The sequence below is a fragment of the Prinia subflava genome, chromosome 15 (genome assembly GCF_021018805.1).
Source record: "Prinia subflava isolate CZ2003 ecotype Zambia chromosome 15, Cam_Psub_1.2, whole genome shotgun sequence".
NCBI lineage: Eukaryota > Metazoa > Chordata > Aves > Passeriformes > Cisticolidae > Prinia > Prinia subflava.
Window position 1 is genome coordinate 15,586,610 of NC_086261.1, and position 267,666 is coordinate 15,854,275.

Consider the following 267,666-nt stretch of genomic DNA (forward strand, 5'->3'; position numbering starts at 1 on the left):
TGCAGGATCCTGGCAGGAGGCGAGCTGAGCTGCCACTCTCGCTGATATTTTTGGTATGTCTCTCTCTCCCACGGCTCATGGGCATGACCTGAAGTTTCAGCGAGGCTCCCTGCACCCTCACTGGGTGCTCCAGTCCTACCAGCACCTCCCCATGCACAGCACATCCTTGGTCCCACCTGTGTTTGAAGCTCAAAGAGGCTCCAGATACCTCAGGATATTTTTCATGGGTAAATAGACCCTTTTCCCTTGCTGTCACGGGCTCAGCTCCAGCCCAGGGTCAGTGGAGACAGAAAGTCGTTCCCAGCTGATGAATTCATGCAAGGGAGTAAGGCATTGGTCTCACTGTAGTTATGAGGAGACAGATGTCTACATTGCAGCTGCTGCTGTCACACCACTGCTAATCAGCACCTTCCGCCCAGGCCAGAGGATTCCCTTCCCACCAAGGCAAGTCTAGGTACCCACAAAGGGATTATTTCTGGAAGGATCTTCTCCACTGCCTTGTGCCTTCAGAGAAAAAAAGCCAGTGGCTGGTTCCTTCCCACCAGCACATGGCCTGGATCCTCCACATCACCAGTTTTTATTGGGAATCTGCTCTGCCTGGTTGGGCAAGGAATGCTCACAGAAGCCCTGCCTGGTTTGGGGAGAAACTTTTCACAGGAAAATGTCACATGCTGGGATCCACAGCTAGCCTTCATCCTCATCCCTGCCATCTGGGAAATGTTGGAAACTCCAACATTTCACCCTCCAGAAGGAAAAGCCGATGACCCAAGCAGAAACCACCCTGTAAGCATCTCCCTCTTTGTCAGCAGAGTGAGGACACCAGAGAGTCCCCACATGCAACAGAAGAGGCACTTTCTGCCCCAAAAGTCCCAGCTGTGAGCCCTGGATTTACAGGGCTCCCTCATTGCAGAATGTGGGTCCTCCTGGCACCAGTGCAGGGGAGCGAGAAGGACAGAGAGCAGACATGGCCAGGAAAGGAGCCAGCAGGGGCTGGGCAAGGTGAGGTTGCTGTCACAGAGAGGAAGAGGACAGAACACAAGTGCTTGGGGACAGCCAGCATCGCTGCAGGGAAGGCACAGCCCCTCTTTGCCTCACAGCCAGGGGGACCAATCCTGCCAGAAATGAGGCCCTGGTTACTATGGAGATTAGCGGTGCCTCGCAGGCACAGCCCTGTGCCACCAGCTGGCTGTGACAGCAGAGGACCAGCAGAGAGGCAAGGGATGGTCCCAGGCACCCCCAGCCCTCCCTGGTGGGGACAGTGCAGAGGACACTCCTGGCAGAGCCCCCTCTTCCAGCCCCCTGGGGGCTCCAGCTGACAAGCAGGTTTAATTGAATGTTTCTCTCTTTATGTTTCTCTTTCCAGCAAATAAAACCAGAGCAAGATAAAAATATATGGCGCTTAAAGGGGACACTGCCAAGGAATTTTTATCTGTTTTAATTTGCATTTTACTCTTCGTTTGTTTGCAGCACTGTGGCTGCAAAATCGCTTTCTTTTTTTTTTTTATTTTATTTTTTCCTGAGTTTTGTCATGTTTCCAGTTGGCAAGGAGCGACTGAGGCTCCTTGTGCCATTGCTGTCCCCCAGGCTGCTCCCAGAGAGGTGCAGGTAACCCTGCAAACCACAACAGGGTGATGTGGCTTGTTCCACCCTTGTTATTGTGGCTTCATTTATACCCTGGCTGCTGGAATTAACAACTGAAAGGAGGATATTAGTTTTTGAATGAAACCCCAATGCTTGAGAGACCCCAGCTATTCTGTCCTGTAAATTTGGATAGAATTTATTGCTCTCTTCCACATCATGACCTGAAGGTGGAAATCCAAGGCTCTGGTTTTCTTTTCAGGACAAATTAATGCCAAGCTAGAAATAGTCCAGCTAGAATTCCCCACAACCTCTACTTAGAGCTCCAGGACAAGCGCAGTTTCCCTCCTCCCTGCTCGGGCCCTGCTAATTTCCCCAGCCGCCGTGATAAATGGCTGTGCTGGGGAAGTGACATCTTTCTAATCTGCTCCAAGACAGATGGGTTCCTCTGCCGGGAGAGAAATCCCACGGTTAAACCTGACTGCGAGGGAAGGCACAGCCCTGGAAGCTGGAGCAATGTGAAAGGGGGGGTGGCATCACCACATCTTTCTCTGCTTATTTATCCACACATTAGATGGGGATGAACAAGAGCTTTGGGGGCTGCAGGCACCATGAGCTTTGCTGGGGGTGGAGGGGGAGTATGAGCATCTTCCCTGGCCAGGTCAGTGCACCTGAGGAACCAGCACCTTCCCAGGTAAAGACAACACCTTCATCTTCCTCTGAGAAGCAGCAGCCAGGGCTTGCCAGGGTCAGGGCGTGGAGCTGCTGCTGTTCTGGTGCATTTGGGAAGGCAGCACCTGCACACCTTCCCAGTCTGGTTTAGTGACAGCAGAGATGGACAAGGGGCCGAATAGCAGCAAGGTAAGACCCTCCCAAACTAGCATGAGAGCCAGACCAGGAGCAGGGGGATCAGTCCCCAGCGTGTCCCCACCTGCTCAGATCTGGGGGAAAGCTGGCCCGAGCTGGCAGCGGGGCCTGCATGGCCTCTGCCTGTCCCAGCGCCCCCGGAGCATCCCTACGCTCCTCTCCAGGAGCATCCATCCATCCCTCCATCCATCCCTCCACCCACCCATCTACCCATCCCTCCTTCCCTCCCTCCCGCCCGTCCCTCCCTCCCGAGCGCGGAGCGCTGGTGCCATCTTCTGGGCTGCGGCCGCTGCCAGCGGCTCCCGCTCCCTGCTCGCTGCGGGAGGGTCCCAAAGTCACATTCCCGGTGACACCGAGGCGTCCTGAGCACCCAGCCGAGCAGGGCCACCCCAGACCGCCTCCTGCACGGCACCACCTTCACCTTCCTCAGCTCCCACCCTGCTCCCAGCGCTGCCCTGAGCCTGCCGCGGCCTCGGGCTGGATCTCCTGGGCTTTAGCTCTGCCTTGGTGAGGAGGAGCATTGCCTCACGCTGACACGGTGCTTGTCACACGGACAAGGGGAAGGGCTTCAAACTGACCGGGGTTAGGCTGGATATGAGAAATTCCACCTGTAAGGATGATGAGATCTGGCACAGGTTGTCCAGAGAAGCTGTGGCTGCCTCATGAAAAAGTTCAGAATCGGGTTGGACAGGGCTTGGAGCAGCCTGGGACAGTGGAAGGTATCCCTGACCTTTAAAGTCCCTTCTGACCCAACCCTTTACAATTCTACTGTCACAAGGTCCCCAAGACCAAGCCCAGCCCTGCCACAGCCCAGTTAAATCCTGAGACCTCATTGGATACACAAAATCAGCCTGAGCAGCCAGCACAGCTCCCCCATGTGCTCCAAGCCCTTCCCACACCCTCAGAGAGCTCCCCACTCACACCGTGGGGCATCAGTTCCTTGAGAACACATCAGTCAATACCTACCCAGTGTTCAAAGCTGGTTCCTCTGTCTGACACACCCTGGAGAAGATGGTGAGCCTGCTGCCTCCAAATCGCAGCTCAGTTCCTATTCCAAAACATCCTAAATCCAGGCTAAAAATAAATGGGCTGTATTGATTTCCTTTTTAAAACTAATGCTGGGGAGTGATGTGTTCTGTGCTCAAGGAAGAGCACAAGGCATTAGTCACAGGGAAGCACAGTCACAGCCCTCCAAACCCCCCAGGTGTAAATAAAGCCCATCTCACACCAAACCCCTTGCACAGGTTCTGGGGAGCAGCAGCAGAGCTGTGGAGCTGGTCCAGGGGGGCTGCCCCATGGTCCAGCACAGCTCCAAAGCCCCAGCACGTGACTTTTCAGGGCTTAAAGCCCCATCCCTGCACAGAGGCTGCCTGTGAGGTACCCGGGTGGCCACACTGCAAAGTGGCACCAAGCAAACAGAGAGGAGAGGTTTGCTCACCCTGCTAGGGACACATCCTCATCCCCATCCCAGCCCCCTGAGGGCAAGGGACTCCCCCAAACTGGGTAAGGGGTGCAGACCCTCTGCCCAGGCCTGGCATCTGCCCAGTGCCACAGCACAGCTGTGGTGAGAAGGAGCAAAAGCTGAAGGCACCTGAATTTAAGGGCAGCCAGGGTGGTGGGTAGCGCCGAGGGTGTGCTGAGAGCCCAGGCACAGCTTGTCAGGACCATCAGCACCCCGGCCCAACTGTTTGTCTCCTTAAATTAGCAGCACCACGAGCACAAAGTCTGGTTTGTTGGTGGTTGCAGACATGGAACAGGCTTCAGACTGTGCTTCTCCCATTTAATGCAGAGGCAGGCAGTGTTCCCAACTTCCCTGCAGCACCCCCAGAACCCGCAGCTCCCTGCAGCAACCCTAGCTGCCTACAGCATCCTCTTCCTCCTTGAGTTCATCCCAAGACAGGGCAGGCAGGTCAGAAATGCCAAACAAACCCTGTGCCACCCCCCTGTGCTCCCCTGGGTGAGCCCAGCACATCTGCCCAGCTGTTTCCAACCACAGACACGAGGTTCAGGTCGCTTTTGCCCCGAGCACAGAGAGGGAGCCGCCTGCTCCCGGGGCTGAGGCTGCAGACCTTGAGCCGGAGCCACCGGTACCTCCAGCCAGGGCATTGCTTCAGCCAGGTCAGATCCACGGGCTTTGTTTCATTTCCTTTTATAATCCCTGCAGCACATGGGAAGGCAGATGCTGAGAAGCTAAATCCCAGCAGCATTGGTGAATGCGCTCTCTCCTGCCAGCGCCGGATGGGAGATCCCTTCCAGGCGCTGGCCGTGGCTCCGAGCACGCCCGCCGCTCTCCTCCCGCCGACCGAGCCGCCCCCAGCTGCAGCCCCTCGCCGGGACCCCCGGCCTCGCTCCGTGGGCGGCCCGCCCCCTCCTGTGCCGCCGGTGGGCGGCAGAGGCAAGCCTGGGTCTGCCAAAAGGCCCGGCCGGGGTGCAGGGGGTACTTTTGAGGGGAAAAGGCAGGCAGAGAGCTGAGCTCTGCTTGATTGAAGGGTACCCAGGGAGCCTCTTCCCTGCAGGCATTCCAGGGAAATAGTTGCCAGGGATGGCTTTGCCCATGCCAAGCGAACAGGCCACACAGCAGTCCAGGGGAAGGGCTCTCCCATGGAAAGGGCTCCCGGCGTGGCCAGCACACACAGCAGTGGATGAGGCGGGGTTCCTGTGGGATGGGGTGGCCGAGAGGTGCCCATGTGAGCAGGGTGCCCCGCAGGCACGGCAGCGCTCTGGGCGGAGGGCTGCAGCTGTGGACCCCCTCGGCAGCCCTCCAAACCTCCCTCTGCACCGGCTGCCCTGGAAACACATCCTAAATAAAGCTGGGATCAGATAAATAAATGCGTCCGGAGGCCGGCGGGTCAGCCAGCACCGAGGGGAGGAGGGGAGCAGCCAGAAGGGATGGGAGCTGTGGCTGCTCAAACACCGGCCCCGGGACTGCAGGGGAAGGAAAGAATTTCATTTTTCTTTTTTTCCCCCCTCCTCAAAGTCCCCCCAAGGCTCCAGCTCCCCACGGTGGGCACTCACCAAAGAGCAAGAGCAGCCCCCAGTGCCTGAAAATGGAGCTGGCGTTGGCTCCCTGCAGGGGGAAGGACAGGGGTCCCTCTGCAGAGCCAGGCTGCCAGCCCTGCCAGGACAGCAAAGACGGCTCCACGCTGGCTCTGCCCCTCTGCTGCTCAGCCAGATGTTGGCAGGGAAAGGGAAAAACAAATCCCCCGCCGCCACCGGGGCCTGGCTGGGGGCTGGGAAATGTGCTAGCCAGATGTGGGGCACGGGGCTGTGCTCAGGGGGCGGCAGAGGCTGCCCACGGCAGGACCTGGGGGGGGGATGTTCCTCTGGATAACACAGGAAGTTTCAAGCAGAGGTTGTGATTTCCTTGTTGGAGAGGGAAATATGATAATAATTTTAAAAGCAGTGGAAGTTTTCCTCCATCCTTGCTGTGGACAGGTTTGAGCTGGATATTTTCCCACCAGCCTCCTGCCTGTGGAGTGGACCCTGAGCGTCCTTGACGGGGAGGATGCTCAGGTTGCTTGGAATCATTTCCTTGCTCAAGCTGCACTTGCTGCCCTCATCCAAGTCTGATGTTCCCCTGGCAAAGGGTGGTTCATGCCTGATAACCCAGTGAGCAAAGCAAACCTGAGGACAGAGAGCCTGAAGTGGAGCCAGGGGTGTCTGGTGGTGGGTTGGAGGTGGTCCTGGTGGTGTGGGGATGTCCTGGTGAGCTGGAGGTGGTTCTGGTGGGTTGGAGATGGTCCTGGTAGGTGGGAGAGGAACAGATGTGTTCAGCTCACCTGTTGCTCATGATGTGATGGGAACAGTAGAGATTGAGCTCCACCCTGAAGGCTAAAGCCCTGCACCCCCCTCTTCCTTCATCAGCCCCTGAAAGGGGCAGGGAGGGGGGACTGCTGAGGACAGAGGAGAGAAAAGCCTCCCAGAGTCCTCGGTAGACCCTAAGATAAAGAGCAGGAAAGGGAATACTTTGCAAAATTGAATCTGTACAAATCAGCCAGCCTGGCTAATATGAAACCCCCAGACTAAACAGAATTAGCTAATGAACTTACCGAGCCCCTGGCAATTACTCAGAAAAAGTTACTGAAAAAAACAGCACATCCCGGGTTTATTTAATGTCTTTATTAGTGATCTGAAAGCAAAAGTAAACAACAAATTAATTATGTTTGCAGATGACTGTATGCTGGAAGGTGTTGCAAATGCTGCCAAAGAGGCAAAGTCATGCCGAGGGCCCTAGAGGGGTTAGAATTAACCCAGCAGGAAACAAGCTGCATGTAATCCACCAGCCAAACATGGCACGGGGGGGAAAGGGCCTGAAATCCAGACACCCATGAGGAAGGAGGGGTGCCAAGGAGGAGGATGGGAGCGCCTTTGGAGAGGGTTGGAAAGATGGGCCATGAGCAAGGAGCAGGGAGCTGGGCTGAGTGGGATGCGATGTCTCCAAAGGGTTGTGACATTGTCCCGAGTCAGCTTTGCACCAGGAGGAGAAGCTGGAAAGCTTTTTGTGCTCACACAGTTGGAGTGCTGTCAGCCCTGAGGGCCAAAGATCATCCTGATTGCCAGCTGAGAGAGGTGTGAGGTTGCAGGGCCACTTCAGGAATACGGCCAGCGGTGGCTAAGGACAGCTTTGGCACCGAGTCACTGGTCTGGGTCTGTGTGGACACCAGCAACTGGCTCTGCTCCCCCAGAAGTGCCCAGTGCCAAGGCATCCGTGGAGATTGGCCCAGTTGGTCAGAGCGTGGTGCTAATACCACCAAGCTTTGATCCCTGCATGGGCCATTCACTCAGCAGTTGGATCCGATGATCCCCGTGGGTCGCTTCCAAGCTCAGAATATTTTGGGATTCTGTGCCATCCCGCTGGGCCCGGAGCAGGCGGTGCCTCCGGAGCCGCCCCTCGCACCCACGTCGGGCTCTGTCCCCGCTCCTCCCTCGCCTCGCCCGGTGGGAACAAGGCTGGGAACAAGGCTGCTTTCAGGAGCGGCTCTGGGTGGCGAGCGCCTCTAGCCCTTTAAGAGGGAAAATTTGGGTTGTAATCTGAGCGAATTTCTCCTTTCTGACAGGCGGGAGAAGTTGCAGGTCCCTCCCTCGCTCCGCTTTATTAAATATAGTAGTAGCAGGAGCCTTCGCCCGTGCCGTCCCGGAGCCGCCGCCGCCGCCGCCGCCGCAGCCCCGGGGACGCGATGGGTGCCCGCGGTGGCCTCGCCGCGGTGCTGCTGCTGCTGCTGCTGCTGGCCGGGCACCCCCAGCCCCTCCGAGCGGGACCCTCGGCCGGAGGTGAGTCCGGTCCCCCAGCCCAGCCGAGAGCCGAGGGTGGGGAGCCCTGCGGGATAACCCTGCCGGGAGAGCCGGCGGCGAGCGCTGTGGCCGCGGGTGAGCCATGGGTGCGGGCTCCCAGGCTGGCAGGAGCGCTGCGTTTGGGGCAGAGCGCCGGGGAACGACGAGGGTGGGAGGGGAGCGGCGCCCACCGCAGGGTGCTGGGGACCCCGCTGGGTGCTTCCCGCGGGGCACACGCGGCTGTGCTGCCCTGTGGGACCGGGCTGGGGGCAGCTTTGGCACCGTCGCAGCCCCGCCAAGCCCGGCGCCACGGGAGGCAGCTGCCAGCCCTCCCTGCCCATGGCAGCCCTGCCACGGGAGCCGTGTGCCAGGGCAGCCCCTCTTCACCCCGGGAGCGGCAGGGAGGAGGGAGCTGGAGCTCCTGGTGCTGTGTGTGCCTCCGGGGCTGCCCCACCCGGCCGTCCTGTGCTGGGGTGGCCTGGGCGAGGGCTGAGGGGCTCGGCACAGCACAGCCCCAGAAGGGTGCGGGACCACCCCGGGATGACAGGGCACTGGGTCTGGCTGAGGGTCCCCCTGCAGTGCCACAGGGCTGGCTGCTGCACAGGGACAGCGCTGGGCACAGCCGTCCTGGCGGGACAGAATGGGGAGTTATACCCAGTTTTCCCCAGGTTTGCCCACCCAGCTCTTGTGACGGGTGTGTGTCCAGCCACAGCATCCTGAGCAGCTCTGCTCCCTCCCGGCTCTGCGATGCTCAGAGCTGCCCTGCTCTGAGCCTCAGCAGGCTCTGCAGGTCTGGACAGGGGTCTCATTCCGCTGGGACAGGTCTGACCCTCCGAGCTGTGCCTGGGATCTGACTGGGCTCTGCACTGCACCAGCAGCATCTGCAGCTCTGAAAGTGAAGGGAATTTAAAAAGCACTTTTATGTCCCTAACTCACCCCCAAAATAATATATCATTTCACAGAGCAGTTTCTCTTCCCCAAACTCCCCCCCAGGGGCCAGGACTCTGACCAGCAGCAAGGCAGGAGATTGCTCCTGGCAGTTTCCAACAGAATTACTGAAAACCTCCAGTCTTTTGTTTCCCAGCCACCCTCTGCATCCCAGCCTGTGTTAGTGCAAGGAGGAGGAGGATGGTCCCAGCCTTGTGACCCTCAGCACCTGCAGGGCTGCTGTTGGTCTCCCCCTGTCCCTGTTCCCTCCCAGAGAGCAAGTGGCCTCTGGGACGTGCTCCTTTCATTACCTTAGGCCTTGTTCTTTCTATTTTTTGTCACGCGCCAAAATAGGAGGGTGCCTGGCAGGCTGAGTGGAAAAAAATCCCTTTTGTTAATGAACAGAGTGGTCTCCTTCCTCCCAGCCCTGACCTTTCATCCTGGGATGGGATTTCCCCACATGGATCTGTTGCTTGTGCAGGGTGGGTCTGAGGGCTGCCCTGGCAGCCCCAAACTCTTCCATGGTGAATGGACTGGAGAAACTCCCCAAAAGCCCCAAACCCCCATGGCTTTCACTGACACCTGACCCACCCCCAGACTCCCCCCAGTGACTCCCCCATGGCTGTAACACGGCTCTGGGCATCTCCCTGGTGTCAGCATGCAGGGCTGGGGAAGAAAAGGGTTTTACACCCATTTTCCAATGCTGGGGACTGCTTCTGCCCTGGGCTGAAAGAGATGGGCAGCAGCTTCCCACAAGTGCCCTGCAGCTGAGAACATCCCTGCCAGGACCAGCAGCACTCACTGAGCTGTTCCCATGGGCTGCCCACCGTGGGCATCCCTGTGGACATCCCTCCATCAGGGACAGCCCAGGGCAGCACGCCGAGCATGGGGCTGGGGGTTTGGGGTGAAGCCTGTGGTTTGTGTTCCCTCCAAGCTCAGGTTCAGGAACCCGGGGCTTCCTGTCCAGCCCAGCATGGGAAGAATCATCATGCACTTCATCAAATACAGGATTAGACCAAAAAGAAGAAACACTCATAAAACTTGTCCTCTTGACATCAGAGTGTGAAGCTTTAGTAAACTGTTTTTTGACAGCCTGGCTCCCCTCTGGTTCCCAGTGAGGTCAGCCACAGGCTGGGCTCCCCCTGCCCCAAAATCCCTCTTACTGGAGATGTGGAATGAGGGGAGAGAGAGAATTGGATGTGGAGACTGCCCGTGAGCAGTGTTCACCCCAAGATTTCAGCAAGTGGGTGCCAAAAGTTTAGGGGGATCCCAGAAGCAGTGACAGTGTCCTGGGGGGGCAGGTGGGACACTGGCTTGTCCAGGATACCTGCCCATGGATAGGGAGCAGTGTCTGCCCTGGGATCCATCCAGGATCCCTTCTGCTTTCTCCAGGTTTCTCAGCTCCATGGAGCCACCTCGGCTCTTCCTTCCCTCCACTTTTGGAAATATGACTGGTTTATTCAAACTTTCTTTTTTATGATCGCGCCACATGTTTTAAGGTCATAGCTCAAAGCAGCTGGAAAAGTTTCCAGCTGATGGGAAAGAACAGGAAAAATGCTGAAAAGGGGGGAGATCACAAACTGGTATCGTGGGAATCGAGGAGGAATATTCTTGTCTCGCTCTTATATTTAGCAACAGAGGACTGTGGGCAAATATATAATGAGCGCATTCCTGCAGGATTGCAGGACAGGGTTAAGCTCACCCCGAGGAGCTCACGTCAGGTCGAAGGCTGGACAGGAACAGGGCCTGGGAGGCGGGAGCCTGCGTGCCTAAATAAAGCTCAAAGCACAGGCTGTTCGCTTCAGGCGTTGGCCCGGCCCAGCCCCAGCTCCCCCGGGCTCTCCCCTGGCCCTTTCCAGGTGCTGGGCTCGGTTTGTCTCCTTTTTGGGAAGCCAGCAGCACCCCCAGCCTGCAGCCAGGACAATCCTAGAAGCTCCTGTGCCCTTCCCAGCTCTCAGCCGGGCATCCCAAGGCTCGTTTGCCCCTTCCCCACACTGTAACTCCAACCCCCCTGAGACAGAGAAAGGAGAGCGTCCATCAGAGCTCCCTCATTCCCAAACCAGCCCTTCTCTGGGCTGTCTCCAGTGTCTTGGCTGGACACTGCCATGCTGCACAGGGAGGGAGGGGACACCCCTCAGAGCTTCTCTGAGGTAAATACACCAGAAAAGGGGAGGCCGAGTTTTGTTGTTATATTGACCAATACAGCAGAATATTGTTAGATATTGCTATATGAGGATAATTTTTAGTCTGTTGTATTGATAGAGTTGATATATTCTATAAAGTATATTCCAAATACGTTCTATGAAGTCAGAGAACCTTTCTCAAAGCCGAGCTGAGAGTCAGGGCAGCACTGGACTCTGCAAAGCCAGGCTGAAATCCATAGGAGCAGGACTGCTGTAGCTCTTCGCAGCCCCAGGATAGAGAAGATGCAAGACGATTTGCTGCCTGATTTGTCACCCATTACCAGTCGTTTTTCCTCAGGACAGACCAAACAGGGCCTCTCAGCTCATCAGGGTGGGGTGGGAGATGTTTATGCCCAGAGCTGTGGATCCAGGAGGGCAATAAATTCCCATTTTACATCCCTCTTCCCTGGGGTGTGTCGCTCATTGCTCGTGGCTCCAGGCAGTACCTCTGGGAGCTGCCCTGTGCCCAAGGGCTGCTCTTGGCTGCCTGACAGCCCGACAGACAGACAGACGGACAGCAGCCCGGGGAAGGTGCCAAAAACTGCTGGGAGTGGAGAAAGTCATGGGGCAAACCCCATGGTTAGGGGGTGGCCAGGCCCATCACGTGCCTGCCAGACAAGGAGATGGAGAAGCAACTTCGTCCATCACTGTGACTCACTGGCTGGGGAAGGAGCGCCGTGAGCTCTGAGTCAGCTCGGGTGAATCCCTGCTGCTACTTTTGCCCAAATCTTGGCTTTCTGGAAGTTGTTTTTCCTCTTTGCTGTGGGCAGGCAAGGGAGGGAGGGTTTGGAGTCACCAACTGCTTGTGGTGCCATCCCCAGCCGTGTTAATGGGTGCTCCCCATCCTCGGGCATCTCACACCCCTGGCCTGGTGCAGCACTGGCAGAAAGAGGGGCAGGCAGCAGGAGTTTCCCATTCCCTTTCCCAGCCTCGGGCCGGGCTTCAGAAGGGCTTCAAGGTTTTCAGCATCCCATCCCACTCAGAAATTTCTGAGCCCACCAGGGTCATTTCCTCTGGGAGGCTGGGAGAAGAGAGGGAAGTGTTGGCCCGAGGTAGATGTGGCTGAGAAAGCCGTGCAGCCCTGGGAGGGGATGTGAGCAGCCGCTTCCACACCCCCACAGCCCCCCGCCAGCCGTGCCTCCCCCCGCGCCACAAATAGAGCAGGCATTTATTTTCTCTATAAACATCACCCCGGCGGGCGTTTCTCATGGATGGAAAAGTCAGGGGATAGCAGGAGTGGGGAGGGGGACCTCTGCATGGGAGGAGAGAGGAGAGGAGAGGGCAGAGCTTTCAGCTCTAGAAAGAGGGGGGAAAAGAAAATACTGATTTTCTTTGCAGACAGTTTAGTGTGCCAGCTTCAGAGGAGGGAAAGTATCCCCTCTTTCCCCATCCACACTGCAAACCCCCATCTCTGTCCCTTTTCTCTGCCCCTCACAGTACTCAGCATCACCACAAGCTCATCCTGCCTGTGGTCCTTGGTGCCCTGTGGGGTGCAGGGTGCTGTGGGTGCCGCCCTACCAGCACAACCAAATCTGAACCACCCCAATTCACACACTTCACACCACAACTGCACGTTTTAACATCTCTGTTAAAACATTTCCCCATCCCCGAGCGCTGGGTGCTGAATTAAGGCAAGCAGGTATCTTCTGGCGAGGTTCCAGCCCTCCCGCTGGTGCTGGTTCTTCCCCCGCTTTGGGCTGATGCCTCCCCCGTCCTGGCACGTCGGGAGCCACTTGACACCGGCGAGGCTGGGAATCATCAGAGCGCGGCCGGCCCCTCTCCAGCGGCTGCCGCGCTGTTTGTTGACACCAGGCAGGATCTCTCCGGTAACACCGAGCCGTTCCAGGCATGTCTGTGAGCATCCCCTGGCCTGGCTCCTCCAAGCTCCAGCCGGCTCCTTCCCCTCACTGGGGCTGGCGGTGAGCTTGGAGACAGGCACTGGCTCTGGGATTCAGGGATCTGCAGGTGGGATGTGCCCATGTGCCCCACTCCTCCAAGGTCCTCTGCTCCTCCAGCACGGCGCTGGCTGGGATTGTCCCCTCGTGTGCCACCACATGCCCTCCTGCAGCCCTGCAAGCTTTTCCTTCACCGGGTGGGAAGCAGCTGGCACAGGGAACGCAGTGGCAGCGGGTGCCAGGACGTGCAGGGTGGAGCTGGAAAACCTACCAGCCCAGGAGACAGGGGAAGAGGGCTTGGGAGAGAGAAAAGGAAAGAAAAAATAGAACAAAACTCGACTTCGAATGGTTTGGAAACCACGTCCTCTGGGGCTGATACAATATTTCCAGGCCAACTTCTCCTGGCAGCGGGAGCCTGAGTGAGCCTGAGCGAGCCTGAGTCACGCTGCAGGGGACGGCACAAAAGCCCCATTGAGCCTCCCGCTTCCCCAAATCCTCCCACTTTCTCCCCCCGCTTCCCTTCCCAGGGCAAACACTCCAAACACTGCTTCCAGCTTGGGCTTATTCCTTAAGTCCCTCCGGAGCCATTGAGCTGCACATCGTTAAAAGCTCTTCATCCCTGCTCCTGCCCGGCTTTGGGGGTGTGTGCTCTGGGGGTGCATCCCCCCAGCTCTTCCCAAAAGCCCTGTGACCTCTGTGGGGGGTTCAGGTTGGCTCCCAGCTCCCTGCCCTCCCTCCATGCTCTGCATCTGGCCGAGCAGGAGAGCTCAGGAAATACCATCAGCTCCAGGGCTGTGCTTGAATCATCGTAAAACCACGCTGGATAAGCGATGGAGCTCTGGAGCTCTGGCCAAGCCTCCTGCACCCTGCTTTGTGGCCTCCAGCTATCACAGCTCCTAACACTGCTCTGTGAGGATGGGGAAGGCAGGCAGGAGCAGGCACAGGCGCTGGGCAGGGGCTTGGGGACTGGCAGGACACGGGAGGACACAACTAGCCCCCTCCCAGACAGCACAGAATTAGCAGGGGGCATGTTTTCATGTTTTCCCCTGACCCCAGAGCCCGTGGGCTGTAAAAAGGCTGTTTTTCCCCAAAGCTGTCAGGCAAGAGGCTGGGGAAGGCGAGTGGAGAGCAGCTGGCCGGGGAATGGGGGAGAGGAACTGAATGAATAAACACAGGAGGAGGGGTTCAAAGCGGCGCGGTGCAGCCAGGGGCCACCGCGGCAGGGTGGGGGTGAAGCAAAGCACCCCTGGCTTTGACTCTCCTCCCACGCCCAAAACAAGGGTGATGACACTTCTGGTGGTCAGCAGACTCGGGAAGGTGATCAGCCACGGCTTTTCTGGTGGTTTTGTGGGTGCTGCTTTCCAGCAATCTCTGCTGGCCAGCACTCCTGGAAAGCGGCGGCCCCTGGGAGCCCCGCCATGAGGGAGGGCCAGATGGAGGTGGGAGGCAGAACCAGAGCACTCGTTCCCATTGCTGGGGTTGGAAAAGCACGCACAGCCCTGGCTCAGGATGTGGGAGCAGCCGTCACTGGAATCGCTGGGGCTGGGGATAAAAGAAAATGTCCCCCTGTGTGCCAGGAGCTATCACAGCAGGGATGGATCTGTTTCCATGACACCCCATCCCATAAACCTTGAGAGAGAACCCCAAGTTTTCCTGGGGCAGGCACAAGGGGACTGCGCTGTGATCCCAAGGCCCCCACTGGGTTTGAGTGCCCTTGCTGCAGAGTGAGCCCAGCTCATCTCCATTGCACTGGGATTTCTTTGCTGTGGAGACCCAGACGGGTGCTCAGCTCAGGTCTCAGGGCATGTCTGAAGGCAGCAGCCCCCATCTGTCCCCCCAGCAAAGCCCCAGCCAAAGCTGAGGGCCACTGTGTTTGCTTTAACTCCTCGCAAGCTGCTCATTTCCTTCCCTGGTCATAAATAAAACCACACCGTAAAACGGAGGGAATGTGAAACATAATGAAGCCTTTCTCCAAAAGCCCATTGGATCCCTTCCTCCCGCGGCTCCTCCACCCTGTGTGGGGATGGAGGCACAGCCCAGCCCCTGCTCTGGGGGGCTACAGGTCCCATTGGGCTCAGAGGGCCAGGCAGGGGACAAGGGAGCCTGAGCCCCCAGGACCACCCACAGCGTTGGTCCTGCCCACCCTTCCTGGCTGGAGTGGGACAGGGGAGCCTCATGCACTCACTTTGGGGGGAACAGGAGGGGATCAAGCTGCTGAGCAGCATCCCCAGGGCTGGGCAGCCACCCCGAGCCCCTCCAGTGTTTGCATCCCCTTGAACCCCTGTGATGTTCACATGGCCCAGCCCCTCTGGTGCTGGCATTCTCCTGAAGCCCCCCAAGGATTTTCATCCCCTGGACCCCTCCCATGTTCACACCCCCCCCAAATCTGTCCAGGGTTCTCATCCCCCAGCCCCTCCGGCGTGTGCACAGCGGGTGGGGGTGCAGCACAATGGGGTGACCTCACTACCATAAGTTACTGAAATAAATAAATTAAAAACCCCAACCCCAAACAACTCAGAGGGCCTCAAAACCAGCTCCCGAGGCTGCGGAGAGGGAAAGCAGCCAGCTGCCCTTGGGGCGGCCCAGCAGCGCCCCGCAGCACGCACAGGGGCCGCTTGTTGGCACAGGGCAGGCGGGCAGGAAGGAGGACAGCCGGCGGGCTGGGCTGCACCAGCGGCCGCACAAGCCCGGGGCTGTTCGGGCTACAAGGAGCTTTCACTCCCCGGCTGTTTTTCCACCGCTGGAAAAGCGGTGTGGCCGGGGTGGGAAGCGGCCGCGAACACAGGGAGCCTTTCAGGGGGGCGCGTGTGTCTGCACGGGGCTCTCCTGGCACCGCTCCGGTCATTAAAGAGCTGCTTTAATGAGTTCCAGTCCCCTCCCTGCAAACACAGCCGGCCACCGGCTCTGCCCCCACCTGCCCCGCCGCAACCTGAATGGAGCCTTGTTGAGCATCCAGCCGCTCCCCGCTCCACGCCCCGATCCCCAGGCAGGGCTCGCTCCGCTCCCTCCTCCTCAGCCTCGGCGTCCTCCTGTGGCCGGAGCCATGGGAGCCCCTGCGGCCCCTCAGGGGCTGCGCTGAACCCCAGACGCGCCGATGCAGCTCCTGCACACCCCAAATGCAGCCGGCTGTCCCGCGGCAGGGCTGGGAGCGCTCGGGCAGGGCAGCGGGCACCCAGCGGCTCACACGCCCTCCCGCACACCCAGGACACGTGTCCCTGCTCCCAAAACCCTTCGTGTCCGCTGCCGGTCCTCTCTGAGCTCAGCTTTCCGAGTGCTTCCCTTTGCCTGGGCCTGCAGTTGGCTCCTTCAGCCTCCTACGTGCTGGGGAGGAGGTGGGAGAAGTTCTTGTGCTGAGATGTCAGAACACAAAGGAGAGCCCCAAACAGCCGCGCTGAGCCCCAAGCACTCGGAGAGCCCCCAGCCCGGAGCGGGTGGGGATCCCCAGGCTCTGCTCCCCCAGCCAGAAAATTCCCTGAACATCAAAACCCAGCAGCTGGCGAGGCCAGAGCAGCCGTGTGCTCCTCTGGAGGAGCGGGGGAAGAGCGCCAGAGCGCCCGGGGCCGGCGCGTGGCCGGCGGCTGTGGCGGCCGCCGGGGCAGCGCCGGCTCGCACGGAGCCCTCGCTTGTGTGCCGGCCCCGAGCAGCCCAGCGCACCCGGGGCCTCGCTCCCAGAGCCCTTCTCAGAGCTTTTGGCTCATCTCCTTGTTTTTTTCAATACAAAAAAAAAAAAAACCACCAACCCAAACCCAAGTGACACTGCAGTCTATAGTCTGCCGGCTGCTGGCTGGCTGCTCGGAAACTGTGACGGAGGCTCCTCTCGCCTCGTCAACGCCTTTCAATCGGCTTGGCGAGGCGCCGATGGTGATTTCCTGTGGGACGCAGCAAGCTGGGAATGTCAATTGTTTTTATCTGGGGTGAGTGGGACATCCGGGGTGGCCAGGACACGGGGACCTGTTGTTCCCCATGACAGGAGAGGAGGGGCCACCTTGGGCATCTGCGTCCAGGGATGAGGGGCACAACACGCCTGTGGTATCATCATGGCATCCTTAGATCCCTTGGGATAGGTGCTCTTGGGGCATGGAAACTCATCCTCATGGGAGGATCCCAGGAGCTCGCCCGAGCCTGCCCACAGGTGGGGAAGGGTGCATGGAAGTCCCTGCTTGCTCCAAGTGATGGAGCAGGATGGGGCACCCTGTCCTATGGAGGCTCCTCAAGAGCAAAATGCATTTGGAAAAACAAAACCAAACAAAAAATCCATGTTTTCTGCATCTTTTCCAAAGTGGAGGGCAAGGAAAAGGGGAGATGGAGGTGAGAAGCTGCAGGTCCCTTGTGAAAGTGAAATGTCACAGGCTGAGTGGCTTCGCATCCTGCCTGGGCTGAAGAGGGAGGAGGAGAGTGGCCCTGAAATAAAGCAGGAATTTGGGAAGACAAACAGCAGTAACTCATGTGGCTCTGCTGCTGGAGAAAAATTCCAGTGCCTCCTAGATCTGGGCAAGGGTCCTTCATCCTCCCCAACAAACGGCACCACTCCCCTAGGCATCCGCACCTCTGGGAGTTTTTATTAGTAGTATTTTATGAGAGAAGAAGAAAAACATTTCTGGCAGCTTTGGGAGAGTGAAGGCAGGACAAAATGTGCTGGCTGCAGGAGCTGGTGCCCCCTGGCACACTGGAAAACAAGCTGGTCTTGGAGCAGCCCCAAACCCTCATCCCCAGTACCCACGGCAAGATGCTGCCCCATCCCTGGGCAGGCACAGGAGCTGCTGGTGGGTCCAGCCCAGCCAAACTTTCCCTCCCCGTGAGAGCAGCCGCTCAGTACCCATCTGAAAAACACTTTTTGAATTAGGGAAAGCCACTAAAATGTAGCAAAATCCCAGTGGGAGCTGGAGCATGGAGCATGCACAGGGAACCTCGCCGGGAGCCAGCACATAACGTACAGGGATGTCTCTGGGGACCACATGTGCATGCACGTGTGTCTGTGGTTGTGCAAGGAGGGACAGGAAAATTTCCTTTTGCACTGTGCCACATCCCTCCTGCTTGCCAAGGCCCAGGACAAGGCGGTGCTGAGAGCCCCAGCACCCACCACCTTTGGCCGCTGGGCGAGGCTGGTTTTGCTGGGACCATGGGGAGGAGGGAGTAGGTCAGGGAAGGACAGAGCCCTGAAGAGAACAGCACAGCTCCTCTGAGTCACTGGCTGGGCTGAAGAGGACAAGGAAGCCAAAGTGCCCCATGCCAGCAGCAGGCACGAGGGCCAGGGAATGAGCAGGCACCCTGACAGCCTTGCCCTGGGCTGGGCAAAGGGCTCGGTGTTACAGCAAAGGCCAGATATTTCCATGGTGCCATTTCCTCCCTGTCCGGAGCGGGTGGGGTGATGGTCCTTGCGACACCCACATCATCCTCCCAGACCGCAGGGGAAAGCTGAGGCACTTTTTTCTGCTGCCAGTGGCAGGAAATGATTTTTTGTGGTGTCCTGGCCAAGGAGGTTCCCCCATTCCCAAAGGGCTCAGAAGCGTTTCCCCCACGCAAGGCACTGCAGGGCTTAGCTCTGAAGAAAATGTGAAGAGCTAAAACAGAGTGCTCCAACTCTGTCCCTGCCACAACAACTTCAGCCATCACCTCTACAAATGGTCCCCTCCAAATGCCTCAGTGGCTGTGGCTGTCTTCCAGGGCTGGGGTTTCACTTGCTGCACAACCCTGTGAGCAAAGCCTGCATTGCCCATTCCCACCCTGGTCATCCCCCAGAAATCTGGGCAAGAGAAAAAGGCAACCAGGGAAGCAGTTGTAAGAGCAGATGTGGGTGTTGATATCCAGACCTAGCTGTTCAGATTGGTTTCACCCCAGCATCCAACATCCACCCCCGCCTCCTCCAAAAGAGATCAGGGATTGAGACCCTGAAAGCCAAATTCCCATTCTTGTTTGCCTATGGCACCTCAGCAGGACAGATCTGGGACCCCAAACCTAAGGGTAGGTCAGTAACTGGGTGGATCTGGTAAGTTCTCTAGTAAAGCACAGCAGGAAAACTTCACACAAACTCCAGCAGAGCCTGTGACTACATATGGACAGAAAATGTGCATTTGCCCCCATCCCTGACATACCCTTCCCAAACATTTCCAGCTTACAGGGCTGGAGTGTTTATGTTTAAGCACAGAGCTTTGCCACGGGCTCAGCTGGAGCCAAGCAAGATGGGTGGCTGCACAGCCCAGCCACACACATTTAACATGTGTGAGATGCACATCCATGCATTGAGTCAGCTAAAAACTAAAAGAGCTCTAAAATTAAGCCTGGCCGCTCCCTGTACTGTTAATCCTGCACTCTCCCGCCACTGCCCTGTGACACAGTCTGTCATTTCATGACCACATGCCATTGAGCTGAGTCCTCCAGGGCTGATGTACCCTGGGTGTTGAACATGTTCCAGCTGCATCTCCAGGCGCCCGCTTTGAGGTTTCCGTGCACTCTCACATCCACATATGGATCACTGGCACTCATGTTTGTTCTTCCAGCACTGAGGAGAAGCACAGTTTCTTTAACCAGAAGGTGCTGAGGCCCTGGCACAGGGTGCCCAGAGAAGTTCTGGCTGCGCCATCCCTGGAGGTGTTCAAGGCCAGGTTGGACAGGGCTTGGTGCAACCTGGGCTAGTGGAAAATGTCCCTGACCGCTGCAGGGGACTTGGACTAGATGAGCTTTAAGTTTCCTTCCAACCCAAACCCTTCTGGGATTTCTTTAGGAAAACCAGAAAAACAGACTCCCCCAAGGGTCTTTTTAGGCTGCTGGACTCCAGCAACCTGTCAGATGGCAACCAAGGGAAGGGCTGATGGATGGGCTTGGGAGGCTCCACAATCACACATGCGCCCGCACAGGGCTTGCAGGAGGTGTCCTTCCCTGCCTGACCTTTCCCCCTTCTCTCCCCAGCCTCTTTCTTCGGGGACAGCTTCGTGGAGATGCCGCTGGCGGACGCCTCGCGCACGGTGCGGCTCCGCCTGCAGCTGCTCACCAGCCAGGGCAGCGGGCTGCTCTTCCTGGCTGCCGGCCAGCCCGACCACCTCCTGCTCCAGCTGCACGCCGGCCGCCTGCAGGTCAGCACCCCAACCCCTCCCAGGCTGGGCTCTCTGTGTCCTGCCTTCATCCAGTGGGAGGAGAAGGGGGCAGCCCAGCTGCCAGGACTCCTGACAGGGAACGCCAGAGGAGAGGGGACACAGTCTTGGAAGATTTGGTTAAATGCAGAGAAACAGGCTCCATCTGGGGGCGCTACTCACCCACTGCCTGGGTGATGGTGGGGGTGGTCATGGGGACACCCTGACAGGGGCACCCCGTGTGCACTGTGTGGTCAGACACAGTACACAACACCCTCAGGTGTGAGCAGGTGAGACAAGAGGATCCAGGGAAAGCAGAGATCTCCCTTCTCCCTGATGGAACGTGGGAAGCAATTAAGACAGAGGAATAAAATTTCCCTGCTGCGGTTATGGCGTTGCCATCCACCGTGAAGGGAAAGAGCAGGGAGCATCCGAGGCACACATCCTGCCTGTCCTGCAGCCTGGGCTGGGCTACCAGCCACACTAAACCAAAGTGGAGGAGCATGCGAGCCACTGCCCAGAGGTGTCCCTAATGCAGGCCATGCTAACCCTCTACTTAGGCAGGCTCCAGGCTGCTGCCCACGAGGAGTAAAGCCTGCTATTTCCCCTGCCAGTTCCCAGGGAAAGGGCTGGAAGCAGCCCAGGCTGCAAGGATGGAGGGCGGTGGGCAAGACAGAGCAGGGAAGGAGGAGCCAGCACCTGGCAGGGCTGCTCAGTGAGCTGGGAGAAGCACAGCTGTGGGACTGGGAGATGGAGGAGCCCAGCCCTGAGGGGTAGGTTTACTGAGAATGATTGAAAAAGGAGAGAAATTCAGAGAGTGGGACAAAGAGGGGAGGCCCGTGGGGAGGATGAAGGAGGAGCACATCCAGAGGGGGAGGACTGAACTGAGGGACCAAAACACTTGTGAGCACCTGGGTGTGGGTCCGTGCTTTGGCAGGTGTACTGGAAGGTGGAGAGGACTCAAGCTGAGGATTTTGTGTCTTTCCCTGCAGGCCAGGCTGCAGCTGGGCTTGGAGCAGGTGACCTTGCAGTCCCCAGCAGGGCTGCAGCTCAACAACCTGGCAGTGCACGATGTGGAGCTGCTGGTGGAAGATGGCAGGATGACACTGACCATCGATGGCCTCTTCAACAGCTCCGCAGACATTGCAGGGCCAGCAAGGGAGCTGGACATCCAGCATGGCCTCTACGCTGGTGGGACAGGCAGCCTGGACCTGCCCTACCTTGCCGAGGCCAGCCCTCCCTTCAGGGGTTGCCTGCACGTGGTGACATTCAACGGCCTGGATGTCCTCTCCCATCTGTCTGCTGACGGCAGCTCCAAGACCTTCTACCACGTCCAGGAAGGGTGCAGCACGCAGTTCTCTGCAGAGCCCGAGGACCCCTTCGGGTTCCCGGGGCCGCACTCCTACGTTGCTTTCCCCACATGGGACGCCAGGCAGGAAGCGACCATCGAGTTTGTGATAACGACGAGCATCACCCAGGCACCCCTCATCTACCACGCAGGGCTGGAGAACGACTTCTTCTACCTGGAGATCTCCAACGGGCGCCTGCGGGGGTTCGTGGAGAAGGGGAACGGCGTCATCGTCCTGCACAACAACGTCTTCATCAGCGACGAGCAGCAGCACTACGTCAAAGTCCACACTGACATCCACAAGTTTGAGATACTGATAGATTACTATGCTTCGTCCACGTCCAACCGGGGCATCAACAACTACCTGGACCTTCAGGGAAACCTCTTCATTGGAGGTATGGATGAAAAGGCTTTGCAAAGGCTGAGGGAGCACCACCTTTCTTTCGTCTCATTGTGGACCATGACCAACCACTCCTTTGTTGGCTGCTTGGAGGACCTCCGGATAAACCTGCAGAGGAGGAGCCTGCAGGACGCCGTGATCACAAAGGACATCACGGCAGGCTGTGGGAAGCAGGACCACTACTGGGACTACGAGGAGGTGTACGAGCAGGATGAGGCATCCACCTCCCCACCTCCAAACGGCTTTTCGGGGGCACCAGGCCTGGTGGTGGAGCCGTGCCGGCCCGACAGCAGCTTCCCACCTGCCTTTGCCAACATCAGCAGGCTGCTGCACGTCAGCCCCCTCATCGTCTCTGAGGGGGGCATGTCCTACCTGGAGTGGAAACACGCCCAGCCAACGGTAGACTTGAGCCTGGCCAACATCCGCCAGTCCCAAATCCTCTTCAGCATCACCAATGACCCCAGGCATGGCCAGCTGGAGCTGGACATTCCCGGGTCCAGGAGCAGAAAGAAGTTCACCTTGTTAGACATTGTGAATCGGAAAGTCAGGTACATCCACGATGGCTCTGAGGGACCCATGGACCAGCTGATGCTGGAGGTGACAGTGACCACCCAGCAAGGGGTCCCCGAGTGCCTGCGCCAGGGGCAGGTGTACCTGCTGCCCATCATGATCAACCCTGTCAATGATGCCCCACAGGTGATCTTTCCCCGGGGGAACCACATGACAATCCTGAAGCACACACGGAAACACCTGAGCACTGACATCCTGCAGGTCCTGGACGATGACTCATCCTGCGATGATCTGGAATTCCAGCTGCATGGTCAGCAGATGGAGGAGGGTTATGTGGAGCTGGACTTCCACCCTGGAGTGCCCATTGAAGAGTTCTCCTGCAGGGACCTGGAAGCTGGCAACATAGTCTACGTGCACCAGGGTGGGACAAACCTACAGCTCACCTTGCAGGTGAGTGATGGCCTCGTCCCGAGCCCCATGGCCACCCTGAGGATCCTCGCCATAGATCCTGAGATCCGCCTGCTCAATAACACCGGCCTCTCCCTCTCCCAAGGAGGGGCCGCACGCATCACCACAGCCAACCTGTCAGTGGAGACGAATGCTGTGGAACAACGGGTCTCCATCCTGTATGTCCTCACTGAGCCTCTGAAGTATGGTGAGGTCCAGAAGCAAGGGAGCATGGGAGTGGAATGGAAAAAAGTCGAGTCCTTCCACCAACAAGACCTGGAGCAAGGGCGCATCCAGTATTTTAGCACAGACCCAGAGCACTGGCTGGAAGACAGCGTGGAGGAGGTGAGGTTCAAAGTCCAGGTGGGGCAGAAGCTCTTGCCAAACAACACCTTCCTCATAAGGATTAAAAGAGCCACCATTAAGATGAGGATCATGGCTCCCCTCCAGATGAAGAATAAGCGGCACAGAAATATCACCAGCAAGGAGCTGGAGGCAATGTTGGAAGATCCAAACTCTGCCCCAGTTCCCTTCCACTACATCATCATCCAGGCTCCCAAAAAAGGAAACCTGGAGCTGCTTGGCAACAGGCTGACTGAAGGCTTTGGATTTACTGAAGAGGACCTGCAGAGAAACCACCTGAGCTACAGCGTGACCATCAGGAACTCCCAGCAAGCTGAGGACTCCTTCCAGTTCCGTGTCCACGCTGGTGAGCAGCACTCGCCTGTCTATACCTACAGAATCAGCATTGGCGGGGACCCCGATGCACCAACTTTGACCAATGTGCTCCTGACCGTGCCGGAAGGGGGACAGGCTGTCATCTCCAAGGATCACCTGTTTGTGCAGAGCATGAACAGCATGGACTATGTCTACGAGGTGATCGAGGGGCCAGCACACGGGAGGCTGGCCTGGGCTGCGTCCCACGGCTGGGCCTCCAGGGAGGAGATCACCGAGTTCACCAACGACGACATCCTGCAGCGCCGGTTGCTGTACCAGCACGACGACTCCGAGACGCTGGAGGACGACATCCCCTTCGTGGCCGTCAGGCAGGGTGAGGGCAGTGCCGAGGCCGAGGCCGAGGAGGTGAGGGGCGTGTTCAGGGTCTCCATCCAACCCGTCAATGACCACAGCCCTGTCCGGGCGGTGAACAGAGTCTTCAACGTGGTGCGCAACGGGCAGCACCTGCTGACCACTGACGACATCGCCTTCACTGACAAGGACTCCGGCTTCTCCGACGCGCAGCTGGTGCTGACCAGGAAGGACATCTTATTCGGCAGCATTGTGTCTGTTGACGACAGAAGCCACCAGCTCTACCGATTCACACAGGATGACCTGAGGAAGAAGAAGATCCTCTTTGTCCATTCTGGGGCTGACCGGGGCTGGATCCAGCTGCAGGTCTCGGATGGCCTCCACCAAACCACAGCCCTCCTGGAAGTGCAGGCATCAGAGCCCTACATCAAAATAGTCAACAACACCGGTCTGGTCATCCACCAGGGCACCCAGGCGAGCATTGACTCCTCTGTCCTCAGCCTGGAGACCAACATGGACATCAGGTCAGATGAAGAGATACGGTTCCTGATAACCACCCCTCCAAGGTGGGGCACCGTGCGGAGAGGGGAGCAGCCGGTCATGGCCTTCTCCCAGAGGGACCTGCTGGCAGGAGAGATTTCCTACCACCACAACGGGAGCAGGAACACCCGCGATGAGCTCCAGTTCACTGTAGAAGCAAATGAGGTGGCGGTGGAGGACACACTGGCCATCAGCGTGTTCTTGGATACCCATCCCAGCCCCTTGAGCTTAGTCAACCACAAGGAGATCTATGTTTTCCAGGGGGAGGCAGCTGGGATCAAGGAGGAGGACTTACTGGTGAGTATGCCCTTCTCTAGTCATTCCCCATGCCTGCATGGCTTCCCTGGCCACCCAACCAGGATGGCCACCCATGGGACTCCATTTTACTCCCACCTGCTCAGAGCCAAGGCCTTGGGTTCTTGTCAGGCTCTGCCCAGGGGCAGAGAGGGCTTCAGGCCCTCCGTAAGGTGGTTCTTGCAGTTCACCCCACAGCAAAGCTTTGAGGGATTGATTGCACAGCAGGCGGGCTGTGGCACAGCCCAGCCTCAGTTACCAGCCCTCCCACTCATGCCTCATCTCCCCCACATGCCCAGGTGACCCACGAAGAGATATCTTCCCAAGACATCGTCTACCTGGTGAGCAGCCCCCCAGCCTCCGGCTTCCTGGCAATGCTTCAGCACAGCCAGGACATGAACGAGCAGCCCAGCCTGGACCCCATCCAGTCCTTCACCCAGGAGGACATCAACAGTGGCAGAGTCCTCTACCTGCACTCCAAGCCCAACGAGGAGCGTGACCGGTTTGTCCTGGACATCACAGCCCGCAGTGCAGACCCTCTGGAGGGGGTAGTGGTCAGCCTGGTTGTGCTTCCCATCACTGTCCCCTTGGATGTCCACAACATCACTGTGCCAGGAGGTGGCTCTGCCACCATCTCCTCAAGCATCCTCCGCATTCCCAACACCCACTACCCAGCTCTTGGTGTGGAGTTCAGAGTGCTCCAGCCCCCCCGCTTCGGCACCCTCCTGAGCAGCCAGCGGCCCGAGCAGGGCGGGCTGCACAGCTTCACCTGGAGCGAGGTACAGCACCCACGGGCACCCACCAGGCTGCGTTCCCAGGGGTTTGGGAAGAGCCCAGGGGCGGTCTCCAGCCCTCAGCCACACGGGGAAGTCAGGGAGAGCTGCAGGAGTCTTCTCCCCATCAGAAGGGATGGAGGCGTTTGAGGTGATGAGTTTGGTCTGCAGGCTCTGGGGATATGGGGTGGGGATGCAGGGAGAGCACCCATGCTGGGCTCCAGGTGTGCTCCCCACAGAGAACCCGCAGGGCTGCCCCTGAGCTAGTGGTGGGTTGCCATCAACCTCCCAGGACCGTTCAGGGTCCCCTCCCCGGAGGGGCCGGTGGCCTTTGTCCTCCACGGGGGATCACCTGGCCCTTGCCCCGCAGGTGGAGAACCAGCAGATCCAGTACAGGCAGGATGGCCCCCGGTCCCTCGCTGACAGTTTCACCATCCTGGCCAACGCGTCCGCGGTATCCCGGCAGAGCCATGCCCGGACTCTCTTCATCACCATCCTGCCCCGCAGCACCAAGGGGCCGCGCCTGAAGGTCAACGCCGGTTTGCAGGTAGGGCTGGAACACCACGGGCAGGGGCGGCCAGCCCAGCGTGGGGACCCCCGGCACTGGCGGTACCTCGCCTCGGGAGCTGGGGCTCGGCGGAGCGGGGCTGCCGCCCAGAGGCCAGCCACGGAGAATGGGGAGGGAGGAGCGTTTTCGCGGCGGGGCGAGGCTCTGGAGGAGGCGGAGAGCGAGCTGTCCCCGCTGCCAGCCTGCCCAGCCCGGCCCGCCCCGGCGCTGTGCGGGGATCGGCCGCGAGGTGGGAGCAGCGCCCCGCGGGCCCGGCGCTGCCACGGCGGCAGCGGCGCCTCCGCCGCCCCTGCCCCCCGGGTAATCCCCGGCAGCTCCAGGAGCAGCTCGTTTCACCAACACAGGGTGGAATTGCTCAGTCATCCGGGCAGCTTTCACACCTCTCTTTACATCTTTGTCCATCCCGGAAAACAGCAGAAGGGAAGAGGTCTCACCTGCTGCTGAACCCCCACCTTCTGCTTCCAACACCTCCCTGTCTCTTTCGGAGTCACTAATGCAAAATTCCAGCCAAGAATTTAGTGGAAAACACTGATGCACAATCATCCCCCACCCCCCTGCTCCTACTTTCACTATCCCGGGATTTCCAGGGTGGCAGCTGGAAAGCAATCTGCTCCACGAGGATCATGCCACAGTTGCCTTGGGAAGGGTTCTGGGAGCCCGGACTCTGGGGAGGATGCCCAAGGGGAAGGGGCTGCCCTGCCTATCCCCAGAGACAGCCCTTTTGAGGGATACCAGCAAAGCTTGGGAGGTACCCCCAGCCCCAGCTCTGTGCCTGCCCCGGTTTTCCCCCTCCAGCCCAGGCAGCTTCCCACCAAATCCCTTTTGTAGACCTGCCTCAATTGGGCCAAAATTCAGGGAGAAGTTGACCCCTCAGCTGCTGGGGCTGTGCCAGCCCCTTTTCCCCACTCCAGACATCCAGTGTAAGCACGGCCTTCCCTCCCCACAGCCATCATGCTAAGAATAAGGGTGCAAAGACAGAAAAACCTCCTAAACATAAACTCTGAGGCAGCAATTTGTCTGCCTTTCCATGGGAATCCCTTTGCACCCTGGAAAGAGTATCCACAGCTGCCCAGAGGAGCTCTGGAGCTGGGAAAGGCGTCCTTCCCCAACGGGAGTGGTGGGAGAGGCCCGGCCCTGCTGTGTTTGTGCTCTGGTGAGGGATGACTTCAGTGTTTAAAGGTCAGGCCAGCCCGGGAGAGGGATTGCACAAAGGTTTCCAGGGATGCCGAGCCCTCGGGGGGCTGGGAGACAACAGGCTGGGTCTAGACCCCAAAGTGGAGCCCCTTGAGAAGGAGCAGCGGTTTTTGAGCTGGATGTGAGGGAAGGATGGCTGGATGCCACCAGGAAAGGCTTCCACCGCCGCCGCAGAGCGCGGCCACGCTCCCGGCACCGCTCTGCCACCTCTCCCCGAGAGCAGAGGCGACACGGAGGCTGAGCAAACACAATGAGCCGGGCAAGGAGCGCCGGAGCCAGGCGGAAGGCTTTAATAATTCAGGGAGGACGAGGCGCACGGAGAAATGGGTCAGCTCCCGCGGCGCGGGCTCTGGGCGGGGAGCGAAGCTACTCCAGCCACTCCGACCGTCCCTTCCCGGGGGGCAGCCGTGCCCTGCGGCTGCCATCCCCGCTGCTCTGCCCACAGGGAGTTTTCTTTGGCTCCAAGCCCCTAGTGCGATTGCAATTGCGACTGCTGTGGGTGCTGGGGAGAGGGAGCAGCCCCAAAATCTCAGTGCATGCACAGTGCAGCTCCTGTCCCGGCTGTGTGTCCGGCAGCACTTCCCCCACCCTTCTTCTCCAGAGCTGTTTTGCAGCCTGCCTCTGCCATCCCGTGGGGACTGCTGAGGGATTTAATTTCTCTGTCGGCACCCACACCCACTCAAGCAATGTTTTGGGTTAGGCCAGCTGAAAACAGCAGAAAAGAGCTCATCCAGCAGAGCACCTCCTCCAGCGCCTGCCTGGGTGTTGTCTTGCAGATTCCCAAGACGCAGATTTCCAAGATCCCAGCCTCATGATGCTGTGGGATGCTGCACATCCCACCGCTCCACCCCGCGTGAGCCGTGCACGGCTCCATCCACGCACCCCATGATTTCCAGGCATCCTGAGGGCAAAGGGCAGCTCTGGGCTGTGTGGGCAGAACCTGTTTGGCAGCACAGGATCCATCCCTGTGGTCTGCCGAGATGGAGATGTGGCACAGGGTCACGAGCGGGGAAAATTGTTGCCTGCAGCTGGAGATGGGAGATGCCAGGGCTTTGGGGTGGCAGTGTTCCCACAGGAGGGTCAGCACCAGTGGATGGGAAGAACTGGTCCTGGGAAGTTCCTCAGTGGCTCTGAACTCGGCCACATATTTGTCATTCCTGGAGGGTTTGCTGGGACAGCAGGCCTTGCTGCAGCCTTGTGAGGGGGCGGTAGGAAGGGAACTGGGACGAGCAGGAGTGAGGAGAAACACCCAGCCAGGGAGAGACAGGGCTGCTTGTGCTCACCGTGCACCCAGCAGCAGCCTGTGCACCCCACCAAACCCCCCTGCCTGCAAAGCAAGGCCTCAAAGGCACAGCCCCTGCCCCAGGGCACCGTGCCCTCTTCCACTGCCACGAGCTGGGGAAACTGAGGTACCCTTGCCCTGCAGCCGTGCAGAGGCACAGACCCAGCTGTGTGGCTGTGCAGCACGTGCTGGCAAACACGGCAGCGGTGACGCAGGGCTGGGAAGAGGCCAGATGATGGAGGAGTCACCCAGGATGCAGACAAGGCGCCCTTGTTGGGCTGGGATGTGCTCTGGCACCCAGCAGAGTGGCCTGAGCTGGGACGGGAAGAAGGGGAGAAGTGCCAGGGGGATCACAGCCTGTCGCTATCCCCCAGCTGCGGGAAGGAGCCACGGCTGTTCTCAGCCCCCACATCCTGAGTGCCGAGGACGAGGACTCCCCAGCGGAGGAGGTGACCTACTCCATCCAGCCCCCGGCCAACGGGAAGGTGGTGCTGAGGTCGGCGCCCGGCGCTGAGGTCCAGAGGTTCACTCAGGCCCAGATCGACAACGGCCTCATCCTCTTCGTGCACCAAGGTAGGGCAGGAGGGAGGTGGCCCAGGCCCCCTGCACCACCCCAGGGTGATGGGGACACAGAGGATGCACACCCCACCCCAGACCAAAACCCTGGCAGGTTAATGGGGATCTGAGCTCCTCTGCCCCCCCCAAACGCCCAGGTCTGTGCTTTCCACAGGACCCCTGGATGGCGGCTTCGCCTTCGATCTGTGGGATGGAGAGAATCTGTCTCCTGGGCACTTCTTCCTCATCAGGGCCCAGAGAGAGCCCATCATCAGCCTGGCCAGGAAGCAGAGCCTCACTGTCTGCCCAGGTGGGTACCCCTTCCCCATTCTCCCAGTTCAAATGGGGCCCCCTTGGACCTCCTCCCCTCGCCCAGGCACTGCTGAGATGTGCCTGGCAGAGGTTCCAGGTGGGTGGCCAGGTTGGAATCCATCCAGGATGTGTTTTTCAGGTGCCCTGAAGCCCATCACCAGCCAGAACCTGCAGGCAATGAGCAACAGCCCCACCAGCCCCACCACACTGTACTACAGCATCGAGCAAGCCCCTCGCCTGGGCAGGCTGATCACCTCACAGGGGGAGGAAATCAGGAACTTCACCCAAGCCCAGGTGAGATTTCAATTCCTCCAGCTGCTGAGAACCCCAAACACAGCCCTTCATCACCCCCACCACAGCATGGGGGTCCCAGCCTGAGCCCACTGCCACCACAGGCACCTGATCCCAGGCAGGAGGCAAGGCAAGGCTCCCGCCGTGCTGTGACTTTCCCAGCTCTGCCAGCAGCTGCTGAGAGGGATTAGGAGCTGCTGTCCCAGCCTTGGATTTAGCACTGGGGGAGGCTGAGGGAGCTATAATCCCTTTTCCTAGGCCATCTCCCTGCTGCAGAGCCAGCCAGCCTGGCTGCTGCTGAAGGGAAGAGCCAAGCACGATTTTTTCACCCCTGCTCTGAAAAAACCCTTCTTTGGGGCCAAATTTTGCAGGGCCCTGCAGGGGTTTTATTCCATCACTAAGAGACACATAAGTTTACCCTCCTTGGAAGCTCCTCCGTGCTGTGCTCACCCTTGGAGGACGCTGAACAAGCTAAACCCTTCCAGTGAGCCTCAGTTCCCCTAATTGCTGGGAGAAACATCACAGTCACAGAATGGTTTGGGTTGGAAGGGAGATTAAAGGCCACTTTGTTCCCCCCACCATGGACAGGGACACTTTCCACTATCCCAGGTTGCTCCAAGCCCTGTCTAACCTGGCCTTGAACACTTCCAGGGATGGGGCAGCCACAATTTCACATCCTGGTAAAGAAGCACCCTGAGCCATGGCTAGTGAAAATCTCCATTTCACACCTAATTAGAGCTTGGTTGCTCCATCCCAGAGTCAAGACAGGACCTTGTCAAGGATCCTTGATCAAGGATTTTTTTTTCAATTTTCAGGTGGACAGCAAGCTGATTTTCTACCAGCACGAGATGCCAGACAAGCCCTTCTGGCTGGCACAAGACACCATCCGCTTCCGTGTGGTGACTCCCACGACCATCTCAGATTCTTTCATCCTCCTTGTCCTGATCTCCTTTGAGGAAAATTGTCCCCAGCGCTTGACTCAGCTTTGGAAAAACGCAGGTAAGGGTAGGGTGGAGAAGCATGGCACAAACCAGCTCTTCAGAAGGGCTTGTTTGCCTGGAGAAGACACCACTGTGTTGTTCTCCATGGCTATTATGTCACATCAGACATGTAAAACTGCATCCAATTCCTTCTTCCGTCATTGCATCAAACTCCCACCAGCTTTCACTGGTTGATTCTCATCCCCTTTCTTTCCAGGTCTGCAGCTCACAAGGGCTCAGCAGGCTGAGATTGACACCTCGGTGTTGGATGCCTCCAACCTCCTGAGCCAAATCCTGGTCCCTGAGAGGGCTGCACATGATGTTGTCTTCCTGGTGACGGAGCCACCAGCTCACGGACAGCTCTTGGTGGCCGGTGTGCCTCTGGAGCAGCCGCGGCCATTCTTCCTGCAGTCAGACCTGGCGGCGAGGCGTCTGGTGTACGCCCACAGTGGGGACAGCACCCCCAAAGATCGTTTCAGTTTTCAGGCTTGGCTGCAGCCCCGGGAACAGCAGCCTGTTCATCCTCCGCAGGACGGGGTGCTCATCTCTGAAGCTTTCAACATAACAGTGACCGGTGGCACCAAGCCACCGCGGGTGGTGAAGCGGCAAGAAGTGCTGCAGGTGCCACCAGGCGCCGTGGTCACCTTGTCACAGGAGTACCTGGATGTGGCAGACCCACCTGTGTCCCCAGAAGAGCTGGTGTACAGCGTCCTGCAGAGACCCCTCGCTGGCCACGTGGCCGGGGCACACAGCCCTGGGGAACCCATCAGCCGCTTCACCCAGGCCGATGTCAATGCTGGCCGCGTGGTGTTTGTTGCCACTGGGAGCCGTGGCCCAGGCTCCTTAGCCCTGGGGCTCTCCAGTGGCCACCACCCACCAATCCAGACCTCACTAGAGATCGAGGTGCTGCCTGCCCTGAGCACCACTGCCCTGCTGGAGGTGCCCCAAGACCTGAACAGGGCCCCCGTGTCCCACCACCACCTGCTGGGTGCGGCACTGCGAGGGACAGGCAATGTCCTGTACAGGATCACCAGGGACCCCCGCTTTGGACAGGTGCAAGTCAACCAAAAGCCATCACGAGGCTTCTCTCAGAAGCAGCTGGATCGCAGGGAGGTGACGTTCATCTTCCGTGACCTCAGGTCGCCTGAGGATGACTTCCAGTTTGTCGCCATTTCGCGGGCAGGAAACAGGAGCGGCGTGGTGAATGTGACCGTGCGGGCTGCGGTGAAGACCCGGGTGGGCAGCCTGTGGCCCCGAGGCACCACAGCCCTCCTGGACACCAGTGTCCTCGATGCCAGTGAGCTGGCCAACCGCACCCAGAGCGTCCCGGTCTTCAAGGTCCGCAGGGCGCCCCGTGCCAGCCGCCTTGTGAGGGTACCCAGGGATCCAGGACAGCCCACCTCCCCAATCGACACCTTCAGCCAGAGTGAGCTGGAGCAAGGGCTGGTGGGGCTGGAGGTGCTGGATGCTGGGGACACCCAGCAGCCCCTGCAGAGGGACAGCTTTTCCTTCGAGCTGGTGGCTGCCGGCGTGCCACCAGCGCTGGCTTCCCTGGAGTACAGCATCGAGCCCTACAACGCCTCCAAATCCTACGGTGTCACCCTGCTCACGGTGCCGCACCGTGAGGGTGGGGCACCCTCACCCCCAGCACCCCGTGGCACGGCACGGAGCAGCCCCAATGCCAGCGGGCTGGGCGTGCCCTCTACTCCCTGGCTGGCCCCCAGTGCCACCCCTAGCCCCAGCCCCGGGACGGGGGGCACCTTCCTCAGCTTCATTGAGGCCAACATGTTCAGCATCATCATCCCCATCTGCCTCATCTTCCTCCTGCTGGCCCTCATCTTGCCCCTGCTCTTCTACCTGCACAAGCGCAACAAGACCGGGAAGCACCACGTGCAGGGCACCCCCGCCTCCAAGGCCAAGAACGGGGCTGTGCCAGACCACGAGACCTTCCGGAGGACAGACCCCAGCCAAAACATCCCCTTAACGACTGTCACCACCCTGGAGGGCAAGGGCACGGGCCCCCCGCCCTCAGGGGCTCCTCCAGACCCCGAGCTCCTCCAGTACTGCCGGACTTCCAACCCCCCACTGAAAAACAACCAGTACTGGGTGTGAAGGGTTCAGGTGCGGGGCATGAGACCACCTGGGCATCCAGCCCCTCCCGCAGCACCACCAGCGCCTCCTCCCACCTCTCCTCCTCCTCCCTGGGAGCTGGCATCCCACAGATGCAGGAGGGCCCTGGGGATACAGGGGCTGCTGCTCCAGCCCACATCTTGTAGCCCCGCGTCTCCTTTGGGCAGGGGAGGGGGACACTGCATAAGCAACTGGGGACAGGCAAAATTCCCGAGCATCGCTGGGAATCGCTGACTTTGGGTGCTCATTTGGCCACCTGATGGAGACCACAGTGCTGGGGGGCACCTGATGACACTGGTCCCCACAGAGCCACCCAGGCTGGCCCAGTGGTGGCTTCTCAGAAGGCAGCACAGTCGCCACAGGGGTGCTTTTCACAGCTCTTGGTAAGAGAGGGAGGATGAGGAGCAGCTTGCGCTGAGTCAGGCTGGGGATGAAGCTGCCCAAATTCCCCAGGGCTAGGCGGGCTGAGACACTGGAGCAGAGGCTCGGAAAATATTCTGTGGCCAATGCCAAGGGAATTTAGGAGTCCCCACCCACTTGGAAAAATACCCGCCTCGCTCTTTCTCTGCTTGCCGTGTGCTGCATGAAGCCAATTGCACCGAGACCTGGGGGGGTTGCACAACAGGTAGGATGCCCTTGGCAGGGAGGGATGGCTGGAGCTCACCTGGGCAGTGTGAAACCAGAGAGGAGAGCAGAGCAGCGGAGCCAGCACGGTTTTCCACTGTATACTCCAGTATGGCAGAAGCAAAGAGAATAAAGTGCCTTTTCCGAGGTGCATCACTGTTTTCCTAAGCTGTCTCCCTTGCCAGGCCTGTTTTAAGCTGCTGAGCGACATTTGGAGGTAATGGACCATATTCTGGGCTCTTGCTCAAACATTCCCCAGCCTGGAGTCCTAAAAACTTAAATAGAAACTGTCTGAGGGAGGGCAGAGGAAAAACTGAGCGCTGAGCTCAGGATGGGAACCAACAATAATACCCTGTGCTGCTCCAGCTGGGAATCTCATCACAGGGCACATCCTGCTCACACATGTCTGATGGGGAGCTGACATGAGCCCCAGGGACCATGGAGAACCACGTGCACCCCTCTCACCCAAGATAAAATCCACCACACGATCCCTCCCTAAGCAATGACCCTGTGTGGTCCCACTCCAAGGCTGCAGCAGAGCTGGGATGTTTGCCTGGATCGTGCCAGCAGTTTTCCTGGCGGGTTTTATGGTGCCAAACCTTCAGTGAGCCGTAAATCACACCTGCCCTGCTTTAGCTGGTGCTGGCACATCTCATGGGCATCCAAAGCCATCAGGGTGCAGGCAGGCACCCCGTGTCCCCAGGCCCCACAGGACAGGGCACGGTGGAAACGTGGCACCTCTGAGCATGTTTGGCCCTAGGGGGAGGCTGATGGATGTCTGCTCCCCACCTCCAAAACCCTCCTCCTGCCTCATCTAGAGGGAAAAATGAGGTTTCCTTCTGCTCAGAGGCAAATTACACCCTCTCCCCACAGTGAAATGGGGTCAGGGTGACCGTGCTGCCCACGCCAGGGCTGGGAGATTGCCAGGGCCATGCTGCTCCCCAAAGGCTGGGACAGCTTCTGCCTGGACTCCAGCTCACAGCTCTGCACCTCCCCTCTCATTCAAACACACAGTTTTATTCTCTTCACTACTTACATACCCCAGTGACGGCTGGGGGCTGCATCCACAGAGGGCTGCCTTGGAAGCATCGCTGTGTTTTCCTTCCCAGTGACTCTTGTCTTGTGCCCGGGGATTAAATAGAAGGAACGTGGCCTATTTTGTAAGGAACACTGAAAGCAAACCAGGTTATTTTTAAGGCTTGTGGTTGTATTCCCGCTGCTGGGAAACATCCCCTTGCTGAGGTCAGGGGAGGACAGGCAGTAACCTGGAAAACGGCAGCGTGGATGGCGGCTCTCGGGGCCGAGCTCTGCTGGCAGGGTTTAAATCCTCCACACTGAAGGACTGGATTATGCTGGTTTTGCAGGATCAGATGCAGCTTCCGTGCTGCCCCTGCCACCCACCCACCTGAGGAAGGGCTGAGGGCCCAGGTGGGCTCCTGCCTGGATGTGAAACACAAACCACAGCCCAGACAATCTCAGAAGTTTCCTGGCCAGGCCCTTCCCTGGCACCCTTCCCTGCCGAACTGGCTATAAAGCTAGCAGAGGTTCAGGGAAGATCATGGAATAGTTTGGGTTGGAAAGGGCCTTAAAGGTCACCTTGTTCCACCCTCCTGCCATGGGACACCTTCCACTATCCCAGGTTGCTCCAAGTCTCATCCAATCTGGCCTGAACGCTTCCGGGGATGGGGCAGGCACAGCTTCTCTGGGCACCCTGTGCCAGGGCCTCCCCACCCTCACAGGGAACAATTTCTTCCCAACATTCCATCTATCCCTGCTCTCTGCCAGTGGGAGGCCATTTGCCCCCTGTCCTGTCACTCCAGGCCCTTGTCCCCAGTCCTTCTCCAGGTCTCTTTGGAGCCTGTTCTGGCCTTTGAAAGGACTCTAAGATCTCCCCAGAGCCTTCTCCTCTCCAGGTGAACACCCCCAGTTCTCCCAGCCTGTCCCCAAAGTCCTCGGAGAGCATCTCAGGAGGAAGGAGGGGGACCATAACCCCAGGCCATGCCACCTGTGACAGGCTGGATGCAACACCTCTCCTGGGTGAGCAGCACCAGCAGCGCGCTCTCAGGTCGGGTTTCAGAGCTGGAGGCACTGGGGCTCACCGGCAGGGATGGACACAGAGCAGGAGGGGAGGCTGCCACAGCTCCGGTGACATGAACCAGTTTCCAAGCACCCATTCAAATGCAAACAAAAGATCGCCCAGGGCAGGTTGGATCCTCTGGCTTTGAAACATCCCCACCCCCCTCGGGAAGCTTTAGCCATGCAAATGCAGGGGTTCAACAAATGGGGGACTTTATTGCCAGCCCGGCTTCAGGCCAGCACAGAAGACTGGGACCCACGTAAGCAGCACATGCCTCCAGAAACCTCCACTGTTCTGGACACAACAGCTGCAGGACCTCGGAACAGCATTGTCCACTCTTCTCCTGGGACTGAGCACAGGAACCCCCTGCAAAACTCTGGTTTGGGGAGGCAGGGTCCCAGGGCTCCAGCTTCTGTCCCAATCCCAAAACCTCCCTGGCAGCTCTCAGCAGCCCCAGGAGATGCTCTGGACTTCATCGGGAGCCAGGAGCAGCATCCCGGGGTCCCCTCGGGGGGCACAGGTCCCAGTGTCTGATGGCAGGCGATGAGGAGCAGTCTGCTGGGAGGGCAGGGGGACACTGAGGCAGGTGAAGGGGGGCCAGGTGCTCCTGGGAGCTGTCCCACGTGGAAAGCTCAGAGCCTGGGCCGAGGCTGACAGCTGCACAGTGTGACGAGGCTCAGCACCTCCACTGGGCTCCGGGCCAAGCCCAGTGCCCCGGGATGCCGGGAGCCCTCCCTCGCTCCCTCCCTCCCTCCCTGCTTCGTGCCTGCCTGATTCGGCCAGTCATGCCCGCAGCCTGCAGAACAGGCTCAGCTGGCAGCAAGCCCGGCAGGACGGGATGGAGCCCGGGGCAAGAGCTGGAACGTCACCCTGGGAGCACCTCAAACAAACCCACACGGGGACAGTGCTGGCCCCGGGAAGCTGGCATCCCTCCCACCGCCTGCCCACGTGAGATAAAGCACACGGATTCACACTGCAGGGCCAGAGGAGATTCCCAGGTCCTAGGGAAAGCACGGAGTGGTGAGGACCCGGACACAGAAAGCGTCCCTGATGCCTGCCATGGCTCCCCAGGCCAGCTGCGATTTACATTTCAGACAAACTGAGCCTGACCTCTGTTTCCACACCCAGCAACTCCGAGGCAGACAGACAATGACGGAGGGATAACCACATCCCAGAGCCTGGGCTCCCCACCCCTCCTGCACAAACAACACACCCAGAGACACAGCTCCCTGGCAGTGCAGGCCTTCCTCCCCGTGCTCTGCACCTTCCTAGGGACTGGAGAAAGGGAATCTAGGCTGGCACAGAGAGCTGGGACAGGGCCTGGCCTGAGCATCACACAGGCTGTGCCTAGCAGGGGGAACCTGGCAGGCTGACACACCCGCATGAAATCTGAGTCCCAGCTTATTCCCTAAAACAGACACCACTGATGGCCCATCATTTCCCTGGGCTGGGAGCAGGAGGGAGCGTTTATATCCACAGCCAAGGGAACCAGCTGGTGCTCGTATCTTTGCCTGGAGGAGCCGACTCAGGGTCACGCTTCGGAAATATTTGAGAAGCACAGCAATTAAAAGATTGGAGCTGCCAGGCTGAGCTGTCTCACTCTGCCCTGATCCATGCCTGTGTCCTCCCACCTGCATCCGCCCAGAATCACTCCTCTACGCGGGCACACACTCATCCGCCTCCTGACATGGTGGGGGTGGCAGTGAAACTCTGCTTGGCTCCATCCCCCGGGTTGCTGCTGACCCTAATGGGCAGGCAGGACCTCTCCCCGCTCCCCCAGGAGCTCTCCCTGCTCCCCCAGGAGTGCTCCCTGCTCCCCCAGGACCTCTCCCTGCTCCCCCAGGAGTGCTCCCTGCTCCCCCAGGAGCGCTCCCTGCTCCCCCAGGACCTCTTCCTGCTCCCCCAGGACCTCTCCCTGCTCCCCCAGGAGTGCTCCCTGTTCCTCCAGGACCTCTCCCTGCTCCCCCAGGACCTCTCCCGCTCCCCCAGGAGTGCTCCCTGCTCCCCCAGGACATCTCCCGCTCCCCCAGGAGTGCTCCCTGCTCCCTCAGGGGCGCTCCCTGCTCCCCCAGGACCTCTCCCCGCTCCCCCAGGACCTCTCCCCGCTCCCCCAGGAGTGCTCCCTGTTCCCTCAGGACCTCTCCCGCTCCCCTAGGAGCTCTCCCCGCTCCCCGCTGGCAGCTGTGCCTCTCCCCCTGCCAGCGTGTGCCAGCAATGTGGCGTGCCCAGCAAGCCCCGTCCTGCCCAGCCGCCCCGCCACAGCTGCACCCTGCGCTGCCCCTGCACGGGCGGAGCTGGGCTGGGTCACTCCTTTGGTGCTGATCCCGAATCATGGAGCCCTGGTGGGTGTATCCATGTGGCTGACAAGGCTCTGATCAGCAGCTCTGCTTGTCCCAGCATTCCCATCCTTCACTCTCCAGCTGTTTGGCTGGGCCCTGCGGGCCCCCAGCTGATTCTGCCCAACCTGGAGCATCTTGCTGGGCTCAGGTACAAGCACAGGTTGTCCCTACAGCCTGACAGCCTGGCCCACACACAGACCCCGAGCTCAGAACAAGGATGCCAGGTTTTCTTTCCATGGTGGAAGGAGGCCCAAAGAGAAGAAGCAAGACAAGAGCTCTGGGAAGTCACACGCAGGAACAGAGGCAGCCCTGGGCTCTCTGTGCTGCTGCAGTGCTCCCCAGGGAGGATGCTCCAGCCACCGCTGCTGCTGCCACCTCCCAGCCCTGCTGTCAGTGGCAGGACTCACACAGGGCCTCCCTCAGCCTTGGCTTTCCCACGCAGGAGCAGCCTTGGGAAGTGGGAGGAGGAAACGGATCTGCTCCATGTTCCCAGTGCTTCCTCTCACCCCTCTATGCCCTGATTTTTTTCTCTTGTGGGAGCAGGGAACAGCCTGTGTGACAGATAACAAAGGCAGTGACAGACACTGCTGGGGCATGTGAAGCACTGTGTACACTCCAGACTCCTCCCCACCATCATCCTGCACCCTGGGACAGCCACAGAAATGCTCAGAGCTGGGTCTATCCTCCAACCCTTGGCACATTTGCAGGATGCTGTTGGAGGTGTGGGGGGCAGCAGCAGGATGCTCACCCCCACCTGGCCAAGGCAGACTCTGAAATGCCCATGGGCAGTGAAGGCCCTGCTGCCAGGGGCAGAGGGAAAAGGCAGGAATGCTAATGGAAAACAGGTTCTAGCCAATGGATTTGTTGTGTCCTGGGAGTGTGGTCCAGGCATGAGGGTACAGAGGAGGTGGATGATGCAGCAGAGAAACCTTTGTGGATGCTGCAGAACCACAGAGAGCACTGGGCCACCTTTGGGGAAACTGAGGCACAGCCTTCTGCAGGGGTGCATGCAGCCCACAGCCCCATCCCTGTCCCCGTGCCAGGACACCAGAGCGGAGGATGACCTGGGCACTGGGACATCTCCCACTCCAGCTGCACACCCCATCCTCAGGACATCCCAGGGACCAAGTTGCCATGGGGCACCCCAGGCAGGGATCCCCTATCCCAGCCAGGTCCAGGGGAGCTGGGATCCAGCTCAGCTCTGGAGGCTGCTTGCAGTGCCAGGGGCTGGCTGCCTGCCCGGGGACGGCGGTGGCAGGCTCAGTCCCCGTGCCCATTGTGCTCCCGAGGGAGCAGCACTGGGGGAAGGGACACGGGCCAAGGCCACCACGGCCATCCAGAGCATGGCCAGCAGGGCTGGAGACCCAGCACTCCTGCAGGATTAGCACAGGGCTGGACAGCATTCCCACGGCTGCTGAGCTGGGATGGGGCCAGGGGGGGATGGGGCTGGGATGAGGAGGGAATGGAGTGAGACAGTGGCAAGGAAGGATGTGGCCAGGTCAGGATGAGGCTGGGGTGGGATGGGACCAGCCTGGGACAGCGCCAAGGTAGAATGTGGCCAGGGGAAGATGGAATTGCAGTAGGATGGGGTTGGGATAGGATGGGGCCAGAGCAGGATGGGACTGGGATGGGAGTGGAGTGGGATGGTGCCCTGTAAGCATGCAGCCTGGGTAGGATGGGACTAGAGTGCAAAAAGGCTGTGGTGGGATGGGATTTGGGTGAGAAGGGGTTGGGGTGAGATGGGATTGGGGTGGGATGGGGTTGGGGTTGGATGGGTTTGGGGTGAGATGGGGTTGGGGTGAGATGGGGTTGGGGTGAGATGGGGTTGGGGTGAGATGGCCCCAGGGTGTGCTGGGAGAGGGGTAGGATGGAGCCAAGGCAGGATGCAGCAAGGGTGGGACTGGTGTGGGACAGACCCCGGGTGGGATGGGGCCACGGAGAAGGGGCCTGCCCTGGCTGTGGGATGCAGGAGGAAGCACATCCTGCCTGGAGGGAGGCTGCGTGCTGGGCTGTACCTCAGCGTGCTCAACCCTGCAGGCTGAGGCCGGGGTGGGCTCTGGGAGGACGGAGCGCAGCCCGCAGCATTCCCAGCGTCGCTGTTAGTTTAACAATACCCCGCTGGCCTGCACGCCAGGGCTAATTTTATCCCTGGAGCCAGGCCAAGATGGCCCTAACTTTCCTCGCTGTGATTTATCCCAGCCATTTCCCTTCACAAACAAGGCCCCTGTGCCAGGCCTGCTGTCTCCCGGGCAGCGGCACGCTGTCCCAGCCAGGGCAGAGTGGGGCAGGATTTGCCCCTTGGGGGGTGTTTAGCGAGCAGGAGGGTGGCTGCTGTGGGAACCCCTCCGGGGGTCACTCCCCACAGCACAGGGATGTTCAAAGCTGGCTGGAAGCCAGGGGATGTTCAGGCAGAGCCTTCCTCGGGATCCTGGAGCAGCTCGGTTTTCCACAGACATCTCTGGGAAGGAGGTGGGTGTTTTTTCTACCAATGATTTTATTGAAAAGGCTGTGGGGCTATTTTTTTTTCCCTTTTTCCCCTTTTTTCTCCCTTTTCCCAGTCAGCAGCCATACTTGAGAAAAAGATTTCTCTTTGCCTCTGTGCATCTAGTTAAAAACTGATTGGTAAAAATGCTGCAGAAAAATGGAAAATATTGAAAATATCTTGTGACAAACAAACAAAAAAATCTCTTCCAAATAAAGATCTCTTTTCTTCTCTCTTTTTTTTTTCCATCAGAAAAGCTTTTAGTGTGCAAAACGTCGACCACTTGGATTTCTTCTCCCAGTGGGCTGGGATGCACCCACCCCTGCTCCAGGAGAGTGGGCTTTCAGAAAGCTAAAAATCACTGGGCACAGACCCCAGCACCGCCACCTCCACGTCTGTCCCTCCTGTGACCCCCGTGCTCCTACCAGACCCGTGGCAGGGTGGGAGGCCCCCAGGGAAAGAAGGAGGTGGCACGGCCAGCCCGCGGGCGAGCCCTTCCCTGCCAGCCTGGGAAGGGGGAAGAAAGCCCGAGGTCATTTGGTCACTAGCGTGGGGAGTCCCGTCCGTTCCCAGCCCGCCCCGGACGGACGAGGGCGGCGGGGGGAGCGTCAGAGGTTGTCGTACATGCGCAGCGTCTTCTCCAGCTGCTGGCTGACGCGCTGGTAGAAGACGATCTGCTGCCTCAGGTAGGACTGCATCATCCTCTTGAAGTCGGCCACGCGCCGCTCGTGGAAGTGGTTCATCTCGGCCTGCAGGGCGAAGCCCACCACGCGGCAGCGCTTGCGGATCCCGTCCGCCTCCTCCTGGTCCATCCTGCCCTCGTCGCTCATCCGCTGGCTCTCCTTCACCTTGGCGAAGGCGCCTGCCGAGGCAGGGAGTGGCATCAGGGGATCTGTGCCACCCTCAGGGCCCCTTCCCTGGGCGGCCCCACCTGATCCCATCGCCCTCCGAGCTGGGGCACCGGCCTGGCCCCACAGCAGAGGCACAGACGTGCCCCATGCAGGGAGGGATCTGCCCGCATCTCCCCCTGCCCAGCAAACCCATCCCTCTGCTGCAGGCAGGCAAAGACCAGGAGCATTTTCCCTCTGGACTCTGGCATCCCCAGCTCTCTTTCCATCCTATCTCTGGCTGGTTTTGGGGGTCTGGGCTCCTGGAGTGCTGTGACTCAAGGCTTGGGGTGCAAAGCTGACTCTGGGGCAGTGCTAGCACAGTCAAGCACCCCAGCCAAGCCTGAGCTCCAAATATTCCATGCCATCACATGAATGGGAGTCAGGAGCAGCCCTGACAGACCCCAGACAAGGAAGAAGTGAACCAGGATGTGGCAAGGGCATGTGGTGCTGTCTGGAGCTCGGCTGGCAAAGCATCTCCCACTCCTGGAGGCAGCTGATGCTCTGACCAGTTTTTCCCTCCCCTTCCATGTTTTTTTACAGCTCGGTTTCGAAAGAATCCTGCCTGGCTCCAGCCCTGCATTCCTCCCCCTCATTAGCACAGAGGCTAAAAAACTAAAAACAGGATCTGGCCCGCACTGGGCTTTTTTCCCTCCTCCCTGCCCCTTGCTGGGAGCACCAGACCCGGGGTTACAGTGCTCCTGCTGCGCCAGCCCTGGTCCCAGAGGAGAGGAGGAGGAGGAGAAGGAAGAAGGAAAGTTTGAAGGCCAAATCCTGCCTTCCGCTCTGCCCACGCGGCCTCGCTTCCGGACGGGATCCAGCCCCTCTCCGTGGGTAAACAACACTCACAGGGAAGGCAGGGAAGCTGCCCGGGCAGGATTGAATCCTCCCTGCCCCCCTTTGCCTTCCCAGCCGCCCCCAGGGATGTGGAGTGATGCACAGACATCTCTGCATGCTTGGACACAGACAGCCCTGGCTTCACCCCGGGGAAAACCTGTCCTCCAAACCCTGGGGACACTGCTGTGGGTGTCCCCTCCCTGCTGCGGGCAGCTGGGCGGGGAGGAGTGTGTGGACTTCGGCCCCACACCCACACCGGTGGCTGCCAGGGTGCAAAAGGACACCGGGCCCTCCGTGCCTGCCACTGGCCCCAGGGAGAGAGCAGCAGACACTTCTCCCTGCCTCTGATCCCACCAAATCCATGGAACCAGGGCGAATGGGACATGGGGAGCCCTGACGCCCTGGGGGTGCTAACCCCCTCCTGCTGGGTTTGCAGGTGCAGGGACATACTCCTGGGAAGTGTGACCCTGGTTGTCCCCAGAGGTTTAGTTTGTCCTCTATCCCACTGCCCTGCACAGCCCCCTTGGCCCCTCCAACCCACCCAAGGCCATGTCCAGCCTGTCCCAGCCCTGGGGAGGCAAGCTCTGGTATCCACCGCTGCCCTTGGCAGGAAGGGAGGATGAGGATGAGGAGGGACAAGTGGCAGTGGGTGGGGATGCACAAGAGGTGCCGGGCAGGTCACCCCAGACCTAAGGCAGCAGTGATCTGGGGGAAGTGACATCTGTGCTGACCCCCCAGCCAGCGCTTTGGGCAGCACCAGCAGCAGTTATGGAATCCACAGCATCACTGGGGCAGACTCTGGACCCAACAGCCCAACCCAACCCTCTCCAAGGCTGGGGTTACCAGAGGGCTGTGCCAGCAGGGACCATACTGCCTCCCTAAGAGGCACAGGCAGTGGTTCCCATCCCCATCCCCATTCCTATTCCCCATTCCCTTCATGGCCCAACAGAGGATTTCCTCATTGCATCCCCATCCCGCTTGCCACACCATTCCCACTCACATGGGGCCACTCCTGGGGAGCAGAGTGCCTCCTTACCTTTCTGCAGGTGGATGATGTCCGGGAAGTTGGAGAGGAGCCCTTGGTACAAGGAGAGAGTGTCCAGCATGAGGAACAGGTCGTTCTTGGGCTGCTCGGCAAACATCTCCCCCACGGTCTCGTACGTCTTCCCCGTGTGGGAGATGGCGTTGTTGAGGGCATCCAAGCTGTAGGGAGGGTCCATGTGGAAGGAATGGCTGATGGCTTGGAAGGCATTGCCCAGCTTCTGGAACTCCTTCCGGAAGCCCCCCACGTGCTTGCGCACCAGCTCCGACGCCACATTGGTCAGCTGCAGGACGCTGTCGTCCATCTTCTTGCTGAAGGCCTTGAAGGCATCCACGCGGTCCTCCACGTCCTGCAGGTCCTGGTGCTCCGTGGGCGTCTGGATGGTGAGGAGGAAGCTGGCGCCCACCATCTCGTCCTTCTCGGCCCGGCGTTTGCCCAGCTTCCACTGCTTCTCGTCGCGGCAGCAGAGGAAGTGCTGGAAGCCCTCGTACTGGGAGAGGACGGGGTGGCTGGTCATGTGCTCCATCCAGAGGATCAGCCGCCGCTTGCGCTTCTCGATGAAGTCCTCCTCGAAGCGGCCGGTGGCCTGCTTCTCGGGCAGGTGGGGCACCGAGATCACCGTGAACTTGTGCAGCAGGCGGTTGTAGAGCCAGTCGAAGTGCTTGTACCGCCGGTACACGGGCGAGTTGATGTTGCTGGGCGTCAGCTTGTAGGAGATGTAGCTCTTGATGCCCTTGAACTTGGTTTGCTTGGTGGGGTCCTCCACGGAGCAGATGAACGGGTGGGGGTTGGCCCTCCACTGCGGGCCCCTGGAGCCCATCTCGATGCAGTAGGTCTCGGCGATCTTGGACATCAGGGGCACGTCGCCCAGGATGAAGGCTTCCACCCCGGAGCGCACGAAGCAGGAGAAGCGGTTGAGGTTCCTCCCCACCACGCTGCCCCTCTTGGAGGAGCTCATGCTGTCCTGCCTCTCCAGCGCCGGCTTGGACCGGTAGCCGGCGTGCTGGGGGTGCCCGTAGGCCGCCGGGTAGGGCAGGCTGGGCGAGGGGTGCCCGTTGGTGCCCGGCGCGCTCCGGGGCTCCTCCACCACCGTGCACGCGTCGTCCCAGTCGTCCCAGTCGTCATCATCGTCATCCTCGAAACTGCCCTGGTAGGAAATGCCGGGGTTGGGGGACGCTGAGTACAAGGAGGAATCGTGCCCGGGGGAGCCGACTGGGCTGCTGGAATAGTCCGTGTAGCTGGAGCCCGACCGGGAGCGGAGGATCTCGACGTAGGAAGCAGGGAAGAGGCCGGTCTCCCCGCGGCTGTTTTGGCCCTGTAACCACCCGTCCAGGGAGTTCTCGCTGAAGATGACGAGCTCCTCGTTCTCCTGGATGCTGATCTCCTCTTTGTTTTCGCTCTGGAAGTTGTAAAGCGCTCTGGCTTTCAACGCCATGGCCGGTCCCGGGTCGGGAAGACGCGGGGGGAGCCAGTGGAACGCAATCCCCCCGGCCAAAACAGCCCCCCACCCCCGGGAACGCCGCGGGCTCCGGGATCACCACCACGCGCTGTGGGAAACGGCTTGGCCGCTTTCCCAGGAAAATAAAAAAGAAAAAAAAAAAAAAAAAAGTGGAGAAGAAATCCCTCACGAGGTGACGCCAATGTCCCTATGTCCAAGTGACCCCCCCCGATCCCGGCGCCCCTGTTAAAAAAAACATTCCCCGTTCAAAAACGACATTCCGTGGATAAAAACAAGATTCCCAGTCAAGCGAGCGGCGTTCCCCCGGCTCCTCCGGGATGCGAATCCCGGTCGGCCCGGGAGCCGGGCTCTGCCATGTCCACGCAGGGTTTATCTCTCCGGGAGGCTGATCCCGAGGTTTCACCCTCCGGGAGGAAAACCCCTGGCTGCCAACGAGGAAATAAATCCAAAGCGATTTTTCTCGGGGCTCCTGTAGATAAAACACCCTAAATTTCCCGTCGGTGGGCGCTGGGAGAGCGCCGGGAACGACCCCAAACCCTGCCCAACCTCCCGGTGATGCCGGGATTTTGCAATTCCTTTCCGGGCCGACTTTCCCGATGGTTGTTGGGGTTTGGTTTTTCCCTGAAATCCGTAAATCTCACGCAGGTCGGCGGCGGCGCCGGTGGCGGTGCCCGTGCCGGTGTCGGGGCTGGTCCCGTCGCCGCTGGATGTGCCGGGGCAGCGCCGGGGCCGGTCCGCTGCCGCTGCCGGCGCCGCTCCCGTTGCCGAAGGGGTGGCGGAGCCGGCCGCCAGCCTCCCGTGACGCAGGGCAGCGCCGCGCTCCCCGCTCCGCCGCCCGGTTCGCGGCGGGGAGCGGCCCGGCCCGGCCCGGCCAGCCGCACGCTGCCCTCTGCAGGCAGCCGGCCCCGGGGGCACGAATCCCCGCCCGCGGGGCCTGCGGCTGCTCCCGCGCCCCTGCCGGGACGTCCCCCTCGCCCGTGCCCGCTACCGGCCCGCAGCGCCCCGTGCCGGCGGGGGAAACTGAGGCACGGGCCGAGCGGGCTGAGGGGGCGGCGGGGCCTCCGCGCCGCGCGGGGGCGCTGCGGGGCGGGCGGCGGCGCGGGCGGAAGCGCGGCGGCCGCGGGGTTGCCATGGAGGAGCTGAGCGCGGCGCTGGCGGCGGGCGCGCGGCTGGCGGGGCCCTGCAGCCCGGCCGCGCCGCACCCCCGCCTGGCCGCCTACAAACCCCGCGGCGGCCCCGGGCAGGACGAGCGCCGGCAGCGCCTGCTCCGCATCCAGAGAGAGTGAGCGCGGCAGCGGGCGGGGGCACGGGCGGGCGCCGCCGGGCTGGGGGTGCCTGAGGGGAGCGGGCCGGGCTGGGCTGGGCCGGGGGTGCCTGTGGGGATTGGGCCGGGCTGGGCCGGGGGTGCCTGTGGGGATTGGGCCGGGCTGGGCCGGGGGTGCCTGTGGGGATTGGGCCGGGCTGGGCCGGGGGTGCCTGAGGGGAGCGGGCCGGGCCGGGCCGGGGGTGCCGCGGGTGACCTGCCTCCCCGCCGGGTTGTTTCCTCCACCCCAGGAGGCGGCTGGACTACGTGAACCATGCCAGGAGACTGGCGGAGGATGACTGGGCAGGGGTGGAGAGCGAGGAGGAGGACAGAGAAGGGGAAGATGCGGAGGAAGAGGCGATGGACGTGGATGCTGGCAGAAAGCTGCCCAAGCGCTACGCCAATCAGGTGAGGAGCCGTCTGTGTCCCCAGGCTGTGGAGCAGGGATGCGGGGTGGTTTGAGGGCACGGGGATGGCCATTTGGGCGCTGAGAGGAGTGTGTGCTGTCCGGCTTGGTGCCCACGGAGGAGCTGTGGTTGGTTCACCTCCAAAACATGCTGAGTTCAAATGGAAAACACGTGGAGATGGGATGTGCTTTTGAATCACTTAGGCTGGAAAAGACCTCCAGGGTCACTGATTCCAACCATGAACTCTGCATCACCGTGTTCCCCACTTCAGGAGATTTCAGCTCAGCCAACAGCATGAGTTGTTGTTACTCCCTGTAGGCAGTATTCAGCTAAAGATTTCTGACTTTCCCTGTGTTTGGAAAGGAAAGAAGGGCAAACCCAGCTGGGTTTTATCAGCCTGAGTGCTTTATCAGTCCGAGATAATGCATAGCGACTTAGGCAACCTCTGAAGAGGTCAGCTTGTCCAGGCTCTTTACTTCTAACATTTTGAAATCTCTAAGCCCTGCTATGTTTTTAAAAATAAAGTGCTGGAGTGGGGACCAAGGTGTGGGGTGCCCAGTCAAGGCTGTGAGCCCTGCTGAGTCTGAAGCTCAGTGGGCAGCAAGAGAAAGCCCTCGGGAAGAATGTGTTAGGCAGGTTGGACTTCATCAGAGGGGAGGGAAGGAGCCCTTTTGTGGTGACAAGCAGTGCCAGCTGCCTGTAAAGCACCCAGTGTGGCTGTAAAGCAAAGTCAGAACCTCCTTGCGTTCCCCTTGAGCTGTTTGTTGTCCGTGGCCTCAGGAGGGTTGTCACTGACTGGTTCCTCTCCCTGGGCTCTCCGCAGCTGATGCTGTCAGAGTGGCTGGTGGATGTCCCCTCAGACCTGGAGCAGGAGTGGGTCGTGGTGGTGTGTCCCGTCGGGAAAAGGGCTCTTGTCGTGGCCTCCAGGGTAAGTGGGCTTCCAACAGCTCCTAAGGGACGTGCACCTGCTCACAGACAACATAAAATTGGCTTGACTGGGTTTGTTCTCTCCTTTTTCCCTCACAGGGCACAACAGCAGCTTACACCAAGAGTGGCTTCTGTGTCAACAGGTTCCCATCCCTGCTGCCGGGGGGAAACAGGCACAACTCAACCAGTGACAAAGGTACAGGGCTGAGGAGGCGTTTGGGGTAGAGAGAGGGGAGCTGCCTGTGAGTCTGTGTGTGCTGGCAGGCCCAGTGCTGTCCCTGCAGCTCCCCCAGGTCCCACAGCTGTGCCCCTTTTGTGTGCTGGGGGTGGTCACTTCTGGCCTGTTTCTGTATCTCTGGAGGTAACTAGAGGGGAGCAATATCAGGTGCCTTTATGCTACATAAGCACATAGAATCCCCAAATGGTTTGGGTTGGGTTAAAGCTCATCTTGTTCCACTGCCCCGCCAAGGACAGAGAGCCTTCCTCTAAACCAGATTGCTCCAAACCCTGTCCAGCCAAGCCTTGGACACTTCCAGGGGTGAAGCAGCCCCAGCTGCTCTGGGCAACCTGTGCCAGGGACTCAGCACCTTCACAGGAAAGAAATTATTTCTAACATCTAATCTAAAATTGCCCTTTTCCAGTTTAAAACCATTGCCCCATGTCCTGCCACGCTTTTTAATAAGCTTCCTGTCTGACTGACATGCATAAACCCCGACATCCTCTCTGTCCTCTAACAGAGACCTTTATAAGGTGTCATCTTCCTCAATACTACTTGGAAGTCATTTTTTTTTGCCCCGAAAAGAGAGGCTTATTGTCTGGCAAATGCCATTTTCTGAAACGTGCTCTTGCTTGTTGTGCCTCTGACGGGTCCCTTTGCAGCTTCATGGGACTCCTCAAGCCCAAGGCTGTTTGTGGATGCAGTTTGTGTTAGCAGAAGGGGATCCCTCTGCAGCCCCACATCAGGGCAGGGTTAATGTCGGAGGGCTGGGACCTGGTGTTTGCCAGCGGGGCTGGGCAGTGTTTGGAGCAGGCTTGACCTCTCTGTGCTTGTGTGTGCAGTGTACAGCATCCTGGACTGCATCTACAACGAGGCCAAGCAGACCTACTACATCCTGGATGTGATGTGCTGGAGAGGACACCCCGTTTATGACTGCCAGGTACTGAGTCCCTGCCCTCCCTGGTGCTCCCTGAGCTGCTTTGCTCAGCTCACTCTGCAAAAGGCAGACATTTCTCCTAAGCACCAGCATCTTTACAGCTTTAGGGCTGCTGGATAACTATGTACATGTTTGGGGGGGAGCAGCAGGGTTTGGGGTGCTGTTTCTGCAGATGAAGTTTGTAAATCTCCCGGGTGAGTGCAGAGGAACAAAGGCACTGGGCAGACACCGTCAGGTGGTGTGTGGTGAGTGGTCACTAACTCTGCCTCCTTTCACAGACTGACTTCAGATTCTTCTGGCTCTCCTCAAAAATCCAAGAGGAGGAAGGGTTGGGAGAGAAAAGCAGGATTAATCCGGTAAGTCCTTTTGTGCCGAGGAGGAGGCTGGGGGGGTTTAAGCTCTCCTGTTCAGCAGGCTTCAGCAGTTTCTTTCACAAATGGAAGCATTTTCCTTTTTTCTTTCCCCTCACAGATCAGGCTTCAAAGTGTAGCTCTGATGAAATGGGATGCCGTGTCAGGATGTAAATAGAACCACTGCATATTGTAAATGAGTTCAGTGGGGTTTTTTCCCCCCATCCAAAGTGCTGAGGGAGATGATCACACTGCAGGGTGTCAGCTAACTTCCATGCTGTTTTTAGCTTTCCCTTGTAATGGAATGGAAAACCAGTGTGGTTTCTTCAGGAGCACTGGTGGTTGGCAGCCTGACTACAATGGGGTTTACTCCTGCAGTCTTGTGGGTTTGTAAAGCTTTAAGCCTTCCCTCTGTTTAAACTGATCATTAAAGTTGTCGAGGTGAATGCTGGCTTGCCACACAGAGTCCATGCTGAGCCACCATAAAAAGTCCTCCTTTGAGGACTTACACGGGGGGGTCAGACCTAGAGCCCACAGCAGCTTGGAATGTGAGTTTTGGGCACAGACATGCGAGATTTGTCTGCTCAGACACGGCCAAGCAGAGCAGCTCCTGTGAGCTGAGCATCTCAGTGATAAATGGGGCAGACTGCAGTGAGGGTGTCTGTGTTCAGAGAACATCCTGTCCTGAGTCCCAACAGGAATACCCAGAAGATAACTACCTAATGAAGGGGGGTTCGTTTCAGCTTTCATTTCCTGGGTGGAAAGATGGGCTTGGCTGAGCCAGCAGCCTGGAGCAGACGTCTGTCTGCTTTGCATCCTGCCTGGAGCTCGTCATTTTCTATTTTGGTTAGAAGAGCATTTCTGGGTCAGGTCTCCTGAAAACTCCTTCCTGCATTCTTAGGTGCTTGGGGAGGAAAGGTATCAGGAACATGTGGGAGCTGTTCCTCACCTTTCCCTCTTATGGTGGATCCTGCACCAGAGGAATCCTTCCTTCTTAGCTGCCTGAATCTCAGTGCCGGATTCAGCAACTTGTTCTCCTGTAGAGCCTCTTGTAACTCTCTCTTCTTCTTTCAGTACAAATTTGTGGGCCTGCAGAACTTCCCTTGCTCCTCGGACAGCCTGTGTGAGCTGCTGGCTACAGACTTTCCCTTTGAGGTGAGAACACACCCGGAGCCCAGCCTTAGCACCAGCTCTGCCAGCGCTGGGAGGGAGGTGCATCCCCTCTCCCTGGGAATTTGCTCTCCTGAGGCTGCAGAAAGCTTGCCAAGCTGCTGTTTCCTGTGTGTGGGATGGATGCCTTTATGGCCATGTTTGATCTGTTGCCTTGTCACCAACCTCATTCAAACACAAACGAGCAAGAGTTAAACCATGGCACTCCCTGAGTTTGTGCTGCCCTTGCTGCAGTTGGCTGTGTCTGAAAGAGCCTTTTGGGATGAGAGGACACTCAGGCTGCCTGCAGAAGCAGCACAGCTCAGTTCACATAGCACTGTGATGGACAGCTGACATTTTTAGGGCTAAAACTGGTACTGACCGCTGCCCTGCATGCCCTGTGTGCGTTTCCTTGGTGTTGGTGCTTCCAACAAAGCACCTGGCTGTTCTGTGGGGAGGAAGGAGAAGGGTGGTAGTAAGACCCCAATGGTTTCTGGGGTGTTTGGGTGTTCATGATGGGTGCCTGAGGTGCACTGGAGCTGGGGGCAGTTGGCTGTGACAGAAATGACTGAGCAGGACACCTGTGTTTGCTTAATCAGCTTTCAAAGTAGAATCATACAGTGCTGAGTGGAAAGGGGCCTGCTTGTAGCAGTGCAGCTCTGGCCCTGCACAGGACAGCTCCAAGAACCCCACCCTGGGCCTGAGAGTTGTCCAAAGGCTCCCGGAGCTCTGGCAAGCCTGGGGCTGATGGCTGCTGCTCTGGGGAGCCCATTCCAGTGCCTGACCGCCCTTGGAGGAAGAGCCTTTTCTAATATCCACTCTAAACTTCCCCTGGCCCAGCTGTTGTGCTGTTCTGACCTTTGGGGAAGGCAGATCCATGTGCCACCCGGCTCAGTTCCACATGGTTGTGAGCAGTGAGTTGCAGGCCCTTGTGGAATCAGCTCTGGCTGCTTTTGCCTGCCCTGGCTGACTTGTCACTGCAAGGGAAGGGGATGGGGGAGGCAGTGGCATTCTGACAGTGACAGTGACAACATCTGTGAGCCAGAAGCTCCCCCAGTGGCTGCAGCTGTTCCTGGGAGGGCCCAGTCTCAGCCCTACATCAGGAACAGCCTCCACAGAGATTTCTTGTCCCACAAAGCCAAAAGCCACGTTGATGTGACAGTGTCTCTCGTGCTCTCCCGTCCTGAGTTAGCCACTAAAATTGGTGTAGGTTTAAATTAAGGGCACTGACTTGGCTGTGAGGGCAGACTTTGCTTTCTGCTTGTGCAAGCCAGGACAGTCATCAGAGCAAACTGGAAAGTCCCAAGCCCTCACTGGTCCTGCCAGACCCTGCTCTGAATATGGACTGAAGGGGCTTCCCAGCTTTCTAACAGCTGGCTTGCTCAATAACAAATGCTCCAAGTGCCTCTGTGGAAACAGTCATTCCTGGCTTTCCTGAGTAGTCTCCATTCCTTCCTGAGGTATCTGCTCCCTTGAGGAGAGGCTGAGGAGCGTTTGCCCGCTGCAGTCAGAGCAGCAAACTTGTGGGCTACAAAGGAGGCCTTTGCAAAACTCCGGAGCAGGGGATGGAGCTGAACAGACTCCAGCTGTGTAATCCAGCTGTGATTTGCCCCCCAGGCCCTCTGCTGTATCAGGGGGTGACCCCAAGAAGCAGAACGTGGTGTATGATGGCTCCAAGCAGCCCCCACACCTCAGAACCGTGGTGCTTCTTCCAGGAAGAAGGGAGCTGTGGGTCTCTGCAGTGTGCCACAAGAGGGAGCCCAAAAATCCCCAAAAACACCTTCTGCCACCAGCACAGAACAGAATAAACTTCACAAGAGGCAAAGTACATCCTGACTGTGGATGAAGGGTAACAGAGGTGGTCTCAGGTCTGGACACAGCATCTTTTGATCCTGACAGGGATTCTGTGTGTGTGGTGGCCTCAGAGGAGGTCAGTGCTTTCAGACCTGGGTCTTCAGGGTTAATCTCTAACCTCAGAGCTAGGGCCTGATCCACTTATTCCGTGGACTCTTATTCCCTGGAATTCAGTAGACTTTGGATCAGTTAACTAGCTCTGAATTTCAAGTGGGTTTTGGAGTGGATCTTAGGAGCCACTGTCCTTCTCACAGATCTGAGTAAAACTGTGCTTTCCATGAAGGCAGGGGAGCCAAAGCTTCTGAGAAACCTCCTGATGGGAGGGCTGTTAAGCACCTAAAATCTGGAAAGCATGGCTGTGGAATGTTAAATCCTGCCAGGCCAGTCTCTCCTCAGGTTCAGTCGTTTAGGGACAGGGTCAGTCCTTGTTCTGACGTGGCCCCTGTCACTGTGGTGACTCAGGGTAGGGACCCAGCCAACAAATTAAATAAACGGGAAGGAATAGAGCAGTCACTGAAATCAGGGAATGGAGAACATGACCTAACTCCACCAGGCTGAACTCCTCTGGATTCTCTAGCTTGGGGAGGGTATTTGGAGTGATCTGGAAGGCCCTTCCAGGCTCTGATCTTTACCAAAACATTCCTGTGGGTGCTGGAGAATCCCTGTTGCTCATCAAGGGCCGTGCACCCCCAGGAATGGGCTGGATATGCTGGAGTGCTGCAGAATCTGATTCTTCCCAGGAGGCAGGGTGGAAAAGCTTCTCCCTTTATATATCCAGAGGGGTTGCACAAGCTCATCATGATGTTTACTGTTCTGATTTTATGTTTTCCTAGCACAGAAATCCCCCTTTTTCGGGGATCATTTTGCAAGATGTTAACAGTGACTGAAAATTACGGACAGAATAGTGCCAGAAGCTTTATCTTCTCTGCCAGAGCTTAGCATGTGTGGAGCAGGAGTGGATATATGCTGCTTTGTGCTCAGCCAGTGTTTCTGTTCTGGGAGCTGTAGGATCAGGGAGAGGCCTGGGAGCAGTTCATCCCGAGGTGGGCTCTTGTTCTCTGCTCTTCTGCCCACTCAGCCACTCTTCCTCGTAGCCAAATGGCCTTTTAAGAGCTTGTGAAGCTGAGCTAAGAGGAGCACCACCTCCAGCATTAGTCAGCCTGACAGCAGGATCCAGCCTCGCAGAGCACACCCCTGGGAAGCGTGGGAAGAGGGGGGATGAGAATCCCTGAGCATGGCAGGGAAGTGGGGAAAACGTCAGCCAGCTGCAGAGTGTGGAAATAGTAGCACAAGAGTTAGGGCCTAAACCTTTAAAGTCCTGAGTGCCCTTAACTGTCACTGATTGCTGGGAGAAGTTCTCTCCTGGGAAACATTAAGATTTTTTTTGGCATAAGCCAGCTGAAAGAGCTGTTAGGAATCGGGGCTCCTTGGCGTCACACGCTCGGGCTAATTACTTTCCAAATGTATTATTTAAAATAACCCTAATCCAGTAAAGTAGGTTGCCTCATTCAGAAACTCGGGCTTGTCTGCAGAATGGGATGAAAGCATCCAGAGGACATTGCTCTGTGCCGACACCAGGCTGGACTCATTTGCCTTTGACAATTTAAAGCCATCTGGGAGTTGCTGATCTTTCAGGGCAGCAGCTCTGCAGGTTTCTTCTTTCCCTTCCGCTATTTATTGCACTGCTTGAGGAAAAATGATCCAGCTGGTGGTTTTGGCCTGGAGGCAGAGAGCAGAGCCGTTGTCTGGAGCCTGGTCATTCACCTGCAGGAGCCTCGGCGCTGCCCTTTCATTCATTCATTCTCTCTGCTGCCCGCAGGTCGACGGGCTGCTCTTCTACCACAAGCAAACGCACTACACCCCCGGCAGCACCCCGCTGGTGGGCTGGCTGCGGCCCTACATGGTCCCCGAGATCCTGGGGCTCACCGTGCCCCCCACCCTGCTCACGGCCAAGCCCGACTACGCCGGGCGGCAGCTCCAGCAGATCATCGAGAGCAAGAGGAGCAAAAGGCTGGCGGCGGAACAGGGCCAGCCCGGCGGGGAGGCGGCCGCCAGCAATGGACACTATGAGCTGGAACACTTGTCCACCCCGCAGCCAGAAAAGGGCCGGGATGGAGCAGGGAGCCAGATGGAGAGTTAGGCTGCTGGGACAGGCCAGCTGGGCAGGGAGCAGGGAAAAGGCTCCCTGCTTCTCACTGTGCCCCGTGCTCCTGAGAGGGGCACAGTAATGATGATAGGATGGCTTTGTTTAAGGGGCATGACGGTGGAATACCTTGCCCCAGGTGCTGCTGGATTTTTTTTTTTATTTGTTGTTGTTACATACTTTTTGCCAGGACTTCTGTGAGGCCTTAACAGGATTGTCTGGTTCTTCGCTAAAGCAGTCATGTGTTGGGAAATGATCTGTCCCCATAGCTCAGGGATACAGTTCAGCTCCTGACCCTGCTTCTGTTCGAGTCTTGGCAAAACTCCAGCATAGGAACAGTGCTCGGACCTCTGCGGTGCAGCTACTGCTTGTGACCCTTGCAGCAGCCCCACCTTCCCAGCCCTGGAAATCAGGGCTTCTCAGCCTTTGATCCAGCTGTTTTCTGAGGCCTTTTCAATCAAAGTTGTTACTAACAACAAGTTTGCGGTGAGCCGCTGTAAATGCAAAGGCTGGACTTTCCACACCCACACGTTCCTGGGAAAATCTGAATTTCCTTGCGTTGCAGCAGGACCTGCCTCGGAACAGGGCTTTGTGCAGCACAGGCACGGCAGAAGCCTCTCTCTCTGAGGCTTTTCTCAGCGGGGGGAGGAAGGAATGGGTTCGCGCTGAAAAACGCCACCATTGATCGTGCCAAATAAAAGGTTTCTCAGAAAGACAAATCCTTGAGCGTCTTCCTGCTACCTACGGGTGGATGCGTGCTGTGCCTCCCAAACAGGGATTGAAAAATTGGTTCCAACACTGACTGGAGCAGAGGAAACGCTTGTGTGGGTTTAATTCTCTGTGCATCGAGGTACTTCAGGCTCTTGACCTGTCTTTCTCATCCCAGCCCAATCCCACTTTTTAACCACTGGCTGCTCCCCCTCCCTGGTTTTAGGGAGATGAAATGATTGTTCTCACTGTCCTCAGGTTGTTTCCAAAGGGGGATGAAAAGGAGGGAGATGAAACATCAAACTCAAGGCAGTGTTGGGGACTTTCCTCCCAGCTCTCAATGGAAATGCCCCTGAGGGAGACACTGAGAGTGGGGATGGCCCCCTGCAGATAGCGGGTGCACTTGCATCCTGCCCTTGCACCCCCCGTTTTTCCCAGAAAAGCCCGGTTTCTGTGCCAGGCGTGTGGGCTGTGTGTGACCAGCTGGCTGTGCAGCCGCTGCTGGTGATACCGGTGGGCAGCAGGAGCTGGCCCGGCTGTGGGAGGGGGCTGCCCTCCGCTCCCCTTCCCTGCCAGGGGAGTGGCACCCCGGCCCCGCAGTGTGTGGGGCTGTCTCTTTCTAACAGCTGCTTAATTTATTGTTTTCAGTATTACTTTTTAACATGGGGAAAGAGGATGAGCACCTGGGCTGCCTTAACCTCCCCATCCCTTAAAGGTTCTCACTTTCAGCCTCCCTGGCTGGCAGGCATCTGCAGGGAGAGCATCGAGCCTCCTGCCAGCACAGCTTTCCTTCCGTCAGGCAATTAAACCCGGAGGTGGGCATTTGGACGGAAGATTTGTGCATCTCTTAGGGCAGAGAAAGCTGCAGCTCAGGTTACTGCCCTCCAGCAGTCTTCCAAGGTCCTCCAGCGAGGGAAGGAGAGGAAATACAGCCGAAGAGGAGCTGTGTGCGCTGACGGAGGAGAGCAGGAGGGAAGCGACTGCAGCTTCCCGCCGGCTCCAGATGATGCCTCATAGTTTCCCTTTTAAAAGCATGAGCTGGGCTAGAGGAATAAATATTTGCGTTACAATTCCTGTTGGGAACGAAAGGCTGTTTTCGGAGGGAGGGTGTCAAACGGAAGTCGCAGGGGCCAGCGCAGTTCGGTGCCGTGCTCTGTTCGCTGGGTGCGATCCCACTCGCAGCTGGAACGGGCGGCAGCTCCGCTGGAGGGGTCACCCTGCCGGCAGCTGGAATCTGGCCTGGGGCAGGAGAGCCCAGCGCGCAGCTCCACCTGGAGACGTGGCCTGGGGCGCTGGGGGGGGGGGGCAGAGCCAGCCTGGAGCCCTATCCAGCCGGGGCTAAGCCCCTTCCCTCTGCCCTACTTCCATTTTCTCCCAGTTAGGTGCATAGGCTCCGGCTGCAGGCACGCTGCCAGCACAGTGCTCCTCGGCTGAACAAAATGTCCCCTTGTCCCAGGGCCTGGCTTTTTGGAGCGACAGGGGCTGCGCTTCCCGGGATCCCCGCTCCTTCCCGGAGCAGCTTCGGGACTCTCCATCCAGGCGCTGACACCTGCGCTCAGCTGGGAAATGCAGTTTAGGGATTGCAGAGGAGGGAGTGGAAAGAGACGCCTGGAAACCTCGGATCCCGCTCATGGGGGGAAGGCTGCGAGGCTGGAATCCCGGCAAGGGAGAATGCTGTGCCGGGAATTTTATCCAGTAACAGCAAGGGAGGATGCGGCTGCCGGGAATTTTATCCAGCACCAGCAAAGGGAGGAGGATGCTGCCACCATTTTAGCGGCGGCGCTCCCGCCCGCCGCGGCCGGAACCGGGGCTGGCGGAGCCGGCGCGGAGCGCGGGGGGAGACCGGGCCCCGCCAGCCCCATCCCGGCCGCTGTCCCCCGCTCGCCCCCCTGCCGGGGAGGGCTTCCTGTCCCCCGCCCGCCCTGCGGGTCGGCCGAGCCGCGGGGAGGGGACGGGGAGGAGGGACCGGGGGCTGCGGGCGCTTCCTGCCGCCGCCCCCGCCGGGGCAGAGCGGAGCGGGGCGGGAGCTCGGCTCGGCCCGGCCCAGCCGAGCGGCGCTCCCGGGCCGAGCCAAACTTCCCGAGGGGCTCCGACATATACACACACACACACGCACGCACATATATAGATATTTACATATTTTTTTCCATTTTATTTTAATTTTCTCGGCACTTTCGGCGGGGCCCCCGGGGCGGAGCCGCCCTCGCCGCCGGGAGGGGCCGGTGCCCGCAGCGCCGGGGATGGGCTCCGCCGGGGCGCCCTCCGCCTAGACCAGCCCGGCTCGGCTCGGCCCGGCCCGGCCCGGCGCGCAGCATGGCCGCGGAGCTCAGCGCCGAGGAAGAGCAGGTAGGTCCCGCCGGGCTCGTCTTCCCTGGGGCGGGCTGGGCAGGACCGCGGGGGTTCCTTCCCTCCACCGCTCCTTTCCCATCGTTACTCGGCTACCCCGGGTTGCTCGGCTGTTTTTTTCCCAGCGAGGCGATTATCCCGATGGGAAGCTCCCACTCCCGCGCAGCCCCCCGTCCGTGCAGCACCCACCCATCCGCGCAACCCCCCCAGCCTCCCGGTTCCCCGGGAGCCCTCGCAAGGCCCGTGCCGTAGGTGCTGGGGCGTGGGTCCCGCGTCCCCAGAGCGGCGTGTCCCTGGCTGCCGTGGGGAGGATGCGTGGGGATGGATGCGTGGGGATGGATGCGTGTGCACGCGCTTCCCACGCCCCAGGCCTCCCGTGACGTCCCCGCTTCCTCCGCCGGCCTTGCGTCACCGCGGGAGGATGTTGCCGGGCTCGGGGAACGGGGCCCTGGAGCCGGCCGGGGCGCCTCGGGTGGCCGGAGCGGTCCCTGCCTGTCCCCTTCTTTGTCCTCCTCCCCAGGCTTGCCCACCCGCGGCCGCTGGGCTTCCCTGCGGGAGGGGATGTGGAGCCTGGGAGCGGGGCTGGGCGAGCTGCCGGGCTCCCTCTGCGCCCTCGGGCTGTCACATTGGCCACGTTGGTGGCGCTGGGGACTGCAGAGCGAAGGCAAAAGTTCCTGTTTTCCTTCCAAAATGGTGGGTTTTCCAGTTGGTCGGCTGGTTGGTCTTCTTAAAAAATCTTTCGCTTCTGCAGGGAGGTTTAGGAGGGTTGGGACGGAGATGCCGAGTTCTCAAAACCTCCGCGGAAGAGCCCCTCCTGCGCTGGTGCTCAGCAAATGCAGAGCTACCAGGCTTCCTCCTCCTGGGAGCAGCACTGCTCCCTCCAGGGCGATAAAATCCCGAGGAATGAGGAGTGTCCTTGCCCTCTGTCCCCAGAGGTGCCTGAGATTTGCGTTTCTCCTGTGTCATGGAGGAGGAAAAGCTTCCAGAAGCAGGGTTTTTGGAGATCCTGTGGTGGCAGGGAAGGCTGGTTTGCAGCGGGAGCAGCATCCTGGGAGAAGGATCTGAGATGTTTAAGAATATGAGATGGAGAAGGTGAAGAGATGTTTGCAATAATGGCTCTAGGTTTGGGTCATCAGCTTGGTGTAGGGAAGGCTGCCTTTCGTGCTGCTCTTGGTGGCTTGGAAGCCAAAATCACAGAAGTTTCCTTCTTTTGACAAATAAGTGGTGGTTTGGGCTGGAACATGCCCTTCCTGCCATCCCTTCATCCTCCTCAGGACCATCAAGATTTCCTCCACTCTCCCCTGTTCCCAACAGCAAGCCAGGGGGAAATTCACCCTTCTGCTCTTAGGCCAGCCTTGGGCCCTCTCTTCTGCTGGCTCTCTGCAGTTCCCTCCCTAGCCCATCCCCGAGGAGCCAAACCAATTTTCCTTGAAGGTTTTCAGCCCAGCTGCAATTTTCACAGGTTTATCCCCCGCTTCCCCATGCTAGGGAGGGAGGGTGGGTTTGCTGCCTGGGGGAGGAGGGCTGGAAGAACCCCTGGGTTCTGGCAGCGGTGCCTTTGTCACCACCCTGCTCCAGCGCGGCGGGGATGTGGATGACGGCAGCACTCCAAAGACCAGCATTGTTCCCAACGCCCGGCCACGGACGATTTCACTCCCAGTGCTGCCAAAACAGGACTTCTTACTGCAGCTCTGGGTCACAGGCTTTGTTTTCGGCATGTGGAGCGATCCCTGCTCCACTGGGATGGACGTGTCTATAAATCCATTTGGGATTGGGGCTAGGAATGATGCTGGGACCTGGTGGAGCGCAGGAAGGGGCAGAGCTATGGCTGGCATGGATGCTCAGCCCCATAACGCCTGGCTTCCTGCTGTGGGATGGCGGCACTGGTAAGTTTTGAATTTGGTTTTGTTCCCAGGGAAAGCTGGAATTCATGGCTGAACTGCCCTGCAAAGTCAGTGCTTGTTGTGCATCTTCCCCTTGCAAAAAGCCTGTCATCCCTCGTGACTGCTGCTGGAAGTGGGATTGTGTGAGGTGTGACGGGTTAGATGTTGATGAACCACAGGTTGCTTCCTCTCCTCATTGCCATCATGCCCTTTGGGCCCCTCTTCCCATCATCTGGGGACACCCTTCCAATATCTGGGGACACCTTTCCATCATCTTGGGGTATCACATCCATCTCAGACTGTGGTGTCGCTCTGGTTTTTGTTCGAGGGAAGGGGGAGTTGTGCGTGGTGCTCACCCCCAAGCCTTGGCTGTCCTGCACGTGCTGGGGAAGCATCATCTTCACTATTTTGGGTTTGCATCTGCAGCCCCGGATTTTGGGCAGCTGGGCGCCTCAGGGGGATGCCATGCAAAGTGGAGATGTGCCCAGGGAATATTGGATAGGATATGTTTACGGATAGGATATATTCCTGTACGTGTAGATGTGTGCTGTGTTAAAACTGAAGATGGTTCCTGTATTGCCCCATTTATTTTCCTGTGGTGCTTTGTGCGACTCTGGGACCGAGTTAGGCAGCGTCTGGCTGCAGTGTGCTGGGAGACAGCCCCTGGGATGAGCTGGGCTCCTCTGGCTCATCCCCTGAGAGGGGCTCACTGTCCCTGCCCTGCCTCGCGCAGCCGATAAACCCCGGCCCTTCGCTTCCTCCTGTCGGAAGTCATTAACACCGACAAGCTTTTCTGGCTCAATGGCTCCCAGTAACTCTGAATAGTTCCCAGTAACTTTGTGCCGCTGCCTGACATCCTACACCGCTGCCTGCCTGCACTGCCTGCTCCTGGAGCCAGCCTCCAGCACTCACTGCCTGCTCCTGGAGCCAGCCTCCAGCACTCACTGCCTGCTCCTGGAGCCAGCCTCCAGCACTGCCTGCTCCTGGAGCCAGCCTCTGGCATTCCCTGCTCCTGGAGCCAGCCTCTGGCATTCCCTGCTCCTGGAGCCAGCCTCCAGCACTGCCTGCTCCTGGAGCCAGCCTCTGGCATTCCCTGCTCCTGGAGCCAGCCTCCAGCACTGCCTGCTCCTGGAGCCAGCCTCTGGCATTCCCTGCTCCTGGAGCCAGCCTCCAGCACTGCCTGCTCCTGGAGCCAGCCTCCAGCAATCTCTGCTCCTGGAGCCAGCCTCCAGCACTGCCTGCTCCTGGAGCCAGCCTCCAGCACTCCCTGCTCCTGGAGCCAGCCTCCAGCATTCCCTGCTCCTGGAGCCACCTCCAGCATTCCCTGCTCCTGGAGCCACCTCCAGCATTCCCTGCTCCTGGAGCCACCTCCAGCACTCTGCTCCTGGAGCCACCTCCAGCATTCCCTGCTCCTGGAGCCACCTCCAGCATTCCCTGCTCCTGGAGCCAGCCTCCAGCATTCCCTGCTCCTGGAGCCAGCCTCCAGCACTCACTCCCTGCTCCTGGAGCCAGCCTCCGGCACTCCCAGTCCCTCCTCTGCCTCCTCAGACTGCATCGCCATCCTCCGCTCCAGGGAGGGTGGAAGCTGTTTAATTTTGGTGTATGCCTGGGTGGGAACAAGGCATTTTGGTGTCTCCCTCCCTGCTGCCTGCATCCTTTGAGCAGGATGCGGTGGAGGACTGGGCTGTGCTGTCCCGTCTCCCTTGGGGCTCCTGTGTGGGACAGGGGATCAGTTCACAGCAGGAGGCAAAGCTGTGCCCTGGGACCCTCCTGGTGTTCCATGTGTGTGTGGAGCTGCTGTTACTGGGCGAGCTGGTCCTTGTCCTGTAGCAGGTTGAGGTGTCAGCCCTCCATGTTCATTACCTGTGCTCCCACAGCCAAGTTCGCTGCTCTGTGGTGGAGCTGCAGTCCCAGGAGGCCACTTCCAGCTGATGGGGCTGTGCTGGGGATGCTATGTCTGAATGGAAGTTTGTTGCCTGTAAAATCCTCCTTTTGTTCCCCCTCTCCTTTCCATAAGTGTCCCCAGCCTCCAGGCCATTTTTCCCACCCCTTGCTCCCTTTCCCATGGGGCATTTCTGCCTGTACTCCTTTTGTTGTGGAGCTCCCTGCTTCACCCTGAGAAGCTGCTGAGTCTGTTGAGGATTGTAGCTCCAACCAGGGATGCTCCTTGGGCACCCCTCCTCTTCCTCCTCTTCCTCCTCTTCCTCCTCTTCCTCCTCTTCCTCCTCTTCCTCCTCTTCCTCCTCTTCCTCCTCTCCCTCCTCTCCCTCCTCTCCCTCCTCTCCCTCCTCTCCCTCCTCTCCCTCCTCTCCCTCCTCTCCCTCCTCTCCCTCCTCTCCCTCCTCTCCCTCCTCTCCCTCCTCTCCCTCCTCTCCCTCCTCTCCCTCTCACCCGGTCTCACCACCCACCCCTGATCTCCCCCACAGGCAACCAAGCAGTTCCTGGAGGAGATCAACAAGTGGACAGGCCAGTACAATGTGTCCCCGCTCTCCTGGAACGTGGCTGTCAAGTTCCTCATGGCCCGCAAGTTCGACGTGCTGCGGGCCATCGAGCTCTTCCACTCGTACCGGGTAAGCCAGAGGGGCTGGACCCCGGCTGAGGCTCCCTGCTCTGTGGGAGATCCCTGCTCCCCAGGACCACCCTCCCCCTGCTCCTTTTTTTCTCTCCTTTAACAAGTTTTATCCAGCTGGAAAATCCTTTTTCGGCCAAGGTGGGTTGCCATGGAGATCTCCCCGATCCCAATCCCTTCCCCTCCTCCGGGAGGCAGCTCAGGGGGTGCCCTCCTGGCTGGTGTGTGCTGCCCGCAGAGCCTTGCCCTGTGTGTTAAGGATAGAGATTCATGCATGCTTTTTCCAACCTGGTGTTGCTAAGCCGCTCCTCCTGTGTCTGGGGAATGAGCAGAGGTTCCCTGGGACGGCTGGGTGCCCCGTGGGGCAGAGTGGGCAGTGCTGTGCCCCCTGTCACTGCCCCCTGCCCGCAGGAGACGCGGCTGAAGGAGGGCATTGTGAAGCTGAAGCCGCACGAGGAGCCGCTGCGCTCGGAGCTGCTCAGCGGGAAGTTCACCATCCTGGTAGGTGGGCTGTGCCCCCAGGGCTGTCTCAGCTGGGTGGCCTCTCCCAGCTCTGCCCCGCGTGGGTGCTGCGGGAGCCTGACCCCCATTCCTCGGCAGAGCGTGCGGGACCCCTCAGGAGCCTCCATCGCCCTGTTCACGGCCAAGCTGCACCACCCCAGCAAGAGCGTGCAGCACGTGGTGCTCCAGGCACTCTTCTACCTGCTGGACCGAGCTGTGGAGAGGTGAGCCTGCCTCTGCAGGGATGCCCTGTCTCACACTGGAGGCTCCCTGGGGAGCACATTCCCTCCCAGGGAGAGCTCCCCATGGCTTGAAATTCCCTGGTCTGAGCTCCAGCCAGCCCTCCTGATGGAGTTGTTCAGCAGGGGAACAAAATCCCCCAAGCCCTTAACCAGGCTCTTTGCAGCCTTGCCCTGTCCACGCCCTGGGTTCAGTTTAGCAAAGTCCCAGATTCCTGCAGGCTCTGGCTGGGGAGGAGGCAGCCCCACCATCAGCCAGACGTAATGTGAGCCCTGCCAAAAATACAAACCCAGGACATTCCCCTGCCATTTATCCTGCTGGGCTCTTTCTGTTTTTGACCTTACCCATCACGGATGATGCTGCTGAGGCAGGTTTAAGGCATGAGTCAGGCTTAAATGAGAGTGTAGAAAGAGGTGGTGGAGCTGGGAAGTGAGAAGCAAGGTTTGGGTCTGTGAGTCCTTCTTGCACATGAAGGGATTTTTGGGCATCAGTGTGGGGCAGAGCTGGTGATGCAGGAGCCAAGTGGTTGCATGTTGTGGGGTTGACATTGTTCATTTTCCCCTCTCAGCTTTGAGACACAAAGGAATGGGCTGGTGTTCATCTACGACATGGCAGGGTCACAGTACACCAACTTCGAGCTGGACCTCAGCAAGAAGATCCTCAATCTGCTCAAGGTGCTGCCTGGGGATTGACTGATTGTGTGGGGACAGTGTATGAGCCAAAGGAACCCAAAGTCCTGCGGTTTTGGCACCAATTTGCACCCCAGACTGTGCTGAGCATGTCTCAGCCGAGGAGCAGCAGCCCCAGCCCCGCAGGAGCTGGGGAGGGCACCGGGAGCGTGCCGGGCTGGACCTGGCGGTGGCCGCGGTGTCGCGCGGGCGGGACGGATCAGCTGTCCCCGGGCTGGATTCCTCTCACAGCTGCTGGCAGCGCTTTTGGGAAAACAGATGCAAATTATTTTTTAATCGTGCTGGCATTTGGTGCCTCCTCCCTTCTCCAGAAAAAAAAAGCAGTAAGAGTGAAAACTGGCCAGAGTGTATTCTTTGCATAATCCCGCCTCCCAGTCTTCACCTCTCCCCTGCGGGGTCAAACCCTCTGCTTACCTAATTCCAAGGAGGTAATTTGTTTCTTTATCGACTCATAAAAACAAGCACGGCTGTGACCGTGGAAGGCACACTTCAGATGTGGCATTGCCATCACACAGTCCCTTTGCTGGTTGTCACCTCTGCTGGGCTATGTCCCCTGCCACAGCAGAGCGGATCTGACACCCTCCTCACGCCCACAGGGCGCCTTCCCGGCTCGGCTCAAGAAGGTTTTCATCGTGGGAGCGCCCATGTGGTTCCGCGTGCCCTACTCCATCATCAGCCTGCTGCTGAAGGAGAAGCTGCGGGAGCGGGTGAGTGTGGATCCTCCTGGCATGCGAGTTTCCTGGCACAGGACCCTCAGTGGGCAGGGCTGAGGCTGCCTTCCCTTTGTGACAGGGTGGTGGAAGCAGCTTGTGCCATTCAGCCCCCTCTGCTGGAAGCTGCTGAGCACCAGACCTTTGGCACCCCTGTCCCCATCCCCAGTCAATCCTCTCCAACCGTCTTGAAGTCACCCCTGCCCTTCCTCTTCCTCTCACAGGTGCAGATGGTGAAGATGTCGGAGCTGAAGGAGCACCTGCCTCGGGAATGCCTCCCTGAGTACCTCGGAGGGTCCCTCAAACTGGACCCTCTGAGCTGGAATTGCCGGTTCCTGCCCCAGCAGAACGGGCACCCCGACCCCCTGGACGAGCTCATCCTGGTGCCACTGGCAGCCCCCAAAGACAACGGCTCCGTCCACGTCCCCGGGCCCAAGTCTGTCACCCTCCAGGAGCTGCTGGATCACGTCAGCCACAAGCAGAAACGTGGTATCTACGAGGAGTATGAAGACATTCGGCGCAGGAGCCCGGCCGGCACCTTCGTCTGCTCGTTGTGAGTCAGTGGGAGGGAGCCAGCTGCCCCTCTCACCCCAAAAAGCTGGGTGCCCCCACCCCACACTTCTGCTGCTGGATGGGGCTCCATCGGCCTCTTTATGGTGTGGTGCTTTGGGTTAGCAGCAGGGAACCCCTGCCCGGGGGTGGTGTGAGCCCCCTCTGTGGGTCCTGCAGCCTCTGGGAGTAGGGGGGAGCCGCAGAGGACAGCAGGGAGCAGGACCTGGCCGGGACTCTGCTTCCCGAGGCTTTGGCCAGGTGATGGCAGCAGAGCCCAGGCCACAGGCCCCAGAGGCTTACACAGAGGGAGGGATGCTGCCTTTGCCTTGCCTGGAATTCATCCCTGCTTCCGTCTCCCCTGCCTGCCAGGGCACCCTACAACCAGGACAAGAACCGGTACGGAGACGTTCCCTGCCTGGACCAAACCCGTGTCAAGCTGGCGAAGCCGTACAGCCGCCCAGAGGTGAGCCAGCCCAGCAGGGAAGCTCACAGTCCTGTGGGAAGCTGGCACAGCTGTCCCAGGGTTCTGGAGGCCTTGTCTTATCCGTGCTGTTCTCCCTGCAGCTGACTGACTACATCAACGCAAGCTTCATGGATGGCTACAAGCAGAGGAATGCGTACATTGGCACTCAGGGTATGGCTGAGCCAGCAAGGTCATTCTGCTCCTGGTGCACCCATGGGTTCCACCTCTCTGCCCAGTGTCAGCCACGGGCCATGGGGTCACCCCAGGAGCAGGGCACTGCCCAGCAGGTCCCCCTTCCCTCAGGGTGTATTTACTATGCCCTGGGTGTATTTATTCCCCTCTCAGTTTCCAGCTAGCGGACTGAAGTTTTCCCTGGGAGAGAGCAAAGGGATCCATCCATGAGAGCAGCCCTCTCCCTCTCCCTGCCCTATCCCAGCTCTGGATTTGCCCCATCTGCCCAAGGATGAGCAGAGAGGTGGGGTCAGCACTGAGCCCTAGGGTGCTGGGGGCGCAGTCAGTGACAGCTCCAGGCTGTGTTCATGGAGCCTCACCTGGGTCAGCCCCTACAGGAAGGGGCTGTGGCTCCCTGTGGGGGTGGTGAGGGGCTGGGGGATGCAGCTGGGCAAGGAGTTGCCCAAATCCATGAGGTTTTGGGCTGATGTGTGGGTTGTCCCTGCAGGGCCTCTGGAAAACACCTATGGTGACTTCTGGCGCATGGTGTGGGAGCAGAACGTCCTGGTGATTGTGATGACAACTCGGTGAGTGCTCATGGAGGGACACAGGCCTCTATTCCTGGGCAAAATGAGCATTTTTGGTGTGGGATGGGCAGCGCTGGGCTCGGTGCAGTGATCCTGCAGCAGTGGTGCCAGCCAGAGCCCCATAGAGGGGGGACATTGGGTCAAGGACAGATGGTTTGGTCCCTGTGGGATCCCCAAAGGACCAAGGCTGGGTGGCATGGGAGAGGCCTCAGGCAGGGCAAGGAGGACATTAGCAGCATTGTTATTGTCATTGTCCTGCTCCAGGCTGGAGGAAGGAGGCAGGAGGAAGTGCGGCCAGTACTGGCCCCTGGAAAAGGATTTCCAGGTGTGCTTTGGGGCTCTGACCATCACCAACCTGGGCGTTGAGAACCTCAACCATTACAAGAAAACCATCCTGGAGATCCACAGCTCAGAGGTGCGTGGCCGCAGCTGCCCAGTGGGGGAATGGCATGGGGGCACCAGGGGTCAGAGGAGGACAGAGGGTCTAAACCCCCTGCTCTCCCCAGACCAGGGAGCGGCGGCTGGTGTCCCACTTCCAGTACCTGAGCTGGCCAGATTATGGAGTCCCCTCTTCTGCCGCCACCCTCATTGACTTTTTGGGGGCCGTGAAGCAGCAGCAGAGAGTGGCTGTCAGCGCCCTGGGACCTCGCTTCAAGGGTCACCCCGGAGGACCCCCAGTCGTGGTGCACTGCAGCGCTGGCATTGGCAGGACAGGTAATGGGTGTGGGGGAGGTTTGGGGATGGTGGGGTGACAAGTCCAGCTCCCCTGGGGCATTTCCATCCCAGAGACCCACGGTGTGTTTGCAGGCTGGTTGACCTGAATGTCCTCAGTACTTCCCACCACTATCAGATGTGAGAGGGGTCCCCAGATGCCCACAGGAGATCAATGTGGGGCTGAGCACACACTCCAGTTCTCCCCAGGGGCAGTGGTGGTGCCATTTGGTGTCTGATGCCATGCCTTTGCTGTGCATAGGAACCTTCTGCGCGCTGGACATCTGCCTGTCCCAGCTGCAGGACGTGGGCACTCTGAACATCTACCAGACGGTGCTGCGCATGCGGACCCAGCGCGCCTTCAGCATCCAGACCCCTGAGCAGTATTACTTCTGCTACACCGCCATCCTGGAGCATGCCCAGCGCGAGGGGCTGCTGCTCGCCAACCACAGCCGCGCCGCCCAGGAGAAGAGCTCGCCGGGGCACTGAGGCCCGCTGCCTCCCTGCAGACGCTGCTGCCCATCCCTGGGGGCCTCCCGAACTGCCTCGGTGCCCGCCAGGACCCAGCAGAGCCGGAGCACCGCGGCTGTCAGCACTGCTATGGAACTGTGCCTTATTCAACCCAAACGGTGGCTGCCACTTGCTGGCACGGGAAGGGGCTCTCACCCCTCCCTGTCGTGTTTCGGTTGGGTTTGGTTGGCTAGGGAGGTGGTTTGTCTTCTCTTAAAGATGTTGGGGTTTTTCGTTTTGTTTTTGTACTTTTTGGGTTTTTTTGTTGTTGGGACCACCTAAGATGTACCTAGAGAGGGGCTTTGCAAAGTCCTAGGAAATGTATTCCCAGTCGTGGGGCTGAGGAAGAGGCACGTGCTTCGGTCTCTCCTGATGCTCCATTTCTTGTGTCTGTATGTATGTGTGTATATAATATACCCCCGCTGTGACCCCCGGCTATTATATATATACATATATACAACCTCCCCTTCGGCAGCTCCCATTGGTTCCCGCTGTCCTGCCACCTCACTGCTGTGATCTCTGGAGCAGTGAGTTTGGTCCTGGCTCTGTCTTGTCTTCCCCCTTCCCCTTATCTCCCCTTGTGGGCAGCGTTGGGACCCGGTACCCGCTCCTGTGCCCATCCCGCTGGAGGCACAAGGGTACTGGATGGTGTCCCCCCGTTTCTTTGTCTCATCTTCCCCATGGAGAGACAGCAGCTGTGCTCCCGGGGGGCTCTGGAGGGCTGGGTTGTCCGGGGGCTCCCGGGCCCCGCTGTGGCAGTCACTAGGTACGAGGCGATGGGGCCGACCGGCTCTCCGGGTTCCCCAGCTTTCCCAAGCTGCCGCCAGGAACCCGCAGGCCCAGCCCTGCGTTGAGTCATGGGCTGGGAAAGCGCTGAGTAGAGTAAACCCCAAACCCTGCAGAGGCAGTGAGCCTCTGCCCTGGCCCCAGCCCCCACCACTGCCTGGGCCTCCCCCACTTTATACTGTAATAAGCTCTTTGAATGTGTATATTCTTATTTTTTTATAATCTTGGGGGAGGGGTTGCAGGGTTCGGGAGGTTTTGTTTTCTTTTGCGTTCTGGGGTTTTTTGTGCTTTTGGGTTTGTTTTCTTTTTTTTTTTTGTATTTAACATTAACTTGATCCAAGCCAGAGCCAGAAGTATTTGTAAATGTTCCTATTTTGCTCTCAGAGAAACCTTTTTTGTTGTTGTTACTTTTTTGGGAGTCATTTTGTTTTTATTTGTATTGATATATAAATATACCACCAGTGACCAGTCCTCTTTGCTGTCGTGCTGTGCTTGGCAGGACAGACAGAGGGAATTCAGGGCTTTGCACAGGCTGTGATCTCTAAAACCCATCCCTGACTACACATGGACTTTGAGGAGCACAGGGCTGTGTTTAGAGCTTCTTCTGCCCTGGGTGAGGCTGAGACAGATAACCAGGCTGCAGGAAGCTTTCCTGGGCAGGCAGGATAGCGTCAGCAGGGAAGGCAGCACAATGGGCTGGTGTAGCCAGGGGGACACAAGCCACCCTGCTCCGAGCTCCTGCCCCTTTTCCCAGGGCCTTGACAAGCCCCAGCACATCAGGCTCCACTCTGGCCATGGTATCTGCCTGCTGCTACCTTTTGCTGCAGGATTTGGGGGTGCAGACATCACCTCTGTGCTTCTGGATCCCCTCTGAGCAGGCATGTAGGGCACAAAAATCAGGGAGCTCCTGGGCTGTCAGGCAGCCCCAGTGCCTTCAGGTGCAAGTGGTGCCAGTCCCAGAGCAGCAGCCACAGCCTGAGGCTTAGGGATGAGGGAAGAAAAAAGGCAGCTTGTGCAAATGAAGCCCTAGAGCCAGCGGGAGAGCTTGTGCCCCAGAGCAGGGCAGCTGGCGGGTGTGAAGAGCGGCACCTGTGTTTGCTCAGCTGGAGCCTGAAATGTGATGGATGCCAGTGTCTTTCTAGGACTAGCACAGGGAGAAGCTTTCCCCCGTGCTCTGGGCCGGGACTGGCTTGGCTGTGCCAAACCGAGGTCAGACACAAGCATTGGAAGGCTGGAAAAGAACCAGAGGCAGCAGGGAATCCGTCTGGAAGGGCTGCGTGTCCCAGTGCATAGGAGTGTGTGAACAGAGGGTGTTGGGAGCGTCCCTGGAGCTGTGCACATCCTGCCTGCAGAGGGGTTCTGGTCCAGCTGCAGTGTCCCATCCTTCCAGGTACCATTTTCCACCCAGCTGTCTCCTGGAGCAGCATCAGCCCAGGCAGTTTGATCTGTTCCTTCGGCTCAGGCTGCCCCAGAGTTCCCATCCAGGCCCCCATTGCAGGGTGGCTCCTCCGAGAGAGCTCTCATCCTCTGAAGGAAGGCTCCCGGGGCCCTCCCTCCTCACTGCCAAACTTCCTCACCCAGCAGGGCTCTCTCCTCAGCACACGTGCAGGAAGGGAGTATTTGAAGTTTACTGTTAATCCTGTGCTGTCAGCAGCAGCTCTCTGTGGCTCAGCGGGGCTTTTGGCAAAGTGTTGGGTCCAGATCCAAAGGCTGCAGGTGATGCCAAGTGTCCCACGTGGCTCCAGGAATGTGCCTATGTCTCTCTTCCACAGGCTGGGAAATCCCAACCGAGCCCACTCTGTGCACACAGTAAAGGTGGTTGTGCCTTCTAGCTCAATTCCACATGATGTGGGCACAGAGAACCAAAACTTGTCCAAGACTCATGTCCTGGGTGTCTGGTAGGAATAACCAGAGGAGAGGGATGGAGATCACCAGCTCTGGCTCTGAATGGAACAGCTTGGATATGCTGCTCCCTTCGAGGAGGGACGAAGATCCCATCTGTGCTGGAGGTGGAGGAAAGGGTTGTAAATCTTTTCCATGGAAAAACAACCCAAACACTCCCTTACTATTTCCAGGGCTGCGTTTCTTCTCAAAGCCAACGTTTTCAGTCCTCTTGCACAACACGATGTTTTGCTCCATCCATTCCTCCTGTGCCAGCAGGTCCTGCTCAGCAGCAGAAATAAGGATTTCTCTGGAAATGGTCACTTCACACTGACAGCCAAAAGTTACTGGAAAGAAAAACTTTGTATTGTTTGGAGAGCGGCGGGAAAAATGGGCTGTTGAGTGCAAGCAGCCTGATGCCTGCAGCATCTCCCCTTCCCTGGGGTGGCCCAGAGATGGGGATCAGCCACTACGGGCAGAAGTACCAGCACAGGCAATTCCAAGAACGAAATCCAGAGTTCCGCTGGAGTTTGGAAACGGGGATTTAAAGGCATTGCAGGGCAATCCTAAAGCGGCGCTGCCGTCGCTGTGCCCACCTGTCCCATTTGGCTTTCTTGGCTGCATGCACGCTGCCTCGCTAATGACGATTACTTTAGTGCTTGTAATTTCGCGCCCTGGGAGTTTGGAAAGCGCCTAGCTCCAGAGCTAGGCTTCATTTCCCAGCCCTTCTGCTTCCTTGCCTCCGGTTTCCAGGGCTCGGGCTCGCTCTCCAGGGGCGCTGCAGCCCGTGCAGCTCAAACCCCGCTGTGGAGGGCTTGTCCAGGGGTTAAACCAGGCTGCAGCTCCCAGGAGCCTCCTCTGCTGTGCCTGCTTGTCCCGGCACCACCTCGCTGCCCGCTCCTGCATCGCTCTCCCGCTCTGAGAAAGGGAAGAACAGCTGGAAATAAAACAAACAAACAACCACCCACCCCAACAAAAACAAACAAACAAACCCAGCTAGGAGATTTAGATCTTGTTTGAGTGAAGGTGCTTGAAATATACATTTTAGTAGAAGTGTGGAAGATGTGTGTCTGTATTTCACCCTTTCCCGAGCACGCTGCAGACGCCCCGATGAGGGCGGCCAGGCCTGGCTCCTCCAGCCTCCAGGGAGGAAGTGGGGAAGTGTGGTGAACCCACTCCACAACTTTCCAAAGGGAGAGAAACACGATAACTGAAGGCATTAACCCCCATCTCCCTCTCTTGTTTTAGCGGAGCGGAACTCTGGCTGCCGCCGCGGGGGCTGCCTCAGCTCCCTCCCGCCCTGCGCCGAGAGGCCTTTCCCTCACACCCCTCTCGCCCGCGGCCCCCCTGCCGCCGTGGGCGGTGCGGCCGTGACGATCGGCACCGCGGGGCCAATCCGCCCCGGGGGGAGTTCCCCCTCCATTCAGGGCTGCTCGCCTGCGCGCTGAGGGTATGTAACAGCTGCTTCCCCCACACACACTTTCCCAGTTCTGCCCCCCTTCACGGGAATCGCTTCCCGAGGGGCGGGCGGGCGCACAGGACCTGAGGGAAACGGGGGGGGGGGGGTAGGAGGAGACAGCAGCGCGCGCGCGCTCCGGATCCCGCCGGCGGGAAGCGCGCGACGGGCGGGGGGGGAGGCGAGTGACTGAGTGTGTGTGCGTGGGGGGAGGCGGGGGGGGGGGGGGGGGGGCATTGCCGCGGTGGCCACGCCCCCTCCCTGACACGCCATTGGCCGCACAGCTGAGGGCCACGCCCTCCGCGACGCGCACCGCCCACGGCCCCCCCCTCCCCTCGGTGCGTGCGTGCGTGAGTGTGAGTGTGTGCGAGTGTGCGGGGCGTGTGCGTGAGCGAGCGTGTGTGCGCGCCGTGTGCCCCCCGCCCGCACGTGGAACCGGCCCGCCCCACGTGGGGCGCCGCCATCCCGGAAGTGAAGGGGTCGGGGACAAAAGGCAGCGCCGCGCCGCCCCCGAGCCCGAGCCCCGCCGCCGAGTCCCCCCCTCCCGCCGCCGAACTGGTTGGCACCGGAGCCCGGGACCGGGGGGGGACGGCGGGGCGAGCCGCTCGCGCGGGCCGCGGCCGCGATGTAAACATTCCACAAAAGGGCTCCCCAGAGAGGGGGGCGTGGCCCGGCCGGTGGAGGGCGGGGCCAGTTCGCCGCGTGGGTGGGCTTCTCGCCGTGACGGCGGCGCGGCCCCGGTCGCCAATTGGCCGGCGATTTGGTCTCGCAGCCAATGGGATGGCGCGGGAGGCGGGACGGGGGCGGGGCGCGCTGCTTATACGGACATTTTTCTTCGGCGGTCGCTCCCCCCCCTCCTCTCCTCCCTCCCTTCCTCTCCACATCCCCTTCCTGGGGGCCGCGGCCAATAGGGGAGGGCCTGGTGGGCGGGGCTAGCGCTCCCATTGGCCGAGACGGTGACGGGCGCGCGTCTCGCCCAACGGGCGCTCGGGGCTCCCCCCCTGCGCGAGGAGGGGCGGGATTTCCCGGGGAACAGAGAAGCGGGCAGCGCTCCGCCGCGGCGGCCGACAGACGGTTACTCCATCTTACCCCCCCCGCCGAGCCCCCCGCCCCCGCCGGGGCACCGGCGCCGCCCCCGCCCGCCCCCCCCCTCCGGGAGGAGGGGCGCGGGGACCCCCCCTTCTCACTGCGCCGGGGACAGCCCGCCCCCGCCGCCCGCCCGGGAGGTGCCCGCCACCCCCGGACCCTGAGGGAGACGCGGCCGCTGCCAGGGGCCGCTTCGAGGTAAGGAAGAGCGGGGCGGCGGGGACGGGAGGCCGCCGGGCCCGGGGCCGGCCCCCTCCGGCGATCCGTAGGGGGCGGGGCCCGGCGCCGGTGCGGCGGCGGCGTGGGGCTGTGGGGGGGCCGGCCGGTGCCCGCGGCGCGGCTCCCCAGGGAGCCCCGGCCCGCGCGGGCGGCCGCGCGTCCTCCCGCCCCGCCCCGCCCCGCCGGGGTGTCCCGGCCCCGGCATGGCGGGAGCGGCGGGCGGAGCGTGCGGCGGCCGCTGGGCGCGCTGCGAGCCGGGCGCCGCCTCCTCCCCCCGCCCCTCCGCCCGCCCTCCGCCCGGTGCCGCTCCCGGGCTGCGGCGGGACCGCCCCCGGCAGCGCTCGCCCGCATTGCACGGCCCCGGTACCGGCCGCGCCGCGCGCCCGAGCCGCCGCGGGGCTCCCGCCCGCCCGGGGGCGTTCCGAGAGCCGGGCCGGGGGGGCGCGGTGCTCCCGCGGTCCCGGTGCTCGCCCAACTTCCCGGCGGAGTTGCCGTGAACGCGCCTGCCGGGCCGCGCCGCCCCGCCGGGCCCCGTCCCGCCGCGCCGCGGACGCCCGGCGGCGGCGCCGGGATCGCCGAGGCTTCCCCGGCCGCTTTTCGCAGTTTTGCAGCTCTGTAGCGCAGCTCTGCGAAAGGACCTGTTGGAGCGACGCGTACACACAGGGAAACCCGAGAGCTCCTCGTGCACCCATTAATTTCCCGGCGGTTCTAATAGAGAGCCGGATCCCTCTGCTCGCCCTCCAGTGCTGTCAGCTTGGCAGACACTCGCATTGGTATTTCATCCCCCTTTTTTAAATTCTACAACGCTGTTTTACATCCCTAGAAACCACTCTAGGTTTGGTTTGGTTTTTTTGTTTGATAGCAGGAGGCTGGTGGAGTTCAGGTATCTTTAAAAGTATGACCGTGCTTTGTGTCTGCTTAACTAAACCCTGGTTTTTCTGCCTTTTCCTGGCCTGGGTTCAGAATGAATTTTAACAGTCGTTATTGGTGTGAATAGCACGTGTGTTCAAATAGAAGTTACATCCCTGAAGAAATCTATTTGGACCACTGAAATGTGGCAAAATAAGTTGTGTCAGCTCTATTTTAAACTAGTTATCAAGGGCATCTCCAGCTGTGCTTGGATTTTCAGTCTCCCATGCTGTCCAGAGGAATCTCAACCCGGTCTGTGTGTTAAAGTGTAGCTTAAGGCTGACATAACACCTCATGTTTCTCTTTTGACTTGCCGCTTTCAGTTGTGCTAAAAGGTGTAGGGTCAGTAAACAAGTGGGAAATGCCCAACTTAATCCGCTACAGCTGTATCTGTACTGGCCATTTTCTACTCCTAACTTATTATTTTAAAAAATACAGTTTCAGAAAAGTAAACATTACTATATAGGATTAACTATATCGTACAGTATTTTAAATTAAAATGGAATTGTATTTTAATCTACTAATTTTAAAGCATCTGTAAAACTTCCTTCATCACAAAAAGTGCCTTGGCAGCCTGATGTCAGGCTGTGCTGGATCTCCAAGGACAGAAAACCACTTTTTAGGGTTTCTTTTTCCCCCTGCTGAGGTGAAGTTAGCGGTTTTTCACATGGGTACGCTCCTTGCAAAAGGAAATCGTGCCTTTTCCCCCCAAAGTATCTTATCCTCATCCCTCCCACCTTCTGCTTCTGATGAAGACACATGGTCTCAGCATGAATTTGTTTGAGATGCTGCAATGTGATCATTTATCCAAAAAAATAGCACTAATTTGCTGAAGTTGGTGGGAACTCTGGCTGATTTGGGCTGGTTTTGTGAGCAGTGTGGGGAAGGGGGATGCTCTCCCCCTGGCCCCAGCCCGGATTGCCAGGGGAGCCCTCTGCACAGGCTCCTGGCACGTGTGGCTCGTGGGGCTGGGAGCATCGTGTTGGAATTGGCAGGCGGATCATTTACGTTTCCAGGATTTATGAATCGTTTTCTGTCCAGATTGCTGTTCTGGACTTCTCCAGCATTGGAAAGCTTTTATAGCTGTTGGAGCTGGAGAGGAGCCCTGTAATAGCTGTCACTTCAGCCTGGGGCGTGCTTTTGGGACCTTGCTACTTTTTTCCAACCCTGCTGGGGTCTTTTCTTCTTTCATTTGATTAAATGAAAGGATTCTCATCATTGTCTCTGCGCTAGGTGCAGTCAGGGAATGGGGCAGAACAATGCTCTAAGCTCTGTGGAGCACGTTTTGGGTTGTGTGTGTGTGGTGGGGTTTGGCAGCAGGGCCAGTTTTTGGCAAAGCAGGGATCAGTGCCTCACCAGCTTCTCACCCGTCTGCACGAGTGGGGTTTTTTTATCCTACCTGCCTCTCGGTGAGCACTGGCACGACTGGCACAGTGTCACCATGAAGAAAACTCTCCCAACTGCTCCTAAAGCTTCAGGTCAGGCTTTTCCAGCACCTTTTTCTAAGGTTGCCTCTCACTTCCTTTTGGAATGATGCTCTGGTCCTGGATGTGCCTTTCTGTAGCGTGGCCAAGGGGTTATCCCTGTGCTGCCGGCGGGGAATCCGGGCGGTGTGGCACCACAAAAACAAAGTGCAGCAGTGACTGCTGAACAAGCTGGGTCATGTTCTGGAAGTCGTGTGGCTGGGCTGGCAGCGCTGCCGGAACCTGAGCCGGCTCCTTTCCAGCAGGCACTGCCGTGTACTCCTCTATAATCCTACGTGGGATGTGTCCTGCGGGACATCCGCGACTGTTCCGGGAGCAGAGCAGAGGCACTTGCTGCTCCCGACTTTTTGAGTCCTCTCTCCCTCAAAAGAAAACCTTTTAAAAAGCCCTCACATATGTTAAAAGAATCCTCTGCAGTTACAGAGGGGCCAGAATCCTCTTCAGTGGATCTTTTACAGCTTCTTGGTGAAGGTGTTTGGGGTTTGCAACAGGTATTGAGGCAGCGCACCTTTCCGATTTGCTTTCTTCCTAGTCTCTATTTGGCTTTTTCTTTTTACTTTACTAGCTGATCTCTAATGCCAGAAGACCCTGCTTATCTGGTGGGAAAACCTGCAATAGAAATAATGGAGATTTTTGGGGTATTATGTGATAAAATGCTGGGGAGCAGAGCTGCCACCAGAGAGACAGTATTGCAATGGAAGAGGAGAGCACCTGGGCCCTTGTGCCTCTGTTGCTCCCATGGAGCAGTGAGCAGGCAGGACGAAAGCCCTGCAGTGCTTCACCAGCTGGATCCAGCCTTGTCCCTGCTTTGTTCCTTCTCCTTCTGTGTCAGTAGTGCCACTCCTCTGCTTTCCTCAGTACCAGGGGAAAGGGATGTGCTCCACTGGCCTTTATCTGTCCCCCTGGCTTACGTGAGGCAGATGGATGGGGAAACCCTCTGATGAAGTCATGAAGGTGGAATTGCAGCGTTCTAGCATTGTTACTGAGATGTAACATAGCTTTTCTTAGTTTTTCCTTTGCTTTACCAGCTGAGGATCCTCTGTGTGTGTGTGTGTCTGCCTGATGCATCCTACCTGTGGCACTGAGCTGGTGAGCTGGCACAGGTGGGAAGATCCAGAGGTGTGTTCCCATGCAGCAGCCTTTTCCTGCAAAGGGGAACACTAAAAACCTCAGAAAAAAGAACCCCAGTAGTTTTCATCCTCCCCTAAATGGAATGAAGTGTGCTCCTCTTAAGGAGTTTGGGTAGAAATGCTGCTGGGGAAAGGGAATTCAGTTCTTGACTTGGTCTGCTCAGGTGGAGCTAAGATCTCCTACATGCATCCTGTTAATGCTTTTAACAAAGGAAAATACCTGAGTTTTGTGACTTACTTTCAGTCCCTGCTGTATTTTGAGGGCTTTTCAACCTTCAAATTAAGGTTACAGATGCTGCAGTTTGAATTGGGGCTCTCTAAATCTACACTTCAAAGTCCGTGAGGGGATGCCAGAGATGTGTGCTGCATTTCTGAGATGACGACATAAGCGTAGTATTGTGTGTAATGTGGAGGGAAAATGCTCGGTACAGGTCTTTGATGTTGTGTGCTTATTCTCAAAATACCTTTCCCTTAGCTGGGCTTTGCCATCATTAAGGAAAAAATCAGTTGTTACTGAGGATGGAAGTAGGTGGAATTGCCCCTTTGAGCAATTGGCTTTGGCTAAATCAGTCCAAAATGACATGTCTAGTCTTGGGTTTCATCTCGTTGTTCCTTCCTCAGCTTTTTGGTGGGCTGTAGGAGGGGTAGGGCTTGCTGCACAACAGATCTCTCCAGCTTTTGAACAGAGGAGATCAGTGGGAGATGCCAGGGCAAGATTAGCAGGACTTCAGTAAGGAAGTGAATGCACTTTGGGACCATTCAGCATCGTATCTCCTTCTCAGGATCCAGACCAGTCACTGCTCTGGTGCTGGTTTGCTTTCCCCTCTGTGGAGTTGGGGTGGTGGTGGATGCAGAGTTACCATCACTGGTCTCTGTCTTGGTACAGCAGGGCTTTGAGATCACCTCTCTGCTAGGATTGATCAAGCCTGTGAATTAGCAATCTTCATTAAGGGCTGGTTTGCTGTGAGACACTCTGACTCAGTGGGTTGCAGACCCTTGGTAGGAGTTATTGTGGTGTGATCTGGGAAGATTGACTGCTGCTATTGACTATTATCCATATATTTTATATATAAATATATATATACATATTTACACACACACACATATATACTACATATATATATGTACACACACACCCATTTCACAGTTGAAGCAGGTCCAGTGTGCTTGGATAAAAGCAGAGTCCAAGCTCAGTTGATGAAGGCGAGGGGAATTCAGAGGGAAGAAGAATGTACGTGAGCTTTCATTTTTGAAATGAAAACTTTTACAGAAGTTTTAATAACCACCATACAGCAAACTAGATTTTTGGAAGATTGTACACTTGGCCTCCAAGGATCAGGAGCTTCAAAAACCGATGTTTGTATTGCTGGTGTGTGGGTGGTGGTGGATCCTTGGTGCTGTCATGATTCCTGTGGCCTCACAGGCCAGGAATATCTTCATGGGGTATCTTCATGGGGAAAAGTCTTCTCAGACAGCCTAAGGTGGCATTTTAATCCTCATAAGGGCATTCCAGGCATCTTCTGCCCTCAAACAGCCCCTGCTTTAGGGGCTGCTGAGTCCATCGGAAGGGTGAGTGTGGAGTGTGGCTCTGGGAAATGACACCCAAGGGTGGGACACTGAGCAGCCACCCCACCACTGAGACACCAGTGGATCAGTGTTGAAAGGGTGAGGGGAGAACCAGCCTGGGAGAGCAAAAGGGAGTGGCAGGACTGCCCGAGGGACCCGTGGCAGGAGCAGAAGGGTGTCCAAGCTGGCGAGTAGGTTGTAAATAGCTGCCACCAAACCTTTGCCCAGACTTTACTCATGCACTCAGCCATTGTCATGCGAAATCCTGGCCAGCTCTGCTCGTGGGTGGATGGTGTGAGGCCAGATTTACTCAGTTTAGTCCCAGCCTTATTAGCATAAAAGTATCTTAGTAGTTTTTGCAAAGTGAAACAGGGTCTGTGCCTGAGAGAAGTAGCTCCATGAGGGGAGTAACTCCATGTTAACCTTCCCGCTCTTCATTTCTCAGCAGAGACCAGTTGAAAAGACAACCAGTGCAGGCAGCATTTGAGAAGTGAGCTCCTGGAGTGTGTTCCTCTGCTTGCTGAGCGTGTGCTGGGGTCAGGCTTAGTTAGGGTTTGTAAGTTACAATTAAGATGCAATTGATGAGCTTTCCCCTTCACTTGGGGCAAGGAGTGCTCTCTGCATCCTGCCTGTGACCTGCCAGGTGGTTTGGGGACCTCTTGAGGGGTTAAACTTGAAAGTGACTTCAGAAATAAATAAGGTCATCTTGTTGTCCTGCCCTTTCCAAGTGAAAGGAGGGACTAACAGAGTTTGTATTGGATACTGGGAAGAAATTTTTTCCTGTTGAGCAGGGGGAGGCCCTGGCAGAGGTAGCCCAGAGCAGCTGTGGCTGCCCGTGGATCTCTGGCAGTGTCCCAGGCCAGGTTGGACAGGGCTTGGAGCACCCTGGGACAGTGGAAGGTGTCCCTGCCCATGACAGGGGGTGAAATGAGATGATCTTTAAGGTCCCTTCCAAAACAAATCTTTCCAAATATTTTCTGTGTTTTATGTCATGGAGGGGAAAATCTGCGCCTGTCCTGCTCATTCCTTTTCCATATTTGACATAATTTAATGATCTTTGGTTTATTTGATTAGTGACAGATTTAGACTGTGAAGAGGTGCCCTGACCGGTGGATGGGCTTGGCTCAGCTGGCTGTTGTAGCATTATTCTGTAGCATTATTATATCCTTCTCATTGATCCATGTGCTTGCCTTAGCAGTGAGTGTGTCTTAACTGCACTGACCTGAAAGGACCTTGCTTTGGAGAGATCCTGAAGCACAAGAGGGTGGTTTCACTATTTTCTTGCCTTCAAACATCTTAACAGGCTGCCTGGGCTTTTAATAAACAGCAGATAACATCTCAAGGATGGCAGTAACTATCAATGGGGAGAAAGCAGTCCTGGAATTTGCTTGCAGTAAAGAGTACTGGAGTGACTAGTTCAATCCAACAGAGCTGGGAATTCATGGCTCCTTCTGGAGTGGGACAGTGGCAGAATGACCTGTCAGGTTTGAAGTGAAATCACGTTGCAGAAATGCAGCTTGAGAGCTGGGCAGGAACATGAAGAAAAATACAGGGGAGTAAGTGAGGGAGCTGCTGATCTGTTCTCCCTGGCTGGCAGGCAGGAATCCAACTTCTTAGTGGGGCCAGGGTGCTGGCAGGACCACAGGTGTGGCATGTGGGATCCAGAACACTCCTGACATAGCAGACCTATGTCTTTCCCTAAAGTCACACATGAAATGTGTTTAATAGACATGTATTAAATGCAGAACACTTTGGGGCTTTGTAAGTGACTTCAAACTCTGATTCTGCATCCTGTTTTTTCCCATGTTTTAAAGCATCTCTCACAGCTGTCATCCTACCTGGCCTGTCCAAGAGGGTATTTTTCCTGTTGTCAGTGTACACGGTGTGTAGGTGACACGTCCTCCCCCATCTGTTGTGTTCAAACACTGCATTCACAAGCTTTGCATCACTCAGGCTCTGTGTGTGCTTCAGATGCTTCCCTTAGCAACATCCTTTAGGTGAGACTCAGGAAATCATTAACTTTCAAGTTACTACAACAATGAGGCTGTACTTTTTGTGGTGAGATACAATTGCATGTTTAATGCTGAAAGCTAAATCTTTAACTCCACTTTCCCATCTCGAGACACCAGCACCAGAACTTGCCCGGCGTGCCGGCGGCGATCTCCGCGTGGCCCATGGATGGATGTCGGGTGGACACCCTGTGCTAACCCGTGGGCTTTCCCCAGGTTCTGTGGTGCCTCCCGAGCATGAGTTCAGCATGAAGCGGCGATTGGATGAGCAGGAGTCACCCGTGTACGCGTCGCAGCAGAGACGGATCACCAGCAGCACCGAGGCGTTCCCGCACCAGCACCGCGTGCTCGCCCCGGCCCCGCCGGTCTATGAGGCGGTTTCCGAGACCATGCAGTCGGCCACGGGGATCCAGTACTCCGTGACTCCCAGCTACCAGGTGTGTGTGCTCAGCCTTCAGCTCCCTGGGCAGCCAGCACCGTGTCCTGGCTCCGCAGAGTTCTGTACTTGACACGAGGTTTAAAAATGGACAGTGTTACATCTCATTGTCAATGCTTCCTTTATTGACTTCATTCGTGAACCAACATAGTGTGGCTTGGCTTTCTTGAACACGATTCTTCTAATGATTCTCTCACACCATGGTTTCTGAATCACAGAGTCAGGTTTCTGGAAGGTTTTTCCTCCATTTTTCTGTTTTTCAACAAGAAGAGGTTTGCTGTTGTAAAAGACGTATGGTATCTTGGGTGATCTTAAGCTTAACAGACTAGATCAGCATTTAGATTGAAGACTTTCAGGAAAATTGAAATGTTTCGGAAAACGTTACCCCAGAGTCATTAGGTGGCACTCTTCCCTCTCTTGCCTCCTTTACAAGGAGCTGGCAGTTGGGAACAGGAAAAAAAAATCTTTATAAGAGTACACTGGAGATAGCTGTCAGTGAAAGAATAGGGCAAGGCTATTTGTGGAGTATTTATCTTTGCCACATTTCTGGCATGTTTAATCTTCCACACTTGTGTTGCTGGTGTGCTGCTCTCTCTGTCTAGTGCCTGATTTTACACGCAGCTTCATCCTTGCTTCTGCAGAGAGGATGTTCACAATGATAGTGGCAGCCACAGAGTTGAAGAGCTGCAGGCAGACCCTTGCAGGGGCTGGAATAGGGTGTGTTGATACTGGCAGTCCTTCCTCAAAAGAACTTACATGGACCAGCAGGCAAACCTTATTTTGTTCGTGAAGATTAAATTAAGTATGTCCCATCTAAAAAAGACTTGAATAGAAAACTGTGTTTGTGAAAATGATTTTCCAAATTGAAACTCTCCTGGTTTATGGTATGAAGAAGTCCCAAAAGTGCATGCTTTCTGTTCTTTCCCTGGTTTTCTAGGGGAAATACCAAGCTGGGTTTTCCCCCGAGCCTGCTGATACCAGAGCCGCAATTTGTCTTCCAGTACCCAAACTGAATTATCAAGAACGTAGCAGCCCATAAAGATTCATTCACTCAGATTATTACTTGTGACATGCAGGGAGAGGAGAGAACCTTGACCATTGCCAGATTAAAAATTCCATTTTTAATGGAAGACCTTTTTCAGGTCTTTATGCCAGGGGATGGACTAGACAGCCAAGTGAGTGTGCAGGCTGGGGACAACCTGTGTTTGGAGTGTGTTTGCAGCGAGGGCTCTCCCGCATTTTTTGGAGGATAGGATGAGAGTAAAGTTGTTGGCAGTCACGGTTAAAGCTCAAACCAGCGGCCTCCTCGCCCGTGCTGCCGTGTGTGGGAGGCTGGGGGCTCTCTGCTGTGCCGGGGCCGTGCCTGACACGTGTTTGCCTTGGCAGGTGTCGGCCGTGCCGCAGAGCTCGGGCGCCCACGGGCCGGCGCTGGCTGCGGTGCACGGCGGCCACCACCACCCCGCGCCCGTGCAGCCCCACGGCAGCCAGGTGGTGCCCAGCCACACACACCCCGCGCCGCCGGCCGTGCCCGTGCAGGGCCAGCAGCAGTTCCAGAGACTCAAGGTAATGTCAGCGCCTGCCTGATGGCAGCTGTCCTCTCCCAAATGCCTTCCGCAGCCAGGTCCCTTTTTCTGTCCATTTTTTCCTTCCCCCGTCCTTCCTTCCTTCTTCCCCCCGTCCTTCCTTCCTTCTTCCCCCCGTCCTTCCTTCCTTCGTCCCCCCGTCCTTCCTTCCTTCGTCCCCCCGTCCTTCCTTCCTTCGTCCCCCCGTCCTTCCTTCCTTCGTCCCCCCGTCCTTCCTTCCTTCGTCCCCCCGTCCTTCCTTCCTTCGTCCCCCCGTCCTTCCTTCCTTCGTCCCCCCGTCCTTCCTTCCTTCGTCCCCCCGTCCTTCCTTCCTTCGTCCCCCCGTCCTTCCTTCCTTCTTCCCCCCGTCCTTCCTTCCTTCTTCCCCCCCCAATTTGATGCTTCTCATGTTTGGGAGTCTATTGAATGCAGAAATGGACTCCTCTTTCTGCCGAAGCTCCATTGTTTCACATACCATAATAAAAAGGAATTGGACTCACCAGGAAAAGATTTGTGGCAGGGAGAGAGAGGAAAACTGTATCGCTTAGAGTATTTGGATGAATGGGTTAAATTACCAAAACATTTGGTGCTTTTCTAAACACATGGCATATGTGGGTGGTTGTGTGGGAGTAATTTGGGAGTAAGGAAGGCTCTATTCTAAGATTATGTGATGTAAAATCCTTAAACAAAGAGAAAAGTCCACCAAAAATAACCCCTTTAAGTTGCTACATTTGGAGAAGGCACATACATACAAATCCATGCCCGTTTCAGCTCCTTCCAAATACGGTGTGAGCCTTTTCCAGTTTTGGTGGAAACCACTGCCCTTTCCTTTTGCTGAATGTGGGAAACTTCATTTCTATAGACCTCTGAAAACGGGTGTCAAAAAGAGTGTTCCTTCCTCAGCGAAATCCATGGAAAAATCCTTGGCTGGTGCGAGGTTGGGGCTGTACATGAGTCCTTCTTCTGTTGCTGTTGTTTAATTTCAGACGAAGGAAAGGTCCCGTGTGTTGCTCTTGCAGCTGCTGAGTGCCTGGCTGGGCTGCTGGAGGCACAGGGAGGCAGAGCTCTTGCTTAAGGCTGTGGCTGTTCCTCCAGTGCCTCTGAAAATTGGCTGTTGGTACACGAATCCTGAACCTCTTGTTGTTTGGGGTGTAAAACAATTTGCCACCCACAGTTGCCATTTTCGAAGCCCTTCTATGTGGAACTGAAATGTCTGGCTTTTTGAGAGAAGTGCAAGTGTGTACCTGGCAGACATCTACTACACTGAATATGTCATTTCCACTTTGCTTATTCTTAGACTTCCATAATAATTTCCACATATGAATGCAGGAAAAATACTCAGTCTAGTTCTGTTTATCCTAGCAGTCACTTCAGTGATGGTAAATTTGGAGTGTGTTGGGTTTTGTTGGGGTTTTTTTCATTCTGAGTAATTCTGTGTTGCTTTTTTTTTTTCATTTTTTTCTCTTTTTGGTACAGTTTTGTCTTGTGGGCCAGGAGAGGGGAGTGGGTGCCTCTTATTCAAACAGTGCTGGTAGTACACTCACTAGGCTCATGAGCTTTTTGCTCCTTAATTCCCTGCCCAGTTCAGGGCTAACAGCTGTGTTTTCAAATAATGAGTGTTTTACAGAACAATGGCAGGTGAAATCAAATCTTCTCTGCTAATATAACCTGTCTGGTCTGTCTCCAGGTGGAGGATGCATTGTCTTACCTTGACCAGGTGAAGCTACAGTTTGGTAGTCAGCCACAGGTCTACAATGACTTCTTGGATATTATGAAGGAATTTAAATCTCAGAGGTAACAAGCTGCATTTTGCTTCTTCCTTCCAGGTTAGAAAGAGTGTGTGTGGACATTGGAGCACAGGGCAGGAGCTGAACTCTGTCCATTGTATACAGGATAACACACCTGGACAATGATGTAAAAGCAGTTGTGTGCTTTATTTTCTGAAAATGAAATGCATCCCTTCATTTGTACTAAATCTCTGCTTAGAGTGGGAGTTCACAAGTTCAGCCTTGACAGCTGATTCATCTGACTGTCTGGTTGCCTGCCCATTAATAATGATCAGACTTGGGACTGGATCTCGTGGATATAAAACACTGTCTGGGCTAATAAAATAATGCTGATGTCACTCTGGTGTTCAGCAGTGTGTTTGTAGAACTCAGTTTTGCATCGATTCGTATGTTAGAGGTGGTAAGGGAAAAGAATGTGATGGAGGATTGCTGTGTGGAGAGCCTTGTCCCACTGAAGGAGGGATGGTGAACATTGTGATCTTGTTCCTCCCTCAGCATCGACACTCCGGGGGTGATCAGCCGCGTGTCGCAGCTCTTCAAGGGCCACCCAGACCTTATCATGGGCTTCAACACCTTCCTGCCTCCTGGCTACAAGATCGAGGTGCAGACCAATGACATGGTGAACGTGACCACCCCGGGGCAGGTTCACCAGATCCCCACCCACGGGCTGCAGCCCCAGCCGCAGCCACAGCCGCCGCATCCGTCACAGCCTTCGGCGCAGTCGACCCCGACACCAGCACAGCCGGCGCCGCAGCCCACCCCTGCCAAAATCAGCAAGGTGAGAGGCTTTGGGTGACCTGCACTAAGAGCACAGGCATGCTGCTTCCTCCAGCTGAAGCTGGTGTGGAGCTGGAGAGTGAAAAATTGCTTCCATGCTGCTTTTCCACAGTATTTGTGAACCTTCTTGTGTTCCCCTTCCGCTGCTGGATTAGTTTCTCATTTTCAAACTTGAAGATGCAGTCATAGTTAATTTGACAGCAATTCAGATAAGCTTTCCAAAACATTTAAGGGTTTGGAAAAGCCTTGTTGCTGGCAGTGGGGAACTGAAAGACAGTGAGAGCATCTGGTAAATGGCACACACATCATTCAAGAAGTGATCCAGCAACTCTAGGGAAAAGGTTCCTAGTTAAAGCACTGGGCACACATTATCTGCCTGCTTTTGTCTGTATTGTCTAAGACCTAAAGTCCCAAGAGATTGCCCATAAAACAGAGGTTGTGATAAAGATGTTCTTTTTGGTGTGAAAGTGTGTGTGTCATTTCAAATGCTTGAGGCAATTAAGCTTTTAGGAAACCTTTGTTTGTTATTGGGTGGATTCTGCATTGTTTGAAGTCTTGTTTTCAGTTGAGTGGTTTTTGTAGAGGGGTCTGGTTCAGCTGTCAGCTGGAAGGGTTCAGGAGTTACTGGCAACATCTAAAGTGCAAGAGTTTAGCAAGATGACCATGCTGCTGCCTGCAGGTATTGGTGTGTGCACCCAAAACAGAGGCCTTTCAGTAACAAAGGAAGTTTGACTCTGGTTTAGATATAATCCAGATGCTACTGTCCAAAAGATGTATTTCATGTGAAACAGAACAGGATAATAGACGTTCAAGGAGATTACTCCAGATAAGATATTGTGTATTTTAGCCTCAAAATGCAAAAGTGTTTCAGGGCTTAGGGAGGGAATCTCCCAAGTTTCAAGGGTTAATCCCTAAACTGTTAGATAACAATTGCCAGAAAAAGGTAATAGGCAGTTAAAAAGCTGCCGTATTTAAAATGTGGCAATTAGCTGATCTCTGGACAAACATTGTTGGGACATGCAATTTCCTGCTCAGAAATGCCAAACAAAAACATGCTGAAAGATTTGCTAAAAGATTTGCCAAACTGGACACTACAGATCATTCCAGAGTGAACTTGCCTGTGCCAGATCTCAAGGATTTTTTTCTGAAGAAGTACATGCTCTCAGTAAAGGTGTAACAGTCTCCTTCTTAACACCTTGGAATAAGTGGTTTTCTCCCTATCAACATGCAAAATGTTGATCTGTCTTTGCTGAAACTTTAAAATAAACCTGAGGGACAGGCCAGACAAAGAGGTAAGATGTCCCTGCCAGCTCTAAAGCTGTGGCTAAGCAAGGCAGGACCTTGTAGCAGGATATTTATGGCCATCCTAAGACAGTTATTTACATTCTCAGTCCTGAAAACTCTGCGATGCAAGTTTTGAAATGTAAAACTTGAGGGGAATAAGTACTTGCATTTCCATTTAAAATTGCCACCACAAAACTAAATTTTCACCTGGCTGTTCGATGTCCATTGAGGGTATTCAAAATAGTTACTCACTGCCTGCTTTTTGTCTCAAGAAACTCCAGTTTTGCCTTGCTATTGCCTTTGTACATCCCACAATTCTCCACTAGTGCCAAAGTAACTTGCAGTGTTGGAGCCAGCCATACCTATGCATTTTGGCTCTGTTTTGAGGTAGTTTGTGTCTCCTGTCAGGTTTCAGTCCAAAGCAATTAGCAAGAAAAATCATCTTGATAACAACAGCTTGAATGGCCCAGGCATTTGGTCTCCCTGATGCAGTTTAGTCTCTGCTGGCCAACTAAATATTTATCTATCCCTAAGTGGATTAAAAGTGCCTTTATCCCGCCCATGAAGGGATCTGCTGCCTCCTAACACAGCCCGTGTTCCCCTCAGCCATCGCAGCTGCAGGCTCACACCCCTGCCAGCCAGCAGACGCCGCCCATCCCGCCGTACGCGTCGCCGCGCTCGCCACCCGTCCAGCCCCACACGCCGGTGACAATCTCGCTGGGCACCACACCATCCCTGCAGAACAATCAGCCCGTGGAGTTCAACCACGCCATCAACTATGTCAACAAGATCAAGAATCGGTTCCAGGGGCAGCCGGACATCTACAAAGCCTTCCTGGAGATTCTCCATACGTATCAGGTGAGAGTCAGAGATGTGAATTTGTATCTACGTGTGGTCATTTCTCTTGCTCTGCTTTGGGGCAGTGTCCAAAACCTGCATTTGGTTCTTCTGCTGCACCAGCAGTGGCCAGCAGTGATCATAGACTGGTTTGGATTGGGAAGGGCCTTAAAGATCTTCTAGCCCAACCATTTGCCATGGGCAGGAGCACCTTCCACTAGGCCAGGTTGCTCCAAGCTCCACCCTGGTCTTGAATTCTGCCTGAAATAAGCAGAAGTCTGGCAAGTTAAAATGATTATATAGCAGTGTGAAGTAATAGATTTCAATCCTTCATCTTTGTTTGGAAGTGTCTGAAATGCTTGTTTAAACACTGGATTTGGCTTTTTTCTATGAGCATGTGTCAGGATGAGCAATGTGGCCGTAGCTCTGTGTTAAGAGCAAAGAAGCCACTTCCTTGGTCAGTGTCTTACTGTTCCAGGGCCCACTGGGCATCTAGGATGTATTTATAGTATATATAAATATAGATATTTAGAACATATGAGAGTGGTATTATTAATATAGTATGAGTCTTCATGTAAGAAGCTGAGACCTTTGCTGTTTCATTATTTTTGTCACTGAAAGTTTGTTTATATTTTGTCACTTGAATAGTTTTTGCATCCTTTCTTGTGACACTTCTCTTTCCTCTGGCAGAAGGAGCAGCGTAATGCCAAGGAGGCAGGAGGGAACTACACGCCAGCTCTGACGGAGCAGGAGGTCTATGCCCAGGTGGCTCGCCTCTTCAAGAACCAGGAGGATCTGCTCTCGGAATTTGGGCAATTCCTGCCTGATGCCAACAGCTCTGTGGTGAGTACCCTTGAATATTGGAGGAAATACCTAGTGCAGACTGTTCTGTGTGAAGCCAGTGTTCAGAAAAATGTGCTTTTGCTGTTACTTTCTTGGGGTGCAGGAAGGTCGGGAGGTAGACTGTATTTTCTGGCTACAGTTTATCTCTTAAATAACTTTTAAGTGCAATTCCTTTGCCTGAAAGGCTTGTTCTAAGTTAGTGCTGTAACTGCAGTAAAATCCATTGATCATGTAGAGCTAGGAGGAGCAGTAGACCCCCCTGGACTGCTGCATCCAGCTTTGGGGTCCCCAGCACAGGAAGGACATTGATCTGTCAGAGCAAGTCCAGAGGAGTCACCAAGATGGTCAGAGGGATGAAGCACATCTCCTGTGAGGAAGGGCTGAGAGAATTAGGATTGTTCTGCCTGGGAAAGAGAAGGCTCAGGGGTCACCTAATTGTGACCTTCCAGTACCTGAAGAGATCCTCAAAGAAAGATGGAGAGAGACTCTTTACAAGGGCATGGAGTGACAGGACAAGGGGGAATGCCTTCAAACTGAAAGCCAGTAGGTTTAGATGAGATACTACAAAAAAATCTTCCCTGTGAGGGTGGTGAGACACTGCCACAGGCTACCCTGAGAAGCTGTGGCTGCACCATCCCTGGAGGTGTTCAAGGACAGATCAAATGGAATTCTGAGCAACTTGGAATAGTGAAAGGTGTCCCTGACCATGGCATGGCATTGGAACTGAGGGATCCTAAAGGACCCTTCCAACCCAGACAGTTCTGTGACATTTTGTGTGGAACGTAGCCCTGATGGTTTATGTGTTTGTCTCTGAACAAGCTGTTAAGCAAGACAACTGCAGAGAAAGTGGAATCTGTCAGGAATGACCACGGGGGCACGGTGAAGAAGCCACAGCTCAACAACAAGCAGCAGAGACCCAACCAGAACGGCTGCCAGATCCGGAGGCACTCGGGCACTGGGGCAACCCCTCCGGTGAAGGTAAGAGCCCGTGCTGCTCCTTCACAGCCCTGCTGGGCCCAGGAGCCTGGGCCAGAGCAAGATGTGTTTTCCAAGTCCTTGTGATTTTTGTGGCGTGGGCTGCAGCTTGAGAACATGGAAAATAATGTTTGTCTTTAAACCTTTCAGAAGTCCTTGTTTCCAAGCACAGGTCCTTGCCTGATTTTTGCAAACCAGTTGTGGTATCTGTTCCTGAGGGTGGGACATAGTTACTTTAATGGCTTGGGCAAACAGAGTTTTCTTCACTTTATTACAAAGATGTAGTTTTATTAGCAGTATTTAATGAGGGGGCGTTGTGGAGTGCAGAGACAAAAGTCTCAGTAATGCCACAGAGTAAACTTGTCCAATATTTGTAGCAAATGTTTCCAAGACAGGTAGGAAAAGACAAGCTGAAAAGGTGTGCCTGAAAGCTTTGTTGTAGCAGAACTTGGAGCAGCTGCAGTAGTATCATGTTTGCTCATCTTTCCTCTGATAAAGCTTTTAATACAATGATGAATGATTATTCTCTCAGCAGAGTTTGCCCTTTTCAAATGACGCATGATTTGTGAGAGCAGCGAGGCTTTGTAGTGCAACAAAAATTGTCCTGTGGCCAGGTGGCTTCGTGTTTGTGCATGAAGGAGAAATTTGGCTGGTAGTTTTTTGAAGCCAGTATATCTTCCTTTGTCATGAAAAGCATTAGCAGGCATAATTGTACCGTTTAAGTCCCCTTCTGCCCTTTCTCTTCCTCTTCAAATCAAAGGCACCAAAATAAAGCACGTTTTGGAGGCAACTTTCAGCCTTTCTGAGGATGAGGAAGATAAAGCATCTTGCAGTAGAATGTAAGAGAGAAAAAAATTGTCATTCTGGTGAGGTGTAAGACTTGCAGAACTGGATGAGTGATAGGAAAATCATTTATTCTGGCAGTTTTTCAAACTAGTTATCCAAGTAAGATATGCTGTAGTGTGATTGAAACAATCAGCTAGTTACAGGGAAGGGTGCAACAATGTATTACAAGTATTTGGAGTGGCATGCTACTTATTAACATTCAGTAAATTAACTTGTAGCACATGTTTTCATAGAGTGTTCCTTCAAAAAAGCCACCTTTCCTTTAATGGGAAGCACATGGTGGTATCAGGGAACTGGCACTCATGTGTGATAAGATAATCAAATTATCTCAACTTGCTGAACACCCCTTTTATTTTTAATTCCCTTTCTTTTTTTGATAACAGAAGAAACCAAAGCTGCTTGGTTTGAAAGACCAGTCTTTGGCAGAAGCCAGCAAACATGGTGTGGGGACAGAATCTCTCTTCTTCGAGAAGGTGAGAGGCAGGATGCAGATATTGCATGTCCTTGATGTTTGTCCTTCCTGTGTACACATCTGGATTTCTATCACAGTGAAGCGTGTGAGGTTTACACCACCCTGGTAACATCTCCCAGCTTGACCTCAGGTGTACCCTGTAACCTCTAAGTCAGATCCATTGAATTTCTCAAAAATTGGTGATATTTTTTACATGTGTCTTTTCCCCAAACTCCTCCTCCAGCTCTCCACCTGCTGCTGCTGCCACAATTTGTTTGAGGGAATGGGAATTTTCTCCTGTAACCCACACTCCAAGTTGTTTTCCCCTTTTAAGATCCCCGTACAGCTGATGATGTGCGTGGCTGTCTTGCTGTGTTGGCACAGCTTGTGCCCATCCACAGCCAGCTGCCTGCAGTGGGGGAGCTCCATTTACAAACACCTCATTCATGTTTACTTTGGATTGGGGTTTTTTTATTTCCCCTCTGGGATTAATCTAATTAATTGCACAGTTGTTACCTGTTGCTGGTTTAGCACACAGACCAAGTGGAGGAGATGTGGGATGTTTCCAAGTGGTACCTTGGTGCTTTCTCTGAGAGGTCCATACATTGCCTTATAGCTCAGAGGGGAGTATGGAACAAACTTAAAACCATCCTTTTAAGCAATATTCACACACTGATGACAGTCTTGGCTGCTCCCTGCTGATCTGGTGAATTCTGCAGTGTGATGGGAACCAGCTAATGGTAACTGGGAACCAATTTATTTCTTGGAGGATATGTAGGTGTTAACATGAGTAAACCTAGAAATCCCTGCTGTGGAATTATAACCACAATGATGAATAACTTAACGATGATAGATCTCAGTCTGAAGTCTGAAGATCCAATTGTTCTTGTGGGGAAGGTAATGGTGTTGGGATGAATAGTTTGGCTTCCTCATTCTGTGAAGATTGAGGTTTCAGAAGGAGGATTGTCTGCCATAATCCAAGCTGGAAGCAGGCAGAGGCTGGAGAGGTATTGCCCAGGGCATGGGTCTCATGCCCCCCACTCCCTACCTGAAGTTTAAAAGCAGCCTGGGTGGGTTTGTGGTGCTGATGTTGTCCATGATTCCAGTGGGTTTTAATCCAGCTGTTACAGGGTTCTTTGAAGGATTTAATTCTTCACTTGCAACTCCTTTCTTAGATTAATGCCCCAGTGCTGACATTGCAGGGGATCCCAGTGTGGGGATGGTTCCATCAGTACCAGTTCTGTCTACAGGGCTAGTTCTCTCTGTTCAACTCACTGAAAGATCTGTGTGCCGTGGTGGGAAATGCAGTGCCAAATCCAGGTCTGCGGGACTCCAGTGTAATCCCAGGTGTCCCCCTGCTTAGTCTCCCCCTGACAGCTCCTCTCTCCTCTGTCTCCTCTCCCCAGGTCCGCAAGGCTCTGCGCAGCGCGGAGGCGTACGAGAACTTCCTGCGCTGCCTGGTGATTTTCAACCAGGAGGTGATCTCCCGGGCCGAGCTCGTGCAGCTGGTTTCTCCATTCCTGGGGTAAGAGCAGCCCCTTTCCTGCTCTGTTTCTGTTGTGGAGCCAGGAAAGAAACACTCCCCATCACGGTCTTCTGCACTGCCCTTTCCTGTTCCTTATCCAGGGAGATTCCTGGCTGTGTCCTGACAGGCAGCATGCAGGAGCAGTGCAGGTGTTGCTTGCTGTATCCCTTCCCTTTCCAGTAGGGCAGACAAAATTATTATCAGCCTGTTACTGCAGTTTCTTGCTCTGGAATCATGGGTCATGTCATTTGAAAAAAGATTGACTGTCTAATTACATAGGAAATGTCCCCCCAAAGAAGCAGAGTGCTGATATAAACTCGCTAAAGTTTCCAAAAAGCAGCTGAATTCTGCCACAAAGCCAAAAATGTTAAGGAACTCTGTATTTTAAACAGAAGTTTACTACTTCCATGATTGTCAGTAGTGCACAGAACAGCTCTGTTAATTGGTTAAAACTGACAGATATCCTCTCTTCAACTTTGGGCAGCAGGATTAGTGTTTCTTTTGCCTGGGCACTGAATTGCTGGTTCCAAGGGAGAAGGCAACATAAATTGGGTTGAGGACCCCATTAAAGCAGCTACTGTGCAGAGAAACTGCCCTAAGGAGCTTCTACTCACTCTGTAGCTCCACTGGAATTAGTCAGGCATCAGCAGGATGCCTGACTTTAGGTAGAAAAGGTGCCCTATTTGACAAGAAAATTCTGTACTTTTCCCATCTACTGCCTAACTGTAGGGAAAGATATAATACAGGATTTTTTATTCTGGAGTTGGACTTCATTTTTTGCCATATAATGAAAAGGCAATGAATAACTACTGATTCAGTTAGTAACAGGTTCAGTTCATCCTATTGCTGGAGCATTGCATGAGATAAGAGGACTTGAACAAGTGCTGTATTTTAAACAAATAAAATTTCAGGAAACTTTGTGAACAGGTGAACTTGGGCCTTGCAGGTAAAGGCTTCTCCATGATTTATGCTGCTCTGTGAAGTCTAGTTCAAGCAATTGCCTGGCACTGAAGCCTTTTGCTGTGCAGTTACAGAACTGCCTTTTGGTTTCTTCTTGCTGCCTCTGGAAAGGAAAGGTGTGGCTTAAGGTTCAAACCGTTGGCAAACAACGAGGAATCTGGTCTGAGTTCACTACCAGGGTAGTCTGGGGAGACCCAGATGTGACTGTGCCATGAATGCTGCTCCTTTGACAGCTGCTCCTGAAGCACCTTAGTTGCACCAAGAGAGCAATCCCCCACCTGACCAACAACGGGGTGTTTGCTTCCCATTTGGTCAGGCTCTGTGGAAGTGGGGTTCAGCAGAGAGGGTCCTCTCACCAGAATGATGATTTAGAGGGATTGTGTGTAGTAATCAGTTCTAGCCTCAGCATCGCAGCTCAGCGCGATGTTTGTGTTCTGCTTAGCTGGTTTTTTCACTTCATTCCTTTGATTTTAGGAAATTCCCAGAACTGTTCACTTGGTTTAAAAACTTTCTGGGGTATAAGGAGTCTGTTCACATGGAGACATACCCGAAAGAACGGGCTACTGAGGGGATTGCCATGGAGATTGACTATGCCTCCTGCAAGAGGCTGGGCTCCAGCTACCGAGCCCTGCCCAAGAGCTACCAGCAGCCCAAGTGCACGGGGCGGACCCCGCTGTGTAAAGAGGTAAGGCAGAGCCACAGAAGACAGCTCTTCCCAGCCTTTGTAAAGCATTGCAGCAAAACCTGGCAGGATGGGGAGTTTAGTTCATGTCCCTGTGTTGGGAAGGTTCCTGGAGATGTCAGGGCACATCTGGTGGTGGTGAGTGTGAGCTGGGGCCAGGCTGAGCTCTGCTCTGTGCTGCTGCTGCACCCGGGCGTGTGTGGGCGCTGTCCTGGCCGGCATTGCCGCGGTGCCCGTGGCAGCCCGGGGGGAGCACAGCTTGGGAATTCCTAGTGGCACTCGTGAACATCTGGATCATATCCAGAAGCTATTGCACAGGGTGAGGCGTCAGTCTAGGAACTGGGTTATGCTGGAGGCTGGCTGGGAGCTGTGGTACCCACGTGGCTTTGGTGGTTGGCATCAGCTCTTCTCCGGCATCATTTGTGAAAGGTTTGCATAGAGCGTTGTGGGGCAGCTGGAGAAAAGCCTACTGGATAGTTATGATGGTTAATTACTGACATACCTAATGCTCCTACGTTTTATTTATTACGTGTTACGTAGTACAACCTGTGAAAGGAACATTAAGATTGCAAACTTAAGTAGGAGATGACAGAACTGGTTTTCTGTGTGGTCTTAATGTGATCTCAGAGGTCCTTTACAAGATAGTATGTAATTCAGGATTATTGCTACTTTTTTACCTAAATTCCCACTTTGCCTGCTTTCAGAGTTGTCTCTAGACCACCTTTAAAAGAAAATTATGCTTTCTGTAGACAGATTCTCCCACATATTCCTTCAGATGCATCTTTCTTTCTCCCCGAAATGCTGAATTTTTAATCTGTGTCTTGACACATCTCTCAAAAGCTTCTTGTGTGATGCAGTTACAAACTTTTCTCCCTGTGAGAATCTAATGACTCAGTTGTTCAGGCTTTGGGTTTATGAAAACTGGACCTGGCTTTTCAAGACTGTCTGCATTGTTTCTTAGCCTTCAGCCTCTTTGAGGTTGTTGGTTTGTTTGTTTGCTATTCTGCTCCTATATTGAAAGCTGCAGGTGCTGAGCTGTTTGTCAGGAAAGGTGATGCTGGGGTATGGTTTTATACTTCCAATTAGCCTTATTTGGAGGCAGCAACTGTGTCCTGTCTAGCAGTCACGTCTGCTGTGGTGACCACACTGTTGATGGTGAACCACACGTGGGGAACCAGCTGGTTGCAGCTGACTAATCCAGAGTAGCAGAAAAGCTCCTTTCACCTTTGTTTTCCTCTTCTCTTGCAAGTTTTTCCTCACAGCTCCAGCCTATGAGTTTTCAGGCTGCCTGGCTGTTTGGGTTCTGGCTGTTTGGGGTTGCCCATGGATGCTGGGCTTCGGAAGGGGCGCACACTTTTTCCAGCTGGGAATTAGATTGTCCCATCAGAAGACTGCCCTTGAAGCTGGCCAGGTGTGATCCCCTTGAACGCTGACCATGGCTCTTGTTCTCCCTCAAAGGTTTTGAATGACACCTGGGTCTCCTTCCCGTCCTGGTCTGAGGATTCCACATTTGTGAGCTCCAAGAAGACACAATATGAAGAGCACATCTACAGGTGTGAGGACGAGCGTTTCGAGGTAAACTGCTTTTCCTTGGTTCATGTCTCAGAAGGTTCTGTTCTGTGAACAGTTAATGAACCTGATGTAGCGATACCTTTAATTCTGCATCTTTTATTGTGTCTGCCACCTGGTTTTTGGCATAAAAGCTTGTTTTCTCTCCATGCAAGACGCCTTGGCTGCATAACCACTAAGCTGCCACCCCTGCCCCTCACCTTTTGTTCAGAGCTCTTCATTCACTCTGCTTCACATGAAATTGTTGAGTGGCCAGCATGGAATTGCTGCATCTTTTCTGTTCTTCCTGCCCACGTAGTGCAGGAGAACATGCATTCCCCTGTAATCATCTGCAAAGCAATGTGTTCAGGATTTTAAATGACTGACATTTTGACTGGAAATGGAAGTTAGCTGGGCAATTACCTGAATCTGCACAGATTTGGCACGTCCTTTTGTAGAGTAACTGTCAATTGTGTTCTATTCCCAGCTGGAAGATGTAATTTCCGAGCAGTATCATTCCAGTAGCCTTTAAATTCTTACTCAGTATTATTTAGGTAGCAGATGAAATATAATTGGATTATTTTAGCGCAGCTGAACACCAAAGTGCTCGAGTGCACCTTGTTAAACAGGCGCAGCTTCTTGTTTCGTGCCACTTGAACGTTTTCCTCCGTGAAGCATCGTGTTTTGTCTGTTCAAACACTCCGGCTAACGCACTGTTCTCTCCAGCTGGATGTTGTCTTGGAGACCAACCTGGCAACCATCCGTGTTCTCGAGGCGATCCAGAAGAAGCTGTCACGCTTGTCTGCGGAGGAGCAGGCCAAATTCCGGCTGGACAACACGCTGGGGGGCACCTCGGAGGTGATCCACCGCAAGGCCCTGCAGAGGATATACGCCGACAAGGCCGCCGACATCATCGACGGGCTCCGCAAGAACCCCTCCGTGGCTGTTCCCATCGTGCTCAAAAGGTACTGATGGCCCCAGTACCCTGCCCCGGGGTCCCTTCCCAAGGGTAATGCACTGTATGCTGTCCAGATTTGTGGAAAAGTGGCTGATTCCTGCCCCTAAGGAGAGTGCCCTCCACAAGGCTGTAAATTTGCCCCAAAAGGTTGTGGCCGCCCCAGCCCTGAAAGTGTTCAAGGCCAGGTTGGGCAGGGCTTGGAGCAACACGCCCCAGTGGAAAGTGTCCCTGCCCGTGGCAAGGGGTGGAACAAGATGATCTATAAGGTCCCTTCTGAACCAAACCATTCCATGATTCCATTATTCTGTGAAACTAAGAAGTTCATTTATATTCTGGACAGTTGGTGTTTTCCATAATCATCACCTAGAGGGAATTGCCCTCCTGGAACAAAATCCTTACAGCTCAGCTGGACGGATATAGAGCTTTTGTTGTCTCCTCTTAAACTTTTTTCTCCTCTGGTGTCAGCACTGTGTGTAAGATAAGGGAAATGTTGTCCCAGGGCTAAATGTGATCCCTGTCCAAATCCTATGGGCACCTGTGCCTGGATATGGTGTCTCTGCTACCCTCATGTTTCTGTTGTCAGCCTCCCCCTTCCTCAGTTAAAACGGAGTGGGTGCTACAGCTCCTTGGGGAAGGTCGAGGAGATGTGTAAGCAGTACATGCTGGGTTATCTCCCTGGGACTCTCAGTCCTGTGTTTTGGAGTTCTGGAGCTGGGTGTAGCAGCCTTCCCAGGATACCTGCAAGGTCCCCGTTTCCCTGCCCTTCTTGGACTCAGTCAGGGGTGCTTTGCTTGGGATGCTGAGTCAAGGTTCAGGAGTGCATTCCCAGGATACTCAGCTGTCCATGCTTTGTTCATTTTCCAAACTAAACTGCCCCTGTTCCCCAGGTGGAGCTTTCTGGGGATTCCTGAGAGACCAGGGCCAGCTTTTTTGCCTTCCCTGTCCCTTTATTCCCTTTCCCAGGAGTGCTTTGTTCCTGTGTGGTTTTACCTAAACGTGAAAGAAACACAGAGTGGTTTCTCCAGAAGAGTGTGTCCAGAGGGCACCTCCTGGAAAGCTCCTTTCTGTGTGATATCTTTGATCCATGCCCATTTCACTGGGAGTTCAGCTCTTGTCAACGCTCACCAAGAACCACGGGCTAAGGTTTTTCTTGTATGTTCACCTCTTAGCTCACCTTTGTTTTCTTGATCCAAGGTTAAAGATGAAAGAGGAAGAGTGGCGAGAAGCCCAGAGAGGATTTAATAAAGTCTGGCGAGAGCAGAATGAGAAGTATTACCTGAAATCCTTGGACCACCAGGGCATCAACTTCAAGCAGAATGATACCAAGGTCCTAAGGTCAAAGAGCCTCCTCAATGAGATTGAAAGCATCTATGATGAGGTGAGATCATCACCAGTAGTTTATTTCCCTCGAGCTTATGTACTTTGCTAGTGCAGTTCCTGTTCCTCACAGCTTGATGAGGGAGGAAATCTGTTCCACTGGCAGAGCTTTTAGCTGGCTGTTAGGTGGTGGAGAGGGATTGTTTAGGCTGACTTTTATGCTGTTTCTCCTTTCTAGAGGCAAGAACAGGCTTCAGAAGACAATGCTGGAGTCCCCACAGGCCCACACCTCTCACTAGCCTATGAAGACAAGCAGATCCTGGAGGATGCTGCCTCTCTCATCATCCACCACGTGAAGCGGCAGACAGGAATCCAGAAAGAGGACAAGTATAAAATCAAGCAGATCATGTATCACTTCATTCCAGACCTGCTGTTCGCTCAGCGAGGTGAACTCTCGGATGTGGAAGAGGAAGAAGAGGAGGAAATGGATGTGGACGAAGCTACTGGGGCTGCAAAAAAGCACAACGGTGTTGGGGGTAGTCCTCCCAAAACCAAGCTGATGTTCAACAACACGACAGCCCAGAAGCTGCGGGGCATGGACGAGGTCTACAACCTCTTCTACGTGAACAGCAACTGGTACATCTTCATGAGGCTGCACCAGATCCTGTGCCTGCGGCTGCTGCGGATCTGCACCCAGGCCGAGCGGCAGATCGAGGAGGAGACGCGGGAACGGGAGTGGGAGAGGGAAGTGCTGGGCATAAAGCGAGACAAGAGCGACAGTCCTGCCATCCAGCTGCGACTGAAGGAGCCCAGTGAGTCACTCTGGGAGGGAGGCTGGGGGGAAAAGGTGCTTCTGCTTGTAGGGTGGTGACAGGGTGATAGTAGTGACCCTTTAAGATGGGCTCTCCTTTATTATCCCTGGGGAGGTGGGAAGATGTGAACATGAGACTTGGAATAGCAGAAGGATAAACCACAGCAGTTATTTCTTAAGAGCTTTCGCTTTACACTTGCATATATATCCTCAAGTTCCCTAAGTAAAAGCTGTCAGAAATAAAAACCTCGTGGAGGAGGCTAGAGCTAGAAAGCAGGAGATAATGAAAATACCATAAAAAAGCCTTAAAAGGACTTATTTATGTCCATAAAAGACAAGTTTAAGTAACTCTTCAGCTCAAGTGGGTCCCTGAGGACCAGAACTGACAGCCACCCTTGCTGGGGGTGGTGTGCCCGTGTGTCCCCTTCTCTCCTGTGGCAGTGGACATCGACGTGGAGGATTATTACCCAGCCTTCCTGGACATGGTGCGCAACCTGCTGGATGGGAACATGGACTCATCGCAGTACGAGGACTCCCTGCGCGAGATGTTCACCATCCACGCCTACATCGCCTTCACCATGGACAAGCTGATCCAGAGCATCGTCCGGCAGGTGCCTGCCAGGGCTGGGTGGGGCGGGCCAGGGGAGGCAGGCAGCTTGTGTGTGCAGTGTTGTGTGCCTGCATGGGGAATTTCAGGGGCAAGCAGGTAAATTCAGGGTGTTCCCTCCCCCAGCTCTCTAGCCCTCATAGTAGAGAGATGATAGAAGGTGATTTCTGATCTGTTTGAATTATTGAGAATGTCCTCTACAGAGTTGTCCTTGTTTTCCAGATGTTTTAGGATATAAGTATTCAAAGCGTGTCCGGAGGTAATCTTGCTTTAGCTTTGGGAAAGAAAAAAAAGGAAATTACATCTAAATAGTTCCTTTCCCTTCCATCAGTGCTGTAGGAGTGCACGCTTTTTCTAAAAACCTTTTGTCTCTTTTATCTGGCTGCTGGAGTAGCTCATTTTGGCTGTTAAATTCCAGTCCTTTTATTGGGTTGGTAGGAAGAATGTGTGAGCAAAGGAAAATTTCTTGTGCCTTTTTGTAGTATAAAGAACAAAAACAGACACAAGGGGCTGGAAGTGGAATAACTTGAAAGGGCTTTCCTCTTTCAGAAGGATAGAGCTGCTCTTCAGAAGCCCTTCAGTCCAGAGATTAACTGAATTCAGAGGACAGTTTGGGAGACTTTTGATTTTTAAACTTGCACAAAATATGGATTTGATCTTAACCCTCCCACCCCTCTCCTCAGACACAGCAGCAGCCCCTTGGTGAGGAGAGGACACGCTGTGCCACGGAGCTCCGGCCCTTGCTCCCCTGCTGCCCATCAGAATGTTCTCTGTGTGTAGTTTTTCTCTGAGTAGCTGTGTTTTGCCACCTGCTAACTTTTCTGAAGAGATTGTGTGTTTTTCACGTAGTAGCAGAGATCGTCTGCAAGTGGAAGAAGCTAGGGGGTTTTTGCTTGAGCTCAATCCCGTTGTTACACCCCTATTTATTCTGTCCTGGTGGGGGTGTAGCAGCCTTGCTGACAAAGCCCTTGCCCCCGTGGCTCCTGTTTGCAGCTCCAGCACATCGTGAGCGATGAGATCTGTGTGCAGGTGACAGATCTGTACTTGGCCGAGAACAGCAACGGGGCCACCGGGGGCCTGCTGGCGTCCCAGTCCTCGCGCACGCTCCTGGAGGCCGCGTACCAGCGCAAGGCCGAGCAGCTCATGTCCGAGGAGAACTGCTTCAAGGTGAGCCAGGCCCTGAGCCACGGCGTAAAACCAGCACGGGCTGAGGGGAGAGCCTTTTAACAAGAGAGAGGCACCGGTCCTTTAAAAGAGAGCCTTGTTTAGGCACCTGAAAATGAAGAAAATTAACTCCATCCCAGCCAAAACCGTGCTGACAGCTTTTGGAACATAGGTTAATGCTTCTGTAAGGGTCCCTCAGAAATGAAGTTTCAAGGAGGAATATATTTCCTGGAACAGCAATGAATATCCCCTGTGCTTCACAGGAGCTTTGGCCTGTATCATACTGGCTGCTTGGCTGCCACTGCTTTTTTGTTAGCTCAGATTCTCCCCTTTCTCTTGGTGTCTCAGTTTTGTCAACTGTGGGGAGATCTGCCACTACTGACTGGGCATTAAATCACTGCTGCCTGCATACACTGCTAATAAACCTGTGCTAATCAAATCCATACTTCCTTTGCTAAAGAGGCAGGAAGTGGTCAGGCCCTTTCTGAACCAGAGAAGTACTTTGGATAAAAGCCTGAGTGTATAATATCTCTTCCCATGCCCTCAAACTTACTTTGGGGGCTCAAGAAGGTTTCCTTTAAAACTGCCAACTTGCTTCATTGTCTCTTTTCCCCAGTAAGAAGTAAAGGTGTTTGTTTCTATTTCAAACCTCCTCTTACTGAAGTTCCCTCTGTTTTTTCCTGATAGCTGATGTTCATTCAGAGCAGAGGTCAAGTTCAGTTGACCATTGAGCTGCTGGACACAGAAGAGGAGAACTCAGATGACCCAGTGGAGGCAGAGGTAAGGGTAGCTTGTCCAGAGAGCTGACTGTGTTGGTCAGGGTTGGTCTGGATCAGTGTGGCGTGGTCCATTAGCAAAAGCCAAAGAAACATCAAGGATATGATGTTTCATCCAATGATGTGAGCAGGCAAATCCCTCTTGGCTTATTTTATACTAGAAAATATTCAAATCCACATAAAGAGGCACTGTACCTCCCTTTTTGGGCGTAAGGTGCACAGAGCCTCCAGAGGGGATGTCGTGCTCTTCTGCCCGAGTTCAGGCTCAGCCTCCTTAACCCCGTGTGCTGTTTGGTGGGAGGGCAGTGGCTGATGCGTGCTTTGTGCTTGCTCCCAGCGCTGGTCCGACTACGTGGAGCGGTACGTCAACTCCGATTCTACCTCCCCCGAGCTGCGTGAGCACCTGGCCCAGAAACCCGTCTTCCTGCCCAGGTGAGTGAGCCTGCGCTGGGAACGGCTCATCTCATCTCCCCCCTTGCTGTGTGCAGAGACACCTCCCTCCACACCAGGTTGTTCCAAGCCCTGCCCAACCTGGCCTGGAGATTTCCATCTACACCCGGCTCTGCAGTGCCAGGGGCTGGGCGCCAGTTCCAAGAGGGATTCTCTGGTTTGCAGGAACCTGAGGCGGATCCGCAAGTGCCAGCGTGGTCGGGAGCAGCAGGAGAAGGAAGGGAAGGAGGGCAACAGTAAGAAGTCCATGGAGAACGTGGAGAGCCTGGACAAGCTGGAGTGTAAATTCAAGCTGAACTCCTATAAGATGGTGTACGTGATCAAGTCGGAGGATTACATGTACAGGAGGACCGCGCTGCTGCGAGCTCAGCAGGTAGGAGCCAGTCTAGGAATGGGGCGGGCTGCTGGTGTTTCCTGGGACCCAGGGAAGGGAGGAGGCACTGCCTCTCTGTTTGGGAAGCTGTAAAGGTTTGGGTTTATCCGAAATGAAAGGAGCTTGTGACTCCAGATGGGTGAAATTTAGGAGGATTGCACTGGAGGAAACTGATCTGGTCATCTGGATGCTTTGACACTCCCCTTTTCTGATCTTATGGGGATATTTCCATCCACTTTTACCATGTATTTAGATTTATAAAACAACTAGTTACCATGTTTCTTGCTGATGAGATACAGATAGCGGCTTTACTTCGTTAGTTGTAAAGTAATTCTCTTAAACTTTGCATCCACATCAGCTGAGATCATTGAGTCACTGCAGCACAGTGACTCTTTGAAATGCTGATACTGAGGATTTTGATTGAATTCTGTCTATCTCATTCAACTGGCACAAACCTCAAGGAAATGTAAGCTTATAAGCCATGTGCCAGTGCTCTTCACAGAGAATCTGAACATAAATTCTTGAAGTGTTAAATATGTAGTGTGGAGCTTAGCCCTTGGTTACTGGAATACACTGAGGGAGCTGTAGAAGCTGCGTTGGATTTTGGAAACAAATCTATTGGATTTAGCAGTTAACACCCCAAAGCTGTCAGTCTCTGGGAGAAGAATAAACAAATAATAAAATCTCTAAGTTTTAATCTGGAGGTTTAATTTTATTGTCTGTTTTCAATTATGACTGTAGCCATGGCTTTATACCATCTGTCCTGGATTTTACATTCCTTTGGCAGATGCTCTCACCCAAAAAAGTACACAAATCTTCCTCTCCTGATGTTTCTGTTAAGTCAGGGCTTCTTGGGCCTATTAGACATGACCTGGGTCTTAATTTTCTGTATAAATTGTGTCCTCAGTATGTGTAATGCATGTTGAATTGCTCTTCCGTGGGACTGTGCCCCTCTCTGGGGGCTGGAGACAGACCCCAAGGGCTGGAAGAGCAGGACTTGCCTGGTCCAGGGTGCTACCAGAGGAGGCAGCAGCATCTTTTGGGCAATGCAGAAGGGACTCTGAGCTGGGCATGCAACTTTCAGGCTCCCACTGAATATGTTCTGTGTCCCCAGCCCATGAACTGCTGTATTAAACAAAGAACACAAACTTCTTTGGATTTCTGAGCTCATTTTGCCACGAATTTTCTTGGGGAGGAGACATGGGGGACCTTCATCAGAACTTTCCCTCTGTCACTAGTCCAGTGTCTGCATTATGAATTCCCTCTGTGTTTGATGCCCTTGCCAGTGTCACCCAGTAGCCAAGCTTTGTGTTGTGCTGCAGTTTGGGGGCCAAAGCTGCCTTTTCCTAACACCTGTCCTGTTTCTGCAGTCCCACGAAAGGGTCAGCAAGCGGCTGCACCAGCGGTTCCAGGCCTGGGTGGACAAATGGACCAAGGAGCACGTGCCCCGCGAAATGGCAGCCGAGACAAACAAGTGGCTCATGGGCGAAGGTCTGGAGGGCTTGGTGCCCTGCACCACCACCTGTGACACAGAGACCCTGCACTTTGTCAGCATCAACAAGTACCGCGTCAAATACGGCACGATATTCAAGACACCCTAGGAGTGCCCCGGGGCGAGGGAAGAGCCCGGGAGATGTGTGTGTGTGCGCGCATCCAGGGAAGGAGGAAGATGCCTTTCTCCCCTCACTGTGTATCTCCGTGACATGGCCACTTGACTAGTGCGTGGCTGGTACAGCTGTCCCGGCGGGATTCCCTGCGGGGCCGCGGATCTCCGCCCGGGGCCGTGGGCCGCCGGCCCTTCTTGGGCAGGAAGGACCCTTCTCTGAACTGAGCCATCCCAGAGAAACACCACGAGCTCGTACACACCAGCAGCGTCGAGGCTTTGACTCCCTGAGCGGCGAGGGAGGGGAACAGGACGCTCTCCACCGCCGGACCGCTTGGATGTGTCCCCAAAATCCCCAGGTGCCTGTCGCCACCGGATTCTCCTCTCCTCGCGGGCTCCGGCGCGGGGCCAGGGGGCAGCGAGCCCCGGGCTCCTCCCGCTCCCTCCCCTCCCTCCCAGGCTGGACTCACCCTGTGCAGATCGGTCTGTCCTTTCTAGTGCCAGTGGAACTGTTTTATTTTTATTTTGGGTTTTGTTTTTGTTTTTTTTTTTTTTTTGTACCTGCTTGTTTACTAGTCTCTCCTAGTGCCATGCACCAGCTTTTCACACACATGTACGTACACACACACAGCAGAGAACAACACGATTTTAACATGTTCCCCTCCTTTTTTGTAAATAAATGTACAAATTGTCAATTTTTTGGTTTTTTCTTTTTGTTTTTTGGTTTTGTTTTTTTTTTAATTAAAGGAATTATGCTTGATGTGCTAGCATAACTGTACTAGCTTCTTGTGTACCATAGTACCAGGTGGCTTGAGAATTAGTACCGACAGACAGACCGATGGAGACATTTATTACACTTTTTACCAAAGGGAGTTATCATTGTAGTGCTTTTGTGTGGAAACTTTTTTCTCCTTTTTTTGTAAATAAAAAAAATAATGTCTTTGTTCTTAACTGGAGGAAGAAACTCGCTCACCCCCAGCCGTGTTCCTGTCTGAAAGGCACTGTTGCAGCATGCAGCTTTTGGGGTGGGAAAGGGGAGGGAAGTGGGAGGTGTAATCCAACCCCTTTTCTGAGGTTGACAAGAGGAAACAGCAGAGGCGGCGTGTGTGCGTTTGGGGGTTGAAAGACATATAAATATAGAGTATATAATCTTAATTTTTTAAAATTTTGGCTTTTTTTCCTGGTGGGTAACTTTTATCCACCTTGTCTTCCAGCTCCAAGGATCTTCGCTTTTTGGAAGTGTTGCTGAGCAACTTAGCTGCAGCTGATTGTGCTGATGTATTTTTCCCTTTCTGTGTTGGGGAAAACATCATGGGAAATACCAAGCCAGTATTTGACAGAGCTGCTCTGCGTGTGTGTGTGCGTGTGTGCAAGAGGAGAAGGGGCTGGGGAGGTCTCGGTGCATTTCAATCCAGAAATCCACATATGGGATATATATTTTTTTAAGTAGAGAAATTTAACGCTGGCAGAGACTTAAAAGGCGGGGGAAGATTGTGATTTTAAAAATAAAGAAGTCAGCAGATTTTGTAAGCCACGCCAGCCATCACCACTGCACTGTGTCTCCTCAAAAGGAGGCGGCTTTCCTTGCAAAAATCCGTGCTGCCAGTCCTACACACCTGGAGTGGCTTCCATCGTCCTGGGATAGGGAGACACCAGCAGGGCTTTGGCACGGCTTCAGCCTCTCCCAGGGACTCACTGTGCTTTGAGCCAGCAGGATCACAGGGTCACAGAATGGCCTGGCTTGGAAGGAACCTTAAACATCCTCTAGCTCCAGGTTCTCTGCTCCTGCCACCACAGCTGCTTCCCCTCCGGGGAGCAGGGCTGGAGGGAGGACCTGGAGTCACAGCCCCGAGGGGTCACCGGTCATTGGCAGCCAATGCACAGCAGGCAGGTCTGGAACGGGAGCCTCCTATGGAGAGAAGGAAGAGCCCAGCAGGGACTTTGCACACTTTGCTAGCAATAAATCACCCACCGGGTTTCTCCTTTCCTGTAACCAGGCAGGAAGGGGCTCTCATGTGTCCTCTTCCATTCCAAAGGTGTCATGCACGCTCCCCTGTTATTTCCCCCCGTTTTTTTATTCTGGTGTGTGCTCGAGGTGATCTGGAAGGGGAAATCTTTGGGGATTTAGGCTTTTGGCCAGCTTGGCAGTACCAGCTCCTGCTGCTGGAGGGAATCCTGTCCCAGGAGCCTGTGCCTGTCACTGAGCCATGGGGGCTGCTGCAGGTCCTGGGACACGCCATGGGGACACCTCTGCCTCTGGTGCTGCATCTGACACCCCAGCACTGCCCCCAGCCTGTACAATAGCAGAGGGTTGCTTTTTTTTTAGTTTCCTTTTTATTTGATCTTGCTTTTTGTATTCTGTAACGTGATCCTCGGCCCACAAACCCATGTGATTTCTATACCGATGTTGTAAACTCGACTGTAGCACAGTATTTCCATTAAAATATCAGGGCTGAGCAGCGTGTACAGATTCTTCCTTCCCTCCTGATTGATGATAATGACATTTTGAGGCGATTTGGAGGCAAACCAGGACAGGGAGAGGAGGGTGCAGGATTGCTTAGGCTGAGGGACAGCGAGGAGGAGGTTCTGCCTTCTCCTCACCCAGGGAGCGCTCAGGGTGGGATGAGAATCTTCTGCCACTCTTGACAAGCAAACACATCCCCCCAAGAAGCATCAGAGACACAATCACAGTCACAAGGAGCTCTCAGCAGAAACCAGCAAGAACCTTGTCTGTTCCCTCATGAAATCTCCCTTAAGGGGTCTGGGCAGGCACCTCCAAGCACTCATCACGAAGAAGAACATCAACTCATCTCTTCACCAGGGTGAGCTTGTGAGGACTCACCCACACAAAAAAAAAACCCCTCTGAGACACGAGCTCCAACCCTACAGGGGCACAGCACCACCGAAACCTGGTACTCACGTGGGCCCGAAGGAGTCTCCCACTCGGGCCGGTCCGAATTCCTGCACAGCAGCCTCCTCGAACGGGATGGGCCCGTAGGAGAGCTGGAAGCAGGAGAGCTGGAAGCGAGGAGGGCGATCCCCGGGGCCGCCCCGATCCGCAGAGAGCCGAGCGGGCTCCGAGCGGGCTCCGAGCGGGCTCCGAGCGGGCTCCGAGCGGGCTCCGAGCGGGCTCCGAGCGGGCTCCGAGCGGGCTCCGAGCGGGCTCCGAGCGGGCTCCGAGCGGGCTCCGAGCGGGCTCCGAGCGGGCTCCGAGCGGGCTCCGAGCGGGCTCCGAGCGGGCTCCGAGCGGGCTCCGAGCGGGCTCCGAGCGGGCTCCGAGCGGGCTCGGCCGCGCCTGCGCGGCGCGGGGCGGGGCAGTGGCTCTGCCATGGCCGCGATCAAGCACCGGCGGACGGCCCTGGAGCGAGTGGAGAAGTTCGTCTCCGACACCTACTTCACCGACTGCAACCTGCGGGGCAGGTGGGCGGCGCGGGGAGCTGTCCGGGACACCCCCGGGGTGCTGGTAGCTCCGGTGTGTCCCCTCGGGGTGGGGACGCTGCCCCGCGGCGCTGCCGGCCGCGGTGGGTACGGGGGCTCGGGGAGCTCAGTGGACTCACGCTGAGGGGACAGATCACACACACACTCCTTGGTCGGCATGGAGCGCTGCCTCGGGGCTCCATGGCACAGCCCCTCAGCCCCCCAGCCCTCCCCTGGCCACCAGCGGCCATCAGGGCTCTTTATTACTCGGTTATCTGCCAATACTGTTGAGGGTGTTGGGTGGTGGCAGGGCGGTTCAGTCCCCTGATCTTACTCGTGTGTCCTGGCCATCTCCGCCCACAGGCTTTTTGGGGATCGCTGTCCTCCGGCATCGCTCTCCTACTTCCAGACGCCGCGGCGCATCCCGTTCGAGGAGGCTGCTGTGCAGGAATTCGGGCCGGCCCGAGTGGGAGACTCCTTCGGGCCCACGTGAGTACCAGGTTTCGGTGGTGCTGTGCCCCTGTGGGGTTGGAGCTCGTGTCTCAGAGGGGTTTTTTTTTTGTGTGGGTGAGTCCTCACAAGCTCACCCTGGTGAAGAGATAGTTGATGTTCTTCTTCGTGATGAGCGCTTGGAGGTGCCTGCCCAGACCCCCTAAGGGAGATTTCATGAGGGAACAGACAAGGTTCTTGCTGGTTTCTGCTGAGAGCTCCTTGTGACTGTGGTTGTGTCTCTGATGCTTCTTGGGGAGATGTGTTTGCTTGTCGAGTGTGGGAGAAAATTTTTACCCCAGCAGTGGTCAGACAAGCTGCCACTGATGGTTTCTCTGGGGTTCCAGAAGGGCACAGGTTAAATCAGGTGTGGCTATGGACAGGCAGCATCCTTGTGTGTGATTCCCATCAAACTCGTGGGCTGTCCTCACTCTGTTTTTTCTGTGGAGAGCTCTGAGGAAGCTTTATTTCCCTTGGGAGGAGGCCACACGGTGGGCTGAGGTTGCTGCTTGCTCTCTTCCAGATGGGAGACGTGCTGGTTTAAGGTGGAGCTGAGCATCCCCCCGGCGTGGGCAGGGCGGGAAGTGCACTTCGTGTGGGAGAGCGATGGGGAGGGCCTGGTGTGGCGAGATGCCCAGCCTGTGCAGGTACGGGGACACGGATCGGGGCTGTGCCAGGTGCCCTGCTGTGTGCAGAGTGGTGACCTTTGGCACCCCTGCCATGTTCTGTGGTGGTGCGTGCAGGGCTCATGGTGCTGCTGGGGCAGCAGCAGCTGCGGTTTCTGTGCTTGTGCCAACAGCACGTGGGGCTCTGTCCAGCTGCACTTTGGGGTATCTTATGCTGCCCATCCAGCCTGCTGTCATGACCTCTGCATGACACGGTGCTGAATGTGCCATCTTCCTGTGCAGGGGTTGACTAAGGAAGGTGAGAAGACCAGCTACATCCTGACAAGAAACCTGAAAGAGTCGGAGCCCCACAGGTCAGCCAGAGCCCGCACTGCTGGGGGACCTTGGTGTTGTTGGAAGCCAGGAGGCTGAGGACAGACACATCCCTGTCTGTCCTGGTGCTTGTGACCTGCTCCCTGATGGTTTCCTCTTGTCGCCACAGCCTGACACTGTATGTGGAGCTGGCCTGCAATGGGCTCTTTGGAGCTGGCAAGGGCGACATGATCGCCCCTCCAGACCCAGACAGGAGGGTTACCCTGAGCAAGGCTGAGCTGGTTGTCTTCAACAGAGATGTCTATGAACTGCTGGTGGATCTGGAAATACTGCTGGACATGGCTCAGGTCTGGGAGCTCCTCTTCCCTTCTTTCACCTTTTCCTCAGCTTCACTGTACCTCCTCCTCCTGCTGTTCTGTGACCTGAGACCTTGGAGGAGAAAATGTTTGCTGCTTCTGCTTTAGCACAATTGACACTGTCTGGGCTTGATGATCCTTCTGGGTCCCTTCCAACTCTGTATATTCTAGAGTAAGAGAAAACTGAACTGAGAGAAGGCACAGGTATTTTTTCATCCACTTTCTGCTCCAAAGCAGGATGTGTTAACTATAGTCCCCTGGAATGGGCATATATGGAACCTGGATTTGGAAGGCATGTGAGAAAAGGTGTAAGGCTGTGTCTGTGAAGCACAGACATGGTGTTTACCTGTTATGACTGCCTGAGATAGATGTTGCAAGAAGGTAGCAGGTTCTCCTGGAGGCAAGTGACATCTGGGCTGATACAGTGGCCAGAGTCATACTTCTATCCCTCTCAACCCCAGCTCCTCGGGGAGGAAAACCAGAGGAGTTTCCAGGCACTGTACACTGCCAACCAGATGGTGAATGTGTGTGATGTTACGGACCCCTCCACCTTCCCCGCTGCCCGTGAGCTGGCTGCAGCCATCTTCAGCCAGAGGAACGGCGAGAGCCAGCACACCATCCATGCCGTGGGACACTGCCACATCGACTCTGGTGAGAGCAGCACAGCGCTCCCTCTCCTCTCACCTGGAGAACAGGCTGCCCTTGGGCTCCAGGCACAGGATACCATGCCCTGAGAGAAGGGAATGGGACCTCTGTGCTGCTGGTTTGTCACTGGGGCAATGTGGGAAGGTGGGTCTGGCTAGCTGTGCCCTTTGGAACGCTGATGGGACTGGGGATGAAGGGATGAAGTACTGCCTGCTGTCTTCCACCTGTTGGGCTTCACCCTTGATTTCCCATCCCAGGGGGGTTTCAGAGAGGTTCCAGCTCCGTGAGGAGCTGTGTTAGGTACTAACCATGGTGGGGCCATGCCTGTCCCTGCAGCCTGGCTGTGGCCGTACGAGGAGACCATCCGTAAGTGTGCCCGGAGCTGGGTCACCGTGGTCCATCTGATGGAGCACAACCCAGAGCTCACCTTTGCCTGCTCCCAGGTGAGTGATCTCCCTCTGGACACCTCTGCTTGTGGCATGTTGCTTCTCCAGCAAAAGGAGATGAGGGGATGTGACCAGCCAGAGGTGTTGCAGAGAGAAGGGCAGGGTGTGGGGGAGCTGGGGCTGATCCCTGTGCTCTGGCAGGCGCAGCAGTTCGAGTGGGTGCGGAGCTGCTACCCTGGGCTCTATGCACGCATTCAGGACTTTGTGGCCAAGGGACAGTTCATTCCTGTTGGAGGTACCTGGGTGGAAATGGTGAGTCTGGCGAGCCTGGCTTGCTGCACCCTCCTTGTGCCATCCTCTGGGACCAGCCTGATGCTGCAGGGGAGAGCAGAGCCTTTGCTGAGCCTGTCTGGTGATGGTCTCCAGGCCTAGGAACAGCAGCTGTCTGAAGTGTCCAGCCTAGCAAATATACAATCCTCCCAAATCAACCCCTGAGAAAGGAGCTTTAGATTCCCTAGTGTGTTCCTCCTTTTTCCCTCTCCTGAGCCCTGCTGAGGTTCTCCCCACGATCTGCCAGGTCAGGTGGGTGGGAGTGGGGGTCTTACAAGATCTCTCCTTCCCTGGTGCCTGGCTTTCCTCTTGCACTGCCTGTGCCTTCCCCCCAGGATGGGAACCTGCCCAGCGGGGAGTCCATGGTGCGGCAGTTTCTCCAGGGACAGAGGTTCTTCCAGGAGCAGTTTGGCCGGATCTGCTCAGAGGTGCTTGTTCTTTTCCCTCATACCTTCCTTGCCCACTATCTCCTTGCACCCCTTGCTCTTTGTGAGGTTGGGCTGACCTGTGTGTGTCCCTCCCCTCTGCTCCTGCCGCCTTGCTCTCAGTTCTGGCTGCCGGACACGTTTGGATACTCGGCCCAGCTGCCCCAGCTGATGCGTGGCTGTGGGATCCAGCGCTTCCTCACACAGAAGCTCAGCTGGAACCTGGTGAACTCCTTCCCGGTGAGCTGTGCTTGCCTTCTCCCCAGGGGATCAACCTGTGGCTGCTGGAGCCTTCTGCAGAGCTGGACCTGTTGGTTTCACAGTCCTTCAGTTCAGCTAACACAGGCTCTGCTTCCAGAAGCCAGTAGATTTTGGTGGTAGTGATGTTCTGTCAGGCTTTAGGAGAAGGGAAGGACGTGATTAGAGATCCCAGCCAAGCCCCTGGTCTAGATATTCCTTCTGCTTCCATATGGGAAGCTGTGACTTGTGTGCATGTCCAACAGACAGCAAATCCAGCCCCTGCCCTTGTGGCATTCCCTGTTCTCGTCCTCTCCTTGAACTGATCCGTCAGGGCATCCTGCAACTCCCTGGAGAGAAAGTGAAGGCCCAGTTTGCATCCTGAAGAGGCTCTGAAGTGCCCTTGTGCATTACATTTTCCTCTCTCTCCTCTCCAGCATCACACCTTTTTCTGGGAAGGCATTGACGGTTCCCAAGTCCTGACCCATTTCCCCCCTGGTGATTCCTATGGAATGCATGGGCGAGTGGAAGAGGTGAGTGTGGTTGCCAGAGCTGCATGAGAAGGGCAGTGCCAGCCCCTTGAGGCAGATGTGAGGCTCCTGGGAGAGGGCACTGCCTGGGAAGGGAGCAGGGAATCTGACAGCATTGTTGGACAGGTGCCTGACTCCCAAGATGTGCCTCTGCCTGATTTAGGCACTTTGGGCTGGGGAAGAGGAGCAAGACTGGGCTTTGCACCCTAAAGACTGACCTGGCTTTCTTGCATGGAGCTGTGGGAACTGGGGCTGGGTGCCAGCGGATTGCAGTTGCCCAAAAATCCCTCCAGATGCTGAAAACAGTGAAAAACAACAAGGACAAAGGCCGTGTGAATCACAGCGCCTTCCTCTTCGGCTTTGGAGATGGAGGAGGGGGACCCACGCAGAAGATGCTGGATAGGATGAAAAGAATGAGTAACACAGATGGGCTGCCCAGGTGAGAGGAGAGCTCCTGTCCTCTCTCCTGGCAGGGGCATTTGCTCTGAGCCAGGCCTGGCCTTTGGCAGTGCCCAAAGAAAGGGAGAGGGGCGGGTAGATGGGCAAGCAGAAGGCTGGGAAGGGTTTTCAGGGGGATGCAATCTCTCTATCATCACGAGCTGGAAGAACAGGTCCACAGTGTAGCCACAGACTGCTTGTGACCCCTCAGGAGAGCCGTGGGGTGAATGACCAGCACAGCAGCTGTGCCTGGCAGTCACCACCTGCCTGGGGAATGTCCACAGGGGAGGGACGGGGTCACAGGGGAGCAGGAAAGGGGTAGGAGAAGGGTGAGGGGAATACTTTGTATGGTTGTGTTGCAGTTTCTGAGGCTTGTCACATTTCCAGCCTGGATGCACCATTAGCCATGTCACAGGCTCCTCCCCAGCTCATCACTGTGTGTCTGTCCCACAGGGTGCAGATCTCCACTCCTGACCAGCTCTTTTCTGTCTTGGAGAAGGAGTCATCCCAGCTGTGCACCTGGGTGGGAGAGCTCTTCCTCGAGCTGCACAATGGCACCTACACCACCCAGGCCCAGGTGAGGGTCCCACTGCCAGGCAAGGGGGCCGTGCAAACTCGTGACACCTGCAAGCAACCAACCCTCCTGCACTGGAGCTGGGATTCTGCTGCTGGTGTGAGAGATCCACTCCCAGCTCCCCATTTCCTGAGCATCTTCCTTCTGTCCTTAACTGGCACCAGATAAAGAAGGGGAATCGGGAGTGCGAGCGGATTCTCCATGACGTGGAAGTGCTCAGCACCCTGGCTGTGGCTCAGGACAGAGGGTTCCAGTATCCTGCCAGCCAGCTCCAGCGGCTCTGGAGGTGAGGAGTGTAGGAGCACCTCTGGTACTGGGGCAGAGTTCAGTGCTGCAGCACTGTGTGTACACAGCCCCTGCCCTAAATCAGGAATCTACATGGGAAGAATTTGCAGTTTTGCTTGATTCTCCTCCTGAAGGGTAACTCCAAGCCCTCACTACTCTGCTGTCTGGAAGCTTGGTTTCCTACCGGAGCTTACTCCTCCCCGGTTTTGGCTTGTTTGAGCTTGTGCAACAACGTATCTCGTAGCCCTGAGGGGTAAAAAACAAATAGCTCTTACTGCCCGTGGTTGTGGTTTACTGAGATGGCAGCTGACAAGCTCTAACATAAAGGGAATTAAAGGATGCTGTGGAAAAAATCCTTTTCTCTCAATGTTGGGTAATGGAGGAATAAGGAACGGTTATTAAGTTTCTCTGTCTTGCAAACAGGCTCTTGTTTGAGAGAAGAGCTTGTTCTAAGCCAGCACAAATCCGGTGTTCCGCTGCTTTCTTCCCTGGTTTCTGCTCTCTGTTTCAGGTTGTTGCTGCTCAACCAGTTCCACGATGTCCTGCCAGGCAGCTGTATCCAGCTGGTGGTTGAGGATGCCCTGCAGTACTACAGGGGTGAGCAGGGAGTTTGGCTGGGAGGGCACCAGCTCCTGCCTGGTGGGGCTGCGGAGCTTCCAGGGCCAGCCTCGGCAGGCGTGTCTGAGACAGCCTTAAATTAGCAGGGGAGCCAAGGGATTGAGATCCATCCCAATTTATTGACTTTTCTGCTTGCTGCTGGCATGCCGGGATAGACTCCCACCAAGGTTTGTTTCTGCCTGCCCAGGGGTGCTTGCAGGAGCTGCATTAACCAGAGTTTTCCAGCTGAGCTGGCATAGCTCATTGTAATCTTGCAATAACAAAGTTTAGAATAATTATACACTTGAATTACTTACTATAGATAATAATAATTAATGATAATTAGCAGTTGTTGCTTGGAAGGAGATAAGGTGTGTGTACATTGCACGGGGAGTGCCAGAAGCTCTCTCAGATCCAGCTCAGGCCCTTTTATTGCCCAGAGATCCGCGGGGCTGGCGCTCAGCTGCAGGAGGAGGCTGTGCAGTCCCTGTGCAGGGATCTGCTGCAGCCCAAGGAACCGAGCACCCCGAGCACCCTCGTGTTGAACACGTTGTCCTGGGAACGCACCGAGGTCATCTCCAGGCCTGGGCCAGATGGGACAGAGACTTTGGGTATGTCTGACCTGGGAGTAGCTCTTGTATCAGAATTCCTTACAGGGGCAGAGAGAGTTAACAGGGAAATACTCTGTCTTTTGCTGCCCTGGGGAGGGTTTTATTGACTGATCAATTTGTTCTTTGGACAACTTGAAAGGGGATAAAGTCCCCTGAAGCGTGCATGAAGAAGAGGAGAGTATGGGAGGATGCAGTAGATCTGACATGAGAGCAGCCAGGCAGCAGTCGTGTGACTTTGGGTTCAGTCTGGGGCGAGTGTTGGAACAGAACCTCTTTGCTTTCCAGCTCTGGTGACAGTCCCCAGCATGGGCTATGCTCTAGTGCAGGAGCCATTTGTGCCTCCTCAGCCTGTGGCAGTGAGGAAGCAGGTAAGCACCAGGCAGATTTCCTCAGGTCTGTGTTCCCTGCATCGGAAGTTTGAGGAGAAATCTAAGGAATCCACATATTAAGTTTGCAGTGGAGGCATTCAGCTCCTGCAGGTGTGGGTGTGTGACACTGTTTCTGGCCTTTTCCCAAGGAGGATGGCTCCATTACCATGGAGAATGGGGTAATTGCTGTCTGCCTGGACACCATGGGGCACCTGACCTCACTTCAGCTGCTGGACTCCGGGAGGTCTGTGTCATCCTGTTCCTGGCCCTGAGCTCCTCAAACCTCTCCCAGGACTTCTCACTGTGCCCCTTTCTCCCCTGCCAGTCCTTCTGATGCTGCTGTTCCCCTGTTGCACTTTCTTTCAGAGAGTCAGTCCCAGATGGCTGCTATGCCAACCAGTTTGCACTCTTTGATGATGTTCCCCTCTACTGGGATGCCTGGGATGTGATGGATTATCACTTGGAAACCAGGTAGAGGAGCAGTGCATGCAGCACTTGGATTTTGGCTTTGCCCTGAGATTCCTGCCCCCCTGTCAGTCCTAGCTGTAAGAGAGCATTCACTCTGGAGAAGTGAGTGCCTGCTGTGTGGGTGGCTGCACTGGGATTTGGGAACCTGGATCTACCAGGCTGAGACTGTCTCTGCCTTCATTCCTTTCTCTAGGAAGCCAGTGACAACCCTGCTGCAGCCTCTGGAAGTCACTCTGGCTGGGGGGCTGCGGGGAAGTGTGAGGTTCTCCCTGCAGGTCGGGAAAAGCAGCACCTTAACCCAGGAGATCATCCTGGATGCCGCGTGCCCATACCTCCGCTTCCAGACCCAGGTTTGGCCCGTGGCTGCTGTGGTACTAACGTCCTGTGCAGCTGGGAAACAGGGAGCTGAACCTTGTGCCTGAATTACATCCCCCTTTCCTGTTTCCTTCCCTGGAGTCCCCTGCTGTCTGTCCTCCTCTGCAGAAAGCAGCCCAAGGCTGGGAGTCCCGAGGGACAAGGGTGGAAGAGGGACCCTCATCCATGTGGAGACTGATGTGTTTTTGTTGTAGCTGACATGGACTGGCTGCTGCACACCGGGACACGAGAAGTGCAGTCTCTGCCTGTCAGTCCCCCATGGTGACGTCCTTCTGCTGCCACGTTTAGGTTGAGTGGAAGGAGGCTCACAAGTTCCTGAAGGTGGAGTTCCCCGTGCAGGTCCGGAGCACGAACGCTACCTACGAGATCCAGTTTGGGCACCTGCAGCGGCCAACGCACTGGAACACATCCTGGGACTGGGCTCGCTTCGAGGTGAGGAGGGGGCTGCTCTGGGCCTGGCACCGAGCTGCTCCTGTTCCTGGAGCGTGTGGGGAACACATCCCCTGGTACCTGCTGCAGGTGTGGGCTCACAAGTGGCTGGATCTCTCTGAGCATGGCTTTGGGGTGGCCCTGCTGAACGACTGCAAATACGGAGCATCAGCCCACAGGAACATCCTCAGCCTGTCCCTGTGAGTTAGGGGTGGGTGAGGGGGAGCTGCTGCGGGTACTCTGCCTTCTGAGGGGTCATTTGGAAGTCAAGGCAACACCTGCTGCTAAATTACCTTAGTTATAACAAGGAAATAGTTCAGTGGGTGTCTGTTTTCTGAGAGTTTGGCAGAGTTACAATATCTTAGTCAGTTAGAACCAATTCCTGTGAACTGTGCTCAAAGATAATTCAGAAGAGATCAGATTCATATTTGTGGCAGGTAGTTTTTCTGTTGCTAACCAAAACATTCCCCAGGAAGGGAGGCTTAAGGAGAAGAAAGGAACAGGAGTGTTAATGTTACAGGTGCATACAAAGCTAAAAGAAACTGCCTATTTTGTTTGACTCTGTCAGCTACAATTTTCACAGGATGACACCCCAGTTTTTTAGCTTCTGGGACTGCCCAGGGTCTGTTTGCTGTTGCATTTGCTTCCACTTCAGGGCCCAGCCTCGAGGGTAGCCAGGGAAGCAGTTGTCTTGTCACAGCACTCTGGCTCTGCTCTGGGTGACAGCAGGTGCTGCCAGGGCACTGCTCTCACAAACCTCACTAACCTCACGTTGCCTTAGGCTGAGAGCACCCAAGTCCCCCGATTCCACGGCAGACATTGGGCACCACCAGTTCACCTACGCTGTGATGCCTCACCGGGGTGAGTGGCAGGCAGAGCTGGGCCCCATAGGGCCATGCAGGGTGGCAGATGCTGCAGTGAGCCTTGGGGTGAGCCTGCCTCTGGCTCTGCACGTTCAAAGGCTGACTAGAGAGAGGCTCTTGTGCTGCAGGTTCCTTCCAGGAGGCCGGTGTGATTCAGCAAGCCTACAACTTGAATTTCCCCCTCCATGTGGTCCCAGCCAGCTGTGCCCAGTGCCCGGCCTGGAGTGCCTTTTCTGTTAGCTCACCTGCCATCGTGCTGGAGGCTGTCAAGCAGGCAGGTGCTGGGGTAGTAGGGGCAGAGGAGGGGAGAGCAGAGGGGCCAAGGTGCTGTTGTTGGGCAGGGCTTGCTCTTTCACCCACACCGAGTGGGGGTCAGGCACAGCTGAGCCCAGCAGCTTGTGTTGGAGGGCTGTGCCTGTCTCATGTGTCTGAACTCCCCCAAAGGCCGAGGACAGACCTGAGGCTGTGGTGGTCCGGCTGTACGAGGCCCACGGCAGCACAGTCACCGCCTGGCTCCAGACCTCCCTCCCCATTAAGGAGGCGATGCTGTGAGTCCTGCAGGAGGGCTGGGGATGGGTGGGGATGGGGATCAGTCCCTTCAGCCCTGTGCTCTGTCCCCAGCTGTGACCTCCTGGAGCGCCCGGCTGCGGGGGGCCGCCTGCCGCTGGAGCCACAGGGCCTGAGGCTTTCCTTCACTCCCTTCCGCGTGCTCTCCGTCCTGCTGGTCCGGAGCTGCTGACACCAAACATCGCCCTGGCTGCTGCTGCAGCCTCCCAGACAACACTGTCAGCTCAGAGCACAGACTGAGCTGTTCCCATCCCAAGAGCTGTGCAGGGCAGCAGTTCCAGGGAAGGGCAGTGTCCCTGTGTCCTGCACCTGAGTGTTGGAGAGCAGCACGTGAACAACCCTGCTCCTCAGGGAAGGAGCACAGCTGCCCACTGCCCAGCCAGGGCACCTGGTCCTGAGTGAGTTCTGAGCTCATAAAGTGTGGACAAAGGTGCAGACAGGCTGGTGGCCCTGCACAGGCTCTGCACCAGCCACAGAGGTCTGGGGAGCAGCAGCTTCCACAGTGACTCCTGTGGCTCAGCCTTGATCTTGTCTAGTAGTGAGTGTAAAAACACACTCCACTCCTTCCCTTCTCCACCTGCCTGCGCCTTACACTGCCCTTGCAGAAGAGGAAACACAAAAAAATCAAGAGAATTACATAAAAACAAGCTCCAGCCTGTTTTCTTAAAAACTTGTTTCCAGGTAACTGCACTGACCTGCCTCGTCCCAGGGGCTTTGTTGTGTCTGCCTGAGCAGGATCTCTCCTGGCACTGAGGAGGCTGAACTTTAGTTTGGGGGGGATGAGGTGGAGGGAAAGTCTGCTCCAGCCCCTGCGGGGAAGAGGCTGGGCACAGAAGGATTTATCCTTCACATGGAAAGGCATGCACGGCGATTTCTATGCAAAATACTTTATTAGTCAGCTAAAAACAGTGATTGGATCAGCAGCCAGAAAGGGAAGAGGGAGAGAGAAGGGTCAGAGTCCAGCACGTGTGGTCCTGGCCCTTTTTCCCCTGAAATGCCTGTGGACAGCAATAAAAAGCCCCATCACCAGGCTCAGCTTCTCCCTCCCACACTGGCAGGATGCAACAGCAGCAAATAAGTGTGAGCACAGGTACAGAGCAGCCCCATTTTCACTAGCACTAACTTTGGTCCCTGGCCAGGCCCTGCCTGAGCTCCTCTGGGACCCTCAAATGCCTCTCAGGAGGTGGCAGCAGGTGACAGTCACACGGCAGGGGCTGCACCTGGAGAAGGAAGAGGGAAATGAGGACTCGGAGGGCAGTGGGGTATCAGGCTCTGCCCCATGGGCTCCTCTCCTGCCTTTTGGCACCCCTCAGTCCCCTTGCCACAAGGGAGCTCTCCCACAGCCCCCACGTGTGACCAAAGCCACAGGGCCTGCCGGTCTCACCTTTGCCCGTGCGAGCAGAAATCCGGCGGCTTCTTCTGACACCTGGAGGCTCCTCAGGCAAGGCTGGAGCAGCAGTCACCTTCCTCTTCCCACGAGCACGGCCCTTCCCTGGCCTGTCAGCCTCCTCTCCCTTCTCCTCCTCCTCCTCCTCTGACTTCAGGGCCTTCGCTGCAGCCCTGCGGCGCTGCTTCAAGGCACGTGGGGTGACCTGGGCTTACCAAGATGAGAAACTCCACGTAGGATCATCACCATGAGCAGCCCGAGTGAGGCACGGGCAACAGGACAGCCAGACACAGCCACAAAGCCGCTCACCTTGGGGCTCAGGGCCTCGGGCTCTGCCTTCAGCTGAGGGCTCTTCTTGCGGGGCGTCTTGCGGGGTCTCTGCCCTGCATGAGAGGATGTGCCCAGGTTAGGTGGGGTGAGGAGAGGAGGGGGCAGAGCCTGCACCCCAAGGGATAGCCCGTGTCACAGTGACCCTGCAGGGATGCTGGTAGGAAGCCTTGGGGACAAATGGCTTCTGTTCCTTGGTGCCAACAGTCACAGGCCTGTCAGCACCCCAGAGGGAATGGCTTTGCTCCTGCCTGTGCCCTTGTGCTGCACAGCAAGAACAGAGTTTCCCGGGCTCCAGCCCTCCCGGAGCAAGAGTGTGTCCCACAGGAAGGGGTGAGGAAACTCACCTTTGGGAGCCATGGGGCCAGGCTCTCCCTGTAAGGAAGGGACAGAGCATTGACTGGGGTGCAGTCATTCTGCAGGCAGCAGCAGCAGAATCCCTGCCCCTTCTCCATCCTGCAGCCACCTCAGTGGCAGGGAAACAGCCACATTTCCCTGGCAAGGCAGGGGAGTTGGGCTTGCTCTGCCTGTCCTGTGCCTTGGGGACTCTGCCATCAATTCCTGTCCCTGCAAGGCCCCAAACACAGGGCCCAGGAGGCAAGAACAGGGCTGCCAGACCACCCAAAACCCCCTCATTCCCTCCATCTGCTCCAGACTGCTCACCATCCATTAGCTGGCTGCCCACCACACAGGAGGTCCTCGTCACCTCCATGTCCAATGGAGAGGGAGACCCCCAGCCCACACAGTGTAATGGGAATCTCAGCAAGCAGAAAACAGCCCAGTGTCCCCTGGAGGAGTGCTCTGGGGGCTCCTACCTGGAACCATATGGTTCTGCCATTGCGGTCACGCAGGGAGCTCATGCCAGGCACCAAGTAACACCGCAGCCAGTTCTTGAAGGCAGCATAATCACCCGGCTGCTCGGGGTCCAAGAGCGGCTTCTCTGGGAGGGGAGACAGGGGAAGGGCAGAATCAGAGCAGAAGCCGTGATCAGCGTGTCAGGATGCTCTCCCAAAGCTCCTGATGTTGGTAGTGCAAAGCCCCGGCCTCCCTGCCAGCCCCATCCCCTCACCTGCCGTGATGACCTCCATGGGCACAGAGTGGCACAGCTCCAGGAGATCTGGGTTCTCCTGCTTCAGCTTCACCTTCTTGCTCAGCGTCAGGGAAGGATCCTGCAGGCACGGAGAAGGGCAGAGAAGTCACCTGGCAGCTTCCTCTGCTTCTCTCCTCCCACCTTCTTCCCCATCTCTTGCCCTCCAGAGGATGAGCTGCCACATTCTGCACACACAATAGCCCTGAGCTCACCACAGACTAGGCTTCCAACTTAGCTGCAAAGACATGAAAGAGGGCTAACACACAAAAAACACCACCAGCAAGTCGTGTTGTTTGTTTTCAAGCTTAAAATAGTCACTTCCTCTCCCCTGAGGCCACAAGATCAGCTTTGGGCTTCACTGCAGGCTTCCCCTTGGAGATGTAAAACTTGCAAGGTGTTTCCCTCACCTCTTCCATTTCACCCACCCCAAAAACACTTGTAGACTTCCTTAGGGCAGAAGACTGGCAGAGTTCATCATGAAGTGCCATGGGCAACCAAACCCCTGCTTCTGGCATCTGTCTGGAAACCTGCTGCTTTCTGAGCCTGTGAAAGCACCTGGTATTCCCCACCTTCTTCCTCCTCTCCTGCTCCTGCTCCTTCAGGGCCTCCAGCACGGTCCGAGCTTTTTCAAAGGGAGGGATCTTCAACCTGAAGAGTTACACACAAGCCTGCAGCCTCGCTTCTGGCACTTCCAGTGCCACCAGGTGAGGAGGCACAGCCGGCTTAGCCAAGGAGCTGTCAAGCTCCAGTAAACTCTTAAGAGACTAAAGCTCCGTGGCAGGTCAGCGGGTGCTCACCTGAACAGGATCTCAGCACGCAGGTAATTCCCAATTCCATTGAAATATTTCTGGTTTAAGAGGGCCTCACAGATGGGCTTGTCAAAAGCCCTGTCATCCAGGTTCTTCAGCACATTCTCCCTGCAAGAGAGCACGGGGCCATCAAGAAGAGTCACCCGGACATGTCCGTGCAGGAAAAGCGGTCAGAACCACGCGGGGCATTCCTCAGGGCGCTCACCTGAAGGCCTGGTACTCGGAGACCACGCAGGGCCCGCGTTCCGGCTGCCACGCGTCCCCCAGGCGCCAGGAGCCGAAGCGCCGGGGGTCGACGAAGCAGAGGGCGCGGGGGGGGCTCTCGCGGGTGAGGAAGCGCAGGTGGGCATGGCGGGGCAGCTCGGCGGCGGGGCTCAGCCGGAACGACCCCGACATGCCGAAGCGGAACACCAGGTCCTGCGCGGGGGGGCCGGCGGCGGGGTCCAGCGCGCTCAGCCTCAGCCGCAGCTCCTTGCCGCGGGCGACGGCCGAGATGCTGTAGGCCTCGCTGCGGAAGGGCACCTCCGGCCCGCGGCCCACGGCCGAGCGCTCCACGCCGCCCGCGAACACCAGCGCCCCGCACGCCCCGTTGATGAAGCGCCCGGCCAGGTGCAGCTCCGGGCACTCGGGCATGGCCGCGGCCCCAGCGCACAGCCCGAGCCCGCCGCCACGGCCCGCAGGCACGGCCCGCCCCCATTGGCTGCGCCGCGGGCGGCCCGCGCTCCCATTGGCTGCGCCGCGGGATGTGCGCACTCCCATTGGCTGCGCCGCGGGCGGCCCGCGCTCCCATTGGCTGCTCCATGACACCGAGGTTGGTGCCCCGTTGAGGCGGTCCCGGGAGATGTTGCACAACGCGGGGACACAGCAGGACACGGCTCAGCTTTGTCACCGGGACTTTATTGGAACTTCCCCGAGGACCCCCGGAGGGAAGGGAAACAACCTCCTCCCCAGCCAGGAGCTCCGATCTGGACCCTCAAACTCGGTATTGCAGCCTCCCCTCCTGGCCGTTTTCCAGCTCCTCAGAGAAGGGTGTTCATCAGGGTCTGGGCCTGCTTCAGCTCTGCAGAGAGAGGATGGAGATGTGGGGCAGCTGCTGCTATTGCAGCATCCCCTCCAGCATCCCCTTCCCAGCGTGCCTCCCCCTGCAGAACCCCCTCCCGGTGCCTCACCTGCCAGCAGCACCCAGAACTTGTTAGCAGAGAGCGTCACGGGGACAGCCGTCATCCTCCCACACTCCTTGTCCCACATGTTGAAGGTGAGGTGCACCACGGGCTCATTGACCTCCTGCAGCTCGCTGGAGCTGAGGGTGTAATCCACGCGCCAGCGCACGGAGCCCAGCTGGCTCACTAGGGCAGGCAGGGCATGGTGTGGGCACCCCGGCTCACCCCGGCACGGTGTGACCCCCACAGCCCTGCTGAGACCCAAGGCCCCACTCACACCGCAGGCTGCAGGCCCGGAGCCTGTCCTGGAGGGGGCTCTGCTTCTCCTCGTAGGAACGGCACAACCCGCTGGCATGCTCTGCTCGTCAGGGAGACAAGAGAAAACCCCTCTGACCACACCAGAGCTGCCAAACTCCACCAAAGCACCTGCGGAGCCCCCAGGGGCTGATGGCGCAGGAGGGAGGTGATGGAGGACAGCACAGCAGGCGGCCTGCCCTGCATCTGGGTGTGAAATGCCAACAACATCCCACCACGTCTGGCTCACCGTGCTCCCCTGAGGGTTCCTCCTACCTTTGGGCAGTCCCAGCTGCTGCAGCTCACTTGACAGAGACTCACTGTCTACATTGTGCTTGGCCGCACTGGAGAGGATGAAGCTGAGGACAGCGATGGTCGCCTTCACATCCCCCGACTCTGCAGGCGGGAGGGAGGGTGAGCTCTGTCACCTCGGGAAGGCATCCCCAGACGCATTGCTGCCCATCCCTGGAGCGTGGCTCCAGCGAGGGATCCTGGTAAGGACAGCAGTGCTCACCTAACTTTGCATCTGAGGTCAGCTTCAGGATCTTGTCATACTGTGGGAGAGCAGAGTGTCACGGTAAACACCAGCTAACACACTCACTGCCAGTGTTAACACTAACAATTCTTACCTAAACATCAACACTAATAATACTTATTATGCATATTATTACTACTCGTAGAGGCTGATAGCGTTCTTAACACTGAGGCTTCCATGAAGAACACGAGATTAATTACTACTGTTGCTGATTATGCCATTGTAGTGTTGAAACTACAACACTACGAGTAAGTGCGGTAGCCCCACACTTACCTCGATGGCCTCCCCCAACAGGTCCCGCAGCACTTGGGCGCAGATCAGCTTCAGCTTCACCGAGGACTGCGGGGGAGACGGAGGGTGAGCAGCGGCCTGCAGCAGGCGGGGGGCGGGCGGGGGGACGCGGGGGTCGCGGGCACTTAACTATTTTGGCCAGGGTGCTGATCTCGGCCAGCACCCAGTCGGGGCAGTCCAAGTCCCCGCAGAAGCGGAACCGCTGCGGGGGAAGAGGCGGTCAGCCCGCAGCAGGCTTTGCACGCCCTCCCCGCTCCCCGCCGCCGACCCCCTCCCCACCATGTCGCCGCCGCTCCTCGGTCCGCGCTGCTACCGCAGAGTTCGGCTTTCCGACCCGGAACCGCTCCCGGGCGAGCTGCCGGCCGCCCTCCCCGCGCCCCTGCCGATGGGGTGGCTCCGGTAGGGGCTTTGCAGGGGCCTTTTAGCCGGGACCTGGGCACGAGAGAGGGGCGGAGAAGGGGCCGGGAGTCTCGGGAGCGGGACCCGGAGCGAGCCCGGACCCTCCGAGCCGCCCTGGCTCCACCCGACTGAGCGCTCGCGCTCCCATGGGCCGCGGCCTCACAGCCTCCGCCAATCGCGGCCCACCTTTCTCCGCCCTGCCCAATCACAGCCACCCTTTCAACAAGGGGCGGTCCCGCCAGGCTCAGCCCGCGCAGGCGCGGCCCGGCCCCTCAGCCAGGCCCGGCCCCTCACTCAGCCCGGCCCCGCCCCTCACTCAGCCCCGCCCAGCCCCTCAGTCCCTCACGCAGCCCGGCCCAGCCCCCTCGGCCCCTCGGCTATTCAGCCCCGCCCGGCCTCTCAGCCCCTCACTCAGCCCGGCCTGGAGGCGCCGCCTCAGCCCCACATTCGGGCTCCCGGCCCCAGGGCCACAGGGCTGGAGCGGGAAGGTGCAATTCAGAGCTCGACCCGAAATAAAGATCCTGTTCTGGTGCAGGAGCAGTAGCACCGGGGTGCAGGGGGAAGAGGCAGGGCTGGCAATGAAATAAAGTTTGGTGAGAGGGGAGCTGGAATCACTGTAAAGCCAGTATCTCTCACTGAGGTGTTTCTAAAGATTGTAGGGACATGATGCTCATCTGGGGTGAAATTCTAATTGTGGAGCTGAAATGAAATCCCTCAGCTTGCCTGAAATAGAGACAGCAGTGCCAGAGATGAAGTAAAAATTGCGGCTGGGGAGAGGCAAAGTCCAGATCCTGGCACTGAGGCTGGAATAGGACTGCAGAGCCAGAGGCAAAGCAGCACCGAGCTTGATCTGAAATAAAGATTTTGGGGCACTCAGCATGCACAGCGGGAGCTGCCAGCAGTGGTGGAGGGCTGGAACTGAGATAAATCCTGTGGGGCAGGGTCGGGGCTGGAGCAAACACTCAGAGCAAGATCTGAAACAGTCCAGGGTGCTGGAAGGGGAAGCGCTGTGGAGCTGGAAAAGTGACTGTGGGGCTGGCAGGCACATTCTTGCTTTTTTAACTCCTCAGCACTCAGGTTGTTACCCCAGAGCTGGAGAGGACCAAGCCCAGCTGGCTGGCACCAGTCAGAGCAGCAGCACATGGCTGTGCTGCTATTGGGAGCCCAGGGCAAGGTTGCCCACAGAGGGAGGAGAGTTCAAAACCACCCCCACAACAGACACACATCCTTCACAACTGAGTTTCACGGTCTACAAACGTTTATTTAAGATACAAAATTGTTCCATTACACACCTGAGTCTGCATTCTGCTCAGGGAGCTTTTGGCAGCTGCTGCCACATGATCAGGGAGAGCTTCTCAGCATCTCCTTCCCATGTACAGCCCCTCTCCAAGCTCCCCCCAGTTGCTGCTTCTCTCCTCAGGCAGAAGTGTTTTGCCACTCAAAGTGGCCATCCTCAGAGTCCTGCAGGGGAGAGGGAAGAAGTCACTTTAAACACCTCCAGTGAAGGTAGGAACGAGGGTCCCTTCCCTCCAGCTCCCCACAGGTTTCTCCAACCCCAGAGATCATCACCAGGTAACAGAAGAACCTGGGACCTGCAGAAGCACCAGCTCCCAGGCACAGAAATCAATCCAAGGAATGCAAAGGCCACTCACCTCTGCCCAGAACCCCTGGTTATCCATTTCCAACGTCTGGATCCCCACCTCAGGGTCTCTTCCATTCTGCCAGCCCAGCCTCTTGGCCCCCAGGCACTGGGGAGGAGAGCACAAGGCCTTCAGCCCTACCTGGCCCCACAGAGTCCCCCAGCCCACCCCACACAGGGGCCCAGGGCTGTTTGTGCAGCCCAGCAGACAGAACTCGCCCTTACCACGAGCACGACGGGCGCGGTGATGATGCAGAGGCCGCCGATGACCATGAGGGCGATGCCGTAGGCTGGGAAGCCCTGCTGGCGTGAGGGGGGGTCCAGGGTGTCCTCTGGAGCAGAGCACAGCACTTAGAGCCTGGAGCAGCCCCCTCTGCCCCACGGGCTGCCAGCCACCCGCTCACACACAGATGGGATACAACAACACCTGTTCTGCACCCTCCATGCCTTTTCCTCCCATCCTACACCAGCCTGCAGCAGAAGGTCTCCAACCCCAATCCCCCAGGCTATGCAGAGGGAAAGGGTACAACTGTTACTAAAATTTTACTTTCTGGCCATCTTACCAGCCAGGACATCTGACCCTCTCTTCACAGGATCTGGTCAGCTGTGGATCCACTCTGCTCACAGTGGAGGTGTGGGGCCTGTGGAGCTCATGTCCCCATGTCCCAGAGGGGATCTTACCTCCCACAGAGAGAGAGTATGGATCTACGTGGATGTCAGAGTCAGCCAAAGCCTGGTTTGGCCCAAACGAGAGCACAAGTGTCTCCAAAACTTCCACGCTGGTTGGAGCTGGCTGACTGAATATCATGTTCCCATGGCAGATCAAGGAGCCAGGCCTGTAGGCAGGGTTGGGAAGAGCTCCAGCAGCTGCCAGTCCCACCATGACCCCACAGTGGGATGGGGCAAGCACACCCAGCCTCCTCCCAGAGGGTTTTGCTCAGTAGGAAGAGATCTCTGCACTCAGGCAGCCGTGGGATGGAAGGGACATCCCTGGAGGTCCAACAAGTCACCACTGAATCAGTGGGTTCATGCGTGACCTCAGCTTCCCTGCAAATCCTTCTGTAGCCAAAACATGCACCTGTCAGCCATGACCTGTTGGCTGATACCTGAAGGGAGACCCCCCTGCCCTGTACACCCCTGCCCCAGCAGAACCCCTGCTTCCACTCACAGGAATTCTTTTATGATCACTTTCAGCAAGGTTGGGTAGTCCCTCAGGGCTCTTGTCACCTGGAAGGAAAGGTTGTGCTCAGCTCCCCACCAGCTGTTGGGGGTGTTTGGACACCCCAAAGCAGCTCCTCTTCTTCCCACCCTCCTGGGAGGGTCTTAACCCCCTCTTCCCACCAGCCCCATTCCTACCACATCACCAAGGTGCCTGGAGAGATTGTGGTGCTCCTCAGAGAGTGGATCCTGAAGCTTCTGGCTGAAGTGTCTGTTGGTGACGAGGAAGGAGATGGGGTACACGCGCAGACCAATCTTGTACCCTGGGGGAACAGGAAACAAGCACTGAGTGTGCAGATTTGTCAGGGACCCTGCCCACACCACCCACAGGGACTGTCCTTACCCTCCACCGAGAGGGATGTCAGGTCTGTGGCGAGGTCTGAGAGCACAGTCAGGGCTTCCAGAACCTCTGCAGCATCAGCATGGACAACTGTGTCTAGGTAGAGGTCTCCAGCGATCTCTGTGTTCCCACTGAGTGTCCTGAGGGGAGAGAAGAGCTCTGAGCAAGCAGGAGGGTTGGGACCCAGCTCCAGCACCTTTACGGGTGGTTTTCCCCCCGAGAGCACACAGAAGGTGCTCAATTACACTTTGCTCCAGCTGCACATCCCCTCCCAGCTTTTCCCACCCTCTCCATCCTTGCAGCACAGCTCATTAGCTGCACTGGGCACTGGAGATAGTGCAGGTAATGAAATGAAGATGTTGGCAGAGGAGTAGCTGCATCCATACCTGAGCTGGGAGATGGTGAAGTTCCTCACGTGGTAGAGGGCACTGACAGATGAAATCACCTGGGTAGGGCAAAGACAACAGCTCACACCTTCCCCTGTTTAGCACAGGTTGTTCCACCACCCAGCAGCCTGTGCCCATTCTCCCAGCATCACCCTCCTCAAAGCCCCCAGGGCTTGGCATACCTCCCTGACCAGCCACTCCAGAAGATCCTCCCTGCTCGTCCCAAGCTGGGAGCCAGTGAGGGAGATGGACAGCTTCTCCGGCTCCAAGTTCTCCAGGCTAAAACCTAAGAGAGTTAGGAAGAGTTATGCTCATCCCTGTTCCTCCAGCTTCCTTGGGAGATATTGTTCAGCCTTGAGCTCATCCATTGCCACACACCAAGAGCAGAAACCAGCAGGGAGCTGAGTGAGGAGGAATTCCTTTGACTGTGGGAAGGGGTTGGGATGCACCATTTCCCAGCACAGGAGAGCTGGGGCAAAGAGGGGAGGCCAGGCAGGCGAGCAGAAGCACTGGCCCACACAGGTCCAACTCCTTCAGATGTGCCCTCCACCACCCTTAACATCCTTACAATGGTTTTGCACAGGCCAGGAGAAGGGACCTTAAGGAAAAGCCTGGAATCCAAGCTGTGCGGGTTTTGGCTTTGATAGAGGCACAAGGAGGGCACTTGGCAGCAGCAGCCCTGCTGTGGGGAGATCTCCAGGACTTACCACCAGACTGGATAGAGTGGGGCTCCAGCTGCCAGCTGAAGATGCTCCTTCCCTTGCTTGCCTCTGTGAGGAGTGTCCGGATGAGGTGGGAGTTGGTGGGAGCAGGAGCATCCCCCTGGAACAGAACCTCCCCTCGCACCACCACTGAGCCATTCCTGGGAGGGAGAGAGGACACAGTGGGCAGAACACCTGTTGCCTTTTTTATTTTTTTATTTTCCCTAGATGCATTTATCCAGAAATTCAGACAGGAATCCCTTGGGATGATGACACCAGGAAGGCAGCATAGCCCCTCACAATGACCTGTCCAGAGCATTTTTGTGGGCAAACCCTTCCCACCAAGACAAACCTGCAGTAGCTTGGAACAAAACAGACACCACTGCTTCATCCAGCAGGATCAAACCCATCTTTGTTACACACACTCCAGTATTTGTTTCTACTATGGGAAAGTTTGAAGAAAGCTTGGGAACACATAAGAGGAAAGACAAAACAGCCTACACCACCAAACATTCATTAGAGCAGCTGTTTCTGCCCTTATCAGCCTTCCACTCAAACATCCACCTCCCAGGATTCTGGGAGGCAAGGGAAAAAACATTCACACGTGGTGTTTACGGCTGTAGTAGTTCCTCTGGTATGCACCGTTCCCAAGAGGAGGAAGAGTCTTTATCAAGGTAACTGTAACAAGCTGCTGTTCTACACAGGACTCTCATTAAGGCCAGGATTGGTACCACAGGCCACTGCTTCTCCAAAACCCACCCTTCCACACCGCCTGCACACTCACATGAACTCGAGGACATTTGCTTGCAGGAAGCTCTTGTAGCTGGACAGCAACTGGTTTAGCTGGAAGGAAGAAGCACCTGGTAATTAATTGAGAAAGTTTTCCCATCTCCCCCCATGTGAAGGGGAAAGATACGAGCAGGTGGACAATAAACAGAGGGAAGCCTGCTCAGAGGAGGGCATGCTGGCACCCCAGGGAATGCCTGGGGATGAGCTGGGATCCCCAGAGCAGCCACCCACATCCCTGGGAGGGAATACCACCGCAATAACGGGGTGTGCCATAGCCCTGCTGGCTGCCAGAGGTGAGTCCCACCTCAAACCAAGCTCCAGTGGAGCAGTGCCAGGGGTTTGCCCACCTCCAGCATGCTCAGGTGGGCAATCACCCAAGCAAAGGCTGATGCAGCACACAGGCTTCTCACCCCAGCAGGGCCTGGCACCACCCTGCACCCTAAAGTGCCAACTCTGTCCCAGCCACCTCCAGCACCCACCATCAGTCTCACATCTTCCTCCAGCTGCCGGTAGCTCTCCGAATTCCTGCTGCCCAGAGCCGGGGTGTACGTGACTCCCAGCAGCCGGAATTGCAAGGGCAGCACGAGCACAGGCTGTGTGGGAAAGGGGGGGGATGCAGGGGGTTTTGGCTCTGTGGAGCCAGGTTTGCCCATTGTCATCATCTCAGCCAGGCTGGAGGCCTCCCTGGTGGCTGCAGGGAGATGCTCCATGGCTGTGGAGGAGTGCTGGGAAGTGCTGGAGCCATTGGACATGACATGGACATCGAGGGTCACTCCTGTGGGCACAGCCAGGGTCTGGGAGCTGAGCAGGGAGTTGGCTGCATGCCCAGCTCCAGGAGAAGTCGGCAGGCAGGCTGGAGATGTCACGCTGCTGGTGGTGGCAGTGTGGTGCCCAGGCTCAGAGCCATGCTCCAGAGCTGGGTTTGTGGAGCAGGGGGCAAGCACAGAGCCTGGGCTGGCAGAGGCAGGCCCTGGAGATCCTGCTGGAGTGGAAGCAGGTTCCACTGATGCTGTCCTGGCCTTGCTGTGCCTGGATTCTTCCACCACAGACATCTGTCCAAGCTCTGGGATGACACCGGTGGCTGTGGAGCTCATCCCAGTCACGGTGGGACCTGCAGGGGTCTGAGCTGGAGAGGCTCCAGTGGACATTGGCTGTGCAGGGGGAGAAGGCCACTCACTCTGTGTCCCCGAGGTGACAGCAGGAGCCCCAGGCTCTGCCGTGGCGTGGGAGGAAACCAGCATGTGCTGAGCACCAGGAGCAGTTGCAGTGCTAGGAGGTGATGCCAGGGCTGCATCCAGGAGTCCAGACCCATTTCCTGCATCCTGGGCCAGTGCAGCGTCCACCAATGGAGCAGCTTTCCCAGGCAGGGCAGTGCCAGCAGAGCCCCAGAGCCCCTCGGGTGTCAGGGCAGGGGGCACCCACACCGTGCCAGGGCGCAGCTTGGCCGGGCTGGGGGTCCCTTGGGTGGGCAGAGCAGAGGCCACCACCCGCTCTGCCGTGCTGGGGCTCCAGGAGCGTGCATCCATCAGTGCCCATGTGGGGACATTGGGTGGGACCTGAGACCCCGCAGCTGCCCCTTGGGGTGGCACCGGCTGGTTGGGTGCCACCCTCATCACTGCAGCCCCTGCAGAGGGGCCAGAAGCAGCTGTGAGCAGGGAGGGAGGGTGCAGCCATACCTGGGAGGTGACAGGGACCCCAGCAGCTGGCTCACTCCAGGCTCTGGAGGTGGCCTTAGACTCCTTCTGTGGGGTCTGGGGCTCTGCTGTGCCCTCTAGCTGCCCCAGGCCACCAGCTGGAGTCACTGCTGGCAGCTGTGTGGCACCATGAGAGCCTGGCCCTGCTCTCTGGAGGCCTCCCTGAGCAAGGTGATGCCAGGAGCCAGGACTGGGGACACCCTCAGTCTGCAAGAGCAGAGCTGAGGGAGCAGGCACCCCTTTGGCAGGCCACTGTGCGGGGGACAGTGTCACAGCCATTGCTGTGCCCAGCCTGAGCCCATCCCCAGATCCAGGCTGCCACTGCAGGGAGGTCAGAGGCGTCTGTGTGGCCCCAGTCTGGGTCCCCAGGCTCTGTCCCCCAACACCTGTCCCAGCGGTCACAACTCTTTGGAGCCCTGGGAAGCAGCCCGAGGTGAGGAGGCCTCCACATGATGTCACCGGAGTGTCACCCCCCCCTCGCTGGGAGGCTGACGAGTCCGGGGGAGCCCGGGTGACAGCAGCCAGAGCAGCCAGGCTGTAGGGGACAGCGGTGGCACAGACACAGGCGGCCAGCAGCAGGAGGGCTCTGCACCACCGCCTGCTGGCAGGGACAGCAGGGCCCGGGGCTGTGCCCGCAGCCCCGTCCCTCTCAGCACCGAGCAGCGTTCCCGCCCGCGGGGCAGCAGCGTCCGCGGGGCTTGGCGGTCCAACCCCTCGGCTCATCTTGGGAGAGGCCGCGGGGAGAGCTCCGCTGTGGAGAGGGACAGCAGGAGAGTTAGGGTGGGTCTCTGCAGCCCCCACATCCCAGTGCCTGCCCCATTCCCAGGCTTCCCATCCCCAGAGTTCCTATTAAAACACTTTCCTTCTCCCCAGCAGCCTCCCAGCTCAGGAAAGCCAGTGTCAAACATCAGCACCTCCTGGGAAACTCCCAGGGCAGCACAGGGTTGTAACCAGCCCTGGGCTCAGACTAATATTATCTCCTTCCCTGCCCCAAACATACACCTTGGCCCCAGACACCTCCCCAAGGACAGCCAGGGCCACCAACACCCCTCACCTGGCAGCACCCCAGGAGAAGAAAGCACCAGGCTGTCCCAAGCCCTGGCTTTTATCTGGTTTCCCAGGTGGGGGCTGTGGCTCCATTCCAGCTGCCTCCAATTAACACACAAACTCATCTGCACTCCCCCAGGTGAAGCTGGAGGGGTTTCAACTTCCCTGTGCTCCTCACTGAACCCTTGGCAGCAGCAGGAGGGGGTGGGCCTCCCCTCCAGGCAGGATGATCCCCAGACCCTGCCGATGCTCCCCAAAACACCCAGTTTGTGAGGCTGTGGCAGTGCTCACCTGCTGGGCTCCACGAAGGGGGGCTGAAAATCGTGGATTGCAGCCCCTGCCCTTTGGGATCAGGCAGAGTCTGTGCCTGATGGAGGCTCACAAGGGGGAGGGTCTCAGGGGCCCCAGCCCAGGCTGCATCCCTTGAGCACCCCACACTCTCCTGCCCAGTTTCTGATGCTCAGACATCCACCAGCACCCTCCTCCCGGGCTGTCACTGGGGAGGGGGGTTGTGGAGGCTGGGATGTGCTCCTTGGTGGCATCCTGGGCACTGGATCCAGCCTCCAGGGATGGGACAGAGGGGCTGGCACAGCACTTGTGGCTTGTTGCAGGGAGAAGTGGGCAAGGGCATCAGGTGGGGGATTTGGGGACCCTCCAAGGCCAGGAGGGTCCCGTTGTGCCCACACTGGGAAGCAGAGACAGAAGCAGGGTGTGTGTGGAAACAAGCCAAACTCTTTTAAACCAGGTGAGGCAGATCTTCATATTCTTACAAAAAAATTAAATAAGGAGATAGAACTTTCTTCCCCAGAACCTTCTAGACATATAAAAATAACATTATTAACAAACACTGCTTTCCAAATCACTGTGCACAGGCATGGAGTGGTGAGGGGGAGTGAGGAGAACAGCAGCATCCCGTGAACTCGTCCCATCCACAGCCACCACATCCCCACGGAAAACCAGGAAGGCACCCACAGAAATCCCCAGTAGCAAACACACCATTTGGCTAAAATAAGTACAGGTTGGGGAGGGTCATTTCCTCCCCCCGCCCCGTTTTCTTAGTTTAAAATAAATATTCCCTGTAGTGAAACACAAAATTTGAATAACCCTTGTTTTGTTCCTCCACGCCCTGCAGCAGCTTGAAGAACACCTGAGGGATGAGTTTTTAAGGCCTGTGCTGTGTGCCCTGCTGCATCCCCAGGGTGAGGGGGTGTCCATCAGTCCTGGATGCCCCCAACCCTGCTGGGATGGCCGTAACCCTTGGGGGTGAAAGCATCCCTCCTTCCAAGCTCTGGCAGCAGCACTCCCCTCTCTGTCCCTTTAGTCGCCCCCAGGGTGGTCCCTAAATGTGCATCCCCCATGTCCTCCTTTGGGACAGGAACTGGGATGTAAAGTGATTTGGTTTTCTTTTCTTTAAGAGTCTTCAAATCTTTCTGGCAGCCTTTTAGTATAAATAAAAAGACACATATTAATTACTGTATTTAAAGAAAAAATACAGCCCAAAACACATGACCTGAAGGTAGCAGCTCCTTATAAAGGTAAATCCAGAACATTTGTAAAATGTTAATGTTCATTTTTAACAAAAAACCCTTAGTCCTGGCACTATGGAAGTCATGATTCCCCTGCCCTTGCTGTGTGCCAGGTCTTTGTGGCACTTTCAAGATGGAAATCCCAGAGGAAAGAGATGTTTATTGGGAATGGCATGGATAAAGCAGGCGGGGGATTCAGAGGAGAGAGGAGGAGGTGGGATGTGGTCCCTGCAGTCCCTTTTTCCAAGGCTGGGGATGGTGCCGTGGCCATTTCCATGCTGCTCGTGCTCCAGCTCCACTGGAACTCCAGCCATTCCCTCTCAGCTCACCAGGGCAATCATGGATGGAGGCGGGAGATGCACAAAGGATGATCCATTCAAAGAAAAGCAGCTCCAGCTGCCATGAGGGGCTTGAGCCCATGGCTGCAGGCCTGGATACCTGCCTGCATCCCTCTGTGTGTCCCTGGAGCACCACTGAGCTGTTCTCCACCCTGAGCAGCATCCCCAGAGGGTCCCTGGTGAGGTATCAGCATCCTGGAGGATCCTGGTGCCGGTGGGAGCTGAGCTCCGGCCTGCAGGGCTGCTGGAGGTCTCAGCATCCAAAGGCTCTGGGGACTGGGGACCTTCTCATTCCCGTTGTCATTTGGCTGTTGCCCTTGGCACATTCCTCAGTGCCTCCTTTTCCTTGATCTGTCCCTGGCTGTGCTTTGCTGTCAGCTTCCAGTGCCTCCACGGCTACCTGGGAGAGGAAAGAGTGCTTAGGGAGGGCTCCACATCCCCAGTGTTCCCTACTCCAGCCCAGGGAGTGGGGCCTGCCCAGCCAGCTCGAGCTGCTCATCGTCACATCAAATCCACACACACACACCTCCACAAAATGACAAATCCCATAAATTCCTATAAACTCACGTGGAAGAAGAGTTACCTACTTGGAAGGCTGCTGGCCAGTCTCTGAGCTGGAACCTGGAAGAAATAAAGTTGCTGGTAAGGACCTTGAGCAGCAAGAAAATGTTATCTGGACACAGCAGTGAAGTCACCAGCTGGATGGGACAGCCATGGGTGGCAGGTGTGACACTGCACCCTTGGGTGGGCAGAGGTGGCCTGGAACTGACTGAAACCTCCCCGATAGCCCCAGGGTGAGTTTTTTCCCTTCCAGCTCAAACTCTCCCCCTCCACAACCCAAAGAGGAAAAGCTGGGCAGAAGCCTCAGTAGGACAGGGATGCTGAGGCACCTTTGGGTGCTCCCCAAGGACAGCAGCACCTGGAGGGCAGCTGCAGCTGTAACATCCCTGGGAGAGCCCCAGGGACCCATCCCCAGGAGATGCCGGGCTACGCACCGAGCTGCTGCCAGATGGAGTTGTGCCAGTGGAGGTTGAGCAGGTCGGGGTAGATTTCAGGAAGCTGCTTGAGCGCCAGGAGCTTCAGCATGCGGCAGGTGCAGCTCTTCAGCTCCAGATCCCTTAGGTGCTTCTCCTCCGAGAGGGTGGTGGGACGCAGCTCCACCTTGTGCTTCTGCAGCACTTGGTCCACGAAGCTCCCGGGCAGCTTTGGGAAGAGCTTCTCCTTCACCACATGGATGGGGATGAAGATGGTTCCCGCCCGGACCACATGGGGGAAAGGGCAAGCCAACATGAAGGTATGCATCTGGGAGAGCAGCTTGATGAGGAGCTCCGACACGTCCTGGAAAGCCAGCCAGATCTCCTTGCCATTGCTGGGCTTCTGAGGATTGGGAGCCTTGGAGCCACTTTTGGGCTTGGGCAGGGATTTGGGCACCTCTCCCAGCTCCTCTGCCAGCTCAGCCTTCTCCAGCCACTGCCGCAGGAGCTCCGGGGACGAGCGGGACACTGAGTCCGAAATGGTGTCGCAGATCACGGTGTGCAGGGTGGTGAAGTTCTGTCCCGAGCGGGTCGGTGTGGGGTGACCACCATCCTGCTTGACCTCTGGGGCTTTCTCCTCTACTGGGGTGGAGGGGGCTGTGAGAAGCAGGGTCTGGGGAGGGTTTGGGGCTAGGATGATGCTGAGCTGGGGGCCAGGCAGTGGGAATGTGGGGGCACTGGATGGAGAGGGGGCTGGATGAGCAGGCGTGGGGGCACTGGATGGAGAAGGGGCTGGGTGAGCTGGAGTGGGGGCACTGGATGGAGAAGGGGCTGGGTGAGCCGGTGTGGGGGCACTGGATGGAGAGGGGGCTGGATGAGCAGGCGTGGGGGCACTGGATGGAGAAGGGGCTGGGTGAGTCAGAGTGGGGACACTGGATGGAGAGGGGGCTGGGTGAGCCGGTGTGGGGGCACTGGATGGAGAGGGGGCTGGATGAGCAGGCGTGGGGGTGCTGCTGGGGGGGCTGGGCTGGGGGGCGTGGGGGCTGCCATCCTGCTGTGGGGGCTCAGTGCTGGGAGGGACAGAGGGCAGCCGCTTGTATTTTTGGAACATGAAGGTGGCTGAGCTCTGGAAGCTGCTCCTGTCCCCAGAGTCTGCCTCAGGCATCCGGGGCTGTGCACCCTCTCCCAACCCCACCTTCCCCTCTGCAGCCTCCTTCTCCTCCTTCTCCTCCTGGTCCAGTGTCCCCTCTGCACACTCAGTGGGTCTCTGGGTGTCCTCAGTTTCTACCAGTCTCTTCTTGAAGCTAAGGTCTAGCACCATGTCCTCAGGGATTGGCTCCTCAGTGTCCACCCCATCAGGACTGCCCTCCTGAGACTCCAGCTCTTGGGGCTCAGGCTTTGGCTTTTTAGGGGTGCTCCTGTAACTTTCTTCTTGGCTCTGCACTGCACCATCGCCCAACCTCAGGCTGGGCACCACTGAGATGTCTCTGAGGGCAGCAGGCTCCTGGCTGCCAGCCGTGTTTTGGGGTGAGGAGTCCTCCCACAGATGCTTCCTGCAGAACAGGATGGGGTCTGAGCCCCTGGCCCTCTCCAGGAACTCCTGGTACGGTGCCAGGCTGAAGACGTTGTGGATCACAGGCATCGGTGGGGAGGACGACAAAGCCCTGGTGTCCCTCAGGTCTTCCAGCGCCTGGGTGGGGGTCAGGGACGGAGAAGGGTGGATGAGCTCCTTGGCTGGATCCTTGGCCATGCAGACATTTCCTTCCCCTGGCCCCCCGTGGGGGCTGTCCTGAGGGGCCAGGCTGCTGTTCCTCCTCCCTGGGTACAAGGCCTCCTCTCCTTGCCTGAGTTTCTCCCAGTCCCCTCCTCTCTCAGGAAATGTCTCAGTGAGCCCACCGCAGCCCCCAGAAAGCTTCTCTGAGGTGCAGACAGGCTGGAAAGCGCTGCTGTGCCTCAGTGCTGCTTGCCACTGCTGCTCATAGCTTGGCTCCATGCCGGGAAAGGAGGGCTGGAACACGGATGCATCCCCTGGGCTGACAGCGAACCCTGGGTACCCGGTGTTCCAGGGCAGCTCGGCATCCCTGGGTGCCTCAGCATCGCCCAGCACAGCCCCCAGCCTGGCACCCCCCGTCCTTGGCACGTAGGGCTCCAGGGGGCTGGGAAAGTAACTCCTGGGGGCTTGGGGCTTGAGGTAGGTGCTGGGAAAGGGCTCCCTGCTTCCCACATAGCCAAAGGCAGGCAGGGCACTGGGCTCGCCCACAGCAGGAACTGGGGGGTGGCAGAGGGGGCCAGCTCTGTGGGGTGACAGCGGGTAGGGAGGGGGTGGGTAGCACATTGCTGACCTCTCCCGGGTCACCGGGCTGGTGTCAGGTGGCTGGAGCTTGGGCCAGGGCTCCAGGCTGAGGCTGGGGGCCTCCAGCACCTTCTTCTGGCTCTGGGCAGGGGGACAGCTTCCTTCCAGGAGCGGGGTGCTGGGGGGTGGCCCGTACTTGTCAAAGGTGACGCAGCAGTGGGGTAAGGCAACGGGGGAGCCCAGCTGCTCCTTGGAAGGCAGGGCCAGGCTGGAGGGCAGCATCTGGAGCCTGTGCTCAGAGCAGGGACCCCTCTTGTGGGGCTCGCTGGGGTGCAGAGGGTGGGTGGCAGGGGGCAGGGCCCAGTTTGCCTCCCCTGGTTGCTGCTGCAGGCTCTCTGCTTGTGTTCTCAGCAGCAGAGTCATCCTGGGAGCCAGGAAGGAGGCGGGGGCTCCGTACACCGGCTTAGGAGCTAGAGGGGGTGCCTTCTTCACCGGCAAGGAGCACCTGGGGCTGTGCAGCTTCTTCCTGGCCATCAGCTGCTCCTGGCTCAGGCTGTCCTTGCTCCTCTGGGTGTCCGGGGGCTGCAGGCGGGTGCCCGGGCTCCCCGGTGGGTACGGCAGCAAGCCCAGCAGTGCCCCCTCGGCCGGCACGGGCTGGCTCGGGGCACCAGGGCCGCAGTGCAGGTGGGCGGGCGCGGGGCTCCAGCCAGCCGGGGGCTGCTCGGGACACTCGGGGCTCTGCAGTGGGCAGGCAAAGTAGGAGCCCCTGTAGCTGAAATGGTTTTCAGAGCCAGGGCGGGCCACGGGGCTGGGCGTGCCTGGGATTTTGCCGGGCAGGAGGGCAGCGGCGGGCTCCGGACGAGGTAGCTTGGTGACAATGACGGGCTCGGCGGCCTGCGAGCACCGCTTCGAGGCCATTTATACCTTGGTGCCGGTGTCCCCACGGGAGAGCTGAGCTGGCCTTCCTGGGCAAGAGAGAGAATAGGCCATGAGCAAAGCAAAGTCCCCACCGCCAGCAGACTGTGGTGTGACAGGGTTGCAACCCACCCCACAAGGGGAGCGTAACTCAGGTTCTTGTTCATGGATCTCTGGGGGCTGATTAGAGTGAAACAATGCTGAACAACCGGTGTTTATAAATATATATATCTCAATAAATTATTTTAGAACAATTTGGTTGCAGTGGAGCCGTTTTGGTTATTATCTACTGTAACACAGCAACATAAAAGTATAAAAATAACACTTCAAACAATGCCTGAGGAAAAGAAAGGGAAGGGTAAGAGTAGAAACATCCCACTACCCATGGATCCTACAAGACTGGGAGGTCGCATTTCCACTGTGATGATCTGTCTGGGGTGAAGGAAGCGCAGCAAACACAAAGTTCCACGGGTTCAGATAATGCTCAGGCTCGCTGGGAACGCCCAGGTACCTCCCCTGGGGCAGGGAGTTTTACTCTGGATGATGTAGTGCCGCGGATCACGGGACACCTCCGAGTATTTGTTTGCCTGTGACACCTTTCAAGACGTGTCTGTGGCCCATCAGAGAAGATAAATATCTGCAGGGCCCCGGTAAGGGGAGTTTTCACAGCTGAGGCACTGTGTAGGGACATTTATGTTGCCATCTGATTAAAATAAACTGTATTTAGCTAGTAGAGAACCTTATAGTTGACATTAGTAGTAGTCATGCTAAGGCTTGGTAGGCCACGTATAACCTGCAGATGAACTATTATAGTGAAATTTGTAATGTAAGCAGTGTAGCTAAGAGATAATCACTTATCTAAGGAATGTACCTTTTGGCAGGAACCTAAATGTCAAGAAGATAATAGTACCAGGTGTTAGAATTAAGTAAGATTTTGTTACGATGAAGAAATCATGTAAAGAAACATATAAAAACCCTGTAAAATTTCTGTGAGATGGGGCTCTGACTTTGGACGCTAGTCCCAGGCTCCCAGGGCCCTCAATAAAGCACCGCATAAACGACTTCAGTTGTTTGTGTTTTCTTCGGATCGGGCAACACTTACAGGACTAAAAGCTACCATCCCACTTGGCAGGATTTGTCTCCTATCATCCTCTTCCCTTATCCAATATAATTCTCCTATCAGCCTCTTCCCTTATCTTGTCCCATCCAGGCTGGGATGGGTGTGCGCCCCTCTGCAGTTACTGCAAATCCTCGATTGTTTGAGGCCTCAGACAATCCAGCCTCTTACACCACACAGTTCTCATCTGCTGCTGCTCACTCCAAATCTTCTCCCATGGTGGGGACTTCAATTTAATGGGACAGAAGGTCATGTGCCTTTTTGTTCTATTACATTGTCCAGATTGCTCAGTTCTCCTGTTAATATCTCTGAAAAATGTAACCTCATCGTCGTGAATTTCAAGCCTTCCGAGGCAGAACGTGGAAGGTTGTAAATACCTTTATGTTCCAAATATGCAGAAATCCTTGCACTGATTCCCAGGCTAAGTTTGGTTGAGACAAAATTATACTTCCATGTTATAGATACATATTGTAAAGTTGGCTTTTCACAAATATTAAACTGAATGCTGTATGTATAATATGGGAAGGTTTTGCTCTATTTTTTACTTCTGTTAATAATGAAACTTAGAAATAAGTAGTGTGATGAATATCTATATTTCTTAGGCTATAATATGATATTAAAGACTGTTTTGTGTAACATCTAAACCAGCTAAGCCAGAGGAGGGAGAAAATCCCCTGCATTCCTGAATTATCTTATCCAGATGCAGCCTGCTAACCAGAGCTTTGGGAGAAGAATTTATTGAACCTGTTATCAGTATCTTATCCAGATGAAGATGGCCAAAAACTCCAGGAGAGGAATTTATTAAACCTATGCTATCAGATGGAATGGAAGCACTTGTAGATGAATCTACAAGGTGAAATGGCTGGGGGGGGAGTTGAAACTGAACAGAGAAATTCAAACTCAAGAGGAATGTTTGAATCATGCATGTGTATTTATGAATATGCAACAGGCTGGTACTTTTAAGGATGGAGCCTTTTCATTAGCAGGTGTGCTCTTGGCTCAACACCAAGTCACCCAGCCATATAATTAATATTTTGTTCTATTTCTGTCTCTTAATTGTATTTTTATTTAATTTTTTAAGTTTTACCAAGAAAGTTAACCTCGTTTTTCACATTCCATAAGGTAAAAGCTTTTCCCACATCTTTTTTTTTTCCCGAGTAAAAAGACAAAGTAAACTTAGCAAAAATGAAACTAACAATGTATCAAAGTGGTTTGACTAATATTTGGTCTCCAAACTAGTTACGTTTGACGAAAACAAAAATAAAACAACTATAAATAAACTGATAACCTTTGCCTGAACTTTTAGTGCATCAGACAGGCCCCGGATCAAGACAGGGGATCTCTGCACATCCGAGTTCATTTCCACAGGGGAATGTCACTGCAGGTCCAATAACTGTGTGTGCATTAATTGGAGATGCACAATCTTCTGTACACTTCCTTCAGCGTGCCCAGTCGTGAGGGCTTTAATTGTGCAGGGATCTCCCCTTTCCACAGGATCTGGGGGCAGTCCTGGGAGGCTGGCAGGGCATTTCTCCATCTGTCTCCTTGGAAAAGCCCTGGAAAGCTCTGGCTGCTTTGGTTCCAAAGTTTAAAGAGCATCTGTTGCAGGCAGCAGGGAGCAAAGCCGGGTCAGCTCAGGTGAGGAGCCAGCAGACACAGACACGGAGTCCCCAAAATTCCCATGCCCAGCTTCATCTTGTACATTGATTTGAGGTTTTTATCCCAAGACAGCAGCTCAGCCTGTCCCTTAGGGGATTTGGGGCTGCTGTGGGGTGGGTGCTGGCCCGCAGTGACACGTGGTGGGTGCCAGCAGGTGGAGCTGGCAGCCTGTCCCAGCACAGTCCTGCATCCCTGAGAGCCCCAAGGGTTCTCTGAGCATCCCCTGGCATCACTCAGCATCTCCTGGGCATCCACTGAGACACCTGACCACCACCTGAGCCCCAGGAGAACCACTGGACCATCAACCAGGATCCCCCAGCATCACCTGAGCATCCTGTGCATCACCCAGGCACCCCAGGACACCACTGAGCACCCTCAGCTCCCTCCCAGCACGGCCAGACATCACCCAGCACAGCCCAGCAACCCCAAGCCCAGGGATGGACTCCCTACAGCAGAATCTCCTCCAGTTTTGTTTTGTTTTGTTTTGTTTTTTTCCTTTTGAGGCAGCGTTAGCAGAGAAGCCAAGGAGGAAATGGAGGAAGAGCACGTGCAGATAAGATAAAAGCCACATCAACAGCAGGGGAAACAGAGCAGATGTGGGGAGAGACTTGTGGGGGAGATAAGGGAGCGAGCTGCTGGTGGTGCGCAGCTTTGCCAGGAGGGATCCAGAGCTCCCCAGCTCACCCCGAAACAGCACAGGCCGCACCCCTCACTGAGCCTTCCCGCTGGGTTTCTCGTGCAAGCTTCAACAATTCATCACTTCCCAGGAAGGACACTGCTTCCCTGGAATCCTCTGAAAAGTCCCACGGGAGCCTCGGTGCTTCCCTCCCTGCTTGCACCCTTGGAATCAGCTCTCCCACATCATTTCCAACAGTTTTATCCTCAGGATAAGTCCCTGGGGTCATTTCCAAGACATACAGTCCCAATTAAATTTCCCAGCACTTAGATCCAGGGAAAACAGCTCCCTTGGAATTGAAGAAAGCTCGAAGAAAAGCCCAGACTGGGTTATTTTCCTTCCAAAAGGCATCTCTTGGGAGGGTGGAGTTTAAATCCATCTCCCTGGGAGATGCTGCGTGGGAGGGCGATGCAGCCATGGGGTCCCTTCCCAGCTGTGACAATATTCGGGGTGGACAAGCTGGGACAGCAATCCAGGACCTTGTGAGTCCTGACGTCTCCCCAGTGCTTCTTCCCCTTTCCCCAGAGCCCCGGGGATGTGCAACTCCGCGGGGAGATTGTGACACTGGCCCTCCTGTCACCAGGGGATCGGGTGACACCGCGGGGCACGATGCAATCGCTGTTTCACCCAGCTCCGAGTTCAATTGTGGCAGCACGAGTGATCCCCCTGCCGCCACCGCAGCGGCCGGAGCTGGGCACAGGGCTGGCTTGGTACGGTTGAGCTCATTAACCAAATCAGGGAGATTCTGACCAAATCTCTTTCTCCGTGAAATCCGCAGGGACTTTGCCCCACCGGTGCCATCCCCACTCTCATACCACGCCAGGAAAGCTGCTCTGCCTTTGCTGTCACTGTGAAAAATGCATATTATATGGCTCTATGCAGATATTTATTATATGTATTATGCTAGGTTGGAAAGTTATACTGTATTAACGTTTTAATAATATAGTAAATGTAGTTTTGTAATTAACATTAAGATTTAGTAGCTAAAAGAAGCTATGTGTGTGAGGTATTCTTTTTATTAGCTCAAGAAAAGGAGAAGATAATCAGGGGGTTCTTTGCACAGAGATAACAATTACAGAAACCCCTAAATTTTCCAGAGGAGAAGGATTTATGGCGTTCCTTATCAACAGAAATGAACCTTTTCAAGCTTGACTTAGACTCAAAGGCACCTGGGGATTAACAGAAAAATTTTGACAAGTACCAGACGGATTCCTTGTTTTAAATAAAATATATGCATAATCATGAAGTGTTTTGTATATGCAATAGATTACTCCTCTTAAGGAGTGAATTTTCTCTTAACGGGGTCCTTTTCCTGACTCACTTTTGTCCAGGAAGAGGTACCCAGCCTTCTGGGCTGTAACTCTTTGCTGTTATTGTCTCATTAATTGTCCTAACTCTAATTGTTTAACCTTTATTACTATATTTGTATTATTATTTTTATAACCATTTTATTTTTATTAAACTTTTATAAATTTTTAAAACAAGTGATTGGCGTTTATTACAGTCACCATCAGCCTTTTCTCTCTGGGACTCTCCTTCTTGCAGCCAGAGGGGGAGGACAGGCACACGCGGGAATCAGCGCTGGGAGGGATGCTTGGAAGAACATGCAGCCAGTCCTTCCGACACCCTACACCTGGGAAAAGCAGCGGGTGGAATAAACACGACCCCTTATTCCTCTTTTTCAAATATTCCTTTTTTTCCCCCTTCCGTCTTTTCAGGGATTTTTCCCACAAGGAGCCGTTTGGCGAGGAGGGAGTAAAAGTAAAACCAAGCGCAGAGGGAACACGTGCCACAACCAGCGAAACCTCCCTGATAAGCTCCTACGGGAGCCTTATCTGCCGCGTTTTGGGGGTCCAAAGGACACGGGAGGGCTCCCGCACCTCCTCGGCCTGCCAAGGCCGTTGGGAACACCTCAGGCGTCTCTTTGTGCTCCGCCAGCTCCGGACAATGCGCCCCTGTGCGTTGTCAGCGGGGCGCGCAGGCTCCCCGGAATTTCCTCCCCGGGATGCCCTGCCCGGAGCGGGAGCCTCTTCCCGCAGCCTCCCGCCTCCTCCATCGCCACGTGATGCCAAAAACAGCTCCCGGCCAACCCGCAGGAACCGAGAAACAAAATTTCCTCAACCCGCTAGCACCCGGCAACCCCAGCCCGCCCGAGGTGCTGCGGCACGGGGGTGTTCCCGGGGTCTTCCCGGAATCAATGGACTCCACCGGTGAGGAGGCGGATTCCCCTGGCCGGCTGCAATCCAGGTTTCACAATCCCGGGGATTTGGGATCCTGAGAGGAGGTCACCATTCCCATGGCCAGCGGATGAGCTCACCGGCATCGCTCCCCAAAACTTCGGTCATTTGGGGCAGCAAACAAGAGGCCTCGGCTGTCCCAGATCCCTTATTCCACATCTTGTCCCTTTCCCACAAAATTTGCGGCTCCCAAGCTTATCCCACGCGGGAAAAAGCCCGGCCGGAGCCCTCCGGTGGACGAAGCCAGCCGCTTTTTAAGGCAGTATCCCTATGGAATGCAGGCACCAAGCCACGGCTTGTCTGCGATTAAAGCTGAAACCTCCCCCCCAGGAATATTCACTTCTATTTTATAAACAGAAAAACTTCACGGAGCACTGAGCAGTCACCAGAAGGGCTCAGTGACTGTGCCCCCTTCTACTTAGGGGATTAAAACCCCTCCAGAACGCATCGATCCCGTTCCGACTCGCAGATTTCACATCCGAGGCCGGCCGCCGTCACGGCTGAGACCCCTCGGTGCTCGCAGGCCCTTGCCAGGACACGCGGTACGGAGGTGGCAGGGGTGGGTGGCCGTGTCCGTCCTTCTGTCCCCTCCGCCCATCCACGGCCACCGCTTCCGCGTGGGCAACACTCCGGCGACCCCCAAAATAAACCTCTCGCAGGAGCCTGAGCAGACTCACGCTGCCAATCAGCATGATCCAAAGTGTCCATAAATGGGTAAAATCCCGGGATCTGGAGCCTGCAACCCGTTTTTCCTTGCACGGCCCGAGGAGAAGCAGACGATCCCGAGAAAGGCGTGCAGGGATCCCCTCCGCTCGAGGGTTTCACCCGCCGAGGGAGCCCAAGGCAAGCGCGGTGCCGGCCGGGCTCTCCCGCCCCGCTGCCCGCATCCCTCCGCTGCCCCGCGGCCCCTGCGGGACCCGCATCCCCCGGGCCCGCACTCACCTGCGGCTGCGGAGCGCTGCCTCCCCCGGCGCATCGCGACCGGCTCGCTGGGGGCTCGGCGCGGACGGGGGAACCGGGGCCGCTGCCCGTCCGCGGCCGGCAGCCCGCCTTGCGCGGAGGAAATGGGAGGAGGAGGAGGAGGAGGTGGAGAAGGAGGAGGGCTGGGTGTGCGTGTGGGCCGGCCGGAGGAGGGGAGGGGACGACACGGGACAGGAGAGGACAGCCCAGCCACATGTGCGCCGAGCCGGTCGGGGCTCTCGGAGCGGGGACATCCCCACGTTCCGGGGGACACCGCAGCCGGGAGCCGCTGTGCGGAGGGGTCCCCGTTGCAGCGAGCCCCCCGTTATGGAGGAGGGGCCGCATGGGGAGCCCACGGTGGGGGGAGCGTTGTTAAGGGCAGCCCTCATTGTCCGGTGCCTCATTAGGAGACCCCCACCCCCAATTTCAGGCAGTCCCCATTAGGAACTACCCTCCCGTTAAGGGGTGACCCCATTAGGGAGAAGCGACATTAAGGGGCCTCTCCTTACAAGCAGTTTACTTAGGGAGGGACCCCATGAAGGAACCCCCCCTTACAGGCAGTGCCCATTAAGGAGGTCCCCCCAGTTACAGGCATCCCCATAAGAGAGGATCCCCATGGAGGGCACCCCCGGGGCAGGCTGACGGCGAAGTCACAGTGCAGGGAACGGGATGTGGAACGGCGAGGGCTCCATAAAAACTCCCTGCCGTCCAATCCAGCTTAGGGACTCCACGGCTGCCTGAGTAACAAACTGTTCAAATCCACGTGCACAGCTCAGCCCCACAGCGGAGACCTTCACGTGTGACATTTCTGATGAACTGTGCCCCGGTTAACAAAGGCGTGTATCATCCTGAGCCACGGCTGCACCTTAGGCAGTCACCCGCCCTGTATCCCGGCAGATAACACCGCCTGCCTCTCAGAACCGCACCGGCGCTGAGGGGTTTTATTTCTAATCTGGGGGACACAGGCCGCCCCGTGAAGAGGATCCCCAATGCAGCCCGCGCACTGTGGGGATTCCCTGTGGAACAGGAGCTCCCCCCTTCCAGAGCACAGCAAATCCTTCCCCGGGCTGAGCCCACCTCGATGCGGCCGGACACAAAATCGCTTTTTGTGTGGCTGTGTCCACGCAAAATCGCTTTCCCATCTCGTCTGCAGAGCCAGGGACGCGCTGGCAGCCAGGGGTGGGCTGGGGATGGCTTCTGAGCCCCCTCAGAGTCATCCCCGCCTCACAGCAGATCCCCACCTCCTGAATTTAACCCCCGCCAGCCCCCAGCATTAACACGGAGCGTTTATCTAAGGAGTCGCGTCTGGAAAAGTCCATGCAAACATTCCCGGACTAATCATTAACCCTCATAAAAGGCACGTAAATATGATTAACCCAGTGACACAGATCCTGGCACATCAAGTGCGTTGCCCAAGGCCGTGGAGTGGAGCAGAGGCAGAGGCTCAGCTCCCTCAGGCAGTGAGACATCAAGATTTCTACGTGAAAAAGAAATACTTCCATTTTTTATTGCTTCATTGAGAGAAGACCGAGAAAGCAGGGTTTGAATTCTCCTCTCCTTGGCCTCACACGCATTATCTTCCACTTATAGCTTTAATTTATAGCAGTTTTGTGGCAGCAGCAAAGAAAACAGGGATCTGGGAGGAGCTGGCGCTGAATTCCCAGTCCCTTGGCTCCGAAGTTTGCACACCACTGCTTTGTCTGGAGCTCATCGATTAGGTGCTGCCATTAATATTTTCTTTGGTCAAATGGTAATGCAATTAGAGAATACTTATTAAATTCAGTTGTGAGATATTATATATTAGTGTGCAACGCAGAATAGTTATTAGATATTCAAACAAGAAAATGGGTGGATAATGCAGCTTGTTGTTCGGAGTTATGGGCATTAAAACAATCAGTGTTAATTTTTGCCTTGCTGAACAGAATCACAGTTCCCTCGAAATGGCAGAAAATCCCTTTAAGCTTGAGTTGGCTCATACATTTACATAACTTTACTCAAGAAACACCTTTCCTCATCCCAGTTTGGCCACATCCCTGCTGCCAGGCATCCAGCTGGACTCTGAAAGCTCAATTTCAACTACATTTTCTCACTCTGCTGCAGAGAGGGGAGTTTCTACCTGTTGTCTCAGCAAATATCTTCTGTTTTGTTATTTTTCCTGTGAATTCCTTCTCTCAACTTCCCATGTGGTTCATCTCTGCCTTAGTGCCTCAGATGACCTGAGCAGCTCCTTGCTGAGGCACCAAACCCACTGGCACAGGAGACACCAACTTTAAAAAATCCCCATTATTTAACCTCTATTTTATTCTTTTAATTTTTATATTAATTTTTAAAGACTTGGGAGTGTATTTTTGGGGTAATGTGGGTGGTGATTCCCACTCAGGGATGGCCATTCCCACCCTTTTTGCCCCTCCAGCCATCAGCATCCTCTCTGTTTGGTACCCAGTGATGAGAGCAGCCCCAGCATCCCCACAGGGTTGCTGTGAGCCCAGGGAGGGGAGGATTTGACTGATTCAGTCAAACTTTGGCCGTGTGGTTTTCAATTTTCTTTTTGAGGCTTCTCAGCCTCAGCATCTCCGTTCAATCTGTTGTTTGCTGGGCTGTGGCTCCCCCGAAGTGCTCAGGAAACCTGCTGGCTTCACACTGCCACTGCCTGCAGGGTCCCCAAATTCCAAATCCAAGGTGGGACACCCATCCTGGGGTTACCCTGGCAGACACAGGGAGCTCCAGGTGGGAGTATGGGCGTCCAGGCAGCGCTTGGTGTTCATTGCTGCTCCCCAGCCTCACCACTTCTCCCACACCCCAAAAAGGGGCAGTTCTTGTCCCAGCTTTTGCTCCCCAATTTGTCCCAGCGCTAATTAAGCCCCCCAGAAGGATTTAAGCCCCTCTAGGAGGGCAGAACCCAGAGTGATGCTGGCCAGGGGTTCGAATGATGGAGAAAAGTGGGTGGTCCCCAACTCAGTGGCCTGTCCATTGCCTTTTCCTGTGGCAGATCTGTCCAGGAACATCTACCTTCACTCCTTTTCCCTCCTTTTTTCCCCTCATCTCTTTGATTTGCTTCTCCACAAAGTCATGCTTTAGGTTCAGGAGAGATCAGCTACCCGACTGATCCCTGGGTGACAGGGAGAAGTGGGATTTAAAGGTCACCTGCTGCCACAAACCCCACAGCTTCCTGGTTTTAAACACAGAAGCCCCCCAAAATTACCTTGGATTTGCTCCTAGGGACCAGACAACCCCTCTCCACACCTCAGATCATCTGGAAATCCCTCAAATTACCCAACAGAGCCAAAACAGAGATGGTTTCTTTGACTCTGGAGCCATTTGGAGGGGAGCAAGAGATGGATGGGGCCCTCCTCTACAGAAACATGTCCCACATATGGAACGAAGCCACATCCCCTCAGTCCCCCCCAAAAATCCCCAAATTCCCTCCCATTGCAGGGAATTTGGGACACCAGCACCTGTTGCTCTGTCCAAGAGGACAAGAAGAGGCTTTATCCCACCCCACCATCCCCAGGGCTCCTACTGGGGACTTCCTCACCTCGTTAGCAGCTCTCGCCTTGGAGACATCCTTGGCAGCAGCAGCACCCCTGATGAGGCTCTAATTAGCGAGCTAATTGGAATAAGAGAGCTGTACAGACAGTCCCAATTTCCCACACACAGCCTGGCTGGAGGAGGGGGCAGAGGAAAACAGGGATGAAGGGATGGAGAAGTCGAGGGGAAGGATTAGGGAGGGTTATAGGGAGTGCTCCCAACAGCTGCCATTGTGGTTAAATTTAAAGCACAGTTATTGTGAAGAGAGGGATCCAGGTTTCCTCATCCCACTCATTTCTTCTGGACCCAAGAAGGAGTTGAAGCCTTGGAAGCTGCAAGCTCCTTCCAAGCCTCCAAGTGAGTGCTGGCAGTGAAAGGAGGAGAGGCAAACATCCTCTGAAATATCCATTCCCACATCTCTCCCTGTCGTGGAAGTCAGATCTCACACTCCCAGAGATTCTTGGGGTGGGTCTTTACAGCTTCTTCCATCCCTCTTCGCTTTGGATCTCCTTCTGTCTAGGGCAAGATCCCCTTTTAGGTTGAAGTAGGAGAAAATTATGTCTGGAACTGGATGATTTTTAAAGTCCCTTACAAACCAAATCATTCTGTTTCTAAGAAAATATGGCATGGGCTAGTTTGCTCATCCAACGTTTATCCAGCTTTATGTCCTTCAAAACTTTGATTTGGATCCTGCCAGGGCCTACAGTTATTGGTAAATAAATAAAAATCCCAACCTAATCTGCTTTCTGCCCCAGGAAAGCAAAAAGACAAGGCCCAACAACCCAAAGATGCAGGTACCTCATTATCTCTAGATAATTATCTGTAGGTAATGAGATATCCAAGCCCTAGTAAGAGCAGAGTGGGAATAAATCCCCAAGGGACATGAAACATCATCACATTCCCACCCAGAATCATGGAATCGAGCAGACCCCACCAGCCAAGAGGGTTTTTCTCTGCTAAGTCTTTCCCTCAGCAAGCTGCTCTCCAAGGAACACTGAAAACAAAACTAATCCTGTTCTCCCAGGAGGAGGAATCTAAAAATAACCCTGTGGATGAATGAGCAGCACAAAGCCAAGTGCTGAGGCTTGGGTCGAGTTAGGGAGCTGAAAGCTTTCCAGCTCCATGTTCCCGCTTGAATTACTGCCCAGCCATTCACACTCCTTTCCTGCACTTCATAATAAAAAAGCCGTGGTGTTTCTTTTTGCTTTTGTTTCTCAGTATGGGAGGTGAAATCCTGCAAAGCCCTGGGGGAGGGAGGATGCAGGGAGGGAGAAGCCTCTTGGAGTAGCCCGCAGGCAGATGGAACCCATCCAAAGCTGAGGAAAGGCACTTGTGCATCAGGACATGGGCCTGGAGTCCAGTGCTGAATTCCACGGCCGGACTTGCTACGCTTGGCACGTTTAGATGCTCCCTCTGTGGGGAGTCCTGGGACAGTGGCAGCACTGGGGATGCTCCTGACCCTGCTCTCCCAGCAGGCAGGATGCAGGCGCTGGGGGGGCTGACCTGCTCCCTGCCTGTGGGAAGGAAACACTCCCAAACCCAAGCATGGATATCCATGGAACATCCAGGCCAGTCCTGTGGCACACTTTTTCAGCAGCATCAGGAGCATCCTGGGGCATGAGAGAAGGCCTTTAGCAGGAATCTCAGAGATTCCTGGGCTGGGATTCCCCTGTGAGCCCCACCTGTGCACCCTGCCCTTCCACCGGGAAGCAGCTCCCTACCTGGGTTTGTTCCCTGGGCACCTCCAAGGACACCCCAGCATTCCTGTTCAGAGAAGAGAGCAGCCAGGGCAGGGAAACCACCTTGCTCAGTGCTGTGTGGTGAGGAATAGACCTGTGACCTTGGCAAAGCCTTGGGTGTGGTGACAGCTGAGCCAGGGATGCTGGCGAGCTGCCCTCTGTTCCGGCCAGCAGCAGCCGTGCAGTGCCAGCCACAGGAACACCGGGATGAGCCCAGCCAGGAGCCAGCCCGTGCCCAAACACCCCTCACCCCCCTGGGCTCCGGGTCCCTCCGTGGGGACACCAGCAGTGCCCATGTTTGGGAAGCTGGCCTCAGTGGCACAGCTGGGACTGGGGTACCATCCCTACTGCCCTGGCTGCTGGCCAGGGGCCCCACATCCCCAAGGGTTATTCCAGAGGCTCTGGAGCCCTGGCTGGAACCCAGGGGTTCTTCCAGAGGCTCTGGAGCCCAGGCTGGAACCCAGGGGTCCTTCCAGAGGCTCTGGAGCCCAGGCTCTCAGGGATCTGCATCCTAATAAGCACCATGATGTAACTCTGAGCAAGCCTTGCAAGGGATCAGCCTGAGGAAGCTGCTGTTTCTTATCTCTTTTTTTTCCCCTCCCTTTTTTTCTGCTCTGGTTGAAGTCATCCAGTTTGAACCTCAGCAACACATGGACCTTTTTCCCCTTCTCCTCCCATCCACAGCCTCACTCCCAAAGAGAATCCCTGTGTCTGTGCCAGCACAGACGCTGCTGCCTGTACCTCATAGCACAGGGTTAAAATGATTTCCAAAATCGTAAGCGGGTAACTGGGGAGGTGGTTGTGGTTAGAAGAGGCACGGCCTGAACCTGCAGGACAGCAAAGCCTTGGGAATGGAATGTCAGCTTACTGTAGCCAGCTTCATGCCATTGTCTTAACCAAATCGAGTGTGACTTAGGTCCGGGTAATAATTAGGGGAGATTGTCTTAACCAAATCAAGTATAACTTAGGTCCGGGTAATAAATCAAAAGGGAAGAATGAGTGTGATTTTGTGATAATAACCAGGATCAGGAGAGTTGGTAGTTAAGGGGAGGTGTCAATTAACATGTATCATTAATATGTATAATGTAAAGATATAAAAATCACAAACATCTGTGTGTCCACGGGCACTGATCTGGGCCTTCTGCTGCCCCTGTGCCCCGCTGCTTCCAATAAAGCACTGACATATAATTGCCTTTGTGTGGTTATATGTTTTCTGAATGCTAACATACCTAAAGCTCTGGAATAATAAAAAAATCATGTAGAAATAAATTCATTTATTTCTACATGATTCCCAGTGTGGGAATGGCTCTGTAACACCTCTGAACTGTCTCCACCAGTTATCTTTGATGTTCATGCTGTCGGTGCTCCTATTGACCCATCAGCTGCCTCCCACCCATGCAGTGCCCACAAGCCTCCCACGGATGCATCAACATCCTCCAAAAGTCTTTCAAACAGTTTTTGTTCTCTCCTAGCTGGGGTCAGGAGTAGGTTCACCTCTCCAGGGTGTTTGCATGGCATTGCTGCGGTATCTCCCACATTCCTCCCTCCTGTGTGGGAGGACAGGCATGGAATCGTGAGGAATTTGACCATTTTATTCCCTCTCCTGCCTGCAGAAACCACTGTCAATCCTGGAAAGGCTTCAGTCTTCTGCAAGGCTCCCTGGCTCTGGGCTGGCTCCAGTCCTGCTCTGGAGACTGCTCTGTTACCTCTAGGATGGCCCAGGGTGGTCTCTCCTCTTCCTCTAGGCACTGGTGGAAGAGGACACCAAGATGGATGAAGGTTTTCCACACAGCAGACCCAAGCCTCTGTGGGAACCCCAAGGACCAAGGTGGAAGGCATCAGGATCCAATGGGACTCGTGGCTGCAGTGGTGGCTACCAAACCCCTGCAGCTTTTGCTGTGCCAGCAGGGAGGTTCCTTTCCTGTGGGATCACCTCTTCTTCCTCACTGCTGGTGCTGAGTCTCTCAACTGGGTTCTTCCCAGTTGGCTCCACTTCCCCCATGTCAGAGTGTGCCATGAGTGTGGCTGCTGCTCAGCAACAAAAAATCATGATACAGGTTATAAAAACACCAGAAGTGATGGGAAAGGGGTGTTTTCCTCCTGGTGGGACATCTCCAAGAAGCTCCATATCTGAGGGGATGGCCCAGGAGGCCAACTGGAGCTTCACTGTCCTCCTCTCCTGGTGGCTTGGCCCAAGAACTCAGCAGAGGAGAGAGCAGAGCATCCCCATGATCTGCCGGGGTGGATTCGGGCTCATCTGCTCCAGTCTGCAGCCTGATTGCTGAGGTGGGACCAGGAAGGGGAGTCTTCTGTTTACTCACATAGTTTCAAGGTGAGTAACACACACGGGGCCCAGCTCTAGCTCCATGGTGCTGTCAGAGAGCAAGACCCTCCCCTCCCAGCTCCCCCAGCCCTTGGGCTGCCAAGATGGGCTGAGGAAGCTCTCGAATGGAAGGACACAGGCCCTTGAAACCCCCCCTGCACCATCCCAGAGGGGCTGGGGGCCACAGAACTCTCCTTGCCTGGCACAGAGGATCTTTGTCCTCTTTTCCTACCTTCCCCCTTCCTTTTGGCACACAAGGAGCGGCTTTGATGCCCTCATGAGACAGATTTCCCACCAATAACAGATCCTTGTGATAACAGATCCTTGTGGTCACTCTGTGACTGACTCATTCTTCCCATAGGGTTAAATCCTGGTGTCTCCATCTCCCTTCAGGAACCTGGGAATGGGGATATCTTGTTTCCTTCGTGTCCACATCCACCAAATAACTCCCTCCTGCTTCTGCTCAGGCCTGCCAGTCCTGACCCTGGAGCTTGGCCAACCCTTGGCCAGCCTGTCCCCAGGAACTGCCTGCTACCCTGTGCCTTGGATGTGGGACCAACACCTCGCTGGTGGGTTTTCTTCCTCCACAACCATTGGCTGAAGCAGAGGATCCAGGAAAATATCAGGCCTCTGTGAGCTTCTACACCCAGCAGAGTGAGTGGCGATGGTCTTGGTGTCCTGGGTGGCTTCATCTTCCAGGAATTGCTTTTTGAAGCCACCCTCATTCTCCTGCATCAGGAGAAATCCTATGGAGAAACATCTTTGGTCATGCAGGATGCATTGGATGGTCCTGGGTTTTGCACAAGAGGCAGTGAGTCATCCCTGCCTCATCACTATCTTCTCTGGACTCATCGGGATATCACAGACCTCGGTCACGTCTGCCCTTGGTGCCCCCTTCCCAGCCTGTTTCACCACCGTTTTCACAGCACCCTGAGTTTTGGAGGAAGTGAGCTGGGGACAGCCACTCTTCGAGGGTGTTTTCCATGGAAGCTGCCGGGGGAAGGATGCTCGTGGGATTTGGGAAGCCGCCCTTGTTTGCAGGGTGTGAGGAGCCTGGTCTGGGAACATCTTGTGCTGCCGGCAGTGGGAGGCGGTGGTGGCTCCGGACGCTGTTGCTGCTCCGCTGAGGTAAGAGGGATTAGCACCGCCAGGTTGGGAAACCCGCCGGACCCTCCCGCCGAGCCGGAGCCGAATTGCAGCAGGAGCACCAGCGGCTCCTCGGAGAGCCCGAGGCCACCGGCTGGCAATCACCGCCCCGGCAGGCTGGGACATCTTATTGCCCTCGTAAAAACCTCCTTGCACTCATCGGGCTAATGTGGGTTTTAGCTGGAGTAATTAGAGCCTTACAAAAGGACCGCTCTCCTCCCACCGCCACATCCCCGCTGTCCCCAACCTCCGCCTCGCTCCGCCTTCCGTGCCGAGTATTTCCTTCTCCTTTTCTCCACGGTGAGAAGAAGGAAAAAATCCCAATCAAACCCCACAAAAAGACCACTTTCCCCCCTTTTTGCCTTGCAGCAAACCCGTGGGCGCAGGGAGCTGTTGGAGCGGGAGCACCCTGGGTTTTGCCAGGGATGCTGCTGGCCTGTCCCGCCTGTAGGAGCTGAGGCAGCCGAGCCTGCCACGTACCCGAGAGCTGGGGATGAACCTGAAGCCGCTCCTTGAGCTGGGAGCCGGCCAAGTTCTACTGGCCAAGTGTCTTCTCTATTCCCTTCTAGGCTTTTTCCATGCCTGGGTGTATTTCCACAGTGTGGAGACGGGTGGAAAATTACTGGTGATGCTCCAGTGCCAGGTCCCTGCCCTGGCAGAGGTGAGCTAAGGCCAAGCACTCATCCAGGGAACTCCTCATCACGAGATGCTGCTGGGGCTGGAATGCCTTGAACAAGCAGCTAAGTAGTTAAAAAAACAAAAACAACAAAAAACAACAACAACCACACACACACACAAAAAAAAGCTACTAAAAATAAGTAAGTCCTTTTTTTCTGTTTTGTTTTCTGCTTAAAAATGTTTCTCTGAAGAGATCCGTCCATGACAGCCCACTGAAGTTTTTGCAGCCCAACAGCTGCTTGGGTTCTGCTCCTCAAAAGTACCATGAGAAAGTACAAATACATCCCAAGCAGAGCAGATAAACCAGGTTAAACGATGTGCACCAACATCCACAGCCCCAAATCCCTGTGATCCCACCCTCAGGGAGGAAAGCAGCAGTGGGAGAGAGCTTGGGATGACAGGGAGCAGGTGGGTTTGGTGCAATGGCTCAGGATGGGATGGATGGAGGGATGGATGGATGGACAGACAGATGGATGGATGTTTAGAGGAGCAGGAAGACCTCCTTTCTGCTGCCCAAGGCATGATTCACAGCCCACAGGCTGCTCCTCCAAGGAAGCAGAGGGAACACCACAATCCTCCTGTCATGGGAAAACCCCGATTTCAACACGCAAACCAAGGAGCTGAGGTTGGGGTGCTGCATCCCTGGGATCCCTGGGAGTCTCCATCCCAGCGTGGTTCCCCACCTCCAGGCTCAGAGATGCTCATCTAACCCAGTTTCCCCACGGCAGGACTGGTGGGAGGGATGGAGCGTGCCCTGCTCACATCCAGCTCACTGGAAAATCCCCTTGGCTGGGACAGAAGAAGCACATGGACATCACATCCCTCAGACTGCTGATCCAGGCCTCTCCTCTCCTCTGCAATGGCACCTCCAGCCTTCCTCTTTTTCTCCTGAAACTGCTGATCTGGCCCATATTTGTGAGCTGTTTTAAAGGCAGTCCGAAGATCCCTCACCTGCCTCACGACCATCACCAAAGGACTGAAACCCTAAAGCACAGAAGCTCTGGCCCGGCTGAGGTGGGATGTCTGCCCAGCACTGCCTGCAGGTGTGCTCGCCGGACCAGGAACCAGGATGCACGAGCATGGGAAGGAACAGTGGGCAGGGCCTGTGCTTGCCCAGAATGGCCTGTCCTGTACCTGTTCCCTTGATGATCTCCCCACCTTTCGGGCAGCTGCCTGTCCCTTTGGAAAGGCTATAGACTCCCTGACTAAACCAAACTAAACCTTCCCCACAGAAGAAGACGGATCCATTGGTGGATGACCACGAGGACTTCATCTCATCTGTTGGTAGCTATTCCCCCCCTCTCCTTCTCTCCTTCCCTCTCTTTGTCTCTCTCTCTCTCTCTCTCTCTCTCTCTCCCTCCTCTGTTGCATTTCCTGTTGTGTGCACTCAATAAAGGTGCATTGTTCTGATTTAAACAGGAATCCCCTGTGTCTTTTTGCACTCTGAGATCAATAAACGAACCATCACGATGCCCGCTTGCATTAGTGGATCATGACAAGCTGTTTTAGGGAATTTCACTTCCAGCCAGGAAGGGCAAGCCCAGGTGTTTGGATGCCCATCAAAGGAGAACATCTGCTTGGCAAACATAGCAAAGGCATTCATCACCTTCAGACACCTCTCTTCCCACCCAACAATTTTCAGTGCCCAAAAAGGAAAACAAAATAACAAATGAGTGAGGCTCTTGGCTGTGCCTGCTGCAGCATCCCTGGATGGGGCTGCAGGAGCTTCTCTGGCCCAGCTGGGGACAGGACATCCCCCAGCTGACTGCTTGGATGTACAGGCTGCCCTTTTCCATCCCTCTGTTACTGGGACACCAACGCTGGGGCTGATTCCAGCTCTCTCAGCAGGGCTTTGATTGTGGAAACCATCAGGAAAGAGGAATGGGAGAGGAGAGGTTCAGAGAGGTTCGGAGAGGAGAGGTTCGGAGAGGAGAGGTTCGGAGAGGAGAGGTTCGGAGAGGTTCGGAGAGGAGAGGTTCGGAGAGGAGAGGTTCGGAGAGGAGAGGTTCGGAGAGGAGAGGTTCGGAGAGGAGAGGTTCGGAGAGGAGAGGTTCGGAGAGGAGAGGAGAGGAGAGGAGAGGAGAGGAGAGGAGAGGAGAGGAGAGGAGAGGAGAGGAGCAGTGGCTGCTCAGCACGTAAGGCTGAAATAACCCCCTGCCTTGCTCTTCCCCATCCCAACCCCATGTCCTCATCATTTTGCAGCTCATGAAAACCTGTTGGAAGGATTTTTACTCCTGGCTGACCCTCCCTCAGGGATATCTGATGTCATCTGATCCACAGCAGCTGGATCAGCCCTTCCTAGAGGGAACCACAGCTTGGCCCCAGTTCAGCATCTGCCCCCAGGCTGGGGACTCCCCAATCCCAGTCAGCAGCCAGCCTTGATGCCACCGAAGTTCCTGGGGACTTCCCAGGGCTTCCCAGCCTTTGGAAGGGCTCACATTGCATCAGCCAGGCCTGGAGGAGATGCTCAGTGACACCCAGGGATTTTCTCCTCCTTCTCTTGGCTTTCAAAGCTTTTCCTGCTTTGCATGTTCTCCAGAAGGATGCCAGATCTCCCTGGGGCACTCTTGGTGCCACTTGGATGGGACCTCCTTGGATCAGACACTAAGAAAACACAAATCCACAGGTTTTTTGTCCTCAGGCAAGTAATTAGTGGCCTGGGCTTTGCCTATGCCAAGCCAGTGGCTCTGCAAGACATGGCAGGTTCTGGGTTTTCCAAACTTTTCATCAGCTGACCAATGGCATACATAAATCCCAGCCCAGGAAAATCCAGGGTGAGCCTTCCCTGTTCTCGACAGTCCCCAAACCCAGCGCTTTCCCACCAAAGCTCAGCACCAGCAGAACTGTGCTCAGTGCAGGGTCCCATCTGCTCTCCAGAAGGGGATTCCCAGCTCACAAGTTCAGCTTGGGCCTTCTAGCCCCAGCAGGACTTTTCAGCCCCAAACAATGACGAATTTTTGGAGAATGCTCCATTACCCAGCACGGCTGGGTAATCCCATCACCACATCCTGACACATCTTTCCCCCCAACACCCTGCAGCAAGAGGGAAAAATTCCCCACAGCCTTTGGTCCTCCCATCCCACCACCTCAGGCCAGCACCAGCTTGGAGGCTTCCTGACCTTCTTGCTGCAACAAACATCTCATGGGGCTCAGTGCATGGGGCTGGGGCTGGGTTGCACAGGATGCTCTCACAGCCTCAGAGCTTGGAGAAACCATCATGGCTTAGGATGGTTCTAAGTTGGTGCCTTCCCTAAAATCCCCATCATATCGCCACAAAAACGTGTGGGCAGCACATGGGGAAGTCCTTCTCCATGATAGAATTCAAAAGTCCATGAGGAAAAAGAAATTACAGAGGATAAATCAATAAACTTCTCCCAAATGTGGTTTTAATTATCAGTTGATGCAGACTTCAAAGGGAGGAAAGAGAGAACAAGAGGTGAGTGAGGAGGAGGAGGAGAAGCTGATTTATCTCTTAGCAATGTGTATTCGTCTGCGTCCAGCAAAGATTGAGAAAGGATTGATTTTGAAAAAAAAACCCTAAAAACCAGATGTTAACAGATTTGCAACACAAAACCCATGGAAAAAAAAGCCCCAAATGCTCACATTCCTGCACTGACGCCCATCAGCTCCTCCCAAACACACGTGGCCACTGCTGACCTCAGTTCCAGGAGAGCCGCAGGAGCTGGGAGGTGTTTTGGGACCAACCGGCCTGTTTTGGAAATACCTTCCTCATTTCAAGGCCAGTGCCAGCTCATCTTGGGCACGATCCCCCGTTATCTTCGGCTTCCCTATCGCCCCCGAGGCTGCTCCTCCCAAGGTCACCCCACGATCCATCTGTGTGGGTGCTCCTTATCAGCGTTATCAGGCAGCTTCCCTTGTCCCCTCCAGGAATGGATGCCAGGCTGAGATAAGGATCCACTGGCTCCAGGGAGGGGGTGGGATAGGTTCTCCCATCCAAACAGGAGCGGAGGGGATCATCTGCCATCAGGACACCCGCTGGGCCAAAGAGCCCCAGGGCACCTCGCGCCCATTGTCTGGGCACGCCTGGAAAGGGGAAAATTAACATAAACCGAGGTTAAAACAAGAGAAAATTAGCATAAAGTGTAAATACAGCCAAGAGAGGAGGGTGAGAGAGAAGCTGTTGCACTTCTCCAGGTGTTTCTAAAACTTCTCTCCAGAGCCATGGTAGGAGAAAGCTGATTTTCCTCCAAAACTTTGTGCAGGCTGAGGCCAGCAGAGAACCAGGACCGGGGGGAAACCCAAACCCGACCCCATGGTGTTTTGCATCTCATCCTCTGCTGGGGCTGGCAGAATGCTCGGCAGAGGGACAGCCTCAAGTCCCGGCCCACAGCAGCACATCTCCTGGTTTCCACAAGGGAAGAGGCACGGAGGAACCTCAGCTGCAGCATCCCACGGCACGCCTGGGTGCCACGGGAGGAGCCGGAGCCCAAGGACAGCCCCACGCCCGGGTCGGGACGCGGCCGGCCGGGATTTCCAGCAGCTGAGTGAGCCAGCAAAGCAAACACGAGCAAAGAGCTCCCGAGTCACGTAAACAAACAACCAATTAAGAGATGAAATAAATAAATTTCCCAGCTACATAACCTTTCTATTTGAACACTCTAGACCTGGAAATGTTGACCCAGCTTCGCCTGTGATCTCCTTGCCGAGCTCCCGCGGGATGAAAGGGGCTGGGTTTCAGGGAGTGAGTTTTCTTCTGTCTTTCCCTTCACCTCATTATATTATCCTTTCTTTCTTGTGTTGGTTTAATTCACAGGGAAAGCCCCCAGATGCTTCCTTGTGCATCTCCTTGGCATGGAGCAGGACCTGCCTCCCTCCCCATCCCTGGAACAGGACTGACTTCATTGACCTGTTAATCACGGAATTTAAGGTCGATATAGAGGAAACGGGGACAAATTGACCCAGTAGCATTAAAGGAGCAGAGGGAAGAGAAAAACCAGGCTTTAAAAGGAAGGCAGACATCGCTGGGAGAATTTTGGGGGAGAATGAGGATGCTTCTTCCACAGCAGGATGAGGCACAGAGGCTTAAGTGGGTTAAACCCAGTGGATGTGTGGGGGAGTGGTGTTAATTTTACTGAGGTTTCTGCCCCCTGCAGCTCAGGGAACCCTCAGCCAGCTCCCTCCTTTGAGCATCCAATGCCCCACGAGCTGCCAGACACCCTGCCTGCTCCAGGGCTTCCCTGTGCAGTCACTGCTGACTCAGGACAGCGAGGGACTCACCCCGCTGGCTTCAGCACAGCCTCTAATCCCAGGCTTAACTTTAAGCCCAGCTTTGGGGTCCCACAGAGGACAGCAGTCACACAGCCCAGCCGAGGTCACCGCCGAATTACGCTGACTCTTTCCAGGGATGGGGCAGGGGGTGCATTGTTTCAGTTAGTGCTATGAAATTGCTTAAATCCACACACCTCCAGGATTTTGTTACTCAAAACTAAGCGTGGAGGCTGCAGGGACAAGGACCATTTAGAGGAAGCATCACTAATTATTTCTGGAGAAAGAAAACTCTTGCTTTACACTAGACTAGGAGCTCTTTCAGCCATTGGTGATGGTATTTCATTTAAAAAGGCTTTTACTGAGGTGCTTGATGTACCCAAACACCCCACTCTGCCCCACCACCAGGTGTGCAGTCCTGCAGAAAATATTTGGGGACAGGGACCATATATTGGTGAGTCTCATTAAAAGACTAAAATATCTCCTTTATTTGGAGGCCAAACATGCAGATACAGCCCATGTGCCATGGGATGGAGAGGGGTGATGCAGCTTGGATGGACACATCTGCATTCCTGGCAGGGAACAGTCCCCAAAACTCAGCAGACCAGGAATGCTGGGTGATCCCCCCAAGCCCCACCATGCAGGGATGCTCAGCAGTCCCCAAACTCCAGTCTGGTGGCACATGTGGCACCCACCTCCATTGACACCAACCCCACCCACCCCAGGGTGGAATTTATGAGCAAAGACAGGAACGGGGTTAAAAACAGCCCGAAGCCAAGAAAACCTGCACAGACAAGGAAGTGAGAGCCCCAAAGATAGTGCTCCCACTCTTTCAGATCTGAGCTTTCAGTAATCACAGCTGCTCTCAGTTCCCCTTCACCCTCTGACTGTTCCTCTGCTGCTGGGTTTTGGTTCCTCTCCTCTCCCCCATCACCTTCCCCCTTTCGAGGCCAAGCCTTCAAAGCACTTCAGCTTTTATTTCCCTGGGGTGCTGCCAGTTCTCGTGTCCCGGCTCTGTCACAACAGTGCCCTCCGAGGAGCTGGGGATGTGACGGGGATGTGACAGGGATGTGAGGAGACGTCCCTTCCCTGCAGGGATCCAGCTTGGATGGGTCCTCTGGGAGAGGATGGATGCTGGGTCAGGAGAGAAGGGTGAGGAGTAAGAAGCAGAGCACCTGGAGCTCTCTTTCTTCATGGCTTTTCCCAGGTATCTGACTTCCAGCAGAGCCCCAGCAGACCCAACAATTTCACGACGATTGTTTTTAAAGAGCCGGCACAGAGAGGCGGTGCTGAAGGGACCACGGGGCTTTGTTCTGCGCTGGCAGCGGGAGTGCCGGGGCGTGCAAGCGCTGACGGAGGGTCAATATTGACTTTCTGCTCAGGCGACTGGCAGGATTCATGGGCTGCAGGCGTTTGGGTGCTCTGCCTGCACCCTGCCCGCGCCTCAGCAGCTTTTCCCCGGCACCAAGAGCGATTTCCTATCGATGAAAAATGCTGCTGTAAATAACATCCACCCAGAGCATCGCAGAGCAGACTCACCTCGAGGGTATGCAGGATGCAGACTCCCTGGGGATGCTGCAAGAGCAGGAGCTCTCCACCCTCAGGAAGGATATTCTGGATGGGAACAAGGGGCAGAGTTCTGCCTGTGCCCTGGCACATTCCAGAGCTGGAATTCTTTCTGATAATGGCCGTGTTCTCTCATCACAGCCAAATTCTCCTGCCTTTATAAAGGGGCTGTTTGCACAGGGGGCAGCAGGAACGAGGTCAGGGCTTTCCCTGCCACCCTCATTCCCACCGGTGAAGGAAATCTCAGCACGGCATCACATTCCCAAGCCCAGCAGGAACACGGTGCTCCCCAGCAGAGCAGGGGGATGAAGGGACAATGTTTCCCTTGCCTGCCACTCACACAGGAGCTTGCTTTGGGATGGCTGGCATGGCTCTGGCACAGCTCTGGCATGGCTCTGGCACAGCTCTGGCACAGCTCTGGCACGGCTCTTGCATGGCTCCCAGACCCCCCACCAGCTCCTGATCCTCGGGGAGGCACAGCAGTGGTCTGCAGGGAGGCTGGAGCCTCGAGAGCACAGTCAGCCCAGAGCAAACACAACAGCTCGGGCTGTCAGTTATCCCCAGTTTGGAAGTTTGGCTGACCAGTGTCCGTGGAGTTTATCTGGAGTCATCCCATGGCCTCAGAGCTGCAGTGGATTTGGGGGACAAGAGCCCCTGAAGCAGGGATGGGAGGCTTTCAGCTGTTTTTTCAGGCACATGTTCTCATCTTGTCTCTTTTTACTCCTGATCCCCTCTCCCAGGGCTTTTGCCAGCCGAGGTTGGGCTCTCTACCAGCCACATTCCTTCAAGTTGACGTGGCTTTTCTTTCCTCCCTCATCCTTATCACGCTGGAGTTCATGAATCATGTTTCTCCAAAGCCATAAACCACCCCAGCACCCCGCGGAAATCAAGCGAGACAGAGCAGAGTCAGGCCCGGAGGCTCAGGCTGCTCTTGGGGTACAGCTCTCCTGGGGAAAGGCTCTTCCAGCCATCCAAGGAGCCACGGAGGAATAAATCCCTTTTATAAAGCTTTTATCGCCGTGCTGGCCCTCTCCCAGCTTGTTTTGGCACTGCCTCTCCTGGCACGCTTGCCCAGCGCTGGAAGAAGGATGTGGGGGGATTTTCTGGATACTTCTGTAGGACCAGGGGGACAAAGGGGCCCTGGGGTGCTGTCACTCCACAGCTGGCAGTGGCCAGTGATGTCTTGCCAGAGGTTGAATGCCATGGCACAGGGGACTGGGAGCACACCAGGCACTCCTCGATTTCAGACTGAGGGGTCTTTGCAATCACACCAGCTGGAGCCTGATTTTAAGCCTCATTTTAGGAGTCTGCATGCAGAGCCCATTTCCCTTTAGGATTCCAGGAGCTTGTGGTCAAGAGTATATTCTTTTTATCTTGACTGTGATGACTAAAGTGACCTTTATTCCTCATCTCCCTGGACAGCACAAAGGCTTTTTGGTCATTCCATCCCCTTTATCCTGTTTTCCCTGGCGAGTCAGAAAAGTGAGGTACAACACCAAAGCCAGCATTCCCAGAGGAAAAAAAAAATCTCCATCTAAAGGACAACATGAAAGCCCATGAATAAAACCCCATACAGGGTGAGACCTAGCAGGGAACTGCCCCATGGGATTATTTCAGTCCCCTATGCATATCTGAGCATCCCAGCTCCAAGGAATTCGAGCACTAATTAAGCTCAATTACTCCTGGAAACAATTTTCCAAGCACCCACTGAGGCAGGTGGCCAGGGAAAGAACCCTGCACCTGCAAGTTTTAATTGGGAGAGTGCCCCACTGAAGCCATGGGTGTTGCTGGTGCCAAGGAGTCTGTGCCGAGCCCTGCTGGGTCTTTTGGCACCAGCCTTATCACCAGTCAGGGTCATGCAGCTGCTTCCCAGCGTCTCCCAAGTCAGGAGGGCTGGCCAGACAAAAAAAATTAAACTCATGGAAAGCAAAACATGAGGGCAGAGGTTGGAACCACCACTATCCCTTTGGATCATCTCCCTTTTCCACGGTCACTGCAATCTTACAGGAGAAAGATTTGTGTCTCATGGTGTAGTTTTGAACCCTGCCAGAGCAAGGAGAGGAAAAAACCTACCAGCACCCCCTGTTGTCACCTGCCACTGCCAATGTGTGACCCCGTGGAACCCCTGGCCTGCCCCGGTGCCCGGCTGGGCTGTGATCAGGACCAGACACACTTCCTGCACCTCTGGGGACCCGGAGCGAGCGGCATCCCCACACCCAGGGCAGGCGCCAAATCCGGAGCCGCGGGTGCAAAGCCCTGCCCCGGCTGCATCACGGAGGCACCGCTGCTCAAAGCCTAAATATGGGCAGGTGGTGTCACTTTTTCCAGATGTTTTTTTCCTGCTGCAGGCTCCCAGGATGGAGGAGTGGGATGGGACAGGCACGTGAGATTATGCAATTCTCATCCCAAGTCCAGCTGGGGAGCCAACTCCTGATCAAAGCCAGACCAAAACAGCACCACGGCACCTTCATCCCCCAGTGCTCCCCGAATCCAAGCAGCAAAGGGATCCCATCAATTTTGGGATGGGGGAAGCAGCCAGAGCCAGGGATGCTGAGAGGCACATCCAAGCCCAGGGAAGGAAGTGGGCGGCTGCCTTCACTCTGCTTTTGTCCTGGCTCTTTATCACTCCCAAGCCATGCTGAGAGAAACAGTTTTAAGCAGGATGAATGAAATTGCAATGCAGCAGGATTCATGGGGGTGTGCCTCGGTCATCCTAGAGTTTCATGGGAAAGTGAAACAAAAGATCAGCGTGTGGCTCATGAAAGAAGAGCTGAAGGAAAAGAAAAAGCTCATGGGAAGTGTCTCAGGCCTGCCCTGTGAACCTGGGTCACACACAGAGCTGTGAGGGATGGAGGTGGAAGCCTGAATGCCCTGAGGGATCCATCCCTCAAACATCTTCTGGCAAGGAGAGCCTGACAGAGCCTATTTCCCAAGCTGGCACAGAGTCCTGGTTTGGAATCAGGTCCTTCACCACCACCCCAAGCCTCATGCTAGAAAAACACTGTCCTAAAGTGACTTCCTCAAGCAGACAGAGCTTTCCCCTGTTCTATTCCTGCTCCTTTTACACAGGGAGCAGCTCCTGCGGGCTGCTGCACCTCCCCTGTGCCAGGCTGGAAACTGCTCCTGCCTCCCAGAAAGAATGTAACTGTTTCTTCTATTTGCCCTTGTGATATATGATGTGAAATAATTCGTGTTCATATGATATAATGTGAAATAATTTGTGTTTGTAATCTGTGGTGTAAATTAATTAATTTTAGAAGATATATGGTAAAAGTCATTCATGCTTGGAAATAAAGAAAAATGTTCAGGAATTGTAAATTGCCCAAAACTCAGGCAAGGACCAAAATTTGCAATAGAAAGAAGGGTGACTCCGAGAAGAGATAAGCCCGCTCTGGAGATGGACTTGACAATGGGACACAAGGATTAACACTTGATATGGATCTGGCCTCCATCATCCTTCGTGTGCATCCCAATACAGGGTTCCCAGAAATCAAATCAAGTCTTCATCTCTCCTGGGCAGCGAGGAAAAGACTACATGAATATGGAAAAGAAACTGAAGGGACAAAAGAAGTATGAGGCAATGCCCTGTCCAGCCAAAGAAACTGTATATAAACTGACTCTGCAGAGACTGAAATTGTGACCAGGGGAGCTCCGGTTCACCCAGTGCCGACCCCGGGCTGAACACTGATTTTTGCTTGTGGCTTTTTCTAACTTTTAAAAAAATTATTAATAAAATTCTTTATTAATTTAATTTGCTACGCATTTATAACACCCTGAAGGACAGGCGGTTTGGGCACAGGTTTATCCCAGCCTGGAATGCTATCACACCTGCTTCCAATGAAAAAATCCCAGCAATTGCAGGGAGGATCACTTGTCAACATTTCTGGAGCAGCTCAAAGCAGAGGAGCTGGCTTGGAAAAGAGAAAGGCTCTTATCAGGGCCGTGGTGTTTTGTCCTGGGATAGAGGAATCGCTGTTTGATTTTCTGTGCTGCCAAGTCAGGGAGCAGAAGGAGGCATAAACAACTCCAGGCACAGGAGATAGCCACAAGAGAGCCCCAAGGACAAATGCCAGTTGCAGCAGCCAAACACACACATTTCCCTGTGAACAGCAGAAACACCATCAAAACTCATGGAAATCAAACATCTCTGTACTGTCAGTGAGCTTGTGGGAAAGTCCTCTGAGAGGCTGAGAGCTGAGAACATGAGCAAATGATGCAGGTCACCCCAAAAATCCTGGCAAAATGCAGAAGTCACAGCCACAACACCACTTCAGCCCTCTGTGTGAGCCACAAGCTCTGCTCACACCAGGATCCTTCTCAGGAATTGTGACTCCCTGGATCTCTGTCAGTGGAAGGGCCAAAACAGGGAAAGTTCAGAGGTTTTATCTGTGTGGGATAGATAAGTCTAGCAAACCTAACCTACCGACCTCCTCCCTCGTGCACAGCAGGCTGGAGTTTTCCCCCACAGGCAGGATGCACACGCTGTACCCACAGCCTCATATTTGTTTGGGTTTAGTCAAAAATGAACTCTGCAGGTCAGCAGTGCCCTGCTAGAGCAGCATGTTCCACAGCTCCCATTCCCCTCAGGAATAAGACTGTGTTCCCAAGGACAGGCTAGACTGGGGAGCCCTGCCTGCTCTGGCCCATGAAGGCACAGGACTTCCCAATTTATTCATGCCAGGCAGTTAATTGTCAAGCTGAAAAGGTCATCAAAGGTGAAGTTTGACTTCGTTCCCATGGGTAACACCTGCCTTTGGCTTTCCATGAGGGCCTGGCCTGCTTGTTGCCTGACTGGGGCATCCAGATGGGCAGGAGGCCCTCTGGAAGGAGGTTGATACCTGCATCCCTCTCCAGACAACGGCTACAAAAGGGCAAAAGGAGTGCACAGCTCCTTTCAGTCAATTTTTCTCTGTATCTGATAAAAAACCATCAGCAGACACAACTTAGCAAATATACTGGCTGGGGAGCACCTTCCAAAGCAGTTACAAGAGACAACTCAATGGGCAGGATTAAATCTCTTTTATTAAGTTCCCAGAGGGAAAATGCTTTTTGGACAGTGACTCCTGCTAGGAACGTGCAGCCAGCACAGCTATGGATCAGGCTTTGGAGAGCAGCAATGGTCCAGGAGACACTTGCTAGGAGGGGCTGGCATTACCCACAGCAGAATTTGCAGTGCCTTTTCCTCTCTAGAACCACTGGAGCTCAAACACCTTCTGCAGCCTGCCCAGAACAGAGCAGGTGTAAAGCACTGGGGGGTGAGCAGCCTTAGGAAGGGAACATTATTCCCAAGATACCACAGGGTTTTCCACACTAAAGCAGCACATTCTTGGCTCTGGTTTTTGAAAGTCTGTGGTGAGGTACCACATTTCAGTTTGGCACCAGCTAGAAGACAACCGTGGGCTCCTTCTGTGGAAGAGCAGCTAAAGGTATTCACACCATGGGTACCAGGTCAGCCAAGCCCAGCTCCTGCTGGCTTTATCTCCATCAGCAAGGCACAAAACCACCATTCACACGCCAAAACATCAGCTCTGCCTTGGCACATCCCGTTCTTCAAGGATCCTTTTAACTCTTTCCACGATGGTCCACACTTCTGCCATGGCACCTCGGCCTGCAGGGCAAGAGCAAAGCCACCTTGTGAAATCCAGGGTGAGGGCAACCTAAAAAAAGTGCATAGAGCAAAATTCCCTATCTCACCTCCTTTCTCCAGGGTATGTTTCAATTCAAAATTATGTGTTTTCAGTATCTTTCTGAAATGGTTTTTGCCTATACAAAAAACTTGACAAATCCATACCATTCCTATGATTCTGCCTGAGAGAAAGGACCTCCATTAGAGAAAGCTGTTGTGGATTCCCACCAGCCTGAGTCTTGGGAGCAACTCCTGGAGAAGGCTGAGTGCTGGACAGAACAAAATGGAAATGCTTCTCCTTTGGGCCTGGTTATCTGCCAGATGAACATCTAATCTGTGCCGTGCTGCTGCTTCCCTCTGAAACAGTTTTGAACTCAGGTTCAGAATTTTAAAGCCTGAGATGATGAAATCACCTTGTCTAACCTTGTGTGCTGAACTCAGCACGGGGAACTGAGGCCATTCACTCTTCTAATTTGCCTGGGGCTGAGGAAAGATGCTTCTCCCACAGGTATTTGTCTCTTTTGGAAGACTGAAAAGGAGTCTCTCTTGATATTTTTTCCTGCTGGCTAATTGATCTCATAATTTACTGCTCAGCAGGAACTAGTTCTCGGAGATGTCATTTTCCTCTTTTCTAGACCTGTAAATCCCTGGAGGTCTGGAGCATCCTGTGGACCAGCTGCAGGTAGATTTGGACCCTTCTGCTCTCCTAAGCTCAGGGAGAAGAGCTGCACCTGACAAGAGACATTCTTTCTGCATGATTTGGCAGAGCTACATCCTTCCAGAACACTTCCAGGGCCTGCCTTCTTTCTCCACCAGCCACTATTCCAACAGCTCTGGCAATTCACAGCTGGATTTTTAGGTTTAGCAAAGCAAACCCTTACAGCACAGCTCATGCCTGGAGGTGGAAATCTGCCAGGCTCTAGAAATCCAGCCAAGGATGATGAAGGTAATGTCAGCATGGAAACTGTCCAATCAAGAAACTCACTTTGGCATTCTAACTCTTTTAGCTAGACTTTCTGTCTAAACCCAGCCTTTACTAAAGGAGAAAAATTCAAGGTAAAACTTGGGGGCAGTAAGGATCTGGTGCATTTCAGGTGAGACCCAACCACACGGGGTGAGGAAGAGAAACCTCCTAGAGCAAAACAAACCACAATGTCACCAGACAAAACTGGTGCAAACTGAGTCTCTTCTGCACCACATGTGTGACTTTTCTGTGTGCTGCTTCTGTGGAAACCAGGGAAACCCCTGTGTGGATGGAAGCCACGAAACCAAAGTGAGCGTGGAAGAGGCTGTGGGGGCCTGAGAAAAGGGGAAGGGGTGAAATAAAGGCAGTTGTGGAGCCTAGTTTGGGTCTTTAGAGAGATGGAATCCATTACTGCCCTGCCATCATCTCCCTGCAAGCTGCCAGGAGAAGTCCTGGTGTTTGCCATCAGGAAGATCTTGTTGGGAATAGGCTCACGAGCACAAGTGGAGTCCAGTCAGATGTGGCTGCTCCTGCCATCCCTGCATCCCTCTCCTCCAAGCTCCTTCAGGAGTTTGCTCTCACAGCTGAGACAGCTGAGCTGGATGTGAAGAAATTTGATGTAATCATGTCTAAAATCCCTGGATTTTAGACATGATTACAAATCCCAAATGATTGCCTGGAAAGCTAATCATCCAGGATATTTCAAGTGATGTCTGAGTTACTTGACTACACTTACATAATTGTAAATATTTATTGGTTTTCAGTTCCAAAAGTATGAATCTCTAGAGGCATTGCAGCTACCTAAGGATTCCAAAACCAAGCCAGGCCTAGAATTTAACCACGAGGGACATTTTAACACCCTGTCTTTGTCACAGACTGTTTATTGGACAGACAGGCTGGTTAAAATCTTGCTGGAGTTGGGGCTGTTACGCAGCAAATCCATTGATCCAAATGATTTGTATCAAAACCCTTCCCAAAAATCAAAATACCTCAATTTAAAGCAGCTACTAAAACTCAAATGAGACCATTATTTCTTGGCACTGCAAGCTAAATGTATTGAATCTGAACTTCCTCCACACTCCTCTTTCACTTCACAGAACTCTGGTGTCAAAACACCAAATCAAAACTTGTTTGGGAAGCTAAAAATTAACCCAGGCAACAACAACAACAAATGTTAAATGTGTGTCCAGCTACACCCGCAGCCACATCTGCAAAGGGCTTTTCTCACTATCTGCTCTCAGGAACAAGATTTAATCCAATGATGGAGCCAACAAACTGAGGCACAATCAAAACAGCCCCCAGCCCCAGCAGAGGGCAAAGCCAGGACACTCAAATCCCAGGCTGATAACCCTTGCCACAGAACCCTCCTTCTCTCTGATCTCCTCTCCTCCTAAATGAGCATTTCTGTTCAATATCAGGCTCAGCTGGAAGCTCTTAAGGCTACTTAAAAATTAAAGACGAGGGATAAGACAGGGCAAAGCTCCAGCTTGTTTGTACAGACCGTGGCTGTTCAACATCTCCGTGGCCACACAGCAAAAGGCTCCATCCCTCCAGGATGGAAATGGACTGACCTTCATCTCCACACACGAGTTTCTTCACCACACAGGGGATCTCCGTGTAGCCAAAGGCCTTCAGCTGCTCCAGCTGCCGCGCTGTGATGGGATGCTCCCACATGGCCGTGTTCATGGCTGGGCAGAAGAGCAGCGGTTTGCTCAGGTCCCACGCGCGGATCACACAGGTCTGCGGGAGAAGCCAAGGCAGGGCTGGCCTTTCCTCACTCCTTCCATCCCTTTGCTGCACCTGTCCAGCCTGGCTGTTGTTCTGTCAGCGCAGCTGGGCTAACCCATGGGCTGAGAGTGATTTGTAGCACACTCCAGCCACGCTCATCTCTGACAGGCAGGAAAGATGAGGGAGGCTACCTAGAGGATAAATCCCACCCTGCTCCAGCCAGCAGCCCAGGCTGGAGCAAACCAAGCTGGAACAGGACGTGCACAGACTGTGTGGGAGATGGAGAAGCTGAGAGGTGGCCACAGATCCTATCAGCTCCAGAGAACCCCCCAGGGCAACCCCTCAGATAAGGCAGCTGCAAAGCTGAACACTGAAAGCTGGCAGTGAGTCTTTCTGACATGATATGCCAGCTGGATCCATTACTCCCCACCAGGGAAGCAATGCTGCTTCCAGGACACAACAGAGGAGAACACAAGCACAGCATCTGGGCTGCTGCGGGACCTGCTGGCAGCTTACAAAGCACCTGGCAGCTCCTGTGTGCTCCAGGCAATCAAATCTGACTCCTCAGCACTTCCAGATAACCCAGCATCACCTCACCCCCTTGGAAAGATAAATGTTGGTTGTTCTTAGTGCAGTGTCCCTCAGATCCCCCAGGCCTTGCAGCATTTCAAACAAAGGAGCTTCCAAGGGAGCAGCTCAGATCACAGAGTCCTTACAGGAACCTTGCCCATCCTTTTTTATACCCTGTGACTTGAACCCCTCCCAGCACAAGGAAATCTGATGGAATCTGTTCTGAACTGCCAACCAGCACCTCCAGCACTCACTTTCCTTTCCTGGAGCTGCCTCTTCCCTTCACAAGGCTCTTAAAAGACTGGAAGGAGCATGTGAAGCCACACATCCCTGACATCCTTCCTGAGCTCTTCCCTCTGCTAAACCAGCACACCCACAAGGGACCCACAAGGGACCCACAAGGGACCCACAAGGGACCCAGAAGGACACGACATTGCTTGTCCCTCCCACAGCTCTTTCTGGCTTCTCTCAGATCCCCAGTGATCTGCTCAGGGTGGATTTTGTTCATTTATATGCACTTCTTACCCAAAAGGCTGTAGATCACCAAGATCTGCAGCTTTCTGAAATCTTTTGAGTTGTTAATGCCTGGCCACAAAACATTCAGCCCCACTGAAGGTCCCCAGCACCCAACAACGAAGCACACTCCCTTTTAGTACACTTTCTGATTAGGCTCAAGAGCCTCAAGAGCACTCTAAATACCAAAAAACAAGCCTGAACAAGCAAAAGCCTCTGTAGCTGAGACTGGGAGGTAAGTGGGCATGAGCATGTTTGAAAGTCTGTGCTATGTTAGGTGAGGGAGTGGTGAAGTAGCAGGAAGTAAACACTTTTATCTGATCTCACAGGTGTCTTTCCAGATTGCACTGAAAAAACGTAGAGGAACTCAAGAGCGAGTGAGGCTGTGTTTGTGTGTACGAGTGACAGAGACCGAGGATGGAGGCAGAAGGAAATACCACCCTCCAAAAAAAGCAAAGGAAGACACAAAGCAGGGACAGGGAAATAAGAGACTGACAGAGCCGAGGAGTGGGAAGGGAGTAGGTCAGGGAATGAGAGAGAAGGAGCAGGGGAACCATGCTGGGGAAGTGAGAGACAAGCAGATGAAGGGGGAGCAGAACGTGCAAATCACAGTGGTGGCGATGCTGCAGAAGCACCAGGGTCAGGCAGTCCTGAGGCGTGGTGGCAGTGGCAGGCACAGGGTACTCACCAGCAGGTTGTCACAGATGCCATTGGCGACCTTTGCCAGCGTGTTGGCATCCAGAGGTGCCACCACCATGAGGTCAGCCCAGCGCCGGAGCTCAATGTGCAGGACGGGGTCTGAGCGGCCCTTCCACAGCTGCAGGGAGACAGGGCAGGGAGCACCAAACCCTCACAGCAATCCCGCCTCAGGATACACAATTCCCTACGGAATTCCTGTGGAATTACGCTCATGGAATTTAAGGGACGGCACCGGATCAGCAGGTGGGGGGATCCTTTCCCCATAAGACACTTCACACATCTGATAACCACAGGCTTCAACTCACAGCAAAGAGCTGTCCCCATCCACAGCATCCCTCAGCTTTGGAATTATTCCCAAGAGCCCCATCCTTCAGCCAGCTGAGCCAGGCAGGCCCAACCAGGGGCACATTTCTTGGGGAAACCCTGTGATTTATAAGCTTCACAGTGAAGTGAAGCTGCCCACTGGCTTCTCATGAGGTACAGACCCCTAACTGCACAAGTCACTTTTAATTAGGATGCACAACCCCACTCACACTCACAGCAGCAAAGGGAACCTAAACACTGGAGGGAACAGTGTCCTGTTAGCTTTCTTCACAAGGTTTATTCAGTTTGGCACTTTCCTCCTTGTCACAATTAGACACGAAAATAAAGATGTTTGACTCTAGCAGGTAGAAAAAATCAGAAGGATTTATTGCAATTCCTTTCTGTTTTTTTATAGCCTGCTGCACTAAAAAGACATGCCATTGGTCCACAGCATGGACACCTCTCTCCATTGGTTAAGTAACACAAACAACACCTAGGAGAGAGGTTGTTATGGGAAAGGAATATTGTTTACCCAGAATGTTATGGGAAGAAATAGTGTTTACACAAAACTGCCCAAGAAAGGAGAAACTGCTGAAAACTCTCTCTTGGGAAAGCCAGCAATTCTCAGGCTTCAGAAAATCGGGCCCACGCCTCCTCTCTCAGCTCTTCTAATCATAGAATCTTTTGGGTTGGGAGGGACCTTACAGCTCACTTGTCCCATGGGCAGGGACACCTTCCACTTGACCAGGTTAATCCAAGGCCTATCCAACCCCTGAGCACTTCCAGGGATGGGGCAGCCACAGCTTCTCCTTGACACACTCACTCTTGAGTGATATTTCTGTTTTCACTAAACCCCTGAATTGCTCTACCCTGGTCTTAAGAGCTCAGGTAACTGGGAAAGAGTCCTGAGAAGCAGCAAACAGCATCAGGTGCTTACTCCCCAGAGGACACCCAACCACAGGCCAGCACGGGCTGCAGCAGGGCCACAAACTGCTCCTTCTCTGAGTCATGGGAAGCCACAACAAAAAGGCAGCATCCGAAAAGCTGGGGCTTCCTGAACACCCTTCCCGCCTCCTCCGCTCACTTCTATTCGTGTCATTTTTTTATCAGTGAAGTATCTCACAAGGAGATGCTGAGCAGGCTGGCACAGTGAGCCCAGCACCCTGATCAGAGGGATGGAGCACCTCTCCCACAAGGAAGGGCTGAGAGAACTGGCAGTGTTCAGCCTGGAGAAGAGAAGGTTTGGGATGACCTAATTGTGTCCTTGCAGTGCCTGAAGGAGCCAGCAAGATGGAGAGAGGTGATTTACAAGGGCCTGGAGCAACAGGACAAGGGGAAATGGCTTCCAGCTGCCAGAGGGCAGGGTTAGATGGGATAGTGGAAGAAATTGTTCTCTGTGAGGGTGGTGAGGCCCTGGCACAGGGTGCCCAGAGAAACTGTGCCTGCCCCATCCCTGGAAATGTTCCAGGCCAGACTGGATGGGGCTTGGAGCAACCTGGGACAGTGGAAGGTGTCCCTGCCCATGGCAGAGGGTGGAACTGGAGGAGCTTTGAGGTCCCTTCCAACCCAAACCATTCTGTGATTATTTCCCACCACAGCGGCTCCGTGCCTGCTCTCCAATGTGCCAGCAGACCTCAAAGCCTGACCTGCACCTCTTCTATCACCCCCCTGAGTGTTCCTCAGAAATAACTGCCCGAGGCTGTAGCAGCCTGGGATCCAGCAGGTATCCACCAATCCCTGGGACCAGCCAGAAAGTTTCCTGGCCGTTGTCACTGGCGTGTTTCTGTCCACTTAAAAGCAAGGCAATAGGGGTAAGGAGAGAGCACCTTGTGCTCAGATCAGCACTGCAAGGCAGGGATGAAATGCATGGAAAAACAAATCTTGATGCTTGCACAAAGAAGCTCTTCCTACTCAAGGACTCTCAAAGTGTGTCAGTAAAACTGCAGTCAGGAGAAGAAGCCATTTCACAGGGAGCAGAGATGTTCACAGCCCTGACAGCTGAGCTAAGGAGAACGAAGCTGCTGCCTGCGTGACAAGTATGACTCATGACAAGCACCAAACATGCTCACCATGGCTCTGCACTGGCTGTCTTGACATTTCCTGACACTCCTCTCAGAGCAACTGGGCCCAGGGTGCAGAGAGACCACTGCTACCCTCCCTGACTGCTGCAGGACAAAATCCTGCAATGCATCAGGCAGGCTCTCTCTTCCTCCTCATTCACAGCACATTCTTCAAAAGCCACATTCCAAACATCATTACTAGACCAAGGAGCGAGTCTTGGCCCAGGTTTAAAAAAAGAACTAGGTGTGGTTTCTTGCAAGAAAACGTAGAGGAATGGTTCTATTCGCAGGAACAACTCACCTGCCACTCCTCTTCATCACCATAGAGGGTCACAGGAATCTCCTGGGCATTGTAGAAATGTTTTGCTCTCTCAGTAGTGACCACCTTCACCTCGAGCTAAACAGAAAGAAAAAGACCACTGGTTAGACTTGAGGACAATTTTGAAGTTTTTGTGGCTTCTCAGAGAGCTTCCCCTACTCACAGCTGAAAGGCCAGGCCACCACAGGCATCCACAGGAGCCAGAAACTCATTTCATGTCAACCTAAAACAAGCCAAGCCAAAAGGAAACCCTCTGTGCAGGTGTGCCCATAGCACAGGGTTTCTGTGCAGCAAACCAGTGGCTTTCACAAAGAGACACCGGGTGAACACGTGAGGGTTCTCTCTGAACCCTCAGACAAACCTGCAAAGCCACTGGACCCTTCATTCATTGGTGTCTACTGGGGAAAGCCTATCCCATCCTTCAGGTGTTTATCCGACGCACACTCACAAAAGGTGCTAAGGTGAACCTCTGGTTTCCTCCTGCAGAAATCTTCCCAAGTGGAACAGGGGCCTTTTCCCTGTTTTCTGTGTCCTGCAGCTCTGGTAAACGTTGCCAACACCTCCTGCCATGGGCAGTGAACCAGAGGTGTCCTCCACAGAGCGGGATCAGCCAGTGTCAGCTCTGCATGCCCTGACTGCCCATGCAGGACAGGGAACTGAATTTCCAGCTGCAACTCCTCCCAAGGATGTTCCTTAAACTGGACAAAAGGCAGGCCAACACAGGGATGGAGCACTCTGAAGACTGCTGGTGAGGAAGGTGAACCTCAGGCTGCTGATTACAGTGAAAAACACCCTTTCCCCATGGCATGGGCCACTGCCTGCTCCTTCCAGCAGCTCCCAGAACCCACGGCACAGTTCTGCTGATCTGCCAGTGAGATGGGGAGAAATCAGCGCCTCCCTGCTGGATAACTGTGCCTTGAGGGAGACAACTGATAAGGCATTCAGTGTGTGCACTCCTTGCTACAATCAACTGCTGGAAACCTCCAAGCTCCAAAAGTCCTCTGCAACAGCAGCAGTGATGTGATAGAGCATATTAATCCAGCTCCCAACACCATTTATTCCACTGGGAATGAGGCAGTGTTGGCTCCTTGCATCCTATGAGACTAGAATGACAGCTGGGAGCAGTGGAAAATCCCAGCCTTGGCATAGTGTGGCCACTGGTAATTTTCCCCATTTTCTGAAGGAAAAGTGACAGGGTAACACAGCTGCACGACACATTTTTGGTACTGTCTGTCTGTTTTTCTCAAAGCACCCCTGACTGGGAATCACAGGTGCTGGTAGTGTTTTTCAGTGTCAAGATCACACTCACAGGCATTAGCTAACTGTATTTATTTCCACGCTAACCTCACCCCACAGGAAGCTGCTCGGGCCAAGCAGCGACACCCACAAAGGCGCTATCGCCGCTCCGCTGTGCCGCGGGCCTCGGGAGAGGTGTTAACCTCAGGCTGCAAGAAAAATTATTTATTTGGGAGGTTTAAAGGCCACTGTGCAGTTTGAAGGAGGATGGCTGCTCTCTGAAATGGTACCATTGAAGAAAATATTTATTTCTTCCAAGCATAAGCCTAGGACTAGGGAAGAGCTCTGGCTGTTGAGCTCTGCACCCAGCCATTCCAGGCCAGAACATTTCCGAGGGATGTTCAAGGAGTGTGAGTGCTGGTGGCTGAAATCTCACCGCCCCCCAAGAAAGCTGTTCTGTGAGTTAAATATTCTCCCTAACGAAGGTTTCCTGCTGGGGTGGGCTCCTGGTGCCCTCATTCTCAGCAGGTCCCTCAAGTCCCTCCAGCTACACTGGGAAGAGGTCAGTGTTTCCAAGATGACTTTAGCTTACATAGTTTATTGTTTCTATTTACCTGGCACACCCTCTGTTTGCCCGTGGATATCTTCAACAGCAGAGCCAGTCTGGCCACACTCAAACTCCCTCACTGGAGACAGTTTAGATTAGTTAGAGGTCTTTGGCTTAAGCCAAATCTCCAAAACAAACTTTACCACAAAACTGCTCTCCTGTCTTCAGGCAGCACTGCTGGTCTCTGATAGAGGATTCTCGTGGCACAGCCCTTTCTGCTCGGGGAAGGAGGTGCATGAGATTATTTTTTAATTATTTTTTAATGGCCTTCTCAGTTTTGACAGCAAAATCTTTCCAGATAGCCCGAGCACACGAGAATGAGCAGCTCCTCTGGTAAATGGAACTTCTGAGTTGAGACAGAGGCTGCCTGGCAGGCGCACAATGAAGTGACAGGGTGTGATTTAAACCTGAAGCCCAGGTGACATCCTAGAGCATCGAGAGCAAATCATTTTGCCCAGCAATAAGTCTGTCATTGCCTTTCTTTATCCTAGGATCACAGACTGGTCTGGATTGGAAAGGAAATTAAAGGTGCTCTAGTTCCACCCCCTGCCATGGGCAGGGACACCTTCCACTATCCCGGGGTGCTCCAAGCCCTGTCCAACCTGGCCTTGGACACTGCCAGGACAAGCCAAGGACAAGCCAAGCAAAAGGCAGTGAGCTGTCACATCCACTGGCACCCTCGAGGAGGTGTCAAAGTTTAATGAGCAGCAAAATCACTCTGCCAAGTCACTCACCGCAGACCATTTCAGGCAAAACATCAATTTCGACTAACCACTCTGGCTGCAAGCCTGTGACCACATCTCCTCTGGTATCAAAGCTTTTCCTCTGCTCCTGCCCTGCCTGCTTCGTAAAGTTCTGCTCCAGCAGTAAAGAAATGGATGCAACAGCCTGGTGCAGGACTCAACAAAATCCATGGGAAAGCTACACCCACTCAGCAGGCCTTGAAATCACAGCAGAAATTAGTGAAAAACTTTGATTAAGAGGCTTTTATAAACCCCTGGATGTTCTCACTTTTGCTTTTTCTGCCCTAAAACCAGTGGCCACCAAGTCTGCCCTGGATGTCACAGACCTCTGGGGCTGCACATAGAGTTTGAGTCCAGCTGTCTGCAGGTTTTAATTATGAAACAAACACTCAGAGAGAAGCAAAGGGTTTAGGCCACATTCCTACCACGGGTCACTTGCATTCTGCCTGTCACCTGCACAGAAGGATATCCCAAGCTCCAGGAGCAAAGGAAAATAGACAATGGCTAAGCTAAACCAAGAGGGAGAGGATTAGATCTCTGACTCTGGGCTGGTCACCCCATTCCTTGATGTCATTTTTTCTTTGTCTTTCTTATTTCAGGCTGGGACCTTTGACCTCAGTAATCACATCAGGTCAAGTGATAAATTAACGGAGGCCTCACTTTGCCACACATGCCTCACCTGCAGCAGCCTCTCCAGCTTAGATATCAACACCAACCAGATAAATCAGCACCTCCTCGGCCTCTACTCAATGTACCCACAAGGTACAGCCTCCCACGTCATTCCAGGGGATGTTCATGCAGCAATCTAAGCAATAAATCTGCAGATTTCAGTGCAACCTCTTGCCCCTGACACTTTTTTCTTTCACTGCTCCAAAATATTTCCTCCATTTCTAAAAACCTAGAAGTTTTCTATGTTTAACTTTATCCTACAGCAGGAGAGAGCACATTTTCCTCCCTGATCAGTCACCAGTGGCCTCTGCTGGGCACCTCTGTTACTCCAGACAACAAATAGTAAAAAAATTACTACACAAATACATATAGCAGCTTGTGTTTCCCATTTTTGGCTTTACAAGCTCTGTTTTCCCTTTCTGGATCATATTTGGAAAAGCCACATCCCGCCCATGGAAAACTGCAATACCCTGAAGATTCCAGGTTTCAGAAGCATCACCCCTGTGTGCAACCACGTCTCATAACTTGACTGACAAGGACAAACTCCACAAAAAAAACCACCAAAACACCCAAAGCAAAGACCTTTTCAAGTATGAAATGATAAGGAAAAAAAAAAACCCAAAAAACAAACAAACACACAAAAAAGATTTTTTTAAAACCAGGTGGAATCCTCCTCACGGAAACTTTTGAATGAAAGGGCCCCCAAGGAGGAACTCATCATTCCAGCAGAAGCCACGTGAGCTCTCCTCAAAACAAAGGGAAACTCCAGCTTTACACAGCTCCACCACCAGCTCCACTCACCCCAGGGATTTTCAGCAATTCTGCAACGAGCAGGGGCAGCTTGAGGGCAGCCACGCTTCCAGTCACTCCCAGCAGCACACGGAACGTTTCCTGTGCCACGGCCGAGCTGTTTCCTGCAGGAATGGCTGCCTCTGGCAGGGACACGGGCTCCATGCTCCAGTCCAGCTGTGCAGCACAGGCAAATGAACACACTGCACTCAGAGAGCCTCCAAGCACAGCTCCAATCCCGCCACATCCCCAGGGACACGGATCCAACCCGGCCTCTGCAGGGCCCAGAGTCACCCAGAGACATGGGAGGGCTCTGGGTCATCCCAAAAATGTCACTCATCCCACAAGGATTTCAAGAACTCTAAGGGCAGCTCAATGTTTAATTACATTTTTCATTCAGTTACTGGGAAAAAGACTCCTAAACTTGAGCAGGGAGGCTGCAAAAGTGCCCTGCTGAAGTTCATGGCTCCCAAAATTAAGATTCCCACATGTTGAACACGGTCCAGAATTTAGAACAGAAAGATAAACCAGTGTGAGATAAAATTTTACACCAAGTTCTCTAAAAGCAAACAAACCCCTGCTGAGTTGCTTTCCCTTTGCACTCTCTGGTGTTAATTAATCCACAGAGATGTCTTAATAATTAAAAATGTGGGGCCTCATTGCATGCACAACCATCTTGTTTCTTCCTGTGCTCCTAAACATTTACAGCAGCACTAGAAATTATTCCCTAGCAGCTTTAATTCAGGTCTGCTCCTTCCTCTTGGCCTCCCTGTGCTGCTGCCACGCTGATAAAAACCAGAAATTAATGTTTTGGTGAGAAAAGTATCTCAAATATAATCAATTAATGATTAAGTAGCAAAGAGAAAGTTCAGTTCTTGAAAAATCACTGCATAAAGTAAAGTTTGCTCCACTTTAGTGATGCCCTTGTTAAAATTCAGCTGCTTGGAATCACTTTGGGTAGAAAAAAAGAAGATGGAAACAGGCTGCCCTGATTTTGGGGACAATTCAGGTTGGAGAGAGGAATTTCACAGGATCACAGCCTGGTTTGGGCTGGAAGGGAAATTAAAGTGACCAAGTTCCACCCCCTGCCATGGCAGGGACACCTTCCACTCCAGGCCCAATTTCAGCTTTGCTGATTAGCAAGGGTAATTAAGAGGAGAGGAAATGTAGCAGGACATTGGCTGAGAGATTTTAATGCTACCACCATGCTTTGCATATTTATCTATATCTAATAAAAACCAGATCATTATAACAATAATTTAAAAAATTAAATTATTATCTACTTAAAGCATCCTCAGGATGTTTCTGAAATGCCCACAATTCCACCTAAGCATTCACAAATTAAAACCTTTAATAAAACGTTATTAAAACGCAATTTTTTAAGTAGGAGGCTTTCAAAATGCTTATAAAGCAATGATTAAAATGTTAAAATTATAAAACAATTAAAATAAAAAAGGTAAATATGGTAAAACAATGATAAAGAAGTTGAAAAAATTAAAATGGTACTAATTAAAAAATATCGACAAAACCAGCAAAATAGTGGTCAAAATTATAAAATAATGGCAAAGGCTTATAATAAAAGCCGTATGCAAAATAATATATGTACTATAACGATAACGAAGTGCTGGGTCGCGCTTTCCTCTTACCCAAACACAGCTGTGGGGAAGCAGCCACTAGAAAACAAGCAATTTACCCCTAAGCATTAATGAAATTGACTTTTAACGCGGCAGCGATGCTGAAAACGGCTCCAAAAGGCTGCTCAACAGCACCGAGGGGCCCCGTGGGCTCCCAGAAGGTAACAAACAACGCTGCGATAGCGCTCGAGGCAGGGCCGGCAGGGCCGTGAGGGCCGAGGGCTCCGGGCGGCCCGGGAGCCGCGGGGCGTGCCGGGAACGGGCGCAGGGACGCCGCTGATTGGTGCGCACTGCTCCCGCCCACTATGCTGATTGGTGCGTACTGCTCCCGCCCACTATGCTGATTGGTGCGCACTGCTCCCGCCTACTGTGCTGATTGGTGCGTACTGCTCCCGCCCGCTGCGCTGATTGGTGCTGGCAGCGCGCGCGCCCGCGCGGCCGACGGGAGGAAGGGGTGTCATGGCGACCCCTGACGGCCGCGTCCCGGCTTATGGCGGCTGTGCCGTCACCCCGGAGGGCTTTGTGCCCCTCTGTGCCCCAGTCGTGCCCACGCGAGGGATCTCGCCAAGGGCAAGCGGGTGGCCTCAGGCTGCTCAGGAAGTAGTCTTAACGGGGATTCTGGCTGGTGGCAAGGTCTTGGAACGTAACAAAGGCCAGAAGAACTCGGCGTAGAAGGCGTGTGGGGAACGCGGTCGAGGAGAGGGTCTGAGGGCCACTCAAGTGACAGGGGTGATATCTGAGCCTAGGAAAGTGTCAGAGACCAGGAGTGAAACCTTTCTCGCGGAATTGAGGGCAGCCACACAGAGTTGGCAGGGGAAAGCGGGTTGAAGGACTGAGTATTTATTTATTGTCTGAGGCAGAGACAAGGGGGATGGCTTCCCATGCCCGAGGGCAGGGTTAGGTGGGATACTGGGAAGGAATTGTACCCTGGCACAGGGTGCCCAGAGCAGCTGTGGCTGCCCCTGGATCCCTGGCAGTGCCCAAGGCCAGGCTGGGCAGGGCTTGGAGCAGCCTGGGACAGTGGAAGGTGTCCGTGCTGGATGAGCTGTAAGGTCCCTTCCCACCCAAACCATCCTGTAATTACACAGGCATGACAGCTCTGGGGCAGCACGTGGTGCCCAGCCCTTTGCAGACCCCGCTGAAAAGCAGCAGTTACTTGGACATCCCTCTGATATTGGCCACAAACAAGAAGCAGGGACGACAAGAGGCAGAGAGCTCTGCTTTGCTGACTGTAGGACACAGAAGGCGACAGGGAGCCCTGAGGGGAACACCAGCTGTGTTCTGTCCTTGCCCAGCAGCAGGAGCGCCCCATCTCTCCCACCCCGTGGGCTTCGGGAGCACCACGCTTTGATCACCACCACACCAGCCCCACCTGGAGCAGGGACAGCTCACAAATAACCACGGTGAGAACAAGGGGTGGAGTTTCCCACCTGGCTGGAGCCACGGGGGGCAGCATTTCAGCGCTCACACACTCAGGAGACACATCGGAGAGGAGGGTTAGGTGCTGAAGCAATGTCTGTTAGTTACAGCTCGTTACAGTTATTATTATTGATGCATCTTATTGTCAATGCAAGAGGTGAAGTCACTTAATTCATCATTTCTCAGACACGGATGACAGAGCACGTGGTTTGGCAGAGTCAGTTTTAGGCGAGCTAGAAATGGATTGCACAATATTTAAACCTGATTAAGTACATAATAGGCTTAGCAAAGGATTACTTTTCTCCTGACATTTTATACATAAATATATACACACACACACAGACAGGCATTTTATCAGTAGCTGCATTTTAGTCTGGTCAAGAGACAACTGCCTATTGCAGAATGACTGGAGTGATACCCTTAAAAAGGAAACTAGTCTTGGTGTGCTTTGCTGGAGAAGAGAAGGTCCTTTTTCGGGTGATTCTCAGGGGTAGGGGTCACATCCAAGCATCACTGGAGGAGTGGAGGGGACAGATAAGGGGCTGGGGACTCGCACACTCCTGGCTGGTGGCACACTGAGCTCCTTCCCTGTGCCAGGCAGGAGATCCTGGAGCCAAGGGGCTGGATTGGATTCTGTTTGGGCTACTTTTCAAGGACTTGGAGAAAAATTTGGCTTATTTAAAGTGCATTTAGAGTTGAAAAGCATCTCGGAGAAGTAGCTTTCCCTGCTCCTGCCCTGCAGCATCCATCCCATTTCTGCTCCCACTCATAATCTTTTCCAGGGTGTGCCAGTCACCTTCCCCAGGAAGCGTTGGTCTGAGCTCAGCTGCCTCCTGCTGGGGTGCAGGATCATTATTTAACACCCAACATCCCCAAACTGAGCAGGGGTTTGGGCCTGACAGGAATTTCTGCACCAGGAAACCCATGGCCACATCACACCACGCTTTTTAGGAGCAGCAGTCCTTCCCTCCAGCCTGGAGGTTTCCTTAAGAGACCGAAATTAGCACAGATCTCCAAAGCTAACGGGGACAAGCCTTGGTCTGGCTGTTTCCACGAGCAGGGAGACAGCTTGGATGTGCTGGGATTGGGAGTGGCAAGATTTGACCCGCAGCCTTGCCCGGGCATGCGTCCTCTGAGGAACGCTCTGTCGCTTCTACAGCTGCTTTTCCAAACAGAAGCCTTTAAAAGCACCAGACTCAGGATGCAGAATCTGGAATGGGATGGCTGTATCCCACAGGGAAAACCTGTCCTTGCTCCCCAACACACACACACGCATACACACACACTGGTCCTCCACGTCAAAGTGTAAACTACTCATTTACAACACCACACACTAAGAGAAGTTGTAGATCCTGAGCCAGGGTGTAGATTAGGAATCTCTTGGCTTCCAGCATATCAACAGCAGGATTGAGGGTTTCTTATATTTTTTCCCTTTTTTTTTTCTTTTTTTTTTGTTTTTAATGCTAATTCAGTCAGCCACCTGCTAGTTAAAAAGCAAAAGAAAAAAGGAGAATTCCCAGGATTGCTTGCCCTTGCTGAGACAGTGGCAAGTGGCTGGACACTACCAACTGAAAGAGAAAACTCACACACGTCAAAAACCCGTGGTTCAGGCTTATTCCAAGAGGAAAGATGGGTGCTGGTTGCTCTTTTTTCCCTTTTGGGGGGTATGGGGGGGCTTTTGGCTGATGAGGTTCTAACGTACACCTATCACCACAGTAATTAAAAAACCACCACTGTACACTATTCCACAGGGAAGAAGAAGACACGTGAATGGACACTGACTATCACGCACAACAAAAGCCCTGCAGGTCAACTCACGGCCTCTTCAGAATGAAAAAAAACAGAGAAAAGAAGAGCTCGAGACAAGAAAAACAGAAAAATAAGGAAAGAAAAAAATCCCAAAGGATCTGGTTACAAAGAAGGGAAAAGAACCACCATTATGGTACACTCTGACTTTCTGAGACAGTTGCAGAAACTCGGCTCAGGCTTCCTCCTCCCTTTTTCCCCCCCAGCTCTTCCTCCCAAGGACAGAGTCCCGCCGCTGCTCACATCTCGTTGGAGTAGGTGTAGTTGGGGGTGGCCGAGTACTGCGTCTCGTGCTGCATCATCGCGCCCTGCGCCGCCCCCATGGCCGCGTTCTGCACCGCCTGCTGCACGTGGGGGTTCTTCCAGGCGCCCGTGGTCCACTCCTCCTGCGCTTTGCTGAAGCTCCCGCCGCTGCCCCGGTAGAACTTGTGCACCTGCAGGGGAAACGCAGAGGGGCTGAGCGCCCGCGGAGCTCCAGGGTGGCGGCGAGGGCCACCCGAAGCCGTGTGGATCCCCTGATTTTCCTGCCGTACCATGGTGAGGGCAATGAAGGAGAAGACTGCCATGGCTGTGAAGAGCACGGTGGGGATCAGCATCACCACAGCCGAGCCGACGTTGGTCCCAAAGAAGGAAATCGCTGCAATCCAGCCACTGCAAGGAGATGGAAACAACTGGTTCGGTCACCAGCTCTCCCAAACTGCCTGCAGCCCTCCTCAAACCATATTCCCCAAGGAGAGAACCAGTAAGGATGCTAAAACACTACAGTGACCACCCCTGTACCCAACACAGCAGCATTTTCCTTACCAGACCCCCCATCCAGGGATCCCCACTGCCTGGATAATGCTGATCACCAGCTGGGCCATGAAGGTGAAGAAGAAGGCCATGAAGCTGAAGGAACTGTCTGTCCTGCAAGAGAAGGCTCAGTCACTCCTGCACCTCCATCCCTGCTGCACTCCAAGGGAAGGGAGATGCTCCTACGTATCAGACTTGGCCGTGGTTTAGCAGGAGGGTGATGAAAAGCAAAATTAAAGGCAAAAGAGAAACTGCAAGAGGCTGGAGGTGGTCTCAGGGCACCTGGGAAAGCCACAGGGCACCAGACCCTCCCTATGGCTCAGTCAGCTGGGCTTGAGGACATCTGTGCTGGGACACGGCTCTCAGCTCACACCACCCCACATGGGGAATAAATACACCCCTAGTTCTCCAGATTTGGGGACTGACGTCAGCACCGTGGGTAATCCATACAAACACCTCGAGGATTCGTGGAAAAATATAAAAGGTGCCTCAGGGAGGAGAGGGAAAGTGGCAGCCCAGCTGCATCCTCACCACTGTCCCCCACCACTGCACAGAGGCACACGGAAAGTGTCCTCACATCACCTGATGGGGATTTGGCCCCCAGGAAACCCCAAACACTGGTTCTGAAGGTTAGAAAATAAAGCTAAAGGGCTGCACAGAAAGGAATTCCCCCAGTTAGTCAGGCAATGCCCCAAGCTAAACACTGACCATTTCCGAAGGAGAACAAGGCAAAAAGAAGCCAGGCTCAAGTGCGACCACTTACTTGAAAGCTTTGTAAATAGGTCTAAACCAGCAGACATAGGAGCAGGGCGTAAAGAGAATGAGCCAGAGAATTGCCAGTCCAAAATTTACAGCTCCGCCGCCTCCAATGAGCCACGCGAGGCAGCCCACGAGATTCACCGCCAAGGTGATGCTGTTCACTGCAAACACACACACACACAGAGCAGAGTAGCACGGACGCAAGGGTGGCACTGAGACACCAGGGACCCCGACCCCGGAGTCCTGCTCTAGCTGGGCTGCCCTTAAATTAGGCTGAGAGCACATTCCCAGGCTGGCTGGGCCGAAGGGGGTCAGGCCTCAGCTGAGTGTAACAGGAGGAAAATCAATGTATCACTGGGAGTTGTACCTCCCTGAGCAGTTCAGGGCTCTGAAGATTGGCAGGAGTTGCATCCTCCCGCTCCTATCGAGCCAGGACACATTTCCACTAACAGAAGGAAAACTGAGGAACTGTGGTGAAGTTTTCTGCTTGCTCCAGATACATCTTTGCTGAAGGAGCTTGTGCAGGAGCTCCCCGAGCACCACTGAGAGCCAAAATCCTGAACTCCTGACCCCGCCAGTTCAGGGGGTGACACATTTCCCTCGCCCACCCCTGCTTGGGATCAGGCCACACAAGGGCTCCGACTATGAATCCCAGCTCAGCAGACACAGGACAAAGCAGAGAAGGCTCAGCTGCATTCTGACGCCTCCGAGTTCGGAGAATGATTCATTATTTCGACGAGAACGAAAGCCCTCCCACTGCTGCCTGCCTGAGAGCTGCAGCTGGCGAGGGAAGGAGCTCAGCTGCCTGGGCTGCCCTAAAGGACATGAAGGGACCTTCCAGGCACTCTGTGCTGGGTGTCTGAGGGGCTGGTGGGGAGAAAATGACCCAGAGAGGAGCTCCAGAGGCAAAACCCAAGGGACAGCAACAGGCTCTGAGAGCTGGTGCTTGTGCTGAGGAGCAAGGACCAAGCTCTGTTACATGAAGAGGAAGAACATCCTGGCTGGGATTGGGAGGGAATTGAACACCTCCAAAACAGCTTCCCTGAGGAAGTACAGCTTTTTTCTTCCCATGCCTTAAACAAGCAAACCCTCCTGACACAATGAAGCTACCCCAGGGTCACCTTCCTGACGGGACACAGCCCCAGGCATGCCAGCCTGGTGCCACGCCAAAAGCAGGAACACACAGCCTCTGTGGTGTTAGCTCAGCTCTTCCTAACCTGCCCCTACAGCACAAGGCACTCCCTGGGCACTGACGCTTCCAAAGTTCAGGGGAAATTCCTGATAAGGGAACTAAGTCCTTCTAAAAAGAACTGAAATGCTGGTGCCAGCCTGCCTTGAGCTGTGCACATTTCCACCTACGTTGGGGTGTGACCTGTGCCTCTGGCTCTGTTCCCTGCCCAGGGTTGGTGAAGAGGAGAGATCCAGGATAGTTGGAAGAGCTGGAAGCTGGTGACAGCTCTGTTAGCACAGCACGGCACACAGAGGCATGCAAGAGGAACAGGCAAGCTCCGGGAAGCCTCCAGCTCCACGTTTTGGGGAGCAAGCACGCCAGCCCTCCAGTCTGAGCCATCTCCTCCTTACAGCAGGACATCAACATCACCACCAGTGACCCTGGGACACTGAGCCAGCTCCACAGCTCCATCCTGGAGGCTGGAAGGGCTGGGATCCACAGGATGCTGCAGCCCACCTCTCATTCCTGAGTTTTGACAGGAGACACCAAGGCCTGGAGGGGGAGAAGGGCTTCCCCTGACCTTGCCTTGCCCTTTCAGCTGGCAGCTCCCTGAGGAGCAGCCTTTGGAGAGGCAAACAAATCCTACTGGAGCCATTCCCACGCAGCCACTCACGCATCCAGAGGTAGTAAAGCCGCTTGGCCATGGTCCGGTGCTGCGGCGGGATCTCCGCGTCGAAGTCCTGGTAGAAACATGGCTTCAGGGGGATGAATTTGGGCAGGGGAGGGAAGTTGTTCACCTTTTCTGCAAGGAAAAGTTTTCACTGGTGTCAGGCACTGCCCAGAGCTCAACAAAAACCAAGAGGCTTCCTAAATAACCCCAAGGACTGACAAGTTTTACACAGGAGTTAAGGATTTCCCACGGACACCACCACCGACCCGCCCCGAAGGATCAAATTCAGCCCTCACTGGCCACACAGATCCTGCAGCCACGGACACCCACCACCCACTGGTGACTAACGAGGTGACATTATGGCCAGCAGAGCCCACCATGATGTCCAGAGCCCCCTGTACCTGCCATGCTGGCACACGCTCAGCTTCACTGCTCCTCAGGAAAAACACTTGGGAAAAACGTGGGAGCTTTAGCAAAGCTGGAGGAGAATGAGAGAAAAGGTTGATTGAAGTGGTCAGAGACCTCTGCAAAAGCCTTCACCTTCCCCCTGTTCCAAAACAACTCAAGGACAGCAGTTTGCTTCACTTCTGTGACACTGTGGACTATCACACATCCAGGCTGGCACCTGGCTGGCAGTGTGATAAATCCTGGCTCCTCTGGCTCAGGCTTATGCACCAGTTAAGGCAGAAGATTACGAGAGGATCCAGTAATGTGGGGCCTCCCACTCCCAACTGACCTACATCCAGGAGAGGGCCAGGTAGGGCAGCAGGGGAAGGAGGTGGCTGTGGGCAGTTTGAAACCCTCCAGTTCATGACCTGGCCCCAAAATAATTCTTTAAAAAATGGATTATTGTTATTTTTGCTGAATTCCAGCACAGGGGACTACCTGGCTGTCTCGTAGCTGCCATCTCTGCAAGCCCAAGCCAAAAACAAGCCCAAAAAGCAGGGAAATCAGAGCAGAGAAATCAGCTGGAAAAAAATATAAATCAGTGGCGATTGTCACTAATGAGTCACTTGAGTGCCTGGCGTAACAATTACTCATGTCATTTGGCACCTCGTTCCAGAGCGTGCAGGTGGGAAAGGGGGGAGCTCGCATCCCAGGACCATCCCAGACCATTCCATGCTCAGCTCTATGCCAGAAGTGAAAATTTTGACAAATTAAAGCAAAAAATCACGACCTGAGGTTTTAAATAGGAGCGTGAAGATGGCGTTTCCCCACCTGCCTGCAAGGTTTTGCCCTTTCCCTGCTATCCAGGCAGAGCTGGCAGCGGCCAACACATTTCCCAGGACACGGGGCCTCGGCAGTCGGTGCCCGGCAATCCCGGGAGGATTTGGGGGGCTCGCTCCAGGGTCTTTTCGCACCCTCCAGCGCCAAAGACACAGAGAACCCTCAGGGCTCTCCCGACATCCGCCGGCAGCCCCCGGATGCCTCCATCCCGCCGCTGCTATAAATACGAGCTCCTCGGGCGGTGACGTCCTCCCGGCCGCCCCTGCCCACGTGTGCCAGGAGCGGGGACACACGGCCAGGCGCCTCCCGACCCGCGCCTGCCCCATCGCGGGGAAAACACCGGGATGGCGATCAGTTCGGGTGGGGTTCCTTTGCAAAATCAGGAATATGGTGATGGGGTTGGAAAAGGGAGGGGGATCACATAGGTGATGGCACCGAGAAGAAACCCCTCTGCTGCGTGGGGTGGGTTCAGGGAGGGCAGGCAGGGCTCGGCCTCGCCGTGGGTCGTTGCCCGTGCGTTTCCACGCGTGAAGGGCTGCGTGCCCCACGCATCCCCACCTCAAAGCCGGCGCGGCCTCCCAGCAGCAGCCTGGATCGGGGAGAAGGGCGGCCCAAGCCCCGCTCGGTGCCCGGTGCGCCCACGCGTGTGCAGGGTCACGGCGGCTGCCGCCACACCGCGCATCCCCCCCCGCAAGTGGGATGCAGAGCAGGAGGTCGGTGCAAAGGGCGGTCAGCTCCCTCGGGGGGAGCATCCAGCGCACTCACTCCGAGGTGTCTCCCCTCTCCACACCCCCGGTACTCACCACGTGGCGTGACCCGTGCCGTCCCCTCCGGTTCCCGGCGGGTGGCGGCGGCCGCCCGCCCGCCCGGTGCTGCTCCTGCCGCAGCGACCGCGCTCTCGCGAGACTGCGGCGCCGCCGCCGCCCGGGCCATGGGCAGCGCCGGGATCTCGCGAGAGCGCCCGCCGCTGTCCAGGGTCCTGATGCCGCCGGATGGAGGGGCGGGGCCGAGTGGAAGGGGCGGGGCAATGGGGAAGGGGGCGGGGCCTTTACGGGGGGCTCTAAAGGGCTGGGGGCTCCATGGGGCTGGGAGTGCTCTGTGGGCTGTGGGGGGCTTTACAGGAATGGGGGCTCCATGGGGCTGGGAGTGCTCTATGGGCTGTGGGGGGCTTTACAGGAATGGGGGCTCCATGGGGCTGGGAGTGCTCTATGGGCTGTGGGGGGCTTTACAGGAATGGGGGCTCCATGGGGCTGGGAGTGCTCTGTGGGGCTTGGGGGCTTTACAGGAATGGGGGCTCAATGGGGCTGGGAGCGCTCTATGGGGCTTGGGGGGCTTTACAGGAATGGGGGCTCCATGGGGCTGGGAGTGCCCTATGGGCTGTCGGGGGCTTTACAGGAATGGGGGCTCCATAGGGCTGGGAGTGCTCTATGGGGCTTGGGGGCCTTTGTAGGAATGGGGGCTCCATAGGGCTGGGAGTGCTCTATGGGGCTTGGGGGGCTTTATAGGGATGGGGTTTCTGTGGCCTCCATCAGGGGTGCAGTGACCCCTACCAAGGCAAGGCAAGCACTGTGTGGGTAGAATACCACCCTCGGTAGGGCAGGGGCTCTGGGGGACAGCTCCTGGCAAGGCTCTCTGTACCCAGGAGGCAATGGGAAACCAGAAGGTCCCACCAGTGGGGCCAAATTCTGTGTACTTCATGTCCACACCCTGACGTGCTTCATTCTGGGGGCAGTAATTAACTAGTGGCTTGCATGAAGGGCAGAGGATATGTTGATTACTTTTGCCAGATATGCCAAGGCTGGGATGTAGAGGGCAGGAGAAGGGACTGGACTGATTCACAGATGGAACAGGGTTCAAAAGCTCCTAAAAGGGATATAAATCCCAAATCAGCCTGAGAGCTCCACAGGTTGTGTCCCTTGTTCTCAGTGTCACCACAGAGAGTTCTGTGCACACCACTTGGACCTCCTGCCTTACTGCTTGAGAGAATATCAGTGAAGTGTTGTGAAAAATACTTTATTTTACTGCTAAATCATCCTCCCTTCCCGGGGTCCAGCCTCGAGGGTCATGGAGGGGCAGCAAGGACAACATCCAACCCCAGGAAGATGAGAGCAGCTGGGCAAGGAAGCAGCAAAATCTTTTTACACCAGTGAGCCCTGGTGGCCAAACCCCTTCTGCAGGGGAACAGTGTTGCTGTGGGGATGCAAGGAAGGAAACCTGGCAGAAACAGGGAAAATGGCTGCCTCACAGATGGTAAAATAAAGGGAAGCAGAAAAACCAGCATGCCACAGATGACTCCATAGCACGGGGCCCAGCTGTCCACTCTGACCCCTTTCTGGGTCTTGGGCCCTGAGCTGTTCCCCACAGAGAGCAGGGACCCCTGCACATCCAGCTCCACGCCCTGCCCAGGAGCAGGGAAGGAAAGGGAGCAGGGGATGGGGTCACTGATTCCCACTCCTGCCAAGCACTGAGGATGCTCAGTGCCATGGAGAGCTGCTCTGGCTCTGCCTGTGGGCACTGAGCACATTGGAGATTGGGGGCTGATTTCTTGTCCCCTATTTCTTATCTCTCCAGCTTTCTCTCACCTAAATTTCCTCCCCACCTACATCTCTGCTGCCTCAGCACCTTCCCATCCCACTGAGGCTTTGGGAATGGTCACCTGCAGAGTTGATTCTTGCCCTCAGCACTACCACATTTCTGTCTGCCTGCAGGTTTTCCAGTCAGGGATATTCAGGAATCAAATGGATGTGTGCCCCCCTCCTTCACAGGGAATGCCTGGAGAGCCAAGGGATAAGAGAGAGAAGAACCTCCCTGCCCATCCCACACTCCCTAAGCAGGGCAGGCTGGGGAGGACAGGCAGGTCCAAAGAAAAGACTGGATCAAGCAGCAAATTCCCAGCAGGCAAACAGGTTCAAAACCAAGGGAATAATCCACAGGTCCAGTTTAGGGTCAGTCTGTAGGTTGGAGTCCAGACCAGCTGCAGCTGACCCCGAGACCAGTCCTGACATAGGTGAGACTAGGACTGAGACCCCCGGGTTGAGCTTAAAAAGAGCTCCTGGGCCACAGGCAGGGGTGGGTTGGGGTCCCAGGTGGGGTTGGTGAGGAACATTCAGGTTTATGAATGCCCTCAGGGTCCTTACAACATCCCTCTGCTTATCATGCTGGAGCTCTGCAAAGGGATTTGTCTTATGAAAGGGATTTTTCCCTTTTCTTTCACTGTCGAGCTATTCAAAATGTGGATTATCTTGAGCTCTGTAATTTTCTGCTTACAGTAGGGATAAGAACTCAGCAGAGAGCTGGCGCCACCCTAGGATGCTCCGAGGGCTCCTCTGGCATCTGGGCTGCATCCTCAGGGGGCTGCTCCCAGCAGATCCAGGACCCTGGTTGGGATGCAGGCAGGGGATCCCTGCAGCTGTGGCATCCTGGGGGTCCCTCTGCACCCCTTTTGCCAGGGTTACAATTGGCCCTGGCATCATCCTGCTGCTGAGTGCAACGTGATGAGAGGCTGAGACCTGAGCCGGGCCGATGTGACGCAGAGATGGGCGATGGCACCGAGACTTTCCTTGTATCGGATGCTCCCACTTTCCGTCCCCTTCCTGAGCAGGCCTGCCTTGGATGAAAGAAAATATGGACAGGGCAGGTGGAGGGCAGGGGCTCGGGTTACTGCTCCTGTCCAGCTGCCCTGACCTCCATTAGGAATATGTTTCTGGGGGTTTTTCCCCACTTTTCCAGGTTTGGCTGGGCTCTGTGCTGTGTCCAGCAGCCCTCTCCATTCTTGCCACCAACATCTTTCCTCTTAGCTGCTCTCCCAAACAGCTCTTCCAAGCTCACACCTCCTGTGGGGTTGGGATCAGGCAAGAGGGTCCCACAGGGATTTGGAATTCCTCTGGCATAGGGTTGGGATGGCACTGGAATGCTCAGAGAGAAACTGTGGTGGGAAAAGGGAAGAAGAAACCACTCCCTGGGTGCTACTGTAACCAGAGTGGCTGCTCAGGAAGGACAGACGGACACTACTCAGGGTGTAATTCCTTTACTCTTATTTTTTCATCACTCCTGCCTTTCCCATTTGCTTGTTCTCCATTTTAAAGGACTGCCCATCCTCTTTTCCAGCTTTTATTTCCCTGATCCCCCACGGCTGGAGCTGTCTGTGCCTTTGTCCCCCCCATCTCTGCTTTTCCTCTCCCACCCTGCTGAGCTCATTTCAGCTATTCCCTGGCTTGGAGTAACCCATCCACTCTGTTGTCCTCCAACAAATAAGCTGACAGGCTAATGAATAGCTTCAGATGGTAATTAGCAATGGAGTTGCTAATAATGAAGTTCATTTACATTTTAAGTGCTGCAGAGGGAAAATAAGCCCCTGTCATTAATGCCCCCCGTGTTCCCAGCACAGCCTTGGCCTTGGGGGAATGCACCCTCTGGAAGCTTTTCTGTGATTGCACCTCTCCCGCCTCCATTTCGGAGGCTGCGATAAGCAGAGTTCATTAAGCAGCAATGAGAGATGGCAGGGGGAAAAGCTGCTGCTGCTTCCATCATCCGATGGAGGGGAAGCGCCACCATGCCATGGAAAATGGGCCACGGGTGGCAGGAGCTGGTTCTGGGTCAGGGAACGAGGGCTGGATGGTTCAGCTGGAGCTGTCAGCCCTCTGTGTCCATGTAACCCTCCCAGGCTACCTGGATAATGACCCTGAGAGATTTCTCAGTCAATAAAATCCTTCCAGATTATTATCCCAGGAGTTTAGCATTTTAAAGGCAGGAATTTCCCTGAGAGGTTTAATCTATCCCTCCTGCCCAAGGGAGGAGCCAAGTGCCTTCTGCAAGGATTTCATGAAGTGTTATCAAACGCAAAGATGGAGAAATGTCATTGTTTTGTCTTGTGAGGAATCCAAGGTGAGAGCATAGGGAATAGGTTTGCTCACTACTGCACAGCACCAGAAGGGACTTGGGAATGCTGAAAGCCTGGATCTAGTGCTGGGGGTGAGCCTGGGAGTGTTACCTGCCCTGCCTCAGTTTCCCTCTGTGTGCCCAAGGAGCCTCAGGGAGGATTAGATGGATTGGGAAACAATGCTCTGCATCTCCAGGGGTTTTCCAGCACACTGCTTGTGGATAGATCCTATCCCACTGCCCACAGACCCACCCACACCCCAATCCAGTGGTTGGATCAGGGGTGTCCCATATCCACCCTCATTTAGGCAGTAGTACCCACAGAAAGCTTCTTGGGGGACCCCAGGGATGTGGGATCCTCCCTGTATAGGAAGTGACAGCCACATCCTGCCTTCACCTCCACGGACATGAGATCGATTTATTTTTATATTTATTTATTTTTTCAAGCCCTGCTAGGAGTGAAACCAATCCAGGGGCCTCCAGAGGCCGATAAGATTTGACTGCAAGTCAATACTCAGATGTCTTTCCACTGTGCAATGATCCCCGGGCCAGCGGGGCGGGAGGGGACAGGCAGGTGACAGGGGCGGGCAGAGGGCCAGCCTGGGGCAGGGCCCTCGCCTCTGCTCCAGGAAGGGATTGGGGGCAGGAAGGGGACATCTCCTGGCCTGCAGCAAGGATTTTCTGGGATTTGTTGCCAGTGCCTGTAGTGGTGAGCCCACACTGGGCAGCTCCACGTTGGGGATGTGGAGATAAATGAGGGACAGGGACTGGGAGAGCAGCAGGGAGCAGGAGGGATGGAGAAGGAGGAGGAACAGGGAAAAGAGAAATGGCCCGTGAAAACCAGCTCTGCCATGGCATCTGCTCCTCGGAGCTTTGGGAATTGAGAGGTTTTCCTGCCGGCAGGACCAGGGCTGAGGGTGCGGGGTGCTGGGCGGAGCAGAGCCCTGGCACATTCGAGCCATGCTCGCCTGCGATGCAATCTGCCAGGCTTTCTCCTGGCTGCGGGTTCCAGTGGCTTCTCTCATGGCTAATACGGGTCGAGCTCAGAGCCCAAAGCACTTCCTGAAGTACCTGCTGCATCTTTGTGCCACCCCTGGACACAGCGTGGCTGGGATTCCACATCCCTCGGGAATGCTGCAGGACAGGCAGGCAGGGTGACATCTGCAGTTAGCACTGGGTGTCCTTGAGAGGAGCGAGCGCTGAGAGAAGGGACCAGGTTCTCTTTAAGGGGGCAGGACTTCGGGAACATTATGAAGGCAAGAGTGAGCTTCTCCCTCTGCCTTCCACCCTCCCCTCCTTCCTTCTCTGTTCCGGGACAGAGACCTGGGTTCGCTGCCCTCCCCTATGCCTGGCAGGGATGAAGGCAGGCGCTGGGTGCTGGGATGGGCGGCTGAGCAGGGGGGGAGGAGGAGGAGGAGGAGGAGGGGAGGAAAGGGAGGGAGAGGGGGAGGATCTGCTAATTACACAGAACAGCTCTGGGGGCTGCTGAAGTCCAGAATGAAGCAAAGAGCAGCAGAAGCGAGTGCTGCAGTGGGAGCGGAGGAGCCCAAGCATCACGGAGAGCTGGAGCCAGCTGTTATCCCTGCTGGGAGCACCCAGGGGATCCTGCAGCCTTGTCTCCCACAGGAGACAGCCTCTAGCACTGCCACCGAGCCCACTGCCAGCCCCCAGAGAGCTGAGGCGAAGGGGCTGGCGGCTGCAGGACGCGGGGCTGGGCTGGAGGGCAGCGAGGTCAGCCCTGCTATGGTCACGGGGGGCTAGGAACCTGTGTAGATCCACCGGGAAGAGGTGAAGGATGGCTGCCAAAGGAGAGAGAGCCAAGCCCGTTGCCCAGTCCAGGATGGAGAACTTCCGAAAGGTGAGGACCTCGGAGGAGGAGATGCCATTGCCCTTCCCAGACCTGCCCCCGGACGTGGTGGAGATGAAAGTGAAGGAGGGCAGCAAGATCAGGAACCTGATGAACTTTGCCATGGCGCAGATGGAGCTGAAGGGCAGGCGACAGATTGTGTTCAGCGGCTGCGGCAGGGCGGTCACCAAGACCATCACCTGCGTGGAGATCATGAAGCGCAAGCTGGGAGGGCTCCACCAGGTCACCAAGGTACACTACAAAACCGTGCTGGAGGTCTGGGAGAACCAGGACCCACCTCCCGACGGCCCCGCACAGAACCTGACTGTCCACAAGAACGTCCCCTCCATCTGCATCCTGCTCTCCCGGGACCCCCTGGATCCCAACCAGACAGGATACCAGCCCCCGGAGCCCCGGCACGAGGCGGGAGGAGACACATCGGGATGCTCCACCAAGGGGCTGAAGCGGCCGCTGCCGCCTCCCTGCGAGGAGCTGCTGCCCAAGAAGCTGCAGGTACAGGTGTCTGACAGTCCCAGGGGCTCGGGGACCACCGCTGGCCAGCTGGACCACTGACCCCAGTGCCTCCCACCCCACTGGTCAGCTATCGAGACAGGAATATCCACTCATTCCAGGGTCACTGGTGGGCTGCAGGCTCCCCCTGACCTGTCCCCACTTGCTGCTCCTTGACCCCTGTGGAAAGGGGTCCCCGGATTTGGCGTGAGGGTTAAATGGTTAAACCTAGCATCTCTTGGTTATGGATTGAAGCAGGTGAGGATGTGGGGGGGAGCTGGTGACCTCTAATTCAGCCACCCAGGGTCACTGTGACCAGCAGCCACATCCTGCAGCAACTCCCACGGGGCCAGAGCAGCCGAGGGGTGCCCGGACCACCACCACTGCTCCCCACTGCAACGCCACATCCATCAGGAGAGATGGGTTTGCCCCAAGCTGGTTGGAATAAAACCTTCATTATCAAACCTGCTGCTGAGGAGCCGTCAGAGTTATTAATGCCAGGCTCAGCATCCTGTGGGGCCATGATTCATCCCAAAACAAACACCCAAACAAGCACGGGGGTTGCTCCCTCCCTGCACCCTCAGAGCCAAGCACTGAACCATGCTGCCTGCCTGTGCTACAGCATAAGGAAATAAAACAACCCACATCGGATACTCTGGTCTGGAGCTGGGGGAAACCATGGTGTGGGGAGCTGGGGGCAATGGAAGCATTGGGCGGGGGTTTATTGTGACTGGAGGCAGTGCTCTGCACAGGACGAGGAGGTTTTGGGGTCGTGCCTGGGCTGCAGAGTGCTTTGGAGCAAAATCCCTGCTACTTCCAGGGGGTAAAGAGAAATGAATAGAAAATAAAAGCTCTTTAGAAGAGCTTTCATATCTTTAGTTGAGGTATGTCTAGAGAAAAATGGGGGGATCATCCTGGCTGCTGGCAATGGCATGGATCAGCACAGTGAAGGCTGCTGCCAACTCAGCACAAGGGGACCCCAGCCCTTGGGAGAATGGGATTGGGGTCTCCTGTGCCAGCACAACAGCACCTGGCAAAGCCCCAGTTCCAGTGGGGACAGGGGAGATTTGGGGGATGAGTTATGGGATGCCAAGCCCTGATCCACCTGGTTCCCTCTGCCCAGCACCCAGGGGCACTGCGGGATGAAATAATCGGTATTAAGGAGCAAACCCTTCCCAAAATCCACGTGTGAGGGATTCTCTGGCTGCAGCTGCCTTATCTCCCTGCCTCACTCCTGCTCTGCAGGGACAGTCAGCATTCCCTCTTTGTCAAGGGCTTGCTTGGCTGGGAGCAGGAATGAAAGGAGAGGAGGAGGAGGAGGAAGCAGGGTCTGTTTTGTGAAGCAGTGACCTTGTTATCTCCCTCAGCAGGCAGCTGCTCCTCGGGCCAGAGGCTTGTGCTTATCTGCCCTGCTGCAGATTGATTCCCTTCACTTGAACATTAATTTCAAACTGGGTTTTTTTTTTTATGTTAATGCTAATTTTTTGTGGGTTTGGGGCTGGGAAAGCTTTGCGCTCTGTCCCATCCAGCTCTTCCCAGTTCCTTTCTCCAGTGCAGACCCTGTTCAGGGTCAACCCTCCACCTCACTTGGGAGCACCAGGTACAGACACCTACCCCAAATACATTTAAATCACAAATAAAATTAATTAATTAACCTGTAGTTAATAAATCATTCTGTAAACACTGATTACAGACTGAAGACTGTGGGAGCCAGACAGTAGGACACTAACTCTTCACCTTCACTGCTGCCACCTGACATTTCTCTGAGCAAGGAAAATAAGAATAAAAATCACTTATTTCTCCATATTCTGTTAATTTGCAACATCTTTTTAATTGATTTCATAGGCAGGTAGTTTGCAATCACGGGGGCAGCACTGGGGATTTTACCCTCCTTGCTTTGCTGGCTGTGGACTGATGGCTTCCTGCATGAGGAAATAATAAAAAATGACTGAAAAACAAAACAAAACCACGACGAAACACCACGGGGAAAAAAAAAAAAAGTATTCAAAACAGGATGATGATACCAGCGACTGGAACATGGCGATGGTTTTGTGAGGCACAGCCCCGGGACGAGTTTTGGGCCGATTTCCAGCCCGGGTCGGTGCGATGGTGGCTGAGGGCAGCGGCCCACGCTGTGGGGACGGGGACAGAGAACTGGGACCCGGCGGACGCGCAGCTGAGCCGGTCTGAGCCCATTCCCCTCACAGGGAGCGAGTGGGACGGGTTTCCATCGACGGGGACACTGAACTGGGGCTGCGCGGGCTCGGCTACACGGGGGCGGCAGCAGCAGCACCAGCCTGAACCGCTCCCAACCGAGCCTGAACACTCCCGCGGAGCTGCCCGGTGAGACCAAGGACCAACCCCGCATCCGCTCCCCTCACGCACAAAATGGCGGCCGGCCCCGCCCCAACATGGCGGCGGCCCCGCCCCGCCGCGCCCCCAGCCCGTCCCGCGGCCGCGCCGCCCTCCCGCGCTCCCGCTCCGTTCCCGCCGCGCCGCCGTACCCGCCTCCGCGGCCCCCCCCGCCCTCGCCTCCGTCCCTCCTTCCCGGTGCGGTGCGGGAGCTAGCGGCGCGCCCCCGGTGCCCGGTGCTGTCTCCCTCCTTCACAGCCCCCCGCCATGCTGGCCGCCGGCGCCTCTCTCCTCCGCCGCTGCGCCGTCTCCGGCCTCCGCTCCGCCGTCCGCCGGCCCGCCGGCCCAGCAGGTGAGCAGCCGCGCTGTGTCCGTCCGTCCCGCCGCAGTGCCGCCGCGGTTTTCCCCGTGCTCCCGGCGCGGCGGGGCGCCAGGCGGCGGGGCCCGGCGTGTCCTTGCGGTGACCCCGCGGCCTAGCGCGGGCCGCGCCCGCCGCTCCGGCCGCCGCCACCGGGCCCCGCCGCCGGCACCGCCTCAGGGGGCACCGGGCCCCTCCCGGGGGCTGCAGCGGCGGCGGCGGCGCTTTCCCTGCGGCCCCCGCCAAGGTGACATTGATGGAGGGCGGCGGTGACCTCCGCAGCGCCGGGGCGCCCGCCGCCCCCGCGTCCGCCGCAGCTCCCGCCAGCCCCTCACGCTCCGATTTAACACCCCAGTCAATTTTATTTATAATATTAACACCTTATTAACGCCCCGATTCATAGGGAGAGGGGGAAGGACTAGCCCCAGGCAGCGTGGTGTGATGGTGGCCAGGGTGGCAGGCCTGGAAGACAGAGACTGCAGAGAATACACTGTCTGTGCATCGCAATTAATGCCTAATTAACTTCTGCATCGCAATTAATGCCTCATTAACAGACACTAATAATGCTCGGAGACCTCTGCTGTGTGTGTCTCTGCTGCAGCATGTGTGAGTTAAACAGCTGCCTTATGGAGCTGCGTCTTTTTAAATAATAAGCACAGGATTACTTAGATGCTGCTCAACACCCTTGGCCTTTACTTATTTTAAATCCACTAAAAGTCTTTGCTCGCTGTTCCTTTGAGCTGCTGAAGCCCGGCTGCTGCTGGGCCTGGTTTCCAGTGGGCTCTGTGTTCCTCTTCTCCAAGGTCTTGTGTGACAAACACCCCACTTCACACTGCTGCCACCCTTGGCAGGGGGAGTCTTTGCTGCAAAACCTTCCCTGTGTGATCCCTCGTTCTCAGGTTTTCAGTAAATCAATCTTTTTCTTGGTGTGTGTTTTTCTTCTATGCTTGTTGCTGCAGAAAACTGACTATTTCCAGCCCTCAACATGTTTTTGTGTCGTATTAGGTGATTTTTAGGCCTCCCACGCTCCTAAAGTGAACAGTTGAGTTCACTTTAAAGTAAAGGTGTCCTTTGGTTCTTCCTTGAGTTGGGAATCTCTGCCTGGTTGGGTTGGCGTGGCCTGGCTGTCACACACACACACACATCATGTGTGTGACAGTGACCTTGATGGACCCCGCGACACTCAGGGCAGAGGGACGCTCAGAGTCCAACCTCCAGGTACAGATACCAACATTAACGCGGAAAAGGAACAGCAGCAGTTGAGAAACACACCCTGGAAATCCAGAATTTTAATTCCTGTCGTCTGGATTTGCCTCCTGGGAAGACTTGAAATTTTGGCTTAAAATGGCATTTGGGCTCTTCAATTTAGGCTTTTCTCCAGCTGAGATTTGCTGTTTCTCCAGTGTTGATTTTTTATGGTGTTTTTTTCTTGGTGGTGGTGGCTTTTTTTGTTTTTGTTCAGGAAAAAGAAAGATTCTCCTTCAACCAGCTGAAACCTGAAGGGTTTTCAGCAGTGTCCTGGGAGCCAGGAGCATTTACAGAGCCCTGCTCCTGCTCTGAGCTCAGCTGTGCAGCTGATTTGTTGCAGAAAGCAGGGTCAAAGGTCTGCTCTGGAGCTGGGGAAAGGAGGGGGAATTTCCTTATGGAAGCCAAAACAGCATTTTAATTCTGTCTTGGCCTGCTGTTTACATTTTCACAGCTAAAATAAATAAAGCTATTTTCATGCTTCCAATACATAAACCAGTATTGCAGCTGAAATGTTGGACCAGGTTTAATTTGTTTAAAAAGCAAATTGCCTGCTAATTGGGCTGTCATTAATGAGACTGAAGAGAAGTATATCATCAAAAATACAACCCAGTTCTGGTGTAGGTTTTTTTGTTTGTTTTGGGGTTTTTTTTGGTTTTTTTTTCTCTTTTAAACAAAATCCTGAGGTTGATCATTGTGAGTGGTTCATGCTGTGTTAAGAAAGAAAAAGTCAGGAGCTAAATTTGACTTCTGTGAAGCAGAGCTTTATGCTCCAAGGTCGTATCTGGTGTGTGACCTCTCTGTCAATATTAGTGGAGGGAGATTAGCAGTGGGGAAAGGAAGCTCCAGGCTTGTGGTTCTTTAGTTCCCTTGGAAAACTGTTCCAATCTTTGTGGGGTAAAAAAAAAAGGCAAGTTCATCCAAAAAACGAGTGATTTGTGACAGTGCTGAGTGAAGAAACAAATTAATGATCATATCAGACTAGTTTGTGTATTAACATACAATCTGCTCTTGTGATTAGCTATTATTATTAATGCAATTGCAACCTTGAGATCCAGGAGTTTTCTCTTGGATAGACCCAGACTGATGATTTTTTTTTCCTTCTCCAACCCTTCTGTTGGAAGGAATCTCTCTCATACCTTTGCTTTTGAGACCCTCTGTAGGAATTGTGAGGAATTTTGTCAGCAGAGGATGTGCACGTTAAAGCTTCCCAGTCTCACTTGGCTGTGGGAAGAGAGAGCATTCCTGAATTACAGACAAAGGAATGCCAGAAAACATCCTAAGGACAGAGTTGGGGTTTGTGTTTCTTTCCCCTGCTCTGACCAATGCTCTGGGAACACTTTGGAAGTCTGATATGGAAAAAAGTAGACATCTAGCCACAACATAAACCATGATATTAAATAAGTTATGTCCGCCCAGGGTTCATCCAGAACTGATCCAGAGCGACTGTAACAAGGGAAATCCGTATTTTATGGCTTCTGGCCTCTTGGTCAGGACTAAAGTAGTGTTATCTTCCTTTTGCTCCAAGTTTGTTCTTTTTTTTCTGCATTCAGCTGTGCTTCCTGCCCGCTGCCACTCTCATGGGTCACAAGAGTCAGATGAAGAATTCGATGCTCGCTGGGTGACGTATTTCAACAAGCCAGATATCGATGCCTGGGAGCTCAGGAAAGGTACGCTGAAGAACAGGGAAGCATAACTTGGAATAAATACAAGTTTTGTGACCACAAGTAACAACTTTAGTCGGTGTTTTGTGGGCTCCCCACCCCTGTAAGTGGCAAGGCCAGGTTGGAAGGGGCTTGGAATAACCTGGGATAGTGGAGGGTGTCCCTGCCCATGACAGAATGGTGGACTAGATGATCTTTGAGGCCCCTTCCAACCCAATCCATTCCATGATTTTATCATCTGGATGGGAGGGAGAATGATGTTTACACCAAGGAAGGTGTGTTTGAGCTCTACTCTGCTCATTCTTCTTTAGACTTTGGCTAATGGCTTGGCCATGACTCCCTCCAGACTGTCTGGCTGTCTTCAGTTTGCTGTGGAGTTGCCAAGTTTTATTAAACTTCCCCAAAATCAGACCCTAAAAATGTGATTGCACAAGCAGCTAATTGCAGCCAGAGGGATCATTCCAGCAGCATCTGGCTGACGAGGTGCTGGATTTTTCTCTTGGAGAGGAAGGGAGTAGACAGCAAGTGCTTCCTTTTGAGAGCATGGCAAGCTGGTTCCAAGCTGCCCTTGGTGTTTCCTTGTCTCCACAGGCATAAACACACTTGTGGGTTACGACCTGGTCCCGGAGCCCAAAATCATCGACGCGGCCCTGAGGGCCTGCAGACGGTTAAACGACTTTGCCAGCGCTGTCCGCATCCTCGAAGTGGTAAAGGTGGGTGCAACTGCTCCGTTCCCTTTGCCAGAGCCTGGCAGCAGGGCAGTCTCCCCTGGCTTTTCCTGATGCCAAAATCAGTGGCTCCACGATGAGGAGAGGTTTCCTGGCTTGTCGAGGGACTGAGAGGAGTAACTCAGAAAGATCTCTTGGGAAACAGCTGAAAGCAGCTCCTTGAAACCTGAAGCCAGCCTTGCCAGGGAGTTAATTGAAGCCAGGGCTTTTATTTCAGCCCAGGAGCTCTGTCTGTTCTGCCACAAGCAAGGGCTGAGGTGGGAGGCTTTGGAGACGTGTGTGTTGAAATAACCTCATTATTTGTTTTTGGGTTTTTTTTTCAGGACAAGGCAGGACCTCACAAGGACATCTATCCTTACGTTATCCAGGAACTTAGACCAACTTTGAGTGAACTTGGAATCTCCACTCCAGAGGAACTGGGCCTGGACAAAGCATGAACCCTGTTGGTAAGGTTTGATGATGCTTCCCAGACTCTTGGCAATGGACTCCTGTACCCCAAACCCCCTGACAAAGACAGCATAGGCAAGACCTAATGTGCTCTAATCCCAGACTAAAACAAAGCCCTAGATAAAAATCCTTGTGGAAGTGAAGCCTCTTAACTCAGTTTCCTCAGGAGATGAACAGTTTAATATTCTTTTTTAAAATATTATGCTTAGAATAGAGATACTGTGTGTTAGACTGCTACAAATAGTGCTTGATTCTGGATCTTCTGAGTCCTTTTCCTCCTCCTTGCCCTGGGATACAATGTCTTAGTGCCAGGGGTCCTGAATCAGCTGTGCTGGGAATGCAGTATTTGCATTTTTGAGCTGAGGATGGTTAAACAAGGCTTTGAAGGTAAAAGGGATGAAAATAACTCGTTTTGGACCTCATGGAAAATTTATGGAGATTCTAGGCTGCTTCTTGAATGGCTTTTTTTTTAACCTGTGCTTTTCTATTCCAGGTGCATTACTCAAGCATTCTACTGATGCCACCTGATTGTACACGGTCACCTGGAGAGATAAACTTTAAATCTTACCTGAAATAACTTCTTCCTTTATTGAGTCACAATGGAAGTGTTGTGAAGTTGGGCCTAATAAAGGAAAAACTGGTTTGACTGATGTGGTACCCGTGCCTCGTGTGGTTATTTCCTGTTGCTTTTGTAGGGAAAAAGAAAGAATAAACCATGAATGTGCTCTTAGGAGCTTCTAAATCGTTACTTACTCTGCAAAGCCCGTGTCCAGAGCCTTCCCAAGCACCTGGCTCTGGGAGGAGAAGAGAGGGAGCTGTTTGAGAGCATGGTTCCTGTATGCACAGCTTTGGGAAGGAGGAGGCATTTCTCTGGGCTGATGTCTGGAGCCTCAGATATGCGTGGGAGGCTCCTGTCTGTAAGGGTCGTGTCCTCCCGGGAAGGGGATCTGCTCTGGGATGGATACTGTCCCTGTTTTCCACTCATCTCTGGCCCAGGGAAGGGTTTGGGAAAGAAAAAAAACAAACAATAAAAGTGGGTGGGAGGAGAAGGTAAATACCTTAATTCTGTTGTTATTTTCCTCTTAAAAGAAGATAATTTTCTGGGAAAACAGGAATTTGTTTCTGTACACTGGGCTCAAGGGCAAGAGCCGTGCGGGGCAGGGTCCCCTGCTGCTGTGTCCCGCAGTCCCGTCCCACCCTGCAGTTCCGTCCAGTCCTGTCCCATCCTATCCTGTTGTCCCGTCCCGCAGTCCTGTCCCGTCCCATCCCGCAGTCCCACTCTCCCGTCCCGCTGTCCCGTTCCCCCTCTCCCGCTCTCCCGTCCCGCTCTCCCGTCCCGCTCTCCCGTCCCGCTCTCCCGTCCCGCTCTCCCGTCCCGCTCTCCCGTCCCGCTCTCCCGTCCCGCTCTCCCGTCCCGCTCTCCCGTCCCGCTCTCCCGTCCCGCTCTCCCGTCCCGCTCTCCCGTCCCAGCCCGCATGCGCGGCAGAGGGGCGCGCCTTTTCCCCGCCTCCTATTGGCTGAGCCCCGCCAGCCCCGCGCTGCCATTGGCGGGCGGCGCAGGGGGCGGGGCCAGGGCCGGCCATGGCGACGGGCGGCGGCGGAGCCGGGGCAGGTCCCGGTCCCGGTCCCGCTGCGAGCGGAGCCGGCGGCCGGCGGGGCCCGGGGGTACGTGCGATGTACGGGCGAGCTGGGGGCGCGGGGGTGGGCGGTGAGCGTGGGGCAGTGTGGGGCATGTGCATCGTGATTGTGGGGCTGTACGGGATATCTACGTGGGGGTTATGGGGCTGAGGAGAGCGTGGGGCAGTGTGGGGTGTGTGACTGGGGGTGGTGTAGGGCTGGGTACGTCCATGGGGCAGTGTGGGGTGTGTGCACAGGGGTTATGGGGCTGGGGGTGTCCATGGGGCAGTGTGGGGTGTGTGCACAGGGGTTATGGGGCTGGGGGTGTCTATGGGGCAGTGTGGGGGGTGTGCACAGGGGTTATGGGGCTAGGGGTGTCTGTAGAGCAGTGTGGGGTGTGTGCACAGGGGTTATGGGGCTGTGTACATCCATGGGCAGTGTGGGGTGTGTGCACAGGGGTTATGGGGCTGTGTACATCCATGGGGCAGTGTGGGGTGTGTGCACAGGGGTTATGGGGCTGGGGGTGTCCATGGGGCAGTGTGGGGTGTGTGCACAGGGGTTATGGGGCTGGGGCTGTCTGTAGGGCAGTGTGGGGTGTGTGCACAGGGGTTATGGGGCTGTGTACATCCATGGGGCAGTGTGGGGTGTGTGCACAGGGGTTATGGGGCTGGGGGTGTCCATGGGGCAGTGTGGGGTGTGTGCACAGGGGTTATGGGGCTGGGATATGTCCATGGGGCAGTGTGGGGTGTGTGCACGGGGGTTATGGGGCTGGGGGTGTCTGCAGGGCAGTGTGGGGTGTGTGCACAGGGGTTATGGGGCTGTGTACATCCATGGGGCAGTGTGGGGTGTGTGCACAGGGGTTATGGGGCTGGGGGTGTCCATGGGGCAGTGTGGGGGGTGTGCACAGGGGTTATGGGGCAGTGTGGGGTGTGTGCACGGGGGTTGTGGGGCTGGGGGTGTCCATGGGGCAGTGTGGGGGGTGTGCACAGGGGTTATGGGGCTGGGTACATCCATGGGGCAGTGTGGGGTGTGTGCACAGGGGTTATGGGGCTGGGGCTGTCTGTAGGGCAGTGTGGGGTGTGTGCACAGGGGTTATGGGGCTGTGTACATCCATGGGGCAGTGTGGGGTGTGTGCACAGGGGTTATGGGGCTGGGGGTGTCCATGGGGCAGTGTGGGGGGTGTGCACAGGGGTTATGGGGCAGTGTGGGGTGTGTGCACGGGGGTTGTGGGGCTGGGGGTGTCCATGGGGCAGTGTGGGGGGTGTGCACAGGGGTTATGGGGCTGGGTACATCCATGGGGCAGTGTGGGGTGTGTGGGGCAGTATAGGATCAATGCGGTGGGAGAATTCGTCTTTCGGAGCTGCAGACATGGAGGCTCAGTGCTGTATACATTGTATAAATGTATAAATACATCAATAAATAGATATATGTACACACACACAGGTGCATCAGCACAGCATCAGCTGGCCAGGAAGGGGCAGGGCACATCCCGAGGGACGTGGGTGTCACTGCCTGCCTGGTTATTCCCATGATAAAGCTCTCTCCTGCTAATTCTGGTTTAAGACACGAAGGCTAATCCTGGCTGTGCTCTCCAATCATCATCCCAAGTCCTCTGTCTTGTTCCTTTAATTCCACATCCTTCCTGTGCCAACTCTCTCTGATTTTCCCTCTGTTTTCTTCATTATTTCTTCTGTTTGTGGAGGTTTTTTTCCTCCCCTTTACCCTTAGGAGCCTTGGTTCTCCTTGATAATAATTGGATAAAAGGAGAAACTTGAAAGGCTCAAACCCCAAAATTAAAACACACAGTCCTTACAGCTGTGTTTGATTAACCTCTCAGTAAATCTCCTCCACCACCCTGTCCCAGGTATTCCTGCAGCCAGGCTTGCACAGGAACTGATGGTGACTACCTGTGCTTTTAATTAGCATCACCATTCCCAAATAATCCTTTCATCTGCTGACAGATCTGCTTATTCCTTTTCCTCTCCCGGGCTGGGAGGAGGAGCTGTCCCTCCCCAGCCGACCTGGGGACAGATTTCCCCGCTGACCTTGAGCTCCCAGGAACGATCAGGTGCTCTGAGATGACTCTGCTTTACATTGCCCCCATGGAGAGATGCTAAATGCTTCTTTCACTCTTTTTTTTAAAGCTGATTTGGGAAAAGAAGAGGCTGAACAAAGGGACAGATGTGGTGGAGAAAAGGGGTCCATACATCATGAGCAAACCTCCCTCCATTCAGGCCAAGCTCAGTAAGTGATGCCTGGGGGACTCTGCCAGGATTTCGGGCGTCATTTCCACCTCTCTCCCAGAGCTGGGGTTACCAAAAACCTTTTTATTCCTTGGTGAGATAAAACCTTTATAAAACCCCATTAAAACCCCATGGAGATGCCTTTGGAAAGCACTGCACTGCGCCCACGCTCACCTGCAGCACTCTCCTCACCCATTCCCCAAAAGAAGAAACCCTTGGGGAGCACTGGGGAATTTTTCTCTCTGTCCCTGTGCTTGGCTTTCAGAGAGGCAGCGGGAGCTGGCAAAGGCAGCGCTGCGAAGGCAGGGGCTGCTGGGGGCACCCACTGCCCCGAAACCAACTCCTAAAAGGTCTGATCCCCTCTTCCTATCTTCAAAATGCATTTTTCATTTTTCTTGGGGAGACTGGGAAACCCAGAGGATTAAAAATAAAGAATTTGGGACCTTGTTCTGCTGGCTCTGTTTAGCTAGGAACTTCCACTATAATAAAATATACCGCTTTTCTCTTTATTTTGGGGATGATTTGGTGGTGTGGATTTATTTGGGTATCCTGGGGTTCAGCCCTAGGCAGTGCCTGGGTGGGAAGGAGTGGGATTCCTGCCCTGGCTCCTCACCCTGTCAGCTCCAGGGATGTGTTTCCACACAGAACATCAGTGCTGGTCTCACTCCTCTGTTTTCTGCAGGACTGTGAAGTTCAACAAGGCCTACACGGCGCTCAGCCAGACACCTGATGAAAACCTGGTCTCCCTCGACTCAGACAGGTGAATATCCCAGGACTGTGGGTAAACATCCCACGGTTTTGAGGGAGGGGATGCTCCCAGATGGCGTTTTGGGGGGTTGATTTTCCTTGTCACTTGTAGAACCCCTGATGGCACTGGGCACCTCAAAACAGCAAAACACTCCTGTTGACCCAGATTTCAAATATCCCTTGGGGTCGCACTGCCAGCTCCTTTTTGCCCCTAAATACCCCATTTCCTGGCCAGCTCTGTTTCTTTTTCCCCTTAGTGACGGGGAGCCAGGATCCAGGTGTTCCTCAGGATACTCCTCCGCTGAGGCAAGTGCGGGGCTTTGACTCTGCCCCTGCGGGGTCCCCATGGGCTCCCTCGTTCCCCTGACCCCCCGAGGCTCTGCCAGGGGCTGGGAGTGTCACCCCCAGAGCGTGGATGTGTGTCCACCCCGCAGAGCCCCGCTCTGTCCCCGCAGCAGGTGACCCAGGACCTGAGCCGGCAGCTGCTGCAGGACGGGTACCACCTCGACGAGGTCCCCGACGATGAAGACCTGGATCTCATCCCCCCAAAACCTGCTGCCTCCTCTTCTTGCCCCTGTTGTTTCGGAGAAAATCTCTCCTGCGTGATCCAGTAACTGCACAAGAACAGGTCAAAATCCAGCACTTTCTTTGTCCCGTGGGATGGCTGCTGGGTGTGGGGGTCCCACGCCAGGACGGTGACACAAGGACTGAACCATGCTGCTCACAAGTGACCCCAAAGACTTCTCCTTACACTCAGCAATATCAGGGGAGGTGGCACAGTGACATTTTGGTGACCTGCATGGGACCTGGCACTTGGCTGGGATGGGAAGAGAGGACAGGCAGAGCCTGGCACCTCCACAGGGGTATAAAGGGAAGGGTTTGGGAGTTTCTGGGGTTAGAGCTAATGGCTTATTCCCATTCTCCTCAATGCTGCTTTGATGCAGGTGAGGCACAGCCCAGGCCCCCCATCCCAGCTCCACACAGGGCTTGGATTTGGGGGGCTGGAGAGCCTCCCTGCTGCAAACCATAAACGCTGCCTTAAACCATGGTCCTGCTCTATGACATAGAGGACAATCAGCTTCTTATACAGAAACCTTATTTAAATATCTCACGTCAAGAGACGTGAACTGGTTGGGTGGGGGGCATGTCTGCTTGTTTTTGTATTTTACTTGTAAAAGGGAGCACTCAATAAACTGGATCTCATGACTCAGAGGGGCTGCTGGTGATGCCAGGGGGATTCCTGTTTCCCCTCATCATATTTGACTCCTTTCCTGTGCCTGAGGAGCAACAGCAGGGCGGTGGGCGGTCACAGCCAGTGTCAGGGGAATGCTGGAGCTGCTCCCAGCGCCTCTGGCCCATCCTCCTGCTCCCTCCACCACGCTGCCCTTTGCCAGGGACAAAGTCACCTCTTTATTGACAGCAGCGGAGGCTCTCCCGCTCCATCACCCCCACGCAGCCCCTTTTACAGCCAGGGAAGGGTGGCACTGGCTGCCATCAGCCAGGCTTGGGAAGAGCCCCCCAGAAACAGCAGAAAGCCTCAGCCTGCTCTTCTCTGCGCCACATCCAAGGAGCTGCTCCATGGAATTGCTCTTCCTATACATCAAGGCTGCTTCTGGGATTTAACAGGTGGAGGGAAAGCTTTCAAGCCCACACCAGTTTCTATCTACTCAAAGTGACGTGGAGGAAGCGTCCCAGGTGCTGCTCAGAGGAGGCAGCAGGCTCGGAAGAGCAGCATCCCGTCGGGCGAGGAGAGGTGCAGGGAGATGCTCTCGTTGGCCGAGATGAAGAGCACGGAGCCACGGCGCAGGGACATCTCGGACGCCGCGGCCGTGGAGGTGCCCACGGCTGTCCCCTGGATCACCAGCAGGATGCTGGCAGAGTCCATGGCAGAGATGAGGTACAGCTTGATGGAGGCAGGGATCTGCCAAGGGAAGTGTCACTGTGGCTGGGTCTCCCTCAGCTTTGTTCCTCTCTGCAGAGCTGCAAGGGGGTTGTCCCCATTCCCACCCTTTGCTGTGCCTGCAGCAGCCCAAGCCCAGGGACCTCGGCTTGGCTGAGGACACCCCAGACCTTTTCCTGGTTTTCCCTCTGCCCAAAGCTGCTGGAGAAGGTGAACAAGCTCCAGGCAGAGGGAACAGGGGAGGGATAAAGAGACCAGCACCCCATTTTGCCCAAGGATCCCTCCCTCCTTGCCAGGACACTGATTCCAAAGGAGAGCGAGCCCCAGGCAGCGCTGGGGTGTCCCCAGCCCAGATCTGCCATTGCTCACCTCTATCCTCATGATGGTAAAGTCTGGCACGGGTGGGTCATAGAGGTAGACGTGGGGATCAAGCTGGCTCTGCGCCGCCGGGAAGATCTTGGAGCTGCTGGGCGCTGGCGTGTAGTTGAGCATCTCACACAGGGTGAGCACGTCAATGAACTTGGGGGTGAGCCCGGCACGCACCGTGTTATCCGAGCACGCCATGATCTCCACGCAGTCTGTGGGGACGAGGCGGCGCCGTCAGCCCACGCCAGCCCTGCCTGCTGTCCCCACACCAGCCCTGCCTGCTGTCCCCACGGCCAGCCCAGGCAGGATGCTGGGCTGGGAGAGCCCCCCGGCGCTCACCTCCGTGCAGGTAGGCGTGGGGCTCGTTGGCTCCCAGGAACATGGCCTCGCCCGGCTCCAGCCTCACCAGGTTCAGGAAATAGATGGTGAAGCAGCCGATGTCCCCCGGGTACTGGGAGTGCAGCCGCAGCAGCAGGTCCCCGTTGCTCCCCGACGTGTCCTTCCCTTCCGCCGCTGCGCAGGAAGAGACCGGGCCCAGCGTGGGGAGGGCGCCGGGGCCGCCCCAGCCTCCCCCCTAAACACAGCCCCCCGACCTGGTTTGGGTGTCACAGCCAGGACCCACCTTCCTGGGAGATCCTCCTCACCAGCATGTTCAGCTGGTCCACGAAGAACTTCTTCTCGCTCTTCATGAGGCGGGTGAAGCACACACGGAGGGCGGCCGAGACCCCACGGGGGTCGTCGCTCCCGCTGCGCTCCAGCTGCTCCGCTGCCACCTCCCCGATCAGAGCCCGCAGCTCGGGGACGTCTGCGGGGCCAGTGCTACTCAGAGCTGGCCCCGCAGCCCAGGGGAGTGCAGGCACTGTCCCCAGAGCAAATTCCATCCCTGGGGAGCACTGCCCTAACCCTGAACGCCACCCGACGGGACCACGGCCCCATCCGAACCCCAAACCCCCCAAACCCCAACCAAAGGGAGCATGGCCACCATCCCCACCCTGAACTCCATCCCAGGGGAGCACCATCCCCACCCTGAGCTCCATCCCAAGGGAGCACCATCCCCATCCCAAAGCCCACCCCAAGGGAGCACCATCCCCATCCCAAAGCCCATCCCAAGGGAGCACCATCCCCGCCCCAAAGCCCATCCCAAGGGAGCACCATCCCCACCCTGAACTCCATCCTAAGGGAGCACCATCCCCACCCTGAACTCCATCCCAAGGGAGCACCATCCCCACCCTGAACTCCATCCCAAGGGAGTACAGCCCCCATCCCCACTGCAGGCTCTGGCCATGCACGCTCCGTCCTTACTCTGGAGGAAGGAGACGATCTCCTCCACAGGCCGGAAGCCACACATGCCCTCGAAGCGGGTGAGGGCAATGGCCATCTCGGGCTTGTGGTTGGCATCGGGGTAGTGCTCGGGGAACTGGGCGTGCAGCTTCGCTGCCAGCTCCTGCACAGAGGGGAGAGGAGCTGGGTGACCTCCCCAGGGACACGGGGTCGGGCTGGGCTGCCCGTCCGGGGCTCTCCCTACCTTGTTGGGGTGTGCCTGCACAGACAGGGCGGTGTTGACCGACAGCACCTTGAACAGGAAGGGCAGCTGTCCCTGGAAGGCGTCCTTCACCTTGGCGCCCAGGCAGGCGGGGTTGGCGGCAATCCACTGGCCCAGGGTCTTTTGGGGGATGCGGTTATCCCGGATGAGGGCATCGCCCCGCGGGTGCGCGCCCATCCACAGCTGCGGGACACCAAAGGACAGCTGGCACCCCGAGCCGGGCAGCCACACCAATGACTTGGGCTTTTCTAGAGGCTGCCTGGCCCCAGAGGCGATCCCCGGCAGCTCCCTTGGGGGCTGAGTCATGCCGGGCTTCCCTCCAAGCCAGGCACCCCCCAGGGGACACGGGACAGCTGGGGGTCAGCATCCCGTCCTGGCAGGACACAGGGTGGTGAGAGCCACGGGCACGGGGTGGGATGAACACATGGATGGACACACAGACGGGTTAGAGACACGGACAGAACGGACACACTCACCTCAGCATAAGGCTGGTCAGGCTGGATCTGGACCAGGGGGTCACCGCTGGCTACCAGCTTGGCCACCTCGCTCTCCAAGCCCACCTTCCCCCAGGAATAGTTCTGCACCACGCAGGACAGGGGGAACACTGCGGGAGGGAAGTCGAGTGTTAGCAGGGCACAGAAAGAAGTCCCTAAAATCCTTCCGGACACCCACAAAGCCCCCGGGGCAGGGTGAGAGGGTGTCGGGGGCGAGAGGACCACGGGCTCGCGAGGGGACACTGTCAGGGGGGGACGATTTTCAACCATCACACGGCGATTTGGGGGTGCCCGCCGCCCTGGGGGGTGCCGGTGGGGGATCCCCGTGGCCCAGCGCAGGGCCCCATCCCCGCCCGGCGGCGGTGCCCGTGCCCCGCTCACCCCGGATCTCCGCCATGGCTCGGCCGGGCAGGACCTGCCCCCCCCGGCCCCCCCGCCCCGCCGGGAACCGCGCCGTGACGTCACGCGGCCACGCCCACCGGGTTAACCCCGCGCCGGCTGTGCGCGCCGCCGTGACGTCACGCGGCTCCCGGTCACGCGGGTGCCCCGGAAGCGCCAGGAGCGGCGGCGGCGGGAGCGGAGCAGGAGCGGACCGCGCCCATGTCGGGCTTCGACACCAACCCGTTCGCCGACCCGGTGGACATCAACCCCTTCCAGGTGGGCGCGGGGGGCGAGCGGTCCCTCCCCGGCGCGGCTCGGCCCGGCCGGGCCCCCCCGTGCCCCGCACGCCGGGACGTGGCACTGAGTGAAGCGCCGCCGGCCAATGGCGAGGCCGCTCCGCCGCGCCTCGGCCAATCAGAGGGAGGGGGCGGGACCGGCGGGGCGTGAGGCAGCCGCGACCCCCGGTTCTGAGGGCGGCCTGGGACCCTCTGCCCCAAACCCCGCCGGGGCCGGGGGTCCCGCTGCCCTCCCTGCACCCCCTCTGCCCGGGGCTCAGGGTCCCGTTGCCCTCCCTGCTCCCCCCCTGCCCGGGCCGGGGGTCCCGCTGTCCTCCCTGCACCCCCTCTGCCCCGGGCTCAGGGTCCCGCTGTCCTCCCTGCTCCCCTCTGCCCCAGGCTCAGGGTCCCGCCTCCCTTCTCTGTATCCCGAGCCCGGACCGGGGGTCCCGCTCCCCCCCGGTCACCCCGCAGCGCTGGGACCCCCGGGCCTGTCCCGCTCTGTGCCCTCACCTCGGGGAGGGCTCTCCCACCGCCCTCGCAGCCGGGCACTGCCTCCCTTCTCCCAGGCGGCGGGGACAGGGTTTGCTGCCTCTCAGGGTGCACCACAGCTGGCAATGCCTGTTCTGAGGTCTCATTAAAAGTAAATCCATCGCTGCAGCTCTCCTGGCCGTGCTGTGTGGTGGTCTGGTTGTCGGCTGGGTCTCTCTGGAGCTGTTGTTAAGGTGCTTCAGCGCTTAAAAGCGAGTCCCCAAGGCAAAGCTGTGGATTTTGTGGCTTAAAGCAGGGGATTCCTGTTAAGGTCACTGAGGACTCGGTCTGTGTTTGCTGGGATTAACCTCTGAAAATTGGGGTCATTTCTGCAGGGAGCTGGCCTGGAGCAGCCTCTGGTGCTGTGCAGTGGTGTGAAAATCAGAGTCTGGCCTTTGGCTCCGTCTGTGAGCTCCGCCTCAGCTCTGCTGCGGTGTGATCCACAGCAGGAGTGTGTTCCTGATCTTGGAGTTCAGGGCTGAGCCAAACAGAAATTGTTTGTTGATGAAGCTTAGTCTTTTGAAGAATCAGAGTGAAAAAAATTCTTTCTCTTCTTCCTGCCTTTCATTTTAACATGGTCTTGTGGCTCTCAGGAATGGGCAGAGTCGGGACAATCGTGTTCCTCTGATATTTGTTCCAGGGAGTGGAATATATTGCTGTTCATAGACATGGGATTTGTTGCTTCTGTGATTTGTGGCTCTGAGGAAGTAAATATTCCTAGAATCCCAGAATGGTTTGGGTTGGAAGGGAAACTAAAACCATCCAGTGCAACCCCCTGCCATGGTAGGGACACCTCCCACTGTCCCAGGCTGCTCCAAGCCTCAATGTCCAACCTGGCCTTGGGCACTGCCAGGGGTCCAGGGGCAGCCACAGCTGCTCTGGGCACCTGTGCCAGGGCCTGCCCACCCTCCCAGGGAAGAATCTCCTGATTTCCGATCTAATGTGTCAGTTTGAAGCCATTCTCTGTTGTCCTGTCACTTCAGGCTCTTGTAATGTCATCTCCCTTCGGCAGCTTTGCGTGCTTTAAAGCTGTCCTGGTATCTGACAGAACAGGGCCGTGCTCACTCTTTATTCACTGTTCAAACAAAAAAAGGTTGAAGGTGATTTCCAGCCAGTAACTCCCATGTCAGGCTCACTTCTTAATGAGGATTAACACGTGTCCCACCGTGGATTCCCCTGGGACAGCTCTTTGCAGCTCATCTGGTCCTTGTGGAAGGTTCTGTATCCTCCTCTTAGGACTGCAAGTTTTTGTCTCTTTTTTTTTTTTTCCCCAAGAAAGATCCCCCAGTCCCCAGCAGCTGCTTGAGAGGAATTTTTGGCTGCTGCTTCCTGGAGCCTCGAAGCCTCGTTGGTCCAGTTTGGAATGGAATCCCAGCCTGTGGGACAGCCTGTTCCCCACCAGGGCTGGATCCAGGTGTTGGCTCCGTGCTGGGATGACAATGTCCCACTGGCACTCCCTGACATGCTCTGGAAGCAGCAGAAGCATCCTTGCCCTCCCAGCCCCTGGATCTCTCTTACCACAACTGGGGTTCTCCCTCCTTGCTGGAGCTCCCAGCTCAGTGCTTCATCCTCCTCAAATCCTGATGTGACCAGGATTTCTGCCTTTTCAGGAGACTTTGTTCATGATGTTCGTTAAGCTTTGTGTAAAATAAGCTGCTTTGGTCCTGTTAAAAATATCTCTGGCTGCTCTGTTACTTATTGTAACCAGTTAATGAGAGATGATTAACTTCCTTCCTTTATCTAGTAACCTGCTGGAAGTGGCAGCTGCCTCTAGAACTTTGATTCAAGCTTCAGAAAGAGCTGGAAACTTCCGTCTTTTTCAGAGATATCAGTAATAAAATCCTCAGGATTTCTCTCAGTGCATCTTCCAGGCAGTGGCAGCAGTCTGGGTCTGCAGGACTGGTTATATTTGGGGCAATACTGTGATATTTTGACAATTGTGCCAAGTTCCAGGGGATTCTAGGTTGAGCTCTTTTTCCTTGATCTCGTCTAGAGAGGCCTCTCATTTTGTTTCTTTAATCTGTGAGAACAGAAGGAAAAGAAAAAACAGAATTTCTTGCACAAACCTGTGGTATCCAAACCTTTCAGCAGTGCGACAGCCGCTCTGTATTTGCATTGAGCTGTATTTGTGGCAGTGCAGTTTGCTTGAGGTGTGGAGGTATTCTGCCCTGGGGGCATCTGAAGTTGTAGAAAACAACACCCCATGTCCCTAGCACTTGAGGAAGCCACGGTTGGAGGGGCAACAATTGGATCTGCTCATGGCATTGTTGATTTGTGAGCACCAGCTTTGTGGCTGGACACACTTGTGGCTCCACGCGGTTCTGAGTTAAATCCCTGTCTCCTGATCCTTCCCAAGCCTTGTTTCAGCTGCCTCTTGCTGTGTAGCTGGCAGAAAATAACTGTGAAACGTGAAGTTTGTGGGAAACTCCTCGCTGGTCTCTGCATTGCTGGTGCTCATTCATCCCTCCCTGCCTGCTCTGGGCTCACGGAAGCTGCTGCCTGTCTCACCCTCTGCTTTCCTTCCTGCCCTACCCAGGCACGTGTCCAAACACTTCAGCTTTGTTGCAAATTCCCTGCTCTTTGGGTTCCTATTTTAGACACACTTGCACAAGAGCAGGCAAGTTAAGCCGAGCTGCTGGGCCTTGGCCTTACAGCCTAATTAAGTGATTTTTTTAAGGCTGTGCAGTAAGATGAGAGCTTGTCTACCTTGGGAATCAAACTGCGGTGCAGCTGAAGCTGTGGTGCTGCTCTCCCTGCCCTTGGAGAGCTTCCAGCTTTCTTTTGGGTGCAGAAGAGCCGAGGGTAGTAAAATGTGTGTTTTACAGTGGTGCTGTAGCATTTCTCCTCATTCCCGAGCACTTTCCTCCCAGCCTGGCCACCCGGGCTCTCCGGAGGGTTACGCTGCTTTCACTTTCCACGTCCCACACCTTGAAGGGAGTTTCTCTTCCTTGTGCAGTTCTTTTCTGCTGGACTTCAGTCCAGCTGGGGCTCGGCGTTTGTGCTGATGTGCAGCACCGTCGTGTGAGGGGAGGTGTAAACTTGTGCTGACAGCCCTTATCTCTGCACAGCTGAAGCTTCCAGAGGTGTCAGGAGTGAAATAAAAGCACTTTTTTTTCTCCAGCGTGGCAGTTCTGCTGCTTCTTCCCACTTTTTGCAGCCCTTCCTTGCCCTTCCCCGAGCAGCATCTGCAAATCCGCGGTGCCTGAGCCCGGGGTGATTCACAAACGAGTGTGACCTGTTGGTGGGGAGTGCCTGCCTGCAGGAGCTGTGGAGTTACTCATTAACTGCTCCGTGTGATCCTGCTCAGCACAAGGCTGCGCTAGAACCCCGGGAATGGCTCCACAGGGATTCTCCTCCGTGCCCCAGCTCCCTCAGCCTCGGTTCCTTCTCACCCTATGAAGCACTAAATCAGAAGGGCTGATCTGAGCACACGAGGTGCTGAGGGAGGGAGAAGAAGCCACTTTTTAATTTTCTGGCCCTCACCCTGGGTTGCCAGGCAGGAGGATTTCCTAGTTCAAAAAGGGCCTTGGAATAACTGGGGAGAGAGTGCTCCAGAGGGCAACAACTGGCTGCCCAAGAGGAACCTCTGCATGGAGAGGAGTAGGTGGAAAAGAGGAGATAAAACCAGCTGTGTGCATTGCAGGTGAGGGGGGAGAGGTGCTCTGTTTTTAAACATCAGAGGATTTGATGGAGACGAGTGGGAGGTGCTGCGAGTAGAAGTGAGAGCTGTTATGCCAGCAGCATTAAAACCTCCTAAAATAATTGGTGTCACACCTCCAGCTCAGTTTTCCCGAGTGTTTCACTTAATCCAGAGCAATCATTGGCATTTTTGCTTGCTGGCATCTCTCAGGCAGGATCAGCTGTATCTCATTTTGTGTGGCTCCGTGCTTGCTTTGTGAGGGCCAGCGACATCCTGACCATGGGTGGATGAATCCAAATCCCTGGAAATTAGGAATAACTCTCTGTAGGTGAGCAGAAGTAACCTGCACAAAGCACTCCTGTGCCAAAAGCACGTTGTGATTTTTCAGACATCCCTCTTGGCTGAACAGGAGATTGTTTTTGCTCACAAGTTTTGCCTTGCTGGTAGTCATCTCCTTGGATATTTAAATTCCATGCCACCCAGTGCTGTCTCCCTGTGTCAGGGATGTGTTTCACCCCCTCAAATTCCCAGCTAACATGCAGATGGAAAGCAGGTAGCATGGGTAAGATGGACCTGATGTTCTTAAAGGCCTTTTCCAAACTGAACAATTCAGTGCTGTCAGTGATGATGCCCTCTATGCAATGCTGATTTATGCTTGTGCTCTCTCCTCCAGGACCCCTCGGTGACACAACTCACAAACACCAGCCAGAGTGGCTTGGATGAATTCAACCCCTTTTCCGAGAGCTCCCAGCTGGTATGTGCCACGTGTCTTTGTGCTCTGTGTGCCTCTGGTGGTTTCAGTGGTGCAGAGGGTCCCTGGATAGGTACAGCTTAACAAACGAGGAGTTCACTACTGATTTCCCCGTGGATGCGACTCACGGCATGCAGGAGCGGGCAATTGCTCCTGCACTGGAGCAGTAATGAGCTCCCAGCTGGAGCTCTCCACTGGCATGGAACAGCTCTATCCAGCTGGCTGCTGGCTCCCAGGGAAGCCCTGTGAAGTGTGAAGGGGAGGATGGTTTGTGGCAGGGCACAGCAGGGTTTGTTTGCTCGCTGGGCTGGGAGCTGAGCTGCCCTGGCCGTGCCACTGAGGGCTGGCTGGGAGAGCCTCACCCTTATTCCCTGGCTGCTGCCATGAGCCAGGTGGGAGAAGGAGGGCAGAAAGCCGAGGTTTGTGGGTTCAACAATCCACCCAGAGCCAAGAGTGTTTCTCCTGCCATGTTTTTCCCTGGTTGTTGGTGGTCTCTTGCAGACAAATGCGGCGCGGACGACGCCGGCGCAGCCCTCGCAGCCGGCCGTGCTGCAGACATCCGTGGAGCCCACGCCACAGGTACAGCCCCTCCCTGTGCCCTCCCCGCCTCCTGGAGCTCCCAGGGAGTGCAGGATTCTCTGGGATGCTCCCTGGGAAGCTGCAGGTGATCTTTTCAGCTTGCATTTCCAGGGCAGATCTTTAAAGGGAATACACACATACAGCCCTTACAGCTCCTTCCCTGTCCCTCTGGTGGCAGGGCTTGCTTTGCTTTGGTGTCCTGTTGGCTCTGGCTTCCCTCTGGAAATCCCAGCACGTATCCTGCTAGTGCTTTTAGCTTAGCTCTGGTGTCTGGTCAGACACAGTCAGTGCCAGAAGAATAAATGTAAGTCCCTGACTGCCAGGACCACCTCATCCAAAGACCTGAGGCTGCTGGGAGAAAGAGTCATTTGTCAGAATACAAAACAGGTAGAAGAGATCCTTCAGAGATGTGGTAGCCAGATGGCAAGGGCATTGTCCTGGTCAGCCTAGGAGCCCTGCTCAGCACTCTGTTGTGAGGTGCTCAGAGCAGTGAGGTGAACTGTGAGGTGGAAGCTGTGGATAAGCTCCTCCTCCCAGCCCTGTCTTCCTGCAGGATAACTTGATTTTGTCCTCCAGGGGCAGAATCGAGGTGTCTGAGGCTGTGCTTTCATGTCACCCTGTGCCCTGCTTCTTTCCCAGCCTGGCACCCCGTGGTGCCACCACAGTCTGGCCCAGGGCAGGGGTGACCTCTGTGATCTCTGTCCCCTCCCCAGGCCGTGGCTGCAGCAGCACAGGCAGGGCTGCTCCAGCAGCAGGCAGAGCTAGAGAGGAAGGCAGCTGAGCTGGAGAAGAAGGAAAGGGAACTGCAGAGCCACGCAGCCAGCATCGACCGTGAGTACTGACTCCTGCCCAGGGCACCCTGGGTCGCTTGGTGTGCCAGGATTTCAGGAGAACTCCCTGTGTCACCCTTCTGGGACAGTGCCTGGCATCCCACAGCTTCCAAGATGGGAAGGCAGCTCAGAGGTGGGATGTTGAGACCAGTTCTGGTGTGTCCCTGCCCTCAAGCAGCTGCATTTCACCACCAAAAGCTCTCAAGCACCGATCTGTACCCGTGTCACTGCCACGCTGAGGCTGCTCACTGAGAGCAGCAAAGCTCTTCTTCTCAGCCTCAACACACTCCTGACCACAGGAACACAGTGTTTTCCCCCTAATCTTGGTTTGAAGTGGCTGAATATGGGTTTGCAGGACTGGGGATGGCCCTTTGGCCAGTGCAGGGGAATTCTGCCTTCCTGGAGGGAAAACCCCTGCACACGCCTGCCCTGCCAGCAGCTCATCCCATTCCTGCTCAGTGTAGGAGCTGCCCAACCCCTGGGCTCTGCCCAGACTTTAAGCATGAACTAAACAATACCTGAATGGCTGCTTGGCAGTCTGGGGTGGGAGTTAGTCTTTGAACAGGAGAAAAGCAGGTGAAGAGCTGCTCCTCCTCCCCTCCACAGCGAGGCAGAACAACTGGCCCCCTCTCCCCAAGAGGTGTCCCATCAAGCCGTGCTTCTATCAGGACTTCTCTGCAGACATCCCAGCTGACTACCAGCGGATATGCAAGATGCTCTATTACTTGTGGATGTGTAAGTACTGGTTTGAAGTGCAGTCAGAATGCTTTTTGAGGAGGTTCTGTGTGAAAAGCTGAGCCCTGTCAATGCTGTTGGTGTGTCTCCAAGGCTAAAATCACGTTTCCTTCCTTTCTTACGAAGGTAAAGGTGAAGAACCCCAAGTTTATGCTTTGGGAATAGCTCATTTGTGACAGAAATTTAATTGTTTAATGGAGGCTTGAGCATCTATTTAAGATTTGGCCATGAGCAGCAGGATCAGATGAACTTCTTAGGTCAAGCTCTGCTTCCCTTCCAAAGGAGGCACGGAAATTAGATGGCCCAAAGTCACCTTAATTTCTGCAGCTCTCTGTGTTCAGTGGCAGAGACATTGGGGATGCTTTGGAGTTTCCAAGAGCTTGCTGATGTTGTTTTTCTCTCTCTCCCACCCCAAACAGTGCATTCTGTCACCCTGCTCCTAAACCTGCTCGCCTGCCTGGCGTGGTTCTCAGTTGACAGCAGCAGAGGAGTGGACTTTGGTCTCTCGATTCTGTGGTTAATTTTATTCACCCCTTGTGCCTTTCTCTGTTGGTACCGACCAATTTACAAGGCTTTCAGGCAAGTACTGGTTTGGTTTTTTTCTGTAACAGGGATGTATCTCTTAGTGGGAGGAGCTCTTGGTTTATCTGTTCCCATCCTGTATTGCCTGCAGGATTTTTCCAGCTCTTTGCATCATTAGATAAACCCAAACCGCTATGTTACTGAACATATTAGATCTGTCTGATAGAACTTAATTATGATGATCCTTTTTCATCCTGAAATCCAAGCCTAGGCAGACATAAGGCACTTTTAATTCATTTTTTATTCACTTTATTAATTTTTGAGACACTGTTTGGTACACTGATGTTGAGCACACTAAAATTGTTGAGGGAGCTGCCTTCAACCCATCTTGCAGTGGGCAGAGTTCTGGATTTGGATGCCCAAATTCCTCCCCACATCACTTCCCCTTTAGCACCTTTTCCCTGGATGAAGCTGTTCCTCTCCTCTCGGAGCAGGGACTCAGTGCAGGGATCACGGGTTTCACTCCTGTTGCCATCTCTCCCGCAGGTCTGACAGCTCCTTCAGCTTCTTCGTCTTCTTTTTCATCTTCTTCTGCCAAATAGCAATCTACATCATCCAGGCTGTCGGAATTCCTGGCTGGGGAGACAGGTGAGCTTGGCTTCGCTGCCTGCCGTGTCCCAGATCCCTTTTCTCACCAGGGCTGTGACTGGCAGGAGCTTTGGGGCCTGGTTCTGACAGCTGCCTGTTCTTTCTGCTGTGGTTTTCCTCTCTCAGCCCATGCACAGCCTTAGCAGGTCCCAGCTGCCTCCCTCCTCTGCTCTTCCCATCCTAATCCCAGTATGTGCAGGAGTGTGAGAAGGGGGTATGTGAATTGCTGGATATTGGGAAGAAATTCCCCCCCTGGAAGGTGCGCGGGCCCTGGCACAGGGTGCCCAGAGCAGCTGTGGCTGCCCCTGGATCCCTGGCAGTGCCCAAGGCCAGGTTGGACAGGGCTTGGAGCACCCTGGGATGGTGGAAGGTGTCCCTGCCATGGCAGGGGAGTGGAATGTGATGAGTTTTGAGACCCCTTCCAGCCCAAGCCATTCTGTGATTCTGTGAGAATTCTTCCATGCCTCTTTTGCTGCCTTCTCCCTCAGTCAGTACAGATCATATTTGCTTTTCTAGTGTGAACCAGATCTGCCTTGTTTAAACTGGAGCCTTCCCTGACAGCAGTGTGGGGCTGAGGGATCTTTCACCTGAAATCTGGGTACTGCTCCGCCTGATGCTGCTGCTACCACCCTGCCTCTGTCCCCAAACTCTTCCTGGGTTTCTCTGGAGCGCGTGGTCGGTGGGCTGAGCTAAGCAGAGAGCCTTTCAGCCCCTCCCTCACTCGGTGACATTGTCCAGAAGGGTGAGCCTGGGCTTCGGAGCGGCTCCAGCAGCTTCGTGTCAGCAGCCGTGCCCCGCAGGGAGAGCCCAGCCTTTCCTTTTGCCTTGGTGCCTCGGCTGCAGCTCCGCTCCGGAGCCACGGAGCGCAGGGAAAGGTCAGCAGCCCTGGAGCTCCTCCCGAGGGGAAGCCTCCAGCTGGGAGCCGCTGTCTATTTTTGCTGCCGCCTGCAGAAGGGCTCGTGGGCAGAGCTGTCCCCGGCCTGAGTCACGGGGGTGCGGAGGGGGTTCGGTCTGGCTTGGGGAGGCTGCCTGGAGCTTTCTGCTCCGTTTCCTCCCGCCAGACAGCGCGGATATTTCTGGCTGCAGTGCGCGGTGTGCCTTTCCTGTGCCGCGAGGAGCGGTGCTGCTCACCCGCTCCCTCCCTGCTGCTGGCACACGGCGTGCTTGCTCGAGCAGTTCCCTTCTCCAGCACCCAGGAAGGTGTTCTCAGTGAGGTGTCTTGGTATTTTCAGCCACAGCCAAGTGCTGGTGACTCCCTGAATTCTTCTTGCGCCTTCCCTTCAACAGCTCCCGGTGTCTGTGACATAGAATTGTGGAACCACAGAATGCTTTGGGTTGGAAGGGACCCTAAGGCTCATCTCATCCATGGGCAAGGACACCTTCCACTGTCCTGGGTTGCTCCAATTGCCATCCAGCCTGGCCTGGGACACCTCCAGGGATGGAGCAGCCACAACTGCTCTGGGCAACCTGTGCCAGGGTTTCGCCACCCTTCCTTCCTCTTCCTCCTGCTCCTGACCCTTACATCCCTGTCAGGATGACACTCAGGTCCAGGCTGCAGACCTGCCAGCTGATCTCTTCCAATTTAGCTGTTCCAGCCTATCTTTACCCCACCTGGCTGAATTTTGAGAAGGTGCCCATGGAAGTTGCTGTTGGCGCCGAGGGTATTGATTTTGCTGCCTGAGGGGAGGGCACAGGGCTGGAATGCGGGTGGGGTGAGCACAACCCTCCTCTAAAAATGCTAATGGAAACTCTATCCCCCAAGCAAGGGCCTGGATGAACTCTGGGCTCCCGTTTCCACAGCTATTTGGCTTTGTTTACCCTGTAACCTCCCCTTGAGACACATGTGGGTGCCTGTCCCCCGTGCTCCAGTGCTGGGGCGCTGTCCCTGCTCACCCCGCTCCCCTCTCCTGGCAGCGGCTGGATCGCGGCGCTCTCGGAGGTGCACGGGAACCTGGCCGTGGCGGTGATCATGATGGTGGTGGCAGCGTTCTTCACGCTCTGCGCCGTCCTCTCCCTCTTCCTCCTCAAGCAGGTGAGTGGCTGGGGGCCAGCAGAGCTCAGGCTGCTCCCAGGGGTGCTGGGATTGACCCTTCACCCGCCTGGGAACGGTGACGGGATCAGGGCGCTGGTGGGTCGGGAGTTGGAATTAAAGTGGGTTTGCTTGTGCTTCCTGCGTCAATGCCAGATTTCTTGGACACTCTTGAAGTGGGAAGTAGCCTCCCTTTGGAGTCACAGAATCATGAAATGATTTGGGAAGGGACCTTAGAGCTCGTCTTACTCCCTACCAAGGGCAGGGATGCTTTCCACTATCTCAGGTTGCTCCAAGCCCCATCCAACCTGGCCTGGAACATTTCCAGGGATCGAGGGGCAACCACAGCTTCTCTGGGCAACCTGTGCCAGGGCCTGCCCACCCTCACAGAGACAGATTCTTTTCCTGATATCCCATCTAACCCCATCCTCCGGCAGTTTAAAACCACTGCCCCTTGTCCTGCCCAGAAGTGGCTGTGGCTCTGTTCAGCATCCAGGGATTTTCAGTCACTGCTCCCACAGTGCTGTGGGGCTTTTCAAAGCCTGGTGGGATCCCAGTGAGTGCCTTCCCACTGGTTTCTGAACCCAAACCCTCCTCCCTTGCCCTGCCTGACAGCAGCAGGGCTGGATTTCTGCAAGACAGCAGAAATGGAACTTGGGAGAAGGCAAGGACATGCTGGACTGGTCCTGTTTTTATTGCTACTTCCTTCTTTTCTCCCGCATTTATCTTGAAGGAAATACCTGATGCTGTTGGCACCTTCAAGTCCTGCCCTCCAAATGCTGGGTTAAGTCTGAGCCATCACAGTGTGGAGAGTTTTGGGTCTGAAACCAGCAATTTTGCTGAGAACCCCACATTTTTCAGCAAGTGAAGGTCTCAAATCTGCAGTATCCCGTGCTGGGAGCCGTGGAGCTCCAGCCCGTCCTCTGCAGCTGTCCAGGGAGCTTTAGCAGGGAGGACCGGGGTGTGTGCAGCAGTGCCACGGCCACACGCTGGTTTCACCCACCCCTTCCCTCCCCTCTCGTTCCAGGTGCACTCCCTGTACCGGCGCACCGGAGCCAGCTTCCAGAGGGCCCAGGAGGAGTTTTCCCAAGGCATCCTCACCAACAGGAGCTTCCAGAACGCCGCGGCCGGGGCGGCCTCCTCGGCTGCACAGAGCGCTTTCCGGGGAAACTAACCCTGCCCGGGAAACCCAGCCCTGCCCAGGAAATCCAGCCCTGCCCGGGCTGCCTCCCTCTCACTTCCTCTGCCCTCATCTCCCCAACCTTCGTTTGTTTTGTTTTTTTTCTAAAAATGCACTTTTTGAGGGTACCATGGGAGCTCTGTGATGCCGACACTCCTGATGAGAAGAGGGTTTTTTGAGCTTCAGCTGAGCTACGGTTTGGATGATTAGTTTTCCCTGTCTTGTTTTGGGGTCTGGGGAGATGGGGGAAGACATTCTCTGAGGCAAATATTCCTCTCTCTAGGACCTTCTGGATGTTTGTCTCTTCCTCACCTCACTCTGTCTGTAGCAGGAAGATGAGGGGAAGCAGATTTTTGATTTTACTCTCTCTCTTCTCTTGGCCTTTGCTACGAAGAATTTGATTATCTGCTGTTTTGGGAGGGTTTTGTAACGTGCATGTAGTTGTTGTCGTTAATTTTAAGAACAGAAACTGTACTTTGGGTTCATTACACTCACAAAATGCTGTATTTTGACCTCATAACTGCTGGGCTTCCTGAGAGCCAGGCTAACATGGCACAAAGGAAAATCTGGGAGCAGGGGGCAGTGTGTGGGGGTGTATTTCCCCTGGTCCCCCCAGGGCATGTCCCTTGCTTCCACGAGGATCCTGCAGGTGCCAGCCCTGGGCACGGAGAGGGGAAGAAGGGATCAGTGGAAGCTGAGCCTTCTCAGTGACTTGAAACCAGGCGAGGGACAGGAAAAGGGATTTTGGTTTTGGCTCCCAGCTCCGGGTCGGGGCAGCTGAGGACGCCGGGTCACACAGTGCCTGTGACGCCCTTCTCCAACTAACCTTGAATGAGTCTTTCTCCAGGGAAAGCTCCTCCCTGCCTTCCTCCTCACCAGTTTAATAATTTTTTTTTAGCTGGGAAGGAACTGTTTTGATGTGTGTTCAGCTGCATCCCAAGATGGGATGTCCCATGGGGTGTGGGTGAGGCGCAGGGGTGGGTGGGGGCAGATTCCCACCTCTCCCTCCTTCAGCCCCGCGTTTTGGGTGTCAGGGAGGGGTTTTCATGCAGATTTGGCTTTGTGGTGCCCCTTTGGCAGGGTGGGGGGTTGTATTAGACACCATCCTGTGCTGGTGAGGGGCGGTGGGGGGGCGCTGGGATACAGAAATCGGTATTTTTACACCCTTTTCCTCCTGTATTATTTTTTTTTCCCGCGTCTGATCTTTTAATGTTTAAAAAATTATTAATAAAAAATTGTTCATGTGGTCCAGACAGTGCCCGTGCCGGCGGGAGGGGGCGTGGTCACCAAGGGGGCGTGGCCAAGCTTTGGGGCTTGGGGGCGTGGCCAGGATTGATGATGTGACCCGGGGCGTGGCTTGATTCGCGGGTGACCGCTGTGGGGGCGTGGTTTGTTGTCCTGGGGGCGTGGCGGTGGGCGTGGCCTGCGCCGTGGCGCGCCGGGAAGGCGGAAGCGGCTCCCGGGCCCCGGTGCCGGGACCGGGGGTCCGGAGGGGCATGGCCGGGGCCGGCTGGGCCCCGCCGCGCCTCGACGAGTTCATCCTCACCGAGCCCCTCGGCTCCGGCACCTACGCCACCGTCTACAAGGCCTACAGGAAGGTAAGGCCGAGCCCGCCGCGGGGTTCGCCTTTTCGCTCCCCGGTCTGTCCCCCTCAGTGCCGTGGGACCCCCGTTTTCCAGTTCTCCACACGGGTACCGCCCCCGTAGCCCCCGCCTGGCACCTGCCGCCCCTTGCAGGGGTTCCTTCCCTCCCCACCCCGCGGGCTGGGCAGCAGCCCAGGGTGGCTGTTTGGATGGGGGGCTCCAGCTTTGCCCCCCTCCGCGGCAGAGGGACACGCGTGAGGTGGTGGCCATCAAGTGCGTCAACAAGAGGAGCCTGAACCGGGCATCGGTGGAGAACCTGCTGACAGAGATCGAGATCCTCAAGACCATCCGCCATCCCAACATTGTGGAGCTCAAAGACTTCCAGGTGGGCTGGGGGCTTCCCGGGGGGCCTGAGCCAGAACTACTCTGGCTTGGATCCATCCCCGCCTCCCAAGGGTGTATCCGTGGGGCTTGGTGCCAGCAACTGGGCAAACTGGTCCAGGTGAACCCGTGTGGGTGGCACTGACTGGGGTGGCACGGCGGGGTCTCATTGTCTCGCAGTGGGACAGTGACCACATCTACCTGATCATGGAGTTCTGCGCCGGGGGGGACCTCTCCCGCTTCATCCGGACACGCCGGGCACTCCCCGAGAAGGTGGCACGCGTCTTCCTGCAGCAGCTCGGTGAGGACACCCCGCCTGCCTCCCTCTCTGGCCCTGGTGGGGGCCCTTCCCGAGGGTTTTGGGGTGCAGGGCTGTGCTGTCACGTGCCCATCCACCCGCCCAGCCTGTGCCCTGAAGTTCCTCCACGACCGTAACATCTCCCACCTGGACCTGAAGCCGCAGAACATCCTCCTGAGTGCCCCGGAGAACCCCCAGCTGAAGCTGGCAGGTCAGGGCAGCTCCCTGGGAGGGGCTGGGAGGGGGTGAGCCCCTTCTCCCCGTGCCCCCACGAGCTCTGTGCCTGGCAGATTTCGGCTTTGCTCAGTACATGTCCCCGTGGGATGAGAAGCACGTGCTGCGTGGCTCCCCGCTCTACATGGCCCCCGAGATGGTGTGTCGGCAGCACTACGACGCCCGCGCGGACCTGTGGTCGGTGGGCGTCATCCTTTACGGTGGGTTCAGCTTTTGTGTCCCCGGGGGGCTCTGCTCAGGGCAGTTTCCCCCTCTCCATCTCCCCCACCACTCCTCTTCCCTGCACAGAAGCGCTTTTTGGGAAGCCGCCCTTCGCTTCCCACTCCTTCGCTGAGCTGGAGGAGAAGATCCGCAGCGACCGGGCTGTGGAGGTAATGGGGGGGATGGAGCTGGGGACGAGATGGAGCTGGGGGGACTCTCACAGCGGTCAGCAGGCTCAGCTCCCTCCCTCCCTCCCTCCCCAGCTTCCCAGCCGGCCCCAGCTCTCTCTGGAATGCCGGGATCTCCTGGGGCAGCTGCTGGAGAGGGACCCTCGGAAGCGGATCTCCTTCGAGTGCTTCTTTGCCCACCCCTTCGTGGACATGGAGCACATCCCCGGCCCCGAGAGCCTGGGCAAGGCGGTGAGCAGGGGCTGGGGGCTGCTCCCTGCGCATGGGGGGTCCGAGCCCTGAGCCTCCCGTGTGCCCCAGACTGACCTGGTGGTGGAGGCGGTGAGGAAGGACCAGGAGGGAGACGCCAGCGCCGCCTTCTCCCTCTACCGCAAAGCCCTGGAGTATTTCGTGCCGGCACTGCGCTGTGAGTCCCCCCGGGGGTTGTGTGGGGCCTGGGTGTATTCTGGGGGGGCAGCACCCTGGGAGGCCACTTTTCACCCACCCACCCCCGTGTTTGGTCATTGTCCCCGTCAGATGAGACCGATGCTCGGCGCAAAGAAGCCATCCGGGCCAAGGTGAGCAAAAACCCCTGGGGGGTGGGGGCATCACCCCCGTCCTCTGCACCCCACAGCAGGGTCTCCTCACCCCAGAATGCCCACAGGTGAGGCAGTACATCTCCCGGGCAGAGGAGCTGAAGGTGTTGGTCACCTCCAGCAACAAGAACCTCCTGGAGAAAGGAAACCCGGCCAGAGAGCTCCTCAAAGGTAGTGACTTTTGAGCGTCCCCCAGGGTTGGAGCTGGCAGGGGTGGGGTTTTGGGCTGAAGGGTGAAGGTTTTGGGCAATCCTCATGGCCGTGTCCCCTTGCAGAGATGGCCAAGGACAAGCCTCGGCTCTGTGCCGCGCTGGAAGTGGCTGCAGCTGCCATTGCCAAGGTGAGGGGCGGCCTTGGGGGTCCCCTCGCCCCTCGAGGGACGGGGACGGGGCAGACGTGGTGGGGAGGGGGCTCCTGGCTCCCCCCAGCCACAGCCGGTCCCCGGGGCCTCTTGCAGGAGGAGGAGGGCAGGGATGACAGCGATGCCCTGGAGCTGTACCAGCAGAGCCTGGGGGAGCTGCTTCTGCTCCTGGCCGGTGAGTTGGGACCATGGCCGGGATTTTAGGGCAGGGATGGGCCCTGCTCCCATCCCTCATCCCGTGGCACTTTTCCCCTGCAGCGGAGCCGGCGGGGCGGCGGCGGGAGCTGCTCCACGCAGAGGTGAGTGCCAGCCTGGGGACACCTGGCCGTCCCCGTGGGCTGGCCCTAGAGGGACTGTGTCCTCTCTCTCTCCCCGCCAGATCCAGACCCTGATGGCCCGAGCAGAGTACCTGAAGGATCAGATCAAGGTACGGTGAGTGGGGGGTGGCTCCGGAGCACGCTGAGGGAGGATAAAGGCTGGAGCAGCGCCCTGTCCCTTGGCAGATGCGGGAGGCACAATCCCTGGGCAAAGAGGCGCTGGCAGAGTCCGTCCGGAGCGGTGAGTTGCCCTTTTCCAGGGGAATATTCCTCCACGTGAACACCCCTGCCCGGGGCTGATCCCAGCCCTGCACGGCCCCCTCTGCCGGGGCTCAGGGCCCGCCTGGAGGGGCGGCAGCGGCGTGGGCAGCATGCTGAGCCCCCGTGTGCCCCGGCACAGCCTGTACCCTGCAGTGACCCCGGGACGCTGCCCCTGCTCGCCGCCCCGCCGGGAGACGCCGAGACCAGACAAGGCTCTGTCCCTGCCACCAGGGTGACACCTCGGGGGTCACCCTCGGGCTCCCAGCCCCGAGGGCTCTGCGGGGACATCTGCCCCTCTCCCAGGCGCTGGCTCATTTCCCTGCCAGCCCTGCGTGGACCGTCTGCTGCTGCAGCCTCCCCTGCCACAGCGGGCGGGTTATTCCACTCTAATTCCCTCCGCTGGCTGCCACAGGAAGGGTATTTTTATCCTGGCACTGGGACATCCCCCCTGCGGGTTCAGCTGGGTGGTTCTTCCACCTCCCGAATTCTGGGGGAGCCCACACGGCCCAGGTCCACAAATCCGGCCGGGAGCTGGGGGTGGACAGGGATGCTCCGCTGTGCCTTCCTCGCCCAGCATCTACCTCTGCCTCCAGCACTGCTCCAGCCTCCAGCGCGCCCTGCACTGTCCCAGCCCAGCCGTACCTCCCTGCCTCTCCCTGCTGGAGCACTGGGAACGAGGCTTTTCCTTCCTAAACCCGGGGCACGACAGGTCCTGGCTGCGTCACCGGCGCCATGACCGTGAGCGGTGCTCAGCAGGGACCGGCTGAGCCGGGCACGAGCAGCAATCAGTCACCCTCAGGGGGACATTCTCAGCGTCCTGCCTGCCCTGCTCCACTCCTCAGGGCCCTGACACCCCCAGCACCCAAACCACATTCCCAGGAGTCACTGGTGTGGGGTGCTGAGGGTGCCTGTCCTGCAAAACAAGGTACTTGTCTCAAAATCTACCGTATCTCAAGGGAATGTAATTTATTGTCTTTAATAAACTTTAATTTTGATTTCTCCACCTCCTCTGCTCTTGGGTTTGTGATTTAAGCCTAAGAGAGGTCCCCAGGGCAGGCCAGGACCCAGAGCCAGCCTGGGGTCCTGGAGCCACCGAGGATCCTCATCCCTGTCCCCCAGAGAAGAGCTGGGGTGTCCCCTCCCCTGCTCCAGCAGTGCTCTCCCTTCCTGTGCTCCCTGAGGACACGAGGCAGCCAAAGCAAGGTTTGACCTTGTTTTCACTTCCCATCTTTTTATTTTTTTGTGTGTGTGGAAAACACGGAGCAGAGCAACACGAGCCGTTACGTAAAATCCTGTTTGCTCCAATAGGGTTTTGTGGCGGGTGAGGAAGGGCCGGGCTGGCCCACGGGGGAAGGCAAACAACAGGAGGATTTTTGGGGTGTCCCATGGATATTCCGAGCCATGACCTCTTCCCAGACAGCCTCCCCCCAGATCCTGCCCCTGTGCCAGCTGCTCCGTGCTCAAACCGGCGTGGAGCTTCCCGGGCAGATGCAAAGAAGGCACTTTTATATCTTTTCATTCCTGTCATTATTATTCAGAGCACAGATTATATCCCGAGGCTTTAGAGTGCTTTCCTTGCCCGTGTCCTCCCCGGGGCCGTGGCGGGCGCGGGGCCGGCAGCACGGGCTGGATAATCGCGTCTGCCTTCACGCTCGGCCGCCGGTGCGGCGCAGCCCCAGCCCAGGGAGCAGGACAGGCTCTGGATGCTCCCCCGGGGCTGGTGGAGCCCAGGGTGGCCCAGCTTTGTGTCAGGGTGGGTGTCAGTGTCTCCTGCACCGGGGTTTTTGGTGGAGCGCTGCCCAAGTGTCACCGAGGGAAGGTGGCACGAAGCAAGCGGTGCCCAGCCCTGAAGCGTGGCCTCTGACATTTGGCTGCTCTCCAGTCCCATCCATGCCATCACCCAGCCCTTCCAAAGGGCTCTTCCAGCCCTCACGTGGCTCTTGTGGCCAGATTGTCACCCAGAGAGGTGTGGGAGTGGCAGCTGGGTTGTCACCTCGAGGTGCCAGCGCGTGGGTTGACGTGAGGTCAGACACGCCATGGGTTGGGAGAGCTGGGTCAGTGTGTGGAGCCAACCTTGGGCTTTCCCAGGGCTCTTTAATCGGATTAATCCCGACTGTTGGACCAGCAGTGGGTGGATGGATGGGCCATCCCTTCCCCTGGCAGCTCACAGGGAGGTTTAATTGCCTGCAAAAAGAGGAAGGGAGATTCCCCAGCCTTCCATGGCAGCTCATTTGTTTCAGCGCTTTAACAATTGCTCACTTAATGCTTTATCCATTGGGGAAACCACTCGCTCATCCCACACTCACCACTGGGAAAGGAGGGTGCTGCAGCTGCCTGAGGAGTGGAGGTGGTGCAGGAGGGCAGGACTTCTGTCAATAAAAATTATATTATTTGATCAATAAAATTTATGTTATTTTATTGACAAAATTCCTTACTGCCACCATCTTCCAGCAGCCAGCAAGGGCTTGCTCAGACAAACCCATCCCAATCCCAGCCCCATAGGTGAGGAAATCACACAAGGCCTGTAAAAGAGAGGAAAAAAATTACATTTTCTGCTTTAATCCACACTTATTCTTGGCTTTAAGATTTTTAGTCTGTGTGTTGATGCCCGGAGCAGTCGTACAGCGTGGAGGCTGCAGGGATGCTCAGGATACGGCAGCAGCAGCCTGGAAACTGGGATGCATCCTGTGGTGGGCAGGGAAAAGGCAGGAGGGGCCTGTCTGCCCCTGCTGCCCCCATTGCAGCCTCTCCTCCCCCATCCCAATCTCTCATCCTTCTATCCTGACCTCTCATCCCTCCATCCTGACCTCTCCATCCCTCCATCCCAGCCTCTCCTTCCTCCATCCCATTCTCTCCTTCTTCCATCCCAGCTCTCCTACCCCATCCCAATCTCTCATCCTTCTATCCTGACCTCTCCATCCCTCCATCCCAGCCTCTCATCCTTCTATCTTAGCTTCTCATCCCTCCATCCCGACCTCTCCTCCCTCCATCTCAGCCTCTCCTCCCTCCATCCCAGCCTCTCTTCCCTCCGTCCCAGCCTCTCCTCCCTCCATCCTGACCTCTCCATCCCTCCATCCCGACCTCTCCTCCCTCCATCTCAGCCTCTCCATCCCCTCACCCCATACTCTCCTTCCTCCATCCCAGCCTCTCATCCTTCCATCCCAGCCTCTCCATCCCCTCATCCCAGCCTCTCCATCCCCTCATCCCAGCCTCTCTCCCCTCTCCCGGCGGCCGCCCAGCGCTGGGGCCGGGTTGCAGCCTCGCAGTCTCATCCCCGGCGCCGCGGCCGCTCCGCTCTGCCGGGAACGCTGTGCTGAGGCTTTAGCGCGTCGCGGAGCGGGGCGGGGGAGCGGGGGCTGCCTGGCTTTTCACATGCCTGGGGGTCATGGTGCCTCCTAAAATAAACCCGCTGAGCTTCACGCGGCCTTTGCGTGGCGGCACGTGTGCCGGGAGAGCGGGAGCGGAGCCCGGGGGTCGGGCACGGGGGCAGGGACGGGGGGGCAGGGAAAAGGTGCGGGAGAGGATCCTGGCTGGTTGTGGGCTCGGGGAAAGGTGCGGGAGAGGATCCTGGCTGGTTGTGGGCTCAGGAAAAGGTGCGGGAGAGGATCCTGGCTGGCTGTGCACCCGGGAAAAGGTGCGGGAGAGGATCCTGGCTGGCTGTGGGCTCGGGAAAAGGTGCGGGAGAGGATCCTGGCTGGTTGTGGGGCGATGGAAGGCTGGGCTGCATCCCCGGCGCATCCCGCGGCCCCGCTCCGGCCGGAATCCGCTCTCCCGCGGGATGAGCGCTGATCGCGCCTCTCCTTGGGCCTGGGATTTAAACACCAAGGGCTCGGCTGGGGCCGTGCCTGCTCCCGGCTATCCCTTTCCTGGTGGGGGATTAGATCAGCTCGGGCTGATCCTCATCAGGTATGATCTCCTTCCAGAGCTAAAGCTGCTGCTGCCAATCTCCCCTCTCGTTCCTGCCCGGCTGTGCGGGGCTGGATTGGGATCTGGTGGGAGCAGATGTCCCCGGAGCCGCTGGAATCTCCTGCTTCTGGGGGCTGGGGGTTGTGAAGATGTGTGTCCACGCCTCAGCTGCCTGCCTGTCTGTCTGTCTGTCTGCCTGTCTGTCTGTCCTCTCAGGGATGGACATCAGGAGTTTCCCAGACCCGCCTGGCTCTGGCCAGGGGGCAGAAAGGAATCTCTTGGTACAGCAGGCCCAGCCATGGCTTGATCCAGCACCAACACTAACACTAATATTAATAAACAATAGCAACAATAACACCAAGATCAGGTTCCCAGCACCCTCTCCTGCATTTCCCTATTTGACCCATCCTCCCCTGCAAAGCCAAACTGCAGTTAATCAGCTCCCACGGGATTTGGAGCAATAAATTCCCAGCCCATGCCAGGTTTTTCCAGGAATCCTCACCACAGGAGGCCCCTGCCTGCCGGGATGCTGCCGGGGCTGGAGTCACACCTGCCCTAGCACGGGCTCACCCCTGCGGAGTGTCCTTGCTTGGAGCAGTGCCCTGGACATCCTGCAGGGCCCGTGAGACTGAGCATCATGAAGATTTTGTACTAAAATAACCAAAAATCTGTGGAAAAATGGGAATTTTGTTTGCTTTTAAACCCAACTGCTGTCAACGAGCTGCTCGTAGCATCCCTTTGGTCCCAAACGTGAGCACAGCCAGGAGAGGAGCTTTCTTTGGGATTCTGCTGCCGTGGAGTTCTCCTTGGAGCTCCTGTTGCTGCCTGGGGAAGGGGCACTCCAAAACCCGGGAAAATAGAAAAATTTGGCTAGGAAAACAGATCCCAGGGAGAAAAAGAAATGCATAGACATCTCCTGGTATTTATTCCACCGGTTATAACAGTACCATGGCACGGGGACAGCACAGGAGGGGAGGGACACTCAACCGAGCACAGCACAACCACAGCACGACGAGCGGGAGGACGGGGAGATGTTCCCTGGTGGCTTTGTCCTTCTCCTGGAAGGAACAAAGACGGGACCCCATCCCAGGAGAGGGACACCACTGCTCCGGGGAAGGCTGCTGCGGGCTCAGCTCAGCACCGGGGAGGGTTTTTGCTCCTCTCTGGTGTCAATTCAGGCTTCAGCACCCCCCTTCCCACAGGGATCGTATGGCAGGTCCTTCCCGGCTGGCTCCTTCAGAGGGGCCCTCAAGGGCACGGGGCTGGTGTTCCCTGCAGGGATGGGATGTCGCTTCTCGGGTGATGGGCACGGGAGGGGGGTGTTCCACACCCTGCCTCGTCCTTGCGAGGCGAATCGGAGCCTCCCGGTCGTTTCTAGGAGGCTGCGTGGAGACGTGGAGGCAGAGCCACAGCGTGTGGCCACCACGCCAAGGTCAGTGGCACTCCAAGGTCGCTCCCCTCCCCTGCAACCTCCTCGGCTGTGGCGGTGACACCCCCTGCCCGGGCACGGGAGGGGTTCGGGGGGGACATGCTGGCTCTGGGCGCTAACCTCAGCCCGGAGAACGGAACGAAAACCACACACCAGGGACAGCTGGGGCAGGGGCTCGAGGGGTCACACGGCTCAGGAGGACCCGAGTGACACACGGCAAGGGTGACAACGTCGCCGGGGGCCCCGCTGCGGGCAGCAGCCCCCGCCAGAGCCTGCGCTGCGTCCCCTCCGCGCTCAGCCCCGTCACATCACGGAGCATTTCTCCGCCGACTGCTTCAGGTCCTCTAGCGTGGCCGAAGCTTTGTCCTTCAAGGAATCAAGGTCCAGGTTCTGGATGTTGCTGAGCTGGCCGATGACCGAGTTCTTCTCCTCCTCCTCCTCGTTGTCCTGCTCGATCATCTTGGCCAGCTCCTTGGGCAGCTCCACGTCTCCTCCCACCAGCTGGATCTGGTTGTCATCGGTCTCGTTCTGGAACGGGCCGGGAGAGGGTCAGCAGCGGGGGTGGCACAGCGAGAAGGGACCGCGGGAGGGGCTCTGGGCTGTGTCCCCACCCTAAGGACGGTGGGGGAGGTCCCTGGGGGGAGGGTGGGATGTTGATCCACGCTGAGCAGAGCCCGGGCACGCACAGCGAGAGCCCAGATCGAACCCACGCGCAGCACCAGTACAAACTGGTTTCCAGCTCGCCTTGCGGGGCACGAGGCGCTTAATTAAGCTGCGCTTATGCTTAAGGACTTCTCCCACCGGCGGTGGGGATCAGCTCCGCGCCGGGAGCCACCGCGAGGCTCGGGATGAGGCAGCCCGGCTGCCAGGCGGGATCAGTAATGAGCAGAAGAAACTTGTCAGAAGATGAGAAGGGACATCTCAGGCTCAAGAAGGCAGAGAAAGGATGGTGGGGCCAGATCCAAACAAATCCCAGTTTCCCCTGGGGAATAAAAAAATCTCCATCTCTTCTTTCTCTGCCTTTTCTGGCTTTTGGCAGGGGGTGAAAGAAATTCTCCGGCTGTTTATTTCCTGGATATCAAGGGGGGTGGGAAGCAGGGTGGGGGTGAATCTGGGCTGGCTGAACAACTCCAAACAATCAGAGCAATCTCACTTGGCTTAGCTGACCCTTGGGAACTAATATTAGCCCTGCTCCAATTTGGAGTATTCACCACTGAGAGACTCTTCCTGAATAAAGGGTGGGCTTGGAGGGAGAAGAGCTTGTGACAATTCCAAGAAAGGATGAATTATCCCTTGATTAAATTGTTTTTGGTGAATGGTTCATCGTGCGGAAATTCCAAAACCGGAGTTTGGGTGGGAGGCGTTTGCCAAATAATCCGGGGAGAGGAGCTGGCTAATCCAGCCAGAAAGGTGCAACCCTGGCTCCATTCCCAGCTCCAGGGAATCTGGGGTGAAGGTGGTTATCCCTCTGTCCCTCCAGCTGGATTTAGGGGGCAAAAGCGAGGAAGAGGGGGATCAAGGGAGGCTGGGAGTCCCACTGTCTAGGGCTGGTGGTCTGTGGTGCTCGGGGGGAAGGAAAGGGGCCAAAGTCTGGGGAGAAGGATGGGTTTGAAGGGAATCTATTTGCATTTGGGTTTGAGGCTCAAACCCCAGCCAGCCAAGGGGGTCCTGGTCCCTTCCCCTCACCCCAGAGCTCCATCCGGAGCTTGGCTCCCCCCGTGCCCCCTTTCCCAGCGCAGCCGTACCTTGGGGAGCCTGTACTTGTCTCGGAAGTGGGACCTGACCGTGGCTCTCTCCGCCTTGCGCTGGGCAAACTGGGCATCTCTCTCCATCCTGCCAAGCACAGGGGGCACTTACCGACAGCCCGTGCCCCCCATCCCTGGGCTTGCGCTGCCCCCCAACCCCAGCACCCCACATTTTCTCTGAAAACTCCCCGTTTTCCACAATTTCCTCCCCCCAGCGCAGCCTGGAAGGAGAAAACAATCCCATCTCCCGGGCGAGGAAGCGGATTAAGGGATTAGGGGGCTCATTAAACCCCCTCACGGTCCTGCTGTCCCCAGCGCTGGCTCTCCCCATCTCCCATGCCCGGGATGTGGGGAGCACCCCCTTCCCGCAGGGACCCCGGGGCTCCGGGCCGTGCCGGTGCCGCTCGCACTCACTTCTCCTCCACCAGCTGCCGCTGATACTCCTCATACTCCTCGCGGGTCATGCCCTGCGCCTCGGCCGGAGACTTCTCGCCCTCGCTCTTCTCCTCGCCGCCCAGGCCGCCCGTGAGGTTCTTCAGCTGCCCGCCCACCATGCTCTTCACCATGAACGCCATGGCCGCGCCGTCGGGGGGCCGCGGGCCGGGGGGCGCTGGGGCTGTGCGGTGCGAGCAGGCCCCGGGGAACCGGGCTAAGGGCCGGGCGGAGTGCCAGGAGCCGAGAAATGCTCAGCGCTGGGGTGCCGGGAGCGGGGAATCACCGGGATGGGAGCTGCTGGACAGCCGGAGCGCCTGGTTCGGGAGCAGCCGGGGTCAGCGGAGAGGGGCAGCTGGAGCGCCCGGGGAGCCGGGACACCGGGCGGGGGAAGAGCCGCGCTGAGCGGAGCCGCGCTCCTGGGGAACGGGGCACCGGGTTAGGAGGAGCTGGGAACGGGGGAGATGAGTTCCCGGGGAAGAGTCGGGGTGGCAGGGAGCTGGGACACGGGGTTATGGAGGATGCGGGATCAGCGGAGCCAAGCTCACACAGTGCCGGATTCCTGAGGAGCCGGGATCAGCAAAGCCAAGCTCACACAGTACCCGATTCCTGAGGAGCCGGGATCAGCAGAGCCAAGCTCACACAGTCCCGGATTCCTGAGGAGCCGGGATCAGCGGAGCTGGATTTCCCGGGAGGCGGACTACCGAGTGATGAGGAGCCGGGGTCAGCGGAGCTGTGGTGCGGGGTTGGGGAGGAGAGGGGCTCAGCGGGGAGGAATTCCCGGGATGACGGGGAGCTGAGTTCCCGGGGTGCCGGAGTACCGGGCGGCGGAGGAGCCGGGGCCGGGGGAGATGGGATCCCGGGGAGCTGGGGCACGGGGTTATGGAGGGGACGGGGTTAGAGGAGATGAATTCCCGGGATGACAGAGTACCGAATCCCCGAGGAGCCGGGACCAGCGGTCAGCGCAGCAGAGTTCCCGGGCCGGTGGAGTATGGAGTTCTCGGGATGCCGGAGAACTGAGAGATGGAGGAGCCGGGACCAGCGGAGAGGAGCTCCCGGGAGGTGAGTTCCCGGGACAGCGGAGTCCAGAGCTCCACGGATGCCGGAGTACAGAGATGCCGGAGTACCGATCTGCCGGGGTGTCGGGGTGCGGGCTGCTGGAGCTGCTGCCGGGGTGTGCGGGGTCAGCGGGGCCGCGCCGCCCGGCCGCCCATGGCGGAGCTGTCCCGGCCGGGAGCGGAGCGGAGCGGGCGCTGCAGCACCGGGGCTCGCACAGCTCCGGTGTGTGTGTCCCTGCACGGCGGCGGCGGCACCGCCTCCCCCCGGCCCCGCCACCTCCCCCGGGCGGAGCCGCCGCCGTCCCGACCCGCCCCGGACCACCGCGAGTGACGCCACCCCCTCGGGGAGAACAAGGAGCCCCCAGAGCTCCCCGGGGACACCGGGGCGGATGGAGCCGTGGTGGGGGCTGCGGGAGGCTCCCGGACACCCTTCTCTCCGTGATTCCCGGCTGCTTCCTCCCGCCGACGAGCAAACCCGCCCCAGTGCCCTTTCTCCCACTCTGTTCCCCATCCTTCGGGTCTGGCAGGAGGAAAAGCCGGGCTTGACACTCGGAACAAGCCATATGTGCCAGCACCAGTCACAACTGTTGTTTGCTCATCCATCCCAGGGCTGGTGCCCAAAGTTCCCTCTCCTTTATCCTGTTAGTGATATCCCTGGAAGTATTCCCATCTCTGGAAGTGTCCAAGGCCAGGCTGGACAGGGCTCGGAGCAGCCTGGGATAGTGGAAGTGTCCCCGCCTGTGGCAGGGGGTTGGAGCTTGGAAGAGCTTTAAGGACCCTTCTGGCTCCAGCCATTCTGGGATCCCGTGATTCCATTATTTCATTATATTAATTAATACCAAAGCTGTTCTCAGCCCCCAGAACACAGGCACGGAAGCGTTCGTTGATCACCTAAATCAGGAGGATGGAGCAGGCATTGATTTTGTGGCATCATTCCCTCGCTCTCTCCGAGCCCACTCCCACTCCCGCTCCTCCTTTGACTGCAGCCGCGTTCCAGGCCTTGGGGAGTGAGCAATTAATGGCATCAGCAGCGCACCTCCCTTCCAGATGGCCAGCCTGGCTTTAGCAGACATTTCTCCCTTCTTTCTTCTCGCTCATGAAAAACGAGCGCGGATCCCAGCCCCAATCCCGGCTTGCGGGAAATCATTTCATTTCCGAAATATAAAGACAATCTCCGCAGATTAAAATGATGGAACAGCTGTGAAGCGACAGAACAAAGTGACAGAGGGAGGGGGAGTCGGCCCAGCTCCTCCCATCCCCCCCCGTTCGAGGTAAAATTGTGTCTTAAGAGGAAAACAGATTTTAAAATCACGCATTTTTTTGCCCAGGATAATAATCGGTCAGCAGCTTTGCAGTGACTGTTGCTCTTGGGGGTGGGAACGCACTCCTGGAGGTGACAACAGGGGGTCTGTCCTGGTGAAGGCTCTCCCGGCAGAGCAGAGCCCCCCGGTTGATACCAGCGGTTGCCTTGAGCCCACCCAAAGGTGCAAACTGAAGCCGGGACGAGGGAGGTCCCCCCGAGGCGCCTCCGTTTGGCACAGCTCACCCACAGCATCCCCTGCACTCAGGTGTCCCTGTGCCCGCTGCTCACCCCGAGCTGGCAGCTCAGGAGCCTCGACAGCTTTTGGAAGTGATGATTTTTGCTTTTCTCACCCACCTGCAGCCCCCCCTGAGCGCTCTCCCATGGAATACCCATGGAAAATTAATTTTAACCCACAACGAGTGGCACAGCCTGCTGAGAATAGGCTGGGAGCCCCGGGCGCTCCGCAGATGTCCCGTTGCCAACAGCGCCGTCACGTTCCGGCTGAAAAGAGGGGCAGGGAGAGGGACCAGCACCCCCGGCCGTGTCCTTGGGTGCTGGCCCGAGCCTGGTGTGGGCTCAGAGCAGATTTCGGATGCGGCTGGTCCTGGGAGCTCCGCTCACTCCGGATTTCGCTGCGAGCATCCATTAACAATAAGAGACTGGAAGTCAGGACCGATTTTTTCCAGCTTGGGTTAGATGGGTCAGCTCCCACGGAGCCTCCCTGTCTGAGGAACTAAGAGCAAACAGCTCCTGACGAGCAGAAACGCCGGGCCAAGGCAGCTAGGTGAAAACAAGCCCGATGTTCCCGGCGGCGCCGAGGGTCCCGTCCCTCGTGGCAGGGATGCTCGCTCGCCAGCTCGGGCTCTGCAGCCTCTTGTGGTTTTAGAGGGATGGAGCAAAGCAAAGAGAACCTCCGGGGAGGTTTTGCAGCTCTCCCATCCCCTGGGCTGTCACTGGAGAGGCCGGTGTCCCACCTGAAGGCAGAGCTGGGGGGACAATCAGAACGTGCAGCGAGCCGGGAAATGATACTTGGAGGTGGCTGATTTCCCCATTTGCTTTTCCTTGGGCAGCTGAACCGCTCCTCATCCCTGAAATATATTCAAGTGAGGATGAGTCATCCTTCCTGCCAGGACTCTAACCTGCCGTAATGAGATGTAAATCCTTGCATGACCTATTATATTAGCTTATGCTATATCACACATCTCCACGGATTAGACGGCAGCGAGATGAGACGTGTCCCCGCCGCAGCCTCAGACAAGGCGGTGGAAGTTAAGAGGATCCTCTCTCAGCGTTGACACCTGATTTAAATTGGAAGCAAGCAGCTCCCTCTGCCATGCTGAGAGGGATCGTTCCAGCTCTTCCCGCCAGGTAACTGCCTCCCAAGGCACAGTTACCACAGCCCGGGGTTCAGGGGTGCTCCAGGGCTCCCCGAATGCCCCTGGAGTGGCCGCTCCTGGAGAGATCTCCTGGATTGTGGAGGGGAGGGGAAGGCTCGGTGACCTCGAGCTGCAGGGCCACGGCAACAAGGCCATCAGAAGGCCTGATCCTTACCAGCCTGAAATCCAGGGAATACGAGCGTTTAAACCTTTGGAGGCCCCGGAGAGGTGAGGGAATCCTGGAAAGCCGCGTGTGTGCTCGGCGGAGCACGGCGGGCGGGCAGTGAGGCGGCGCTGCCGAGGCAGGCAGGAGCCCGCGGTGCCGGGGGAGTCACGCCGGCACTTGGCAGCTGATTGTCACTTGTGGTGATGGGGACAGGCACCGCCACCTCGGGAACCGCCGCGCTGGGCCCCGCCCCGGGCGCAGCGGCAGAGTCACCTTCCCTCTGCCCACCTGCCCAGGGGACCCTGCTGTGCCCTCGGGGACAGGCACGGGGACATCGATCCAGGGAGTCCCGCTGCTGTGATGGACCACCAGCTCCCAGGAGTCTGAGGGGAAATGTCCTGAAGGTCTTGAGAAGAACATCCCTTCAGCGGGGTCCCCACTGGGGGATCCTTCACTGGGATCAAAGTGCTGCCATGTCACTAACAGAGGGAATAAAGAAACTTCAGGGTGAGGGTGTGATAAATTACCATGTGAAAGGATTTCTGGCATTTACTCGAACAGAACTCCATAAAGCTGTAATTTGCCTTGGCTGAGGAAAACGGACTGCAGGGCAGCTTGTCATAGAAATGAAACCAAGGACGCCTTTTCCTGACCTATGGAGGTATTCCCTGACCATGGAAAGCCTCCCCATTCTTATAGAACCGAGCCTTTGAGTTCCCAAAATCTGGCATCATCCATTCCACAGGATGGAAAAATCCCAGTGCACCCCTCCTCGCCTTGAGGTGCCCTGGCAGAGCCCCTGGGAGCCCCTGAGTAGTCCCGGGAAGGGAAGCCAGGAGTGGGGATGCTCCTGGGGTGTCCCCCCAATTCCCTCAGAATTCCCTGCTCTCATCTTCATCACTGAGCACGGGGCAGCCCAGGCTCACCATTGCTGGGGTTTGGGAGGTTTGGGGTGGGAATGGTCCTGACATCCAAAACATCCAACCCGAGGGATGGGGGATTCATCCAGAATATCCATCCCAAGGAATGGGGCTTTGGGGTGGGAATGGCCCTGATATCCAGAACATCCATCCCGAGGGATGGGGTTTGGGATGGGAATGATTCTGACATCCAGAACATCCATCCTGAGGGATGGGGTCTGAGTGGGAATGGTCCCACAAGACACAGAGCCCCCATCCCGAGGGATGAGTGTTTGGGGTGGGAATGGCCCTGACATCCAGAACATCCATCCTGAGGGATGAGGGTTCATCCAGAACATCCATCCCAAGGAACGGGGCTTTGAGGTGGGAACAGTCACACAGAACACAGAGCCCCCATCCCAAGGGATGGGGTTTGGGGTGGGAATAGCCTTGTTACCCAGAACATCCATCCCGAGGCATGGGGGGTTCATCCAGAATATCCATCCCAAGGAATGGGGCTTTGGGGTGGGAATGGCCCCGTTACCCAGAGCATCCATCCCGAGGGATGGGGTTTGCCTGGGAATGGTCCTGTCACACAGCCCGTGTCCCGGGGTACAGTGAGCTTTTGGGGTGCCGTGGGTGCTTTGGCACAAGAGGACGGGCAGCAGCTCCCAGCCGGAGCGGAGCGGCCGCAGCTCCCGCCGGGAGGAGGAGCGCAGTGCGAGGTGAGGAAGAGGAGGGAGGTGCCGGTGGCGGCGGGGGGGCTCCCACGGCGGTGTCTGCACCCGAGCCGTGACACAAATGCGGCCGGACAGACATACAGAGCATGTAAACAGGCACATGGGGCGAGCATGTGCTGCTCCGTGCCGCGGGTGGAGCGCCAGCCCCGAGCAAAGGCACACGCCAGCCCCGCACACACACGGCCACACACAGGCAGCGTTCCCACGGGGGATCTTCCCAGCCCGCATTTCCTGGAGTGCTCAGAAGGAAAAAAAAGAATAAGCACACAAAAAGAGAGAGAGAGAGAGAGAGAGAGGAGCTGGAGAGGTGAACGCCACGGAACGGTGATGGGAATGGCTTTGTACATGGCGCTAAAAATAGTCCGTGTGATAAAGTCGATGGTGGAGGGGGAGGAGGCGCCGGCAGCGCACAGATGGGATGCCAGGGGTTGGGAAGGCCGTGCTCCGAGGATGGAGCGGAAGGGCCCTAATTAGAGCTGGTAATTAGCCCCAAGCAGCACTGAGAGAACTGAGTGGCTTGTGGGGGGCTCATTGCACTCCCTCCTCTTGGGATGGAGGTTTTGCCACTCGGGGAAATGAGAAGCGAGCGGCTGCTGCAGCTGGAGCTGGGGTCCTTTGAAGGGAGATGGGGATTTTGGGGTGTTTAGGGAGAGGAAGGCTCTCTGCAGCTCCGTGGGTAACCAGGAGAAGGCAGGCAGGGTGTGGGGATGACACGGGGAAGAGCCAAAGCTTGTGGAAGGAGCCCTAATGGGCAAGAGAGAGCATCTGCAGGGAGCAGGGGGAGCCAGGATCGTTTGGAAGGGATAATTTGGCTCAGGAGTCCGTGTGGGGTGCAGGTGATGGGTAGGGATGGAAAAGCAAAGGATGTGTGACCTTGGAGACGGTCCTTTGACCCCGGCAGGTTCCACACTCCCAGCCCCAGCTCTCCCCAGCCCTGTCCTGATCCAGCCCAAGCTGGGGTCCCGCTGGGCGCTGTGGAGAGGAGAGGCAGGGGCTGAGCTGGAGGCCGGGCTTTCCTGAGCTTCTGTGAGCGCCGTGTCCCTGTTCCCTGCCTCGGCCCGGCCCGCCGAGGATGATTCACCGGGAATCTGAGGCAGGATCGGAGCTGACACAACCGGGCCCAGAGCCCGCCTCACTGCCCCAGGGAGGAGGAGGAGGAGGAAGGGGACGGGATATGTGCCAGCACTCGGGAGCCCCCGGGTGACACTCAGCCTGTCCCCTGTCCACGCTGCTGCCAATGGAGAGAGCCCCAAAATCCCTCAGGACAGATCACTCGGAGGGATCCAGGATGAGCAGCTCCAGGCCCAGAGCAAGAGAGACCCAGTGGCAGCAGCAGCCCTCTCCGTGGGGAAACTGAGGCACGGTGGTGGCAGGAGGGGCTGGGCAGGGTTAAATTCCCTGATTTGTAGTGAAGAATGCGGTTTCCTCCAGCAGTTCTCTCAGCACCCTTCAACTACACCCCGGAGGATGCTGAGGCACCAAACACCACCTCTGAGACCAGGCACGGTCTCAGAAATGGGAAGTGTGGTGCCATTTGGAGGAAAACCAAAAAAATCTAAATAATCTAAGGTTTAAAATTTTGGGGGGTGAGTTTTGCCCCGTTTGTTGACAGCTGGCAGGTGTCTGTAACCCACAGCAAGGGGACACAGTGGGGGACAGGAGCAGACCTCTCCCTGCTGTCTCCCATCACGTGAAGGTTCTGGGTCCTTCTTGCCATCCCCAAAGCCGTTTCTTGCAGGCTTTGCCTGTAAATGACTTTAATCTTCATAAGCCCAAAAAGTAAAGCTGCTTATCCAGCTGGGCCCTGCTGGAGCACTGGGAGGAACGGGGGGCACATGGACAAGAGGAGGGGGGGTCAGTGCAGGAGAGAGGAAACCCAAGGGAGCCACATCACATCCCTCACCCCTGTCCCGCCCCCCCGGACACCCGGAGGTCTCAGGGAAGGGGTCAGCAGCGCATCTCCCCTCTGCACGCTCCATCCCGCACATCCCTGTGTCCCATCACTCCTTTTTCCCTTTAGCCGCCCTCCAGGAGGGATCCGGGTGTCAATCCCGGCCCGCAACAGGCGCAGAGCTCCGGCGCGGGGCTCGCCAAGCAGCAGCCGGCAGAGCCGAACCGGCAGAGCCGAGCAGGCACAGCCGAACCGGCACAGCCGAGCCGGCAGAGCAGAGCAGGCACAGCCGAACCGGCAGAGCAGAGCCGGCAGAGCAGAGCCGGCACAGCCCAGCCGGCGCTCCCGCGGCGTTTAACGCTGAATAATTCCCCGCGGATGAGCGGAACTATTCCCAACCTGCCAGACGCCACCGCAGCCAGCTCCCTCCAGGGATTCCACGGGGATAACTTCAGGCTCGGGACTTCGCGGTCTCACCGCACAGCTGGCTTCAGCCCCTTGGCTGGGACACGCAGGGAAGGCAGTGAGTGCAGGGGTCAGCCCCAGAGTGCATCCCCTGCCTGCTCAGAAAGTAAAGCCGGGACTAAAGGGGAGCTTTGGCAGCTCCATGCCTGTCACAGCCTTGTTCTCACAGGCAGCACAGAGCCGAGTGCTGCCCAGGCTGCTCATCCCCAGATGTTTAGGGAGGAGCTGGGGGGTCCATCCCCACTTTTCCCCCCGCCAGGGGATCCCCGGACCCGCTGGCAAAGGAGGGGGGCCGAGGCGGGGTGTGCCGCGTCCGTATGGAATGGTTTTTTTATTACAGTTTTTAATCTCACAGTCGGTAGCATTACATGAGAATAAAGCACTGGACAGGACTGGAAAAAAAGGCCTCTGGAGACAGCATGCAAACATTGCAACGAGTTTAAAGCAAAACAACCCAAAAAAAAAAAAAAAAAAAAAAAAAAAAAAGCGTCTGGCGGGGACGCGGCCGCGCTCTCCCGACCGGGCGGCGACTCCAGCGTCTCCCCCTCAACCATCACTTCTGTCGCTGGGGGTTTCCTGTTCATGTGTCCGTTTCATTGGTTTATTTATTATTATTCTCCTTTTAACAACCTTCTTCTCCCTCTTTTTTTTTTTCTCTTTTTTTTTTTTTTTCTTCTTTTAATTACATTAAAAAATAAGATTCGTACTTTAGTAAAACGCCCAACGCTTGAGCCGGGCCTTGCTTGAAATAATAAAAAAACAACGACAAAAAACCAAAATAAAACCAAACAAACCCAAAACAATAAACGCCCCCCAAAACTGAGAAAACAACAAAAAACCGCCCTCAAAAATAATAATAAAAAAAGAGCGTGGGAGACCAAAACAAAAAAAACCAACCCAAACCTAGAAAATAAAAATAAAAACTGACAGATTTGGAATTTTGGAAGCAACCGGGGGAATTGGGGGGGACACACACCCCCGGGGCTCCCTCCTGGCGCCGTGGCGGGGCAGGGGGCCTGCCCACACCCTGGTCCCCCCCAGCGTGGGTCCCCTGCGGTGGTGGGGTGGCAGAGCCCCCCTCACAGGTAGAGCTCCTTCTCTTTGATATGCACTAGCTGTTCACGGAGCTGGTGGAAGGACGGCCGGTGGCCGGGGTCCAGCGTCCAGCACTTCTTCATCACCTCGTAGACGACGGCCGGACACCCGTCCGGAGCATCCATCTTGTAGCCCTTCTCCACGCGGGGCACCACGTCCTTCAGGGGCTGGGGAAACCCGGGGTGTCAGCCAGGGGCTCCCCAAAAACACAGCTCAGCTCCCCACCAAACCCAGCCCAGGGCGTGCCCGTCACTTACAATTCTCGGATAAGGCACTCGCCCGAAGGAGTAGATTTCCCAGAGGAGGATCCCGAAGCTCCACACGTCCGACTTGGTGGAGAATTTCTGCAGGGAGGGAGGGAGGGAGGGAGGGGAGAGCAGCCCTGTGAGCACGCTCAGGCAGGGATGGGGGCCAAGGGATCCTCCCCACCCTTGGGGCAGCTGGTTTTGGGTTTGGACAGCAGGACTCAAGCACCATCTCTGGGGCAGCCTGGGGTATTCCCCCTTCCAGCAGCTTCCACGCCCCCCTGTGCTCCCCCACCTTTTCTCTAAGTGCTTCTGGCGCTGTCCACTTGACCGGCAGCTTGCCCGTGTCCTGTGTGCAGGAGGCCTCCTTGGTGAGCCCGAAATCGCTGACCTTGGCGATGTTGTCCTCCGAGACCAGCACGTTCCTCGCCGCCAGGTCCCGGTGCACAAAGTTGTTGGCTTCCAGGTACTCCATGGCTTCACAGACATCTCTGGGAGGGGGGGGCAGCACAGGGGGGTTGGCAGGGCGGCCCCAGGGCAGGGTGGGGCGGGTCGGGGTGGGGGGCACGGCCTCGCCCCGTACTTACAGGGAGAACTTGAGCAGGCAGTCCGCCCCGAGCACTGACCGCCCGCGCGACCGCAGGTAGTCTACTAGGCTGCCCTGCAGGCAGGGGCGCAGAGAGAGAGGGGTCAGCAGGGCCAGCAGCCCACCTGCTGCCCCTCCCTCACGGGCACAACAAGGGGGTGATGTCCCTCCCTTATGGGGCAGGACCCAGGGAGGATGTAATTCTCTTGCGAGGAAGGACCCGGGGATGATGTCCCTCCCTCATGAGGCATGATCTGGGGATGATGTTCCTTTAAGAAGGGGCAGGACTCAGGGGGATGTCCCTCCCTTGTGGGGCAGGACCCGGGGAGGATGTCCCTTTAAGACAAGGCAGGACCCAGGGAGCATGTCCCTCCATTATAGGACAGGACCTGGGGATGATGTCCCTTCCTTGTGGGGCAGGACCTGCGGGTGATGTACCTTCAAGAAGGGGCAGGACCAGGGGAGATGTCCCTCCCTTATGGGACAGAACCCGGGGATGATGTCCCTCCTTTATGGGACAGGGCCTGGAGATGATGTCCCTCCCTTGTGGGGCAAGACCCAGAGAGGATGTCCCTTTTAAAAATGGGCAGGACCAGGGGAGATGTCCCTCCCTCATGGGGCAGGATCTGGGGATGATGTTCCTTTAAGATGGGGCAGGACCCAGGGGTGATGTCCCTTCAAACGAGGGGCAGGACACAAACGAGGGGCTCCCTCATGGGGCAGATCTGGGGTGCCACCCCTCTGGGACATGGGACATGTCACCTCCAGCCACCGCTGCGGCCCCAGCGAGATGCAGCCCACGCTGGGATCAAGGATCCAGGGCCCCGTGGGGGGGACAAGGGGACAGAGCGGGAGGGAGGTGGCCGGGGCAGGGCCTCACCTTGGCCATGTACTCGGTGACGATGTAAAGGCCACTCTTCTCCTCCACAATCACCCCCAGCAGCTGCACCAGGTTGCTGTGTCGGAGCTGCCTGCACAGCACAGGAGGGCTCAGGGCTCTGCCAGCACCAGGGGCTCCCCAGGGGCAGCAGGGACTGTCCCCTCCCACTCGCAGGGACAGGGGTGCCCCTCCCTCAGGCTGTCCCCCCTCGGAGGGTGACACTCACGTCATGACGGACGCCTCTGCCAGGAAGGCCTGCGCTGTGGCGTCGTTTTTAATGCACTTCACGGCGACTTTGTTCCCCCGGTAATCCCCCAGCATCACGTCTGCGGGCCAGGAGAGACGGGCACAGGAAGCATCCCGGCCTCCCGGGGTCCCACCAGCACCCCGGGGGGGCCACACAGGAGCCCCCCCACACCCGGGGCCACCACGGGCTGGGGACAGCGGGCTCACCTCCGAATTCCCCTTTGCCAATGATCTGTAGCAACTTGAGGTCCTTCATGTTGAGGGCCCAGCCGCCTGCACGGGGGGAAGGGACAGTGAGGGGGTGCTGGGGGGTCCCCAGGGGCCGGGGAGGGGGGCACGGCCACTCACTGCGGGAGAACTCGTCCTGCGCTGCCACCGTGCCCTCCATCAGCTTGGGCTTGATGAGGCGGGTGCAGAGCCCGTCTGCGTCCGTGGTGTAATGCTGGGGGGACACGGTGGGGGACACCTCAGACTGGGTGGGTGGCACCCCGGTGCCACAGGTGACAGGGCAGGTGACAGCCCAGTGTGGAGTGGGTGACACCCCGGCGTGGGTGGGTGACAGCCCGGTGTGGGGCAAGTGACACCCCAGTGTGGGAGTGGGTGACAGCCTGGTGTGGGGCAGGTGACACCTCCGAGTGGGGTGGGTGACACCCTGGCATGGGGCAGGTGACAGCCTGGTGTGGGGTGGGTGACAGCCCGGAGTGGGGCGGGTGACAGCCCGGAGTGGGGCAGGTGACACCGCGGTGTGGAGTGGGTGACAGCCCGGAGTGGGGCGGGTGACACCCGGTGTGGGGCAGGTGACAGCCCAGCATGGGGGTCCCGCCCAGGCGGTGCGGGACTCTGAGGTCCCACCAGGTGGCAGCACGAGGCCACGGATGGCGGGTCCTTGTCCCTCCTCCTGGTCCCTCTGTCCCCAGCATCCCCATGCCCCAGGGTGTCAGCAGAGAGGGAAGAGCACCCACCACCCCAGACGTGCAGCCCCACAAGCCCCGATGTCCCCGAATGTCCCCGGCCGAGGCCCCACCTCCACCAGCTGCATGAGGTTCTCGAAGTAGACCTCCTCGTCGATGCTGAGCTTGCTGGAGGAGTAGATGATGCGGTAGTGCTCCACCTTGCCCTCGCAGCTGACGCACAGCGTGTAGTCCCCGGGGTAGTTGGTGCTCTCCCGCACCAGGAACAGCCCCGTCTCGGGGGGGTACAGCAGCCGCTCCGCCTGCTCCCGCGTGATCTTCCCGTGGAACCAACTGTGGGCACACCCAGGGCTGGGCACTGCCGGGGCTGGGTCTGGATGTGCAGCAGCTCCTGCCCCTGCCCGCGCAGGGACGGCGTGGCCGTGCTCCTCCCCGCTGTCCCCACGCGCCCGGTGACACAGCTCCTTCCACGGCACCCTGCTGCTCCCCTCCTCCCGGCCCCCAGCGGGATTCAGCCCCTCTGCAAATTCCCAGCAGGTTCCTCCTCCGTGCTGGGAGGCACTGGCAGCTCTGGGATGCAGCAGGAACATCAAACCCGTCCGTCCATCTCCCATCCCTCCTGTACAGACCCCGTTCCGACCTTCCCTCTTCCTCCCAGCAGCCTTTACAACCCCAGCCCTGAGCAAAACAATTTAAATTTTACCCAGCCTGGGTAAAACAAAACAATTTAAAATGCAACCCAACCATCAATCTCCTTCCCAGCCCTGCAGGCAGCTCCCAAAACACCCAGCAGCAAATCCCAATCCCAAACCCACACTGCTGCCCTGTGGGGAATGTCCCCTCTGCCCTGGCCACAGGGATGCTCCAGCCCAAGCCAGTGCCCCCTCGGCAGTGCCCACGCTGGATACTCACGGCATGAGGCTAAGCTTGATGCCAGCCTTCACCCCCTCCCGCTTCTGGACGTAGTTGGCAGGGATGATGCCCTCCCGGCCCACCTTGTTCTTCGCCTTGTACCAGTTGGGATCCTGTGGGGACAGCGGGATGTCACAGCGAGCCCGTGGTGGCTGCAGCCCACCCCAGCAGCCCTCGGGGGTTCCCCAAGCACCCTGGTACCCCCATGCTGGCTGCAGGGAGCACAGGACGAGCAGGGCAGTGGGGTGGTGCTGGCACCACCAAACCCCAGTGCTGGTGGCCCCGCAGGGCTCACTGTCACCCCCCTCCCAACCTGCCGGGCATCCCAGAGGCCCCAAACCCAGAGCCCCTCTTTGCCTTCCCCGGAGCAGAGCCCAGAACCGCTGCCTCTCCCAGCCCTCCTCCACCTCCCGGGAGGCGCTCGCATTTTGGAGAAACCTTAACTAACGAGGCCGTGAGTTAATTAACTGAGCTCGTGGCCCGATTCACGCCCGGCGGGGCTGGCAGGACCGGGGGCTGCCACTGGCACATGTCATGGGGCGTCACCCACAGAGAGGGGACACCTTACCTTGGTGACAGCCACGATGGTGAGGACGTCTCCTTTGCTGAAGGGCAGGTCCTGCTCGGCGGTACCGTGGAAGTTGTACTTGGCGATACATTCTGTACCGGACGGCCACACGGCCTGGCCAGGGGCAGGGAACGTCATCAGAGCCCTGCCTGACTGTGTTACCCACCCCTGGCACCCCCTGACCCTCAGGGAATGCCATCAGAGCCCTGCCTGACTGTGCCACCCGCCCCTGGCATCCCCTGACCCTCAGGGAACGCCACCAGAGCCCTGCCTGACGGTGCCACCCAGTCCTGGCATCCCCTGACCCTCAGGGAATGCCACCAGAGCCCTGCCTGACTGTGCCACCCACACCTGGCACCCCCTGACCCTCAGGGAATGCCACCAGAGCCCTGCCTGACTGTGCCACCCACACCTGGCACCCCCTGACCCTCAGGGACCCCCCCAGTAGATGTGAACCCAAACGGGGTCTATGTGAACCCTCCCGAGTGCTGGGGCCACCTGTGTGTGGCTCCATGCCCAGCTCTCCTCACCCGGAGCTCACCTGCATCCCTGACATCTTCTCAGGAGGCTGGGGCACACTCTCACGGGGGGGACACGTCACCTGGTACCATGAGACCTGCGAGGGGGGAGAGGGCGGCTGAGGGCGGGCACGGCACCAACGAGGTGCCAGCGTCCCCAAGGATGCGCTCAGGCCAGGTGGGCCTCTCCTCTCCCGCCAAGAACGGGTCCTGCCCGAGGTGCTGCTTCCAGAACAGCCCCAAAGGGAGGTGGCAGCGGGAGCCTCGGGCCTGCTCCGTGCCCGCAGTCAGGGGTGGGACAGCACGGAGCTGCTCACCCGGATTAGGAGGCATTTGCACGGACACAGCTCGTTAGGAAGGGAGGTTTTGAGAGCAGCATCCGCACCAAGGAAAAACCCAGCGTGGCGTGGACGGGTGGAGGTGCCCAGAGAAGGGAAGGGAACAGAGATGACCTCCAGGAGGCCCATCCCACTCCTCTCCCAGGCCACACAGCCAGACCCCTGCTCTCCCTGGTGACCCTCATGTGGAAACATCCAGCCCTGAGAGCTTCCCAGGCCTGGGATCCAAAAGAAATAAACCAAAACGACTCCCCGCCGGCTCAAAGAGCGCTGCGGCTCTGGAAGGCGCAGCTCCTAAAGCCCAGGGGGCCGCACTGCCCGGGGGTGCTGCGCTCTGGGATGGGTGTGTGGGAGGGGAACAAACCCAGCTTTATTCCCGCCGCTCCAGCCCCCGGCAAGGGATGAAGTCACTGGCCCCGGAATCAAACCAGGCTTTCTTGGGCTGGGGCAGCGGGGTCGTGCCGGGCTGGGGGCACAGAGGGGCACACGGGCAGAGCAGCCCCCCAGACCCACCCAAATATTTGTGAAGTCATCGCATCCATTGGGGTCACCACCGCCAGAGCCCTGCTGTCTGCAGCTGGGAGTATTTTGGGAAGGAGGAAGTGAAACTGGGGGGCAAGGCCGAGGACGGGAGGAGGAAGGAGATAAGGGGCAGAGCTGCGGGGAGGAAGAGCGCGGTGAGAACGCGGCCCCGTTTCCACCACGTGCCCGCAGCGTTCCGGAAAAGGCGTCACGCTGCCACCGAGCACCGTCCTCGCCCTCCCCGGGCGGGCACGCGGCACACTCCGTTTTTGGCAGCTGAGAGGAGAAGTCGAGGCTCGGCTGTTCACCTCAAGGACGGAGTTTGGGGACCTGTTTCCATCACCACAGCGTTGGGTTGGGTTCTTTTCCGGCCAGCCCGGGAAAAGCCTCTGGAGGTGGCACCCAAACCCAACCTGATGGCACCTGGGGACACTGCCAGGAGTGACAGGATCCAGGGGAGGGGCAATGCTGGCCTGGAGAGCATCAGCCCCCCCAAACATCCCCAGCTCCAACTCCCTGCCACTCCAGGCTGATTTCTGCTTCAAATTTGGGATTTACACCTGGCACAGAACAACAATTTCAGCCAGGGTCCGGATCCCAGCAGTGTGAAACGCAGCACCAGAAAACCAGGGAATACACTCCACTCTCTGAGGCTGTGGAGGGGTTTAGCTGAGGCGGGGAAGGAGGCTTAAGGAGGGAATTTCCCATGGCTGGGGCCTTCAGCCCTGTTCCCCATCCCGTGGGACACTGAGCACAGGCTGGTTCCGGGTGTTGCTCAAGGAGAGCTCCGGCCCAAAGCCCCGAGTCAGCACTTCCCACCGGCCAGGCCTTATTTCCAAATACCCAAAAATCACCATGACAGAGGCTTCACCCGAGGTGTGACCAGCTGGGAAACCCTGGAGGGCGCACGGGATGCCCAAAGGTTTATCCCACATTCCCCAGCCCATGCAGGAGCTGAATCCTCCAGTCCCAGGGGCCGCTTGTTTGGGCTTTCAGCTCACGGATGTCACCAGCATTTATATTTGATAAATGCAGCAAGGATACAAAATTCATAGCCTGCCTCCATAAAGAGAATTTTTTTCCCTGCTAAAGAGGAAACTGCCTGAGCAAACCCCACCAAGAACACGCTCCAGCCAGACCAAGCCTTTTTTACCTCCCCGGATGGTGGATATTCACGGCACAGGACTGTGGCATTGTTACAATTACACACAATAAATCCGCCCTGCAGTTTTAAAGAGGGAGGTGGTTACAACAGCAGGGGCTGCCCCTCGGCCCAGCACACACCTTCCTCCTCTGAGCCTCGTTTTCTTTTCAATCGTTACCTAATTTCTGCCTCAAAGCCCAGACTTTCCGAGGAGGAGGAGGAGGAGGAAACCACATGGGGCAGCCCCCCGAAGGCCTCGTGTGACAGCCAGCGGTTCCTGCCGTGTCACCCGGGCCAGCCCCGGCCCCTGCCCGCTTCCCTGGGGATGCTGGGCTGGGAGAAGGATGTGGAGATGCCAGCAGAGCGAATCCACGGCTTGAAAGCAGCATCCTGTGCCTTCCGGGAAAACACAGGCATTGCCCCTCCTCTCCTCAAGGAGGATGTGCGGCGGCACATGAAAGAAATTAATAATAATAATTAAAAAAAAATTAGCCAGGCAGCAGCTCGGCCGATTGGGCAGAGCACACTGCTGGGTTTGGCTGTTTCCAGGCGAGGGTTTGTTCCTCCTGCGAGCTCCAAATCGGGGCTCAGGATGTGCTCAGGTGAGCCCACCCTCTGCCAAAACCCACCTTCCTTTTTCTCCCCGGTGGAGCATCCTCGGAGCCAGCCCCAGGGATGGATCTCATCCCCAGGTCCATCCCCACAGACCTGCTCCCGCATTGCCCTGCCAGGAGCTGGGCAGGGCAGGTACAGCCAACACGTCTGACAATCCAAAGGGCACTGGGAAATGAGCCGGGCACGGCGTCCCTCTCATTAATCACAATGAAATCGAGCTGTGCCAGACCCACGGGCGGGTTGGGAGAGGAATTTGGGACCCCCGGAGCAAATCCTGCCCGAGGAGCCCCGACACCAGGGCAGGGGTGGGTGGAAGATGCTGCATTTCGGTTTCAAACCCAGCCAGGGGAGGGGCAGCACCTGCCCAGCACCGGGGTGACTCTGTTTAAACCAAGTTTGGTTGCTGATGGCACAGAAGCCTCATTCCCGAGGGAACAGCTGTGTGGGCGCCATCCACATCCACCCCCTTCCCTGCATCTCCAAATGAAGCCCTTTAAACTTCAAAAAACAACAGAAAAAAAATCCCAAGCCAGCCCCAAAGCAGACAACATCCTCCCTGCCTCCGAAAGATCTTATCTGGTGTTATTACAACGAACACCTACGATTACTCTAATCGAAAGACAAATGTTCCTCCTTCAGCTCACCCGCCAGCTCGCAGCCTCTCGGAGCTGCTCCCCCAGAGCAGCCCCGCTGGGTGCCCTGCTGCAAAAAAGGGCAGGAGGAGGGGCCCTGCTGCTTTTTTGGCGATTTTTAAATTCTTTTGGAAGAGAAAAAGAAGATGCTGCTGGTCAGAGAGCTGGAGGCATCTGGGGACAGACAGGTGGAGGCCTGGAGAGAGGCTGCTCCCGGCCCCCCATTGCAGGGAGGTTATCCTGGTCCTCCTTTATCCTACAAAAACTCCACCAGGGGAATTTTTGACCACTGATCACCCCAGTGTCCCTTTCCCAGGTGCTGTCACCTGGGGACGGGGACAGGATGTGGAGTGGGGAATGGTTGGAAGGGTTTTTCTGGCAAACACTCACTCAAAACCAAAAAGCTGGGGGCAGGCAGCAGTCAAAGGGTGAAGAGCCACCTCCAAACTCCCCGGGTTGCAGGGGTTATCCCACAGCCTCATCGCTCCCACCCCGCTGATGCTCCGGGAGGGAGGACGGGGATGCTCCCAAATCCTCCCGCATCCCTCGGGGACCTCCCCGGACACTCCCTGCCCTGCCAGGATGGGTCCTGGGAGCAAACCCCTGTCCCGGGAGGAAGGCTGCCATCCTCCTTCTCCCTCCCCTCACACCTCCCATTTGCCTTTTTTATTTTTTTGGACTTTTTGCCCCGCGTTCTGATTTTTTCGGGGGACTTTTTCTTTTTTTCATTTTTTCCGCCCGACGGCGCAGCCCCTTTCGCTCTCGCTAAACCAACGAGCAACAGCCGCGGCTATAAATAACCCGCCGCCGCCTTATTGCCCGAAAAAAAAAAAAAAAGAAAAGAAAAAGGAAAAAGAAAAAGCGAGCCCCAAATTTTCAAACATTCAAACCAGCAAGGCGCCGCCAGCCTCTCCGCACGGGCGGGCCCCGCGTTCTCCCGAGCCCCGTTCCCGCGGGCCTTTGTACGGGATGGGGATGCGCGGCAGGCGGAGCCGGTACCCCCGGGGGGCTCGGGCGCGGCGGGACCCCCGCCACGGCGCGGGGATGCTGAGGGGGGGTCCCTCCTCCCTCCCGCGGGATGGGGCGGGGGCTCGGGGCTCCCGGGACCGCGGCGGGGCTGGAGCGGCCGTGCCGGGGTCACCGGGGGTCAGGCGGGGCCGGACCTCCGCACCCCCCCCGCCTTCCGCCCCATTGTCCGCGCCCCGGCGGCTCCCCCCGGCCGCGCCGTCACTCACCTCCGTGCGGGCCGGGGCTCAGCCCGCCGCCGGCTGCTCCATGCGGCGCCGCCGGGGCCTCCGGGCTCGGCTGGGCCGGCGGGGGGGCGCGGGGGGGCGGAAGGGGCGGGGGAAGCCGGAGCCGCCGCCGCCGCCGGAGCGCGGCGGGGCCCAGCGCGGCGCGGGGGGCGCGGGGCGGGCGCGGCGGGCCCGGGGCGGCGGGGCCGGAGGGACGGACCGAGGGACGGACGGACCGAGGGACACAGGGAGCGGCGCCCGGAACCGGAGCGCCCCGAGCGCAGCGCGCATGCGCCGCCAGCACCGCGCCGGCCGCGGGGCGGGGGCACCGGGAGCAGCGCGGCGACACCTGGCGGCCACCGCCGGCAGCGCCACCACCGGGGACGGCAGCGGGGACAGCGGGAGACGGCAGCGGGGACAGCAGCGGGGACAACAGAGGGGACAATAGAGGGGACAGCAGAGGGGACAGCAGAGGGGACAGCAGAGGGGACAGCGGGGACAACAGAGGGGACAGCAGCGGGGACAATAGAGGGGACAGCAGCGGGGACAGCAGCGGGGACAGCAGCGGGGACAGCAGCGGGACCGACAGAGGGGGCAACGGGACAGCAGAGACAGTGGGGACAGCGGGACCGATAGCGGGGACAGCGGGACGGGCAGAAAGGACAGCGCGACCGGCAGTGGGGACAGCGGGACTGACAGAGGGGACAGCGGGACCGACGGTGGGGACAGCGGGAACAGCGAGGACACAGGGGACACCGGGGAGAGCGGGACCGACAGCGGGACCGGCAGAGGGGACAGCGGGGACACCGGAGACAGCGGGAAGGACAGCGGGGACAGCAGGAGCAGCGAGGACAGCGGGACAGACAACGGGGACGGTGGGGACAGCGGGATCGACAGCGGGGACAGCGGGAGCAAAGGGGACAGCGGGGACAGCGGGACCAGTACCGCGAACGGGACCCGCACCGGGAACGGGACCCGCACTGGGAACGGCAGCGGCAGCAGCACTGGGACCCGCACCAGTACTGGCATCCCCACAGGCACCGAGACCGGCACCGGGACGGGTAACGGGACCTCACCGGCCGTGGGAGCGGCAGCGGGAGCCGGACCGGAACAGAACCGGGAGCGGCAGCGGGAGCCGGACCCACACCGCCACCGGGAATGGGACAAGCAGCGGCACCGGGACCCGTACCGGGAGCGGGACCCGCACCAGCACCGGAACGACACCGGCACCGGGATCCACACTGGAACGGGACTGGGACCCGCACCAGGAGCAGCACGGGCACCGGGACCTACCCCCCCGGTTCCTGCCCGGTGTGTGCTCACATGGCTGCAAAGTAGCACTGAAATGAAGCTAAAATGCCAATAAAATAATAACAATCGTTACAAAGCCTACAGTAAATAAGGATAAAATGGTCAAATGACAAGGAAATATATTGTGACATTATATGATATATGATATATGATATATGATATATGATATATGATATATTATATACGATATATGATATACGGTATACGGGATATGATGATATGATATGATATGATATGATATATATCAATATGTAATAATATATCTATAAGATCCTTCCAACCTAGCCCATTCCCTGATTTTGTGGTCCTAGAAGATATTATTATCTGTAGTATTATTAATAATAACAATAATGCAATAAAATCTCTCAAATAACTAATAATATTTAGCATAACATCACATAAACATATCAGAGAGCATAACATCCTATAATGTCACATGATAAGACATCATAATGTAGAATAACTTGAATTACCAGAATTAATAGGTGATCTTTAGGGTACCTTCCAGCCAGCCCATTCCCTGATTCTATGGGGACAAAGGTCCCGCAGGGGACAGGAAATGTCGGGTGCAGGACAGGGAGGTGGCAGCAGCCAGGGCAGCGGGGTGCAAAGCCCAGCTCATTTTCATTGCTCCAACAGTGCCTGGGAAAGATCCAGGGACGCCTGAGGGGGGTCAGGCACCCCTCCGCAGCCCCGAGGGCCCCGTGGGGTCTGGAATGTTCCTTTGGCCTCGGGGAGGTGTGGAAGGGGCTCGTCCTCTGCCAGACTCCTTCTGGAGGAACTGAAAGCACCAGAAATGCACCCGCGGTCACCAACCCACGCACGGCCCTGCACCCACCCTGCCCTGCACCCACCCTGTGCTGCACCCACCGGGGCCTGCATCCACCCTGCCCCGCGCCCACCCTGCCAGCACACACCCTGTCCCACGCCCACCCGGGCCCTGCACCCACTGGCCCTGCACCCACCCTGCCCTGCACCCACCCGGCGCTGCCCTGCACGCTCACGGCGGGTTTGGGGTGGCTGATAACCAGAATTCCACAAACACCCTCAGCACAGCACCGCTGGAGCCAGGAGCGCCCTGCCCGGGGCCGGGGAGCAGCAGGAGCTTCTGGGGTAAAGAACCAGGCACAAACCCAGCTCGGTGCGGAGCCGTGCCCAGCCCCAGGCGCTCCTGGTCCAGCTGACCGAGGAACACAGGAATACTCCAACATCGGGGTTCTGCTTCCCCCTGAAGCCCCAAGAGCGTCAGCATCCCAGGGGTGGCTGGCAGGGCGGTGTGGGGATGTGGCGGAGGCTGATCCGGAGGGGAGACACGGAGGGGAATCCTCCGGGCACAGCTGCTGCAGCGTCCCGGAGGGAATTTTTCCCTGGAAGAGTCTTGGTTTGAGGGTGGGGGATCCCGTGGCTGGAAGGGAAGGATGGGTTTAGGGCCGGCGAGGCAGGGATGGACATCTCCCCGCCTTGCACCAGGAGAGGGGGCCCTTCAGCCGGCCGGAGAATGAGAAAATAAGGAAAAGGAGGGGGGGAATGCAGCAGAGGAGGAGCTGAGGGTGAAATCCCGGCGGAGCGAAGGATGGAACATCGCCTGCCCTGTCGTTCTGCCGCCTCTCCGCATCCCCGGCTGGCTGGCGGGGTCAGTCCGTGCGGGGCTCGGAGCCTCCGGGGGATTCCTGATGAGAAGGGTGGGCAGGGAAAGGGAAGCGTTCCTGCCTGGGATCTGCGAGACAGCGCGGGATTCGCAGGCGGTGGCTGGGAACAACAGAATAAAGTCGGTGTGACAGCTCCCAGCTCGTTCCAGCCTGGGGAATCCACCTTCCAGCAGGAAAACCCCCGAGGGGAGCCGGATTTGGCCGGTCCCGCGGCTCCCGGGGGATGCGGGGTGCTCTGCAGAGGGGTCCATCTCCGGCAGATCCCCCTCCCCAAATGTCCCTCCCGGCAAAAAACGTCCCGTCAGCGGTAAACCTGGGCGCTGCTCGGTGCCACGGGCACTGGCCAGCGCTGTCCCCGGTGCCACCGGAGGGCGTTCAGGTCCCGAGCGCCAGCGAGAGGGGACCACAGCGCTGCGGTGAATTGGGATCCTGCTCCCTCCACCCCGGTTCTGCTTCTCGGGGGGTCTCTCCCCACGCCAACCTCAAACTCCCCTCGGGGGTGGCGAGCAGCCTCATTTCAGGGCTCTGCGGGCAGTCCCCGTTCCTGGGATGTTTTTAATTGGAGGGGAGGAGTCTGCGGGTGCTGGCTCCCAGCAGGTGGCTTGTCACCTCCTCTGCCTGTGTCCCTCACTCTGACAGCACCAGCCCTGCTCTACACACCCTGCAGGGAGGTGATTTTAGGGGTGCGAGAGCGGGGCAGACAACTGGGACCTCTTGTTATGGGGTGGACACGAGAGCCTGTCCCTCTGTGTGACCCCACTGCTGTGCTGCCACCAGGGCCAGCCTTGGGGACACCCAGGGGACATCCAGCCCTGAATGCACCCCGGCTCTCCAGCCCCATCCTGCAGCCGAGGCAGAGTTTGAGGAGCATCCACCAGCCCAGAGGCTTTTGGCTCACACTGCCGGTGTTTGTGGGACCTGGTGGCCCCTGGTGCTCCCATCCCTCGGCCCATGGAGAATCCTGCCAGGCTGGGGGAATTCCTGGGACCCTGGAGCTTTTTCTGCGTGCAGGGAGGAGCTATCTCCACATCTCTGCTGTTTCTCTCTCAGCCTGGGGACAAACTCCGTCCTTGCCCTCCTTCCTGCCCTCTGATTCACAGGCACCTTGTACCTCTGATGGCGTGGGGCGATCAATGAGCCCAAACACGGCCTCCTTCCTGCTGGGAAGAGGGAGAGGAGGCTGGAGAGGGGAAAAGGGTTCACCAGGATTTGGGATGCTGGGACAGAGCCATGTACCAGGTTGAATGTGCCCAGCTCCTCTGGATCCAGCTCTGCTCCAGCCACAGATCCAACCTGGATGGATGCAGAGCCAGCATCTTCCTCACCCAGCAGCTCCAGCACCCCAGACACTGCTCGTGGAGGCTGAGCAGAGATGGGTTTTCCCCCAAAAGGCAGAAACCAGCATGGAGATCAGAGCCCAACCCTGTCCCCACTGGAGGTGCAAAGAGAAAGGTGGTGTTGGGGGGTTTCTTTTGTCACCAGTGCTGGGGGCAAACAGCAAGAGTGACACACAGAAGCATTAGTCCCCGTGAGGGGATGACTCCTGATAACACAGCCAAATAACACAGCCTGATAAACAGCCAAAGGACAGAAATTAAAATGCAGGGTTCACTTTTAATCGGGAGGGCAATTGGGTGTTAAAATTACTCCTCTCTTCCATCCAGGAGAGTCACAGGTGGTTGTTCTGGCCTATTTTGGGGCTAGGATCTGACTTTCCCAGCGAGGAGACGCCACGAACCTCAGTGCTGGCATCAGGCAGGTGTCTCAGCCAGAGGGAGAAGTCTGTGCCTGCCCAGAGCTTTTCCTGCAGGATTCAGGGTGCTGGGAGCATTCGGAAGGGGAGCTGGAGCCCTGCTGCCATGGCTGGACCCATGAGTCATTTTAAAACCAACCATAAAAGCAATTTTCCGTGGAGTGATCAAAGCTTCCCTGGCTTATCACCGCCCCGATTCCAGTAACGAAACCGCGGCGCTCGCAGACTGCCCGGGCAGTAATTGGAGGGCTTAATTGAGGAAGGTCATTAGGGGCAGGCAAAGATAGGGGAGCTGGAGCCTCTCACCTACTGTGAGTTACTGAGGCTTTCACGGCAGAGATGATGAAAAGGGGAGGTTCAGGGAAAGGTTCCTCCTCCAGAAGGTGCTGGGCACTGCCCAGGCTCCCCAGGGAATGGGCACAGCCGGAGCTTCAGGAGAGTTTGGGCAATGCTCTGAGGCACAGGGTGGGATTGCTGGGAGGTGTGTGCAGGGCCAGGGGCTGGGCTGATGATCCTTGGAGTCCCTTCCAGCTCAGGAGGGTAAATTCTATGATTTTATGGACCCCTGGTGTCTGGGCTGCTGGATGGGTGTCCAGGAGCTGTGAGCGTGCAGGGATCTCAGACCAAGGTCTCAGGGGTCCCTCCTGCCTTTGCAGAATGCCTGGAAAAGTCTTCCACAGCTCTGTGGGGTGGTTCTGTTGGCATCAAGAGAGGGAGAGGTGCTAAATCAGGTAGGGAGTGACAAAGCTGCTGCTTTGCCTCCAGCCCCGTGAAGAGAAGGGAAGGATAACCTCCCTGCCCTTTCCTCTGCCCTCCAGCCTCTTCCCCTCCCCTGCTCCATCCTGACACAGGGCTGGCTTCTTCAGCCCTCAATGAATGGATTTTGGGGAGCCCTTCCACCAGCAAGAGGCTGTTCCACACCACTGATGTTAATATTAAGCTGCTTATCTGCCCCGGGGCTATAAAACTCTCATCTGCAAAGGGGGGAAAAAATTTCCTGCTGTTCTTTCTATCTGCTCCCACTTATTGCAGCCTTATCAGCACACCCAGGCAGCCTCCAGGGCATGGGAGTCACGCAATGGCTGCAGCAAACGGGGCCTGTGGTCCCACGGCAGGCCCAGTGCCACGTGTCCCCACGGGGCCAAGTCCGCCCCATGGGGACAGCATGGCACTGGTGACATGGCAGCATGGCCAGGACAGCTCCTGACAGTGTCGCTGCTGCTCTGAGTCACCAGGATAGGCACTGAGATGCACCTGCAGTGCATGGTCCCACCTTCCCCTGCAGCAGGGGAGAATGTTGGCCTTGGGATGTCACAGAATCACGGAATCACCGGGTTGGAAGAGACCTCCAGGATCATCAGCTCCAACCCAACCCTAACCTCAACTAAACCATGGCACCAAGTGCCTTATCCAGCCTTAAACACCTCCAGGGATGGTGACTCCACCACCTCTCTGGGCAAAACTTTCCAGTACTTTATCACCCTTTCTGTAAAAAACTTTTTTCTAATATCCAGCCTATATTTCCCTTTTTGCAGCCTAAGACCCTGTCCTGTCATTCTGTCAGTGTCTGCCTGGAGAGAGAGACCAACCCCACCTGACACAGCCACCATTCAGGGAGTTGTAGGGAGTGACAAGGTCACCCCTGAGTCTCCTTTTCTCCAGGCTGAACACCCCCAGCTCCCTCAGCTGCTCCTCACAGGGTCTGTGCTCCAAGTCCCTCACCTTCCCTTGTGGGAGGTGGGTTTGGGACTTTGTTGCGCTGCTCTGTGTCCTTGGCATTGTTGGTGGAGCTGTGATTTGGCTGGTGAACCTCATGGCTTGTCCTAAAGCACCCTTCCACTTTTTTCCCAAGGCCTTTTTTGACAGCCTGCAGCAGGTCTGGACCTTCCCCTCCAGCGCTTTTCCTACGATATTGGGGTTGTGACATTAGACTGGGAGGACAAAGCTGCTGTGACACCAGCAGCTGCTTGTGCTGCCTCAGAGATTTCGAGTGGCTCTGAGGCTGTGTCACGAACTGGCGACCAAGAAGGGCCTGAACACACAGAGTCACTCCTTTCCCCCCAGGTTGGTTCAGCGGGTCTGGACAAGCCAGGATCTCTCTGAAGTCTTGGGCAATTGGCTTCCCCCTTCTCTTCCCCACCGTGCTTTCATCTCTGCCTCTTCTGGGAAGCTTCTGCGCCACACCTGATGAGAGATTGGCATTTGGACATGGCAGGAGCTCTGGCTGGAGCCCCACGGCTCGGGGTCTGGGGCTGTGGGGGCAGAATCCTCCCCTGGGAGCAGAGTGTGCTCGTCCCTGTGTCACCGCTGCCGAGTGGCAGTGTTGGCTGCGGTGGCTTTGCGTGCAAGCTGGGCAAAAGGAGGAATCTGGCTCTGCTGGCATGGGCTGAGTGGCAGCCAATGTAAACTCTTGGGTTTGAGCTGGAGCAATTCCTGGTTCTCTTTCTCTTCCTGCTGTGAAAACACCTTTGTTCCAGCCTAGAACAGCTGCAGCTCGGCTTTCTCAGCAGCCAGGGCTGAAGGTGTCCTTCCTTGTATCCTTTCTTGTGTCCTTCCTTGAGCCCTTTCTTGTGCCCTTCCTTGTGCTCTTCCTTGTGTCCTCCTTGTGTCTTTCAGGGCCACCACCGGCCATGGTGAAGGAGGTGGATGAAGGCTCAGGTTGCACCAGGGGAGGTTTGGATATCGGGAAAATTTCTTCACCGTAAAGGTGTTCAGTGGTGGAGTCACCACCCTTGGGGGTGATAAAACCTGTGGCACGTGGGGACACGGGTTAGTGGTGGCCATAGCACTGCTGGCTTTGATGATATTAAAGCCTTTTCCAACCTGAACAATTCTGTAGTTCTGTGATTCTGAAATACCAGTGGGGGCTGTGGGGTTATGGCACCGGAGATATGCACAGATAGATGCTCTCTGCATCTGTCAGAGCAGTTCCGAAAGGATACAGTCCAAGCCTGGATGTGGTGGAACAGCCAGCATTTAATGGAATATCCAACACTAGAAACACCAGGAAACAAAAAAAGGCCATGGCTGCTACGAAACAAAGCAGATAAAACAAGAGTCCCAGCAGTTTTGGTTTATTCCATCACCCCTCAAAGCTGTCACAGGCCCGGCTCTGCTGCAGGGACAGCCTGGAGGTGTCTGTTCCCCGCGCTCAGCTCTCGCCCCTCGTGGGGAAGCGCTGCCTGGCCTGGAAGTGCTCACACCTCCTGTGCTTCAGGGACAGTCCGTAGAGCGGGGTCATGTCCGCCCTGCTGCCCTCGCAGACGCTGAACTGCAGCTGCTGCAGCAGCGTGGCCAGGAAGAGGAACACCTGGCACCTGGCGATGCTCTCCCCGATGCAGCGCCTCCTCCCCAGGCCGAACATCAGCACCTTCTCCCCAATGTCTTTGTTCACTTTGGTCCCGTCAGCGCTGAGGAAACGCTCGGGGCTGAAGGTCTCTGGGTCCTTCCAAAGCTTCCTGGAAGGGAGAATGTGGGGTGTTGGGATGGTTTCTGCTGGTCAGGGATGTCAGGGGGACACTGGAAGGTGGGAACTGTCAGGAAGAACATCCCTGATGGTTTGCCACTGCAGGAGGGGACCTGTTTGCCACCACAGGAAGGGACTGGTTTGTCACCACAGGAGGGTTTGTGCCTCACAGGGTACTCACTCGTCGTGGTTCACCTGCCACTGGTTGATGAACACGCAGGTGTCCTTTGGGATGTAGTAGCCGTTCAACACCGTGTCCTTGGTCGTGCTGGGGAGAGAAAAGACGGAGAGCTGGGCAAGCCCAAGGGTTCTTCTCATCCTCAGAGGACTGCCAGGCTGCTCCTGCAGGGTGTGACCCACAGGGGTGGTTTGTGGGGGCAGCTGTGCCCTCCACGAGCCTCACACGGTGCCTCAAGGCCACCTCGTCCCTGGACCAGCTCTGCAGCGCAGCCCGTACCTGTGTGGGATGGCGAAGGGCAGGAAGGAGGAGTGCCTGAACACCTCCAGGATAAAGGCTTCCATGTAGGGCAGCGTGCCCTGGTCCGACAGCCGCGGCCGCCGCTCCCGCCCGATGGTCCGGTCTGGGGAGGGGCAGAGGGGAGAGGGTCAGGATCGGGATCGGGGCTGAGCAGAGGGGTTTGGCCCCAGAGGAAGGGAATTCATGGACTCACCGAGCTCCTCCTGGATCTTCCTCTGGATGTCAGGGTATGTCACAAGGTACATGAGGCTCCAGGACAGGGCTGTGGTGACGGTGTCGAAGCCTGGGCACAGAGGATGGGCTGTGGGTGAGCTCAGCACAGCACCCACCCTGGCCTGCAGGCTGACACAGGGCTGACCATCACACAGGGCTGACCATTACACAGGGCTGACCATCACACAGGGCTGACCATTACACAGAGCTGACCATCACACAGGGCTGACCATCACACAGGGCTGACCATCACACAGGACTGACCACCACACAGGGCTGACCATCACCACAGGGCTGACCATCACACAGACCTGACCATCACCACAGGACTGACCATCACACAGGACTGACCATCACACAGAGCTGACCATCACACAGGGCTGACCACCACACAGGGCTGAGCACACAGGGCTGACCATCACACGGGGCTGACCACCACACAGGGCTGACCACCACACAGAGCTGACCACTACACAGGGCTGACCATCACATAGGGCTGACCACCACAAGGGGCTGACCATCACACAGGGCTGACCACCACACAGGACTGACCATCACACAGGGCTGACCATCACCACAGGGCTGACCATCACACAGGGCTGACCACCACACAGGGCTGACCATCACAGAGGACTGACCAGCACACAGGGCTGACCATCACACAGGGCTGACCACCACACAGGGCTGACCCGCACAGAGGACTGACCATCACACAGGGCTGACAACCACACAGGGCTGACAACCACACAGGACTGACCATCACACAGGGCTGACCATCACACAGGGCTGACCCACACACAAGGCTGACCACCACATGGGGCTGACCATCACACAGGGCTGAACACCACCACACAGGGCTGACCACCACACAGGGCTGACCACCACACACCCCATCAGTCTGGGGTGGCTGAGGAGGTAGGGGACATGCTGGACACAGAGCAAGGCTTGGGGCTTTATTCTGCCTTAATAAGCTTTGCTGAAATACCCTGCTCTCTCAACCTGTCCCGCTCCTGCGTTGTGTCAGGTTTGTACAGCTTCTCCGGAATTGGGGGAATTTCCAGAGAAAGATGAATCAGCCCACAGACATCGCCCTCAGCCAGGAAAAGCTACCCTGGTTTGTGAGGCTTGGCTGAGCTGTAACCCATGCCCTTCACTTTTCCAGAGCTGATGCCCCAGACTGGTCTCTAGAGGCACCCCTGGAAGGCCCAGTGAGCAGGAGAGCCAGTGCTTAGACCCAAACCGGCCGCTGGTGTTGGACCAGGAAGGGTCAGACAGGAGGAGCTGAGGAAAATCTGGGAGCATCTGCCACAGCAGAGGAGGGGTGGGAGAGGATACCTGCTCCAAAGAGGTCATTCACGAGGTTGACGATCTTCTCCTTGGGGATCTGAATGGCCGTGCTTGTTCCCAGCTTTTTGTCCAGGCACTGCTCGATGAGGGAGTCCGTGATGTCCCTGATGTTGTTCTGAGAGGAAGAGGAGGCAAAGTCACGGAGCAGGATGGGCAGAGGGGCAGAAGCCCGTAGCCACATGAGCTCTGGAGAGCCTCATCCCCCAGTGGTGCCTGTGGAAACAAGGAGAGGGTTCTGCAAGGAACCCGGGCACAGAGCAGAGATTCAACCACCAGGCTGACCACACCACACAGGGAAAGGAGGAGATGCTGAGAGGCTCATGAAGCTGACCTGGGGAGGTTCAGTGGGACATTGGGAAAAGGTTCCTCCCCCAGAGGGTGCTGGGTCCCCCAGGGAATGGGCACGGCCCTGAGGCTGCCAGAGCTCCAGGAGAGTTTGGACAACACTCTGAGGCACAGGGTGGGATTGCTGGGAGGTGTGTGCCAGGATCTGGACTTTGAGGATCCTTGTGTGAACCAGCTCAGGACATTCCATGATTCTATGATATTCTATGATTCTATGATATTCTGTGATTCTGTGAGGAGGACTGAGGAGAGACAATGGCCATTGCTGGTTGGCTGCCAGAACGAAAACACCTCCCTGATAGGAGCAGAGCAGGTGAGGGTCCTGCAAGCTCTCACCTCGTCGTAGGTCTCGTAGTGCTCCTTGACCCTTTTCTGCAGGAAGCTGAGGAGGTACTTGTTGAAATCTATGAACAGTTTCATGCTGCGGCTGGGCAGGTAGCGCAGCACGGGGATGAAGTCGGCGGGGTTGCCAGCACCGGTCACATTGGTGAACTCCTCGGTGGAATTCACCAGGCGGAGCAGCTCCTGGTCCTCGTGCTCGTAGCGCTTGCCGAAGCACATGGCACAGATGACATTGGCCACCGACACCACCACATACCGGTAGGGCTCGAACCTCTTCTCCTCCTCCATCAGCTGCAGGAACTTGGTGACCAGGTACTCGGCCTCCTTGGAGACGTGCTCCTCCAGCAGGCAGCCACAGGACGACGTGGGGCTGGGCGCCGCCGAGAAGCTCTTCAGGGCGCTCTGCGCCAGCTTCCTGCGCGCCTTCCACACCTCCCCGGAGTCGGGGCTGAACGTCAGGCTCTGCCCGTCCGTGACGAATTGGAAGCTGTAGAGGTCGGGGCGCCCCATGAAGTCTTCTCCTTGCCTGACCAGGGCTTGCCGGATGGTGTCCAGCCCGCTGAGCACCAGCACGGGCCGCGAGCCGATGCGCACCTCCATCACGTCCCCGTAGCGCCGGCTCAGCCGCGCCAGCGCCAGGTGCGTGTCCCTGCGCAGCTCCAGCACGTTCCCCAGCACGGGCAGGCCCCGCGGGCCCGGCGGCCGCCGCAGCCCCGCGGGCACGGCCCGCCGCAGCCGCCGCAGCAGCGCCAGCGCCGCGCACAGCGCCGCGGCCACCAGCAGCGCCTCGCTGGCCCACGCCGCGCCGGGGCTGCCCGCCGGCCACATCGCAGCCTTCAGCATCGCCGCGCCAAGCAGCGGCCCTGAGCGAGGGAAGAGCAGCGGTCAGCGAGGGGCTCAGTGCCGGGGCTGCTCCTGACGCTGGGACACGGAGCCACAGCCCCGAGCCAGCGCGGGGGACGGAGCTGCCCCGCAGCGCTGGGGGTTTCCAGCGGCACAAGGTGCGGACCTGTGAAGGCTCCAGTCACACCCACCCATCCTTTAATGGGGATCTCAACTGCCTGAGCCTGCAGTGACACTCCTTTCCCCACAGAAAACCCAAACCCCCACTGGCACAGCCGTGGCTGCTGCCCAGGGAGGACAGTCTTGTAAAATAAGGCATGGAAAACGGCAGCTCAGCAAATCCCAGGGAAGCAAGAGGGGAGGGACAGCAGCTCCTCTGTGAAGGTGGTTCCAAGACCACCAAACCCATCGGGAGTTACAGCCAGGAGGAAGGACCTGCTGCCCATGGGACTGGGGCTTGGGGAGCACGGAGCTTTGTGAGGACACCCAGCTCACCGGGTGAGCAGGACACCCAAGCAGCACCTTCATGGATACGTTCAACCCCCTCTAAACACACAGGCTGTCTCCTACCTGCAGGTCCTTGGGCTGGCTTTTACTGCCCAGGGCTCCCCGCAGAGATTACAGCAGGGGGAACCCTCCTCTGTCTCCTCAACCTTCTTCTCCTGCCACCTCGTTCTCTTCTGCCTGGTGCTTCTGGAAGCCCACGGGTCCCTAAGTGTCCCCTCCCTGCGCTGCTGGGTATTTATCCCCCGAGGGACCGGACCCAGCAAAAGCCCTTGGGAATAGCTACCCATTAACAGACCGGCCGAGCCCGCTGGAGCCTGCCCAAGAAGCCGGGGAAGAGCCTTTCCCCCCTCCGACAGGCTCTGGGGCATGAGTGGTGACTTCTCCTCCTGGCCAGGGCCCTGGAGCCTGCTGTGGGGAGGCAGAAGGGGGTCTTTAGGATAGGGAGGAAGAAGAGGGTCCCTGAGCCCTGCCCTGGGGAGGATGTAGGACATGCTGCCAGCATCGCTGGCTATGGAATGCAGGTACCAGCATTTCCCCAAAAAACTTCTGGGGCTGGCCAGGCTACTCCCAGCCAGAGAGGGCTGTCACCTCCATGGCCGCTCTGGAGGTGCTGGGAGCTGCAGGCTGTGGGAGAGGGGACACGTTTGTGGCAAGGCACCCACCACTCTCCCCATCTCTCCCTGGGGAATCCTCCGGCAGGTCCCCTGTCCCGGGAGCGGTGGCGGCGGGATGGCCCGGGCCGGGGGCAGAGCCAGGCTCAGGTTAACGATTGGCCAGGTTCGCGTGAGAAGGCGGCTGGCTCGCTTCCCCCGGCTCCTCCGGGGCAAACAGGCAGCGAGGAGGAGGAGGAGTGGCGGGGCAGAGGGGAGGAGGTGAGCCCGGCAGATAGGAGAGGTGAAGGGGCAGCACGGGGCAAGGCTGGGGCAGTTCATCCCCCCGAAGCTCTGGGTGACAGCCGACAGGGAAACGCTCCAGCCAGCGGGGCCGCTTCTCCAGGCGGGGCAAAATTCAGGGGAGTTTGGGAAGGGCAGCTGGGATGAGCAGGAACGAGCCAGAGCTTTGGGGTTTGGCCCAAACGTTCCTTCAATCTTCGAAAATTCCAGTGGGAATTTGGCCCAGGTAAAAGCTGAGCTAATATTTAATAAAGGCTTTCAACATCTGGTCTAATCGGGCTCGTTAATAGCAATGACGCCGTTCATTAATGTTTGGCAAGAACAGTTACAAAACGCTGGCTGCTAATATTCCTGCTGATAATTCCCGGGAATGCCGCAGCCCTCCCAGCCCCGGCAAGACCCTCCTCGGGAGCACTTTTGGGGAGGCAGGCTGAGGGAGCAGGGCTTGTCCGGCGGGCTGGATCCTGCCGGCGCCTCCCATCCCTGTGGATCTTCCCGGACCCATCGCGTGGGGCTGGGTTGGGGCTGGGGCTACTGAGTGTCCTCCCTCCCCCGGCAGCCTTTCAGACCCTGTGCTGATGCTGAACCCACCCACTCCTCATCCACCGCATCCCAAAACCCTGGAGAAGCTGCGGAGAGTCCCGGAGAGGTTCCCCAGGACCCTCTTCCAACCTTCCCAGCCCTGCTTGTGGCTGCCAAGCCCTGCCAGGGCAGGGTGCCTCCTGATGAGAACAGCCTTGAGAGCTGCTTCCTTGCGTGCCAGGCAGCCTCACACCCCAAAAACACCCTCAGGACACCCTCACCGCTGGCCGCCGCCCCTCGCCGAGCCCGCGGAGCCCCGGAGCTACCTGGGGGCTGCCCGAGGGACCCCGCGGGCTTCCTGTCCCTGCTGGGGGTGGCTGTCCCCTCCGCGGGTCACCACGGGCAGTGCCGGGCTGTGCGTGCAGGGACGGGCGGCGGCGGGAGGGTGACGGTGCCCGCAGGCACGAGTGGCACGGCATGTGTGGCACGAGCACACGCCCGCGCACGAGGGACACGGAGGGGGGTTGGCACCCCCGAGCCTGTCCCTGGACAAGGATGCGGCTCCGTGCGTGCCAGGAGCGTGTGCCGCCTGTCTCTGCGGGGACACAGCTGGCCCGTGTGAGGGGACACACCTGGCCGGTGTGCGGGGACACAGCTGGCCCGTGTGCGGGGACACAGCTGGCCCTGTGCGGGGTCAGAGCTGGCCGGTGTGGGGGGGACACAGCTGGCTGGTGTGGGGGGACACAGCTGGCCCGTGTGCGGGGACACAGCTGGCCCGTGTGCGGGGACACGGGGCGAGCAGTCGCACACTCGCGGGAAGGATGCGGGGACGCTGGGACAGACACACGGAGCCCTGTGCGAGTGTTGTACGAGGTGCCTCGGCGCCAGAGACATCCCCGGTCGGGCTCCGTGGACACCCTGGCGAGCGTCCCCAGCCGTGGGGCGCATTTGTGGCATTTGTGGTCAGCCCTGCAGTGCGGGGCACGGCTCGGTGTCGCCCGGCGCTGAGAGAGGACATTTCGGGTGGCACGGCTGGCACCTCCCCGCTTTGCGCTCCCGTCTCTCCCTCTCCCCGTGGCTGGAAAGGGCTGCGGTGACCGTGTCCTGTCGAGGGCACACAAATGACAGGGGCACTGCTGTCCCCTCGCAGGTGGTGCAGCGTGCTGTGGCAGAGGGCACCCGTGTTGACACTGAAGATTGTCCCCAGTGCTGGGGACCCCCCACAAGCTCCCCAACCCCAGCCAGCCGCGGGGGGAGCCGATCCTGAGCTGCTCCGGCGCCGCCCTGACCCCGGGCCAGGCTCCTGGACGTGAGGCCACCGCCCTGGTCCTTTAAAAACCATTTCCCCCCCACCCACCCATAGCGTGACTGCGAGTGACCGGGGCGGCCCTGCGGGTCTGGCCGGAGCCCCTTCGCACGCGATGTCCCTAATGCCACCTCTGGGACACCCCGGCGGGCGGGACCCCCTGGCCTATCCCCCACCTCTTGGCGGCAGGGCTGGGAACACGGCTGCGGGCGGAGGGAGCAGATTTTGGGAGCGGGCTGGTCCCCCTTGTCCTCGCTGAAGGGCAGGACCTGGCCTGTCACCCCTCGGGGACCGGGGCTGGGGGCTGCCAACTCTGCCTGAGCCCCCCTTCGGACACGAACATCCACTCCGACGTGTCCCTTCTCCCTCCGGCTGCACCCTCTGCCCCATCCCAGCCCCACCTCGCCCCTCGGGTCGCCCTGTCCCCAGGGGACAGAGGTGACAGAGGGCACGGCGGCTTCTCACGCGAACCTGGACAATCTTTAACCGGGCCGGGGCAGCCGGGGCCGTGACCCCCAGGGGCTGCCCGGCCGCCCACGTCCCCACGGGGATCCTACAGAACTGTGGGGTGGTCCCGCAGCGCCAGGCGGGGGGACACGCGCGGGTGCCGCCCGCTCTGCTCTCCCGGGCACACCGGCGGCGGGACGGCCACAGCCCCCGCCGAGGTGCGCGATCGCTTCAGCCCCGCGGAGGGGGGTCTGCGCTCATCCCCGCGGGTCCGCGGAGCCCCGGTGGGGCGGAATCCCCCTGTCCCCCCCTCCCGGCCCGCCCCGGGGCGGTTTTCCCACGCTCCCGCCGTCCCCACGGCTCCGGACACCGCGGATGTCCCAAGGCTGCGGGCAGAGGGGCGGGGGGCGCGGGCGGGGGCGTGCGGAGCCCTCTGGGTCTGGGGGGGAGCAGGGCAGCCGGGGCGGCCCCCGGGGGGGTCCTGGGGAGCAGCGGGGCACGGGACCGGCGCCTTTAAGATCCTGCCGGTAGCGTGACTGGAGTGACCGGGGCGGTGCGGGTTTGCCCAAACATCCCGCCCTCTTCGCACGCGATGCCCGCCCCGGGCTGGAACCCACGGGCGGCACCGACACCCCCGCACCCCACGGCACGACCTGGCGGGACCCCCCTCCCTGGCTCACCCTCCCCCGGCCGCCCCGCAGCCTCCCCTCCCGGGATGCGCGGGGGTCCCGCAGCCCCGGCTCGGGGGAGCCCCGGCCCGGGGGCGCGGGGCTGGGGGGGCGTGGGGGGGTCCGGGGAACTCTTGGGGAGTTTGGGGTCACGTGACGGGAGGGGCCGGCCAATCAGAGCTCGGGGCCGTGCATATAAAGCAGGAGCGGCGGGGAGCGGGCACCTGCCGCGGGATCGGGCCCCTCCCGCTGCTCCGCGCCGCTCCCGCAGAGGTGAGTACCGGAGAGCCCGGAGCGCCATGGACCGGGGCTGGGGGGCACTTCCAGCACCCCCGGGTGATGGACAGCCCCGCCGTGGGCTGTCCCCCCTTCCCGGCCCCGCAGCATCCTTTCCCCACCTGTTGGAAGGTGGGTTCTGGGGGACCCTCACAGGTCTTTCCGCTGCTGAGGGCTGGGAAGGGGTCCCGGCTGGGCTGCGCCCGCTGCTGTGCAAGGTCCCCACAGCCCCCCGGAATGTCCCCCTCGGGTGTCCTGTGGGGGCTGTGGCACCCTGACAAACCCGAGGGAAGGGGGGATTCAGCCAACCTCCTCCCAGCCCTGCTGGGGGTTTTCGGAAAGACTTCATCCCGTGAGGAGCTGGGGGTTGGACTCGATGATCCTGAGGAGCCCCTCCAGCTTGTGGGACTCTATGAATCCAAGGTTTCTGACAGAGCTAGGAGCGGGGTGCACCCATCCCGCTGGCCCCCGCTGCTGCCAGAGTTATTTTCCGTAGCCCTGGATCTTTGGGACTGTTCCTGGCACTGCTGTCTTGAGCTTGCTGGTGGGTTGGTGACTCGATCATCTCTCCTCTAGCCAAGCGCTCTGCAAAAGTCTTTGAGGAGAAAATAAAGTTCCCGTGGTTACGAGGGCACTTTGCTTTCCTGGCATGTAGGGAAAAAGTTGAGGGAACTATTCCTTCCACTCCTGGCTAGCAAAAGACCCGATTTTTAGCGTGAGGAGTTTCCTAAAGTGCGGCAGCTGCAGATCAGCAATGACGCTCTGCTCCTGCCCTGTCCTGCGCTGCCGCTGCTCCAAGTGGCTCAGCCTAGAGACCAGCCCCAGCTCCTAACGCGTCTTTGGTTTATTCCTGAGGGTTCTAAACTCCAGTCTAAGAGTCTGCTGCGGGGAAAGGGGTGCCGCAAAGTCGCTGACTTTAAGCTGAGGTCCGAGCTAAGGGATGGGTGGGTGTGATTGGAGCCTTCACAGTGGCACTGGAAACCCCCAGGTTTGGGTTTTCTGTGGGGAAAGGAGTGTCACTGCAGGCTCAGGCAGTTGAGATCCCCATTAAAGGACGGGTGGGTGTGACTGGAGCCTTCACAGGTCCGCACCTTGTGCCGCTGGAAACCCCCAGCGCTGTGGGGCAGCTCCGACCCCCGCGCTGGCTCGGGGCTGTGGCTCCGTGTCCCAGCGTCAGGAGCACCCCCGGCACTGAGCCCCTCGCTGACCGCTGCTCTTCCCTCGCTCAGGGCCGCTGCTTGGCGCGGCGATGCTGAAGGCTGCGATGTGGCCGGCGGGCAGCCCCGGCGCGGCGTGGGCCAGCGAGGCGCTGCTGGTGGCCGCGGCGCTGTGCGCGGCGCTGGCGCTGCTGCGGCGGCTGCGGCGGGCCGTGCCCGCGGGGCTGCGGCGGCCGCCGGGCCCGCGGGGCCTGCCCGTGCTGGGGAACGTGCTGGAGCTGCGCAGGGACACGCACCTGGCGCTGGCGCGGCTGAGCCGGCGCTACGGGGACGTGATGGAGGTGCGCATCGGCTCGCGGCCCGTGCTGGTGCTCAGCGGGCTGGACACCATCCGGCAAGCCCTGGTCAGGCAAGGAGAAGACTTCATGGGGCGCCCCGACCTCTACAGCTTCCACTACATCTCCAACGGGCAGAGCCTGGCGTTCAGCCCCGACTCCGGGGAGGTGTGGAAGGCGCGCAGGAAGCTGGCGCAGAGCGCCCTGAAGAGCTTCTCGGCGGCGCCCAGCCCCACGTCGTCCTGCGGCTGCCTGCTGGAGGAGCACGTCTCCAAGGAGGCCGAGTACCTGGTCACCAAGTTCCTGCGGCTGATGGAGGAGGAGAAGAGGTTTGACCTCAGCCAGTACGTGGTGGTGTCGGTGGCCAATGTCATCTGTGCCATGTGCTTCGGCAAGCGCTACAAGCACGAGGACCAGGAGCTGCTCAGCCTGGTGAACATGAGCAACGAATTTGGGGAGGTGGCCGGGGGAGGCCACCCCGCCGACTTCATCCCCGTGCTCCGGTACCTGCCCAGCCGCACCATGGAGCTCTTCAAGGACATCAACAGGCGCTTCAACGCCTTTGTGCAGAAAATCGTGCAGGAGCACTACAGCACCTTCGATAAGGTGAGGGTTTGGATGCTCCTGGGTGTGGGTGCAGATGCCTGCAGGAGTCCCCCTGCCT

The 267,666-nt window shown here is 56.5% G+C and overlaps 22 protein-coding genes and 2 long non-coding RNA genes across 33 annotated transcripts in view; 12 read left to right on the forward strand and 12 right to left on the reverse strand.

The window, feature by feature from the left end:
* The first annotated feature begins 6,938 nt into the window (after positions 1-6,938).
* CSPG4 (chondroitin sulfate proteoglycan 4) lies at positions 6,939-33,218 on the forward strand. Its single transcript, XM_063412217.1, has 10 exons — positions 6,939-7,716; positions 19,628-19,791; positions 20,781-24,359; positions 24,656-25,135; positions 25,500-25,676; positions 28,548-28,746; positions 28,904-29,038; positions 29,180-29,334; positions 30,147-30,330; positions 30,529-33,218. The coding sequence occupies exons 1-10, from the start codon at positions 7,623-7,625 to the stop codon at positions 32,421-32,423; spliced, it is 7,062 nt and encodes a 2,353-aa protein (XP_063268287.1). The 5' UTR covers positions 6,939-7,622; the 3' UTR covers positions 32,424-33,218.
* Positions 33,219-39,955: 6,737 nt separating this feature from the next.
* Positions 39,956-45,032, reverse strand: SNX33 (sorting nexin 33). The gene is made up of 2 exons (XM_063412116.1): positions 42,724-45,032; positions 39,956-40,825 (listed from the first exon to the last, which is right to left on the reverse strand). Exons 1-2 carry the CDS (start codon positions 44,162-44,164, stop codon positions 40,572-40,574), a joined length of 1,695 nt encoding a protein of 564 aa, XP_063268186.1. The 5' UTR covers positions 44,165-45,032; the 3' UTR covers positions 39,956-40,571.
* Positions 45,033-45,261: 229 nt separating this feature from the next.
* On the forward strand, positions 45,262-54,194 carry SNUPN (snurportin 1). Its single transcript, XM_063412117.1, has 8 exons — positions 45,262-45,470; positions 45,743-45,899; positions 46,722-46,826; positions 46,925-47,021; positions 47,885-47,982; positions 48,258-48,335; positions 49,404-49,484; positions 53,152-54,194. Exons 1-8 carry the CDS (start codon positions 45,319-45,321, stop codon positions 53,470-53,472), a joined length of 1,089 nt encoding a protein of 362 aa, XP_063268187.1. The 5' UTR covers positions 45,262-45,318; the 3' UTR covers positions 53,473-54,194.
* A 1,313-nt stretch (positions 54,195-55,507) lies between these two features.
* On the forward strand, positions 55,508-67,372 carry PTPN9 (protein tyrosine phosphatase non-receptor type 9). Its single transcript, XM_063412115.1, has 13 exons — positions 55,508-56,529; positions 60,839-60,982; positions 61,393-61,482; positions 61,582-61,706; positions 62,291-62,396; positions 63,008-63,118; positions 63,346-63,674; positions 64,043-64,136; positions 64,238-64,307; positions 64,816-64,894; positions 65,159-65,309; positions 65,401-65,608; positions 65,868-67,372. The coding sequence occupies exons 1-13, from the start codon at positions 56,497-56,499 to the stop codon at positions 66,092-66,094; spliced, it is 1,767 nt and encodes a 588-aa protein (XP_063268185.1). The 5' UTR covers positions 55,508-56,496; the 3' UTR covers positions 66,095-67,372.
* A 2,835-nt stretch (positions 67,373-70,207) lies between these two features.
* SIN3A (SIN3 transcription regulator family member A) lies at positions 70,208-101,908 on the forward strand. 2 transcript variants are annotated; one of them, XM_063412112.1, is made up of 21 exons: positions 70,208-70,232; positions 78,858-79,078; positions 80,464-80,640; positions 82,327-82,433; positions 82,922-83,204; positions 85,094-85,345; positions 86,015-86,167; positions 86,987-87,145; positions 88,372-88,461; positions 89,846-89,964; positions 91,399-91,609; positions 93,065-93,181; positions 93,881-94,119; positions 95,307-95,490; positions 95,668-96,241; positions 96,682-96,851; positions 97,841-98,014; positions 98,699-98,791; positions 99,125-99,219; positions 99,403-99,610; positions 100,981-101,908. In XM_063412112.1, exons 2-21 carry the CDS (start codon positions 78,890-78,892, stop codon positions 101,209-101,211), a joined length of 3,825 nt encoding a protein of 1,274 aa, XP_063268182.1. In that variant the 5' UTR covers positions 70,208-70,232; positions 78,858-78,889; the 3' UTR covers positions 101,212-101,908. The 2 variants fall into 2 exon arrangements, with proteins under 2 accessions (XP_063268182.1, XP_063268183.1); XM_063412113.1 differs by lacking the exon at positions 70,208-70,232 and adding an exon at positions 71,400-71,522.
* Positions 101,744-104,355, reverse strand: LOC134558359 (uncharacterized). The gene is made up of 2 exons (XR_010082341.1): positions 104,134-104,355; positions 101,744-103,122 (listed from the first exon to the last, which is right to left on the reverse strand). It is a non-coding gene; the product is annotated as an uncharacterized LOC134558359 (long non-coding RNA).
* Positions 104,356-104,478: 123 nt separating this feature from the next.
* On the forward strand, positions 104,479-115,185 carry MAN2C1 (mannosidase alpha class 2C member 1). Its single transcript, XM_063412114.1, has 26 exons — positions 104,479-104,633; positions 104,994-105,119; positions 105,643-105,766; positions 106,028-106,098; positions 106,227-106,404; positions 106,875-107,064; positions 107,395-107,501; positions 107,646-107,756; positions 108,110-108,202; positions 108,323-108,439; positions 108,874-108,969; positions 109,260-109,405; positions 109,858-109,981; positions 110,143-110,264; positions 110,775-110,860; positions 111,301-111,471; positions 111,757-111,839; positions 111,989-112,083; positions 112,206-112,310; positions 112,501-112,657; positions 112,971-113,114; positions 113,202-113,311; positions 113,893-113,972; positions 114,103-114,248; positions 114,419-114,522; positions 114,596-115,185. The coding sequence occupies exons 1-26, from the start codon at positions 104,542-104,544 to the stop codon at positions 114,711-114,713; spliced, it is 3,096 nt and encodes a 1,031-aa protein (XP_063268184.1). The 5' UTR covers positions 104,479-104,541; the 3' UTR covers positions 114,714-115,185.
* A 156-nt stretch (positions 115,186-115,341) lies between these two features.
* Positions 115,342-118,933, reverse strand: NEIL1 (nei like DNA glycosylase 1). 2 transcript variants are annotated; one of them, XM_063412119.1, is made up of 9 exons: positions 118,360-118,933; positions 118,143-118,262; positions 117,915-117,993; positions 117,325-117,424; positions 117,071-117,195; positions 116,603-116,630; positions 116,238-116,311; positions 115,926-116,133; positions 115,342-115,761 (listed from the first exon to the last, which is right to left on the reverse strand). In XM_063412119.1, exons 1-9 carry the CDS (start codon positions 118,911-118,913, stop codon positions 115,742-115,744), a joined length of 1,308 nt encoding a protein of 435 aa, XP_063268189.1. In that variant the 5' UTR covers positions 118,914-118,933; the 3' UTR covers positions 115,342-115,741. The 2 variants fall into 2 exon arrangements, with proteins under 2 accessions (XP_063268189.1, XP_063268190.1); XM_063412120.1 differs by lacking the exon at positions 115,342-115,761 and having other exon boundaries at positions 115,978-116,138.
* A 97-nt stretch (positions 118,934-119,030) lies between these two features.
* Positions 119,031-121,004, reverse strand: COMMD4 (COMM domain containing 4). Its single transcript, XM_063412121.1, has 8 exons — positions 120,714-121,004; positions 120,565-120,636; positions 120,417-120,482; positions 120,123-120,162; positions 119,885-120,004; positions 119,592-119,672; positions 119,324-119,500; positions 119,031-119,214 (listed from the first exon to the last, which is right to left on the reverse strand). The coding sequence occupies exons 1-8, from the start codon at positions 120,714-120,716 to the stop codon at positions 119,174-119,176; spliced, it is 600 nt and encodes a 199-aa protein (XP_063268191.1). The 5' UTR covers positions 120,717-121,004; the 3' UTR covers positions 119,031-119,173.
* A 1,069-nt stretch (positions 121,005-122,073) lies between these two features.
* Positions 122,074-129,220, reverse strand: LOC134558793 (nascent polypeptide-associated complex subunit alpha, muscle-specific form-like). 2 transcript variants are annotated; one of them, XM_063413022.1, is made up of 13 exons: positions 128,939-129,220; positions 126,386-128,351; positions 125,902-125,960; positions 125,124-125,278; positions 124,599-124,702; positions 124,417-124,475; positions 124,034-124,170; positions 123,829-123,953; positions 123,641-123,699; positions 123,154-123,308; positions 122,698-122,804; positions 122,486-122,581; positions 122,074-122,294 (listed from the first exon to the last, which is right to left on the reverse strand). In XM_063413022.1, the coding sequence occupies exons 2-13, from the start codon at positions 128,321-128,323 to the stop codon at positions 122,250-122,252; spliced, it is 3,039 nt and encodes a 1,012-aa protein (XP_063269092.1). In that variant the 5' UTR covers positions 128,324-128,351; positions 128,939-129,220; the 3' UTR covers positions 122,074-122,249. The 2 variants fall into 2 exon arrangements, with proteins under 2 accessions (XP_063269092.1, XP_063269094.1); XM_063413024.1 differs by lacking the exons at positions 123,154-123,308; positions 128,939-129,220 and having other exon boundaries at positions 126,386-128,914.
* A 139-nt stretch (positions 129,221-129,359) lies between these two features.
* C15H15orf39 (chromosome 15 C15orf39 homolog) lies at positions 129,360-141,478 on the reverse strand. Of its 2 annotated transcripts, none has more exons than XM_063413020.1 (4): positions 141,325-141,478; positions 131,507-134,743; positions 131,095-131,132; positions 129,360-130,907 (listed from the first exon to the last, which is right to left on the reverse strand). In XM_063413020.1, the coding sequence occupies exons 2-3, from the start codon at positions 134,694-134,696 to the stop codon at positions 131,095-131,097; spliced, it is 3,228 nt and encodes a 1,075-aa protein (XP_063269090.1). In that variant the 5' UTR covers positions 134,697-134,743; positions 141,325-141,478; the 3' UTR covers positions 129,360-130,907. The 2 variants fall into 2 exon arrangements, with proteins under 2 accessions (XP_063269090.1, XP_063269091.1); XM_063413021.1 differs by having other exon boundaries at positions 129,360-130,911.
* A 6,183-nt stretch (positions 141,479-147,661) lies between these two features.
* Positions 147,662-152,512, forward strand: LOC134558487 (uncharacterized). 2 transcript variants are annotated; one of them, XR_010082360.1, is made up of 3 exons: positions 147,662-148,941; positions 149,294-150,060; positions 150,448-152,512. It is a non-coding gene; the product is annotated as an uncharacterized LOC134558487 (long non-coding RNA). The 2 variants fall into 2 exon arrangements; XR_010082361.1 differs by having other exon boundaries at positions 149,400-150,060.
* A 10,018-nt stretch (positions 152,513-162,530) lies between these two features.
* PPCDC (phosphopantothenoylcysteine decarboxylase) lies at positions 162,531-176,269 on the reverse strand. Of its 2 annotated transcripts, XM_063412318.1 has the most exons (6): positions 176,021-176,266; positions 174,387-174,551; positions 170,313-170,408; positions 167,638-167,766; positions 165,710-165,878; positions 162,532-163,156 (listed from the first exon to the last, which is right to left on the reverse strand). In XM_063412318.1, exons 2-6 carry the CDS (start codon positions 174,537-174,539, stop codon positions 163,071-163,073), a joined length of 633 nt encoding a protein of 210 aa, XP_063268388.1. In that variant the 5' UTR covers positions 174,540-174,551; positions 176,021-176,266; the 3' UTR covers positions 162,532-163,070. The 2 variants fall into 2 exon arrangements, with proteins under 2 accessions (XP_063268389.1, XP_063268388.1); XM_063412319.1 differs by lacking the exon at positions 165,710-165,878 and having other exon boundaries at positions 162,531-163,156; positions 176,021-176,269.
* A 1,199-nt stretch (positions 176,270-177,468) lies between these two features.
* Positions 177,469-184,791, reverse strand: SCAMP5 (secretory carrier membrane protein 5). The gene is made up of 7 exons (XM_063412317.1): positions 184,656-184,791; positions 183,027-183,103; positions 182,629-182,757; positions 180,789-180,945; positions 180,038-180,139; positions 179,767-179,884; positions 177,469-179,667 (listed from the first exon to the last, which is right to left on the reverse strand). The coding sequence occupies exons 2-7, from the start codon at positions 183,031-183,033 to the stop codon at positions 179,473-179,475; spliced, it is 708 nt and encodes a 235-aa protein (XP_063268387.1). The 5' UTR covers positions 183,034-183,103; positions 184,656-184,791; the 3' UTR covers positions 177,469-179,472.
* A 5,383-nt stretch (positions 184,792-190,174) lies between these two features.
* On the forward strand, positions 190,175-191,645 carry RPP25 (ribonuclease P and MRP subunit p25). Of its 2 annotated transcripts, XM_063412634.1 has the most exons (2): positions 190,175-190,588; positions 190,709-191,645. In XM_063412634.1, exons 1-2 carry the CDS (start codon positions 190,526-190,528, stop codon positions 191,147-191,149), a joined length of 504 nt encoding a protein of 167 aa, XP_063268704.1. In that variant the 5' UTR covers positions 190,175-190,525; the 3' UTR covers positions 191,150-191,645. The 2 variants fall into 2 exon arrangements, with proteins under 2 accessions (XP_063268704.1, XP_063268703.1); XM_063412633.1 differs by having other exon boundaries at positions 190,175-191,645.
* Positions 191,646-193,482: 1,837 nt separating this feature from the next.
* LOC134558756 (cytochrome c oxidase subunit 5A, mitochondrial) lies at positions 193,483-198,530 on the forward strand. The gene is given in 6 exon segments (XM_063412946.1): positions 193,483-193,679; positions 193,681-193,790; positions 196,595-196,711; positions 197,297-197,418; positions 197,757-197,879; positions 198,374-198,530. Coding segments are annotated over 5 exon segments (645 nt in total). The 5' UTR covers positions 193,483-193,497; the 3' UTR covers positions 197,871-197,879; positions 198,374-198,530.
* Positions 198,531-199,440: 910 nt separating this feature from the next.
* FAM219B (family with sequence similarity 219 member B) lies at positions 199,441-203,697 on the forward strand. Its single transcript, XM_063412947.1, has 6 exons — positions 199,441-199,545; positions 201,642-201,741; positions 202,006-202,090; positions 202,423-202,500; positions 202,745-202,793; positions 202,943-203,697. The coding sequence occupies exons 1-6, from the start codon at positions 199,462-199,464 to the stop codon at positions 203,099-203,101; spliced, it is 555 nt and encodes a 184-aa protein (XP_063269017.1). The 5' UTR covers positions 199,441-199,461; the 3' UTR covers positions 203,102-203,697.
* A 176-nt stretch (positions 203,698-203,873) lies between these two features.
* MPI (mannose phosphate isomerase) lies at positions 203,874-207,277 on the reverse strand. The gene is made up of 8 exons (XM_063412944.1): positions 207,172-207,277; positions 206,773-206,900; positions 206,279-206,479; positions 206,056-206,197; positions 205,376-205,558; positions 205,093-205,266; positions 204,757-204,965; positions 203,874-204,408 (listed from the first exon to the last, which is right to left on the reverse strand). Exons 1-8 carry the CDS (start codon positions 207,185-207,187, stop codon positions 204,190-204,192), a joined length of 1,272 nt encoding a protein of 423 aa, XP_063269014.1. The 5' UTR covers positions 207,188-207,277; the 3' UTR covers positions 203,874-204,189.
* Positions 207,278-207,287: 10 nt separating this feature from the next.
* On the forward strand, positions 207,288-220,144 carry SCAMP2 (secretory carrier membrane protein 2). Its single transcript, XM_063412945.1, has 9 exons — positions 207,288-207,447; positions 212,291-212,371; positions 212,870-212,947; positions 213,661-213,778; positions 214,384-214,512; positions 214,932-215,091; positions 215,581-215,682; positions 217,597-217,714; positions 218,739-220,144. Exons 1-9 carry the CDS (start codon positions 207,391-207,393, stop codon positions 218,883-218,885), a joined length of 990 nt encoding a protein of 329 aa, XP_063269015.1. The 5' UTR covers positions 207,288-207,390; the 3' UTR covers positions 218,886-220,144.
* Positions 220,145-220,279: 135 nt separating this feature from the next.
* On the forward strand, positions 220,280-224,293 carry ULK3 (unc-51 like kinase 3). Of its 2 annotated transcripts, none has more exons than XM_063412941.1 (16): positions 220,280-220,489; positions 220,719-220,859; positions 221,036-221,156; positions 221,260-221,364; positions 221,444-221,587; positions 221,676-221,758; positions 221,852-222,007; positions 222,077-222,182; positions 222,293-222,333; positions 222,420-222,522; positions 222,627-222,691; positions 222,809-222,887; positions 222,971-223,011; positions 223,092-223,139; positions 223,198-223,270; positions 223,430-224,293. In XM_063412941.1, exons 1-16 carry the CDS (start codon positions 220,388-220,390, stop codon positions 223,444-223,446), a joined length of 1,425 nt encoding a protein of 474 aa, XP_063269011.1. In that variant the 5' UTR covers positions 220,280-220,387; the 3' UTR covers positions 223,447-224,293. The 2 variants fall into 2 exon arrangements, with proteins under 2 accessions (XP_063269011.1, XP_063269013.1); XM_063412943.1 differs by having other exon boundaries at positions 220,286-220,489; positions 223,216-223,270.
* Positions 224,294-228,105: 3,812 nt separating this feature from the next.
* Positions 228,106-232,144, reverse strand: CPLX3 (complexin 3). 2 transcript variants are annotated; one of them, XM_063412275.1, is made up of 4 exons: positions 231,734-232,144; positions 230,785-231,119; positions 230,371-230,458; positions 228,106-229,153 (listed from the first exon to the last, which is right to left on the reverse strand). In XM_063412275.1, exons 2-4 carry the CDS (start codon positions 230,943-230,945, stop codon positions 228,929-228,931), a joined length of 474 nt encoding a protein of 157 aa, XP_063268345.1. In that variant the 5' UTR covers positions 230,946-231,119; positions 231,734-232,144; the 3' UTR covers positions 228,106-228,928. The 2 variants fall into 2 exon arrangements, with proteins under 2 accessions (XP_063268345.1, XP_063268344.1); XM_063412274.1 differs by having other exon boundaries at positions 230,785-231,221.
* A 6,861-nt stretch (positions 232,145-239,005) lies between these two features.
* Positions 239,006-249,288, reverse strand: CSK (C-terminal Src kinase). Its single transcript, XM_063412590.1, has 13 exons — positions 249,148-249,288; positions 244,685-244,759; positions 244,144-244,257; positions 243,576-243,688; positions 242,777-242,996; positions 242,101-242,194; positions 241,960-242,025; positions 241,733-241,832; positions 241,507-241,597; positions 240,628-240,701; positions 240,336-240,531; positions 240,053-240,139; positions 239,006-239,962 (listed from the first exon to the last, which is right to left on the reverse strand). The coding sequence occupies exons 2-13, from the start codon at positions 244,697-244,699 to the stop codon at positions 239,780-239,782; spliced, it is 1,353 nt and encodes a 450-aa protein (XP_063268660.1). The 5' UTR covers positions 244,700-244,759; positions 249,148-249,288; the 3' UTR covers positions 239,006-239,779.
* Positions 249,289-256,968: 7,680 nt separating this feature from the next.
* Positions 256,969-260,917, reverse strand: LOC134558604 (cytochrome P450 1A5-like). Its single transcript, XM_063412619.1, has 6 exons — positions 260,043-260,917; positions 259,350-259,476; positions 257,995-258,084; positions 257,781-257,904; positions 257,505-257,591; positions 256,969-257,315 (listed from the first exon to the last, which is right to left on the reverse strand). Exons 1-6 carry the CDS (start codon positions 260,889-260,891, stop codon positions 257,009-257,011), a joined length of 1,584 nt encoding a protein of 527 aa, XP_063268689.1. The 5' UTR covers positions 260,892-260,917; the 3' UTR covers positions 256,969-257,008.
* A 5,816-nt stretch (positions 260,918-266,733) lies between these two features.
* LOC134558518 (cytochrome P450 1A4-like) overlaps positions 266,734-267,666 on the forward strand; it is a 4,854-nt gene continuing 3,921 nt past the window's right edge. Inside the window, exon 1 of the mRNA XM_063412461.1 lies at positions 266,734-267,608. Coding sequence (XP_063268531.1) covers positions 266,760-267,608 — 849 coding nt within the window. The 5' untranslated portion in view covers positions 266,734-266,759. The remainder of the gene's footprint in view (positions 267,609-267,666) is intronic.

What these genes read in the sequence shown, in the direction of transcription:
- MAN2C1 (XM_063412114.1), top strand. Translation starts at nt 104,542, where the DNA reads ATGGCCGCGATCAAGCACCGGCGGACGGCCCTGGAGCGAGTGGAGAAG. An exon ending in GAGATGCCCAGCCTGTGCAG is followed by an intron (nt 105,767 to 106,027) that starts GTACGGGGACAC and finishes CTTCCTGTGCAG; the next exon opens with GGGTTGACTAAGGAAGGTGA. An exon ending in TGCCCTGCAGTACTACAGGG is followed by an intron (nt 110,861 to 111,300) that starts GTGAGCAGGGAG and finishes TTTATTGCCCAG; the next exon opens with AGATCCGCGGGGCTGGCGCT.
- SCAMP5 (XM_063412317.1), bottom strand. An exon ending in GCTTTACTACCTCTGGATGC is followed by an intron (nt 180,946 to 182,628) that starts GTGAGTGGCTGC and finishes GTGTGTTTGCAG; the next exon opens with TGAACAGCATCACCTTGGCG. An exon ending in CCTTCATTGCCCTCACCATG is followed by an intron (nt 179,668 to 179,766) that starts GTACGGCAGGAA and finishes TTTCCCCTGCAG; the next exon opens with GTGCACAAGTTCTACCGGGG.
- SIN3A (XM_063412112.1), top strand. Translation starts at nt 78,890, where the DNA reads ATGAAGCGGCGATTGGATGAGCAGGAGTCACCCGTGTACGCGTCGCAG. An exon ending in GGACCCCGCTGTGTAAAGAG is followed by an intron (nt 91,610 to 93,064) that starts GTAAGGCAGAGC and finishes TCTCCCTCAAAG; the next exon opens with GTTTTGAATGACACCTGGGT. An exon ending in GTGAGGACGAGCGTTTCGAG is followed by an intron (nt 93,182 to 93,880) that starts GTAAACTGCTTT and finishes TGTTCTCTCCAG; the next exon opens with CTGGATGTTGTCTTGGAGAC.
- RPP25 (XM_063412633.1), top strand. Translation starts at nt 190,526, where the DNA reads ATGGCTGCCAAAGGAGAGAGAGCCAAGCCCGTTGCCCAGTCCAGGATG.
- LOC134558604 (XM_063412619.1), bottom strand. Translation starts at nt 260,891, where the DNA reads ATGCTGAAGGCTGCGATGTGGCCGGCGGGCAGCCCCGGCGCGGCGTGG. An exon ending in GAAGATCCAGGAGGAGCTCG is followed by an intron (nt 257,905 to 257,994) that starts GTGAGTCCATGA and finishes GCCCCTCCCCAG; the next exon opens with ACCGGACCATCGGGCGGGAG. An exon ending in TGGCAGGTGAACCACGACGA is followed by an intron (nt 257,316 to 257,504) that starts GTGAGTACCCTG and finishes TCTCCCTTCCAG; the next exon opens with GAAGCTTTGGAAGGACCCAG.
- COMMD4 (XM_063412121.1), bottom strand. An exon ending in TCAGCACCCTGGCCAAAATA is followed by an intron (nt 120,483 to 120,564) that starts GTTAAGTGCCCG and finishes TCTCCCCCGCAG; the next exon opens with TCCTCGGTGAAGCTGAAGCT. An exon ending in CCGGGCCTGCAGCCTGCGGT is followed by an intron (nt 119,501 to 119,591) that starts GTGAGTGGGGCC and finishes TGCCTGCCCTAG; the next exon opens with TGAGCCAGCTGGGCTCCGTG.
- C15H15orf39 (XM_063413020.1), bottom strand. Translation starts at nt 134,696, where the DNA reads ATGGCCTCGAAGCGGTGCTCGCAGGCCGCCGAGCCCGTCATTGTCACC. An exon ending in CTCCATCTGGCAGCAGCTCG is followed by an intron (nt 131,133 to 131,506) that starts GTGCGTAGCCCG and finishes TATTTCTTCCAG; the next exon opens with GTTCCAGCTCAGAGACTGGC.
- CSK (XM_063412590.1), bottom strand. An exon ending in GCAGAGGCGTCCGTCATGAC is followed by an intron (nt 241,598 to 241,732) that starts GTGAGTGTCACC and finishes TGTGCTGTGCAG; the next exon opens with GCAGCTCCGACACAGCAACC. An exon ending in GAGTGCCTTATCCGAGAATT is followed by an intron (nt 239,963 to 240,052) that starts GTAAGTGACGGG and finishes GGGTTTCCCCAG; the next exon opens with CCCCTGAAGGACGTGGTGCC.
- CSPG4 (XM_063412217.1), top strand. Translation starts at nt 7,623, where the DNA reads ATGGGTGCCCGCGGTGGCCTCGCCGCGGTGCTGCTGCTGCTGCTGCTG. An exon ending in CATCCTCTTCGTGCACCAAG is followed by an intron (nt 28,747 to 28,903) that starts GTAGGGCAGGAG and finishes TGCTTTCCACAG; the next exon opens with GACCCCTGGATGGCGGCTTC. An exon ending in GGAACTTCACCCAAGCCCAG is followed by an intron (nt 29,335 to 30,146) that starts GTGAGATTTCAA and finishes TTCAATTTTCAG; the next exon opens with GTGGACAGCAAGCTGATTTT.
- PPCDC (XM_063412318.1), bottom strand. Translation starts at nt 174,539, where the DNA reads ATGGAGCCCGTGTCCCTGCCAGAGGCAGCCATTCCTGCAGGAAACAGC. An exon ending in GCATCTGTGACAACCTGCTG is followed by an intron (nt 165,879 to 167,637) that starts GTGAGTACCCTG and finishes CTTCTCCCGCAG; the next exon opens with ACCTGTGTGATCCGCGCGTG. An exon ending in ACTCGTGTGTGGAGATGAAG is followed by an intron (nt 163,157 to 165,709) that starts GTCAGTCCATTT and finishes CTTGCCCTGCAG; the next exon opens with GCCGAGGTGCCATGGCAGAA.
- CPLX3 (XM_063412275.1), bottom strand. Translation starts at nt 230,945, where the DNA reads ATGGCGTTCATGGTGAAGAGCATGGTGGGCGGGCAGCTGAAGAACCTC. An exon ending in CGGCAGCTGGTGGAGGAGAA is followed by an intron (nt 230,459 to 230,784) that starts GTGAGTGCGAGC and finishes TGTGCTTGGCAG; the next exon opens with GATGGAGAGAGATGCCCAGT. An exon ending in ACAAGTACAGGCTCCCCAAG is followed by an intron (nt 229,154 to 230,370) that starts GTACGGCTGCGC and finishes GGCCCGTTCCAG; the next exon opens with AACGAGACCGATGACAACCA.
- LOC134558793 (XM_063413022.1), bottom strand. Translation starts at nt 128,323, where the DNA reads ATGAGCCGAGGGGTTGGACCGCCAAGCCCCGCGGACGCTGCTGCCCCG. An exon ending in CCAGGCACCTTGGTGATGTG is followed by an intron (nt 123,700 to 123,828) that starts GTAGGAATGGGG and finishes CTTTCCTTCCAG; the next exon opens with GTGACAAGAGCCCTGAGGGA. An exon ending in CCGCGCCCGTCGTGCTCGTG is followed by an intron (nt 122,582 to 122,697) that starts GTAAGGGCGAGT and finishes TCTCCTCCCCAG; the next exon opens with TGCCTGGGGGCCAAGAGGCT.
- ULK3 (XM_063412941.1), top strand. Translation starts at nt 220,388, where the DNA reads ATGGCCGGGGCCGGCTGGGCCCCGCCGCGCCTCGACGAGTTCATCCTC. An exon ending in TGGAGCTCAAAGACTTCCAG is followed by an intron (nt 220,860 to 221,035) that starts GTGGGCTGGGGG and finishes ATTGTCTCGCAG; the next exon opens with TGGGACAGTGACCACATCTA. An exon ending in CTGCAGCTGCCATTGCCAAG is followed by an intron (nt 222,692 to 222,808) that starts GTGAGGGGCGGC and finishes GGCCTCTTGCAG; the next exon opens with GAGGAGGAGGGCAGGGATGA.
- PTPN9 (XM_063412115.1), top strand. Translation starts at nt 56,497, where the DNA reads ATGGCCGCGGAGCTCAGCGCCGAGGAAGAGCAG. An exon ending in GGCACCTTCGTCTGCTCGTT is followed by an intron (nt 63,675 to 64,042) that starts GTGAGTCAGTGG and finishes CCTGCCTGCCAG; the next exon opens with GGCACCCTACAACCAGGACA. An exon ending in GTGATTGTGATGACAACTCG is followed by an intron (nt 64,895 to 65,158) that starts GTGAGTGCTCAT and finishes GTCCTGCTCCAG; the next exon opens with GCTGGAGGAAGGAGGCAGGA.
- MPI (XM_063412944.1), bottom strand. An exon ending in TGCAGGCACACCCCAACAAG is followed by an intron (nt 206,198 to 206,278) that starts GTAGGGAGAGCC and finishes CCCTCTGTGCAG; the next exon opens with GAGCTGGCAGCGAAGCTGCA. An exon ending in CCACGCCTACCTGCACGGAG is followed by an intron (nt 204,966 to 205,092) that starts GTGAGCGCCGGG and finishes TCGTCCCCACAG; the next exon opens with ACTGCGTGGAGATCATGGCG.
- FAM219B (XM_063412947.1), top strand. Translation starts at nt 199,462, where the DNA reads ATGGCGACGGGCGGCGGCGGAGCCGGGGCAGGTCCCGGTCCCGGTCCC. An exon ending in GCGGCCGGCGGGGCCCGGGG is followed by an intron (nt 199,546 to 201,641) that starts GTACGTGCGATG and finishes TTTTTTTTAAAG; the next exon opens with CTGATTTGGGAAAAGAAGAG. An exon ending in CCGAAACCAACTCCTAAAAG is followed by an intron (nt 202,091 to 202,422) that starts GTCTGATCCCCT and finishes TGTTTTCTGCAG; the next exon opens with GACTGTGAAGTTCAACAAGG.
- NEIL1 (XM_063412119.1), bottom strand. Translation starts at nt 118,913, where the DNA reads ATGGGAGTGCGCACATCCCGCGGCGCAGCCAATGGGAGCGCGGGCCGC. An exon ending in TCCGAGTACCAGGCCTTCAG is followed by an intron (nt 118,263 to 118,359) that starts GTGAGCGCCCTG and finishes GCTCTCTTGCAG; the next exon opens with GGAGAATGTGCTGAAGAACC. An exon ending in TGGCCCCATGGCTCCCAAAG is followed by an intron (nt 116,312 to 116,602) that starts GTGAGTTTCCTC and finishes CCTCTCATGCAG; the next exon opens with GGCAGAGACCCCGCAAGACG.
- SNX33 (XM_063412116.1), bottom strand. Translation starts at nt 44,164, where the DNA reads ATGGCGTTGAAAGCCAGAGCGCTTTACAACTTCCAGAGCGAAAACAAA. An exon ending in CATCATCCACCTGCAGAAAG is followed by an intron (nt 40,826 to 42,723) that starts GTAAGGAGGCAC and finishes CTGCCTCGGCAG; the next exon opens with GCGCCTTCGCCAAGGTGAAG.
- SCAMP2 (XM_063412945.1), top strand. Translation starts at nt 207,391, where the DNA reads ATGTCGGGCTTCGACACCAACCCGTTCGCCGACCCGGTGGACATCAAC. An exon ending in GCTCTATTACTTGTGGATGT is followed by an intron (nt 214,513 to 214,931) that starts GTAAGTACTGGT and finishes CACCCCAAACAG; the next exon opens with TGCATTCTGTCACCCTGCTC. An exon ending in CCAATTTACAAGGCTTTCAG is followed by an intron (nt 215,092 to 215,580) that starts GCAAGTACTGGT and finishes TCTCTCCCGCAG; the next exon opens with GTCTGACAGCTCCTTCAGCT.
- SNUPN (XM_063412117.1), top strand. Translation starts at nt 45,319, where the DNA reads ATGGAGGAGCTGAGCGCGGCGCTGGCGGCGGGCGCGCGGCTGGCGGGG. An exon ending in CTGCTCCGCATCCAGAGAGA is followed by an intron (nt 45,471 to 45,742) that starts GTGAGCGCGGCA and finishes CCTCCACCCCAG; the next exon opens with GAGGCGGCTGGACTACGTGA. An exon ending in CCAAGCGCTACGCCAATCAG is followed by an intron (nt 45,900 to 46,721) that starts GTGAGGAGCCGT and finishes GGCTCTCCGCAG; the next exon opens with CTGATGCTGTCAGAGTGGCT.